This window comes from Mobula hypostoma, chromosome 11 (genome assembly GCF_963921235.1).
Source record: "Mobula hypostoma chromosome 11, sMobHyp1.1, whole genome shotgun sequence".
Taxonomy (NCBI): domain Eukaryota; kingdom Metazoa; phylum Chordata; class Chondrichthyes; order Myliobatiformes; family Myliobatidae; genus Mobula; species Mobula hypostoma.
In genome coordinates, this window is record NC_086107.1 from 86,959,239 (window position 1) to 87,247,596 (window position 288,358).

At 43.4% G+C, this 288,358-nt stretch overlaps 2 protein-coding genes across 8 annotated transcripts; one reads left to right on the forward strand and one right to left on the reverse strand.

Moving 5' to 3' along the window:
• Window positions 1-2,113: 2,113 nt before the first annotated feature.
• LOC134353912 (transcription factor MafK-like) lies at window positions 2,114-90,085 on the reverse strand. 5 transcript variants are annotated; one of them, XM_063062436.1, is made up of 6 exons: window positions 89,966-90,085; window positions 87,670-87,764; window positions 64,762-64,804; window positions 61,049-61,256; window positions 19,540-19,602; window positions 2,114-14,291 (listed from the first exon to the last, which is right to left on the reverse strand). In XM_063062436.1, exons 5-6 carry the CDS (start codon window positions 19,570-19,572, stop codon window positions 13,884-13,886), a joined length of 441 nt encoding a protein of 146 aa, XP_062918506.1. In that variant the 5' UTR covers window positions 19,573-19,602; window positions 61,049-61,256; window positions 64,762-64,804; window positions 87,670-87,764; window positions 89,966-90,085; the 3' UTR covers window positions 2,114-13,883. The 5 variants fall into 5 exon arrangements, with proteins under 5 accessions (XP_062918506.1, XP_062918504.1, XP_062918507.1 ...); XM_063062434.1 differs by lacking the exon at window positions 87,670-87,764 and having other exon boundaries at window positions 89,966-90,070; XM_063062437.1 differs by lacking the exon at window positions 89,966-90,085 and having other exon boundaries at window positions 87,670-87,932.
• pla2g6 (phospholipase A2, group VI (cytosolic, calcium-independent)) lies at window positions 84,040-223,916 on the forward strand. Of its 3 annotated transcripts, none has more exons than XM_063062429.1 (17): window positions 84,040-84,071; window positions 105,191-105,405; window positions 118,948-119,163; window positions 127,172-127,355; window positions 134,605-134,792; window positions 137,159-137,255; window positions 145,037-145,219; window positions 158,062-158,170; window positions 165,562-165,696; window positions 168,000-168,084; window positions 169,268-169,431; window positions 187,063-187,213; window positions 190,291-190,427; window positions 203,481-203,635; window positions 207,196-207,363; window positions 214,526-214,599; window positions 219,606-223,916. In XM_063062429.1, the coding sequence occupies exons 2-17, from the start codon at window positions 105,203-105,205 to the stop codon at window positions 219,748-219,750; spliced, it is 2,394 nt and encodes a 797-aa protein (XP_062918499.1). In that variant the 5' UTR covers window positions 84,040-84,071; window positions 105,191-105,202; the 3' UTR covers window positions 219,751-223,916. The 3 variants fall into 3 exon arrangements, with proteins under 3 accessions (XP_062918499.1, XP_062918500.1, XP_062918501.1); XM_063062430.1 differs by lacking the exon at window positions 84,040-84,071 and adding an exon at window positions 90,281-90,319; XM_063062431.1 differs by lacking the exon at window positions 84,040-84,071 and adding an exon at window positions 91,694-92,488.
• Window positions 223,917-288,358: the final 64,442 nt, after the last annotated feature.

Below are 288,358 nucleotides of genomic sequence, written 5' to 3' on the forward strand. Positions count from 1 at the left end.
TAATGATAATCAGGAACTTAGGTGTACTATCCATATTTTCTTATCATCAATTTTTATTAGATGTCGGTGTTCTTGTGCGGCCGGCTGGTGGCGTAGTAGCATCAGTGGCTGGACTCTGGAGCGAATGGTCCCGAGTTCGAATCCAGCCAGCTCCCTTACACGCTTTCCATCCATGCTGGATTGAGCGTCGAGCTAGCAACTTGATCTCATTTTTTTAAAAAAAACTGGAGAATGCTACAGAAATGCCACATGATGAGCAATCACCAAAAAGATCAGTGCAAAAAGCTTGTCATGACGGCGCCCCGATGACTCCACCAGGAGTTAAGGGCATTCTTCTTCTTCTTCAATGTTCTTGTGATTTGTAACTGTATTTCTGGTGAATCTCTGCATCCACAACTCATGTCTGTGTCACATTCTTGTGCCTATCTAAATATCTCTTGAAAGTCTCTATAGGACATAGGACAGGACAGTACAGCGCAGGAACAGGACTTTGGCCCACAATGTTGTGTCGAACCAATTAAATAGTTTTCAAATGACTAACTGATGTCCTCTGAATACACAATATCCACATCCTCCATTTTTCTCACTTTAAAGATCTGTTCTGTATTCAATAATTGCTAACTCTAATTATTTAGTGTTGCCTCCTGATGATAATGGGGAGCTTGGATCTTCCCCAGCTCTTGGGTGATGAAGTGGAGAGTGAGGAGTTCCAGATAGGAGAGAAAAATCAGCACAAGTTGGTGATGGAGCAGCTCCAGAAAATAGAGAAATGTAAACATGATCATAATGTGAACATCAACAAACCTGTATAAATAGATGATCCAAGAAAGGTAAATTGGAGGATTTATTGTAATAATTCTGCTCCTGGAATTCTGGAGAAAAGACGTATTGCTGTATATTTCCCCATGACAATAACACTGAAGAAGAGGAGGAAGACAAAAAGGAAAATGAATGTCCTCAAAGAACTTACCGCAATGTTTTAAATATTCTTCACAAAGGTGTGCTGGATTAGCTTTACAACATCTGTATGAACTAAGAGCCAATGCCGATCTGTGAATTTGTAGAAGTTTTGTGGACAATCTTTTATAGGCCTGCAGGAATCAAATTTTGTTTGTCTCTGAGCTGATTCTTGATGACTGCATGGGCATTGGAAGACAGTTTTAAAAATAGGGTTGCTAGACACCATCCGTATGATATTTTGGTTCTAAATGTTCTCCAGGACAGATATTGCTTTAAACTAAACATCTGCTGCATCCCACCTGATAAACAGAGTTATGGGAAGATTTTCATGGTTACACCAAATAGTTCATAGATTATGAAGCATATACAGTACCCTGCCCCCTCTCACTCTCAACCACATTAGAGATCCATATCGGAATCTAATTTTCACTCATATGTCATAATTTTTTTTGTAAAAGCAGTAGTGCAATACATGAAATTACTACAATACTGTGCAAAAGTCTTGGGATCGAAAACTTTTGCACAGTACTGTATAGTGTTGACAGCCAGTGCTTTTTCTCCCAGAAGGTAGCAATGGATAAAATGAAAGGAAATTAAGGGGAGTTGAGGAAAATTCAGGGCAGATGACAGAAGTATTATTATTATTTTACACAGAGTGGTAAATGGCTGGAATGCACTGCCAGGAGTGGTGGGAGATTAAATTAGGGACATTTAAGAGACTCTTAGAGAAGCTTATGCATGAAAGAAAAATGATGGGTTATGGACTTTGTAGAGTGAAGGGTTAGATTAATCATGGAGTAAATGGTCGGCCGAACACTGTGAGGCCTATGCTTTATTGTAAATAAATGAATCTGAATCTGAACATCATGGGCCCAATGACTTGCGTTCTATTTTCTAAGAACTCAGTGGATCAAGCAGCATCTGGAGGCAGGGGCTGGGGTCTTGATGGCAGGTTTTGACCCAAAATGTTGATAATTCTTTCCCCCCCCGCCCCCAGGTGCTCCTCAACCTGCTGAGTTCCTCCAGCAGATGGTTTATAGCGTGAGAAAGTTACTGCTCACCATAAACTGTGGGAAGTGTACACTTACCAATTGACAATTTGCCTCAATCTGCCACACAGCACCAAATTAAAATGAAGACACTGTATATGGAAAAATGTCTTTATTGGTACAGTATACAAAATAAATGCATCAAGGTACATTAATTTTACAAAGAAATAAATATGTGGATTTTTTTAGAGACGTGGTCATATAATATAAAAAGTACATCTTTAATATCTACAAACAAGTTTTATAGGACAGAAAAAATGAAATAATTTATGCAATAAATAATAAAATCAGTTCTCAGAGCAGCGCCTTAAGTCACCAGTCAAAAATTTGTTCTAACTACCACTGTATCCATGGGAGTCCTCAAACATACCCATCTGGTCCTTTACAAGCCCTACAATACAACTTACTCCCAACTACCCCTTCCCAGAGGAAGGAAAGCATGAGTGTGTTAGTCAGTGTTATGGTTAAATATAAATTATACCTCTGTTTATAAATACCACGTGTCTTCTAAAGAAAAAAAATATTACTTTGCAATTAGAATGTAGACCCTTCCTCAGGGGAGAGTCATAGTTCTATCCAATCTTCATTGCTTTGCTATTTCCTCTCTCCCCAACTTCAGATAGGCTCTTGGCAGGTATATTAACTTGTAATGATACAGCAGGATACCATTTGGCCCATTATGTCCATGCCAGCTCCCAGTAGAGCAATCCATTGGTACCATTTTCCCACCCTGCGTTCTCTCCTCAACTTACATGCCCATCAACCTCCCTTTCATCCTCGTTACTATTTACCGAGGGTCAGGCAATGAAGCCCCCCAGGATGTGGGATGTTATTGGAGCAACTCGCGGTGATCCCGTGTCATGGAGAGAACGTGTCAAGTCAAGATGGTCCAGATTGAACCCGAGCCCCAGGAGTTGCTATGCAGCTGCTGTGTTGCAGCGCCGCTTCAAAGTTCAAATTAAATTTGGCAGATAAGACATAGGAACAGAATTAGCCCACTTGGCCCATAGGGTCTTCTCTGCCGTTCCAATCAAGAAATTAACAACTTCTGCATTAAATATACCCAATAAATAGGCCTCCACAGCTATCTGTGGTAATAACTTCAACAGATTCACCACCCTCTGGATGAAGAGATTACTCCTCATCACAGTTCTAATGGATGCCCCTCTGTGCTGAGTCTGTGCCCTCTGATCCTAGACCCACCCTCCCCCCTCAACCGCAGGAAACATCCTCTCCATATCCTTTCTAACTAGGTCTTTCAATATTTGATAGGTTTCAATGAGACCCCCAACCTCGCAATTCTTTTAATTTTCAGCTAGTACAGGCCCAGAGCCATCAAACCCTTTCATTCCAGGGGAGTGGGAGAAGGAAGGGAGACTATCGAGGATGGCGACACTTGCCAGTGCAAGAGGAGGATTGAGGAAAGTGCCTGAGGCTTGCTGAGGCCCCCTGAAGCCAAGTCATGGGAGAGAAGGAAAACTGTCGTTCCTCCTTTGGGCCACAAAGGCAAATTCATCTGTGCTTGTGGTCTGGAGATGGTGCAGGAAGTGGGAGGTTAAAAAAAAATATCTCTGTCAGTTAAGTATTCTGGGTAGATAACCGCCCTGGGTTTAACTGCACGATTTCTTGCACAACCACAACTTTACAAGCTAGGAGCTAATATGGAGCTAAACACAAGAGATTCTACGGAAACTGGAAATCTTAAGCAATGCTCACAAAATGTTGGAGGAACTGAGCAAGTCAGGCAGCATCTATGGAGAGTAGTACACAGTCGCTGTTTTGGGCTATGACCTTCCATCAGGAGTTGCTACACTGAGGTAGTGAGGAGGGCTGTGCTAATTGGTTCAAACTGAATGGTCAAAGTGGTAACTGTTATTGAGGCATATAGATAGGATAAATACAAGCACTGTGGTTGGTTGAAACTAGATCTGAGGTTGAAAGGTGAAATGTTTAAGGGGAACACGAGGGGGAACTTCTTCACTTGAGTGCGGAACAAGCTGGAGAGGACTACACAGTTGATGTTTCGGGCTGGGATCTTTCATGAATGGTCTCGGCCCTAAACATTAACTTAATCCCCTCCATAGATAACATCTCCTAACCCAGAGCCCAAAGTCTATAACATTTATCCATGAAGTTCTAATTAAACCTGCATGTTCTAGAGTAAAAGGTGTTGGAAGCAATATTAATTTGAACATTTTATTTTTAAGCAGTTTCAGTCATGCTTCTGATGTCAGGTTGTGGAGGCATGTGTCTGTGTGACGTAATGCGCTGACCACCATGGTAAAAAAATAGACAGACGGATGCTACTGTTAAACCACATATCCTACCCATGTTTTACAGGATGTGGGAAGGCTGTTAAAATAACTCAAGCAACCCACTGGGTGATGTTACTTAGTAACGTGGCAAGTGTGGGTCTTAAGAGCCCTTGAGTGGAGTTATTTTGGCTGGGGGAATTTGCAAGCAATTCCCTCCTCCATCCCTCACAAAGGCAGGGCATGAAGAAACCCAAGAATAGGTGAATCCACAGCCAAGGAGGACTAATGACAAACTTTCTAGAGACACAAGAGACTGCTGAAATCTGAAGCAACACACAAAGGTTCTGGAGGAACCCGACATTCAGGAAGCACCTATGGAGGAAGAAGGACAGTTGATATGTTTCACACTGAGACTGGACTGATCTTCTGAGTTCTTTCAGTGTCGTGACAATTTCTTTGTCACCTGTTGAACTGCTGGTATGTGTGATAGAGTTTATGCCCTTTCTTGTGTGTGTGTGTCTGTGGGCAAGTTGCGTTATTTGTCAGAATGAACTTGTAGCCGAGCATTCTAAATGTAAAGTCCCCCAACCCCCACCTCAAATCTTCCAGTGTTTCACCCTTTCAGATTACAGGCCAAAGAGAGGCAGAGAACTAGATAATCTGGGAAGTGTCTCTTGCTTTATGGATCACCTGATAGTTGTGGCCACACTTCCCCATCCAGGTTTGTCAATCTCATCTCAATCAAACAGATCACTGATTTTGGCCTTGTGGTACCCATGCTGCTTCATCCCATTCTCAAGCAATCACCTCTGTTCTCCAGGAACACTGTGTTTTGTTTTCTAGTTCTCTGCCCTGTGACAATTTTTGACTCTCCTTCAATGAAGTCAGCTCAAAAATTTCAACAGTACCAATATTAAATCCAATAAGTTTGTACATTCTCCCGGTGAACATATGGATTTCCTCTGGGTGCTCCAGTTTTCTCCTACAGTCCAAAGACGTACTGGTTGGTAGGCTAATTGGTCATTGTAAATTGTCTTGTGATTAGGCTAGGATTAAGTCAGGGGATTGCTGGGTGGCATGGCTTGAAGGGCAGGAGGGGCCTATTTTGCATTGTATCTCAATAAATAAATAAATAAAACAAATCTTACACAAAACATTTCTCTATCAACAGGCAGGATACCATCCAGCCTACGTAGAACAATCCACTGATCTGATTTCCCTTAAGTGCCGATCCAAAGGGAATTGGATGGGCAAATGCGCTTTAAAACCAGTCACTTCAGGCAGATGGTGCTGGTCAGGCACAACTGACAGCTCACCTAGGAGAAGGAAAACTCTGATCTCAAACCTCCACTGCCTTGCAGCTATAGGCACTCACGGGGAAGGCTTCTGGAGTAAATCCCGAGGAAAAAAATCTGGATCTGGAGCCCTATGTTGGGTTTAACGCTGACTGGAAACTCTTGCGACATGCCAAACTGTATTTGTCTCTGACACTGCTTTGGGTTCATCAGCTGCGTGAAGAGGGGTAGCCGGCTACATGGGCAACAGCTCGCCTGCCGTATTGCACTGCCAAAGCTCGTCTACTGGCTTGCGTATTATTAGGCAGCTGGGATGCAATATCCATGGTTGACCCTGGCCAGCAGAGGGGCTCACTGCAGCAAATTCCAGGAAATAAACAGGAAACGTTCCTCTTATTAATTCAGCGTTCTCCCTCTCCACCAAGTTTATCGATTTGCCTGTGGTTCCAAACCCTTCCATTATAATAATCAGCACCTAAGTTCTGCGATCAATGCCTTTTTGCACATCCTCCACTCTTTCTATTCCACTTGCATTCACCCTCATCTACATTTCCTGAACTGACCTCTCATACAACAAAGATCAACTCTTGATCTCTCAATCAACATACGTCATGACCCTTGCACTTTCTTGTAACATAACTTGACCCTTGTTTTCTGCATTCTACCCCAAAACACTGGGAGAACTCAGCAAGCCAGGCAGCATCTATGGAGAGGGAAAAAACAGTCAGTGCTTCAGACTGAGACCCTTCATCAGAACTGGAAAGGACTTCCTCCTTCTTCTCCAGTCCTGATGAAAGGTCTTGGTCCAAATGATGGCTTGTTTATTCCTCTCCGTGGATGCTGCCTGGCTGCTGAGTTCCTCTAGCATTTTGTCTGTATTGTTCAATATTTCAACATCTACAGAATCTCATGTTTGTATTCTGCACTCTTATTTACTTATTAAGGAAACAGCATGATAATAGGTACTTCTGGCCCAACAAGCCGGTGCCACCCAATTAAACATACTAACCCTTAGGTGTTTGTGATGTGCAAGGAAACAGGAGCTCCTAGAAAAAACCCACAAGGACATGGGGAGGAGGTAGAAACTCCTTCCACAGAACAGGGAAGGCTTTTTTTTGTTGTTTTCTGTTTACTACCTCTGTAACTATGTACGCCGTGATCTGTCTGGATGGCAGCAAACAAAAAGCTTTTCACTGCATCTCAGTACAGGTGATAACACTAAATGAATTGCAATTGCAAGTCAGTAAGCCCACCTTCATAGCTCCCATGTCTCTGAGCTCTTTTATCTGCAGGCTGAATGTCCCATTCCCCTCCCTTGGAAAGCACTTTGATTCACCAATGCACCTTGGTGCATTGAAGAATCAACATGAACAAATCAGGCATTTGATTTAATTTGCAGTGAGGGTGAGGGAGGATGAAGGTACCACTGATGTGTGAGGACACAGTTGCCAAGTGGATAAGTAGTTAATAATGAAGGGAATTAATACACTCAGTGGCCACTTTATTAGGTACGAGAGTGTACCGAATAAAGTGGCCACTGAGTGTACGCTCATGGTTGTCAGCTGCTGTAGCCCACCAAGGTTTGATGTGCTGTGCATGCAGAATCGCTCTTCTGCACACCACTGGTGTGACACAGGGAGAGAGGGAGTGGGGGAGGAGAGAGGGAGGGGGACAGAGAGAGAAGGGGGAGAGAGAGAGAAAGAGAGAGAGAGACAGACAGACAGGGTGGAGAAGAAGTGACCTGTAAGAAAATGCCCAAGAGGTCACAACGTGTTTCTGGAAAGAGCAAAGGCTGGGGCAATCTTATGGAAATTAACCTCCAGCAACATTGCAATGCTCTCATGATGATGCCCAACAATGAAATGGTATTGACGGCATCCATCTTTCCGGGAGGCTTTTTAATCACTGCAGCCAATAGTCTGAAAGCAATAGTCACTGCTTAATAATGTACTCCATTCTATGTGTTTATGCAGTGTATAAAAGACATTCTTTGTTTATAAGAGTAGCATTTACAAACCCCATCTTTGTCCAGTTCCAAAAATTTAAAGCATACACTGTATCACAATCTTGACCCTAGCTATTTTAAGACGCAACTACTGTGTGTGAGAGGTATCACAGAAGCATTGTATGTAGTCAGAAACATTGATCATTGCTTTCCAGCTCTCGAGAGTTCCTGGATTGTTTGTTGAGTACATAGAATGGTTGAATGGTCTACTCTACCATTCAATCATGGCTGATTTATTATCCCTCTCAACCACGTTCTCCAGCCTCATCCTATAAAGAAAATTACCCAACGTGCCCCATTCCTGAATAACTAATTGATCTCATCTTTATCTGTTACTACTTCCTTCCTAGTTCGCCTCAACTGCATAACTTCCTCACACCCACTCACCCTTTGGTGTACACACAACAATTACAGAATTCCAATATAAAATTTTTCCTGCCTAATTCCACATATTTATACATGACTTCTTTGCCAGGCATAACACTGTGGTGTCTAATCCTGATCCAAGGATAATATTTTGCCCAGTCCATCCTGTTTAGCATTCAAGTACATCCGCTCAAAAAATCACTTCCAAATATCAAATTTTTTTAAAAATCAGATCACAAAGTTGATGTGTCATTGTGTTGTTTTCATGACTTCAGTATTCTGAAGCACTAATCTTACTAGAACTCCTTTGGCCTTTAACCAGGAGTTCAAAGAATCAAACTGATTGGTCTGATGCTCACTTTTTATTTTAAAAGTTTAGAGTGTCTGGAACATAGTGCAACAGAGCAGCTCTTTACTTCCAGAACAGTGTGAGATTTAGTATAAAAATTTGTTGCTAATCTTCTACGCTGAACCGCAGAAGTAAACATAGCATTGCCATTACCTTGGACTCAATGGATCAAGGACAAATTTCACCCCTTTGCCAGACTCTTGGATCAAGCTAAAGAACGTCCCAACCAATCTGAGGCCCTCAAAGGCAAGCGCAGCACCAGCTGCTTTCCGGCAAAATCCGATTTCAGAATTCCCGTCTTCACAGTTTATTTTGATTTTCAAAGTGCTGTGAGATGGGGCAGTTGGATTTGTTGGTTGATTAGCAGAGCAGCAAAATAATCTGCCACCTTTTTCTTTGCCTGAACAGAAGCTAAGACTGAAAGACAGTCCCTCCAATGCCACAGAATTCCCTCGGCACTGCTCTTAAAGCTGTGAATACCAACTGAGGTGTCACTTAGGGAGATGTCATTATTGTGGAACTAACAGTTAAGACCTCAAGATACTGATCTCTTTTAATCTATGTTTAAATTGAACATCAAACGGCTTTCACCTCAGCATGTTTATGCCAGCTTTCACGTGCCCTTAATCCACATCCTTCTGCACCTTGGTGATTCAAGCACTCATCTAGATGCTTGTTAAATGTTGTGAGAGCGTCTGCCTTCACAACTGTCTCAGGCTGTGCGTTATGCATCTTGTGAGATGAGAAGACACAAGAGCAGTATCAGGCCATTCGGCCCATTGAGTCCACCCCACCATTCCTTCATGGCCGATTTATTATACCTCTCAACCCCATTCTCCAGCCTTGGCATTTTAGGCTGAGACTTCATCTATACCCAAGACTATTTCAAGTCAAGAAAGACCAACTTCCCACTTCCCTCCACAGCCTCTACTTAACCCACTGAGTTCCTCCATTTGCTCCAGATTCCAGTGTCTGTAGACTCTTTTGTGTCTCTTCATTGTATCTCCCACAACCATAAAACAGGGTGGAGTTGGAGGATTTCACAAACACATCTCCACTGGTTTCTGGCCAGATTCATGTAAAACGTTTCCAATATTGTTTCTGCTAACTCTGCAATGCAACGTCCCCTATTACACATTCCCCAACACTTAACAACTTTGCGCACACCTTACGTAAGCATAGCACACGTCTTTTCTCAGATCCCTTCTCACCCTATTGCACCTTATGCCCTCTAGTTTTAGGCACTCCTTCCGTCGGGTACAAGTTTCCTGCTATCCTGCTGGTCTCTTGACGTAATACAAGTCTTGTGGTATGACACATGATCTTGCTAATGTTACACTCAAATTTCTCAGTCCCGTAAGCCAAATACCACAGTGGGAAAGGCTAAAATAGCCCCAGTGATGTCCTGCATCTAAATCAACACAAATTCACAGGCAACTGGAAAATTTGCACTGTCTTCTGTTTAAGTTGACCAGTGGTTGGAGTATGCCTGTACAATTAGCTCCAATCTTGATGGTGTTGTTCACACAAGTCCTTTATCACTTATGCCTCATCTGCAAATAACTCCTCTCCTGGCGATGGACCACACTGTGGTCACATCACCCACGTCTGACATGATCGGTTAATGGGTTCATGGACTTTGTTCATTGGGTAATAATAGGGCGTTAGCTCCTCTCTGTGTTCTCTCTGGGAGTGCTAGTGTTTGACCCGGAGGGCTGTTTACTTTTCATGTGTCACTGCATTCTTCACGGTTAGGTGACTCTCTTTGCAACTCTTGTTTACAGAAATGTCAGTCTCATGTGTTTTTAACTGAAAGCACCACAGGAATCATGAAGTCAAGAGCGAAAGCAGGGGATGGAATCCTGTGCTCTCACTCACCACCTAAAAGAACATCGGCGCTCAAAACATTTTACCAACTCTCTACAAAGCTGTGTGGAGCAGGGTGGGGGTGGTGGGAGAAGAAAGCGTTTAGCATGTTCTTTAAGTTACAGACCGCTGCAAATCTTCTGCTGTGCTCTTTATGAGGGGCATTTGATGGCTCTGCACCTGTACTCGCCGGAGTTTAGAAGAACAAGGGGGATTTCTTTGAAATCTGCCAAATATAGAAAGGCCTAGATAGTGTGAGTATGGAGAGACATTTCCTACAATGGGGGAGTCTAGGACCAGAGGGCTCAGTCTCCTAACTATTCCTTTTGAAGAGATAAGGAAAAATTTCTTTAGTTCTTTAGCCAAAGAGTGGAGAATCTATGGAGGTCATTGCCACAGACAGCTGTGGAGCCCAATCCATTGGGTATATTTAAGACAGAGGTTGATAGTTTCTTGATTAGTCGGGGCATCAAAGGTTACGGGGAGAAGGCAGGAGATTGAGGCTGAGAGGAAAAATGGATCAGCCATGATGAAATGGCGGAGCAGACTCATTGGGCCAAATAGCCTAATTCTGCTCCAACGTCTTATGGTCTTAAGTTACAGTAACACTTCACGAAAATTAGAAAGAACAAATATATTAACATCTGCATTGACAACATTGTTACTGAAGTGCTTCCCCGGTGAGCCAAGGTGAATCCCTGCCCTTTCACCCTTCAGATTTCCCTCTATTTCAACTTCCAGATCCAACTGCTCTCCACCACCCCAAGTGAGACCAGCTCAGATGGAAACTTAGACCAGGACCCCTGCTCCAAAGCTCAACAATCAGTGGTCGGACATAACTGGGCTAAAAGACAAAAAACAAGCAGAATGAAGTCGTATTTTAAGTCCAGGGAACTGCCCACTCACATTTGCTTATCTGAGTGGAACTGAACTCAACAAAATCTCTGCAATAAAAACAATCAACTCCAGGCCAGGATAAACTTCTGCATTAACCAATCTCCTCCGCCAACTTTGGCTTTGTTGTTATGTCAGGGGTCACAAAATAGACACTGAGGTTAGACAAGGAGCAGTGTGCGAAACATTTCTTCAAAAACTGGTGAGGGAGGAATTCAGCAAGCCAGGCAGCATCTATGGAAAAGAGTACAGTCCTGCTGAAGGGTCTCAGTCCAAAACGTCGACTGTACTCTTTTCCATTGATGCTGCCTGACCTGAGTTCCTCCAGCATTTTGCGTGTGTTGCTTTGGATTTCCAGCATCTGCAGATTTTCTCTTGTTTGTGAGGGAGGAATTTGTTATCTTTTGGTGTCCTTACTTGGCTGATCTCGGTTCCATATAAATTCACTTAAGTTTGGCACACTACATCCAAATAGAAATACTGGTACTAGTTAGTGGTTTGTCCCAGGACAACTGCTGTAAAGAAGGTGTGCATTAGCATCTGGATGTTTTCCAGATCAGAATTTTGGCTCTTCCGACAGGAGTTAAGAATGTACTCGTGCTCACAACTTCTCGCTCTATACCCCAACCAGCCCTTGAGGTTTCAAGTACTGAACTCACCAAGCCTCAGAATTCAGTTCCCTTCCTACACTACTCCCCGCCTGCTACTCAGTTGAATTTCAGGATCCAGGAGAGAGTGCAACCTCTCCTCTCCATGTGAAACATTCACACACTTAAAACATTGTCCCAGAACACTAAAACCATCAACAAGGACAGCATCCCAATTAATATCATGGCTCCAAATTAACATTACAATGGAGAGATAGTTATACTGCATTCTGTTCTTACTTTTTCTTCCATACTTCATTGATGTCTCTAAAGATCTGTCTGGGTGGCAGGCAAAACAAGGTTTTTTACTGTATCTCAGTATATGTGAGCTTAATAAACCAATTACCAATGTAGCTGCCTCTCATATTCTGTGCCTTCTCGCCACTCAAAAATGTTTCATTTTTTCAGGTGCATTTTTACCTAGTTGCTATTTCTTTTAACTTTATTTGGAGATGCAGCAGGGTGACAGATCCTTCTGGACCAGTGAGCCCCCACCGCCCAATTACGTGCATGTAAGCAATCAGTCTGCTAACTCATACGGCGTTTTGAATGTGAGAGGAAACGAGCACCTGGAAGAAACTTACGCGGCCACTAGGAGAACGTACAAACTCCTTACAGAGAGTTGTGGAGTTGAGCCCACATCACAGGTGCTGTAATAGCGATATGCTGCCCCCAAAGTACTTAGCACTGCAGTGCTAACTACGATCACCCCTCCTCCTCCCTCATGACAACTGGTTCCAGGTTCCCGTCCAACCCTTCCCCTACAGTGGCAGCCTTGGTCCCTGACGCAAGTGAATTTGGAATTATGCCTGAGAAGAAAATCTTTCTCCCAAAATCTCCCTACTTTTCTCTTCGTGAGGAAAATACAAAGCTACCCAGTCACCATTTGTGGCACTGGCTCCAAACAATTTACAAGAGGCCACAAACTCTAAAATTAGCTACTTCTGTGATGTGTCCCAGCTTCCTGGCATCCACGGTGAAGATATAAACACGAGATGTACCCAGCTTTCAATTTTAGTTGTGTTTGACTGGAATCAACCCAAATTGACCTCTTCACTTGTGGCTCAACTCCCTGAAGAACTGATGTTTTCACTTCCTGTCATAAATACTCTTGCGCAATGAGCAACCACAATTATCTATATAGATTTTTCTGTTTTACATATATAACTCCATAAATAGAGTCCCGTTAATTAAGACAAAGAAAGGTATCACATGAGAAAATAGAACAAGACATTCAACGGCAAGATACATCTGTAATAAAACCTTCCCTGTGTTATATCGCCCAGGCACCAGGCAGTATCCATGGTAACCACCCACCTGTCAACAAAATAAATCCTGGCACTGCTGTTGGTAAAAAAAAAAGAGAACTTTAAAACACAATCAATAAGCAGAAGAGACTTCTCAACTTCATTAAATTAGAGCTCAAACTTAGTTTTCCCTTAAATAGCTATTGTGATTAGCATTCGTCGTGCTTAGCAATCCAGATGTTCTGGTATTGAAACAGTGCTTAGTTCTGTGGGATATCTCCTTCTCGGGATACTTTGGTGGAATGTACCGGAAAGGCACAGCAGATTGGGCAGAGACTACAAAGGGGGTGGCCCATACTTCCTTCTGATGGGGAGGGTACCAATATCAACCAATAGATACGGGGGAAAAAGATGGATTCATGGATTCAGGCTACCAATGAGCCAGGATTTCACTGATCCTCTCATCTGCTTTTCAAACACACCATCACCTCCCCCTTTGCAACTGTTGCCCAGTCAGCTGTACAGGTCCAGCCTTTTCCTTTCAATTGCTCTGATTTTCTGGACATTTGATGGTTCGACTTGGGCTGAGGGAGACCAGGAGCCGGATGGATTTATCTGTGGGGTGCAGGCTAAGTAGGGTCTGCCACTTAACAACAGTGATCAGCCCAAGTGCGTGCCACTCCACTCTCTCCAGCGATTGCCCTTGTCCAACCCGCCCCAAAACGCTACCAAACCCCACCCCCACAAGTACTTCCCCACCTCAATTATTCCGCAAGAAGGCTTCCTGGGGTATTGTGCGTCCTGGGGGAAAGAAGAGAAGAGTTTTTTTTGTGCCTTGTAAACCTTGGCTTGGACGTTGTCAAAATTCTTACCTTCAAGCCAAAATAAAGAAAATTCCCCACCCCGAGGACAGTGGCCCTCTTGTTGAATCTGGCCCTGGTGAGGCAGTGCTAGCGGGAGAGGTTGGAGGACTTCACAATGGTGATCACACTGGTCGTGTTGACCTTCGTGGGGGCAATGGTTCCGCACGCCACCGTCCTAGCAAAGTTCTGAAGGGCCTCATATTTGGAGCGCAGCGCATCCAGCTCCGTCTTCATGTCCGCATTCTCCGCTGCCAGCTTCTCTACCTCCTGCTCCAGCTCGGCCTTCTGGCGCTCCAACTCTTCTTTCTGAGTTACCCTCTTCACCCGGCAGCTGGCCGCATAGCCCCGGTTCTTCAGGGTCCGTCGCCGCTGCTTCAGGTTCAGGATTTCGTCCTTGGAGAGGCCGCGCAGGTGGTGGTTCAGCTCCCGCACAGACATCGACACCAGGTCCTGGTCCAACAGCACAGGTGTGTTCTCACCTGACTCCCTCTTGATCTGCAAAGCATGAGAGGCAATAGACAATGGCTAAGTGGTTGAACGTGACCAAGAGCTGGAAGCATTGTTGAGGATCTCTATCACCCATCCTACAATCCCTTGGACCCTCTACATCAGGAAAAGGTACAGGTGCATCAGAGCTCGGACTGATGGACTGGGTAACAGTTTCTCTCCTAATGAATACCCTGCCACCTCGAGATGTCATCACTAGGACAGTGAGCTGTTCAAAGTTCAAAGGTCGGGTACAGATCGAATTGATGCGGGAGGGTCCTGCTCCCAAAGAGCATCGAGGCAATTAAATCCGTTGTTTGGGCATCGATTTAGGGTCTGGGCCAGATTGCAAAGGTCAGGACGTTAAGCCTTGAGGCAAGGGATCGCTGCTGTACGACATTAAGAAATAGGAGCAGAATTAGGCCTTTCAGCCCATCAAGTTTGCCTCGCCATTCCATCATGGCTCATCCTGGATCCCACTTAACCCCAAACACCTGCCTTCTCACCATATCCTTTCATGCCCTAACCGGCCTGGAAACGATCAACTTCCACCTTAAATATACCCATGAATTTGGCCTCCACTGCAGTCTCTGGCAGAGCATTCCACAGATTCACTACTCTCTGGTTAAAAAAATTCCTCCTTACCTCCGTTCTAAAGGGTCACCCATCAATTTTGAGGCTGTGTCTAGTTCTGGATACCCCACCACCCCTCTCCACTTCCTTCCTCTCCGTCCTTTCAACATTCGGTAGATTTCAATGAGATTCTCACACATTCTTCTAAATTCCAATGAGTTCAGGCCCAAAGCTGCCAAACACTCCACCCATATTAACCCCTTCATTACTGGAATCATCCTTGTGAACAACCTCAGGACTCTCTCCAATGACAACACATCCTTTCTGAAATATGAAGTCCAAAACTGTTGACAATACTCCAAGTGCAGCTGATTAGTGTCTTATAAAGGCTCAGCATTATCTCCTTGTTTTTATATTCTACTCCCCTTGAAATAAATGCCAACATTTTATTTCCCTTCTTTACCACAGACTCAGCCTGTATATTAATCTTCTGGAAGTCTTGCACGGGGACTCCCAAGACCCTCCTGCACCTCTGATGTTTGAACCTTCTCTCCATTTAGATTATAGTCCGCAATAAATTTCCTTTCACCAAAATGTATGGTCATACATTTCTCAACACTGTATTCCATCTGCCACCTTTTTGCCCATTCTTCCAATTTGTCTAAGTCCTGCTGCAATTGCACTGCTTCCTCAGCACTACCTACCCCTCCACCTATCTTTGCATCATCTGCAAACTTTGCCACAAAGCCATCAACTCCATTATCCAAATCATTGGCAAACAATGTGAAAAATAGGGGTCCCAATACTGACCCCTGAGAAACACCACTAATCACTGGCAGCCAACCAGAAAAGGCCCCAGAAAAGGCCCCCTTTATTTTCCACTCGCTGCCTCCTGCCTGCCAGCCATTTCTCTCATCCATGTCAGTATCTTTCCCGTAATGCCATAGGATTTTATCTTGCTAAACAGCCTCATGTGTGGCACTTTGTCAAATGCCTTCTGAAAATCCAAATGTCATCTTGAGAGGTTAGACTTGGCTCTGCACTGGACTATGGGACTCTCCTTACGGACTTCAGTTCAGAATACTGTTTGCCCATGGTTATTGTCTGCATGACTTGTTTTTTTTTTTGGGTGTTCCACGGTCTTTTTTATGGGTTCTTTTGAGTTTCTTTGTTTCATGGCTGCCTGTAAGGAGACGAATTTGAGGGTTGCAGAATGTATACATATGCGGCGCGTGGCCAAGTGGTTAAGGCTTTGGGCTCACGATCTGAAGGTCGTGGGTTCGAGTCTCGACCAAGGCAGCGTGTTGTGTCTTTGAGCAAGGCACTTAACCACACACTGCTCCAGTCCATCCAGCTGAATAAGGGTACCGGCAAATGCTGGGGGTTAACCTCGCGATAGACTGGTGTCCTATCCGGGGTGGAGTCTCGTACTCTCAGTCGCTTCACACCACAGAAACTGGCATAAGCACCGGCCTGATGGGCCACAAGGCTCGGGACAGACTTTAACTTTAATAATGTATACACACTTCGATAATAAATGCGCTTTGAACTTTAAACGGTCAATTAACAATAAACTTGAACATCTTGAGAGGTTAGACAGACCTGGATTGTTCTCTCTAGAGTGTCACAGATTGGGAGGAGATCTGATCGAACATGAGGGAAATGGAGTGGGGGGGAAAACTATAGCTTCCTTGACCAACACTGAGGAGGGTGAGAGCCGACTTGGCAGAGCTGTATTTTTATATGTCAAATAAATTTTATTCCTAATAAAAATATCAACAATAATACCATCAGACATAGCCACAGAATTTGGCCATTCGGCACATTGAGTCTGGTCTACCATTTCGTTATGGCTGATTTATTATCCCTCTCAGCCCCATTTTCCTGCCTTCTCCCCATAACCTTTGATGTCCTTACTAACCAAAAGCCTATTAAACTCTGTTTTAAAAGTACCCAATAACTTGGCCTCCACAGCTGCCTGTGGCAATGAATTCCACAGATTCACCACATTCCGGCTAAAGATATTCCCCTTCGGCTCCGTTTTAAATGAAGGTCTTTGTATTCTGAGGCTGTGCCCTCTGGTCCTAGACTCCCTCACTGGAGGAAACATCCTCTCCACATCTAAACCTTTCAATATTTGATAGGTTTAAATGAAATCCACCCCCATTCTTCTAAACTCCAGTAAGTACAGGCCCAGAGCCATCACACACTCATTTGTTAAGCCTTTCCCTCCCACAATCATTCTTGTGAATCTCCTCTGGACCCTCTCCAATGCCAGCATGTTTTCCTTAGTTCTGAGTGGCCTAATTCTGCTCCTAAATCTTACATATTATGGTCTTAAAGGGCCCCAAACTAATCAAAATACTCCAAGTGCACTCTCTGCAATGCCTTAGAAAGCCCCATCGCAATAAGTCTTGTTCTAGCTGTACAAAGGGTAGTTAAAACTACCCAAAGCATTGCCGGCACCAGCCTAGCTGCCATCGAGGACACGTATACAGAAAGGTGGCCAGAAAAAGATCAGCAATATCATTAAGGATCCCACCTACCCTGCTCATGAACTGTTTGCCCCATCAGTGAAGAGGCTACGTACCAGGGCCACCAGACTCAAAAATAGTTACTTTCCCCAAGCCAGACTGGACAACACACCCAGCCATTAACCCACCCCACCACTACTATATCCACGTCAGAAACTCCACCTCCACAGCTCCCTAAACACCCTTCATACCCGAACATGCACTGCCCTTCTACGCTTACACTCCACGCCTCATACCTACCCTGCCCTGTGTGTTCCCACGTGCCCTAGTACTTCCAAGAAGAGTTCCTCTTGCCAAGCCACTTTGTCAGTTTATCACTCTGTTTTGCAGGATTGGTTTTTATATTTATATTGGTGTGTTTTATGCTGTAACAATCATTTTGTTCTCCTTTGCACTCGTGTGCTGAAGAATAACAATAATCTTGAATATTGAAACCGTGCAAATGTCTTTTATTCTTACATTGATAGTCAATAACATTATGTAGTGTTCTATCACATTCCTTAAAACCAATAGGACTGTTGCCACATATGGCCCTTGGGGTTGGTATACTAGTACAATTATTGGGGGCCTTCCTCACATACTTGGCAGAGGTGTATAAGATTATGAGGCATATATAGGGTGGACAGCCAGCGCCTTTTCTCCAGGATAGCAATGGACAATACCAAAAGCAACCTTTTAAGACGAGTGGAGGAAAGTTTAGAGATGTCAGAGGTTTTTTCTTACACTTGCATTGGGCAGCTCAGTCAGTACGGATGAAGTGTGAGGAAGATGACTATGAGATGTGTGACACAGAACAGTAAAACAACATTGTGATGACCTACTCCTTAATCATTCTTACTCTTCTTCCTACATAGCCCATAGCCTTCCATTTTGCCTTCATGCATGTGTCTATCTAAGAGTTTCTCCAATATCTCTAATGTATCTACTTCCAACAACACACCTGGCAGCATGTTCCACAAACCTACCATCCTCTAGGTGAAACTATTGTCTGTGACGTCCCTTCCTTATACATTTCTGCAATCATGTCAAAATTTTGCACCCTTTTATTAGCCATTTCTGCCCTGGGGGAAAAGCCTCTGGCTAGCCACTTGATCTAAATATCATATACACTTCTGTCAAGTCACCTCTCAATCTCCTTTGCTCCAGAGAGAATAGCCCTAGCTCACTCAACCTTTCCTCATATGACAGATTCTCCAATCCAGGGACATCCTGGTAAACTTCTCTGCACCCTCTCTAAAGCTTCTACATTCTATAATGAGGCGACCAGAACTGAACACAAAACTCCATGTATTGCTGACCAGAGTTTTATAGATCTACAACATTACCTCGTGGCTCTTGAACTTAATTTGCCAACTAATAAAGGCCAACATTCCATGTGCCTTCTTAACTACCCTCTCAACTTGCTCGGCAACTCTGAGGGATCTATGGATGTGGGCCCAAGATCCCCATGTTCCGCCTCACTGCAAAGGACCCTTCATTCAAGTTTGACCTTCCAAAGTGAATCGCTTCATGCTTTTCTTGATTGAACTCCATCTGCCACTTCTCAGCCCAGCTGCACATCCTATCAATGTCCTGTTGTAACCTACGACAACCTTCTACTCTAACCACACCACCACCAAATCTTTCAGTCATCTGGAAATTACTATCCTTTTGGACTTGTTTTCTTTGGCCCACAAAGACTAATGGAAGATCTTCCATTCATTTACTCCCCCTAAAGCCTTTGGCATCTTGTCCACCTCCATCAGCTGTCCTCTCCAACTTCTTTTTCCCCAGGGAGAATGATCACAGCTTCTCCCTTCTCACCATTATTCGTGGAATCCTTCCAGGGGCACTCTTCCAAATTCTCTCTAAAGACCACCACAGCTTCCTCAAAAATTGATGAGCACTATTTTACTTAATGAGGCGACCAGAACTGAACACAAAACTCCATGTTTTGCTGACCAGAGTCCTTAGTACTCTGACCGTGGTCCAACTGGAAAAAAAGTTACACTGTTGTACTTTATAACATCTTAAAAAAAGATGTGTTGGAGTATTAAAATGAAATAGTCTGGAAAATCTGTTAACCCACCACCAGAGCTCCAATGTGCCAGATTACAATGAAGAATTACACAGGGGCAAATGACACAGCTGAGTAAAAGTTCCACCATTACCTTCAATGCCTTGCTTTCTCGGTTGGTGCTCATACTGCAATGAACTTGACCGGAACACGCTCCCTGGATCAAAGAAGAAGGCAACAGGTCAGCTACCAGGTCACAACACAGTAGTGTAGCAGTTAGCAGAATGCTTTACAGCACCGACAATCGGGGTTCAACTCTCCCATTATCTGTAAGGAGCGTACACATTCTCCCCGTGACTGCGTGGTCTCCTCCCGGTGCTCCGGGTTCCTCTCACATTACAAAAATGTACGGGTTAGGTTAGTACGTTGTGGGCCTGCAGTGTTGGTGCCTGAAGCATGGAACACTTGCAGGCTGCCCCCAGCATATCCTCAGTCTGTGTTAGTAATTGATGCAGAACCACGCATATCATTGTACGTTTCGAAGTATGTGCAACAGATGAAGCTAATCTTTAACATCTCTCAAGTCTTCCAGGCAACGCTGCTGACATCACTTCTAATGTGACTCCAGCCCCCACCGACGAGGTAATCAATCCCTTTCCCCACCATTCCCACGTGGCTCGTATACAAGCCTTCCTCCAAGTTAAATTGACTTCCAGTGTGCAAGTGAGTGGTTGAATCGGGGAGGGGGTGGGGTAAGTTCTTAGGAACGTGGAGAGTAATGTGGGAATACCATGGGAGCAGAGTCAGGGGTGGTTGATGGTCAACATGGTCCAGGTGTGATCTGCAACTCCTTCAGATCAGTCACAATCCTATTGATTGGCAGAGGGACAGATCACATATGCAGGAGAAAGTCAGCAGTCAGGCAGTACCTATGGAAAGAAATAAACATTCAATGCTTTGGGCTGAGACTCTGCATCAAGACTGGAAAGGAAGGCAAAGAATGCAGAATAAGATTTTGTGTGTGAGGGGGTATGAGTACAAGCTGGCAGGTGATAAGTGAGACCAGGTGTGAAAAGACAGAACACCCTATTTCTTGCGTTAGACTCCCGCCCCCAATTCCAGATTTAATGTGGTTGAAAAGGGCTTTTTCCCCCACAATTAAGACCAAGCTTTCCTTCTTTGCACTGATGGTGTAAAAAAAGAAGAGCTGTGAATGCCTGGGAAGTTTCTGAGAACAAAAAATAAGCAGACATTCGGTCACAAAAAAAAACCATTTCTAAATTCAGCCACTGAAAACATTTTGCCAGGAATTCTGGTCCAACACAGAGTGAGGGAAGTCCCCTATCTTGTCCATCCACTGCACTACCGGGTAAGACCAGCTTACTTTAAAATCTTGGTAACTTCTGGTTTGACCTGGAGTTTGAGGAGATTTGGCATATCACTAAGGACTCGAGCAAATTTCTACAGATGTACCATGGATAGCATTCTAACTGGTTGCATCACCACCTGGTACTGAGGGGCCAATGCACACAAAAAAGCTGCAGAGGATTGTAAACCCAGCCTACTCTGTCACAGGCACGGGCATCAAAGGCAGTTTCAAAGGGTGATGTTTCAAAGACGCAGCATAAGTTTTTAAGGACCCCCACCACCCAGGACATGCCTTCTTCTCATTACTACTATCACGGAGGAGGTACACGATTCTGAAGACAGGTACTCAAAACTTTAGGAACAGCTTCTCTGCCAACAGATTTCTGAATGGACCATGAATGGTCCTCACTATTTGTTCTATATGATATTTGCTTTATATCATATTTTATTTATATACACACACACACACACACACAATACATATTTATAGTGAGGACCTTTGCTGGTTGGGGTCAACTACAGATGTTGCATTCCAGCTATCTACATGAAATACAAGCCAGTGCGCAAGACTGGGCAATATGACATGGAGGGCAAGAAGTTGGCCATTTTTCGGGCTCCCCCTCTCCGCGCAGCTGATGAATCCAAAGAAACAGCAGAGACTGAAACAGTTTGGCACCAGCGACATCGCAGGAATTGCCAGTCAGCACTGAACTCCTTATAGGACTGCCTTCGGGACTCCAGCTCCAGATTTTTCCTCAGAGTTTACTCCCAAAGCCTTTCCCATGAATGGATTTGAGATCAGAGCTTTGCTTCTCCTAACTGAGTTGCCAACCACGGCTGACAAGCCCCACCTGCCCAAAGCAACTGGTTTTAAGGTGTCAAACTTTTGCTCCTTCTTCTGTCAGTAAAACTAGTTCCTCTGGGCTCTGTAGCAAAGCCACACATGAAGGCCAGGAGCTGGACTTGCTTGTCAGAGCTTATTTGAGATGCATGCTATTTGGCAGCATTTAATACGGTAGTGGGAGCTTATTTCCACTACCATACCGCGCGCCCCCCGCCCCCGGCTATAACAACCTTAAAGAACATATTTATGTATTTATTTGTATTAAATATACAATAAATTACAATAAAATATAGATATTTTTCTCATTGTAATTTATAATATATTTTATGTATTCCAATGTACTACTGACACAAAACAATTTTCACAACATATATCATTGAAAATAAAATTGATTCTGGTCAAACAGACTCACAGCATTGCTTTGTAAAACCCAGTATGCCATGGTTGTCTGCTCAGAACCAATTATGAGTTATGACACACAGCGTTAGTTCAAAACCCAGCAGAAAACAAAATGTGCAGATTAATCAAAAACAGAAGTGGTCTTTAATCAGGAGCAGAAGTTCATGTTTGTTCAGCATTCCCCATCTTCATAGATAACAAGCTTAAAATTCTTCTGAGACATAGGTCAACACGAAGTTCAAAGTAAATTTATGATCAAAGTGCATATATATGTCGCCATATACAACCCTGAGATTCATTTTCTTGTGGGCGTTCACAGTAAATACAAAGAAACACAATAGAATTAATGAAAAATGCACGACAGAGGCGGACAACCTAACAATGTGCAAAAGGCGGCAAACTGTAAATGCAGAAAAGAGAATAATAATGGTAATAATAATAAAGTAAATAAGCAATAAGTATCAAAAATGTGTTTATGAACTGTGGACTTATTCCAGACTTACGGTCTTTTTATTGTGTGTGTGTTTTTTTTTTCACCCGTTCCTTTTCTATTTTGTTGTGCAAGGGGAGGGGGTTGATGTTCTTGTTAAGTTCTGTTAGTTTTTTGTGCAGGGGAGGAGTTTTGGGGTCGATGTTCTTGTTCAATATGTGGGGGGGGTTGATGTTCCTGTTCCCTTTTGTGTGTGGGGGGGGGTTGGGGATTGATGATTGGGGTGCCATTCTTTTGTGTGTGGGGGGGGTTGGGGATTGATGATTGGGGTGCCATTCTTTTGTGTGTGGGGGGGGTTGGGGATTGATGATTGGGGTGCCATTCTTTTGTGTGTGGGGGGGTTGGGGATTGATGATTGGGGTGCCATTCTTTTGTGTGTGGGGGGGGTTGGGGATTGATGATTGGGGTGCCATTCTTTTGTGTGTGGGGGGGATTGGGGATTGATGATTGGGGTGCCATTCTTTTGTGTGTGGGGGGGGTTTGATGTTTCTCTCTGAATGACTTTCATGTTCTTTCTTTGTTTCGTGGCTATCTGGAGAAGACAAATCTCAGAGTTGTATAGGGATACATACTTCGATAATAAAGGAACCTTTAAACCTTTGAATACGAGTTGTAGGGTCCTTAAAAGTGAATCCATAGTTTCTCCATAGGTTGTGGAATCAGTTCAGTATTGGGGCGGGTGAAGTTATTCCTTCTGGTTCAAGAGCCTGATGATTGAGCGGTAATATCTATTCCTGAGCTGGGTGGTATTGGACTTGAGGCTCTGATACCTCCTTGTTGATGGCAGCAGTGAGAAGACAGCATGGCCTACATGGTAGCTTAATAGCAAGCTCGTAACTCAAGCCCTACTGCAGCTTCTGAATACAGAGGGTCTACGTCAAAGAGAAATTTTGTTTTCGTTTTAAAACTAAACTCTATTCATAGTAAGAAGTATTTATAAAAGAAAAAACTGGTTTAAAGATTCTACATTTGTAGTCATTATATTGAGATTCAGATTTAGTTCATTATGTGCATTGAAACATAGAGTGAAATGCATTGTTTGTGTTACCAACCAACACACCCAAGAATGTGTTGAGGGTAGCCCGCAAATACCGCCACATATTCTGGTGCCAACGTAACATGCCCACTACGTTCAGCAGAATACAACAATATAACAAAGCAGAACATACTAAGTGTCAAAGCAACAAAAGGAAAACAAAACCCCTTCCTTTCCTCCCTCCCACCAATGCACATATACAATCCTCCAATCCTTCAGCCTCTAGCTGACTTCTGAATGAATACATTCAGTACTGTTATCTTATTTTTATACTGTAGATTGTTGCCACTTACGTGGCCCCTGGTGGCATAACACTTTGTTAGGGCCACTTGTAAGATCGCGGTTCAATTCCTGCCACTGTCAGTAAGGAGATTACATGTTTCCCCTGTGACCATGTAGGTTTCTTGCAGGTGCTCCAGTTTTGTCCTATGTCCCAAAGATATACGAGTTAGGGTTAGTAAGTAGTGGGCATCTAGGTTGGCATTGGAAGTATGGTAACACTTGTGGACTGCCTCCAGCCCAGCCCTGATGCAAGCAATGCATTTCACTGTAGATTTCTATGTTTGCATGACAAACAAAGTTAATCTGATCAAACCTAACACCCTTCCATTGTTCAACAGGTTCTGCCATCTGATTTGGCCCTTCCATGTGTGGGAGCAGGAAGAGCCCAGACTGTGGTTCTTCCCTACATGACTTTTGCGTTGTCTGCAGTAAGCTGTCACAGCACGTCACAGCGCATCCATCATCATCACTGAGCAAATTTGCAAGGAGCATTGCCACAAGAAAGTAGCATTCATCATCAAGGACCCGGCCATCGTGGATAACTTCACTTCCCTCAATGCTACGGACTCACTTTCAAGGTCTCTACAATTCATATTGTCAGTACTTTAAGAATGTGTGCATTTATTATTTGCATGTTTGTCTTCACTTGCACATTGATTGTACACCAGTCTTTGTGTAGAGTTTTTCATTGATCCTGTTGTATTTCTTAGTTTTACTATGAATGCCTGCAAGGAAATGAATGTAAAGGCAGTATATGGTGACCTATACATACACTGATCATATAGTTACAATCGGCAACATTCCTTTACGGATACTTTGCTGTGCTGGAAGACCAACAAGTTTCATGCAGACCAGAGGGTGATGGAACTGCTCCAGCAGGTCTGCCCATCAAAATTCAGTACGCATGTGTTCCTCAAATCACTCTCTCTCCTGAGCTCAACAGATTGATGCAATCACAGAGAGCGCACGCAAGCAGCCATATTTCATTTGGAGTTGGAGGAGATTCGATGTGTCACTGAAGACTCGAGAAAATATCCACAGATGCACCGTGGAGAGCATTCTGACAGGTTGTACCATCATCTGGTATGGAGGCACCATTGCAGGAGATTGGGAAAAGCTGCGGAGGGCTGTCGGCTCAGTCAGCTCCACCATCGAGGACATCTTCAAAAAGGCCACATCCCCTAGGACATGCCCTCTTCTCATCACTACCATCAGAAAGGAGGTGCAGGAGCCTGACCACACACACAAAGTTTAAGAAACAGCTTATTTCCCTCCACCATCAGAATTCTAAACAAGACAATGAGCCTACGAACAGTACCTCAATATTTTTTTTGCTCTCCATATTTAACGTTATAGTATATATTATAAATTATAGTGTATATTATGCATTGCACAGTACTTCTGCTACAAAGCAACAAATTCCAAGACGTATATCAACTGACAATAAAGGAGATTCTGATTATAAGCTTGGAGTTCCTGGACCACAAAGTCAATCCTCCCAAATTAAACATTCTTTTTTTTTGGCTCAAATGTTTCTTAACGGACCAAGAGCTTGAAGTGTTAACAAACTTGGAACTATTGTTGCTTTCAATTGAAGAGAAACAAAAAGAAAAAAGCACATATTTGACATGTTACCCTGTCTGACTGCCAAAGAGTAAGACTGCCAATGATCTAAAGAGGGCCTCTTCTACGTTCCTACTGAGCTTAGCTAACCCATTACAGATCAGACAGCAAAACTGGGCTTGGGTTGGTTTGTAGCCACACCAGCATTAGAAGTACTAAGCCTTATTTGGTAATCCTTAAAACCACACCCCTAAATGAGTTTTTGATCACTTCCTTGAATGTCTCTGTGGTTCAGCTTCAACTTCAGAGAATACGCCTTTCCTTGGGTGTTATGCTTGCTAGTGACATTTTGTAAACGGAAGCCTGATTTCTAGATTATTTCTTTTTGTGGAGGTGGGCACCCAAGGCATCTCTGTACAAAATTACATGAAAATCATAGTCATACAGTGTGTAAATAGACCCTTCAGCATCCTCATCTTATCAATGCTGACCAAGTGGCATCTGTGGAATTGATGTCCAGACTGGACTTAGCACCGTGGCATAGCAGCTAGCATAACGTATTACAGTACCCATGTAAGATCAGGGTTCAATTCCCACCTCTACCTGTAGGAGTTTGTACTTTCTCCCTGTGACCTTGCGAGTTTCCTCAAGCAGTCCAAAGACACATGGGTTAGGGTTAGTACGTTGTGGGCTTGCTACTTAGCAACTGTAATCACGGCGACAAATGCGGGCTGCCCCCAGCGCACCTCAGACTGTGTCAATCACTGACTACAAAGCAACACACTACACTGGATGCTTCGATGTACATGTAAAAGTTAAAGCTAATCTGTGTAATCCATTTTCTTTGACCTCATGGTCACTGAAACGACCCAGAATGGCAGCTGTAGGGGTCTTAAGTAGGGTGATGTGATGGTCATCTGGTAATGTGGTGGAGGATTCCACTAGCCCTCCACATGCAACGTTTCTGTCATTTATTTATTTTCTAGGATTTAGATACTGATGGTATTTACTATGCTTCCCAATCCTCCCTAGAAGAAGGTGGTGGTGAGATACCTTCGTAAACCTCTGCGGTCCTTCTGGTGAAGGTGCTCCTTCAGCGCTGCTTGACAGAGGGGTGTGGAGAGATGAGAGCGTGTTCAAATGTTCCTTTTATTATCAATGTATGAATGCAGAATACAACTCTGAGATTCATCTTCTCCAGATAGCCATAGGATACAGAAAACTATAGAAGCAGTTGAAAGAAAGACATCAATCACCACCCATGAGAAGAAAATGAAACAAAACCTCGCAAACCCCAAAGACCCCAACCCCTCCCTTGCACAAAACCTAAAAGATCAGATTCAGATTCTAAAATCAGCAACAATGGAAGGAGCGGCGATATATTTCCAAAGCAGAATGGCAGACAACCTGGAGGGAAGCCTTACCCTTCTTGGTGGTACAAGTTATGACAGTACAGTAATGAGTATGATCCATAAAGTACTACAGGCCACACAGAGGGTGCGAGCTGGGGCTGTATGAGGGAGAAGGTGGAAGGGTGGCAAGGGAGGGGGAATAAAGTAAGAAGATGGGAGGTGATGGGAGGAAGAGGTAAAGGCTGAAGAAGGAGGAATCTGATAGAAGATAAGAGTAAACCACGGGAGAAAGGGAAGAAGAAGAGACACCAGAGGGAGTTGATGGGCAGATGAGAACAGAGTGATAAGAGGGTAATCAGAACATGGAACGTGGAATGAAGAAAAGAGAAAGGGGAAGGAGGAGAATTTACCGGAAATTAGAGAAGTTGATGTTCATAGCATCGGTTGCAATCTATCTAAATTGAATACAAGGTGCTGCTTCCCTCGTGTGGGTACGGCCTCATTATGGCAGTATAGGATTCTGTGAACAGTCATGTCAGAATGGGAATGGGAAGTAGAAAAGTAAAGGTGGCCATGAGGAGATCCCGATGTTTGTGCCAGGCAGAACAAAAGTGCTTGATGAAGCAGACCCAAACTACGTCAGAATCCTCAGGCACGCCAACGTCTCGCACACAGAGGATCGAAAAGGATCACATTAAAAGGAGGGCAAAGGGCCTGACAGCATTGGGAATGGAACCAACACTTAAGCAACTGAAGACACAGCTGCCAATGGAACATAGAACAGTACAGCACAGGAGCAAGCCCTTCAGCCCACAATGTGGTGCTGAACCAGCTAAAAAGCAAATCAAAAACATCCAAATACTAATCCCTCCGACCTACATAATGTCCATATCTCTCCATCTTCCTCATGTTTATCTATCTAAACATTCCTTAAAAGCCTCTAATGTATTTGCCTCTACCACCATACCAAGCAGTGCATTCCAGGCATCCACCACTCTCTGAGTGAAAAAAACTTACCCCTCACATCCCCCTTGTACCTACCCCCCTCACCTTCAGTGCATGCCCTTTCGTATTAGACATTTCAACTCTAGGAAACAGATACTGTGTATCTGTTCTATCTATACCTCTCATAATCTTATAAACCTCTCTCAGATCTTCCCTCAGCTTCTGCCGCTCCAGAGAAAACAACTCAAGTTTATCCAACTTTTCGTGATAGCACATGCCCTCTAAACCAGGCAGCATCCTGGTAAACCTCTTCTGCACCCTTTCCAAAGCCTCAACTTCCTCCCTATAGAGGGACGACCAGAACTGTACACAATACTCCAGGTGTAGCCTCACCAGAGTTTTATAAAGTTGCAATATAACCTCTTGACTTTTGAACTCAATGTCTTGATTAATAAAAGCAAGCAGTCCTAAGCCTTCTTAACCACCCTATTTACCTGTGTAGCCACTTTCAAAGAGCTATGAACTTGGATCACAATATCTCTCTGCTCAGCAACACTGTTAAGGATCTTACCCTTAACAGTGCACTGTCTCCTTGCATTTGCCCTACCAAGGTGCAACACCTCACATTTATCTGGGTTAAACTCCACCTGCCATTTCTCTGCCCATACCGGCAACTGATCTATATCGCACGACACTCTTTGCCAGTTTTCCTCACTATCCACAAGAGTTGAGTCTGCAAAATTACTCACCCACCCATCTATATTTTCAATCAGTTCATTTATATATTAAAACAGCAGAGGTCCCAGCACAGATTCCTCTAGAATATCACAAATTAAAGACCTCCAACTAGAATAAGTCCTTTTAAGCACTACCCTCTGTCCTCTATGCATAAGACAGCTCTGAATCCAAACAGTCAGTTCGATGTGAATCCCATAATCTTAATCTTTTGGATTAGCCCCTCATGAGGGACATTGTCAAATGCCTTCCTAAAATCCATGTGGACAACATCCACTACCCTACTCTAATCAATCTCTGTTGTCACCTTGTCAAAAAACTCAATCAAGCAGGTAAGACACAGTCTGCCTTGCACAAAGCCATGCTGGCTCTCTCAAAATTAGGCCATGGGTTTCCAAATGCTCAGACATCCTATCCCTAAGAATCTTCTCCAACAATCTCTCTTCAGTTCTGTAGTTCCCAGAATTTTCCCCTGTTCTCTTCTTAAATAGAGGTAGCACATTAGCTACTGGTCAAGGCCCCAGCAATCTCGTCTCTTGCCTCCTTCAATAGCCTGGGGTAAATCTCATCAGGCCCTGGGGACTTAACCATCTTAATACTCATTAGGAGGCCAACACTTCCTCCCCCTTGATCTCTAAACCTCTTAACCTATTTATACACACAGCACTGATCTCCTGCTCCGCCATATCCTTTTCTTTGGTAAATACTGAAGCAAAGTACTCAATAAGTACCTCACTCACATATTCCACATCCAAGCAAATGTTTCCCTCTTTATCCTTGAGTGGTCCCACCCTCTCCCTAGTTATCCTCTTGCTGTTGATGTATGCCTTAGGATTCACCTTAATCCACTCGCCAATGACATTTCATGGCCCCGCCTGGTTTTTGTAATTCACTTCTTTAGCTTTTTTCCTGGCTTCTATACTCATGTTCTTCTTTCAATCCTAACTTTTGAAGGTTTACATACTTTTCCTTCTTGTGCTCGACTAAATCCATCACCTCCCCGGACATACAAGGTTCTCTTATCTTTCTATCCCTGTCCTTCCTTCCAGCAGGAACATACAGTACATTTCCTGTACTCTGTGCAATTGGTCTTTTCACACATCTGTTCTTCAATGTTCCGGTGGCTATTGGGAGGTCAGTGGTATAATCTCAACTGTGTGATTGCACCCTTCCTATATTTCTGAGTTCTAACCAACTGAACTCAGTGCCAGAACCCTCCATTATGTCTCCCCTGAGTGCAGCTGCAATATTCTCCCTGATTAGTAGTGCAAATACCCCTTTTACCTCCTCCACTATGAAAACTTCAAAAACCTGGTACACTAATCACCCATTCCTGCCCCTTTCTCAGCCAAGTTTCAGTAATGGCCATCGTAGTTCCATGTACTGATCCATGCTCTAAGTTCATCACCCTTTACCATAGTACTCGTAGAATTAAAATATACACACTTCAATTGAATCAGGGCAAGTTCAAGAGGCTGCAGCTGAAGACTACGGAGGGCAGTAGTTTTAGAGGTGTTATAGCAAGATGGATAGGTGATGGACATTTGGGTAATTGTCTTTTGACAACAACGCTCCACTTTTATGATTATTTCACAGCAATAGCTACCTTTCAAAGTATTTCACGGTTGAGACTTTCTTTTAAATTGGTGAGCCAAACTTCCCGTAGGTGAGCACGTAGGCTAGCCCATTTTGAAGCACAAGCGATGTGTGGAGTGGCAGGGGTAGTAAGTTTGTAAAGGACACAAAAGTAGGTGCTGTCATAGACGGGGAAGGTGGTTATAGCAGATTTATGATTAACTGGGTAAGTTGGTAGACTTATAGCAAATACAGTTTAAATCAGATATTGCATTTTGGGATGAGAAATCATGATAAGACTTTCACAATGAATAGAGGGAGCTGCAGAGTGTTGTGGAACAGAGAGATCTAGGAGTACAACTATGTGGTTCCCTGAATTGGCAACACAGTTATAAAGAAGCCTTAGCATTTTTGCCTTCTTCAGTCAAGGCACTGAGCTTAGAAGTTGGGATATTATGTTACAGAGGTACAAACTGTTGGTTAGATATTACAGGGTGGTAAAGGCCTTCATCAATCAAGACACTTGAGTGTAGGCTATTGGGATGTTATTCTGTAATTGTATGAGATGGTGGTGAGGCTGCATTTGGATTATTGTGTTCAGTTTTGAGCTTACAGAATTTTGCCACTAGGCCAGAAAGAGTATAGAAAAGGTTCACAGGGATTTCGCCAAGACTTGGGGGACTAGTTAAGGAAAGATGTTAAGCAGGTTAAGACTACATTCATTGGAGCATGGTGGAATAAGGGGCGATCTTATATCATGAGGGGCATAGATACGGTGAATGCACCATGTTTTCCCACCATAGTTGAGGAAATCAGGAGGGCACAGATTTTAAGGCAAGAAGGGAGGAAGTTAATGAAAAACTGAGGGGCAACTTGAAGACTCGTACGGCCAGATTTCGGAACAGCTTCTTTCCAACTGTGATAAGACTGCTGAATGGATCCTGACCTGGATCTGGGCCGTACCCTCCAAGTATCTGGACCTGCCTCTCGGTTTTTTTGCACTACCTTACTTTCCATTTTTTCTATTTTCTACTTATGATTTATAATTTAAATTTTTAATATTTACTATTTTTAATATTTAATATTTGTAATCCAGGGAGCGGGAAGCGCAGAATCAAATATCGCTGTGATGATTGTATGTTCTAGTATCAATTGTTTGGTGACAATAAAGTATAAAGTAAAGTAACTTTTTCACTCAGAGGGTGATCCATATGTGAATTGAACTGCCAGAGGAAATGGTTGAGGCGGTACATTTAGAATGATTCTATGAATCTATTCTAGTCCAAGTTACCATCCACCAATGAGAAAATTGTTCAAGATCAGTTCATTTGGTACCCTAATTCCCAACCAATCAGTTTCTAGATCCATAGTAAAAATCACTAGCCATCAATCATTTGCATCTTCCCCATCTGAATCATTCTGGAATCCTCAAATACTGAATATTGAAATAGGTAACAGGCTACCCTCCCCCCCCCCCACCCCCGCCATCTTATGGCTTCTCGGGTTACAGAAATTTGCCCTTACAATATTCACAAATCATTATCCAAATATAATTGATGAACCCATGGTTGGCTCCACTACGCCAAGATAACTGAAGTGTCGAGCAAGGTTAAAATTGACAAATAGGTGTTCAGTGCCATCTGCCTGTGGCTGACTGGTCTCCCTCTCTTCTCGCTACTCCATCGGGCATGAGGTGCAGGAGTCTTGGGTCCCACACTGCCAGGTTCAGGAGCAGTTGTTGCCCTGCGGCCATCGGGCTCCTGGACTGGCTTCACTCGCCCTAGTACTGAACAGGCTCCACAGCCGTGGGCTCACTTTCAGGTCTCTGCAGTTCATGTTCCAAGTGTTTTGTTTATTGTTTTTTTTTTGCTATTTGTGCAATTTGACCTCTTTTGCAAATTGGATACGGGACCATAAGATACTGGAGCAGAATTAGGCCGTTTGGCCCATTGAGTCTGCTCCACAATTTCAGCATGGCTGATCCGTTTCTCCTCTGAGCCCAATCTCCTGCCATCTCCCCTTATTTCTTCATGCCCTGACCAATCAAGAATGAAGAAATCAGGAGGGTGTAAGTTTAAGGCAAAAAGGGAAAAGTTAATGGAAAACAATGAATGGTCTCGTTGTGTGTGTCAATTCTTTTGTATTTCTTTATTTTGTCAGTGCCTGCAAGCAAGAAGGTGAATCTCAAGGTTCTATATGATAAATGATCTGCTGGGGGAGTCTACTGTATTCTGTGTTCTCGATGCAGCCTTCTCTATATTGGTAAGACCGGTCATAAATTGGGAGACCGCTTCATCAGGCACTTCCACTCCGTTCACCAAAAATGGAACTTCCCGGTGGCCAAAGATTTTAATTCCCATTCCCAATCCCGTTCTGACATGTCGGTCCATCGTCTCCACTTATGCCACGATGAGCCCACTCAAAATGTGGAGGAGCAACACCTTATATTCCATCTGGGTAGCCTCCAATCTCAGGGCATGAGTATCGATTTTTCCTTCTGGTTTAAAAGAAAAATTCCCTCCCCCTCCACTCCTCTTCCATTCCCCACTAAGGCCTCTTACCTCTTCTCACCTGCTTATTATCTCCTCATCCTTCCCTTTCTCCTGTGGTTCACTCTCCTCTCCTATCAGATTCCTCTTCCTCCAGCTCGTTACTTTTCCCATCCGTCTAGCTTCACCTATCACTTTCTAGCTATCCTCCTTTCCCTCCCCCCAGCTTTTTTTAAAATTCTGGAGTCCTTCCCTTTCCTTTCCAGTCCTGATGAAGGGTCTCAGCCTGAAACGTCAACTGTTTGATCATTTCCATAGATGCTGCCTGGCCTGCTGAGTTCCTCCAGTATTTTGTGCGTGTTGCTTTGGATCTCCAGCATTTTCCTACCGGCTATGGTAGGAAACTTTGTCACATGGTGTGAGCAGAATTATCTGCAGCTTAATGTGAAAAAGACTAAGCAGCTGGTGGTAGACCTGAGGACAGCTAAGGTACCGGTGACCCCTGTTTCCATCCAGGGAGTCAGTGTGGACATGGTGGAGGATTACAAATACCTGGGGATATGAATTGACAATAAACTGGACTGGTCTAAGAACACTGAGGCTGTCTACAAGAAGGGTCAGAGCCGTCTCTATTTCCTGAGGAGACTGAGGTCCTTTAACATCTGCCGAACGATGCTGAGGATGCTCTACAAGTCTGTGGTGGCCAGTGCTATCGTGTTTGCTGTTGTGTGCTGGGGCAGCAGGCTGAGGGTAGCAGACACCAACAGAATCAACAAGCTCATTCGTAAGGCCAGTGATGTTGTGGGGATGGAACTGGACTCTCTCACGGTGGTGTCTGAGAAGAGGATGCTGTCTAAGTTGCATGCCACCTTGGACAATGTCTCCCATCCACTACATAATGTACTGGTTGGGCACAGGAGTACATTCAGCCAGAGACTCATTCCACCGAGATGCAACACAGAGCGTCATAGGAAGTCATTCCTGCCTGTGGCCATCAAACTTTACAACTCCTCCCCTGGAGGGTCAGACACCCTGTGCCGATAGGCTGGTCCTGGACTTATTTCATAATTTACATATTACTATTTAACTATTTATTACTATTTTCTATTACTATTTATTATTTCTATGACTATTACTATTTACTAATAGTAATATTACTATTACTATTTCTATTACTATTTATTATTTATGGTGCAACTGTAACGAAAACCAATTTTGCCCGGGATCAATAAAGTATGACTATGACTACGACTATGATCTGCAGCATTTCTTCTGTTTTAGACATGCATCCTTTGATTTGAGCTTTGAAAATTTTGAAATACGGTGTAAAATTCATTCTCACTGAACATGAGAGAAGATAGTAAACATGTTGATTTATTTCTTGATGCTTTTGCTTTGTGTTATGGAAAATATTTTTGTAATTTTTAACTGTAATTCTTGTTATATTTTATTATAAAAATTGTGATGCATAAATTCTAAATTATATAGTATATTATATAAATTACAAATAACAATCACATTTGAAATTGTAACACAGGGTTGCTGATATCTGGTTACAATGTTGTACGTCTTATTTGCACAATCTGTCTCCTTTAGTACACTATTTGTCACTTTGTATGTCTAGTTTTTCTAAGTTCAGTCAGTGGACTGTCAAACAGTTCAAGTATCTTGGCATCATTATCAACCAAAATCAAAGCCTTTGCAAGGACAGCCCAAACCGCAGCAACAGGCTACTAAAACCAATCTGGTGAGACAATAACATCGCTGTCAGATCCAAGTTGAAGCTCCTGCATGCACTTGCGCTCTGCATCTTCTTGTATGCATGCGAATCATGGACTTTGACAGCAGGACAGCAAAAGAAGATCCAGGCAGTAGAAATGAAATGCTTCATAAGGCTCCTCGCATCTCCTATGCAGTCTCAAATGACAAAGTCTGAAGAACCACCACCCAGCACGAGACACTACTAAGATCCATTGTCCACAGTAAAGAGGAGGAAGTTGAGGTGGTATGGCCACATGAGAAGATCAAGTGGACCCTCTTCAGGGAATGGTGCAGGGGAAAAGGAAAAGGGGCAGACAGAGGAAGTAATGGGCAGGCAACTTTGCAGAGTGGGCCAGACAGAGCTTTGACACAACCCAGGCACTCACCCACAACCGTGAGAGATGGAGGCAGCTGGTACAGCGCTTGTCTGTACAACGCCCATACGACCCAGGTGAGTGTGGGATCCACAACCGTATCTGTAAAGTAGGTGTGAGGGGCCAGCTTTGTTTTACACAGAGAATAATGGGTGCCTGGAACGTGCTGCCTGGGATGGTGACAGAGTCAGACACATCAGTGATGTTTACCCTACTAACCCACACAACTTTGGAACGTAGGAGGAAACTGGAGCACCTGGAGGAAGCCCACACAGTCACAAGGAGAACGTTAACTCTCCATACAAACAGTGGCAGAAATCAAACCCAGGTTGCTGGTACCATAATAGCATTATGCTAACCACCACTCCATGCTACCTGGACTATTTCCCATTCATGCCCTTATCCAAACCTCTCCTAAATGTTGAAATCGAACCCGCAGTCACCATTTCCACTATATGCCAGAGAGCTGTGGAGGCCAAATCGGAACATATTGGAAAGCAGCCTTACCGACTGCAGCAAATCAAGAGGTATGGGTGGGGTGGAGGTTGGGAGAAAGAGAAAAAATGATTGGAAAGTGCAGATGAAGTCAAGATCATTTATTGAATGCTGGAACAGGTTTCAGGGGCCAAATGACCCACTGCTGTTTTTACTGCTTCACTGGAGATACAAGAGACTAGATTCTGGAAATCTGGAGCAACACACAAACCTCTAGAGGAACTCAGAAAGACATTGCTCGCCATTGACGCTGCCTAACCTGCTGAATTCCTCTGTCGCTTTGCGTGTTGACTCACTAATGCCCACCCACCCACAATTCCCTGGCTGGTTTTACCTGTCACCTGCCAGCTTGTACTCCTTCCCCTCCATGGGGCCATTTAGTTATGCCCTTGAGTTCTTCATTCCCCCAACTGTGTGAATTCACCCTCTGTTCCTTGTGATTTTATAAGATCACCCCTCATTCTCCTTTGCTCCAATGAAAAAATACCTTCTCAACCTCTCAGTCCTTCAAGCCCTGGCAACATTCCTGTAAATCCCTTTGGCACTTTCCAGCTTAATAGCATCTTTCCTACAGCAAGGTGACCAAAATTAGAATATTCCAAATTATTCTCTTTGAAGCACAAGAGGATAGGAGGATGAGAGGAGACTTGACAGAGGTGTGTAAGATTGTCTTAGAGTGGGCAGCCAGAGACCTTTCCCCATGGTGGCAATGGCCAATATAAGAGGATATCCTTTAAGAGTGAATGGAGGAAAGTAATGGGGGGGGGGGATGTTTGAGGTAGGTTTTGTTTTAAGACACATGTAAGTGCACAGAACACAGTGCCAGGGCTGGTGGTGGAAGCAGATCCATTAGGGACATTTAAGAGACTTAAGATAGGAACATAGACTCTGTGATACATGTTCTGTGTATTACTTGTTCACACTTTTATTGTTTGCATGATTTGTTTTGTACATTCAAAGTCTGTCAGTCCTTGTGTGGGTATTTTTTTGTGGATTTTATGGTGTTTCCTTGTTTTGTGGCTGCTTGCAAGAAGGTGAATCTCGAGGTTGTGTATGGTATAACTATACTTAGAATTTTGAAAAAAAAATGGAGGAAAGGGTTAGATTGATCTTGGGGTAGGTTATAAGGCCAGCACAACATCATGGGCTGCTGGGCCTGTACTGTGCAGCCTTACCAATGTCTTACATAACTACAACGTAACATTCCCAACTTCTCTACTCATACCAGTTATCAACCTTCATCAAGAACTATTCAAGATTATTACTGAATTCTAAAGCAGGAGTTCCCAACCCAGGGTCCACAGACCCCTCGGTTCACAGCAGGCGTCCATGGCATAAAAAAGCTTGGGAACCCATGCTGAAAGTGAACCTGGTACAGTCTGACAGATAAATGAATAAACACATTTCTGAGGCCAAACGCTAGACACCACCCAGTTGGAAGTATGTGTTACACACCCTGCTAATCTGAACTTTGAACTTCCAGGTAAACGCCAAACACCGCACCTACACTTGTGCATGCATTAAGACAATAAAATATATCTGGTTCTGTTTCTGGGAAATGTATTGTGAGATGCAGAAAGAATTTTTAAACACAGTAGAATCTTCTGGAGGCTATTAAAAAAGAGAAGTCAGAATTCTCGCTCAAAGCTCATAACCCCAAAATCATGTCATTAATTGACTGGGAACTGCTTAGCTGAAACCGCCACTTAACCAATGAATGAGTAGAAAATAGCATTTCTGCACAAGGACGTTGCTGTGGAGATGGTGTCATGTAGAAACGGCTGGGTGACTTCAGACTCGCATTGGTATTCAGAGGCACAAAGGTTCTCTCCCCATCAACCATCACCCATCCCCCCCAACCCCTCCCCTTCTCCAACCGCACCATTACTAGATGCTTTAAGAAGCTGGGAGTCTCCATTTATAAACGTCGTTGAGTTAGCAAAGAAGATCAGGCCACCTGAGCATGTCAGCGACAGAAGAAGAAATTCAACTTTGTACTGAAGTTCACATTTGGGTCTATTCATCGAAACAGACAGTGAAATATGTCAGTTGTGTTAATGACCAACAAACCCAAGGATGTGGTGGGATTAGCCCTCAAGGGTCGCCACACATTCCGGTGCCAACATAGCATGCCCGCTGTGCTTGGCAGAACATCACAGAACACAACTAAACAGAACAAGCAGCTAAATAACAACAGCAAAACAATCCCATTTCCTCTCTTCCACACACACACACACACAGTCCTCCAGCTTTCAGCTATCGATTTCAATCAACCTTCGGGCTTTGGCATCGACCCCCAGACTCTAGACTCGGGAGCCGCAGCCCTCGCACCTCATACTTAGGTGGACATCCAATCCCAGGACCCACCAACCTGGGATGGCCTGACATCCGGGAATGTCTTCCATCACCTTCCCATGTTGCTGGCTTTCAGGTGCAGAGCGGAGACCTGGACACGGGGCGTATTTCGTCCCATGTCCACGAGTTAAAATTAAAGCAGGCACAACTTTATAACTGATGGAAAGAAGGAATGTAGAGTGGAGCCTCACTCAGGAGGTGCCAGAGGTGGATCCAGCTGAAGAGGAGGAAGATTGTGAAAAAGAAAGAGCAGCTGGGAGGTGAAAGGTGCAGCTAACAATGGATTGCAGATGATGAAATCTGATCAGAAAGGAATATGGAGCATGAAGAAATGGAGGTAGTTAGAAGAACGAGGAGGATATCACTGACACTTATCAAATATGGTTCCTTAAGGTTGTTATAGCTGGGGATGGTAATGGGGACTCGCTCCCACTACCCTGTTAAGTGCTCCCAATGGCGTGCATCTCAACTAACCTCTGACAACCAAGTCCAGCTCCTGGCCTTCACACGTGGCTTAGTTGCTAAGCCCGGCGGAACCCTTTCCACCAACAGGAAAAGGGGCAAAGGCAGGTTATTAGCGCCCAAATACCAGTCGCTTCAGGCAGATGGGGCTTGTCAGCGCGCACAGCCTCTCTGGTGAAATGATATCGTATTTGTTAAATAGGGTACCATGCACAATTCTGATTTGATGGAGACAGCTGTGAGAAGCACAGAGGAACATCTGGAGAAACGACTGAAATGCCCGGTTCGCTGCCGCTGCTACTGTGCGATCGAAAATCTCCGGAGGGAAAGCCCCAAATCCTCGGCTTTGCCTGCTGCTGGCAACTGGGGCTGGGGTCGAAGCGCTCGGCAGAGATGGTGCATGATGCTTGCTGTCGGAGGCTCGAAGTTTTCGGACGACTCAGAGTTGGAATGTGGTCGGGCATGGCAGGGAGAGTTTTCTTCCTTCTCCCGTCTGCGTGAGGTGTGGGACTTTCGAGAGACTTTGAACTTTTTTTACCGTGCCCATGGCCCGTTCTTCATCAAGTTATGGTATTGCTTGCACTGTTGTAACCATATGTTATAATTATGTGGTTTTTGTCAGTTTTTCAGTCTTGGTCTATCTTGTGTTTCTGTGATATTACACCGGAGGAATATTGTATCATTTCTTAATGCATGCATTACTAAATGACAATAAAAGAGGACTGCGTGTCCTCATAATCTAATCTAATCTCTGGGTGAAGGGAAACTCTGATCTCAAACCTCCGCTGCCTTGTGGCTATACCTGCTCATGGGGAAGGCTTCAGGTGTAAACCCCAAGGAAAAACATGGAGGTGGAGTCCCTAAGACAGTCCCACGTTGAGTTCAATACTGACTGGCAACTCCTGCGACGCTGCTGATGTTAAAATGGTTTCATCAGCTGCGTGCAGGGGGACAACCTGGTGTATGGCTTGCCATATCATACTGCCCAGGCTTACATATCACGTAGACAGCTAGGGAAAGTAAACATCCACGGTTGACCCCGACAACGGAGGGCCTCATTTATTGAATATCGAGAGGCTTAGATAAGAGTGCGTGGAGAAAGGACGTTTCCTATACTGGGGTTGGGAGTTACGACCAGATGACACAGCCTCAGAATACAAGGATGTCCCTTTAGAACAGAGATAAGGAGGAATTTCTTTAGTCAGTGAGTGGTGAATTAGTGGAATTTATTGCCACAGGCAACTGTGGAGGCCAAATCATTGGGTATATTTAAAGCATTTGAATAGCTCGATCTGATAGTATCCTTAACATCAATATCTCATCTCTTGTACCTTTGTCTTTCACAAAACCACATTGTTCTTTATCTATTTTCAGTTTCTATCTTACGTTTATCCAGTTATGTTATATGGATCAGAATGTTGGACAATATCTAGTAACATGAGGAAATGAAATGAAGCAGCAGAGATGTGGTTTTTGAGAAAAATGCAAAGAATATCATGGACGAAATGAGTATCTAACAAGGATGTCATGAACAGAGCAAGCACAAATAGAAAAATAATGTATGAGATCATGAAAAGGCAACGTAACTTCATTGGACATGTGATTAGGAAAGAGGAGTTAGAATGCGCGGCAATTATGGGAAAGATTGAAGGGAAGAAAGCAAAAGGAAGGCAAAGACAAATGATGATGGAGACAGCAGCCAGAGAACTGGAAATGAATACCAATGAATTGATCCACTTGACCCGAAACAGGAGTGTGTGGGCCATGGCAATCAAAGCTCAAACTGGATATGGCAGCTGATGATGATGATGATGATGATGATATTTAAAGCAGAGGCTGATAGGTTCTTGATTAGTAAGGGTGTAAATGGTTATAAGGAAAAGGCAAGAGAGTGGAGTTCGGGGGTTAATAAATCAGCCATGATATGATGGTGCAGCAGGCTCGTTGGGCTGAATTCTACTGTGTCTTATGGTCTTATGATGGGGTAGGCAGATGGGAACAGTGAGGTAAGAGAGCCCAGTGGGAGGAGTGTGTAGGTGAGGGTCAAATGGACTGGGTGGAGGAGGGGAAAGAAACAGGGTTTGATTGTTGCTCCAGCATCTGTAGTTACTCGAACGGTAGTTATGACCCAGAAACAGGAACTGGCCAGGCACTCGAGAGGAAGCAGATTTCTGGACTGATGGGAATTTCTTGCAAAAGACTAAATGGGCCGAATTTACTCCTCCTCAACTGTGATACCTCAAGGATTTAATTTGTACGTAGCAAGCTGCCACAGCACTAACGGGATAACCGCTAAATCCCATGGACTGTTTTCTCACTCCCATCAAAGAACAGGCTACACAGAATCCGCGTCGGGACCACCAGACTCAGAAACAGTTACTTCCCCCAAGCAGTCACCTCCGCCCACTAACACACCCCACCACCACTACATCCACATCACCAAGCATCACTTTATGTACAAGTACATATAATCAGTCTATGTACATAACAGGTACTTTTACATAGTGTTTTATAGGATTACTTTTATATTTACAGTCAGTGGCAACTTTATTAGGTACAGGAATGGAGTGGTCTTTTGCTGCTGTAGCCCATCCAATTCAAAGTTCAACATGTCCGTCCGGAGAAGCTCTTCTGCACACCACCGTTGTAATGCACGGTTACTTGAGTTACTGTCACCTCCCTGTCACCTTGAACCAGTCTGGCCTTTCTCCTCTGACCTCTCTCATTAACAAGGTTTCCTCGCCCACAGAACTACTATTTACCGGATTTTGCTTTGTTTCTTGCACCATTCAGCAGTTTCTGAGATACTCAAACCACCCTGTCTGGCACCAACAATCACTCCACGGTCAAAGTCACTTATATCACATTTCATCCCCATTCTGATGTTTGGTCTAAACAACGACTGAACCTCCTAGCTGTGCCTGCATGCTTTTATGCATTGAGTTGCTGCCGCATGATTGGCTGATTAAATATTTGCATTAACGAGCAGGTATACAAGTGTACCTAATAAAGTCACCACTGAATATATGTTTGGAGTGTATATGTAATCTATGCTCATTAATGATGGTCAGTGTGTACATTGTGGGCCTGTTCACGTGCGGGGTGGAACATGAGAGCTTGGGACAATCTAGTTTGGCACCAGACCACTAAATATTATTGATATGCTATTGTGTAATGTACCAAGATGCAGCAAAAAACTTTGTTCGAATGCCACTCATAAGGATCATTCCATTCGCAAGTACGTTGATGCAGGATAAAGAAAACAGAATGCAGATAGTGTTACAGTGAAAGTACAGCACAGGCAGACAAATAAAGCTCAGGGTCCGCAATGAGGTAGATTGGCAGATCAAGAATTCATCTTATGGCGGAAGAGAAGTCCATTAAAGAGCTGGATGACAGTAGGATGGAAGAATACGGTGGTATGCTGACTTAAGCTTTTGTATGTTCGATAAGACCATAAGACATAGAAGCAGAGTTAAGCAGTCTGTTCCACCATTCGATCATGGCTGATCGATTTATTTTGCCTGTCAGCACCATTCTCCTGCCTTCTCCCCATAATCTTTAATACCCTTGCTAATCAAGAACCTATCAACCTCCATCTAAAATACACCCAATGACTTGGCCTCCACAGCCATGAATTCCACAGTCATCACCCTCTGGCTAAAGAAATTCCTCTGTGTGCCGGCTGGTGTCACAATGACATCGGTGCCGGATCTGGGAGCAGAGGTTCCCGGGCTCGAAATCAGTTGGGTGCGCTCCCGAGTACGCTTTCCATCCATGCTGGGTTGAGTGTTGAGATCGCAACTCGACCTCGTAAAATAAAAGGGAAAAATACTGCGAAAATGTCTGTGTGAGGAATGGCTCGTCACACAGTCTCTCTCTCTCTCCAGCCATGAAAAAGACATCATCACAGACGCACGCACGCACACACAGACGCAGACACACGCAGATGCACACACAGACTCGCACGCACGCAGGCACACGCCAAAAAAAAAAATTCCTCTGCATCTTCCTTTTATTCTGAGGCTGCGCCCTCTGGTCCTAGACTTTCCCATGATGAGAAACATCCTCTCCATGTCCGCTCTCTTGGCCTTTCAATACTGGATAGGTTTCAATGAGATTGTGCTCGATCGGAGAGGGAAGGAGAGATGCGAAGGGTCTGTGAACAAGTTGGTTGTTTTCCTGAGGAAGTTGGAAGTGTATACAGAGTCACACTGATTTACATGATGAGCTGATGGATTTCTAGCAGTGCTGGGCAGAGTAGTTGCACAGTGTTTGCATGCGACAGCGGCCACACCTCGGGCAACAGCTTCGACAAGCCGGCTAAGCCAAGTGAGGGTAGCCGACTGGTCTCAAACCCTCAGTGAGATAGGGAGTTGTCTATCCCAGCATGTGAAGACAGGCTCTGGCGGGTTGAGTGGACCAATGGAAGGTCCAATGGTCAAGAAGGCGGTCTCTGCACGCGTCGTGGAACATGTAGAGCAGGACAAGATACAGAAGATGTCCTGGTCATCCACTGCGCCTAGTCCCATCTCCAGCCGTCTCGACTCTGTCTTGCCACTGGATCCAGATGGGAATTGGGAAGAGAGAGTGAGGCTGACGCTGTGCAACTCTCCCTCACTTACATCCAAATCACACACTAGTCTCGACACCATCATAATGGTGTCGAGGTCCTCATCGACGTCAACGATGAAAGAACACAGTTGCCAATATCAATCTGTGATGATCTGGAGATGATACTTTTGAAGGTGCATCTGTCAAAGTTGACCTTACATGACATAACTGACATGATTTGTATTTGATATTACAGATCAAATGGCCGCTACGGGACTAGCTAATCTTCACCTCCATTGCATGTTCCTGCTAAAAGTGGTCAGCTTGTTTTACACCTCAAAAGTAGGGGTTCCCAACCTGAGGTCCACAGACTCCTTGCCCAATGGTGTTGTGCCATTGCATAAAAAGGTTGGGAAGCCCTGCCTCAAGGGAAAGATATCCAAACCAAAAAAGTTTTCCTCAAATCCAATGGTATTAGTCACGATGGAGTATTTGACCATGCTACACAGAATAATTTTGTCCCCATTTCAAAACCATGCAACCTACCAATTCAACTATACTTCTATCATAAAGTTCTATCACAAGGATGAGTATAGGTCATGATGGCACCAGGTTACGATGTCCGTTACTGTTGTGGCTCACACTTTTATTAGTTTCGGAAGGATGGTTTAGGGACAGTGTAGGAAGTTAGGGGTCAGGTTAGGGTTCAGGGACATTAAGCAAAAGAGTTAGGGGCAGGAGCTGGTGTTCGGAATGAACGTCAGAATGCTACGTGGTCAAAGGTCATCGATCCTGGAGGTCAGGTTGGCAGGTGCTAAGGAGGCCAGTGATCCCCAGGCAAGTGAGTCCTGGGTTGGAGCTACATATGGGCAGGAGTCACAAGGGCCAGTGGCCCTCCCAGCCCCTCCCCTCAGCTCACCAGGGTATGGAGTCCATGTTAGTCCGGAAGGTCAACCCCATGATCGGCAAGTCCTAGGTTGATAGCCAGAGGTCAAAGTCCAGAGGGCAACAGAGGATGAGGTCAAAGTCCGGAAGGCAACACCACAGGTCAAAGTCCAGAGCTCGGCAGATCAGAAGGTAGAAGCCTGAAAGAGACCGGAGGTAGAGGCCTGAAGGTTGAAGGCCTGATGTCTGCGAGTCTGAGGTCAGGGCCATGGAGGCTCCGAGGCAACCTGTCCTAGGATAGGAGGCCTGAGTATGTGAGTGGGAGGGTGGAGAGGGGCTTGTTTTGCTGCTGTTTTTTTGTTGTTGTTGCAGCTGCTCGTGTTGTTCTGCTGAACGCTGTGGGAACGCTGTGTTGGCACCGGTACCTGTGGCAACATTAGCAGCCTGACCCCAGCACATCCTTGGGTGCGTTGGGTCATTTCACTGTGCGATAAATAAACTTGAATTTTGAATCTTGAATCAGCTGTTGGGGGGAGGGAGTTCCAGGAATTAACATCTGATAAATAAATCTGTATCCATTTTCAAGCTGCAAATGTAAATTCCTCGTGTTTTAATCTCCCCTGTTTTTCTCCCACTCTAGAATCCATTGAAAAGGGTTCCTGAAGAAAGAGCGAGGTACCTCCCTGCTAACGGAGAAGCGAGTTACCGTGGTGATGGTGCTGCTTAGACCACACTGGCCTGAAGACTGAACAACATTCCTTTAGACGCAAGATGAAAGAAGCAGCAGCGGAGGCACAGTGTTCTAAAAATAAACTGCACATTCCTAACTGTCATCAGAAGAAAAGCAGAACGAGAAATGGTTATCTGAAATTAATGCAGGCTCACCCCAAACCACATGCCAACGGCCGAGTGATTCAGCAGTTCTGCTCCTTATGCAGTGGGTGGGTTGCGGGAAAGGGTGGGATTCTGTTCCTTAAGCTCCACTTCCACCCCACCCTCCCCCTCACAAGTCCCCAACCACCACCACTTCCCTTCCTTTTATTTTGCTATGATCCAGTACCATGATCAGTAATAACCTGGTAATTTCTCCCCCCTCCCACTCCCCTCATTTCATTTCCCACTCTGGTTCGCTTCTTGCCCCTTCCCTTCTCCTCATCTCCCTCTAGTGCCCCTCTTCCTTCCCCTTCTCCCATGGTCTACTCCACTCTCCTAACAGATTCCTTCTTCATCAGCTGTTTACCTTTTCCACCTATCACCTCCCAGCTTCTTACTTCATCCCACCCAACTGGCTTCACCTGTCGCCTACTATTATTTTAAATCCTGTAACGTTACAGATGCTGAATCATTGAATATACTCAAGGCCCAGGCTGGTTTTCAGGAGCGTTGGACAAGTGAGGATTACGGGCAACAGGCAGAAAATCAGAGCCGAGACCAAGATGAGAACTAGTTCTGAAGTCACGCAAACCAACCTGCCCTCCACCGACCAACTGCACTTCGTGCTGCCTCTGGAAAGGGGAGGACCCCTCCCACCCCAATCATTCTCCCTCCTTCTCCAATGGGGAAAGATAGAGAAGCTTGGGAGCACGTACTACCAGACTCAAGAACGGCTTCTATCCTGCAGTTACCAGACTCATTAATGGACGTTTCATACGATGAAGGTAAAATATTGATTTCCCAGTCTAGCTCATCGTGACCCTTCCACCTCATTTTTCTACCTGCACTGTTACTATACCACTATTTTCCTTTTATACTATCTCAAGGCACTTATGTCAGGAATGTTTGGATAGCATGCAAACAAATCTTTTTATTGTGCCTTGGTAGATGTGACAATAATAAACCAATTACTTTGTGATAGTAAACACACACAAAATGCTGGAAGAACTCAGCAAGTCAGGTTGAATAGACAGTCGACATTTCGGGCTGAGACCCTTCATCGGGTGCAGGCTTCACGGACTGTACCGTTCACTCCTGCGCTTATTTCTGGCAGCATATCACGTGAGACCACACCTGGAGTACTGTGTACAGTTTTGGTCTCCAAATTTGAGGAAGGACATTCTTGCTATTGAGGGAGTGCAGCGTAGGTTCACAAGGTTAATTCCCGGGATGGCGGGACTGTCATATGTCGAAAGATTGGAGCGACTGGGCTTGTATACTCTGGAATTTAGAAGGCTGAGAGGGGATCTTATTGAAACATATAAGATTATTAAGGGATTGGACACACTGCAGGCAGGAAGACTGTTCCCGCTGATGGGTGAGTCCAGAACCAGAGGCCACAGTTTAAGAATTAGGGGTACGCCATTTAGAACGGAGTTGAGGAAAAACTTATTCACCCAGAGAGTGGTGGATATGTGGAATGCTCTGCCCCAGAAGGCTGTGGAGGCCAAGTCTCTGGATGCTTTCAAAAAAAAGATGGATAGAGCTCTTAAAGATAGAGGAATCAAAGGTTATGGGGATAAGGCAGGAAATGGATACTGATTGTGGACGATCAACCATGATCACAGTGAATGGCGGTGCTGGCTCGAAGGACCGAATGGCCTACTCCTGCACCTACTGTCTATTGTCTACAGTGTATCATTTCACAGTGCCTGCGAGCACCATTCAGGGTTTAATTCCCGCCGTAAAGTACAATCTCTCAACACCTCCGAGTGCTCCGGTTTCCTCCCACATTTCAACAACATGTGGGTTTGGGTTAGTAAGTTGTGGACAATCCGAGTTGGCACCAGAGTTGTGGCTACACCCGCAGGCTATCCAGCACAATTCTTGCTGATTTGATATGATGCAAATAATGCATTTCACTGTATGTTTTCATCTTTCAATTTTGTACATATTACAAATAAAACTAATCCATTTTTTTCTGTAAATATATTGTACTACATCCATTTTTTAAATTCCATCCATATACCATTGCACACTCTGATTCCACTGGGTAATAAATTGTTTTGGAAGTGTTACTGCCTCAAATTTTTATTTTGTTTATGATAGACCACTTGAAGCTGAACACATACAATTTCAGACCACATGTGTCACAGAGGAATTTGGAGAAACAAGAAATTAACTTTTATTAAATATGATGCATTTAATTGCATAACAGTGCTGACTCTTTGCAATAGTTCGACTAAGCTAAATATGTTTTGTTGATGATTTTCATTTGTACTCAGTGTCTGAGGCTTCTCACTTAAGTGTCCAACAATAATCAGCCAGCATTGATGGACTCCAGCTGCCTTGATACTGTTTCTCCACGACCGCAATGTCCTGGTGAAACCTTTCACCATACTCATCACTAACGACGCTAAGATTTGCAAGGAAGGAATCTAAATGGGAATGCAGAAAATGAATCTTCAGTGGCATGTTGAACTGCATGGTTTTGTATGCTTGAAGCTTCTTGTCAACCAACTGCACATAGTTCGGTGCTCTATATTTGCCAAGAAAATTTTCAACAATATCCTTGTATGAGTTCCATGTGATTTTCTCCAGTCGCACGAGGAGTTCTTCGAGTTGCCTGTCATTGATGACCTGTTTGATTTATGAACCAACAAAAATGCCTTCCTTAATCTTGGCCTCGGTTTTTCTGACTTGAATTAGGAATTGAAGTTGCAAATATAGGTAATTTCAAAAATCGTGTGAGATAGGGAAACTTCATGCTGAATTTCATGGTCAGCAGCCAAAAATCCATAAGATACACCCAAAAGTATTCCAGAAGCAAATGTTTTATTGTCCAGTGTTATCAGATTGCAATCACAGAGTTATACACCACAGAAGCAGACCTTTCAACCCACCATCTCCATACAAAGCATCAAGTATTCATCCATAGTTCCTGTCTCAGTGATTTTAATGTGACGAGTCCTTGATGAGGATGGCTTGGACCCAAATGATGGAGTATCCAAGCCTAGGATCCAGACACAACTTCAAACTGGATCGGGAATTTCAGCTCGAAACAAACACTAGACGAGATCACGAGTAGGCTTATGAACACCAAACCTCAATTCAGGTGCTCCTTAAATGCTCAATCCTTGGTGTCCAAAACATAATTGCCTATGAGCTGGAGTGTGCTGAATCTTTGAAGGTGCCATGCCAGCTATCCATACTCCAGGGGGTTAAAACATCTAAACTTTGGAAGCTGACTTGGATGGGGGCATGTCATAGCAGGACCCCCGTCCCCTGTGGCCAACTCACGATGGCCCTGGCTGCTCAGAGAGATAACGACTGTAGTCATGGATGAGACCCAGATCCAAGAAGACTCCTTCAGGCACCCAGGACCTCTCCTCCACTCCAAACCCTTCCCAGTCCATGAGATATTGCCAAACACCTTGAACAGTATGCATCCAAAATTCTTCTCACGGTGAAAACCTGTTCCCCATCAGCAAACCTGGGTGGTGGTGGGACTGATGGTGGTAGGGCTAACGGGCTGCTGTTCACAGGCTTTAACTTGGAAATGTGGAAAGTGGGGTTGATCTTGAATGTCCTGGGGAGCTGTAAGGTGTAGGCCACCAAGTTTACTTTCCCATAGAACTCTGAAGGGTCCAATGAACTTGGACTCCGCTCGGAGAGGCAAATCCTGAGTCGACATCTAGAGCTGTTGCCCGGGCTGCAAAACTGGTCCCTGTCTTCTCTTGTGGTTAGCCTTAATTTCAGCCTTCTGTGTAGAAACTAACAAAATCTCTCTTGCCCTAGCTCATCTTTCCTTGCAGTGTTGGACGAGATCCTCGGCTGCAGAAATCCCAGCCTCTGCCTTCTGCTCAGGGAAGAGTGGCAGATAATACCTAAATTAGCGTTTGGAAGGAGGCAACCCGTGCGCCAAATGCTATAAAGCGTCGTAGGCGACCTCTGTCCATATCAAATGTTTGCTCCACTCATTCAGTCTTTGACAGGCCAGGCATCTTAAGGTATATTCCATATCTTGGTTCACCAGCTCCATCTGGCCATTGGACTGCAGGTGAAACTCAGAGGAAAGACTTGCTGTTGCCCCAATCAGCTTGCATAACACCCTCCAGAAACGTGACCCAAATTGTAGACCACAATCTGACACAATGTCTACCAGAAAACTACGGATCCTGAAAACCTGATGCAGGACAATCTTGGCCATCTCCAAGGTGACAAATTTTCAGGCCTTCAAAAAACTATCCATAATTACGATGATAACGGTCTCCCTCTTGGAGGGAGGAAAACCCATGACAAAGTCCATGGAGATGTGAGCCCATGGTCTTTCCAGAAAAGGCAGAGGGTGAAGAAGCCCTTGGGTGTGGGGCTCCCTGTTCTGGGCGCACAACTTGCATGCCTTCATGTACTGATGGACCTCCCTCACCATTCCAGTCCACCAATATCTTCTCTTAATGAACTCGAAGGTCCTGGCAATCCCTGGGTGAGATGTCAATCTTGATTCATGACCCCACTGAAGAACTTGAGGCCAGACGAGACTAGGAATGAACCGCTGACCTGGAGGGCTGTTCTGAGGAACCTGCCCTTGTGTCTGGGCCTTACGAACAAGCATGTTGATCCCCCAACGAATTGGCGCTATCACCTTGGCTTGGGGCAAGATGATGAAAATTCTCATTTGGGTTCATCGAACTGCCTGGACATGGCATCTGGCTTCTGTTTCTTAGAAGCCAGTTGATAGGTCAGGATGGAATTAAAACAGTTGAAGTAAAGGGAGCTCCTGGCCTGCCTGCAATTCAGTCTCTTTGCCTCCTGAATATAAGCCAGGTTCTAGTGGTCCATTTGTACAATAAAACGGTTCTTGGCCCCTGAGCCAGTGATGTTATTCCTCCAGAGACAACTCGACCACGAGCAGTTCTCCATTCCCAACGTTGGGAGTTAGCTGTGCCGGGGATAGTCGCCTGGAAAAGAACACACACGGTTGCAGTTTATTGCCCAAAGGCAATCGCTCCCATGAGGAAGGGAAGGTCCGGGTTAGGTATGACCAAAATGAGCGCTGTCATGAACCCATTTGAGCTCTACGAAAGCAGCCTCTGCGTCAGTAGTCCAAACAAAAGGACCCATGGATCTCTCGGTTAGTGCTGTCAGCGGAGCCACCACTGAGCTGAAGTTTCTGATAAACTTTCGATAAAAGTTGGCAACTCCCAGTAATCAGTGGACTTGCTTCACACTGGATGGTTGTGGCCAATCTCCAACAGCCTGTGTCTTACTAGAGACTATCTTGAGAATGCCATTAGAGATGATGAAGCCCAAAAAAAAAATAGTGGTTACGTGAAATTCGGACTTCTCCAGCCTGACGTAAAGTCCATGATCAAGAGGCCTATTTAGGATATCTCTGACATAAGCAACGTGCTCCTCCATGGACTTTGAGAAAATTAGGATGTCATCCAAGTAGACGAAGACCTGCTTATGGACAGCATCCCAGAGCAGTAGTTGCCCTGAGCAGAAGTCTGTCCCTTGCTAGCTGCTGGTCTCGGAAGAGTCTGGGGGTTGGTACACCAAGCCGAAAACAAACCCTCTTACAATGGTTGGACCAAGCAGTGATTCTCCCCTCCCTCTAGTCCACAGACAGGTTATGCTGAGACAGCTAAGGATACCTGAGGATCAGGGGTATGAGTGGAGAGTCAGTAATGTAGAAACTAATGTCTTCCACATGATCCCCTATTCTCATCTACAATGCCATAGTCTGTTGCTGGATCTTCCCGGACCCTAGCAGGTGGCCGTCCATGACAGTTGCAGGCAAGAAAGCACTCAACTCTCACAGCAGTATGTCAAACCGACAGGCGATCCTCTATCTAGAAAATTACGTACTGCCCCAGAGTCCACAAAAGCCTTCTCCTGCCTCAGGTTCTTACCCCGGGTATCTCTGCCTTCAGCATGAAACCAGAATCCGTGGTGTTGGGTGAAGTGGCTGCTACCATCACAGTCTTCACGATGTTGGACAGTCTTAGCAGTTCCCCAGGTGGCTGCAGCTTTGGACATCTGGCCTGCAGGTGATCTGCTTCCCTGCAGTAAAAGCAGCAATGTTGACTCCAGTGCTGGGACCTTTCATCGGTGGAGAGTCTAGTGCAACCCACCTACATGGGTTCAGCTGGATACTGAGCAGGTGATGGGCTGGTCATACTTTGAGATTGGGGAGTGGAACAATGATGCGTTGAGTCCAGGCTCAGGCTAGCCCTCCTCGACCTCATGATATAATCCCACCTACGCTCTGCCAGATGATTATTGAGACGGATGGGCTGGTTGATAAGAAACTCTAAGTTCTCTGCTGGTTCTTCCAAGGTGAGAGGATCCTTCAGTTTGTCTCGGAGTCTGTGGTGGTTTAGTATGGCAAAGGCCTCCCCGTTCCAATGACTCTCCTGGGCCAAGGTCTGAAATTTGATCGCATAGTCGACCGCTGACCATTTCCCCCCCTCCCCCTGTCGAAACTTCATCAGGTGGTCTGAAGCTAGCTGGCTCCAATGGGTTTGATAAAACACCTCCCTCATGGCAGCTATGAATTCCTCTGAGTCCGAGCAAATCTCAGACCTGCATTCCCAATGCACGGTGGCCCAGGCTAGAGCTCTCCCAGTCAGAAGAGAGTTAATGAAGCCACCTTTATGCACTCCGAAGGGAACTGGAATGGCTGGAGCTCATACATTATCAAGCACTGGATGAGGAAGTCGTAGCAAGAACCCGGGTGTCTACCATACCTCTCCGGGGTTCGAAAATGTACTGGCTCCGGAGCAGGGCCAGTTGGTTCTCTCAAGTGACTCTGGCCTCCTCCTTGCAAAAGTTGACCAATGGCTACCTGGAAGTCATGTGTCTCCAAGCTCTGTCGGGAAATTTCCTCGCTGTGCCTGGTCACGGTGCATGAAAGACTCTGATACCCCGCTGGGTCCCTACTGGCTCAATCATACTGTGACAAGAGTCATTGACAAGAATGGCTTGGACCCAAACGCTTGAGTATCCAAGGCTAGGAATGAGACACGGCTTCAAACTGGATCAAGAATCTGAGCTCAAAACAAACACTAGACGAAATCACAAGTACGCTTACAATGAGTACCAAACCACAGTTCAAGGTGCTCCTTAAACGCTCAGTCCTTGGTCCCCAAATCATGAGTGCGAATTAATGGGACTGTCCTGAATCTTCAAAGGGGCTGCACCAGCTATCCATACTCCGGAAAGTTAGAGCATCAAAACCTCATAAGCTGGCACGGATGGGTGCGTGTTGTAACAATTAATAAGTGGTTCTCAGTCTGACCCAAACCTGCTTGCTACCCTATGTCCTGTATGTTAGTTATTGTGGAGAAGCAACAGCAGTGCACAAGATCCAATATCGATGAATAAAATGGAAATATGGTACTCTGGCTGAAATGGGACTAATGGAAATAGGAAGGAAACTGAGGGCTACGGCATGATCCTGGGAATGAAAGGGTTAATGCATAAGTGTTTGATGGCTTGTACTAGATATTTAGAAAAATGGGGTGGGGGGGGGGAGAATCTCATTGGAATTTTTTCCAACAAGCTGCAATCACTGCAAAAGGTCATTCACTGGTGAGGCTGCATGAGGTTTAAAAGGAGCTCAGGGCTTTTCAGAATATTTAGGGAGGCTGCAAACATCATGATTTTTTTTAGACACTCAGCAGGGGCTAATAAAAAGAAGCAAGGTGCAAGAGGAGCAGCCATTGTTGGAGCGGGCCAGTGTTAGAGAGGTCAGCAGGTTGCCATGAGAACATTTGCAGGCTAGAACTTAAGCTTGAGAAGTCAGAGGTATAACAAGTGTAGGCAGGATGGTGGTTAAGGCAATAGAATGCTCCTCCTGCAAGATGGGTGGATTGCAGGGTACCTGACGATCTCCCTGATGACTATATCTGTAGGAAGTGTGATCAACTGCAGCTCCTGGATGGATGGACTCAGGGACATCCAATGAAGCTTAAAAATGTCATAGATGAGACTTTTACTGAGGTGGTCACACCCAAAGTGCAGGCTTCAGATAGCAGATGGGTGACCACTAGGAGAAGTAAAGGGAATAAGCACTCAGCGCAGGGTCTCCTGTGGCTATTCCCCTTAGCAACAAGTATACCCCTTTGGATACTGCTGTGGGGGGGAGGCAGGGGTGACCTATCAGCCTATCAGAGTACAGCAGCAGCACCAGGCCAATGGCACTGTGTCCAGCTCTGAGACTCACCAGAGAAGAGTAACATCAGGAGAGCAATAGTGATAGGAGACTCGATAGTGAGGGCAATGGACAGGAGATTCTGTGGCCGCAAAAAACACACCAGGGTGGTGTGTTGCCTCCCAGGTGCTAGAGTCCAGGATGTCTCTGAATGGCTACAGAATATTCTCAAGATTTAGGGTGCCACCAATGACATAGATAGTAAAGAGAGAAGAGGTCTTGCACAGTGAATATAGGGAACTGGGCAAGAGGGTGAAGAGCAAGATCTCCAGGGTAGAATTCTCTGGCTTACTCCCAGTCCACGAGCTAGTAGGGCAGGAATAGGATGAATGAGTGGCTGAGGAAGTGGTGCAGGGGATAGGTTTTCAGATTTCTGGATCTTTGGGTTCTCTCCTGGGGAAGCTGTGGCCTGTAGAAAAAGGATGGGTTACGCCTGAACCCAAGGGGGACCAATACCCTTGCGGGCACATTTGTAACAGGTGTTGGGGAGGGTTTAAACTAATCTGGCAGGAGGACGGTGCTGAGGATGGGGCAGTTGATTGTGAGGAAGGACAGATGATGGGGCAAAGTTGCAGTCAGTGTGATGAGTTGAAGAGTAACATGGGGCAAAATTTAAAAGGGTGAGGAATACAGGACTGAAACTTATATTTGAGTGCACACAGTATACAGAATAAAGTGGATGATCTTGTCGCACAGTTAGATATTGGCAGGTATGAGGTCGTGGGTACCACTGAATCGTGGCATAAGGAAGATCATTGTTGGAAGCTTAACATCCAAGGACACCCATTGTATCAAAAGGATAGGCAAGGAAGCAGAGGAGGCTGTGTGGCTCTGTTGATAAAACATGAAATCAAATCATTAGGAAAAGGTGACATAGGATCAGAAGATGTAGAGTCCTTGTGGGTAGAGTTAAAAAACTACAAAGGTTAAAAAACCAGGATGGGAGATGCATACAGGCCTCCAGACAGTCTCCAGGATGTGGGCTACAAATTACAAGGGGAGATAAGAAAGGCATATCAAAAGGGCAATGTTATGATAATCATGGGGAATTTCAATATGCCAGCAGATTGGGAAAATCAGGTTGGTGCCGGATCCCAAGGGAGAGGAACTTGTAGAATATCTATGAAATGACTTTTTAGAGCAGCTTGTGGTTGAAACCACTTGGGAAAAGACAATTATGGATTGGATGTTGCGTAATGAGCAAGATTTGATTAGGGAGCTTAAGGTAAAGGAACCCTCAGGAATCAGTGATCATAAAATGATAGAATTTACCCTGCAGTTTAAGAAGGAGAAGATACTATCAGATGTATCAGTATTTCAGAGGAGTAAAGGGAATTATAGGGGCATGAGAAAGGAGCTGGCCAAAGTTGATTGGAAGGGGACACTATCAGGGACGAGAGAGGTTCTGAGGGTATTCTAAAGGCAAGATGACACAACTGTGGCTGACTGGAGATGTCAAAGACAGCATAAAAGCAAAAGAGAGTGCATATAATAGATCAAAAATTAGAGGGAAATTAGTGGATTGGGAAGCATTTAAAAACCAACAAAACTAAAAAGCCATAAGGAGAGAAAAGGTAAGGTATGAAGGTAAGCTAACTAATAATATCGAAGAGGATACAAAAAGTTTTTTCATATATATGAAGAGTAAAAGAGATATGAGAGTGGATATTGGACTGCTGGAAAAATAGTTTGGGGATAAATGGCAGACAAACTGAATAAGTATTTTGCATCAGTCTTCACTGCATAGACACTAGCAGTATGACAGAAAGTGACTGTAGTTGCTATTTCTAAGGAGAAGCTGAAAGGTCTGAAGGTAGATCAGTCAACTAGACCAGATGGAATACATCCCAGGGTTCTGAGAGTGGTAGCTGACGAGATTGTGGTGAAAGTAGTAATGACCATTTAAGAATCACTAGATTCTAGAGTGGTTTCGGAGGACTGGAAAATTGCAGATGTCACTCCACTCTTTAAGAAGGGAGGGAGGCAGAAGAAAGGAAATTATAGGCTTGTTAACCTGACTTCAGTGATTGGGAAGGTGTTGGGAGTCCGAAATCAGCACGGCTTCCTTAAGGAGAAATCTTGCCTGAGAAATCTGCTGGAATTCTTTGAGAAAATAACAAACAGGATTGACAAAGGGGAGTCAGTGGATGTTATTTACTTGAATTTTCAGAAGGCCTTTGACAAGGTGTCACACATGAGACTGCTTCAGAATGAGAATAAGAATCAGGTTTAATATCACTGCAATATGCCATTAAATTTCCTGTTAAATTTACAAATTAACAGGAGAAGAGCCCATGGTATTATACAAAAGATAATAGCATGGATAGAAGATTGACTGCCTGGCAGGAGGCAAAGGGTGGTTAGCTGCTGGTGACTAGAGGTGTTCCGCAAGAGTCGTTATTGGGACTTCTTTTCACATTATATGTTAATAATTTGGCAAAGTTTGCAGATGATACAAAGATAGCCAGAGGGGCAGGTAGTGTCAAGGAAGCAGGGAGTCTGCAGGGTGACTTAGACAGATTGGGAGAATGGATAAAGAAGTGCGGAAGGAATATAGTGACGGGAAGTGTGTGGTCATGCACTTTGGTAGAAGGAATAAAGGAGTAGACTATTTTCTGAATGGCAAGAAAATTCAAAAATCAGAGGTGCAAAGGGACTTGGGAGTCCTTGTGCAGGATTGCCAGAAGGTCAACCCGTAGATTGAGTCAGTGACAAGGAGAGGACTAGAATATAACAGCAAGGATATAATGGTGAAGCTTTATCAGGACTATTGTATGTGGAGCATTTGAAGGCTCTGGACCTGTACTCACTGGAGTTTACGATGATGAGGAATCTCACTGAAACCCATCAAATATTAAAAAAGGCCTAGAAAGAGTAGATGTTTCCTATAGTGGTGAGTCTAGAACCAGACAGCACAGTCTCATAATAGAAGGACATCCCTTTAGAACAGAGGGTGGTAAATCTGTGGAATTCTTTGCAATATACAGCTCTGGAGGCCAAGTCATTGGGTATATTTAAAGATTTAAAGCGGAGGTTGATAGGTTTTTGATAAGTCATGGCATCAAAGTTCATGTGAAAATGGCAGACTGGGGTGCAGAGGGATAATGAATCAGCCTTGATGGAATGACAAAGCAGACTTCCAGATGGCCTGATTCTTGTCCTATGTCTTATGGTTTTATGGAAACCTACTGAATATTGAATGGCTTAGACAGAGTGGGTGTTGAGAGGATGTTGCCAAATGGGAGAGGTTGGTCTTAGACCAGAGGGCACAGCACCAGAACACAAGGACGTCCAAAGATAAGAAGGAATTTCTCTAGACGACTGCGGAGGCCTAGTCAGAGGGTATATCTAAAACAGAGGTTGATAGCTTCTTGATTTGTAAGGGAGTCAAAGGTTACGAAGAGAAGGTAGGAGAATGGGGTTGAGAGGGGAAATAAATTAGCACAATCGACAGGTGGAGTAGACACAATTCTGCTTCTGTTTCCGAGAGTTTGATGGCATTGGTCAGCATGTTGAGTATAGTCATGTTGCAAATTGTATAAAGCTTTGTTTTGCCTTCATTGTATTGTGTGCAGTTCTGATCATCGCATTACAGAAACGACATAGAGGCTTTGGTAAGGGTACAAAAAGGAGTTCACCAAGATGTGGCCTGGATTAGAGAATAGAAGGAAAGGCATATTGGCTATAAGAAGTGGAGAAAACTATATAAAATTATAAAAGGCAGTTGGGATTAGTTTGGTTTAGCATCATGGATGACTTCGGCACTTTGGGCCAAAGGGCCTGTTACTATGCTGAACTATACTATGTCTGAGGGAAAAGATAAGGCGGGAGAATAGCTGTTGGAGAAAATGAAAATGAAAGGATGGGCAGTAGGCCAGAGGAATGCAAGGATCGGAATGGGAGCTGGCTAAGATAGGCCAGGTTAGGAGAAAGGAACAGTATCAGAGGCCAACGAAAGAAATAATTTGAGCCGAGCACACTGATTTGAATGGTACTTGCACAGGTATACAGGCAAAAAAGGTTAATTGATTTTATAGAGATACAGCATAGTAACAGGCCTTTGCAGCCAACAAGCCTGCGCTGCCAAATTAAACCCACGTGACCAATTATCGCACTAACCCGTATGTCTTTGGCATGCGGGAGGAAAACAGAGTACCACGTGCTTTGCCATCTATTCATGGGGAAAAAGTACAAATTCCTTACAGACAGCAGCAGAGTTGAGCACAGGTCACTGGCACTATAATAGTGTTACACTAACCATTACGTTATGGTGCCGCACAAAGAGGCCTTAAATGCACATGGTCCAAATATGGGCAAATAGGACCAGCATAGATGGGAACCTTGCTTGGCATAGACCAGATGAGCCAAAGAGCCCTTTCAGTGCTCTGTGATAATGAAATACTAAACATTAACACAAGTTAGAATTCCTTGGCCAAGAGCCATAGATGATTCAGTGCATTGAAGTAATAATTGCCATTTTCCTTTCAGGTGACAATCAGAAATGAGAGCACCCACTGAAAACTCTGAGCTCATTGGAGAGGTCAGCCTTGAACCAGTACAAAGTATTAGGGTTGGTCCCAAACCTACAATAAACCAATCTGAAAGCTCGAAGAGAAAAGCCACGATAGGAAGTCTCCAGTGGCTAAGCCGTTGCGATTCAGTTTGAATCGTTTGAGATGGTGTATGCAGATGATTGTTACCGTTATAATATATAGATATAAATTCTTTCATTAACTTTGACAGAAATGAATACTGTTACCACACAGTCAAGGTACTTAAGGCTTACACATTACAATATTAGCTTAGTGCAGGGTTTCCAGGTTGGGGCGAATGTGACTCCTGGGGATGATACAAAATCTATCAGGAGAGCAGGGCTGTGGAGTGCAAGTACAAAGAAGAAATTGTTCAAGGCATTTGTAGGGCACTGGGTATTAGAGGGAGGACTGAAGGAGAAAGACTTGAGGGAGAAAATCTCAGATATATATAACTCTGCTTGCCCCATTATAGGGAGGATGTCAAGGGGGCCCGCAAAAAAGGTTTATCAGGAGGTTGAGATTAAAGGGCATGTGCTCCAACGAGAGGTTGGACAAACTGCGGTTGTTTTCTCTGGAATAGCGTAGGGAGACCTGATGGAGATTAATAAGATTATGACAGGCATAGATAGAGTAGACAGACAGTACCTTTTTCCCAGGGTTGAAATGTCTACTGCCAGAGGCCTTACATTTAAGATAACTCTGTCATGGATGGTCCCAAGCATGGCTGTAAAAGGAAGAGGGTTGGGTATGGGGCTACTAACCCCATCTCACAAAAACCCAGACCTACAGAAACCAACAGAAGCCCCGAGGACCTCACCCCTTGGAGAAGAAGGATCTCTGCCTAGAAGACGTATGAAGTCGTGTGGTGAAAGCCACAGGCCCAATCAGCCTTCGGCCCAGGACAGAGGACTCCGGCAAGCTGCTGTTGACTTAAGAAGAAGGTGACATATTTAAGGTGAGATGGGGTAAGTTCAAGTGAAATCTGAAGGGCAAGTTTATTTTAAATCACAGAGAACGGTGGGTGCCTGGAATGTGCTTCCAAGGATGATACTTCATACTTTATTGTCACCAAACAATTGATACTAGAGGGTACAATCATCACAGCGATATTTGATTCTGCGCTTTCCGCTCCCTGGATTACAAATATTAAATATTAAAAATAGCAAAAATTAGTAAACATTAAAAATTTAAATTATAAATCATAAATAGAAAAATGGAAAGTAAGGTAGTGTAGTGCAAAAAAACCGAGAGGCAGATCCAGATATTTCGAGGGTACGGCCCAGATCCGGGTCAGGATCCGTTCAGCAGTCTCATCACAGTTGGAAAGAAGCTGTTCCCAAATCTGGCCGTACGAGTCTTCAAGCTCCTGAGCCTTCTCCCGGAGGGAAGAGGGATGAAAAGTGTGCTGGCTGGGTGGGTCGTGTCCTTGATTATCCTGGCAGCACTGCTCCGACAGCGTGCGGTGTAAAGTGAGTCCGAGGACAGAAGATTGGTTTGTGTGATGTGCTGCGCCGTAGAGGCAGAGACAGTAGGGAGTTTTAGGAGACATTTATAGGCAGATTAATGTGAGGGAATTGGAAGGATATGGACATAGGCAGAAGGGATTACTTTGGTTGGTTAGTTGATTACTAATTTAATTGGTTCAGCACAACACTGTGGGCTGAAGAGCCTGTTCCTGTACTGTACAGTTCTGTGTCCTGTGTTTTGGAGTGGCAAGAGTTGTCTGGACAGTGGATACCTCATGTAATTCATAGATGACCTACAGAATAGGGGAAACCAGCACAACAATTTCACAAGTGATGGGAAGGTAGAACATACGAGATCCCAGATTCGTTTATTCATTACTCTACACAGAAACACACAGTGACCTGCGTTGTTTGCACTAACAAATGACACGCCCAAAGGTGTGCTGGAGGCAAACTGCAAGTGAAGCCACACATTCCTGGAACCAACGTAGCGAGCCCACAATGCTCGGCAGAACAGCACAGAGCACAAGCAACAAAACAAGCCCCACTCCGACCTCCCACCCAAGCACACATACCCAGCCCGCTAAGCCCAAGACAGGCTGTCTTCTTCAGTCTTCGGTCTGCAGTCTCCAGCAGATCCTGATTCAGACTGAGACATGCAGACCTTGGGCCCGCGACCGGAACGCAGAACATCACAGGCTCTACGGCCCACGAACACTTAACCTACTCTTAGATCAATCCAACCCTTTCCTCAATTCTTCTATTATCCATGCGCCTATCTGAGTCCTTTAAATGTCCCTAATGTATCTGCCTCTACCACCACGCCTGGCAGGGCGTTCCACACATTCATCACTCTCCATGTATTGACTACATGAAAACTGAAGGGTAAGAAGGGAGTGTGAGCTGTCTGTACTCCTGATTGTGGTGTGTAATAACAGAAACTTGTCAACCACTGGCGTAGTATGGATTATAGGAGGCAGAGTTATCATGGCATACAGAACGAATCCTCTGACTGGGATATCAATGAGCCACCCACTAATATTACTGTTGATGACACAAGGTAAAAGTTCACAGTAATTAGAAACTTTTCATATTTCATGGACAGTGGCTATAACCACATTGTTTAGACCACAAGTCATAGGAGCAGAATTCGACCATTTGGCCTATCGGGTCCTCTCCAGCAATCAACCATTGTTGATTTACTTTCCCTCTCAACACCATTCTCCTGCCTTCGCCCCGTAACCTTTGATGCCCTGGCTAATCAAGAACCTATCAACCTCTGCTTTAAATACACCTAATGACTTGGACACCATGGCCGTCTGTGGCGATGAAGTTCACAGATTCACCATCCTCTGGCGAAAGTAATTCCTAATGTTTGTTCTTCTAGTCTTCTCCACCACAGTAGGAAACATCCTTTCCACATCCACTCGATTTAGGCCCTTCAATATTCAATAGGTTTCAATGAGATCCACCCCAACCCCATTCTTCTAAATTCCAATGATGTTAGACCCAGAGCCATCAAACATTATTAACTTCCACCTTATCTGCCTGCAGTGCACTTTCCATTGCGCATCTCTTGTTCTACATGTATTGATGTGATAGAAAAATGATCTGTATGAATGGCATGCAAAACAAAAGTGTATGTGACAATAACAAACCAATTAAAAATTTATGCCTAATAATACAAGAAAACTCTCACCCTTGTCTTCCTCCATCTGAAGCCAAATCCCTTCCAGTTTTATATTACTGACAGCCTTCCGGAATATTTTTCACGTGGTTGTTTCTCACTCAGTGTTATGGGAATATGAGAGTTTTTAAAAATTAAGCCATACCACATGTATTGTAAATATCTGTTTTGTATGGACTGGAGATGTCCTGAGCAATGACAATATAGTTGTATTCTAAAGAGTGGTACAGTTCTTTTGGCACAACAACTTTATGTCAACCCTCAACAGCCCGATCAACTACTTACAGTCCCTGTAGAAGGAGAAACAGAGGCAAAAGTGCTTCAGCGAGTTCTATGGTGACGTACCAAATCTCAAACTGGCCATGTCCTACGAACAGGGAAGAACCTAGTCTGAGGTTACCAAGATCCACTGTGGCCTCTTAATTGTTGCCTTGTATCAACTGTTCCCATTTAAAATAAAACATTTGGTGTAATGAGGCACAATTTTTAAAGCTCCCCTATCACCTTGCCAATGTCCATTAAAGTAGATCTCCAGCTGTTTTAACAGAAGCCATCACATCCGATGCCAACTGATCCAACTCATAAAAAAATATAATGCGGAAAACACCTCACTATTTCCAACCATAAATGACTAGGCACCACGTAACTAAAGCCACTGAAATCGATTCCAGATAACTGCTGAACCACAAGGTTAAAATTTAACAGACCTTTGAGGGAAAGGTGCGTATTTTTGAAGGCAGCTCATGTGCACATTGTCTTAAAACATCTCATACGCTTCTAGCAATTCAAAGAGTGCTTCAGGAACGCGCTCTCGCTCCCCATAATTCTCAATATCTCATTCAACACTTCATATTTTTATCCTCATATTCATGCACCAACTCATTTAAGCCGGAGATTTCCATTTTATTTACGTTACCAACCTGTGGAATGCCGCCAAACTCTCTGGGCTTGGCTGCTTTTTTCGGTAAATATCTGGTTCCTTAAGGTGATTTTCTCCCCTCCTTTTCCTTCCTTATTTCTCCACCCTCGTTGAGTTCAGATGAAAAACGAGCCTCCAAAGAGGGGGAAAACAGCGAATCGTTTCTCACTTTTAATAATCCTTCCCCCGGCAAACAAAAGCTAACAAGTCTGAAAACAGAATAGAGGAAACGGGCTAAGTATTAAAAAGGAAGATTTGGGATTAAAACAATCCCCGTTAAACATTAAATACTTTAGATCCTGAAATGGACCTGAAAAGAACACGCTCTTTCACTCAGCGGTGATTCAGCAGCAAGGCAGCCAACCCAACAACAACATTGAATCTGGGTATTTCTATTTGAAGGGAAAAATATCTGAAGTTGATTACAGGTATTAAATTGTCAAAATAGGTCGAATTGAAAAGATTATGGTTGTTACTCACTGTTTTCCGGAGATACTGAGAAAATTATGTTGTTTTCAGCCTCTTCGCTTGTTGCTTGTATGAAAACAAGTCAGTTCCTGGAATTCCAGGGTCAGATGATACCCACACACGCAGATGCCTTTCATTCACAAAAAAAAAACACACACACGCACGTCACTGACTGGATGGCCATAGATGGTAAAGTAATGACGTCAGTCAATCCGATCAAAAGAATGATGTAACCTTTCGGAGAAGCCATGTTTGTGCGGGGCAAATGGGTGCGCACTCCTCCCACTAGTGTGAGGGGCAAGCGTGCTCGCAATAAAGGAGGGTTGTTGTCTCTCAGCCCCACTTGCAAGCCGGTTCTCAACAAAGAAACAGCTGTTTTTTTTCCACGGAATTCTGCTTTCTAAGCAGTAGAACTGAAACTGAATGCAAAGAGGGTCTAACATAAGAGTTTTAAGAGAACAAAACACACAAAATGCTGCAGGAACTCAGCGAGTCAGGCAGGATCTACCAAGGGAAACAATCGACCTTCCTTCCAGAACTGATAAAGCATCTTGGCTGGAAACGGCGATTGATTATTCTCTTCTATAGATGCTGCCCGACCCGCAGGATTCGTCCAGCATTATGTGTTTGTTGCTCAAGATTTCCACCATCTGCAGAATTTCTTGGGTTTATTATTCGCAAGAGAGCTTTCCAGAAAATCTACCCGGCAGCTACAAGCAAAGGAGATGGAGGCACTTAACAGGTCAGGCAGCATCTATAAAAGGAAATGGACAATCACGTTTTGTGTCAAGACCTTTTATCTGGAGCAGTGAGTTATCTTTTTTGATCTATTCACTGACACATACAATATATGAATTTAATAGCTCCACAGGCTGGAATGAAGGAACTCAGAAATTATTTAAATTTATAATTTATCTAAATATTACAACAATCCCACAACGTGAGGGAGTAAAACTCTGCATTATGACTCTGTCACAATGTACAGGCATGTGAATTTAAAAGTCTAATGGCTTGTAGAAAGAAGCTGTTGGTCCTGGCTTTAATGCTGTGGTACTGTTTGCCAGAAGGAAGCAGCTGAAACAGTTTATGGTTGGGGTGACTTGTGTCCCTGATGATCTTCCAGGCCTTCTTCCTGCACCTGCTGCTGTAAATGTCCTCAGTGGAGGGAAGTTCACATCCACAGATACGCTGGGCTGTCTGTACCACTCTGCAGTGCCCAGCGATCAAGGTTGGTGCAGTTCCTGTACCAACTGGTTATACAGCCAGTCAGAATGCTCTCAATGGTGCCCCTGTAGAAGGTCTTGAAGATTTGGGAGCCAATGCCAAACTTCTTCAGTCGCCTGAGATGGAAGAGACACTTTTGTGCTTTTTTTTTGCCACAAAGCCGGTGTGTACAGCCCAGGTGAGATCATCGGTGATGTGTACACTGAGGAACTTGAAACTGCTCACCCTCTGAACTGCAAACCCATTAATACTGATCAGGGCGAGCCTGTCTCTGTTCCTCCAGTAATCCACAATCAGCTCTTTTGTTTTTAGGACATTGAGGGAGAGGTTGTTATCGTGGCACCACTGTGTCAGGGTGTCAACCTCTCTGTAGACTGTCTCATCACCACGAGAAATAAGGCCAATCAAAGTCCACTTTGGCGGGGAGGGGAATGTGGGTTTAGCTTCGTTCACAGCAGCAGCACAGGAACTTGCCTGAAATGTTCCCCTCCATAGATGCTGCCGAACCTGCTGGATTCCTCCAGAATTTTGCGTGTGCTGCTCTGGACTTCTGCAGAATCTCTTGTGCCTTTGATTATGGATATTGACTTCTTGGGTTGGCTTGTCCTAAAGGTACTAGCTAGAAGCATGATGTCCATCTTGGGACACAGGGCGAACATGATTAAGAAATCTGTTCACTCAGAAAGGCAACATCTATCATTAAAGATCCCCACCATCTTCGGCAGCACATACAAAATGCTGTAATTCTCGCAGCTACCATCAGGCAGGAAGTACAAAAGCTTGAAGTCCCACGCCATCAGGTTCAAGAACAACTCCTTCCCTTCAACCATTTGGTTCTTGAGCTACAGTTCAACAACAGTATGATCACTTTCTCATTTTGCACTAAAATAGATTTTGTTTTGTTCTAATTGTGCTCTTCATTGTGAAACTGGTATGACAAATGCTCTCCAAGATGGCAAGAAACTGCAGAGGGTTACGAAACCAGCCCAGTCCATTACGCAAACCACCCCCCCCCCCCATTGACTCTTTCACCACTGCCTAGTGCCTCGGAAAAGCAGCCAATATAATCAAGGACTCATCCCATCCTAGTCATTCTCTCTTAAGAATAATAATAAAATAACAGTAATAATAATCAAGTGGCATATGTCATTCATCAAAAGATTACTTTAAAGTACAAACTCATAAATGAAATCACACATTACTATAAATACAAACCTGATCTAGTTTTATAGAGTCAGAATACCACAAATTATATTACGACTAATCAGTTATCACAGAGACCACAATCCATAATAACCATCTGGATATAACTATCCAGGATAAACAAGCAAGAGAAACTTATTTAATAGATATAGCCATTCCAAACACATAACTTACAAAAGTCAATAAGCAAAAACACCAGAAATATGCTGAACTAAAGAGGAAACTGAAAGACTTTGGAACAGGAACTGGGTATACATTGTTCCAATAGTAATATCTACAACTGATATCATCCCAAAGTCATTACACAATAGCATTAAACAATTAGGACTACAGAGTAATTTCTATGTAAATCTTCAGAAAGCCACAATACTAAACACCACAAGAATAGTGCAAAAGTTCTAAGCAATTGATAAATGAGAATGCTTGGCTATGTCCGTATCTCAGATTTTACCAGCTTGAGCTGAGAAAAATAAATTGCAATAATAATAATAATAATAAGAAGAAGAAGAAGAAGCAATGAATTCAAACAGTATTTTTGAAAAATACAAACATTAACTTTGGACTGGATAAGTGCAGAACATTAAACATAAAGAAAAATGCAATCGAGCTAATGGAATACAAACAGAGCAGCAGGATACAATGCAAACTGATGGATGAATGTGAAGCATTTAAACATCTGGGATATCAACAAACAAAGAAAATAGATCATAGGTAATAGATCAAGGAAAATCTTTTTTCTGCAAGGCTTGGGAAAATTTGCCAATCAGGGCTCTACAGTAACAATATAACAAAGGCAGTAAACACATTTGCTATACTTACATTAATGTATTCTTTTGGCATAATACCTTGATCCAAAACTGATCTGGAAAATTTACAAAGAAAAATGATAACTGAAATGACAAACTTCAGAAAAGAATCTGTACAATTGAATGTGCTTAGATTAACACTACCTTGGACAGAAGGGGAAACAGGAATAACATTTAAAATCTGCACAACAGTTTTAATAAAACTTCTGAGTAGATTAGAAGTTGACAAGGAAGTGTCGAATGCCTGGCTCAGAGTTGGAGACCTCTTCCCAGAAACAGAAGGGTTACTTGCGGCAATACAGGACTAGGATATTCAAACAAAAATGATCAAAAATTCATAATAAAGACTGACAAATTCAAGATGATAAATATAGAAAATGCCAAGAAAAAAAAGAAACAGTCCAACACATTACAGGATCCTGTAGCAGTTTAACTCAATCTGATTACCTACACAGGCACAATCAAGTGGCAAACGTCATTCACCAAAATCTTGCTTTAAAATACAAACTCTTAAAAGAAATCACATCTTACTATAAATACAAGCTTGATCTAGTTTTAGAGTTAGAATTCCACAAACTATATTATGACCAATCCATTATTACAGGTAGGGCAATCCCTAATAACCGTCCCATCTTCCCTTCTTCCCTTTTACTTTTCCTGTTCAACTTCATCAAGGATCGTGGAGATATTTTTGATTTCCAGTCTTTAACTGGAAGTCATTGAGAGACAGAATTTGACCCAAAGCTGCATGATGTGGAAACAAGACCGGTGACTTTTTCATCATGGTCACTCTGTTCAGCACTGGGTCCCTGACTATCATGCTGGTGTAGCCGGTACAGATGTCTATGGAAGGTGGAGTTCTTGTGCTTCTCTTGCATAACCACTCTGGAGCTCCCATGGACGCTGTTGCGAGTTTCTCGAGTAATATCAGGTAAGCACCTGAGCCTTTCAAAGACATCTGTGTACTCTTCCATGAGTATTGTGTTGTCCTCTTTGGTCTGTGAAGCCAGTACAAAAACTCTTTCCACCAGATTAAGCTTTTCACATGCATTCAGGCCTAATATTAGCAGTACTCTCTTATCTACAATCTGTAGATGCTGCCCCTTGTGCTTGAATGTCACTATACAGCCTCCTTTTACTAGAACATTCTCTGCGGTCTAGTCTGTCACTTTTAATTTCACTGAGTAAATCTTGCTCTTTAATTTGAGAGTCTTGTAATCCCCTCTGTATAAGAGATTCACTTGGGCTTCAGAGTCAAGCTTGAATGGAATTACTGTCTAATTCACAGTCACCGGAACAATCCATTCGAACTTATCAGCACCAGCAGTCTGCAGAGAATCTACAAAGACTTCCTACATTTCCTCTGCAACCCTGTGCACCTTTCTCTTAGTAGCCCCAGCTTTGCGGTACTTTGCAAAATGATTCTTCTTCCCACAGTTACTGCAGGAATGTTCCTACCTCCACATTTGCTACATTTACTGTTTGAGCCTTCCTCCTTGCTATGCTTTTGCTTTGGGAAACACCTTGTGCTCTGCCCCTCTGTTTTCACAGCACACACTGTTGTTTCTCCCCTGTGCAGCTCCTTAGCTTGTGATCATGTGGTCTCTGCTGCCCTACACATATCCACAGGCTTTTCCAGCGTTAAATCTCCTTCATGGAGTAATCTTTCCCTGAGCCCATTCTTTGAAGTTCAGCAAACTATTTTGTCCCTAACTAGTCAGTCTCTCAAATCTCCAAATCAACCAGGCCATGCTTTTTTCTCACTGCTGCCACCAGATTGAACCTCAGGACTCACACCACCAGTTTCAAGAACAGTTACTACCCCTCAACCACTAGGCTCTTGAGCAAAAGGGGGTAACTACACTCATTTAAGGACTCTTTTATCTTGTCAATTCATGCTCATTATTTATTGCTATTTATTTATATCTGCATTTGCAGTTTCTTTACAGTTTACAGCTCCTGATGTTTACAGATCCTGCTTACAGTTACCGTTTTACTGATTTTTTCATCTGCGTGTCCAATATAAAGCTGTTATAGATGTCCAAAGCATCTTCACCAATTACATGCAAAAAGATAAACACTTTCAATGTTTCATTTGCCCCTCCAGCTCTTTTCACCGCTAAATATATATTGAATCGCCGTTTGAAGCGTTTGTAGCTATCAGTTAGATTGCCGGTAAACTGCACAGGCATGGGGGGACTTAGCTTATCCATTACAGAATTGAATCACTCTTGGTGAACAACAGCAGCTTCAGAACACAACGTGCTCTCTGGCCGGTAGCTTCTTTCTGTTGGAACCCAGCCGCCCCTTTCTTAACCACTCACGGTATTCGTTTATTGTCTGTGTTTAGACCTCACGCCGACTTCTGACACTATGTTATGTTTATTCTTAATAAAGACAAACAGTGCAGGTAGAAGTGCTAGCACATTTTTATTTACAGAACACTCCAGTAATGGCTTCAGCTCGACCTGAGAGCGTGCAATCAGCTCCCCAACATAACTTCTGGTTCCGGGCGAACTGCCCGTATTGAACACATAATGACACGATCCTGGTTTTAGTTAAAAGTCTAGCAGTGGTGTTCTGAATGAGTTTAAGTTTGTCAATAGATTGCTTTGGAAGGCCAATAGAAAGTGCAATACAGTAATCTAGTCTATTTGATATCAGTCATGAATTAGTTTTTCAGCATCGTTATGTGACAGAAACAAAGGTACCTGTGCAAAATTTCTTGTGCAGAAATGCTGCTCTGATCACTGTTTTTATGTGGGATTCAAAATTAAAATCTCAATCAAGGATAACCCACAGGCCAGTTAAAGGGGAGCCAAGTTCCCAGGTTTGTCAGGAAGTTTATCTCTTTGGGCTTTGAAACCAACCACAGATATTTCCATTTTATCTTCATATAGTTTTAGGAAATTGTTGCTCCTTACCTGCCCATCACCTCCCTCTGGTGCTCTTCCCCCTTTTCTTTGTTCCATAGTATTCTGTCCTCTCCTATTAGTTTCCCCCTTCTCCAGCCCTGTATCTCTTTCACCAATCAACTTCTTAGCTCTTTACTTCACCCCTCCCACCCCGCTTTCACCTATCACCTTGTGTTTCTTCCTCCCCTCCCACCACCTTCTAACTCTGACTACTCATCGTTGTTTTTCCTTCAGTCCTGATAAAGGGTCTTGGCCCAAAACATTCACTATACTCTTTTCCATGGATGCTGCCTGGCCTTAGCTGTCCCTCCAGCATTTTGTGTGTGTTGTTGCTCATTAATTTGTTTTTTGCATCTACACCAGAATTCAGAGAAAATAGGGTGTTATTATTATCACGCTCAACCGAGATACACAATTGTGTGTTATCTGTATAACTACTGAAATCAGGTTTAAACTCTCTAATTATGTTTTCTATGGGGAGCATTTATAAGGAGAAGAGTAGGGGACCAAAACAGTTTCTCTAAGCAACACCAAAAGGAACACTGTATCTCTTAAAAAATTGGTCTCCGAGAGAGACAATCATTTTTCTCTCTAAGTTACATGAGTAAAACCAATTAAGGGCATTACCAGAGAGGCCAACTTAGGTCTCAAAGTGGTCTAGGAGAATGTTGTGGTCATTGTGTCAAAGGCAGCACTTAGATCTAGAAGAATTAGAACTGAGGCTCTGTTGGTATCAACACTGAGACTGAAGTCACTGACAATTTTAGTAAGGACCATCTCCATGCTATGGTTTGCTCTGAAGCCTGACTGAAACTTTTCTAGAATAATGTTCTCATTCAGAAAGTTGTTGAGTTGGTTGAAAATGACTTTCTGAAGAATCTTGCCCAGAAAGGGATGATACAATATGCGTCTGTAGTTAGATAGTACTTCATTACCAATGTTTGGGTTTTTAAGTAGGGGTTTTCCTAACAGAATTGAAAACAGTAAGAAAATAGTGCTTAAAAGGTGTGGTGTGGACAGGATTGAGACAACAAGTAGTCGATTTACTGGTTGTTACAACCTTATAGAGTTTTGAATTGGAAATACTTGTAAATTTTGACATGGTTGCTAACTTTTTACAGGGCTGGTTATAGTGGCTACCAGTATCTGTAGCTAACCTGCTCTCCCCCCCTGTTAGACAGAAAGTACAAAAGGCTACAAGCATATACTGTTAGATTCAAGGTAGTGTTCAATGGGACATCTCCTGGCTGGAGATTCATGACCAATGGTGGACTGAGACCTCTGCTGTTTGAGATATATACAAGTGACCTGGATGAAAATGTGTTTGGATGGGTTAGTAAGTTTCTGGACAGGGGTAGTAGATTGTCAAGGATACAAATGGATATTGACCAGTTGCAGAAATGGATGGAGGAATGGCGGAAGGGGTTTAATCTGTCCAAATCTGAAGTGTTGCACCTTGGGAGATCAAATATAAAGGGACAGTACACTGTCAGTGGCAAGGCCTTTAACACTACTGATGTACAGATGGACTTTGGGGACCAACATAAAACATAACATGGAACATCGGGGCACAGTACAGGCCCTTTGGCTCACAATGTTGGGCCGACCCTTTGACCTAGTCCAAGCTCGATCTAACCCTTCCCTCCCACATAACCCTCCATTTTTCTACATCCGTGTGTCTAAGCCTATACCCCCCTGAAGGTGGCTGCACAGGTTGATAAAGTAGTGAAGAACGTGTATGACACGTTTGCCTTTATTAGTCAAGGCACTGAGTTTAAGAGTTGGGAAGATATATTGTAGCTTTATCAAACTCCAGTTAGGCCACATCCAGAGAATTGTATTCATTTCTGGTTGCCCCATTACAGAAAGAATGTGGAGGCTTTGGTAAGGGTGTCGAAGAGGTTTATCAGGATGCTGCCTGGATTCAAGGGTGTGTGTGCTATGAGGAGACTTTGGACAAACTTAGGTTGTTTTCTCTGGAGTTGTGGAGGCTGAGGGGAGACCTGATAGAGGTTTGTACAATTATGAGAGGAACAGATAGAGCAGACAGTTGATATTTTTAGTCTAAGGTCAAAATGGCTTAACACTAGAGAGCATGCATTTAAGGTGGAGGGAACAAGTTCAAAAGGAGATGTGTGAGACAAGTTTTATATTATACATTGACAGATGGATACCAGGGATAGTAGTGGAAGCTAATAAGACTGAGGCATTTAAGAGATTTTTAGATAGTCATGTGAATCTGCTGAGAATGGAGGTATATAGACATTGTGTGGGTAGAAGACATTAACTAAATTAGGCAGTCAATTACTATTTTAATTAATTCAGCACAACATTGTGGGCCAAAGGGCCAGTTTGTGCACTGCACTGTTTTATGCTGTTTGTTCTCTCTGCCTGGACGATGCACAAAATGTTTTCACTCTGTTTCGGAATCAGAATCAGGTTTATTAGCCTGACATATGTCATAAAATTTGAAGTTTTGTGGTAGCAGTACAGTGCAATACACAAAAAATTACTAAGTTACAATAAGAAATATATATCAAAAATGTAAGTCGTGCAAAAAGTGAGGTGGTGTTCATGGGGTCATGATTCCTTCGGAAGTCTGATGGGGGAGGGACAGGAGATGCTCCTGAAACATTGAGTGTGTGTCTTCAGGTTCCTGTAACTCTTTCCTGATGGTAGCAATAAGAGAGTGCATGTCCTAGGTGGTGAGGATCCTTATCTTGGTAAACATGACAATAAAATGTTGGCCAGAAAGAATACAGGAATGGAGATGGCCATTATGTGAGACCATCCTTGCAGCCACTATTTTGTGAACTGTTCGCTTAACTGATTCTTGCTCTGTGATAACTTAATCAGAGCAATTAAATGTGGACACAAGGAGTTTCAACTAATGACCTGCTAAAGACAAGTAGCTATTTATTATGAAAAGTATCGGGCTTGCAGGAGAATCGATCTTATTAGGCCCAGCGTCCGAGTCACCTGGTTTGACTGTTTTGAATCAGCCAGAGTTGAAAACACCAAAGGCACGTAGTTGAGGGCATAGAACAATGCAGGTTGTTGCCCTGAACCACAGCCAGTAAGAAGGTTACCCAGGCAGGTAACCTTGAGCCAATGGGATGGAAATGCATAATATGAACTGATGATGAACACCATAAGAGTTATGAGCTTCAAATGCAAAGCAGCCATAACATTCCAGAGACCAGCCATTGTGGATGTGGGACCATGAGGAATACCCGGACAGTGTTGACTCCTTTCCCTTAAAACCTTTTCTCTTTATTGACTGTTCATGAAGGGTCAGAGAATTCTAGTGGGTGTGCACACAAGTAGTTATTTTGTGAACCCATGTGCTTTTTAGTTGAGACAATAAAGGTTGGTAAATGCAGATTCTCTCTGTGCCTCTTTGATCATGTTACTAAGGGTTATCAGATCCTAAACAAAACCAGTTCCTAAACATTTCTTAGATTGGCCTTCAGAAGGGAGTATTTGTGCATGAAGACTCTCTACACTCTACCAAACACAAGACCCAAGTCTCTGTGGGTGGCTGAATTGCCAGTCCTCCAATATGAAGAGCAGAGATCCTGGAGGAGGTCAGAGTCAGACAAATGGTTTGGTGGGGAGGGGGAGGAACATTTGGGCAAATGATCAAGATAAATTTATTATCAAAGTACTTGTATGTCACCATATACGACACTGAGATTAATTTTCCTGCAGTTATTTCACAGTAGAACAAAGAAATACAACAGAATCAATAAAAAAACTACACACTAATACTGATAAATATCAAAGAGACAAAGGCTGGCAAACAATCAGTGTGGAAAACATGAGGGGAGAGTGACAAGGGTGTCAGTTACAGAGAAATGTTAGAGGTATTCTGATTTTTGGAAGTTTGATAACAATGTTGATGCTAATCTAACATGCTCTACAACGATGTACAGAGTAAAGTTCTCACAGAATTTCGCAGAAACCAGCTGACTAATGAATCACACCATCTCACATCACCGATAGCCATGATGTTAATCATTAGTGGTAAGCATGAGCATCACATGCTTTCAATGAGGAAGATGCATATCCATAATGAATAACAACACATCTTAGTGATTTGTCAAGAATTCAATCATACACATTCCATGGATTCCTGGCAGAGAACCGTGAACTTTTAAAACTTAAAATGTTACAAGATTGAAAAAAAGCAAGACAGCTATTATAAGAGTTAGATCATTGTGATATTCTTAGATATTAATAAAGTGCGGGCTGCTTCAAAGGTTCATTTTATTGTCGAAGTATGCATGTACAATACAACTCTGATATTTGTCTATTCCAGATGGCCATTAAATACAGGGAGAACATGGGTGTTGAGGAAAAAAAATCTTCAACCACCCCCACCCAACCAGCATGAAAAAGAAAAGAAACAAAATTGACACATCCAAAATCGACCCCCACCAGCGGCAAAAAACATCCACAATAACAATCAATGACCGCCGACCCCCTCACTCACAGAAAACAACTGTGACAGTAGCATCAAACCCCAATCCCCACTCTACACAAACATTAACAGATCACCCACCCGCCACTCGTTCACAAGAAAGAAAATACTGAAAACTGAAGGAAACCAATATGAAGTGCAGTCCAATAATCACATGAATCTCAGAATATGAGAAATGTCTTTTTGTCTGCATATGAGGAGAGCAGCTGCATGAAATCATTTTGGCCATGTTGTAAGGCATAGGAGGTATATTTTTGTGGTCTTTTGCTGCTGTAGCCCAGCCACTCAATGCGTTGTGTGTTCATTGATGCTCTTTAGCACATCACTGTTGAAACGTGCGGTTATTTGAGTTACTGCTGCCTTCCTGTCTCTTGAACCAGTCTGTCCATTCTCCTCTGCCCTCTCTCATTAACAGGTATTTCTGCCCACAGAACTGTCATTCACTGATTTTGTTTTCTGCAGCATTCTCTGTAAACGCGAGAGAATATTGCACTATCAAAGTCACTTAGATTACATTTCTTCTCCATTCTGATATTTGGTCTGAACAACAACTGAACCTCTTGACCATGTCTGCATGCTTTTATGCATTGAGCTGCTGCCACAAGATCGGTTGAATAGATATTTGCATTGATGAGCTGGTCTACAGGTATACCCAATCAGCCAGCCACTGCGTTGGAGATAAAGAGAAACTATTTTTCTTGGAGTGTTGGATCTATGAAGTTCTCTGCCCAGGGAAACAGTAGATACTACCTCATTAAATATAGTTAGTTTTGTGGGCATGTGGCCAAGTGGTTAAGGCGTTCGCCTAGTGATCTGAAGGTTGCCAGTTTGAGTCTTAGCTGAGGCAGCGTGTTGTGTCCTTGAGCAAGACACTTAACCACACATTGCTCTATGTCTGTGTGAGGAGTGGTGCGCCACAGTCTTTCATTCCGTGCCTTGTAAGGCATGAAAATGCCTGACACTGGCCTCTTAGGCCTGAGTCGACGACCACCCCCCCTTTTTGCATAGCAGGGAAATAAGTGTTTGGGGAAAAGGCAAGGAGGTGGAGTTGAGTCCATGGCCATATCAGCTGTGATTTTAAACATAAGAGGGTCTACAGATGCTGATACTCTTGGAGCAACACGTGCAAAATGCTGGTATAAGCAGTTGGGCTGAGGTCCTTCACTGTACCGGAAAGGAAGGGGGCAGCAACCAGAATAAGGAGGGAGAGGGGAAGAATACAAGTTGGCAGGTCACCAGTGGCCTTGTGATGGGGAAGGTGGTTGGGGAGTGGGGGGTGGTGGTGTTTGAAGTAAGAAGCTGGGAGGTGATAGGTGGAAGAGGTAAAGGGCTGAAGAAGGAATAATAGTTCTAACAGTAATAGTAAGTACTTCATCCCCATCGACCCACCCATCCACTGTATCCCTCACGTATCATCTGCCAGTTTGTACTCCTTCCCCTCCCCTCACCTTTGTTTTCTGAGTCTGTCCCCTTGCTTTCCAGTCCTGATGAAGGGTCTTGGCCCAAAATATTAACTGTTTATTCCCCTCCATACAGGAGTGTGTTGCTCAGCCGTGATCTCGTCAAAGCCAGATAGCTTACTCCTGTTCCTATTTCTTGTGTTCTTATGAAGAAGTTTTTGCAGGGTTTAGCTGAATGATCTGGTTAATGGAAGAAGAAACAGAACTTAGAATGTCGGCGTATCGGGGCGGCATGGTAGCGTAACGATTAGCATAATGCTTTACAGCGCCAGAGGCCCAGGTTCAATTCCCGCCACTGTCCGTAAAGAGTTTCTATATTCTGCCGTGACTTCATGGGCTTCTTCAACTCACTCTGGATCTTCCCACGTTCCAAACAGATACGGGTTAATAGCAAGGACAATGCATTTCTCAATAACTTCTGATAAAAGGCTTGCATTTCTGTGAAGACACAAGAGACTGCCGATGCTGGAATCTGGCTTTGTTGGAGGAGTTCAGTGGATCAGACATCGCACATGGAGGCACACCTGCTGGAGGCTGTAGGTTGTAGGCCTGTCCTGGGGTTAAAGCACTGTGTATGTATGCAGGGGGGAGGGAGGAGCAGGCCTTGTTTTTTGGTGCTGTTGCTTTGTTGCTTGTGTTCTGTCTTGTTCTGCCGAACATGGTGGGCAATACTATGATGGTGCTGGGATGGTGATGCTTGTGAGCAACTGCCAGCACTCAGGTGTTTTGGTTGTTAAAGCAAATGATTTCACTATGTTCCAATGTACGTATGACAAATAGGAGAAGATAGGAGGAGGAGAAGATGGCGGCGTGACGCAGCGCGCGCGGCCGCTCTGAAATGATATCGTATGTGTTAACTAAGGGCTGTGCACAATCCTGATTTGATGGAGACAGATGTGAGAAGCATAGAGAAACATCTGGAGAAACTTCTGAAATGCCCACATCGCTGCCGCTGCTACTGTGCGATTGAGAATCTCCAGAGGGGAAGGCCCCAAATCCTCGGTTTTGCCCGTTGCCTGTTGCCTGTTGCCGGGGCCGGGGTCGAAACGCTCGGCAGAGATGGTGCTCGGTGTCCGAGGCTCGAAGTTTTCGGACGGACTCAAGAGTCGGCTGTAGTCGGGTGCTTCCAAGGCGCTGCATCGGCAAGTTTGCGGCGCTGGAAGCTCATGGCAGGGAGAGTTTTCTTCTTTCTACCGTCTGCGTGAGATGATGGGACTTTCGAGAGACTTTGAGACTTCTTTTTACCGTGCCCATGGTCCGTTCTTTATCAAATTACGGTATTGCTTTGCACTGTTGTAACTATATATGTTATAATTATGTGGTTTTTGTCAGTTTTTCAGGCTTGGTCTGTCTTGTGTTTCTGTGATGTCATACTGGAGGAACATTGTATAATTTCTTAATGTATGCATTACTAAATGGCAATAAAAGAGGACTGTGTGTCCTCATAATCTAAAAAAATAAAATAAACTTGAATCTTGAATTTCCCTGCTCTGTTCTGATGCAAGTTTTTGACCTGAAACGTTGACTAACTCCTTGCCTCCACAAATTCTGCATGACCTGCTAAGTTCTTCAGCAGCTTTTTTTTTGCTTGCGTTTCTACAGTAACTTTCACATCCTGTTCAGAACATCCCAGACTGGGAGAAGCCTGACTGATTGCATCTGTTATGGAAACATCTATGCCCAGGAACAGAGAAGTCTACAAGGTGGTGGATACAACCCAGTCAGTCACAGGCAAAGCCTCCCCCATCATTGAGTGCATTCACAAGAAAGCAACATCAACCAACAAGGATCCCCCATCACCCAGGCCATGAATTTTTCCGTGCTGCTACCATTCCACAGGAGGTACAGGATCCTTGGGTCCTGCACCAATAGGTTCAGGAACAGATGGTCCCGAGTTCGAATCCAGCTGGCTCCCCTGCACGCTTTCCATCCCTGCTGGGTTATGAGCTGGTGATCTCTTTGGAAACTCACCTGGCAGCAGGCAATGGCAAACCACTGCTGTAACTTGCCTCGTATGCGGTTCCCCTCTACGTCAGAGAGGCGTGGAGGGAAATCGCCCGCTAACCGAAGCAACTCCAGATGCAACATACCTTTCCTTTGTTATTCCTCAACCAGAGTGGATAACTTCACTCATCTCAACACTGAAATGACTCCACAACCTGTAGACTCACTTTCAAGGGCTCTATAACTCACGTTCTCAGTACCGTTTATTTTTTTAATTGCAGTACTTCTTGTCTTTTGCACATTGGTAGTCTGTGAGTCTTTGTATAGTTTACATAACTTCTTTATTTTCCTGCAAATGCTTGCAAGAAATGATTCTCAAGGTAGTACAGTATATGGTGACACATATACTCACTTTAAAATAACTTTGACTTTGTTTAAGAGCAGTTGGAACATAGTAAATGCAGCAATCAGTTCATGCAAATAAAGTACTTGCTCTCCCTATACAATATTCATTAGATAACCTACATTTAGTAACATCCACTGAGGGTTTATTAAAGCATTGCCTTAAAATGTTTTGCACTCACCCACAAGGTTTAGATTTAATATCAATCAAAGTTCAAAGTAAAATTTATTATCAGAGTACAAACATGTCATCACATGCAACCCTGAGATTCTTTTTCCATGCTTAGCCAATCTATAGAACAGTAGCTGGAAAAGACAGTTTGCAGAGTGGGTAGTGTCTACAATGATCTTTCCTGCCTGTTTCTTTATCCTGGACAGGTACCGGTCCTGTGTGCTGGCAGCCAATATTGTGAGAATATGGGGCACCAAACCAGACGGTAATGGCCATGAGATCTCTACGATGGCAGTGTAGAATCGCCCCAGTATGCTCTGGGAAAGATGGAATTTTACCAGCAGCTGCAAGAAGTACCTGTTCTTAAGCATTTTTGTTAATGAAAGAGATCTGGTTGTCCCACATGAGGTGTGACAGCTCGGGCATTTCAGAGTTTGGAGTTTGAGTTCAAATCCAGTGGTGCCCATAAGGACTTTCTATATTCTCCCCATAAATCACATGGATTTTCTCTGGGTGCTTTGGTGCCCACAGCCCAAAGATCTACCGGTTAGTAGGTTAAGTGATCATTGTGAATGGTCCCGTGATTAGGCTCATGGTGGATTGCTGGGTGGGGTACCCTGCATCTCTAAATATAAAATAAACTTGGAGCATTCAGCGTGAGAGTGAAGTTGCATCATTAATGAAGGAAAGTAGGACATTTGCACAATTCTTGGTACATACCTGACTCCAATTGTTTTAATGGTCGATATATGTAATGTACTATTGTATTGTACCACCGGCGAAGTGTGAGGTGGTACACTTTGGAAGGACAAACTCCAAGGCAGAGTACAAAGTAAATGGCAGGATACTTGGTAGTGTGGAGGAGCAGAGGGATCTCGGGGTACATGTCCACAGATCCCTGAAAGTTGCCTCACAGGTGGATAGGGTAGTTAAGAAAGCTTATGGGGTGTTAGCTTTCATAAGTCAAGGGCTAGAGTTTAAGAGTCGTGATGTAATGATGCAGCTCTATAAAACTCTGGTTAGGCCACACTTGGAGTACCTGCCCAGTTCTGGTCACCTCACTATAGGAAGGATATGGAAGCATTGGAAAGGGTACAGAGGAGATTTACCAGGATGCTGCCTGGTTTAGAAAGTATGCATTATGATCAGAGATTAAGGGAGCTAGGGCTTTACTCTTTGGAGAGAAGGAGGATGAGAAGAGACATGATAGAGGTGTACAAGATATTAAGAGGAATAGATAGAGTGGATAGCCAGTGCCTCTTCCCCAGGGCACCACTGCTCAATACAAGAGGACATGGCTTTAAGGTAAGGGGTGGGAAGTTCAAGGGGGATATTAGAGGGAGGTTTTTTATTCAGAGAGTGGTTGGTGCGTGGAATGCACTGCCTGAGTCAGTGGTGGAGGCAGATACACTAGTGGTTTAAGAGACTACTAGACTGGTATGTAGAGGAATTTAAGGTGGGGGCTTATATGGGAGGCAGGGTTTGAGGGTCGGCACAACATTGTGGGCCGAAGGGCCTGTACTGTGCTGTACTATTCTATGTTCTATGTTCTATTAAACCTTTCAACTTAAGTATAGCATGGGTAGGTAGAATATGAATTTTTGGCTTTATGACACAGTGTTGGTTGGAGGTTAAACACATGGGAGAAGGGCATTGCTTTTTCTCAAAATGGTGGCATACAACGCTGATGTCTGAGACAAAGTGCACAGATTCGTGGTTTGACATGTCATGCGTCAGTGTAGCATTGCACTGGCGAATTACACTCAGTGGCCACTGTATTAGCAACCTTCTGTATCTAATCAAGTAGACACTGAGTGTATGCTTGTGGTCTCCGCTGCTGTACCCCTCCATTTCAAGGTTCAGTGTTGTGTATTCAGAGATGCTCTTCTGCACAGCTGTTGTAATGCGTGGTTATTTGAATTAATCGTCAGTTTCAACACTGCCGGCCATTTTCCTCTGACTTCTCTCATTAAGGCATTTTCACCCACAGAACTGCCCCTTACTGAATGTCTTGTTTTTCACACCATTCTCTGTAAACTCTAGAGACTGTTGTGTGTGAAAATCCCGAGAGATCAGCAGTTTCTGAGATGCTCAGACCCTCTCACCTGGCACCAACAGTCATTTCACAGTAAAAAATCACTTAGGTCCCATTTCTCCCCCATTCTGATGTTTGGTTTGAACATCAGCCTAACCTCTTGACCATGTCTGCATGCTTATATGCACAGAATTGCTGCCACATGATTGGTTGATTAGATTTGCATTAACGAGCAGGTGTACCTAATAAGGTTCCCACTGGATTCAGACCAGTCCATAGGGCTGAGCCTGGCACATCCTCAGACTGTGTTGATTATTGACCCAAACAATGCAATTCACCGTGTTTCGATGCTTCAATGTACGTGTAACAAATAAAGCTAACCTTCTAAATCATTTTTAAAATTACCTTCTCAAGGGCAATTAGGCAGGGGAAATAAACACTAGTATTATACAAATTAGCCAGAAAAAGCAGCACACCTGAGGACTGGGAGAAATTCAGAGTCCAGCAGAGGCGGACAAAGGGCTTAATCAGGAAAGGGAAAAAAGATTATGACAGAAAGCTGGCAGGGAACATAAAAACTGACTGTAAAAGCTTTTATATATACGTGAAAAGAAAAAGATTGGTTTAGACAAATGTAGGTCCCTTATAGTCAGAAACAGGTGAATTAATCTTGGGGAACAAGGACATGGCAGACCAATTGAATAACTACTTTGGTTCTGTCTTCACTAAGGAGGACATAAATAATCTTCCGGAAATAGTAGGGGACCGAGGGTCTAGTGAGATGGAGGAACTGAGGGAAATACATGTTAGTAGGGAAGTGGTGTTAGGTAAATTGAAGGGATTAAAGGCAGATAAATCCCCAGGGCCAGATGGTCTGCATCCCAGAGTGCTTAAGGAAGTAGCAAAAGAAATAGTGGATGCATTAGTGATAATTTTTCAAAACTCTTTAGATTCTGGATTAGTTCCTGAGGATTGGAGGGTGGCTAATGTAACCCCACTTTTTAAAAAAAAAGGGACAGAAACCAGGGAATTATAGACCGGTTAGCCTGACATTGGTGGTGGGGAAAATGCTAGAGTCAGTTATCAAAGATGTGATAACAGCACATTTGGAAAGCGGTGAAGTCATCGGAAAAAGTCAGCATGGATTTGTGAAAGGAAAATCATGTCTGACGAATCTCATAGAATTTTTTGAGGATGTAACTAGTAGAGTGGATAGGGGAGAACCAGTGGATGTGGTATATTTGGATTTTCAAAAGGCTTTTGACAGGGTTCCACACAGTAGATTAGTGCGCAAACTTAAAGCACACGGTATTGGGGGTATGGTATTGATGTGGATAGAGAATTGGTTGGCAGACAGGAAGCAAAGAGTGGGAATAAACGGGACCTTTTCAGAATGGCAGGCAGTGACTAGTGGGGTACCGCAAGGCTCAGTGCTGGGACCCCAGTTGTTTACAATATATATTAATGACTTAGACGAGGGAATTAAATGCAGCATCTCCAAGTTTGCGGATGACACGAAGCTGGGCGGCAGTGTTAGCTGTGAGGATGATGCTAAGAGGATGCTGGGTGACTTGGATAGGTTAGGTAAGTGGGCAAATTCAAGGCAGATGCAATTTAATGTGGATAAATGTGAGGTTATCCACTTTGGTGGCAAGAACAGGAAAACAGATTATTATCTGAATGGTGGCCGATTAGGAAAAGGGGAGGTGCAACGAGACCTGGGTGTCATTATACACCAGTCATTGAAAGTGGGCATGCAGGTACAGCAGGCGGTGAAAAAGGCGAATGATATGCTGGCATTCATAGCAAGAGGATTCGAGTACAGGAGCAGGGAGGTACTACTGCAGTTGTACAAGGCCTTGGTGAGACCGCACCTGGAGTATTGTGTGCAGTTTTGGTCCCCGAATCTGAGGAAAGACATTCTTTCCATAGAGGGAGTACAAAGAAGGTTCACCAGATTGATTCCTGGGATGGCAGGACTTTCATATGATGAAAGACTGGATCGACTCGGCTTATACTCGCTGGAATTTAGAAGATGGAGGGGCGATCTTATTGAAACATATAAAATTCTAAAGGGATTGGACAGGCTAGATGCAGGAAGATTGTTCCCGATGTTGGGGAAATCCAGAACGAGGGGTCACAGTTTAAGAATAAAGGGGAAGCCTTTTAGGACTGAGATGAGGAAAAACTTCTTCACACAGAGAGTGGTGAACCTGCGGAATTTTCTGCCACAGGAAACAGTTGAGGCCGGTTCATTGGCGATATTTAAGAGGGAGTTAGATATGGCCCTTGTGGCTGAAAGGATTAGTGGGTATGGAGAGAAGGCAGGTACAGGGTTCTGAGTTGGATGATCAGCCATGATCATACTGAATGGCGGTGCAGGTTCGAAGGGCCGAATGGCCTACTCCTGCACCTATTTTCTATGTTCTATTGAAGTGATGTGCCATTGCTAAAGCATGCTTCAGTGAGCTAGGGATTTTTCTCTTTGGTACAACAGAGGATGAGAGGCAACTTGTCAGATGTATAAGATAGATAGAGTGGAGAGCTGGCGCCTTTTTTCCTAGGGCGGCTGTGGCCAACACCGGAATACATCATTTTGAGATGAGCCTAGGAAATGTTGGGGGTGATGTCAGAGGTAGAGGTCATGGGTTAAGGGTGAAAGTTGAAAAGTTTAAGGGGAACATGAGGAGAAACTACTTCACTTAGAGGGCTGGGAGTGAGGAATGAGCTGCCAGGGCAAGTGGTGCACACAAGCTCTATTTTAATGTCTAAGAGAAGTTTGGGTAGGTACATGGATGGCAAGGGTACGGAGAGCTATGGTTAATGGGAGTAGGCAGTTTAAATGGTTCATCATGCCCTGGATGGGCCAAAGGGCCTGTTTTTTTAAAACACAGGTAGTGGTGGGAGCCTGGGATTGGTGGGATAGGCAGATAAATTAGGGGCACTAATGAGATTGTTAGATTGGCACATGGGTATAAGGAAAAGCGACTGTTATGGGCAGGGTTAGAGTGATTGTGAAAGTCGACACTTTATGGGCTGAAGGGCCTGTACTCTGCTATGTTACATGTTCTATGAATTAAAAAGAAACTATTTGAAGTATTCTTGGTGAACGCAGCAGGCCAGGCAGCATCTGTAGGAACAGGTGCAGTCGACGTTTCAGGCCGAGACCCTTCGTCAGGACTAACTGAAGGAAGAGTGAGTAAGGGATTTGAAAGTGGGAGGGGGAGGGGGAGATGCAAAATGATAGGAGAAGACAGGAGGGGGAGGGATAGAGCCGAGAGCTGGACAGGTGATAGGCAAAAGGGGATACGAGAGGATCATGGGACAGGAGGTCCGGGAAGAAAGACGGGGGGGGGTGACCCAGAGGATGGGCAAGAGGTATATTCAGAGGGACAGAGGGAGAAAAAGGAGAGTGAGAGAAAGAATGTGTGCATAAAAAAAGAGTAACAGATGGGGTACGAGGGGGAGGTGGGGCCTAGCGGAAGTTAGAGAAGTCAATGTTCATGCCATCAGGTTGGAGGCTACCCATACGGAATATAAGGTGTTGTTCCTCCAACCTGAGTGTGGCTTCATCTTTACAGTAGAGGAGGTTGTGGATAGACATGTCAGAATGGGAATGGGATGTGGAATTAAAATGTGTGGCCACTGGGAGATCCTGCTTTCTCTGGCGGACAGAGCGTAGATGTTCAGCAAAGCGGTCTCCCAGTCTGCGTCGGGTCTCACCAATATATAAAAGGCCACATCGGGAGCACCGGCCGCAGTATATCACCCCAGTCGACTCACAGGTGAAGTGATGCCTCACCTGGAAGGACTGTTTGGGGCCCTGAATGGTGGTGAGGGAGGAAGTGTAAGGGCATGTGTAGCACTTGTTCCGCTTACACGGATAAGTGCCAGGAGGGAGATCAGTGGGGAGGGATGGGGGGGACGAATGGACAAGGGAGTTGTGTAGGGAGCGATCCCTGCGGAATGCAGAGAGACGGGGGGGAGGTAAAGATGAAGCCACACTCAGGTTGGAGGAACAACACCTTATATTCCGTATGGGTAGCCTCCAACCTGATGGCATGAACATTGACTTCTCTAACTTCCGCTAGGCCCCACCTCCCCCTCGTACCCCATCAGTTACTCTTTTTTATGCACACATTCTTTCTCTCACTCTCCTTTTTCTCCCTCTGTCCCTCTGAATATACCTCTTGCCCATCCTCTGGGTCACCCCCCCCCCGTCTTTCTTCCCGGACCTCCTGTCCCATGATCCTCTCGTATCCCCTTTTGCCTATCACCTGCCCAGCTCTCGGCTCTATCCCTCCCCCTGCTGTCTTCTCCTATCATTTTGCATCTCCCCCTCCCCCTCCAGCTTTCAAATCCCTTACTCACTCTTCCTTCAGTTAGTCCTGACGAAGGGTCTCGGCCTGAAACGTCGACTGCACCTCTTCCTACAGATGCTGCCTGGCCTGCTGCGTTCACCAGCAACTTTGATGTGTGTTGCTTGAATTTCCAGCATCTGCAGAATTCCTGTTATTTGAAGTATTCTGTCTAGTTACTCAACATTGCCAGGTGGAAGGACAGCTTATTTTTGGCTGTAATTCTTACGCACAGGGTCAAAACATTCACATGCCACATCTACCAGATGAGATTCTGGAGCATTTGGAAAGTCCCACCAAACTAAACCAATCAATGTCCACTGTTGCTAGGAACCTCTCAGCCGTACTTAACACATAAAGATTTAATCGTGTGACCTTTTTCTGTTTAGTGATCTTGAGTGAGGCATAAGCTGTATCATTGTTTTTGCGCAAGATGTGTGGCTTAACCAGCATGTTGGGGACTTTAACAGATTAGACTGTTAAGGGAAATACAATCAGTGGCCACTTTATTAGGTACACGTGTGCACCTGCTTACTAATCATGTGGCAAAATTCAATCAATAACAGCATGCAGACATGGTCAAGAGGTTCAGTTGTTCAGATCAAACATCAGAATGGGGAAGAAATGTGATCTAAGTGTCTTTGAACATGGAATGGGGGTGGGGATGGGGGGGTGGTGTTGCCTATCTCAAACTGCTGATCTCCTGGGATTTTCACGCACAACAGTCTCCACAGTTTACAGAGAATGGTGTGAAAAACAAACAAGTATCCAGTTGGTGGCAGTTCTGTAGGCAAAAAATGTCATATTAATGAGAAAGAGGTTTGATGAGAATGGCCAGACTGGTTCAAGCTGGCAGGAAGGCAACGGTAACTCAAATAATCATGCAGTACGATCACGCTGGGGACTTTAACAGATAATCATCAAAAGCCTGTGCGAACTTCTATGTATGTGTGGTAGGAAGTGTACTGACTGGCTGCCTTATGGCCTGGTATGAGAACACCTACGGCTTTCAGTGGAAAATCCTAAAAAAGGTAGTGGATTTGGCCCAGTACACCACGGGTAAAACCCTCCCAATCATTGAGCATGTCCACATGAAACGTTGCTGTGGAACAACTGGATGCTAAATGGAATGCTGTAGTTCTGTTTTGGGCAATAAATAACTTCCATTCCTTGATTGCAAAGGTGAATGTAACAATTGACCTTTGCATTACTAATTAGCTTTCTGTTGAAGCAATAAGTGAATCATTAGAATATTAAAGGAGCGCAAACTGTAATAATTTCAAAGTTCAATGTACATTTATTCTGAAACTATGTACACTCCATACTGTATATAACCTCGAGAGTCGTCATCTTATAGGCAACCACAAAACCAAAAAACATGATAGAAACTCATTATAAAAAATAAAAAGACAAGACTGTCAAGACTGTGTGTGTGTGTGGGGGGGATTAAATTGTGCCAACAATAAAAAAAAGTAAATAAATAACACACAGAACATGAACCACACAGAGTCCCCGAAAATGAGTCCACGTTCCTGGTGCCAGTTCAGCGCGGAGGTGAGTACCGATGATTGCAGGCCACAATTGCACTGAAATGAGCAAACCTCGCGGAGTAGTGAGCTGAACGCCGGTTCCTCCTTCGCCCTCAGCCTTGCTACCTTGTAGTAGTCGACATGGCGCAGTCCATCGTGGTTAAAACCCTCCCCACCATTGGCATGGAACCCTGTCACAGGAAAGCAGCATCCATCATCAAGGACCCCCACTACACAGGTCATGCTCTCTTCTCCGCCATCAGAAAGAAGGCATAGGAGCTTCAGGGCAGGTTCCAGGTTCAGGAACAGTTATTACCCCTCAACCAACAGGCTCTTGAATCTGTGGCAATAACCCCATCACAGAACTTCTCCCACAATCTGAAGACCCATTTTCAAAGACGCTTCATCTCATGTTCTCTATTTATTGCTTATTTATCTGTTTTATTTTGTATTTGCACAGTTTGTTGTCTTTTGCACATTGCGTGTTTGTCCATCCTGTTGGGTGCGGTCTTTCATTGATTCTATCATGGCTCCTGGACTTAATGAGTATGCCTGCAAGAAAATGAATCTCGGTGTGGTATATAGCGACATATACAGCATGTATTTTGGTAATGAATTTACTGACTTTGAACTTGATTTTTTAATCTGGCTCAGCGTTTAAGTTGGCTACACAGTCAATTTTCTGCTCTCAGGCTGGCCACTGCCAAAGTCAATCTTCTTCCCAAGTCCTCTCCAGCAATGGCCACCATGTTGTAGCTACATTCTCGAGAGTCCAGTTTGCTGGTCCCTCAGAGTACCATAAAAATCCATTTCTGTTGTGATTTTTGGATTGTACAAACCTATTCTGTGATTAATCGGATCTTTCCTTCCAACTCGGCCCATAACCCTCCATTTTGCTTATACCCCTGTGCCTATCTGAGACTCTCTTAAACGTTCCTAATGTATCAACCTCTACCACCAGGCATCCACCACTCTCTGTGATAAACCTACCTCTCAAATCCTCCCTAAGCTTTCTTCCAGTTGCCTTCAAATCACGCCCCCTCATTAGCTATTTCCACACTGGGACAAAGTCTATAAGATTAATCTAACCTTTCCCTCCAACGTAGCCCTCCATTTTTCTGTCATTCATTTGCTTATCTAAGAGTCTTTTAAATGTATCTGCCTTTACCACCACCCCTGACATCACGCATCCACCATTCTCTGTGAAGGAAGAAAACCTACCTTTGACAGCTCCCCTAAACTTTCCTCCACTTAACCTTAAATAGATGCCCTCTGGTGCTGACCCTTGCCACCCTGGGAAAAAGGCACCACTCTATCTATACCTGTACACTCTAATAAAGGGCCTCCTAACCGCCGTTGCTCCTAAGAGAAAAGCCCTATCTCACTCAGGCATGACTGTGACACACCTAGTGTCCAATGGTACAATAACTTTACCCGGGAGGCAAATAACCTGATTTTCTACTCTTGATCATTGTGACTCAGCTTATTTTGCAAGTGTATATTGTGCCAACACTGAATGAGGATATCTGGGTGAAAAGTTTGTGGTTTAACAGTTACCCAATATGTGAATATCAACAACCTGGGCATGAGTCCTAACTGGAAACAAGAGATTCTGAGATGATGGAAATCCAGAGCAACGCACACAAAATTCTGGAGAAACTCAGCAGGTCAGGCAGCATCTATGGAGAGGAATAAATGGTCGACATTCTGGGTCGAGACCCTTTATCAAGATCAGAAAAGAAGGAGGGTGAATTTCCAGCACTTCCAACTATAGTTGGATTTTATTTCTGAGGATTCACCATGAAGACGCTAACCAAAACATCAATAGGTCTATTTTTTTTATTTCTATCTGTCTCCATTAATATGTCCGACAGTACTGCTAATGTGCTTCGTCAAGAGTACAGTCCTCCCTACCATTGGAAGCATCTACATTAGGTGCTACACCATTGGAAAGGAGGTACAGGTACCTTAGGTCCCACACCACCAGGTTTAGGAGCAATTGCTAACTTACAATCATCTGGCTCCTGAACCAGCATGGAGAATTTGAGAATCATAGAAAAATACAGCACAGAAGAAGGCTCTTTGGTCTATCTGGACCATGTCAAAACTATTTAAACTAATCATTCCCCTCTACCTGCACCGGGACCATAGCCCTCCATACCCCTACCATCCATATACCTATCCAAACTGCCCTTAAACATTGAAATCAAGCTCGTATGCACCACTTATGCTGGCAGCTCATTCCACACTCTCACGACCCTTTGAGTGGAGACATTTCTCCTCATGTTCTCCTTAAATGTTTCACCTTTCACCCTTAACCCATGAACCTCTGGTTGTAGTCCCACCCAAACTCAATGGAAAAAGCCTGTTCATAACCCCTCATCATTTTGTATATATCTATCAAATATCCTCTCAATCTTCTACAATCCAAGGAATAAAGTCCTAACCTATTCAATCTTTCCTTTATAACTCAGGTCCTCCAGGCCCAGAAACACCCTTGTAAATTTTCACCGTACTCTTTCAACCTTATTTACTGTACATCTTTCCTGTAGATAGGTGACCAAAACTTCACACACGACTCCAAATTAGGCCTCAATGACATCTTATGCAATTTTAACATAACAACCCATCTCCTGTACTCAATATTTATGATAGCCAATGTGCCAAAAGCTTTCTTTACGATCTTATCTATCTGTGATGTCACTTTCAGTACATTATGGACCTGTACTTCCAGATCCCTTTGTTCTACCACACTCCTCAGTACATGACCATTCAGTGTGTAAGACATACCCTGGTTGGTCCTATCAAAACGCAACACCTCACACTTGTCTGCATTAAATTCCATCTGCCATTTTTTCAGCCCATTTTTCCAGCTGATTCAGATCCCTCTGCAAGCCAAGATAGCCTTCCTCGCGGTCTGCAACATCCCCAATCGTGGTGTCATCCACAAACTTGCTGATCCAGTTGACCACATTATCATCTAGATCATTGATATAGATGACAAACAACAGCGCACCCAGTACCAATCCCTGTGGCACTCAACTAGTCACAGGCCTCCAGTCAGAGAGATAACCACATGCTACCTACCACTCTCTGGCTTTTTTCACAAAGCCAGTACCTAATCCAATTTACTACCTCCTCTGGAATGCCGAGCAACTGAACTTTCTTGTCCACCCTCCCATGCAGGACATTGTAAAATACCTTGCTAAAATCTATGTAGACAATATCCATTGACTTATCTCCATCAATTTTCCTGCTAGCTTCCTCGAAAAATACTACAAGATTAGTTAGACATGAACTACCATGCACAAAGCCATGTTGACTATCCTTCATCAGTCCATGTCTATCCAAATACTTGTATATCTAGTCTCCTAGAATACCTTCCAATAACTTTACCACAACTGACATCAGCCTCACTGGCCTATAATTTCCTGCTTTATTTTTTAGAGCCTTTCTTAAACAGAGGAAAAACATTTGCTATCCTCCAATCCTCTGGTACCTCTTCTGTCGCTAAGGGTGATTTAAATATCTCTGCTAGGGCCCCGGCAATTTCTGCACTTGCCTCCCATAGGGTCCAAAGGAACACCATGTCAGGCCCTGGCGATTTATCTACCCTGGTTTACCTCAGTATAGCAAACATATCCTCCTCTGTAATCTGTAGAGGGTCCATGGAGTGGATGATGCATTGCCTCACTTCTACAGACTCTGTGTCTTCCTCCTGAGTAAGCACAGATGCAAAAAATTTACTTACGATCTCCCCCATCTGTTTTGGCTCCACACATGGATTACCTTTCTGGTCTTCCAGAGGACCAATTTTGTTCCTCAAAATCCTTTTGCTCTTAACATATCTGTAGAATTCATTAGGATTCCCCTTCACCTTGGCCGATAGGGCCACCTTTTGGCTTCTTTTAGCCCTCCCGATTTTTTTAAGTGTTCTTTTGCATTTCTTGTACTCCATGAGCACCTCATTTGTTCCTGCTTGCTAATACCTGCCATGCAGCTCCTTTTTTCTCTAAACCAGGGCTCAACATCTCTTAAAAACCAAGGTTCCCTCCACTTGCTATCTTCACCTTTTATTCTGACAGGCACATATAAGCCTTGTATTCTGAAAATTTCACTTTTGATGGCCTTCCACTTACTAAGCACACCTTTGCCGGAAAATAGCCTGTCCCAATCCTCACTTGCTACAATTTTCCGATACCATCAAAATTGGCGTTTCACCAGTTTAGAATCTCAGCCTGTGGACCAGACCTATCTTTTTGTATATTTACTTTGCATCCAGTGATCATAATGTGATTAGTTTCAAACTGCTGCCCTGCTCATGCTTCTGACACATGCCCTGTCTCTTTCCCTCGATGCAGATCCTGTATCTGGGACTGTTTGGGACTTCTATTAAGGAAATTTCCCTGAACTTATTCGACAGACTCTATACCAAGTAGTTCTTTTACAGTATGGGATTCCCAGTCAATATGTGGAAAGTTAAAAACACCAACTATAACAACCTTGTGTTTCTTGCAGCAGCCTGCAATCTCCCATCAAATTGGTTCCTCTAATTCCTGTGGACTGTTCTGGTGGTCTGTAATATAGCCCCATTAACATGGTCATACCTTTCTTATTTCTCAGTTCCACCCATAACTGGATGAGTTTTCCTGTCTATCTTGACTGAGTACTGCCATGACATTTTCCCTGGCTAGTAATGCCACCCCTCTTCCTTTCATCCCTTCCATTCTGTCACATCTAAGACAATGGAACCCCAGAATATTGAGCTTCCAGTCCTGCCCCTCCTGCACCAAGTCTCACTAATGGCCACAATATCATAATTCCACATGTTGATTCATGCCCAGAGTTCATCTGCCTTTCCTAAGATACTTCTTGCATTGAAATATATGACATTAGTCACACCAGGCTCAACCTTTTGTTTCCTGACTTTGTTTGAGGGCTTACTGTCTCCACAACCTCTCCACTAACTACTCTAGCACTCTGGTTCCCATCCCCCTGCAACTCCAGTTTAAACCCCACTATGGAGCATTAACAAATCTTCCTGTTTGGATATTCAAGCAACACACATAAAAGTTGCTGGTGAAGGCAGCAGGCCAGGCAGCATCTCTAGGAGGAGGTACAGTCGACGTTTCGGGCTGAGACCCTTCGTCAGGACTAACTGAAAGAAGAGCTGGTAAGAGATTTGAAAGTGAGAGGGGGAGATCCAAAATGATAGGAGAAGACAGGAGGGGGAGGGATGGAGCCAAGCGCTGGACAGGTGATTGGCAAAAGGGATATGAGATGATCATGGGACAGGAGGCCTAGGGAGAAAGAAAAGGGGGAGGGGGAAAAACCAGAGGATGGGCAAGGGGTATAGTGAGGGGGACAGAGGGAGAAATTCGTCCCTTTCCAGTTCAGGGGCAAATCATCTCTTCTGTATCCTGGAAAACAGCCCAATGATCCAAAATTCTGATGCCCTCCTTCCTACAGCAACTCCTTCGCCAAGTGTTGAACTGTATAATCTTCCTAGTTCTGGCCTCAGTAGCACCTGGCATGGATAGCAATCCTGAGATCACAACCCTGGAGATCCTGCCCTTAACTTAGTACCTAACTCCCCGAAATCCCTTTGCAGAACTTTGTCACTCTACCTACCCATGCCATTGGCACCTACACGGACCACGACCTCTGGCTAATCACCCTCTCACTTAAGAATGCTGAGAACTCGATCCAAGATGTCCCGGACCCTGGCATCCGGGAGACAACATACCATATGCCTTTTTTTTGTGCTTCATACTGCATTTTCTTGGAATTTCATTTTTATTCCATGAGAATTCTATGATAGAGTAAGACAATGACATCTATCGATGAAAATTCGCCTCTAGTACAGCAGGCAATAATAGTTAAGGAAGCTAACAGATTGTGATCAAAATAGCCTCCTACCAGTATCAATACACACAAATGCTGGAGGAACTCAGCAGGCCAGGCAACATCTATGGAAAAGAGTAAACAGTCAACGTTCGGGCCGAGACCTTTCATCAAGACTTGTTTGTAATTCTCCTAATGATCTTTGCGCCACCCTGCCCGTATCAAAGATGGCGCCTCTCATTGCTGTCCTCAGAGACGGAGCAACATGACCACGGGTCGATATCCGCCCGGGGTCGCCGACAGTCACATGAGGCGATCCAACCTCCTTCCATGTAGCCCAACGATTGGTTATCCAGGGGCGTGTTCTGGAGCCGATTGGCTGAGGCGGCTGTCTGTCGGGTTGGCGAGGGAGCTTGGTTTCGTTTTCAGGTAAATGGAGTTTTCATTGATGGGGAGTAAATGAAGCGCAGGAGGTTTACGGGGTGTTGGGTTTGAGCGAGGAGCAGTTTCCATGACAGTGGGGCCAGGCCTGAGGAGTGCAGCATCCTTGGCGGCGGGGGCGGTCAGCATCCCAGCTCAGTGAGGCACCGTGTGATGGTGGCGTCACCTCGCCTTGTACTCGTGTTTCTCAGCTGCAAATGCGGGAGGCCACTCGTCCCCTTGGGTCTGTGCTAGCTCACAGATCCATCCCACGGCCCTCCCCACTAGTTTATTTCCTCGTGGAGTTATGCAGCGCGGAGGCAGGCCCTTCGGCCCAGTATTTGCATGCTGTCTAAGGCATCCACCTGAACTTGGAGGCGCAGATTGTGAACGTTGTGTCTCTGCTGCGTGCCAGGTGATGCCACTACACATATTTGTAGACTTGACAATAAACTTGACTTTGCCTTTGAAGAAACTGCAGATGCTGGCATCTGGAGAGAGACAGTCCGGGAATGGCAGCGTCCTTGAAAAAGGGAAGTTCACGTTTCGGGTGGAGACCTTAATGAGGTTGAGAAGAAGGGTCTGGACCTGAGACGTAGGCTGTCCATTTTTCTCCTTTGATGCTGCTTACTGGGGTTCCAACATCTGTGTGTTGCCATCTGACCTTGTCCCATTTACCTGTGTTTGGTCCACTTTCCTCCAAACCTTTCCTATCCACACAACTCTCCAAATGTATACTAAATGTCATTATACTTAACTCGAACACTTCATCTAGCTGCTTGTTCCACATACCCATTACATTCTGTGTGGGGGAGAAAAAGTTGTCCCTTTTAAATCCTTCCCTTCTCTCCTTAAACCTAGTTCAAGATGAAGTTCAATGTTGTCAGGTATGCATATATTGGCTCTAAATATAATGAAAATGAGCTTTTTAGCAGCAGCACAATACGTTTCAAGATGAGGACAAACATGTTAATGTAAATTATACATAACTTACATATGTGTGGAAAAAACAACAATAAAGATAATTGTGTAATTCCCTCAAACAGTCTTAACAAGAGGGGTCATCATTTCCCTGGCTATAGGTTGACTCATTATAGAGCCTAATGGCCAAGGGTAAGAATGACCTCATATAGCGCTCTTTGGAACAGCACAGTTGTCTTAGTCTATTACTAGAAGTGCTCCTCTGTTCAGCCAAGGTGGCATGCAGAGGGTGAGAAACAGTGTCCAGAATTGCCAGGATTTTCCATAGGGTCCTTTGTTCTACAACAGCCTCTAGTGTGTCCCATTTGACTCCTATAACAGAGCCACACACTTTCTAATCAGTTTGCTGAGCCTGTTGGCATCACCCATGTTGATGCCATTGCATAGCAGATTGTACTGGTGACAACAGACTGGTAGAACTTGTGAAGGAGAGGCCTGCATACTCCAAACGACCTCAGTCTCCTCAGGAAGTAAAGGCAACTCTGGCCCTTCTTGTACACAGCTTCTGGGTTGGTGCGCCACACAAGTCTGTCATCTAGGTGCACCCAGGTCCTCACCACATCTATGTCCTCACAGGGAGCAGTGCAGGCTTAGTCTTCCTAAAGTCCATCACCTTTGCCATTGTCTTAGTGATGTTAAGCTGCAGATGATACAGCTTGCACCATTTGACAAAGTCCTCCACAGGGCCTTGTATTCGTCCTCCCTTTATACACCCAACTATTGCTGAGTCGTCAGAATTTCTGCAGATGACATGACTTAGTGTGGTGTCTAAAGTCTGAAGTATACAGGGTAAACAGGAAGGGAGCCAATACAGTCCTCTGTGGGGCCCCAGTGCTGCTTATAACCAGGTCTGACTCTGACACACAGCTCTGAAGCCTGTGATGATGTGTGATTATTTGAGTTATTATCGCTGTCATGTCAGCTTGAACCAGTCTGGCCCTTGTCCTCTGACCACACCCATTAACAAGGCGTTTTCACCCACAGAACTGCTGCTTACTGGATATGTTTTTTGTTGTTCCTCTTGTTCTTTGTTGTTCTAGAGATTGCTGAGCATGAAAATCCCAGGAGATCAGCAGTTTCTGAGATATTCAAACCAATCCATCTGGTACCAACCATCATTCCAGTCAAGATTACTTAAATCACACTTCTTCCCTGTTCTGGTGTTTGGTCTGAACAACAACTGAACCTCCTGACCATGTCTGTATGCTTTTATCTATTATGTTGCTGCTCCATGTTTGGCTGATTCAATATTTGCATTAACAAGCAGTTGCGCAGGTGTACCTAATACTCCTCAGCACCTCTAATGACCATGGCTGGTTTACTTCCCAATTTTGGTGAGCCAGTCAATCCTGTGGATCATCTGGCAACCTGGAGTTTGCTGATTCCGTGTCAAATGAGGACTGATCATTAGATGACGGTCCAACTCAGTACAGAGACCTTTATAATCTTCAAAATGGCATGACCAAACGTGTGTGACAGCTTCCTGGTGGTCAAAAAGCTAAGAAATCCAACTAAAACCATCACTGAAAATACCTTTTCTGAGGTAAATTGTGTAAAATTGTCAGCGCAAACAGTGAAGGGACGAATGATGGTGAGGTGAGTTTGGGGGATGAATCATTGCAGACAGATGGAGTTCCGATGCCCGTATAGCTGCCTGAGGAGCGAGATTGGGTCATTCTGGGTGCCGAGAGGAGAAGTCAGGGCCTGGGCAGAGGAGATTGGATTTTGATGCACGTACAACTGTCTCAGGTTGGAGCTGATTTGAAGAGCTTGAGAGCAGCTTTGGGCTGGGCGACAAAATCTGGGCCCGGTGCGAGTCGCTGGGCAGCGTGGTCTAGGCCTGGTGCCTGGGTCCTAATGCAAGTAGTGTTTGCAGCAGTGGTGCAAGATACAATAGGCTGTTTAGACAATTTAAACACTGGCAAAGATCGGAGGCGAGAGCCAGTTTCGCTCACCCTCTGCAATCTTCAGTCCTGCTTTCAGGGCTCCGGAGCCTCTGGCTGTTCTGTCGTTGGGTGAATTTAAATGCCGGTCTAGATAGGCTGAAAAGACAGGGTGTCGGTCAGGATGAGAGCCTATTTCACACTTTATCTACAATGGACATCTCCATGGCGTTGAGGCGATGAATACTGTCCTGGCTGCTGTGCTTTGTACCCACTAATATGATGAACTGATAAGCGAGGTTCGGATCTGAGGACTTATTATTGATTCGGAATGCTGTTGTTCGCTTCAATTGTTTGCATGATTTGTATTTTTTTCTTTCTCTCGTGCATCGAATGTTGGTCTTTTATTTTTATTTTTATTCCTTTTTTTCTTTAAATTGGGTTCTTTCTTGCTTTGTGGCTACCTGTGAGCAAGCAAATCTCAAGGTGTATAATTTATACATTAATTGATAATAAATGCACTTGAAATCATGTTTCCTTTCAATTAGATGGTGGCATTTCCTCTACATCAGTGTTGCCTGGAAATGGCAAAGGTTGTTTAAATTTATGCTCTAAGCATGGGTATTGTCAGCTTCATGATGCAGTGTCTGCTAGTAATACGTATCTAAATACTATTATGAAACATAGGCTCCAGTGAATGAATTCCTTATGCTAAGGAAAGTACTTTCACTGCAGAGCTGGTTACACCTGAACAATGTTATCTATCTGTTGATCATCGTTGTGGTTATTTTTGAAATTCACATGCATGAGTTAAACACATTTGGCTGGATGTCAGTTGAGAGCTCAGGGTGAAATAAGATTTACATATGTTTTATTATGTTGTCACCCAATATATTTTTTCATCTCAAGCGTTAAATGCATCAATTTGTTTTCATGAACTGCCTTCTGCATTTTAAAAGAGAGCATTAGCAAGAATAACGAAATATTTGATAGTAAGGATTCTGCAGCTTTCTCCCATGACTGCATGGATTTCCTCCGGGTGCTCCAATTTCCTCCCAAATTCCAAAGACATATGGGTTAGTAAGATAGGCTGGATGTAGAGAGGGTGTTTCCAGTAGTGGGAGAGTCTAGGACCAAGTGCACAGGCTCATAATACAAGGAGGTTCCTTTCGAACAGATGAGGAGGAATTTCTTTAGCCAGAGGATGATGTATCTGTGGAATTCATTGCCATAGATGGCTGCGGAGGCCGTCAGTAAGTACATTTAAAGTGGAAGTTGATAAGTTCTTGATTAGTAAGGGCATTGAGGGTTACAGGGAAAAGGCAGGAGAATGAGGTTGAGAGGCATAATAAATCAGCCATGATTAAATGGCTGAGCAGCCTTGATTGCCTAACTCTGCTGCTATGTCTTATGGTCTTGTGTGTCTTATTCAGGCAGATAACCAACAGAGGCAGGTTTAAATGGAAGGGTAAAAAGGAGGGAATTCTAGACATTAAGGCTGTGCCAGCTCAAAGTACATCTGCCAACGGTAGAGGGACAAAGTTGGGGTCGATTGAGAGGCCAAGAATTGAATGTAGGAGGAGAATAGAGCTGGAGGAAATTAGGGGGAATGATGGGGATGAGGGCAAAGCCATGGACGGATTTGATGGATAGGAACGTGATGCAAACATAAGGCATCTACAAGGGTCTATAGATTTGGCAAGTGTGGAAAAATCAGAAATCGGCTATTCTGTCTAAATAGTGAGAGATTGCTGAGCTTGGAGATGCAGAGGGACTTGAGTGTTCTAATGTGTGACTTGCAAAAGATTTTCATGCAAATACAGTGGGTAGTTAGGAATAGATCGGGAGATAATGTTGTCCAGAAGGTCTAGAATGAGGCAAGGATCTTATGGTTACAGCCGTTTTAGTAGATGTTCATCATAGTACAGATTTGACAGGGTCAGACTCTGCCAGCAGGCAAGGCAAGTAAAGAACTGATAAAGAAACTTGATCAGATGCTTTCCTTTTATTCTGCCAACTTTCAAGATAGTTTAATGTCATTTCAGTACTTAAGTGTAAAGGAGAACAAAAGAATTGTAACTCTGATCCACTGCAGCACAAAAACCACACGGTAAAATCAATTTCAAAGTAAAGTTGCATGCATGTCACCTGATGCAACCCTGAGATTCTTTTTCCTGTGAGCATACTTAGCAAATCTACAGAACAGTAACTGTAAACAGGATCAGTTATCAACAAACTGTGCAAGTAAAGAAATATTTATTTACAGTATAACGAGATAGAGTCCTTAAAGTGAGATCATCGGTTGTGTGAACACCAGAAATCGAATGAGTATAGTTATCCCCTTTTGTTCAAGAGCCTGATGCTTGAGGGGTAGTAACTGTTCTTGAACCTGGTGGTGTGAGTCTTGACCTGTATCTTCTATCTGATGGCAGCAGTGAGAAAAGAGCATGGCCTGAGTGGTGAGGATCTTTGATGATGGATGCTGCTTTTCTGTGGCAACATTTCATGTAGATGTGCTCAATGGTTGGGAGGACTTTACCTGTGATGTACTGGGCCAAATACGCTACCTTTTGTAGGATTTTCCACTCAAATGCAATAGTATTCCCATAACAGACCGTAATGCAGCCAGACACTTTCCACCACATATGTATGGATGTTTCCCAAGGTTTTCGATAACATGCTGAACCTCTGTCGTCTCCTGAGGAAGCAGAGGTGCTGTTGTGCTTTCTTTGCAATTATATTTATATGATTGATCCAGAACAGGTTCTCTGAGATCCCAGGAATTTAAGAGTTATAGACCCTCTCCACCTCTGATCCTCAGATGGGTACTGGTTCATGGACCACTGGTTTCCCTCTCCTGAAGTGTACAATCAGTTCTGTGGTCTTATTGACATTGAGTGAGAGGTTGTTGTTATTACACCACTCAGCCAAATCTCCAATCTCCCTCCTATATGCTGATTCATCACCCTCTTTGATACGGCCCACAACAGTGGTGTCATCAGCAAACTCGTATATGGTGTTGGAGCTGTACTTAGCCATACGGTCATAGGTGTAAAGCAAATAGTGAAGGGGGCTAAGCACACACCCTTGTACTCCTGTGCTGTTGGAGTTTGGAAAAAAAATCTCCACAATGTGAACTGACTGGGGTCTTCAAGTGAGGAAATCCAGGATCCATTTGCCCAGGTCTTGGAGTTCACTGATTAGATTTGAGGGGATAATGGTATTAAATGCTGAGCTGTAGTCAATAAAGAGTATCCTGATGTATGCATCTTAGCAGTCCAGTTGTTCCAGGGTTGTGTGAAGAGCCAATAAGATGGTATTCTTGATTTCCAGACTTGAATGCCTCTAATCTGGCGACAATGATGCAACAATAAAACAAAACACAGTAAATATAAATACATAAGATAGCTTATATACATTGATTGTATATCCATAAAATGGTACTAGGCACAGGTGTGTCTGTATATAAGGTGCCTCTGACAGGAAATGATAAAGTAGTGATAGTTGGGGGTGTGGAGGGGTGGGTTAGTGAGTGGAGGTGTTGATCAGCCTTACCGTTTGGGGAAAGTAACCATTTTTGAGTCTGGTTGTCCTGGTGCAGATGCTACGTAGCCTTCTCCCGAACTGGAGAGGGCAAACAGTCCATGAGAAAACTGGACTGAACCAGTTTAGATAAGAAACATTAAGAGGTACTATCTGAGTTGCAGTTCAATTTTGTGAAGAAACTATGGAAATATTGAACCAAATATGCTGCAAATGACTAAAAGTTTACAGATAAACAAGATGATTATACAAGCATGTAAGCAAGCTGAAGGAAAGCGAAAACTACAAAGTCAAAAGTAAATTTATTATTAAAGTATGTCACTATATAATACCTTGAAATTAAACTTCTTGCAGGCATTTACAGGAAAATAAAGAAATATAATAGAATTGATGGAAAAACAATATATAAACAAAGACTGTCAAACAACCAATGTGCAAAAGAAGACAAACAGTGTATAAATAAAATAATAAAACTGAGACCGAGTTGTAGAGTCTTGGAAAACGAGTCTGTAGGTTGTAAAATCAGTTGAGAGTTGAGGTGTCTGAAGTTATCCACAGAGTTTAGGAGCCTGATGCTTGAAGGTTAATAACTGTTCCTGGTGGTATGGAATCAAGCCTCCTGCCCAATGGTAGTAGCAAGAATAGAGCATGGCCTGGATAATCAGACCATAAGAATTAGGCCAATTGTCCCATCAAGTCTGCTCTGCCATTTCATTATGGCTGATCCAAGTTTCCTGTTAGCCCCAATCTCCCATCTCCTCCCTGTGTCCTTTCATGCCCTGACCAATCAAGAATCTATCAACTTCTGCCTTAAATATACATTAAAGACTTGGCCTCCACAGCTGCCGATGGCAAAGAATTCCACAGATTCGCGACTCTGGCGAAAGAAATTTCTCCTCATCTCTGTTCTAAAAGGACGCCCCTCTATTCTGAGGCTGTGTCCTCTGGTCTGAGATTCTCCCACCATAGGAAGCATCCTCTCCACGTCCACTCTGTCAAGATCTTTCACCATTTGATAGGCTTCAGCGCATCCTTTCTAAGGGGCCCAAAACTGTTCACAATACTCCAGGTGAGGTCTCACCATTGCTTCATAAAGTTTCAACATTACATCCTTGCTTTTATATTCTAGTAGTCTTGAAATGAATGCTAACATCACATTTGCCTTCCTCACCAAAGACTCAACCTGCAAATTAACCTTTAGGGACTCCCGCACAAGGACTCCCAAGTCCCTTTGTACCTCAGTTTTATGGATTTTCTCTCTACCTAGAAAACAGTCAAACCTTTCATTTCTTCTACCAAAGTGCATGACCATACACTTCCCAACACTGTATTCCATCTGCCACATCTTTGCCCATTCTAATCTAAGTCCTTCTCTAGCCTTACTGCTTCCTCAAAACTACTAGCCCCTCCACCTGTCTTCATATCATCTGCAAACTCTGCAACAATGAGTGTTCTTGATGATGGATGACACTTTCTTGTTGGCAGCACAATAGAAACAACAATCTGGACCTTAATCCAACATTAGGAAAAATAAGAGATGTTATGTTTCAGCTGTCGAGTACTGATGGACCTACATCTGGTGTACTGTGTACACTGTTACTATGCTTGCTTAAGAAAGAATGTCTGTGTATTGGAAGCAGTCAGAAGAAAGTAAACTGCGGGTCTTCACCATCTTACAAATTACTAAATTCTCAAAATTACTAAATTCCCAATATCCCATGCAGTATTAATCTTCAGGCTCTGCTTCTCAGGGTCTTGTGCCAATATTATTTTCTGACGTTATGTGCTGTGTGTGACTGTGTTTTGCACCTTGGGCTCGGGCAAACACTGTTTCATTTAGCTGTATGTTTCTGTATGGTTGAATGACAATTGAACTTTAACTTGTACTTAAGTACAATGTATACATATAAAGTTAGCATTTGAGAGGTGATTTGCTGGCTGATAAGGCACTATTGGCATTTTCTGCCATGTGAAAACAAATAGTTTACAGGAAGGGAACTCTGCTCTATCCTGGGAATGACATTTGACTAATACGTCGAATGGGTGGAGTGTCTTCTGATGAAAGATTGAATTGGCTAAACTTACATCTGTTGAAGTTCAGAGGAGTGAGACAGGAATTTGATGAACGTCATTAGGTGCAGAGGGTGGATGTGGAAACAATTTTCCCTCTTGTGGAAGAATCTGGAACTAGTGACTATTTTAAAATGAGACATTCATTTAGACAGATAAGGCAACATGTTTTCTCTTGTGAGTGTGAAGTTTTGGAACTTGCTTCCAGAAATGTCAGTTGAGGTCAAGTCATTAAATATTTTTAAGGCAGAGATAGATGGATTCAAGATGAGCAAGAGAGTGAAAGTTCTTTGAAAGTATAGATGTAAACATAGAGTTGAGCTCGCAGTCTGATCATCCAGTCTTACTAAATAATGGGGCAAGCTTGATGGATTGAGTGGCCTCCTGATCCTAATTTATGTTTGTATGTAGATCATATCACTTGGATCAGTTCATGCACTCCAGTACAGTGTACCATCTTTAGCGAGCAAGATGTCAATAGTTTTAAAATAAAGCCAAAATATAATCTTGTTGATTAATGTTCCTTACTGGAATATAATTACAAAAGCTTCTGAAGAGTCTGGCTTTATATGTTGCCCTTCATCAAGAGCGTTCCTTAAGATGGATTCCTATAATTCACTTTCAGTCATTGTGATTTTATGATTATAATTTATTAAAATTAATTGAAAAAACAAGCAAACTGAAATTGAATTAGTATGCAAAATGCATAGACTTAAAGCAAATCTTTTTAATATTGTGTTTGCATGTGCTTGAATGGCTTCATTGATATTTAAAGATTAGAAGCTTTTAAATCACATCAAGGATTGAAGTGACATATTTCTGCTTTTATCCCCAATTACCTACATGCCAAAACTATTTTTTTATCTTCTCTTAGAACAGTTAACGATAGCTAAACTCCTCAGGCAAACCTGAGACGTTACAATTGTTTGAATCATGACACCGCATCCTTGTATTTCTTTGAGGTATAGCAGAGAATTAGATTTAAAATGTTTGCTTCTAAACTAGATGTTTCAACTTTTCTTCGTAGAATTTGCCACTGAGATTATCTCTAATCTGTAATCATATGTAATCTTGTTATTATAATAGGACTAAAATTATTTTAAATCTTTAGAACTGCTGATGCACGACTTTGCTGCAAATTGGATTTCACTGTATCGGATTGCCATTCACAATTGCTTACTCATGGTTTGGCACGTTGATTGTAATGTTGAAATTTGTAATGAGTGTGTAATAGCAAGAGCAAAATACTGCTGATGGTGGAAATCAGACATCAATGCTGAAAAAGCTGGGTGCACTCACCAGGTCAGGAAGAGAGGCACCGGGAGGGGGGGAGAAGAAATGTTTTTTTGGCACATGAGAATACTGTTCTGTCTTTGTACATTCCATTGACATTAGAGATGAAGAACAGGACATTCAAAAACCATGAATAGGTGTGAGTTCTACAACAGAAATGCTGTCTAACTAGTAACCAATCTGGTGAGTAGATGACTAAATTGCAGTCGGTACAAGTCAAGACATGATGCGTTGTAGTTTACAGAGGAAAATCACATTTAAATGCCTTGTTTTGATATCTCTATATAATTAGAAGGCACTGCTGGAATGTATTGTTTCTGACTCATTTAGCCTCTGGGCATCCAAATGTACAAATATCCATAGCACCGAATGGAGGATATAGGAGAAGGCGATAGTCCTTTAGATTTTTAGTTCAATCAAACCTGTTTTTGATAATATGAAAGAGAAAAACTAGAAACTTGAAACAAAAGGAATACAGAGTAGCTCAGAAGAGGGAAAAGACAATTTTTTAAAACTAGGTATGTTACTGTCCTAAGAAGTAAAAACTTGAAATGTCAATAAGCCTTTTCGCAGAATTGTTTGATGATACGCAGAGGTGGGCAGTGGTAACTCCCAGTGCAACAACAAGTTAAGGTCAGCCATCTAGAAAACCGTAATCTAAGGGAGCTTTTAGATGGGCTGGAAATAGAGGGTATGGATGATGTGCAGACAGAAGGGATTAGTTTAATCTAGATCATGCTCAACACAGACATCGCAGGCCAAAGGGGCAGTTCATGTACTGTATCGTTCTGCGTTCTGTCTCGAGAATGCAGTGGGGAACTATTGTTGTAAAGGCTAAACGTCAAGTGCCCTACTCAAGGTAAATGTGAGAAGGTAGGGATGTTGGATAAAAGTGATCAAATGAAATGTTCAAGTTAAATTTTGAAGGAAAACGTGAGGACAGATCCTGCAAGGGGCAAATGTATGCATAGTATCATTGCTCATTAGTTCCTCGGCAGCAAGAATGTTTCATCTACTTGAAAACCCACCTGAAAGCAAAAAATAGCGCACACTGAAGGCTCCCCATTACAGATTTTTGGACTATCGGAGTCAGATCACACCAAACAGTTGCTCTCCTTACCCGGCTGCGGGGGGGTGGGATGTTAGGCCTTTGGAGCTAATGGACCACATGCTGTCTCTCCTGGCGAAATCACCACCCTTGTGTTGTTTTTAAAGAACTCTTTTTGCAGTAAGTGCTTGATCAAGTTTGTATAACCTTTGCTAATACACCCATGAATGACCATAGGTAGCTAAAATGGCTGATAGTCTATACTCAGCAGAGGCTGAGGTGTATAATTTCTCCTCCTTTCCCTGCCTCAATAAACCTGGTCAGCAGGGCCTCCAACACATGCATGCCCGCAGCTGCGAAACAGACAACGCTGGGTCTATGCTTTTACTATGAGCGCGAGGAAGTGCCAACCACCTTGCAGCTTCGACAGTGCCAGTGCACCAGGATAGCAGAGGTCAGTGAACACTGTGGCAGTTCCAGCTGCCAGAGTTGTCTACTGTTCATTACAGACACCTTTTCAGAGCACTGCTTCTTTTGTGACACAGGTGCTCAAGTGAATGTGCTGTCAGCATCGCCTATTGATGAGAAGGCAAAGAGTGACAAAACCTCGCTGGAGGCTGCCAATGGTAGCAGGATCCTGATGCTTATGGGACACAACGGGGGACACTCTGCTTCAGTGGGCGACATTACACGTAGGACTTCATCCTGGCTAAGATGGCTAGACCTCTTGCTCTGCGCAGATTTTCTATGTGCCCAAGGACTGTTAATTGGTCTAAAGAACTGCTGGATTGTAGATCAAGGATGGGCTGCTATTCTGCAGCCCCACTACGTTCCCCGCAGCAACTCTTGTCAAACGCACGTGAGTTCACTTGACTGCTGGGTAAATTCCTAAACCTCACCAAGCCCACATTCTCAACTACAGTCACAAAACATGGGGTCGAGCACCACATTTCCACAACTGGCCTGCCGGTCCATGCCCGCGCACATAGACTGAACTCAGAAAAGCTGTCGACTGTGAAAGCTGAGTTTGCCAACATGGAAAAGTTTGGCATTGTGTGCAGGTTGAATAGCCCCTGGGCTTTGCCCCTCCATGTGGTCCCTAGCAATGGTGGTTGCCGCCTATTCACCACTCCTGATCGTTACCCGATCCCGCGCATCAAAGACTTTTCAGCACGGTTAGCTGGAAAGTTGACTCAGGGGCTACCATCAGGTGCCTGTGTGCTTGGAGGACATTCCCAAGATAGCTGTGATAACCCCATTTAGCTTTTTCGAGTTTCTGCGCATGCCATTTGGGCTGAAAATGCAGCACAGACTTTCCAACAGCTGATGTGCTCTGTTTGACAAGACTTAGATTTTCTTTTTGTTTTCCTGGATGACATACTTGTTGCCAGTGCATCCAAATCTGAACATGTATCTCATCTCTGCACACTTTTTGAGCATTTAAGGCAACGTGAATTGATTATTAATCCTGCTAAATGCCAGTATGGATTGTCAAGCATCAACTTTCTCGGCCATCGCACCTCTGCAGAATGTGTGAAACCCTTCCCATCAAAAGTCTCTTATTGTGGATTTTCCACTATCCCGCATTACTATAAAACTACAAGAGGTTTTAGATATGGTGAATTTCAATCACTGCTTCATTCTACGAGCTGCTGAACTTGTGCTTCCTCTGTAGAGTGCTCTTAAAGGCAACGGCCCTAGCCATGTGCTTGACTAGTCAGCGGACATGACCGGAGATTTGATGACACCAATGAGCACTTTCCATGTGACCCTACTGGCATACCCACTTCCAAATGCACCTATAGCCATTACTACTGAAGCTTCAGACTATGCTGTGGGTACTGTGCATTAATAGTTGGTCGGAGGCGTGTGGCAGTTGCTTGCCTTCAGCTGGCAGCACAATTCCCTTGAAAGGAAGTACAGCACGTTTGTCTCTGAGCTTCTCTGTCTCTATCTAGCTGTCCACCATTTTTGCTTTCTACCAGAGGGTCGCCATTTCACAATGTTTGTTGACCACAAACCCCTTGTGTACACGTTGGCCAAAGTATCAGACCCTTGTTCTGCGCGGCAACAATGCTACCTGGCCTACATATCAGAGTTCACAACAGGCACACAACACATCAAAGGGAAAAGTAATGGAGTGGCTGAGTCTTCTCATGGCCAACCTTATGGGTTGAGGCCGTACACATATGGGTTGACTATGCCGACATGGCAGCCAACCAAGCCACTGACCCAGAGATCCAGGCTTACTGAACAGCAGTCACAGGCCTGCAGCTGGCTGACATTAAGTTTGGGGAAGCTGGGAAATCTCTCTTGTGCAATGTCTCAACCAGTTGCCCTCACCACATAGTGCCCGCAAACCAGAGGCATACTGTTTTTCACTGCATTTATGGCCTCCTCATCCAGGCTGGAAGGCCTCACAGAAACTGGTTTCACTGAAGTTTGTGTGGCACGGCCTTATAAAGGACGTGGGTAATTAGACTGCAGCTTGTGTTGAATGCCTCAGGGCAAAAAATAGCTATCATGTTCAGGCACTATTCGCACCTTTTGAGATCCCTGAGCGACGATTTGACCCTGTCAATGTTGACCTGGTTGCTCCTCTTCCCACGCTCCCCTCCGCCATGCGGTTTCATGCACCTCCTTATCATGGTGTACCTACCACAGGCAGGTGACCAGAGGTTGTCCTTCTAGCATCAGTGATGGCCACAGACGTGGCTCAGGCGTTCATCAGCTCCTGGGTTGTTCGGTTTGGCACCCCATCTGTCATTACTTTAGACTGTGGTCCCCAACTCACGTAAGTCCTCTGGGCTGCGCTGGCCCAGATCCTCAAAGTTAGGCTGCATCACACCACGGCGTGTCACCAGCAGTACAATGGCCCATGCGAGTGGTTTTACTGCTCCTTAAAGGCTGCTCTGAGGGCTTCCCTGGCTGATGACTTTTGACATGATTATCTCCCGTGGGTCCTGCTGGGCTCAGCAGAGCTCCAGAAGATGACCTGTAGTTATCTGTGGCTGAGTTAGTATGCGGGCAGCCATTATGAGTGCCAGGAGATTTTATTTCTGACACCATGACTGGCTGGTTGGCCTCTCAACAACATTCCGCCCTCCTCAGTAAGCTTGTTTCCTTTGCAACTATTCCTACCTCCCATCATGGCATACAGCACTCTTGAGTTCCTGTTAACTTACATTCCGCTTCATTTGTTTTTGTCCACCATAGTGCACGTCAACATCCCCTTAGACACCCTTACAATGGCCTGTTCCTTGTTTTGGAATGGAGAGAAAAGATTTTTATCATAGGAAGGGTAAAATGAATGTATTTCGGAAGATTGCCTTAAACCAGACTACCAAGATTTGGAGGATTCAACTACCATGCCCCTGACATCACAATGTGACCATGAGCGTGTCAACACACCTCTGGACAAGCCAGGGGCACCTGCTGTTCCTCCACCCATGGAAAATAGGAGCCGAGGTGGGAGGAGCTCCGGACAGACTCTCAATGTTGGTTTTGGTGAACTCGGCGGGGGGGGGGGGGGGGGTGCCTGTGTAGGGTGGAATTGTTAGAAACATAGGCATGATTCCACCAACATTGAGTTGGGGTTCACTTTAAGAGATTGGTCTGACATGATGACGTGAAGTTTTACTGCACTTTGTGTTTTGTGTTGGGTAGACAATAATGGAGTTTTTATGGTTTCCCTTAAACTTAAAACACCTGCGTGTTATTTATAAAAATCTACAATTACAGTACTACTACTGCTGCTGCACTGTAACAGGTCCTTCGGGCCCAATGAGCTTGTGCTACCCACTTACACTCTTATAACCAATTAGCATATTAACCTGTCCATCTTTAGAGTGCGGGAGGAAAGCAGAGCTTATTTGTACAAAGCAATAATGATTGAGCCTCAGGAATGCTTCAAAGATGATACAATGTTAAGATCGTGAAGGATGGTGTAGAAATGACTGATCTGTGTGTGATAATGAAAAATAAAATGGCAACCTCTCTTTTTTACTCTCTTATTCCTCCTACCTTCCACCTCCAAACTCACCCCATGTTCCGTTCTTTCAGGTGCTTGTAGGGATGCAGTTCCTTGGCCACTTGGTAGAGACATGGAACACTGTGACCAATCTCTTCGCCAATCCTTACCGTGTGCGGGAGGTCCCATTGTCTGAGTATGCAGCTTACGACCGAGTTATGGATGATAGCCGAGTGGTACTTTACCATACAATGCAGTCCTGGGATTGCTTGCTCATCAATCCCAGCATACCTCAGACTGCCTTCAGGTGAGAACTTATTGTGGGCAATAGTCAGAAAGATCACTGGACCATTGTGAGACAGCTGTTCAGTAACAAAGTCAAAATAAAGAGATTCATTCAACATAGCATGGTCTTATGCCCTATTTCTCAATGATAAAAAAAACCTGTTGCTGGAAAAAAAACAGCAGGTCTGTTTCTCTGCAGTTAGTGACTCACAATTAAACTGCAAATCTTGAAACCACACTGTCAAGTGCTACGTTGTTTTGACCATTTTGTTAGTGAAACATTAATTGTGGTGAAGAACAGGTTTTTTTTATTCAGGAGTAACTTTGGATCCAAATGGAAAAGACAGACATCCTGTCTCTCACTTCATAATTATTTCTGTTGATTATATAGAACTGAGGCAACACACATAAAAGTTGCTGGTGAACGCAGCAGGCCAGGCAGCATCTCTAGGACGAGGTGCAGTCGACGTTTCAGGCCGAGACCCTTCGTCAGGACTAACTAAAGGAAGAGTGAGTAAGGGATTTGAAAGTTTCTTCCTTCAGTTTCAAATCCCTTACTCTTCCTTCAGTTAGTCCTGACGAAGGGTCTCGGCCTGAAACGTCGACTGCACCTCTTCCTAGAGATGCTGCCTGGCCTGCTGCGTTCACCAGCAACTTTTATGTGTGTTGCTTGAATTTCCAGCATCTGCAGAATTCCTGTTGTTTGCATATAGAACTGAGGTTTTATTTTGTTGACACCATTACTGATATGTATATCTCCTAGTTTAAATTGCCTTGTATCAAACTGATTTCTTCGATCCAAATCTATTCTTTATAATTTTGATTTTTTTAGTGGAGATATTTAGTTTTTCAGAATGTGGTCATACCTTCGGGAAATACAAAGCCAGAGCCAGCTTAAGATTCTCTCGACTAATTTACTAAAGCCTAGTCTTCTTCAGGGTTAAACTATGAGGAAATATTACAAGAAGTAGTTGAATTTCCAGCAATTTAGGATATGGGGTGAATTGACCCATTTTCTGGGAACAGAAAGGATAGTTAAAGAAAAGTTAATTCCAGCAGTTGGGGAGTCCAGGCTTTGTGTCAAAATCTGGAAATTGGAATAATTGCTTTGAAATGTGGTTAGGAAATAGTTTTACACAGATTGTGATAGGAATTTGGAATTCTCTTACTCATATGGCAATTCATGCTAGATCAGATCAGTTCATTTCACCTCAGAGTTTCAGCAACCCAGGTTTGATCCTGAATTGCAATTCTCTCTTTGTGGAGTTTGCATGTTCCTCCTGTGATTGCGTTTCATTCAACGTTCCCAAAGACATGAGAGTTGGTCGGCTAATTGGCTCCAATGCACTATCGCCCTTTACTAGGGAAGTGGCAGGATCTGGGGAGAATCAATAGGAAAAAAGGAAAAATAAAAACGGGATTAGTGTAGGATTGATATCAATGGGACTTCTTCTGTACTGTAGGACTAAGCATTAAAGGTTGGAGGAAAAACTTCTTCATAGATTTAGGCTATGTATTCACAATGATATTGAATGGTATACCATGCTTGAAAGGCTGAATTGCCTTCATCTGTTCCCATCGGGCAGCAGGTACAGGAGCTTTTGGTCCCACACCGCCAGGTTTAGTATCAGTTGATACCCTACAATCATCAGGCTCCCGAACTGTCGTGGATAACTTCACTCACCTCAACTCTGAACTGATTCCACAACCTACAGACTCACTTTCAAGGACTCCACAACTCATGTTCTCAGTATTATTTACTTATTTTTTATTTGCACAGATTGTCTTCTGTTTCTCTGCCATTAATGGCTCATACATTAAACTGCAAATCTAGAAGCCACACTCTCAAGTGCCTCATTGTTTGTCTGCCAGACTTTGTTTATGTATAGTTGTTCATAAGTGCCTGCAAGCAAACAAATCTCAAATTGACATATGCATACCTTGATAATGGGTTTGTATTCCTGTACTTAGCTGGCTGTGGAGAGTTATGCTTTATTATAGACTGTTCTGGCTTGTATTGTCACTGCTTTGCACATTTTCAGCATTGCTCTTAGACCTAGTCCGGTTCCCCTATCAATGATTAGCTCTGATGCTGATACTTGCTTTATGATATCAGACCATAATTCAATCACTTGCTTTTGTCAGCTTTGCCAATCAAAATCAGACTCTAATTCCATACATTTGTGAGTCTTTACAAGATCTAGAGGCAGAAGTCTTTGTCTGTATTATAAATGGCAGTAGAAGTAAATGTGAGGTTAGTAATTAACTGCAAGAGATTCTGCTGATGCTGCAAATCCAGAGTAACAGGCACAAAATTCTGGAGGAACTCAGCAGGTCAGGCAGCGTCAATGAAAAGGAATAAAGAGTTAAGGTTTTGGCCAACACCCTTCATCAGGACTGGAAAGGAAGGTGGGGGGGGGGGAAGGGAAGAAGCCAGAATGAGGAGGTAGGGGAGGGGAAGGAGTACAAGCTAGAAGGTGAGAGGTGAAGGTAGGTGGGTTATCAGAGGGATGAAGGGAGGTGGTAGGCGGAAAAAGTAAAGGGCTGAAGAAGGAATCTGTTAGGAGAGGAGAGTGGAGCATGGGAGAAAGGGAAGGACGAAGGTCACTAGGAGGTGATAGGCAGGTGAGGAGAATAGAAGGGGGATTGGGGACAAATTACCAGAAGTTAAAGAATTAATGTACATGTCATCATTGGTAATTAACTCATGTAACATGACTACTGACACCTCTTCTTCTTCTTCTTCTTCTTTGTCTTCTTCCATCAGCATGTTCCTGTTCCAGTATGATATCAGTGCTATACAATCACATTCCTTCGATTCCTTAAGGTTGTTCCTCCAGGGAAGGAGGGTGGGGGGAGTGGTAGTGGGGATAAGCTCCCACTACCTGTTGAGTGCTTCCAGTGGCATGCATCTCAAATAGCCTCTGATAACCAAGCCTCTGATAACTAAGCCTAGTGGAAATGTTTCTACTGACAGGAGAAGAGGCAAAACCGGGTTAATGGCACTTTAAAACCAATTGCTTTGGGCGGTTGGGGCTCGTCAGCCATGATAGGTGAAAGAAAACTCTGCTCTTAAATCTCCGCTGCCTTGCACTATACCCACTCGTGGGAAGGCTTTGGGAGTAAACCCTGAAGAAAAATCTGGAGCTGAAGTCCCTAAGTTCAAAGTAAAAATTTATTATCAGAGTACATACATGTCATCACATACAACCCAGAGATTCTTTTACTGCAGGCATACGTAGCAAATCTATGGAATAGTAACTGTAAACTGTAAACATCAGGAGCTGTTAACTGGAAACAAACTGTGCAAATGCAGATATAAATAAATAACAATAAATAATGAGCATGAAATAACAATATTACAGAGTCCTTAAATGAGTGTAATTATCCCCTTTTGGTCAAGAGCCAGGTGGCTGAGGGGTAGTAACTGTTCTTGAACTTGGCGGTGTGAGTCCTGAGGCACCTGTACCTTCCACCTGATGGCAGCAGCGAGGAAAGAGCATGGCCTGGGTGGTGAGGGACTCTGACGATGGACACTGCTTTTCTACGGCAACATTTCATGTACAAGTGCTCAATGGTTGGGAGGGTTTTACCCATGATGTACTGGGACAAATCTACTACCTTTTATCAGACTTTCTGCTCAAAGACATTGATATTCCCATACCAGGCCATAATCAGCACCCTTTCCACCACACATCTATCGAAGTTTGCCAAGGTTTTTGATAACATGCCAAACCTCCTCAGCCTCCTGAGGAAGTAGAGGCACTGTCGTGCTTTCTTCACAATATTTATACGATGGGTCTCGGGCAGGTCCTTTGAGATAGTGACACCCAGGAATTTGAAGTTACTGACCCTCTCCACCTCTGATCCTCTGATGATTACTGCCTCGTGGATCTCTGGTTTCCCTCTCCTGAAGTCTACAATCAGTTCCTTGGTCTTATTACATTGAGTGAGAGACAGTCCTACATTGAGTTCAACATTGACTGGCAGCTCCTGCAATGCCACTGGTGCCAAACTCTATCGATCTCTGCCATTCCTTTGGATTCATCAGCTGTATGGAGAGGTGTAGCCTGCTACCTGGGCAACAGCTTGCTCTTCAATTGTACTGCCATAACATGTAGACAGCTGGGATGCAACGTCCAACGCAGGGCCTCAGTAATCAGATTCATTCGCTGTTCCTTTTTCATAGTTTGATCTGTCCGTAGATGTGGACATTTGTGCCACTGGTGCTTCAAGATGATGCCAGTGAACAATGATACAAAAGGTGAAGTCCTGCAGACAGTTCACAAAACAACTTCTACTATTACTTATATATGATTCTACTGTTAAGCTCCATGAGATTGGAACCTGTGATTTACACTTTGATGGTGTGTTTTAGATTAGATTATGAGGACACTTAGTCCTCGTTTATTGTCATTTAGAAATGCATGCATTAAAAAATGATACAACGTTCCTCCAGAATGATATCACAAGAAAACACAGGACAAACCAAGACTAAAACTGACAAAACCACATAATTATAACATATAGTTACAACAGTGCAAAGTAATACCATAATTTGATAAAGAGCAGACCATGGGCACGGTAAAAAAAAGTCTCAAAGTCCTGATAGTCTCATCATCCCACGCAGGCGGCAGAAGGGAGGAACTCTCCCTGCCACGAACCTCCAAGCGCCGCCAACTTGCCGATGCAGTACCATTGGAAGCACTCAACCGCAGTGGACTCTGAGTCCGTCCGAAAACTTCGAGCCTCCGACCAGCCCCTCCGACACAGCCTCTCCGAGCACCACCCTCTGCCGATTGCTTTGACCCTACCCCAGCCGCCGAGCAACAAGCAAAGCCGAAGACTTGGGGCCTTCCCCTCCGGAGATTCTGGACCACAAAGTAGCAGCAGCAGTGAAGCAGGCATTTCAGAAGTTTCACCAGATGTTCCTCCGTGCTCTCACGTCCGTCTCCCTCAAATCAGGATTGTGCACGGCACCCTACTTGACAAATAACAGACATCACCACTGGAGTGGCCGCTGCGAGCTGTGTCGTGCCGCCATCTTCTCCTCCTATGATGGCGTGTTTTGGGGCCAATTCAGCGATCTGGTGCATTGCTGTCTTTGAGAGGGACTCTGTGAGGTTGGGAGCAGAGTGTGTGGCCTGGAAGCCTGGAGACACCATGATCGTTTCCCTCCAGTTGAGGCGTTGAGGCTGCGAGCCCATGATCAACTCCATTGCCTCTTTCCGACTGAGGCGTCAAGCAAGGTTGAAGTTGATGAAGATGAGAGCAGAGGACCGGCGTGTGTTCAGTACCGTTTGTGCCTGCATTTGACTGGTCTTCCTTTGCCTCCAGCTAGCTGCTGTCAGAGGAAAGTGCAGGAGTCTTGGGGTCCACATTGGCGAGGCTCGTGGCTGTTGACTTGTTTTGGGCGACTTTGAGCTTCATGATGCACGTGTTGCTGGATTCTGGTTACTTTTTCTTTGCTGTTTTTGAACAGTTTGATCGAGGCAGTCCATGAGGACTGAGATGCTTCAGTGGAGACTGGCTCTGTGGTCTGCAATCGGCCAGCAGCACTGAATGGAACTGAACTGAAATAAATTGAATTCTCCTGGGTTCCTGGTTTGAGTTTGATATTTTATGTGTTGTTTGCTTGCTTTTTGCCTTTTGTGCAATTTCACCTTTTCCTTACACAATTTTTTTCTGGTCGAGGTGGTGCCAGCATACAACTCTTCCTCAGTGGACATCTTCCAGATAGCAAATGAAAATAGCTGTTTTCCTACATTTATGTCTATTTTTCACCTTAAGTGTATTTCTGGGATTGTTTAGAGCCTGTGATTTACAGCTTGGAGATTGTTTGAGTGATCCAGCGCTTTGCTGGCTCTGAGAAGATTCCAGGAAGCTAGCATATACTGGGTTGGCCTCGATGCGAAGAAACTTTGAGATGGGTCGCGAGCCAATGTTTGACTCTGTTTCGCCATTTAAAGCATTTATTGATCGCCGATTAAAGCTTCGAGGATGCCTGAGACATCGAGCCGAATGCAGAAGGCAAGCGAGTTTCAGCGCCGACTGCCTGCCTTTTAATTGCTGCTGGAGAAGGAGTCTGTGAGTGGCCTATCGGTGTGTGGCTCCCTGTGGTGAACGGGTAGGCCTCTGCGTTCGTGTGGTGTCCCTCTTTTTCGATGATGGTCAGTGATATTGGAGGAGGGTATTGTGGTTTTCCATTTATGGATTGGACTCTTCCGTTTATAGACTGTGAACTTTTACAGACTTGCGGCTTTTATATTCTTTGTCTTTTTATTGCCCGTACCTGTTGGGTTTTTTCGGAGGTCGATGTTCCTGTTCCGTTTTTGCGGGGGGAGGGGTTTTGATGTATCTCTCTGAATGACTTTCATGTTCATTCTTTGTTTCGTGGCTATCTGGAGAAATACAAATTTCAGCGTTGCATATGGATACATGTTTTAATAATAAATTAACTTTGACCTTTGTTTTCTTAAATGGTTTCCATGATGTTTCATGTCTGCCTGTAGGAGGATGAATCTCTGTGTTTTATTCTGCACACATACTTTGAACTTTTGCCTCATTGTTGGTTAACTTCTCAATGCTCCAAAACATCGACATATATACAATCATCAAGGACCCACATCATCCAGCAATGTTCTCTTCTCGCTACTACAGTTGGCGGGAGATACAGGAGCCATAAGTCTCATACCACCAGCTTCAGCATCAGTTATTACCTTACAATCCTCAGGTTCCTGAACCAGCGTAGGTACTCACCACAATACAGAACTGACTCCACAACCTATAGACTCACTTTCAAGGATTCTATAACTTAGTATTATTGATTTATTTTCTTTTATTAATTGCATGCTATGACTTTTCTTCCACATTGGTTGTTTGTTAGTCTTCACTATTATAGTTTTTCATAAATTCTATTGTATTTCTTTATTTTCCTGTAAGTGCCTGCAAGAAAACAAGCTTCAAGGTAGTATATGGTGATATATGCATCCATTGATAAGGTATACAAGCATACAAATTCCTCTGTAACATACATCAAAGTTGATGGTGAACGCAGCAGGCCAAGCAGCATCTATAGGAACACCTCAGGACATATTCAAAACCCGGACTCCAGCAACGACCATGGACACATTCGAAGTGATTGCGCAACCACCAACTGCGACTCCAGCCTTGAACTCCAGGCCGGGTCTTTATGTGCTGCTATTGTGACTCCCGTCTCCCCTATTTATTTAACCTATAGATGCTGCTTGGCCTGCTGCGTTCACCAGCAACTTTGATGTATGTTACTTGAATTTCCAGCATCTGCAGAATTCCTGTTGTTTGCGTTTAAATTCACTACTGCGAAGCCTCTTCCGGTGATGCCTACACCGAAGAAGTTTAGATCCTCTCTTCAATGGGAGTTCAGTGAAACCATCTCTCACTGCTCCCCATCTGTAATTTCTTCGGCTCTTCAACTTTTCGACCACACTTTGACTTAAACTCGCTATCACAGCCATATATCCTTTCTTGGAACGTGCCTCCGTCGCCAACTTACTCCAGTTGGCTTTAGGATTCGTTTCCAAGCCTCTCAATTTGGACCTTCTGAGGATCCCAGGTACTCACATTTTGTTGACTCTGCCTCTTGCCGCTTCTCCCGTCAAGCTCTGAAGGCGACGCTCTCCGCCATGAGGAGGTACTTGGTGTCCCTATCCCAGACCCTTCCACACCTTCGGGACACTTTCTTCGCCGTCTGTAATGGTCCTACCCGTTATTTCATCCTCCCTCGGATTCACGCCTGCAATCGCCGTTTTTTTGACTTTGTCATGTTAGGCAAAGATCGCAAGATCCTACATCTACGGACTCCAGAGCCTGCCGGCCCCGACGCTAGCAGGCATGAACTTCAAATTGCGGCCCCTGCCATTGACCTCGGTGGCTCCAACACCTCAGGACATATTCAAAACCCGGACTCCAGCAACGACCATGGACACCTTCACAGCGATTGCGCAGCCACCAACTGCGACTCCAGCCTTGAACTCCAGGCCGGGTCTTTATGTGCTGCTATTGTGACTCCCGTCTCCCCTATTTATTTCCTACAGATGCTGCCTGGCCTGCTGCGTTCACCAGCAACTTTGATGTATGTTGCTTGAATTTCCAGCATCTGCAGAATTCCTGTTGTTTGCGTTTAAATTCCTCTGTACATTTTTTTTGTCCATGTTACTGCTAGGTCTTATAGTATACTGTACATTTAACCAAGCTACATAAACAAAGCTTTGGCATTGTAGTATTATTGAATATGCAGAACTCTAATTCTTCTAACTTAGCCAGTTCTTCAGGACAAAATATGTGTTTTTTTCAGAAAGATATGCCAAGAACTATGTAGTCATCTTTGCAGAATGGTACGTTAATCTTTATCATCAAGCGGAAACAGGAAGATGAAGCGTCAGTCAGAAGTATAGCTCAAAGTAAATTTATTATTGAAGTACATATTTATCACCATATTCTACTCTGAGATTCATTTTCTTACAGGCATTAAGGTAAAGAAAAAGAAACATGACTGAATCATTGAAAAACTTCACCCAAACAAGGATGGGCAAACAACAAATGTGCAAAAAACAACAAATTGCGTAGTTACAAAAAAAAAAGAAATAAGTCATAAATACTGAGAACATGAGTTGTAGAATCCTTAAAAATGAGTCCATAGGTTGTGGAATCAGTTCAGTGTTGGGGTGAGTGAATGTATCCCTGCTGGTTCAGGAGCCTGATGGTTGTCGGGTGTAACTATTACTAAACCTGACAGTGTGGGAGCTAAAGCTCCTGTATCACCTTTCCTATCAGCAGTGTGAAGATGTCATAGTCTGGATGATGGGGGTCCTTGAGGATGGATGCTGCTTTCTTGTGGCAGCATTCCTTTTAAACACGCGAGTTAGGGTTAGCAGGTTGGGGGGATGCTGTGTTGGCACCGGAAGCATGGTGACTCTTGTGGGCTGCTTCCTGTGCTGGCTGTTGACGCAAAACAACACATTTTACTGAATGTTTTGATGTACGTATGAAAAATAAAGCTAATCTTAATCTTAATCAGTTGTAATTTTTTACTTTTAAGATGTTATAATTTCATCAACATAGAAATGGTTTTTCTTTGGTTATCATATTAAATTCCTTCATTATTTTAAATACTTTGATTAGATCATGTTTCAGTGTACTGAACTTGGGAAAACAAACTAAACTTATGCAACTTTGTCCTGGTATCACACTGGTTAATTTGCCCAGGGCATCGGGCCTTGAGTAGATTTAACCAGTGCTATTTTTAATTGAAGAATAAGTTCATTCTTCATCTTGGTTAAGATAAAAGACCAATATTAATTTCGTCCTATCTGATTATATTTTATTTTTTTGCATGCATACCAATGACAAAGACCTCATTCAGATCTGTGTGCACATCCCACAGGTCAGAGAACAAACTTCTTGCTGTCTCCTTCCTCTCAACCATTAATTGACCCATGTCACAACAGAGCAACAATAGGACTTTTAATTTAGGAAAGAGTTCTTTGCAAGATGTTATCAAACATCAAGTGAAATAGAGGCTAGGCCACAGAAGGAACCATCAGGGCAGGTGAGCAAAACCTTGGTCAAGGTGGTCAAGTTTTTTAAGAGGGAAAAATAGATGGAGAGATTTAGGGAGGGAATTCTGGAGTTGAGAGCAATGGCAGCTGATGGAATGGTAGCCAAAAATAGAACAATTATATTCTGAAATAAGAAGAGACCAGCATCATGTCCTTGATAATGAAGCCTCCCCACCATCAAGGACATCTTTAAAAGGCACCATCCATCATTAAGGACTCTCACCACCCTGGCCATTTCTCGTTTCAACCATCAGGGAGGAGGCCCAGGAGCCTGAAGACCACACACAATGATTTAGAAAGAACTTCTTTGCCTCCACTGTCGGATTTCTGAATTGCCCACAAACCTATGAACACTACCTTGTTAATCCTTTTTGTTTGCACTATGTATTTTGCAATTGAGAGCAAGTTTACATCTTGCTCTATAACGTGGCTGGAAAACAATACTCAATGTTATAGGAACGGCATGTTCCCCTCCACCAACATAGTCCATGAACACTATTTTGATCTCCCTTTGCACTACCTATGAATCTTTATATTTGTAATTGTAACTTTTTGTATGCATTGTACTGTTGCGGCAAAACAACACATTTCACAACACGTGTCAGTGATAATAAACCTGATTCTGAATTTTAGGAACATGATTATTTTGGAGGATTATAAGTAGGGAAGAATTTGCAGAATTGGGAATATGAAGCCTTTGGAAAGAATTAGAAAGGAGGTTAAGAATTTTTGAAAAACATCAAAGTTCAAACAATGTATGTATCACCATGCACCCTACCCTGAGATTAATTTTCTTGTGGGCATTCGCAGTAAATATAAAGAAAATCAATAAAATCAATGAAAAATTACACCCTAGGATGGACAAACAATCAATGTATGAAAGAAGACCATCAGTGCAAATAAAAAAAAACAAATAATAATGAATAAATAATAAATAATGAGGAACAGGAGTTGTAGAGTCCTTGAAAGTGAGTCAATAGGTTTTGGACTCAGCGCAGTTTTGAGGTAAGTGAAGTTATCAATTTGGTTCAGGAGCCTGATGGTTGAAGAGTAATAACTGTTCCTGAACCTGCTGGTGTGGGTCTTAAGGCTCCTGTACCTCCTTCCCAATGGCAACAGTGAGAGGAGAGCGTGGTTGTTATTTAACCAGGGCAACATTGCCAGCAAACACAAGGCAGTGTAATGGTTAGCACAGCGCTTTACAGTACAGGCGTTCCAAGTTCAATTCCCACAGTTGCCTGTGAGGAGTTTGTACGTTCTCCCCTTGACCACATGGGTTTCCTCTGGGTGCTCTGGTTTTCTCCCACAGTCTAAAGACGTTCGGAAGGTTAATTGGCCATTGTAAATTGTCCCCTGATTAGGCCAGGATTAAAAGGGAGGATTGCTGGATGGCGTCCCTTGAAGGGCTGTATCTCAATAAATTTAAACAAAAGATTGGCTCCATTTATGCAGAGCATTTTTCCCCCTAAATAATCCCACTGGACAACTTCACTTGTGGCATGAGGCCCAGTGGCGGTTGGGTTGGCAGCAACAAAATTGTTTGGCTGCATTTTTCACCTTTCCTTTGGTGAATGTGTTCTGTGGTATAAACAAGACCATTTTAAACTGCAGGAGGTGGAAATCTGACTGGATTAAGCTGCTTTCAAACATGTTTTTTTTGCCATTAGAGTGATATAATGAGCCTTCAACTATTTCAGACTATATAATTTATGATTGAAGCAATGACCTATTGCTTGAAAAATTGTTGAGAGTCTTAAGTTCTAAAGAGCGTTTGAAGAATGAAAATCAGTACCTCATGACTCTAATAAAGTGGCCACTGAGTGTACGTTTGTGGTCTTCTGCTGCTGCAGCCCATCCACCTCAAGGTTCGAAGTTTTCTGCATTCAGAAATGCTCTTCTTCACACCACAGTTGTAACATGTGGCTATTTGAGCTACTGTCACCTTCCTATCAGCTTGAACCAGTGTGGCCATTCTCCTCTGACCTCTCATTAACAAGGTATTTTTGCCCACAGTACTTCCACTCAGTGGATTTTTTTGTTTTTCCCACCGTGTGTGAAAATCGCAAGAGACCAGCAGTTTCTGAGATACACAGCAACAATCATTTCATGGTCAAAGTCTCTTGGATCACACTTCTTTCCCGTTCAGATGTTTGATCTGAAGAACTATTGAACCTCTTGACCATGGCTGCATGCTTTTGTGCATTGAGTTGATGCCACATGATAGGCTAATTACATATTTGCGTTAATGAGCTGGTGTATCTAAAAAATGGCCATTGAGTGTATTTAAATTTCTAATACCACTTAGTTCTGTGGAGGGTTGCAAACTCATCCAGCTCCAGTATCAAGGACATTTTCAAAATGCGATAACTCAAAAAAAGGTGGCATCCATCGTTAAGGACCCTTGCCACTCAGGACATGTCCTCTTCTCATTTCTACCGTCAGACTGGAAGTATAGGAGCCTGTAAACACACACTGAATATTTTAGAAACAGCTTCTCCCTCTCTGCCATCAAGTTTTTGAACAGACAATGAACCAACCCATGAACACTACACTTTTTTTTCACTATTTATTTAACTTTTTTAATACAGTATTGTGCAAAAGTCTGAAGCACATATATATAGCTAGGGTGTTTAAGATTTTTGCACAGTACTGTATTTGTCAACTTGGAGCGGAGAGTGAGTTTGTAAATCTGGCAGGAGCAAAGATTGTTGGGAGTGGCGAGGGTAGAGCGCTGCGGGAAGGGAGTGGGACAGGTGGTAGAGAAGGAGTGCCAGAGTAGGGGGTGGTGCAGGCGCAGGTGTAGGTACACCCAGCCCTGAGACTCCAGACAGGTCATTTGATTCCAACAATTGATCATTACAGATTGTTGCTCTGGTGCTTCCCGTTCCCTTCCCCTTTTCCCAACCATGATTCCCCTCTCCGTACCCCCTTCCCACTCTCAGTCTGCAAATAGGGACCCATATCAGAATCATGTTTCTTTGTGTCTTGCATTTGTACTATCACAAAACAACATTCATAGAACATACGTTAGTAGATATTAAACCTGATTCTGATTCTTCTTGGATCTTTGCGCCTTCAGTGTTAGTTTTTTCATGTTCACTTGTCATGTTCATTAAAAACAAAGATCGATAGATTTCTGAATCAAAGGGATGTGGGCATTATGCTGGAAAATGGTGTGTTCACAGTCTGTGTTGCCTGTACCCATGTGGCTGTGCTGCGGACGCACGCAAGGTTTTCATTGTATTTGTACTTCACTGTACAATGATCTCAGCTATTAGTGAAGCCATGATGTTAATGAATAGTGGAGCGGACTGAAAGCGACAGATAACACTGAACTGATTCCACAACATATGGACTCTTTAGGACCCTAGTAATTTCTGTAGCCAAAGGGTTGTGAATCTGTGGAAATTGCCTAAGGATGCTGTGGAGGCCAAGTCGTTGGGTATATTTAAACTGAAGGTTGATGGGTTCTTGTTTAGTAAGGGTATGAAAGGTTACAGGGAGAAGGCAGGACAATGAGGTTGAAAGGGGTTATCAGCCATGATGGAATGGCAGAGCAAACTTGCTGAGTTTAATTCTTCTCCTATGTCTTTGGACTCACTGTTGAGGGCTCTACAACTCATGTTCTTGGTATTCCCTCTCCCTCTCACCCTCCCGCTCTCCCCTCCCCTTTCCCCTTCCCTTCTCCCCTCTCTCTCCCCCATCCACATCGCTCTCCTGATCTCTCACTCTATTTTTTCCTTGTATTTGCACAGTTTGACTTTTGTACAGTGGTTGTTTGGAAGTGTCTGTAGTTTTTCATTGATTCTATGGTTGTGCTTTGTTCTACTTTGAATGCTTGCAAAAAATGAGTGTAATGGTACTATATGGTGACCTATACGTACTTTGAGAAAAAATTTACTTTGAAATTTAAATGGCTTACACTTACTCCTAATTCTTATGTCATACCCTTCTTACCTGTACAGGTTGTTCCAGGTAAGCTCAGAAGTGGAGGCAAGAACTGTCTTTTTACAGTTTGCACAGAAGATGAGGCCGTTCTATGAAGTAGCTCCGGGCTTGCTGAAACTTGACACTGTGCAACAGCTGACTGACTGTCTGCGAAGCCACCCAGACTGGCCCTTGGCCCACATTGCTGTGGAGATGGGCATGAAGGAGAGCTTCCGCCACAATCACATAATGAGGTAAAGGATTTATGTTTTAAAGTTGTAGGGATATAAATTACTGCCTTCTTTTGTTTCCTATAGCCAATGGTGTAAATTTTCAATAGTAAATGATGACTGATGCTGGGCTGGCGCACATGGACAATATCCTTGGGACCAGACTCCAAGTAAATACCCATCCAAGCTCAGCTCTGCCCGAGGTTCTGCATTGGACAACTTGGGGAAATGGTTAACACAAGGGATTCTGCAGATGCTAGAAGTCCACAGCAAATCACACAAAATGCTGGAGGAGCTCAGCAAGTCGGGTTTATTGTCATTTAACTGTATACATCTATATAATATATATAACCATAAAATGTATATAGAAATGAGACAACATTTCTCTGAACCAGGATGTAAAGCACAATAGTGCACATAACACATGATAACTTATGAAGGTAGGGATAAAATCTACAGATGAATCACACATAAGTAACAAATTAAAGTGCATTCATTTAAATATTGGCAGGTACGGAACAGATTAACCAGTGACACTTTGAACATGATGCAGCCGGGAGTTCAAAATTCTAATAGCCTGAGGGAAGAAACTGTTTCTCATCCTGACCGTTCTTGTTTTTATACATCGTTGTTTCCTGCTTGATGGTAGAATGTCAAAGAGGATACCAAGGATCCAGAAAATGCAGCGCTCCTGACAAATGTCCCCAATGGATGGTAGGGAGACCTCTCAGGTGTTCTCACAGTCCTTTGTAGGGACTTCTGGTCCAATGCTTGACTGCTCCCATACTAGATGGAGATGCAACTTCTCAGGACATTTTCAATAGTGCTCCTGTAAAACACAATTAAGATGAGGGGTGAGAGCTTTGCTTGCCTCAGTCTTCTTAGGAAGTGGAGGCGCCTCTGTGCCTTCTTGTTCAGGGAGGTGATATTAAGGGATCAGGTGAGGTAATCTGAGATGTGAACTCCCAGGAACTTGATAAACTTAACTCACTCTATGGAGGAGCCATGTATTCGCAGAATGGGGTGGTTTGTCTGCACCTCCTGTCGTCCACAATAATTTCCTTTGTGTTCTCCACATTCAGGCTTGGGTTTTTCTTCTCACACCAATCCACCAGCCACTCCACTTCCCCTCTATACTCCGTCTTGTCATCATTCTTGATAAGTCGAACCATTTTTGTGTCATCTGCAAACCTGATGACACAGTTTGAGCTGGATCCTGCGACACAGTCATGCATCAGCAGTGGGCTGAGCACACAGCCTGGGGGGGCACTAGTTCTCAGCGTAATGGGACTAGAGACACTCCTGCCCACACGGACTGACTGTGGCCTTACCGTTAAGAAGTCCAGTATCCAATCGCAGAGGGGTGTGTTGAGACCCAGTGTGGACAGTTTCCCCATCGGTTTCTGGGGTATGATGGTGTTGAATGCTGAACTGAAATCTATAAACAGCTGTTTGGCATATGAGGCCCCATTTTCCAGGTGGGACAGGACAGAGTGGAGGGCAGAGGCTATTGGATCATCAATGAATTGATTTGATTTGAGTGTCAGGAGGGAACCAAAGGTGAGTGAGCTGCCCCAGAAAAGACACGACCAGGTCCTTCACCGAGTTGCTACTCCTTCCTGGACACCTTGTACTCTGAAGTCAGGCAGCAGCTATGAAAGGGAATCAAAGCCTCTGGCCAAGGCACTTCATCAGGACTGAAGGTTCTCATCCTGAAGAATTGTCTGGTTATTCCTCTCCATGGATGTTGGGTGACCTGCTGAGATCCTCTAGTATTTTGCATGTTTTTCTTAGGAAAGTGGTTCATGTAGCAAATGGACGGTTGATGTGTTCTGAGATACAGGACCATGGGAGGAGTTTGTCTGGGGTCATTAGTGAATATTATTTTAAAAAAGTAAAATTTGTTTTCAAAGTACGTATATGTTACCATATATTACATCGAGATTCATTTTCTTCAAGGCATTTATAAGAAAAAAAGAATTAAAATAGAAATTATGAAACACTATACATAAAACAAAGACTGACAAACAACCAATGAGCAAAAGAAGACAAATTGTGTAAGTAAAAATAATAGAGAGAACATGAGTTTTAAAGAGTCGTCAAAATGAGTCTGTAGGTCGTAGAATCAGCTTAGAGATGAGGTAAGTGAAGTTATCCATGCTGGTTCAGAAGCCTGATAGTTGAAGGGTAATTACTATTCCTGAACCTAATGGTGTGGGACCTAAGGCTCCTGTATCTCCAGCCCAGTGGCAGTAAGGAAAAGCAAGGTATTTATTTTAGCAGCTTTTAAACTTTACCTGGATCAACAGAAATGCGTATCATCCAAGACAAAGTTTAATCATCAGACTTAAGAGATAAAGATTTGAAATAAGAGTTAGAATCAGTCTTAATATTACTAGCATATGTTGTGAAATTTGTTGTTTTGCGGCAGCAATACATTGCAATACATAATAATAAAAAAAGTATAAATCACAATAAGAAAAAATAACACACACACACACACACACACACACACACACACACACACACACATACACACACACACACATATAATTGTGATTAAATGGGACACATCAGGACTAATACATTTTTGGCCCAGTTGTGCGGCTGCTCCAACTGGTACCATAAAACTGAATATTAGTTCCTAACAGTTACTGATGGAGAAATCTATTAATATACATTTCAGAGTATAGAGTGTCCTGGAAGGGGTAGCACTTCTGGTGAAGGAGCTAGTCATGTACTTTTTGGGGCAACTCACTCACCTTTGGTCCCTATTGGACACTCAGTTCTCACCTGTCGCTGTAAGTAGCTGTTTGAATGCGACCGCAGCCACACCCTGGTACACCACTTCAGCAAGCAGCTAAACCAGGAGAGGATAGCCAGTGGGCCTCATTCTTCAATGAAATAGGGACATGCCTATCCTAGTATATAAAGTCATCCTATGGAGTGGGTGGATAAACAGCGAGATCCAACGACCAAGAAGGTGGTCTGCAATGCTTCACAGATAGCGAAGGGCATGATAAAGCACAGAAGTCATGGTCATCCACTGCAACCAAGGAAGACCCCAGTTTGTGATGACTACTCATACCATTAGATCTGGACTTTCGAGGTCAAGACAGTGGAACTGTCCCATTGCAATGACTTCCACTTTAAAAACCCTCGCATACAGCTTTCACTGTCATCATCAGTTTGACAGACAACGAAGATACTGTAGTGTTCTTTTGATTGACAGTAAATGTACAAAATTAGCGCAGACACCTCGTGCAGCTACTGGACTGCCTTCATACAATGCTTTAGACGATTGCATCTTCCAAATTTTCATTTCCATTGTAACATTCAAAATGATTGTTGATTCTTCAAATTCTTCGTAGTTTCTAACTTGTTGAAATAGTGAAATCGCTTCCTTTTCACTCCTGGCCATTCTGGCATCTCGAAGCCTGAATGCTTGAAACTTCAGTGAGAACAATTCTAAATTGTCTTGCTGCTTATTTCTTGCCAACTATCAGTGACAAAAATCACTGTTTTTTGAACACAAACACAAACAACTAACGCTATTTAAAAACTCTACACTCTAAGCCTGTGTAATGGCCACACAAGCGCACACGACTGACACTTGTTAGAAACTGTTCAGCAGCAGTCTCCTGTCCCAATCAGGCAGCATAGCGTCCCAAATAAACGAAGGATATCCTGACTATTTTCTTGATTAGTTTTTGTTCTTTAAGCGTTGTCCCAAATAAGCAGGAAATTCTGGTAGCATCAGCGGGGAGGGGGCATGGTAGTGTGGCAGTTAGTGTAAGGCTTTACAGCGCCTGCAATTTGAAGGTTGGGGTTCAATCCCTGCTGCTGTCTGAAGGAATTTATATGCTCTTTCTGTGACTGCGTAGATTTCCTCACAGTACTTCTGTTTCCTTGTGCATTCCAAGGGCATATGTGTTCAAGTTAATAAGTTGTGAGCCTGCTACATTACATTAAAAGCATGTTGATACTTGTGGGCTGCCGCCAGCGTAAACGACGCATTTCACAATATGTTTTGATGTACATGTGACAAATCTAACCTTTAATCTTTGAAAGAGAGAAAAAGATTAACAATTCAGGTCAAAGACATTCATCATGAATTCTGACCTGCAGAATGTTAGCCACATTTTCTATTTTTGTTTCATATTTTGAACATCTGCATTTTTTTTGTTCGATTTTCATTTACTGGTCTTACCAGGTTTGGCCAATTTGCGTCCCTCACCAACTGCAGTCTAAAGTTCTGGATATTGAATACACCTTCCAAGGTGTTTTACGGGAGATGTATTCAATCCCTTAAGGAGTTATAAGGGCAATTGGCTGAAAGCATCAAAGAATGTGTTTATGGAAGAAAGAAGAAAGTTTGAAAGAGGAAATTAAAGAGATTAGTGGGTTGACTAAGTAGATAATATGGCAACTGATAGTGGGGTGATTATCTTTAGATTTAACAAGAGGCATGGATTGGGGGGGCAGTCATATTTGAAAGTTTGGAGCTGGTAAAGCTATGGAGTGACTTGGAAACGATGATAATTTAGAAATTAAGAGGTTGCTTAATCAGAAGCCAATACAGCTCATCAAGCCCAGAAATAATAGGTAAATGGGAGGGCAAGGTCTCATGTTTACAGAGAAGAAATGCAGAAGTGCCTTGGAATATAATAACTATTTAAACAGAGGTTCATGCAGGTTTATATAAAATTCATTAACTGTAATTATGTAAAATAAAACCATTTTTAAAAAATTATTGTTCTTATCTACCTGTGGCATTACATGATGTGTATCACCAATAATGTGATCACACCTCAGCATCACCAGGTTAGTTCAAAGTTCAAGGTAAATTCATTGTCAAAGTACGTATATGTTACCATACACTACCCTGAGATTCATTTTCTTGTGGGCATTCACAGTAGATACAAAGAAATAATCAGTGAAAACCTACACACAAAGTTGGACAAAAGAAGATGAACTCTGCAAATACAAAAAAGACATTAATACGCTTTATGATGTGTGGTGGAAAAGGCATAACAGCGCCCCTTTCACCTCAGATGGTTAAAGAAGTTTGGTATGGGCCCCCAAATCTTAAGAACTTTCTACAGGGGCACAATTGAAAGCATCCTGACTGGCTGCATCACTGCCTGGTATGGGACCTGTACTTCCCTCAATTGCAGGACTCTGCAGAGAGTGGTGCATCTATAGATGTGAACTTCCCTCTATTCAGGGCATTTACAAAGACAGGTGTGTAAAAAGGGCCCGAAGGATCATTGGGGACCTGAGTCATCTCAACCACAAACTGTTCCAGCTGCTACCATCTCGGAAATGGTACCACAGCATAAAAACCAGGACCAACAGGCTCCGGGACGGCTTCTTCCACCAGGCCATCAGACTGTCTAACTCATGCTGCCGCAACTGTATTTCTATGTTATATTGACTATCCTGTCATGCATAGTATTTATTATAAATGACTATAAATTACACATTGCAAGTTTTAATTTTACACAGAGAGGCGGTGGGGGGGTGGTACCTGGAATGGGCTGCCAAGGGTAGTGGGGCAGGCAGGTACGATAGAGGCGTTTAAGAGGCTGCTAGACAAGTGTTGAGTGTGCAGGGAACGGAGGGAGATGGGGTTACTTTAATTTCATGGTTGACAGCTCTCCGCTCATCTTTTCTGAAGTAATTTGTATTCAATTCCCGGTGTAATAGATGTACACAGTTCCTCAAAAGTGGAGTCACAGGTCGACAGGGCGGTGAAGATGGTGAGAGGGAGAGTGGGGGTCTGGTTGATAGAGGAACAGAGGGAAGGAATCAAGGTGGAAGAGAAAGGGAGGGGTGAACGAGACAGAGGAGAAGGGAAAGAGGGAGGGGGAGGTGGAGGAAGGAGGGAGGGGGAGGTGGAAGGAGGAGGAGGTGGAAGAAGGAGGACAAGGTGAAAGAAGGAGGAGGAGGTAGAAGAAAGAGGAGTGAGGGAGAGGTTTGAGGAAGGACCATAAGACTATAAGTCATAGGAGCAAAATTAGGCCTTTTAGCCCATCGCGTCTGCTCCACTGTTCAATCATGGCCGATCCTTTTTTCTCTCCTCCTCAACCCCAGTTCCCGGCCTTCTCTCCACAACCTTTGATGCCACGTCTAATCAAGAACCTATCAATCTCTGCCTTAAATACACCCAACAACCTGGCCTCCACAGCTGCATGGGGAAACAAATTCCACAAATTCACCACTCTTTTGCTAAAGTAATTTCTCCGCATCTCTGTTTTAAAAGGGCGCCCCTCTATCCTGTGGCTGTGCCCTCTTGTCCTCGACTCTCCCACCATGGGAAACATCTTCCATATCTACTCTGTCTAGGCCTTTCAACATTCGAAAGGTTTCAATGAGATCCTCCTCCCCCTTGTCCTTCTGAATTACAGGGAGTACAGACCCAGAGCCATTAAACGCTCCTCGTATGACAACCCTTTCATTCCCGGAACCTCCTCTGAACCCTCTCCAATATCAGCACATCTTTTCTAAGGTGAGGGGCCAAAAACTGTTCACAGTACTCAAGGTGAGGCATCACCAGTGCCTTATAAAGCCTCAGCATCACATCCTTGCTCTTGTATTCTAGACTTCTTGAAACGAATGCTAACATGGCATTTGCCTTCCTTACCACCGACTCCACCTGCAAGTTAACCTTCAGGGTGTTCTGCACAAGGACTCTCGGGTCTCTCTGCATCTCAGATTCCTGGATTTTCTCCCCATTTAGAAAATAGTCTGCACATTTAACTTACCCCCCTCACTTTAAGTGCATACCCACTGGTATTGGAAAATTTCCCCCAGGGATGAAGTTACTGGCTGCCCACTGTATCTGTGCCCTCTATAACCTCGATTAGATTTCTCCTCAGCCTCTGCTGCTCCAGAGAAAACAACCCAAGTGTGCCCTCTAATCGAGGCAGCATCCTGTTGAGCCTCTTCTCGACCCTCTCCAAGGCCCCCACGTCCCTCCCTGTAGTGGGGCAACCAGAAATGAACCCAGATGTGGCCTGACCAAAGTTCTATACAGCTGCAAATCGTAACTAACCAACTCTTGAACTCGGTGCCTCGACCAATAAAGGCCAAGCGTGCCGTGCAGCTTCTTTACCATCCTATCAACCTATACGGTTACTTTCAGGGAGCTTTTGGACCACAGGGTCCACCTCTATGTCAACACGATTGAGGACCATAATACCCTATTTATTTATTGAGATACAGCACGTGGCCAAGTGGTTAAGGTGTCGGTCTAGTGATCTGAAGGTCGCTAGTTCGAGCCTCAGCTGAGGCTGCGTGTTGTGTCCTTGAGCAAGGCACTTAACCACACATTGCTGTGCGACGACACCAGTGCCAAGCTGTATGGGTCCTAATGCCGGTCTTCCATACAACCTTGCCCAGGCCTGCACCCAGGAAACCTTCCAAGGCGCAAATCCATGGTCTCATGAGACTAACGGATGCCTATATACACATTGCACATTTAGACAGAGATGTAACGTAAAGATTTTTACTCCACATGTATATGAAGGATGTAAGTAATAAAGTCAATTCAATTCAATTCAACAGGAGTTGAAATTGAGTCCATAGGTTGTGGAATCGGTTCACTGTTGATTTGAGTGAAGTTTTCCATGTAGGTTCTGGAGCCTGATCGTTGAAGGATAATAACTGTTCCTGAACCTGATGGTTTGGGATCTAGCATGATTCACTTGCTTTGATGCAGGATATCTATTGCATATTTTCAGTTAGGATGTCTGAGGAGCAGGTTCATCATGAGAATAAAAAGCAATTTTGTTTTAAGCTTTTAAGTTCCTCGGCAGTAGGCTCTGGGACAGCTCTTCCACTAGGCCATCAGACTGATTATCTCACGCTGATTTGAGTGTATTTCTACGTTACATTGTCTGTTCTATTTATTATAAATTACTTTGATTGCATATTGCACATTAGACGGAGATGTAACATAAAGATTTTTACTCCTCATGTATGTGAAGGATGTAAGAAATAAAGTCAATTCATTCAATTCTCTGCACAGCTGCATCAACGACACAGAAAGTCAAGAGGGCATGACTCCTCTACATCTGGCTTGCAAGAAGGGGGATGTAGACTGCATTCGGGAGCTTGTGGAAGGATGTGGAGCTCGCTTGGACATTGCAGATAAGAACAGGGAGACAGTCTATCACTATGCTGCTAAGCAGTCAAATTGTCAAATCATTGAGGTATGCACGAAATTTTAGAATTATCCTTGTTTAAAATCCTGCATTTACTAAATATTCTGTCTGATAAAAAATATCATAACAGAGGCTATTCCGCCTATTGTGTTTATGCCTGATTTTTTTAAGAGGAGTTATTGCACACTCAGCGGCCACTTTATTAGGTACACCTGTACACATGCTTGTTAATGCAAATATCTGATCAGCCAATCATATGGCAACAACTCAATGTATAAAAGCATGCAGACATGGTTAGCCAGTGCAGTTGTTATTCAGGCCAAACACGTGAATTAAGTGACTTAAACCATGGAATGTTTGTTGGTGTTAGACTGGGTAGTTTGAGTATCTGAGAAACTCCTGATCTCCTGGATTTACAAAGAATGGTGTGAAAATCAAAAGCACCCAGTGAGCGGCAGTCCTGTGGGTGAAAATGCTTTGTTTGTGAGAGGTCAGAGGAGAATGGCCAGATTGGATCAAGCTGACAGGAGGGCGTCAGTATCTCAAATAACCACATGTTACAACAGCGGTGTGTGGAAGAGTAATTCTGAACATACAATATGTCAAACCTTAAAATGGATAGGCTATAGCAAGAGAGCATTACTGGTGTATGTTCTGCTCTTCTTTGCAAACCTGCATTTTTCTTTCTTTTCAAATATATCTTCAGCTCTCTTTTGATAGATAGTGTGAATTAGTGGGCATGTGGCCAAGTGGTTAAGGCATTGGACTAGCTACCTGAAGGTCGTGAGTTCAGGCCCCAGCCGAGGAAACGTGTTGTGTCCCTGAGCAAGGCACTTAATCACATATTGCTCTGTGACGACACCGGTGCCAAGCTGTATGGTTCCTAATGCCCTTCCCTTGGACAACATTGGTGTTGTGGAGAGGGGAGACTTGTTGCATGGGCAACTGCTGGTCTTCCATAAAACTTTGCCTAGGCCTGCGCCCTGGAGAGTGAAGACTTTCTAGGCGCAGATCCATGGTCTCGCAAGACTAACGGATGCCTTTTTTTAAATGAATTTGCTTCCAGAACCTTTAAGTATAAATTTATTTAAAATCACGCGGTTCTCTGGTAATCGCCGATTTATAAGTGGTATTAAAGATAGAATGTAATGGAACTGTTCAGATCATGCAGTGTCTATGGAGAGAAAAGCAATTAACTTCATTGACCTGCAATGTTAACTGAGTGTTTTTCTCCACAGATGGTGGAAAGAAATTTATTCCTCTAAAGAGTGGTGAATGTTAGAAATTGGAGAATGTTAGAAGTCTTGAAGGATCTTGGCCTGAAACAGTGACTGCTTATTCCCTCTACAGATGTGGCTTGACTCGCTGAGTTCCTACGGCAGTTTTTGGGCTCTGGATATCCAGAATCTGCAGAATCTCTTGTGTTTATGTTTAGAATTCTGTATCCATGGGGGCTATGGAGGCCCTGTTGCCTTTTTTTTTGATCAGAGGCCAATAGATTTTTGGATATCAATGAATATTGGATTAGATTAGGTTAATTTTATTTGCCACTTGTACATCAAAACATTGAAACACCGTGAAATGTGTTTTTTGTGTCAATGACCAACACTGTAAAAGAATGTGCTGGAAACTCTGCAAGTGGTTGCTATGCTTCCGGCACTAAAATAGCATGCCCACAAAGTTCTAACTGTAACCTGTATGTCTTTTGGAATGTGGAAGGAAACCGAAGCATTCGTGCACTCATGGGAAGAACATACTAACTCCTTATAAACAGCAGTGGGAATTGAGCCCAGATCTTCCAGTCACAGGTGGTGTAAAGATGAAGACAAAATATTGCAGGTACTGGAAAGCTGAAATAAAATCAGCGAGCATGGAATTGCTCGGTAGGTCAGGCAGCATCTGTGGAGAGAGAAATACGGTTAACATTTCAGGTGATGAGATTTTTGCAGAATTAGAATCGTTTAGAAATAAATATGTTTAACAACAGAAGTTGTTGCAGAGAAGGGGGAGGGAGGATGAATTGTCTTTAGTGTAAAAATTTTTTTTCTCCAGAGAGGCTGCCTGACCTACTGAGTGTTTCGAGCATTTTATTCCAGATTTCCAGAGCTTTTGCTTTTGTTATCATCATCCTCTGAACCAACATGCCTAAAAAAAAGTAGGGTACTTGTATTCAAGCTAAAAATCTGAAAGCCATGGTGGTAGAACTTAAAGATGCTGAACTTGTGTTTTCCTCCTTGAGACCTCTATAATGAAATTATGGGGAAAGTAAAGTCTGCTCTTTGCTGACATCAGAGATGAAGAGCTGTAAAGATTAAACTACATTTTGGCCAAATTTCTAGCAGCATGAGGCAAAATTTAAGAGCCAAAGCATTGGACGGGACAAGTGTTTAGTCTGCTTTGAAACTGACTTCATTATGTCATTTTCCTTATCCAGTAGTTTGTATTACAGAACTTCGAGTGTGATTTCATGTCTAGTGAACTACATTCTTGCCTAATATGAAAACACGAACTTTGTCTGGGGCAGCTTATGCAAAGACTGTTGTATAATTAAGAAACTTCTCTGTATTTGAAGAGAGACACAATGTCTTGAGGTTAGTTGAACTGTTCACTGTGTGGCTGAGAATTTCAAGCTTCAGGGCAATAGATTTTCCATATCCAATGAAAAGTAGATAATATATATCTGGAGGAAAAGTAAATAATTTACAAACCATTGAAACTAAAGGAATTGAAAACTCCCAAGGATACAATATGGTTGCTGTGTGGAAAAAGGCCATTCAGCCCATGAAGTTTCTACTTGATTGACACTAAAGCATTCGAACTGGGACTATTCCCTTGCCATCATCTCACAGCCTTGCAAACTATTTTCTTTAAGAAAATATTGAATGCAATAATTTAATCTGCTTTAATTGTCTTCTGTAATGTGTTTTGCATCCAAATATCTTGCAATTTTTCACTCATGTCTTTTACACAGAGAGTGTTGGGAATGTGGCATACCCTGCCAGGAATGGTGTTAGAGGCAGATACGTTAGGGGCATTTAAGAGACTCTCAGATGGGCACATAATTAATGAAAAATGGAGGGCTATGTCAGAGTGAATGGTTAGATTGATCTTAGAGAAGGTTAGATTGATCTTGGAGAAGGTTAAAACGGTAGCATAGTGGTTAGCACAATGCTTTACAGTACCAGCGACCTGAGTTGAATTCCCGACATTGCCTGTAAGGAGTCTGTATATACTCTCTGTGACTGCATGGGCTTCCTCCAAGTACTCTGGTTTCCTCCCACAGTCCAAAGATATACCGGTTGGTAGGTTAATTGGTCATTGTAAATTGTCCTTTGATTAGGCTAAGATTCAATCAGGGGATTGCTGGACAACATGGCTCGAAGGGCCAGAAGGACCTATTCTGCGCTGTATCTCAATAAATAAATAGATAAGTTTGGCACAACATTGTGGTTCTAATGGCCTGTACTGTGCTGTGTTATGTTCAATGTCCTATGGACCTTTGGTTCTTGTGACCATTACCTTCATTCCACTTCCCCTAGTTTTGACTGCCAGTGGGAACAGCCCTCTCTATCTACTCTTGTTTTTACTCTGCATGGTTTTTAATACCTCTATCAGAATGTTTTTGCAAACTCTCTGCCAGGGAGAACAGCCCCAGATTTTCCTATCTGTCCACATAACCATCTCCTCGCATATCGGGAATCATTTTGGTAGTTCTCCAAAGCCTTCACTTCTTTCCTAAAGTGTGTTGTCTAGAACTAGACACAATCCTTCAGCTGTGGCTACATCAATGTTTTATAATGTTCATCATGACTGTGCACTAGTTTACAACATCTAATGCTGTTCCTTCACTGACCAGTAGCCTTTTTCAGTGCCTATTTCTGCCTAGCTTCTTCTGCTTTCCCACTCTACTGTGAATTCTTAACACTCAAACTATTTGATTGCCTAAGCATTACCTTATGGCTTGGCTCCTCCTGAGAACCAGTTCCTCAGCCTGTTCCTTGGGCTCATCTTTTCTCTTTTGAAAAGGCCGTGTTTTGCTGGTAAATGAAAATGATAAAAAGGTATTATAGATATATGTAACAAATAAAGATTAGCTTTACTTGTTACATATACATCGACACATACAGTGAAATGCATCATTTGTGTCAATGACCAAAACTGTCCAAATATGTGCTGGGGACAACCTGCAAGTTTTCCCATGCTTCTAGTACCAACGTAGCACGATCACAATTTCCTACCCCTTACTGCTCCGTACATCTTTGGAATATGCAAGGCAACACACATGGTCACGAGGGAAAATATACAGACTCCTTACAGACAGCGGCAGGAATTGACCCCCAAGTATTGTCATGCTGTAAAGCGTTATGCCAGCTGCTAGGTGAGCCTCTCTGCTCCTAGTTCTCACTGACATGATGAAACGAAGAGGTAAAGACAAGTAGGAGCAATATCAGAAGACAAGTGAACATTTGTCAACTTGTGATGTGTGATGTTGACACCATTAGAGTAAATAATCTAATGTCCTAATGAAGGGTCTCAGCTCAAAGCGTTGACTATTTATCTCTCTCCATAGATGCCTGTTGACATGCTGAGTTCCTCCAACGTTTTGTGTGTGTTACTCTGGATTTTCAATATCTACAAAATTTCTTGTGTTTATGAAATACTATAACAGCTTTGGCAGGTTGGAGGACATGATAAGTACTTATTCATCCCAATAGCATTGTTGTAGAATTTTGTAACTAAAAGTATTTTTCTTCTCTCATTGTTTCAATATGGTTGCTTTTCATTTGGTGCAACTATACTGAAAAATAACATTAATATCAACTGAGGTATTTTGGTGACAATAGTTCTGTTCTCTATTGAACTGACCTGTTAGCTCAGCCTCTCCATTCTCTTTCTTTTTTTTTGGAATGGTCTAACGGTGAAACTGTACATGGAATGTGCACGTGAAATTCCATACCCAAGATGGAGAGAAAGATAATCTGGACAGAACTTCTTCTGTTTGTTTAGATCATAGAACACTATAGAACATTACAGACCCTTTGGCCCATAATGTTGTGCTCAGCTTAACCTACTCTAAGATCAATCTAACCCTTCCCTCATACATAGCTGTCCATTTTCCTATCATCCATCTGTCTATCTAAGAGTTTCTTAATGTCCCTAATGTATCTGGCTCTACTACCGCACTTGGCAGAGTATTTACCATTACCCTACCCACCGCTCTGTGTTTTTTAAAAAAAACTTACACTTGATATTTCCTCTATACTTTCCTCCAACACCTTAAAATTATGCCCCCCCCCCCCACCTCCGTATTAGCCATTTCGGCCCTGGGAAAAAGTATTTGGCTATTTGTTCGATCTATGCTTTTTATCATCTTGTACACCTAGGTCAAGTCGCCTCTCATCCTCCTTCACTCTAAAGAGAAAAGCCCTAGCTTGCGCATCCTATCCTCATAAAACATGCTCTCTAATCCAGGCAGTATTCTGATAAACCTAAGCTTCCACATCCTTCCTATAATGAGTTCCACCTTCTAAGATTAGCAAGACTAATTAAAGAGAAACACTCAAAAAGTTTAAAGAACTCAGTGTTACAGATAACATCTATGGAGGGATTGGTAGCCAATGCTTTGGGTCGAGAACCTTACCATAAACGTTAACTGTCCATTTCCTTCAATAGGTGCTGAATTCCTCCAGCTCTTGAGTGTTGCTCCAGATTCCAGTATCTGCAATCTCTTGTCCCTCTTTATTTAAATTGGAGTTAGAACATTAGCAGAAAATGAGAATTAGGCTGGGAAATGTCTTCCGGATTGAGAGGGTCATCATCTGTGCAGTGATATTGTTGCATTGGCCGATATCTGATGGAGATTAAGAAGTGCAAGAGGTGATGGTCGAGCATTTAAAATCTGAGAGAGATTAATGGTAGATGTTGTGAGGACAGCATGGAACTAGAGTACAGCTTCCGGATAAGAGGTGTGTATTCCGGATAAAGGGCAGAAGGGTTATGTAACACTTTATAGCACCAACGATTAGAATTCAATTCCTGCCACTGTCTGTAAGGAGTTTGCATATTCTTTCTGTGAGTGTGTGGATTTCCTCAAGGTAGTCTAATTTCCTCCCATTTTCCAAAGATATAAGGGTTAGTAAGTTGTGGGCATTCTTTGTTCGCGCTGGAAGCATGGCAACAGTTGACAATAGCTCCACCTATCACCTCCCGGCTCACTTCATTCTCCCTCCGCCAACCACCCACCTGGCTTCACCTATAACCTTCTAGCTTGTACTCCTTCTCCTCCCCCCTCCTCCTTATTCTGACTTCTTTCCCCTTTCCTTTCCTGATGAAGGGTCTTGGCCCAAAATGCAATCTATCTTTCCATAGGTGATGCCTGACCTGCTGAATTCCTCCAGCATTTTGTGCGTGTTTCTCTGCTAAAGGAGTATCTTGAGTTCAAATAAAAAAGCACATCCACAAAAGTATAGAAAATACATAGATATATCACTTAATACGGTAAACGTATCTCCATGGGACTGACGGGAAACAACAATCGTAAGAAGTGGAGAGAGAGAGAGAGAGTGCAAAGGGGAGCTATGCTCTTTAAAGTCCTTTCTTACCTAAGTTAACTGCACAGTCTATAAACTATCCTTGCATGGATTTATCTTAATACCTGCCTTGCCACAGCTGTGCCTGAGAATATTCATGACTAAAATGGATAGATTTTTAGTTATTAAAGAAATCAGGAAAGGTGAGTTAGTGCTTGAAAGTGGCATGAAGTAAAAAGTCAGCTTTATGATCTTAATGGATGACAACGTTTAAGAGAGGCCAAATAGCCTTTTTCTGATCCTATTTCTGATGTTGGTCAACTGAAACGCGCACACCCATTATCAAAAATGTTCCTGCATTTCGTGCTCTGATACACTGAAATGGGTTTCTGAAATTAATAATATTGACTTGAAATAATTATGGTCATTTTAACAAGGTCCATGTGTTTCTCTTTAAATTGCCAGCATTTCCTAAGTTGAAAGTGATTCTATGGATTTTGCCAAGTCTCTCACTAGTTCACGCTGTTGGATTGTGGACTGTTAGTTCAGTGTACTGATGCCCATTGGAAACATGCTTGAGGCTTTTAGTGCCACCTTTGGTTAAGCCTTCTTTAGCTTGCACGCTATTAGGTATATTTGGACTGGACGTCAGCCCAGGTGTAAAGTGGTTCATTGGCCATGATGTTTCCCATAGTCACCTACTAAATCATTACAAGAAAGCCCTAATTTTTTTTACACTTCTTTTCCTGTCTGTTTTTAATTTACAGTTGTTAAGTAAACAGCGTTCTATTGGAGTGAATCACTTGAGCAACAGCGGCGAAACGCCACTTCATATCGCTTGTCGACTGGGCAAAGCTGATGTAGCCAAGTCCTTACTCCAGTGCCAAGCTAGCTGTAACATTGTTGGATCGCATGGTTATCCAATCCATACATCCATGAAGTTCATTCAGATTGGGTAAGGATTCTATCATGAAGGGTCTGTGTTCGTGTTGTATTGTTCTCTGACTCCATGTGCTGTTCTGTCTCTGACAATATATTCAGAATTCAATTGTTGGTCACGTTTCACCTTGAGGGCCTACATAGTCCAAGATGTGCTGGGGGGGGCAGCTCGCAAGGTGGGGCAGCGTGGTAACATAGTGGTTAGCTTAATGCTGTTCCTGCATCAACTACCTTTGTTCAATTCCCACCGCTTTCTGTGAGTCTTTACATTCTCCCCATGATCCACGTGGGTTTCCAGTTTCCTCCCACATTCCATAGATTTATGGGCTGGCAGGTTAGTTGGGTGTAATTTGCCGGCGTGGGTTCATGGGCTGGAAGGGCCCGTTGCAGTTTTGTTTCTCTATGTAAATTAAGAAGTGTCACCATGCTTCTGGTGCCAACAGAGCATGCCCACGACTTACAAACCCTCACCCGTACGTCCTTGGAATGTGATCAATTGCAGAACGTACAAACTCCGATGGCAATCGAACCCGGGTTGCTGGCACTGTAAAGCGATATGTTAACCATACATTATGATACAGTTGGTTATGTTTCTCTTTGAAGAGCTGTTTGTTACTATTGCTATTGAACCTTGGAGCTCATTGTAAACAAGCTGGACCTTGCTCACCTCCAATGCACATATACACTCAATGGTCACTTTATTAGATATGAGTGTGTATCTAGGAAAGTGGCCACTAAAAGTATGTTCATGGTCTTCGCTGGTGTAGCTTATCCACTTTAAGGCTTGATATGTTATGTGTTTAGAGCTGCTCTTCTGCACACCTCTGTTGTAATGTGTGGTTATTTGAGTTAGTGTTGTCTTCCTGTCAGGTTGAACCAGTCTGGCCTTTCTCCTCTGACCTCTCTCATTAACCAGGCGTTTTCGGCCGCAGAACTGCCACTCACTGGATGTTTTTTTGTTTTTCGCACCATCCTCTGTATACACTAGAGACTGGTGTGTGTGAAAATCCCAGGAGATCAGCAGATTCTGAGACACTTAAACTACCCTGTCTGGCACCAACAATCATTCCATGCTCAAAGTCACTTAGACCACATTACTTTCCTATTCTGATGTTTGGTCTGACAACAACTGAATCTCTTGACCATGTCTGCACGCTTTTATGTATCTTTTTGCTGCCACATGATTGGCTGATTAGATATTTGCATTAACAGGCAGGTGTACTCAATAAAGTCGCCACTGAGTGTATGATTGGACTTTATGTTGAAGTTCTGATGGACAACCAGGCATAATAATCATCATTTGACCATAGTCACTGAAGAGTGTCAATGTAATTACATTGTTGAAGTTGGGGAAACAGCAATTCTGTCTCATTTTCCACAATGTGCAGAATTAAGGTCCTTCGAACTTTCACAAAATTTTCTGTCAACAATTTTTCACCACTTCAGCTGTAATCTAATATGGACAAAAACAACATAAAACATAGAACATTATTGCACAGTACAGGGTGTTTGGTCATATCCATCCAATCCTTCCCTTTACATAACCCTCCATTTTTCTATCATCAATTTGCCTATCTAAGAGTGTCTTAAGTGCCACTAGTGTATCTGCCTCTATAACCACCTCTGGCAGGTGTTCCATGCACCCACCTTTGATGGTTCTCCATCGTGTCCAACAATGACGGGAAACCTGTGTGGGAGAGTTTTTAAAGTAGAAGAGCTGTTGCACTGGGGCAGATCCACATTCTCAACCTCAGAAGTCTGGGTCCACTCATACGAACAAGCGTCACAAACTGCTGTCTTCCTTGGTTACAGAGGATGACCATGATGTCTTCTCTGCCTTGTCATGCCCTTTGATCTCCATGGAATGTTGCAGCACCACCTTCCTGGCTGTTGGATCTCACTGTAGATCTCATCCACCCAGTCCACCAGAGATGACTTTCATATGTCCCTATCTCACAGAGGTATGAGGCCACCGGCTACTCTCACCTGGTTTAGCCCACTTGTCGAAGTGGTGTACTGGGGTGTGGCTGCTATCACAGGCACACAGCTACTTGGAGTCACAGGTGAGAACTGAGATTCCAGGGTGAATCAGAAGTGAATGAATTGCCCTGGATTGGACATGACAAGCCCCTTCACCAGAGGTGCTACCCCTTCCTAGTCACCTTAAAATTGTGCCCCCTTGTATTAGCCATTTCTGCCCCAGGAAAAAGTCTTCAGCTATCCACTCCATCTATGCCTCTTATCTTATGTTTTCCTAGCTTAAAGAGAAATGTCCTAGCTTGCTCAACCTATCTTCATAAGACACGCTCTCTAGTCAAGACAGTTACCCTGTAATTCTCCTGTGCACCCATGTGTAACCTTTCTTCTTTTGTTACTTCCTAGATGTGCTGAGGCTATTCTTGAGAGGGACCCAAACCAGATCCGTAGTGAAGACCCTCATTATGGTGGGACACCTCTTCACTGGGCCAAGAAAGCAGAGGTTGATTTTCCTTTAACCATCTTACTATCACCTCACCTGTTTCATTTCCTGAGGAGTTAATGCCTGAAAAAATGCAGTGGTACTACAATACGTTCTTGCTTCGACTGACCTATCAATTTGCATGGTTTTCATCTTAAATTTTTTCATTTAATTGGGTACTGAAATGTTTTTGTATGCTCCATGCTGTTTTTTCTTCAAAATTTCAAAGTTCATTTATTATCAAAAAGGTATAAATTATACAACATTAAAATTTGTTTGCTTATAGACAGTCACAAAGCAAGGACTTGAAAGAACCCAATTAAAAAAAAAAGACCAACCTCCCCAGTGCGAAGAAAGAGAACAAAAAACACAGAACAAATCATATAAACAATCAAAGTGAGCAACCACAACAGCATTTTGAATCAAACTGAGTCCTTAGGTCCTAATCCCCAGAGTAGGCCCAAAGCCTCGGTATTCAGTTCGTCATATTAGCAGGGCAAATTGCCACATAGTTCGCAGACACAAAGCACAGTAGCTGGGGGCAGTGTCATAGCCATAGCATCACAGAGAGAGAATCCCTCTGGCTACCTGGACTGATATGTAAATTGTCCGAACCTCACACTAGGACCTGGCTCCGCCACTGGTGAATCACTGCAGGCCTAAATTTCACTGTCAAAGGAGCTGTTCCTGACTTCTCCAAATCAGCTCAGCGCCCAGAGCAATCTAACCTTGCCCGACTCTTGACACCCTGTCTATGTGGGCTGGCATTTAGATTGTCCAAACATTGGAATGTACCTCTCATTAGGATACGGGCCTCGCCACGGCTTATCTCTCCAGGCCTTGAACACGCCACCCAGCGATTCACTGTGGACCTGGATCTTGCTGCTGAAGAAGCCGTTCTCGACCTCTCCAATTCAGCTCGGTGCTTAGAGCGTTCCACCCTTGTACCCTGGTTAGTTGCACAGATATCGGAACTCCTCTGTCCCGTCTTCTCTCCAAATCGTTCACTCCAACCAGCGCGGCTCCAACTCCAAGTGCGTCGATTTTGCAGCGCACCAGCTTGTATCAGAGGCCTCATCACTTCTTGTGATAAGATACATACTTATGAATAGTGGAGTGCCGCAGGTATCAGTACTGGGTCCATTGTTGTTTGTCATCGTTAACAACGATCTGGATGATAACGTGGTTAATTGGATCAGCAAATTTGTGGATGACACCAAGACTGGGTTTGTAGTTAGCATCAGCGAAGACCATCATGGCTTGTAGTGGGAACTGGACCACCCGGGAAAATGGGCTGAAAGATGGCAGATGGAATTTAATGCAGACAAGTGCGAGGTGTTGCACTTCAGTAGGACCAACCAGTGTAGGTCTTACACAGTGAACGGTAGAGCACTGAGGAATATGGTAGAACAAAGGTACATAATTCATTGAAAGTGGTGTCACAGTTTGATAGGGTTGTAAAGAAAGCTTCTGGCGCATTGACTTTCATAAATCAAAGTGCAGGAGATGGGATGTTACGTTGAAATTGTATATGACATTGGTGAGGTCTCATTTGGAGAATTGTGTGGAGTTTTGGTCACCTACGTACAGGAAAGATGTAAATATGGTTGAAAGAGTTTAGAAAAAATGTTGCCGAATTTGAAGGACCTGAGTTAATGGAAAGACCATAAGATATAGGAGCAGAATTTGTCCCATTTGGCCTGTTGAGTGTGCTCTGCCATTTCATCACGGCTGATCCATTTCTCCTCTCAGCCTTCTCCCTGTATCCCTTCATGTCCTGACTGATCAAGAATCTATCAACCTCTGTCTTAATATACCCAATAACTTTGCTTCTACAGCTGCCTGTGTTAGAAATTCCACAGATTCACCACTCGCTGGCAAAAGAAATTTCTCCTCATCTCCATTCTAAAAGGATGCCCCTCTATTCTGGGGCTGTATCCTCTGGTCTTAGACTCTCCCACCATAGGAAACATCCCTTCCACATCCACTCTATTGTGGACTTTCAACATTCAATAAGTTTCAATGAGGCCACTCCTTATTTTTATGAATTCCAATGAGTACAGGCCCAGAGCCATCAAACGTTCTTCATGTGACAAGCCTTTCAATCCCAGATTCATTTCCTTGAACCTCCTTTAAATTCTTTCCAATGTCAATTCATCCTTTTATAGATAAGTGGTCCAAAACTACTCACCATATTCTAGTCCTCTTGAAATGAATGATAATGTCGCATTTGCCTTCCTCACCACTGGCTCAACCTGCAAATTAACTTTTAGGGAATCCTGCACAAGAGCCCCCAAGTCCCTCTGCATCTCAGAATTTTGTATTTTCTCTCCATTTAGAAAATAGTCAACCCTTTCATTTCTTCTACCAAAGTGCATGCCCATACACTTCCCGACACTGTATTCTATCTGCCATTTCCTTACCCATTCTCCTAATTTATCTAAATTCTTCTATAGCCTCTTTACTTCTTCAAAACTACCTGTCCCTACACCTAATCTTCATATCAACTGCAAACTTTCCCACAAAGCCATTAATTCCATCATCCAAACATGAGGAAACCTGCAGATGCTGGAATTTCAAGCAACACACATCAAAGTTGCTGGTGAACGCAGCAGGCCAGGCAGCATCTCTAGGAAGCGGTACAGTCGACATTTCGGGCCGAGACCCTTCGTCAGGACCAACGGAAAGAAGAGCTAGTAAGAGATTTGAAAGTGGGAGGGGGAGGGGGAGATCCGGAATTCCATCATCCAAGTCATCGACATATAATGTAAACAGAAGCAGTCCCAACACAGACCCTGTGGAACACCACTAGTCACCAGCAGCCAACCAGGAAGGATTCCCTTTATTCCCACACTTTGCATTCTGGTAATGAGCCTCTGCTTTATGCAAGCTAGTGTCGTTCCTGTAATACCATGGGCTGTTAACTTGTTAAGCAGCCTCATAAGTGGCATCTTGTCAAAGTCCTTCTGAAAATTCAAGTAAACAACATTCACCAATTCTCTTTTGTCTATCCTGCTTCAAAGAATTCTAACAGATATATCAGGCATGAATTTCCCTTAAGGAAACCGTGCTGACTACAGCCTATTTTATCATGTGCCTCCAAGTACCCTGAAACCACTTCCTTAATAATAGACTCCAACTTCTTCCCATTCCACTGAGGTCAGACTAACTGGCCTATAATTTATTTACTTAAAGAGTGAAGTGACATTTACAATTTTCCATTCTTCAGAGCCATGCCAGAATCAATTGATCATTACTACTACCTTCACAGTCTCTTTAGCCACCTCTTTCAGAGCCCTGGGGTGTGCACCATCTCATCCAGGTGACTTATCTACCTTAAGACCTTTTAGTTTCCCAAGAACCTTCTCCCATTTAATGGCAACTTCACACACTTCTGCTCCCTGACACTCTCGAACTTCTGACATACTGCTACAGTGAAGACTGATGCAAAATACTTATTCAGTTCATCCCCATTTACTACCTCTCCAGCATCATTTTCCAGTGGTCCGATATCCAATCTCACCTCATTTTTACACTTTTACATCTGAAGACACTTTAGGTATCCTCTTTAATATTCTGGCTATCTTACCTTCGTATTCCATCTTTTCCTTCCTAATGACTTTTTTAGTTGCCTTCTGTTGGTTTGTAAAAGCTTCCCAACCCTTTAACTTCCCACTATTATCTGTCTCTCTTTAGCTTTCATGTTGGCTTCTCTTGTCAGCCTTGGTTCTTCCACTTTGGGATGTATAGATCTTATGCCTTCTCATAGCTTCCAGAGATTTCAACCATTGTTGCTCTACTCTCATCCCTGCCAGTGTTCTTTTCCAATCAATTTTAGACATCTCCTCTCTCTCTGCTCTGTAATTCCCTTTACTCCACTGCAGTACTGATTTATCTGACTTTAGCTTCTCCTTCTCAAATTGCAGATGGATTCTATCATATTATAATCACTTGTCCCAAAGGGTTTCTTTATCTTAAGCTCTCTAATCAATTCTGATTCTTTGCACAACACCTATACCAGAATAGCTGATCCCCTAGTGGGCTCAACCATGAGCTGCTCTAAAAAGCCATCTCATAAGCTCATTTCTAGAATGCTGGGGAATTCTAGAAGTTCCCCAGCACCAACCTGATTTTCCCAATCTATCTGCATATTGAAATCCCCCATGGCAATTGCAACATTGCCCTTTTAGTATGCATTTTCTATTTCCCATTGTAATTTGCAGACCACATCCTTACTGCTGTTTGGGGTCTGTACATAACTCTGATCAGGGTCTTTTTACCCTTCCCTTGCAATTTCTTAGCTCTACCCACAACAATTCAACACCTTCTGACCCTATGTCACCTCTTTCTAATGATTTGATTTCATAGAGCCACACAACTCCCTCTGCCTACCTGTGTCCTTTTGAAACAATGTCTATCCTTGGACATTAAGCTCCCAGCTATAATCCTCTTTCAGCCACAATTTAATGATGCCCACAATGTCATACATGCCAATCTGTTACTGTGCTACAAGTTCACCTACCTTATTTCGCACATTCAGATATGACACCTTGTATTCACCCTTTCCGATTTTGTCCTCCTTTTACATTGCAACTCATCCTGTTGACTGCAGTCTGTGAGGGTTTAAACTAATTTGGCAGGGGGCTGGAAACCAAAGTGATAGGGCTGAGGATGAGATAGTTGGTTTACAAACAGAGGCAGTGTGTAGTGAGACTGATGATACTGCAAAATTGCAGTCAACAGGATGAGTTTTCAGGCTTCTGTAGCTGGCTCTGATGGTAATAATGTGAAGAAGCATGTTCCAGATAGTGAGGCTGCTTAATGGTAGATGCTGCCTTCTTGAGGCACCACCTTTTGAAGATATCTTGGCAGGCAAGTCCAACAATGCAAGATTAAACAGACTGGCGCTTTGTTATTCTGAAGGTAGAAAAATAGGAGACGGTAAGACACAAGATTATTATCGAGCTTGACATGTAGCGATAATGCTGGTATCCCTACATATGCCCCAGTTGGATTGTCTAGAACAAGAAAAATAAGGGTTCCGCCTATTGCAGTGGAGATGAGAAGAAATTTCTTCACCTGCAGTCATGAGTATTTGTAGGTTTGTACTCAAGATAGTTGGACATGCAGACACAATCTGTTCAAGCGATCTGAAGGAATCGAGGACCGTGGGAAATTGAGGTAAAAGATCATTCCTGATCTTATTGAATGGTGGAGGAGACACAAAGAATTGAATAGCCTATTCTTGGATGGCATTCAACATCAAGGACACCCCCCCCCCCCCCCCCACCACCACTCAGGTCATGCTCTTCTCTTGCTGCTGCCATCAGACAGGAGGTACAGGAGCTTTTGGTCCCAGATCACTAGGTTCAGGAACAGTTATTACCTTTCAACCATCAGGCTCCTGAACCAGTGCTCATAACTTCACTCACCTGAACACTGAACTGATTCCACAACCTACAAACTCACTTTTAAGGACTCTACAATTCTTGTTCTCAGTATTATTTACTTGTTTATTGTTGATATTATTTTGTATTTTGCCATTGGTCTTCTTTGGTACATTGTTTTTTTCAGTCTTCACGTGTGGTTTGTTGGCCAGAAAAAAACTACGGTCTGCAAATCAGTGAATTTGAATGAATCAAGGACTGTGAAAGTAGACAAACCAATTGTCTTTATTCTTGCCATGTGGTCGACGGAATGGAGGCTGTCATTTTGAGAAGTTGCTTTGTATCCTCTATTTTGTGAACTGGTTTTGCTCAGCGGAATCAGTGTTTTGAAGTAGACACAATGATGCTCCAGGTAATACCCTGGATTAGAGACTATTTTCAAATAAGATGTTATTAGTGAGGTATTTTATGGTATGATATAACATTCAGATTTATGAATGATTGGGTCTCTGTCTGCCCTGGATGATTCAAGCTGGTTACTGGTTTGGTAACTGATTTTGTACGAAGAGCCATAAATTACCAGTTGTCACTTGCGGAAGAGGGCAATAGATGTATGCTGGCTTGGTCCAGAGCCCATAAGAAGGTGATACAAGTCAGTTAGGTGACCTTGAGCCAATGAGATTGAAATGCAACATTTCAACTAGTTAAGCAATGTTCCTTCTAAGGTGTGCGCACAAGCACATCTTTTGCTACTAGCACACAAAGGAATTTAAAGGTTGTCACCCTCTACCTTGTTTGCATGTTAAGTATATACACAATTGCATTTCCTTTTCCGGTTTCTGATGCGGATGGTGTTCAGTTTGAAATGATTTGTCTGTAGACTTTATTTCTGGCTTATTTATACTGTTTTTAATTGAAGAAATTATTCAGTGCACACATATTGTCACTGGGCAAAATATTGCACAGCACAAGATTTTTACATGCACTGGTCATTACAAATTAGAGGGAACATTGGTGGTAAGGAAAATGTATAAAATAAGGAAAATGTATAAAAGTGAGGCAGTGACAAATCTCCAAAGACTAACCATCACGGACATGGAGGACCCCACATCGGAGCATAGACTCCTTTCCTAGTTATTACCTTTTCTATTCTTTATGAAGGGTCAGGGAAACTTAGTAGGTGTATACACAGGTATTCGGTTGTGTAAATTCACGTGCTCTTTAGTTGAGACAACAAAGGTACTTGTCAGTAAATACAGATTCTCTCTCTGCCTATTTGATTATTATTACTAAGGGGTAATCCTTGCAACAAGTTTATCAATGATTATATTCTATTTCTTTCTTCTTCTGTGAATGACCACAAGAAAGTGAATCTCAGAGTAGTGCATGGTGATGTATATGTACTTTGATAATAAATTTACTTCGAACTTTGCCTCAGCTCTTGTCTAATGAAATGTGACATTGATTTTGTTCTGGTGAGGGAAAAGAGCAGAGTAGGTATTTTTAAAGTGTTAATTAATTATCCACAGATAAAAGCACATAGCTTTGGATTACTGTTCCTTGAGAATGCAGTTACATAATGAAGAAAATCCATCTTCTCTTGAATTCAGAGGAATTTCATCCAAATTTTTCAACTCTGGATTAGTTTTGGAATCAAAGCCAATTTCACAGAGAGTATGGAGGTCAACCCAGCCTATGCATCAAATGTCCATTTGGGCTTTCGTAAACTATAGCACTTCTGGCTGATTACAATACGAAGCACTTAAGAGCTGATTATCTCATGGAATTCATAATGTCTAAATATTAAGTCAAATATGAAAGCCTGCACAGGGCCAATATATTAGCTTTATCTTGACGCTGTATTCTAGCTTCTTCCCCTAGGCAGTTATCCAATCAACCATTCTAATTCAATCCCCCCTCAACCCCTCTATCTATTAACTTCGTCACTACACAGCACTATAAATACTTTAAATCATTTTATAATGTTGTTTACATTGTAAATACGTGCTGGTATTTATTTATTTATGCAATTTTACTTCATATCTGTCCTTTAACCTCTAAGCTTTTTTCTTAATTTATAATTCTTTTTTTAATGTAATTCTTTATTATTTATAATTGTTGAATGTTTTTTGTTGCTTGATGCACCACAGTTAATTCTTAATATGTGTAAATACATCTGGCGCATCAGATTGATTCATTTCTCTGTGAATGCCTGCAAGGACATGAATCTCATGGTACTATACACACTTTGATATAATTTTTCTTTGAATTATAATCACAGAAGTGTGTCATGCCTGAATGATGCTTTATTGGTTGTGAAGCTCTTTGTATTGTTGCGGGGTTTTGAATGGCACTCCGTACATACAGATTATCTTGTTGTGGAATTATGATGTTGTGTTGATGGAATAATTCCAGATGATCCGGCTGCTGATTAATCATGGATGTAGCGTGAACTACCTGAGTAAAACTGGAGAGACGGCACTGCACATCATGGTGAAGCGTAAGCGTTTTGAGTGTGCTTTGGCACTGTTGGTGCATGGAGCTGATCCAAATGTGAAGGGAGAAAATGGGAATACACCTCTTCATCTTGCCATGAAGGTCAGTGTTTTTTTAAAATCATACCGAAAAATCCATCAGTTTCAGGACTGTGCATGATAAACAACTCTGTTTAGCCATTGTGGCAACTTGTAAAATTCCATCTTTCCCAGAGCATACTGGTACAATTCTACAAGGCCACCACAGAAAGCATCCTCACATTAGCCATTACTGTCTGGTTTAGTGCAGGATCCTCTCACAACGTAAGAACCGTCACGTCAGCAGAAAAGGTCTCATTAACTGCAGTGTATGATTATTACAGGACTTGTATGTCTTCAGGACAAAGGAGCAGGCAGGAGAAACATTGCAGACATTATCCACCCTACAAACTGCCTTTTCCAAATGCTGCCTTCTGGAAAGTGCTATAGGGCTATTAAAACAAAAACTTAATGCTACCTTAAAAGTTTCTTATCCCAGGCTGTCAATTTGATCAGTCATTCTAGTTACCCCCCACCGACCCTCTTCTGTCTATTACCCCCAACACCCCACTGCGCTGTAGACGCTTTAAATCACTGTTTATAAAGCTGTTTACATTGTAAATACATGCTGGTATTTATGTATCTTTTGCACATTTTGTTCCATATCCATACTTTTATTCTTTATAATTGTTGAATGCTGTTGTTCTTTGTTGCATGTCATGCCCTGACCAAATCATGGCTAATTCCTAATACATGTACTATACATATAGTACATTGAAACATACAGTGAAATAAGTCATCTTTGTCAAATGAAATCAATGAGAATTGTGCCTGGCAGCCTAAAAGTGTCGCTGTGCTTCCAGCACCAAAAATAGGATGCCCAAGCTCATTAACCCTCACTGTACATGTTTGGAATGTGGGAGGAAACTACAGCACCCGGAGTAAACCCATGCGGTCATGGGGAGATCGTACAAACTCCTTACAGGCAGCGGTGGGAATCGAACTCCAATTGGTGATCACTGGTGCTGTAAAGCATTTGTGCTAACCACCATGCTACCATGCTCCCTCCATCCCTACCCCTCAATGACTTCTCAGAACGTATCTTTATTGATTGGACATTTTCTGTATTAAGTGTAGTCATAAGAGTCATACAGCACCTAAGCACCTTTAGCTCATGTCCATGCGGGTGATCAAATCCCATCTGTGTTGGCCTCTGTAATACGGAAGATTAACTCACTTGCTGACCGAACATTGTTCTGAAAGTTGTTCCTATCGTGCTGGTTAATGATGGGCCCACTCGAAGTATGTATCCGCCTTCCCGTTAGTTAGCTCCTGTGCCTTGCAGCAATGTTTTCTGGACACAGGTTACGTGCTACGATATCTGCAACTGGTTTCCGGTCTTCAGGTATATAAAGTCTTTCTCTTGACCCTGAGCTACTCTAGGCTGTGAGCTGTGGGCAGAGCTGGGGAAACTGTGGAAGATGTGTTACAGTTAAAAGGGGAAGGGGCTCGTGTTTCGAGTGCACACCATATTCAGTAGTTCTTTATCACTTGTTCAATCTTGTGTAACTTGGACAGATTTAATAAGTGTTGTGATCAGTGCTTAGTGTTGTAGTTTCTATCGTTGGGATGACTTGGATGAGGGCTTGTTCGAGACATGCGAGTAAAGTGTTTCGCTGCTTGCTTGTGAATAAACAGTTGCTGAACATACCCACAATCAGTGTTTGCTATTTCACTTACTTCCATACAATAGCCTCATTTATCGGAAGTTGTTTGTGGTTTTTATTGTTTCTGTGGTTGATCTTCACCATCAGGTTCTCCATGATAACCCAGACTACAGCTGCAGCAGATTGCAGCCTGTCACATATTGTCCACTGACTAAACCTAGTGTTAGATTACAGGAAACTCAGATAGAGGCCAAGTGTGATGTTATGTAGTTTAGCCATTTTCCATATGTCACTATCTAATTCTGTTCTAGTATTCTAAAATGGTTCAATGGATAGATAGAAACAGAGGTAAACTGAGTACATTCTAGTGTTCCACCATCTTGACTTAATATCTGTCAGCTTGTTGAGTGCGATGTGCCCTGAGTGAACAGTAAATTAGATTAACAGGAGTATACACTCAGTGGCCTCTTTATTAGGTACACCCGTACACCTGCTTGTTAATGAAGTATCTAATCAGCCAATCATGTGGCAGCAACTCAGTGCATAAAAGCATGCAGGCATGGTCAAGAGGTTCAGTTGTTCACACTGAACGTCAGAATGGGGAAGAAATGTGATCTAAGTGACTTTGATCGTGGAATGATTGTTAGTGCCAGATAAGGTGTTCTGAGTATATCAGACACTGCTGATCTCCTGGGACTTTCACACACTATAGTCTCTAGAGTTTACAGAGAATGGCACAAAAAACAAAACAACGTCCAGTGAGTGAGTGAGTTTCTCTGTGTGAGAAAGCGCCTTGGTCAAAGGAGAATGGCCAGACTGGTTCAAGCTGACAGGAAGGTGACAGTAACTTAAGTAACCACATGTTACAACAGTGTTGTGCAGAATAGCAATCTCTGGATACACAACACATTTAATCACACATTTAATCATGAAGTGAATGTACTACAGCAACATAAAACCAGGAGCATGCACTGAATGACCACTTTTTTAGGTACAGAAGGGTTGAGCAGTATTAGTTGCGAGATGGGTTTCTCCAATAGTTCACCACCTTAAGAAAATATGTAATCTGGAGGGCAGAGCTAGCCTTCAGCAGCTTTGTGGGAAAGAAATCTCACTTCCTGCCACAGGATAATAATTTTTGCTGATGTGAGGAGACAGAATATCATTTTGTTTCCATAGAGAAAGGAGCCCATGGTAATGGGCGTTCTGCGGTTTCAGAGGAAAGAAACGTGAGCAGTTTTCTTCCCATTTCCAACCAGTTATTGATTGGTCAGGGCATGAAGGAATATGGGGAGAAGGTGAGGGATTGGAGATGAGAGGAAAATGGGATTAGCCATGATGAAATGACAGAACAGACTTGATAGGCCAAATGGCCTAATTCTGCTCCTGTATCTTATGGTCTTATGATCAATTAAGTTAGTCATGCTGTTTCCTTTCTCTCTAAATTCATCTTTGTGTTGTGGCTATTTCTGACAAGGTTAGCGTCATTGTCCATGCTTAACTGCCACAGGGAAAGAGGGTGATCAAATCCCCAATTCTGAATTAAAATTAAACTGGAAAGGACAACTCCTTACTATGGGTTGAAGCTGTATGCTAGTAAATGAAAGCTTAAGCAAATAGCTTTTGAGCGTCTTTGTAATACTAAACATAAGACTACAAGATGTAGGAGCAGAATTATGCCATTCGGCCCATCAAGTCTGCTCTGCTATTCCATCATGGCTGACTTATTTTCCCTCTACCCATTCTCCTGTCTTCAACCTGTAACCTTTGACACCATTAATCAAGAGTCTATCAACCTCCACTTTAAATATATCCAATGACTTGGCCTCCACAGCTATCTGTGGCAATAAATTCCACAGGTTTACCAGCTCACTGGCTAAATTAATTCCTCCTCATTCTTATTGTAAAGCATGTCTGTCTATTTTGAGGCAGTGCCTTCTGGTCCGAGGCTTTCTCACTATTGGAAAAATCCTCTCCACATCCACTCAATCTAAGCCTATCAGTTTTCTGAAGTCTCAATTTCAACACTTCTTTCCAATTCCAACTTCATGCCTTCCGAACACTCTGCTCTCCACTCCCTCTGCACTAATCCTAACCTCACCATCAATGCTGTAGCTAAAGGGGGTGCTGTAGTAGTGTGGCAGACTGACCTTTGCTGAGGCCCATCAACAACTCTCAGACAGCTCTACTTACTTACTCCTTGCACAGGATTCCACTAGGGAGCACCAGTCTTTGTTTCCCACACCATCACTGACCTTATTATATTTGGGACTCTCCCATCCACTGCTGCCAACCTCATAGTTCTCGCACCCCGCACCTCCTGTTTCTACCTCCTTCCCAAGATCCACAAACCCGCTTGTTTCAGCTTGTTCCTGCCTCACTGAATTCATATCTGCATACCTCAACTCTTATTTTATTACCCCTTGTTCAGTCCCTTCCTACCTACATCTGTGACACTTCACATGCTCTGGATCTTTACAATGATTTCAAGTTCCCTGGCCCCCATCATCTTATTTTCACTATGGATGTCCAGTCCCTATACATCTCTATCCACCACCAGGAAGGCCTCAAAGCTTTCCGTTTCTTTCTGGACACCAGACCCAACCAGTTCCCCTCCACCACCATTCTCCTCCGTTTAGCGGAGTTTGTCCTCACTCTCAATAATTTCTCCTTTGGCTCCTCTCACTTCCTTCAAACAAAAGGTGTAGCCATGGGCACTTGCATGAGTCCCAGCTATGCCTGCCTTTTTGTCGGCTACGTGGAACAGTCTATGTTCCAAGTCTGCACTGATGTTCGTCCCCCACTTTTCATACGCTACGTCGTCAATTGCATTGGGACTGCTTACTGCATCCACTCTGAGCTCGTCAACTTCATCAACTTTGCCTCCAACTTCCACCCTGCTCTCAAATTTACCTGATCCATTTCCGACACCTCCCTCCCCTTTCCTGATCTCACTGTCTCTATGGAGACAGCTTATCTACAGATGTCTATTATAAACTCATGGACTCTCTATCTGGAATATACCTGTTCCCACTCTGTCACTTGCAAAAATGCCATCCCTGTCCCTCAATTCCTCCGTCTCTGCCGCATCTGCCCTCAGGATGAGGCTTTTCATTCCATTATGAAGGAGATGTCCTCTTTTTTCAAAGAAAGGGGCTTCCCTTGCTCCACCACAACTCTGCCCTCAACCGCATCTCTTCCATTTCATGCACGTCTGCTCTCGCCCCATCCTCCCATCACCCTACCAGAGATAGTGTACCTCTTGTCCTCACCTATCACCCCATCAGCCTCTGCATCCAGCACATAATTCTCTGGAACTTCCGTTGTCTCCAACGGGATCCCACCAGCAAACACATCTTTCCCTCCCCACTACATTCTGCTTTCTGCAGGGATCACTCCCCACGCAATTCCCTTGTCCATTCGTCCTTCCCCACTGATCTCCCTCTTGGCACTCATCCTTGCAAGCGGAACAAGTGCTACACCTGCCTCTACACCACCTCCCCTACTACCATTTAGGGCCCGCAAACTTCACCTGTGAGTCTGTTGGGGTCATACACTGTGTCTGGTGCTCCCGGTGTGCCCTCCTATATATTGGTGAGACCCAATCTAGATTGGGAGACTGCTATGCCAAGCACCTACACTCCATCTGCCAGAAGTGGGTTGTCCTAGTGGCTATTGTAGCGTGGATGAAATCACCGGAGAGACAGAGTCACTGGTAGATACAAAGCAGCTTCTTTATTCGACACAAGGTACAGCAGGCATCATACGGACTGAGACGCTTTCCGCAGAAAGGTCTGCTAGCTCAATGTGGGCTCGATATTTATATGCTAAACACAAAGGCAATCGCTACTTAAAAAGTTATAGACAATGCTTCCTATTGAAGCTACATACAAAATGTCACACCATCCTTTCCTTCCGATGCCAACATGTCTGGGTTGGTATCCACAGCCTTTAGGAATGTAAGTTAAGTCAATGATACATTTATTTGGCATTTCCCGTGCTAACATAGAAGACAATTAATATTTATAATGTATAGATAATACTGTCTTTGAAACTACAGCATCAGGTCAAACTACGGCGCCAGAAGCATCCGGTATTCACACCTTTTTAGAAAGCGCATTGTTGTGAACTCAATCCACAGTACTTTGTCAAATAGAAGTCTGGTGGCCAAAGTAATTTAAGTGTAAACAAATCATCTACCCAAAAAAATTCACTCTAACAGTGGCCACCCATTTTAATTCCATTTCCCATTCCCATTCCAATATGTCAATCCGTGGCCTCCTCTACTGACACAATGAAGACATATTCAGGTTGGAGGAATAACACCTTATATTCTTTCTGGGTAGGCTCCAACCTGATGGGATGAAGATCAATTTCTCAAACTTCTGATAATGCTCCCCCACTCCCACCCCCACCATTCTCTCACTTTAGCTCCTTGCCTGCCGATCACCTCCCTCTGGTGTTCCTTTCCCCTTTTCTTTCTTCTATGGCCCTTATCCAGCCCTGTGTCTCTTTCACCAATCAACTTCCCAGCTCTTTACTTCATCCCTCCTCCCCCCAGTTTCACATATCACCTTGTGTTTTTCCCTCCCCTTCCCCCACCTTTTAAATCTACTCCTCACCTTTTCTTCTCCAGTCCTGCTGAAGGGTCTAGGCCCGAAACACTGACTGTACTTTTTTCCATAGATTCTGCTTGGCCTGCTGAGTTCCTCTAGCATTTTGTGTGTGTTGCATTGATTTCCAGCATCTGCAAATTTTCTCTTGTTTGAATTTTCTCCCACCTCCATTCCTGTAAACTCCAGTGCATGCAAGCCCAGAGCCATCAAATGTTCTTCATATGTTAACCCTTTCATTCTCATGAACCTTCTTGAACTCTCTTCAATGCCTGCCCATCTTTTCTTAGATATGTTGAGAGTCAGTCATGTTTCTGTGAGTTTAAAGTCTTATACAAGCTAGATAAGGTAAGGACAATACATTTCTTGCCCTAAAGTCAGATTTTCAAGGAATCTGCAAATTTCATAGTCATCAGGACTGATGGAAGTTTTATTTTAATTTCTAATTTACTTCAGTTAGTTGAGTACAACATTCTTAACTTCTGAAGTGGGATTTGAACTTGTGTTTCCTTTTCACTAAATTCAGACCTTTAGATTACCCCCCTGTACAGTTCCACCTATCATATTGCTAGAGAGACATTTGCTTCAGTGTTTGTTTTTCATGTACCAGGCTGACTGATAGTTGATATGAAGTCAAAGTCGAGTTTAATGTCATTTGCACATGTAGTACAGGTGCAATGAAAAACTAACTTGCAACAGCATCCTAGGCACATTTAGAGCCTTTACTACTTTGATTGCAGGAGATTGAAAGGGTGTTCTCATAGAATAGGTAATCACTGGGGGCAGTTGATTCCCCAAGCTTTTTTTTCAGGTTTTAAGGTTGGAGGCAAAAGGTTTAATTGGAACCTGAGGGGCAACTGTATTACACAACAAGTTGTAGATATATAGAACCAGCTGCCAAAAGAAGTGGTTGAGGCAGGAGGTACATTTAAGAAGTGTGTTGACAAATAAACAGTATGGATAACAAGAGTTTTGAGGGATTATGGGGTTACTGCTGGGAAATGGGATTGGCTTAAATGTACGTCTTGGTCTGCGCGGACACAAGGGCCAAGAGGGTCTTTTTCTATGACGTACAATTCTATGACAAACTGAAAGGTGGAAGGGGACTAGCTATTTATTAACTGGTGGTGAAGGACTTCAGGCTTCTGTGCCTCCAGCCCAGTGGTAGCTGCGAGAAGATGGCATGGATGATCACTGTAGAGAGGCGACACTATGTTGGCAGCTAATGGCAACATACATAACTAGTAGTCCTTCCTTTTGTTCTTGTCCACTATCATTCGCCCACCACCTCACACATTTAATCTTTCTACTCTTGTTAGATCAGTAATTCCTTTTCCCAACCCAGTTCTGCATCCCAGAGCATTGTGTTGACATAATAATGAGCTGGCTGTGGTTTTGATTGTACTCTGTAACTTGGCAAAGACCAGTGATAAAACCTGTGAGGATTCCAGTCTTAGAGACTGAGCACCAGTCTGGATGGTACGTGTACCTACAAGATAAGATTTTATTTCTGAGTGTTTTGGGAATGTGTTCCATGCATTTGAGCACTTTATAAAGGCCGGCAATATCATACAGGATCCCATCCATCCTGCTCATGGACTCTTTGTCCTACTTCTATCAGGAAAGAGGCTAAGTAGCATCCAAGCCAGCTTAGCACATGTAGCAATTAACTTAACTGACTTCGGCCACCAACCTTCAGATTCGAATATACATTGAAGATTATATTTAAAATGCAGACCAGACAGACTAGAAAACAGGCACTGATTGTCTACATATGCATGAATCCAGTCAACATCCCATTGCATGGATATGATCGTGATTAACATGTATTTTGGGTGCGATGGTGGAAAGATTCAGGCATTTTAAACTATTACGTGGGTAGTTCAAGAGGGCATTGTAAATATGGATTTGTTTGAATTGTCCTGAATTTTCTTTGCTCTTTAGCATATAAAATATGTGTAGTGTTGGACACAGGCAGATCTTTTTCAAACCGAAAGGTTCTCCATATGCCTGTTGTATCTTGTTCTGTCGAATAATGAGGCTGCTTCATATCTACCAGTACTTCTCTCCAGTGACTTCATTCACACAACAGCATTTGGTCTCAGTACTGGGAGGCCTTCATGCAACCCATTGTGTGGCCAGCAATCTTAGCAGTCTAAGTGGATGAATATAACGCTCACACTTGGATCTATTCGGGTTGGTGGTACACGGGAACGCAAGGTATGACGATTACAGAGAGTTGAACTGGTAGATATAAAAGTAGTGTGCACGTGTGCATATGTGTTTATTTAAGAGACGAAACTTTGTGTGTTAATTAGGTGAGACAGAGCCACCAGTTATGAAAGGTAGTTATTGAAGGTTCAGGACACCAGTGGGGGCATGTATACTCATTCTAGGAGCTGCATTTTAATATACACAGTTTGTGAGTGTAATGCAAAGGAAAACAGCAGATATCATGAGTTCAGGCACACAAAAATGGCAGATTGCCAAATACACACTCTGTGCTTTTAAGTATGTGCTGTTTAACTGGCATCCATCATTTATATTTTGCATAGTGTGGGAATTAGTGTGCAGATATTTCAGGGAGAGAGGTTTTATCCAGATATATTTGTCAGGATGGCACCCTGATGATCCGAGTAAGCCCTTGACTCTGATTATGACCATTCATAAGCCCTTTACCGCCGGGGAGAAACAGAGCATTTTGTCAGAGTTGTCTTCATTTAGAGTCTTATGTGGTAATTCGGAATTTTGGCACAAGCTCAAGGAAATGTTTGAAATTCACCAGATGCACCCTAAATATATACATGTAGGTAAAAGCGAAGTGCCCAAGGAATACGTGGAATATGGCCCAGGGGTGCGGGATGGTACATGGGCAACTAACAGGAATGCCAGCAATGAAGAAAGATATCACTTTTTTTAAAGGGGGAGTGAGAGTAACTGGGGAACAATAATGGCAGTGATTCAAACAGCTGATGAGATGGCCATGGATTATGCAGAATGTGAAATATCAAGTGATGGAGGAGTTTTCAGGGTTGGATAATCCAAGGAGGAACCTGAAAATGATGAGTGAATGCTTGAGCTCAGCCCACCAGAAAGTTTTAAATTTAGGGATAGCAGTGGGGTCGACCTACTCTGCATAGCTTCGTGGGCCAGTGAGATAGTGCAAGACAAATCATAAAGTGGTTATACTGAACGTAGCTGCTGTGACAGCACAGACAGTTTGCTTTCAACGTTACCTCTTACGGTGTGTGTGCCTGTGCGCACACACATATCTTTTGCCACTAGTGCGCAAAGGAATTTAAATTGCACACAAAAGTTGTCATCCTCTACCTCGGTGGCATGTTAAGTATATTTCACAATTGTACACAATCACTTGTGGCATCTGATAGGGTACCCCATGCAAGGCTTATTGAGAAAGTAAGGAGGCATGGGATCCAAGGGGACATTGCTTTGTGGATCCAGAACTGGCTTGCCCACAGAAGGCAAAGAGTGGTTGTAGACGGGTCATATTCTGCATGGAGGCCGGTGACCAGTGGTGTGCCTCAGAGGTCTGTTCTGGGACCCCTGTTCTTTGTGATTTTTATAAATGACCTGGATGAGGAAGTGGAGGGATGGGTTAGTAAATTTGCTGATGACACAAACGTTGGGGGTGTTGTGGATAGTGTGGAGGGCTGTCAGAGGTTACAGCGGGACATTGATAGGATACAAAACTGGGCTGAGAAGCGGCAGATGGAGTTCAACCCAGATAAGTGTGATGTGGTTCATTTTGGTAGGTCAAATATGATGGCAGAATATAGCATTAATGGCAAGACTCTTGGCAATGTGTAGGATCAGAGGGATCTTGGGGTCCAAGTCCATAGGAACACTCAAAGCTGCTATGCAGGTTGATTCTGTGGTTAAGTCATAGTCATAGTATACTTTATTGATCCCGGGGGAAATTGGTTTTCGTTACAGTTGCACCATAAATAATAAATAGTAACAAAACCATAAATAGTTAAATAGTAATTTGTAAATTATGCCAGGAAATAAGTCCAGGACCAGCCTATTGGCTCAGGGTGTCTGACCCTCCAAGGGAGGAGTTGTAAAGTGTGATAGCCACAGGCAGGAATGACTTCCTATGATGCTCTGTGTTGCATCTCGGTGGAATGAGTCTCTGGCTGAATGTACTCCTGTGCCGACCCAGTACATTATGTGGTGGATGGGAGACATTGTCCAAGATGGCATGCAACTTAGACAGCATCCTCTTTTCAGACCCCACCGTCAGAGAGTCCAGTTCCATCCCCACAACATCACTGGCCTTACGAATGAGTTTGTTGATTCTGTTGATGTCTGCTACCCTCAGCCTGCTGCACCAGCACACAACAGCAAACATGATCGCACTGGCCACCACAGACTCGTAGAACATCCTCAGCATCGTCCGGCAGATGTTAAAGGACCTCAGTCTCCTCAGGAAATAGAGACGGCTCTGACCCTTCTTGTAGACAGCCTCAGTGTTCTTTGACCAGACCAGTCCAAGAAGGCATACAGTGCATTGGCCTTCATCAATCGTGGGATTGAGTTTAAAAGCCAAGAGGTAATGTTGCAGCTATATAGGACCCTGGTCAGACCCAACTTGGATACTGTGCTCAGTTCTGGTCGCCTCACTACAGGAAGGTCGTGGAAACCATAGAAAGGATGCAGAGGAGATTTACAAGGATGTTGCCTGGATTGGGGAGCATGCCTTATGAGAATAGGTTGAGTGAACTCGGCCTTTTCTCCTTGGAGCCACGGAAGATGAGAGGTGACCTGATAGAGGTGTACAAGATAATGAGAGGCATTGATCGTATGGATAGTCAGAGGCTTTTTCCCAGGGCTGAAATGGCTAGCACGAGAGGGCATAGTTTTAAGGTGCTTGGAAGTAGGTACAGAGGAGATGTCAGGGGTAAGTCTTTTACACGGAGAGTGGTGAGTGCATGGAATGGGCTGCTGGCGGTGGTGGTGGAGGCAAAGACGATAGGGTCTTTTAAGAGACTCCTGGATGGATACATGGAGCTTAGAAAAATAGAGGGCTATGGGTAAGCCTAGGTAGTTCTAAGGTAAGGACATGTTCGGCACAGCTTTGTGGGCTGAAGGGCCTGAATTGTGCTGTAGGTTTTCTATGTTTCTAATCACGTTTCGTTTTCCAGTTTCTGATGTGGACAGCATTGACAACGTGGAGTTTGCAATGATTTGCCTGCAGATTTTAGAACTAGCTTATTTATACTGGTTTTTATTGAAGAAATTATTCAGTGCACAAGTGTTTTTGTCACTGGGCAAAAAATTGCATAGCACAAGGTCTTTTAACTAGGTTTATCTTTACTCGACCACAATCTCCCTGTGTCTAGCCCACACTGCTGGGAACTGCTGACAAAGTAACCCATAGACACCATCCTGGCTCCAGTCCTTGATGAACAGGGCAGCTGTGGCTATGCTGGCTAGGTTGTGTATTCTATTGGTTGTACGTGTTCACTGCCGCTGAGTTGTCCTTATTACTTCTCTCTCTCCCAAATCTATAACAACCCCTGCTTTCCTTAGGATGTCTATTCCTAAGATAGTGCCCTTATTATTTGGACAGACCCAGAAATACACTCAAAGCTGCATTCTACCAGTTTTGAGTATTCGCCTCACCTCTTCCTGCTTTCAGTTTTCCCTGCTACACTTGTAATATAAATAGCCTGTCCAGTCATTGGCAAGGGTGGGTGAGCTATCAATACCGATGCCTCTGTGTCCACTAACATTTTGCATTGCTGGTCCCCAGCCAATGCTGTTGTGTACATCACATAGCAAATTAGAGGGAACATTGTTTGCTTTGTGCCAACGACCAGGGCACCTAACAAAGGACTGCCGGACTAGGTATAGAACAGTAAAGGAGTTGATATGCTACAGCTGTGGCCTATTGGGACATGATTGGAGGCAGTGTCCAAAAAGGGGGGAAAAAACAGGCAAAAGTCACAGCAGACGCCCAATCTCTCACCCCAGCAGCACCCATTCTGTCCGATCAGATCATAGAGCTGGTGAAGATGGCTTCTAGGTCAGAAAAATAACTGGCGACAGCCACCACTGCCAGCGCTGGTGACCTGCAGATGTATACAACAGCATTGTTTGGGAGCTGGCAATGCAATATGATTCCCATATGTTACCTGCTTCATATTTACCAGTACTTTTCTCCAGTGACCTCATTCGTGCAACAACACCTTTACCCACTAGCCCATCCCACCGCACACCCCCTTCTCCACTACTTTATCATTTCCTGTCAGAAGCACCTTATGTATAGACACTCCTGTGCCTAGCATCACTTTATGAACATACAATCAATCTGTGTTTATAAACTATCTTGTGTATTTATATTTATTGTCTTTTTTAATTATTGTGTTTGTTATCATTTTGTGATTTTTTTTGCTGCACTGAATTCAGAGTAACAAGTACTTTGTTCTCCTTTGCACTTGTGTACTGGAAATGACTTTAAACAACCTTGAGTCTTGAATTTCATTCTGAAGTATCTTTATTCAGAGACATTGATTAAAACTTAACCAAAATTCCTTTCTAAAGCATTTGAATTGGTCTGTATATAAAGGTTAAACTTTGAGGCATCCTTTTAAAATTAATAAAATAGCTTTCTGTTGTTACAGCTTGACAGCTTGGATCTCATCAAAGCTTTAATTGTGTTTGGCGCTGATGTGAAATTGCCCAATGATTTCGGGGAGACACCTGGATTAATTGCTGCTCGGCACAGTAAAGGTGAGAAAATTAAGTTTTAGGTGGGGGGGGCAGGAAAAATGGTATAATTGAATGCAAGGGCATGTGTCCATTGATGTAAACACACATGTTCATCAATGTAAAGGCACGTGTTCATTCACTGTCATGGCATACATTCATTGACTGTAATTATGCACTTTGATTAAACAATAATTCAGGGGTTTAGATATTTTGCTGAAGCCCTGTTCTTCTACAAACTGAAAGATCTGCTAGTAAGCTTGGACATACTTTCAATCACAATGAACCATAACACACAGGGTGATAAAGAAGGCATATGGCATGCAAGAATTAAAGGGACATGGGTTTAGGGTGAGAGTAGAAAGATATAATGGGAGTCTGAGGGTGTTCAGTATATGAAATGAGCTGCCGGAGGAAGAGGTTGAGGCAAGTGCATAAACAACATTTAGCAGGTAGTTAGATTAGGACATGTACAGGAAAGATTTAGAGGGATAGGGACCGGTTGCTGCTAGCAGAAGATGCAGGAGTCTTGGGTATCACGCTGCAAGGTTCGATCGCTTCGGTGGCTCATGGTGGTGGACTAACTTTCGACTGCAGTTTCATGTTTAACATACTGAGTGCTGAACATCTTCTGGCCAAGATGGTGCCTGCGGTGGTGGAAGCTTTTGGATAGACCATGAAACCATATATTTCACTTCTTTTATGTCTTTTATGTTTGTTTTATGCCTTGAATGTGACTGTGGAACTGTTGAAGCCTGTGATTTGCGGTTTGGAGGTCGCACTCTGCAGTCTCCGAGGATTCTGGGAGACAGAGGCAGCATTCGGGAACCTCGTCTGCATGATGGGATGTGAGCTGATGTTCGACACCATTTCGCCAATTAAAGCTTCCTTTCTTCGCTGATTAAGGCAACGAGGGACATTGAAACATTGAGGTGAATGTGGAAGGTGAACACAGGCTGCCTGCTGCCGGAGAGGGGAGACTGCCTTTCGATCACTGGTGCGTTCACTCTGCTGCTGAAAAGGAGAGACTGCCTTTTGATCACTGGCAGGATTGCTCTGCTGCTAGAGAGGGGAGACTGCCTTGTGATCGCTGGTAGGATCACTATGCTGCCAGGGAGGGGAGACTGCCTTTTGACCACTGGCAGGATCGCTCTGCTGCTGGAGAGGGGAGACTGCCTTGTGATCGCTGGCGGGATTGCTGTGCTGCCGGAGAAAGGAGACAGCCTTTTGATTACTGGCGGGATCGCTCTGCTGCTGGAGAGGGGAGACTGCCTTTTGACCACTGGCAGGATCGCTCTGCTGCTGGAGAGGGGAGACTGCCTTTTGACCACTGGCAGGATCGCTCTGCTGCTGGAGAGGGGAGACTGCCTTTTGACCACTGGCAGGATCGCTCTGCTGCTGGAGAGGGGAGACTGCCTTTTGACCACTGGCAGGATCGCTCTGCTGCTGGAGAGGGGAGACTGCCTTTTGATCGCTGGCGGGATCGCTCTGCTGCCGGAGAAAGGAGACAGCCTTTTGATCGCTGGCAGGATCGCTCTGCTGCTGGAGAGGGGAGACTGCCTTTTGATTACTGGCGGGATCGCTCTGCTGCTGGAGAGGGGAGACTGCCTTTTGACCACTGGCAGGATCGCTCTGCTGCTGGAGAGGGGAGACTGCCTTTTGATCGCTGGCGGGATTGCTGTGCTGCCGGAGAAAGGAGACAGCCTTTTGATTACTGGCGGGATCGCTCTGCTGCTGGAGAGGGGAGACTGCCTTTTGATTGCTAGTTTTTTGACACTCTTCTGTTTTTTGCTCAACCTTTATCGGTCTTTTTCTATGCAGAGGAGGAGGATGTGGGGGTTGATTATCATGCTGCTGTTCTTTCTTGGTTTTATAACTGTCTGGAGAAGACTTTCAGAGTTGTATACTTTGATAATAAATGCTTTGAATCTTTGAACTATTTGTACAACTTGATCGAGTACTACAGCCATTGACACAGCGCTGAACTGACTGACAGTGGCTGTGGCAGCGGCTATCGTCTCCTGCACTGGTTTTATCAGCCGTAGTGGCTTGTGGTTGTGGACTCACTTTTGGGGGCACTACAGTTTGGTGTTCACTGTTTTGTGTGTTATCTGTTCGCTTTTTGCTGTTTGTGCGATTTGTTTTTCTCCCCCCACAAATCTGATGGTCTTGTTGTGTGGGGGTTTTCTTGAAACGGGTTCCATGGGGTTTCTTTGTTTTGTGGCTGCCTGCAAAAAGACGAATCTCAAGGTTGTATACTGTATACGCACTTTGATAATAAATGTACCAAATGGGAGTCTTAGTTGATGTGGACCAGTTGGGCTGAAGAGACTGGTTTTATGCTGTATGACTCTATATCAAGTGAATGTGCATGGGCTGTTTGCATGACTCTTGATCTTTTTCTGGCATGTAATGCTGACTTAAAACAATGCTGTAAATGTTTCACAGGCAGGGTATGTGAAACCTGTCAAGAGGAGAATGTTGCTTGTGTCTTGGTTGTGAATTTTTGAATCTTGTGTCTCATGGAGTGATGTATGACCTTGACTGAATGCATTACATTCAGTATAACATGTACTCATTTCCACACCCGAACACCTACATTAATGCAAATATTTAAATCAGACGATCATATGGCAGCAACTCAATGTGTAAAAGCATGCAGACATGATCAAGAAGTTCAGTTGTTCAGACAAAAATTCAAAACGGGGAATAAATGTAATCTAAGTGACTTTGACCATGGAATGATTGTTGCTGCCGGATGAGGTGGTTTGAGTATCTCAGAAACAGCTGATCTCCTGGGATTTTCATGCACAACAGTATGTAGAGTTAACAGAGAATGGAGTGAAAACAAAAAAAAATTGAGTGAATGGCAATTCAGTGAGAAAAAATGCCTTGTTATTGAGAAAGGTCAGAGGAGAATGGCCAGACTGTTTCAAGCTGACAAAAATGCAAGAGTAACTCAAATAATTACACATTACAACAGTGGTGTGTAGAAGAGCATATCTGAATGCACAACACTTCGAACCTTAAAGTGGATGGGCTACAGCATGAACATGGGAAGATCATGAACATACACTCAGTGGCCACATTATTTGGTTCATCAGGTATCTAATAAAGTAGCCACTCAGTACATTATGCAAAATTTTAAGAGACGTTGGAATTAACTCGTTTATGTTGTTCATACTCTTAACTTTTAAGATACAGTTCTATATTATATAGTATTGAATGCACTGAAGGAGATTAGCTTGCATTACAGAACTTTTGGGCTTAGAATTTCGTAGAATGTTTAACTCTGGTTCACAGCATGTCAGCAATATCCTTGAACCTGATCTGCATCATTGCTATGAAATGAATCTTGCAACCGTAAATGTAAAATGAAAGGCATTGTACGCTGTAGATCTATTTCCTCTAAAGCCTTGACTTTTTATATGAGAGTTTATCTGTGGCATCCCTACTGTTTACTCCTAATCACTTTACAGGGTAATATTTAGCACAGTTCACATTGTTCAGATTAAAGATTAACAGAGTATAGAACATTACAGCACAGTACAGGCCCCTTGAACCATGATGTGCCCATTTTTTGACCTACTCTAAGGACAATCTAACCCTTTCCTACAACATACCCCAACATCTTTCTGTCAACCATGTGCCTATCTAAGTTTCTTAAATGCCCCTTATTTACCCTCTGCCACCTCCCCAGCAGGTCATTCCACACACCCACCATTCTCTGTATAAAGAATTTACCTCTGACATACACCCTATACTTCCCTTCAATCACCTTTAACTTATGCCCCCTTGTATCGGCCGTGGGTAAAAGTCTCTGGCTGTCCACTCAATCTATGCTTCTTATCATCTTGTATATGTCTTTCAAGTCTCCTCTCATCCTTAACATCAAAATTTCATGCAAATTATTACATAGATGCAGAATGATGAAACTTTAAACTAGAATAAACAGCTCCTTACCATAGAATGAAACTGTATACTATTAAATTACAGCCTGAACATATAGCTTTTGAATGTCTTTGTAACATTAGACCGTAAGACATCGTATCAGAATTAGGCCATTTGGCCTATGGAGTCTGCTGCACCATCCAAACGTGGCTGATTTATTTTCCCTCTCTACCCCATTATCCTGCCTTCTCCCCATAATCCTTGATGTCCTTACTAATCAAGAACCTATCACCCTCCACTTTAAATATACCCAATGACTTTGACTCCACAGCTGTCGGTGGCATTGAATTCTACCGATTCTCTGCTCAATGACTAGAGAGGCTGTGCCCTCTAGTCATAGACTCCCCCACTATAGGAAGCATCCTCTCCACATCCACTCTATCTAGGCCTTTCAATACTTAATACGTTTCAATGAGATCCCCCCCCCATTCTTCTAAACTGTAATATAAACATATTATGTAACTTTAGCTTACTTTTATTGCTTTGAAAAACGAATCAGTTTACAGAGATTCAAGCCCTTATAAGAAATTTGTTTGTTCTTTTGTTATCTTGGACTTCTATGCTGAATTGCAACAGTCAAGATACAGTACCTTTTAGAACAATGTAAGGCTGGTTTATGTAAATCAGAAGCATAAACAAGAAAGTATTCTTAGAGATACAGCACAGTAACAGGACCTTCTAGCCCAATAAGCTTGTGCCTCCCAATTACATTCATGACCAATTAACTTACCCATCTGTATACCTTTTGAATGTGTGAGGAAACCAGGGCATCTCAAGGAAACCCTCTCAGTCAGAGAGAGGATGTACTGACTACTTCCAGACAGTGGCTGAAATTGAACCTGGGTCACCGGCGCCGTAAAGCGTTACGCTAACCGCAACACTACCATACTGGAAACACTCAGCATGTCAGAAACAGTTGTGGCTGGAGACACAGAGTTAGATTAGATTAGATTATGAGGACACTCAGTCCTCGTTTATTGTCATTTAGAAATGCATGCATTAAAAAATGATACAACGTTCCTCCAGAATGATATCACAAGAAAACACAGGACAAACCAAGACTAAAACTGACAAAACCACATAATTATAACATATAGTTACAACAGTGCAAAGCAATACCATAATTTGATAAAGAGCAGACCATGGACACGGTAAAAAAAGTCTCAAAGTCCCGATAGACTCATCATCTCATGCAAGCGGCAGAAGGGAGGAACTCTCCCTGCCATGAACCTCCAAGCGCCACCAACTTGCCGATGCAGCACCATTGGAAGCACCTGACCACAGTGGACTGTGAGTCCGTCCGAAAACTTTGAGCCTCCAACCAGCCCCTCCGACACAGCCTCTCCAAGCACCATCCTCTGCCGAGCACTTCGAACCCGTCCCGGCCGCTGAGCAACAAGCAAAGCCGAGGACTTGGGGCCTTCTCCGGAGATTCTGGACCACACAGTAGCTGCAGCAGTGAAGCAGGCATTTCAGAAGTTTCACCAGATGTTCCTCCGTGCTCTCACGTCCGACTCCATCAAATCAGGATTGTGCAAGGTACCCTACTTGACAAGTAACAGACATCACCACTGGAGTGGCCGCTGCGAGTGGCGTCAGGTCGCCATCTTCTCCTCCCGCAAGGATGTAATGTTGAGACTTCATAAAGCACTGGTGAGGCCTCACTTGGAGTATTGTGAGCAGTTCTGGGCCCCTTTTCTTAGAAAGGCTGTGCTGAAACTGGAGAGGATTCAAAGGAAGTTCACAACAATGATTCCGGGATTGAATGGCTTGTCATGTGAAGAGTGTCTGATGGCTCTGGGCCTGTATTCACAGGAATTCCGAGGAATGATGAGTGGCCTCATTGAAACCTATTGAATGGTGAAATTCCTTGATAGAGTGGATGTGGAGAGGATGTTTCCAGTGGCGGGAAAGCCTAAGACCAGAGGATACAGTCTCTGAACAGAGATGAGTTATACAGCTCTCGTTACATGCACATGCAGGTCAACAGTGATTATGCAGAAAGTTTGAATTTAATAACTCATCTCCTTCTATGTTAGGCCATGAACTTATCAATCACCCCTGCTGTGGGCACTTTCTGGAGGTCCAAGATCCATATGCTCTACGACCGCTGGACTAAGTGTGTAAATGTAGGAGGGGACTATGTTGAAAAATAAATGTGCTAGGCTTTCTAAAATTGACTCCTTCTACCTTAGGCCACGAACTTATCAATCACCCTTTGTATATTTACCAATTTTTCAACTTTATCTAACAGTTAACTTGAGAAGAAGAGAGAGATACAAGGGCCTATTACAGTTAAGCCAGTCTAAATGTGCACATAAATGTTGGAGCTCTTTTCTGTAGTAGCTGGGTGTATCATTTTACTCATGTGGAATCCCCATCACCAACCACAGATAAATCTTCCCTTATTGGAATCCCTCCTGTCACAAAGCACTCCTTGCATTAGGGTGTCCCCTTCAGATGGGACCCTCCAGGCATCTTCGTTGGTGATCTTCTCTTTACACCTCCCATCAGAATGCCCCAAACCAGAGTGCAGAAATATCTTCCACCCCACTGGACAGAAAGTTACAGTATGTATGCAGGCAGTCCTGATTGGCTGACACAACATTTCTAAGTTAGGCAACATGGCTCCTTATCTTTAGCCGAAGCCGAAACACTCTTAGTAGCAGAACACACTGCTTTACAGAAAACTGTTAAAGTAAAAATACTTCATAGCATAGCAGTAGAAATCTTACCCAGGACATTAGATGTACATATCTACAACCAACCATATGGGAGATGGGGTGTGATGGGTGGGGATGAATTTGGCAGCTGCTGTGAGACTGCAGATATATTCAGCTGGGTGAAAACACACTTTGTGGCTGCATTTTTAACTTGTGAACTGTCTAGTTTACTAACAGCTCATAGAAATGGATGCCTGTCATAACTTGGGGAGGAATAGCTTGTGGGGGGATCTTTATTTGGTTCATCACTTTACAGTGAATGCTTTTTTTGGATAGGGAAAAAAATTAATTTGGGAGATGGTAGAAAAAGAAGTTTTATAAATGTCATCATTCCCTGGTTTAACAATGCATTCTGAAAAAAATTGTGATTTTTACATGCCAGAGTGCAAAATAACCAAAATAATATGACACACCACTGGGCATTAAAAAAAAGAAACAATGTTTGATGAATGAATTTCACGCCCGTGAAATTATTCCCGCTCTCCCTATTCTTCCAACAATTGACAAAAGAATTTGAGGGAAGGAGGAACAAGATGAAAGTCTGATTTTTGGATAAGCAGATAAAAATTCTCATCTCCAAATTGATTTTAACCTTTACTGTTTTTTAGATATAGTGCTTAAAGGTGTGTTGATAACAAATAATCTTTAACCGTTCAACCTGCACGTGGTAAATTTGGTTCTGAGTTAAGATGATGCCATGTCTGTTCATTGCCTGGTACTAACTGTTTGATGCCCTCAAAGGCAATAACCGGAAGGTGATGCTGAGCCTACTGTATAGTATAGGGGTTGAATGCTGTTATCCGCCTTCTGACTCCCCCACATCGCCATCTAGACACCCTGCAAGACCAGCCCCTGTGAGAGGAAACACTGGATTAGGTAACCTTAGCTACTGGCTTCCTTCTGCTGCACCCTTGCTCTTCCAACCTGGACCTGTCCATGCTTTGTGGTGATGGAGTCAGGGGAGGGATTGAGGGAGATGTAAAATTTTGCTGTTTCTGAAATGTGTTCCTAGCAAAATTCACATGAGCAAATTTCTAGTTCCTGTTTCTTCATACTTTCTCTTCTCAATGTCTGTTTTTTAAAATTTCTTTTTGAGTCACTTTGAAGATTTTTAAATAATAAGATTGGGTTGCATATGGATGTTAGAAGCAGTCCAATGGTTGCTGTTAAAGGGCTACAAGGAGGCACAGTTCCCCTATTTGTTCAAAAGTGTTTCACAAGATGAACAGAGTTGCTAACTTTAGTTTGCCAGCCCATTAATACAAGTAGAACAGCACCACCTCTGCAAAGTCATCACTTTGAAACCATCTGTTTCTCTGAGTAGCGGATGTAAGTATGGTTTCCACATATTTGTCTGACTATTTGTCAGCTATTATTGATATATCCTGATTCGTCATTTTGTCCAAATGTGCTTGTGGGGGGACGCAGCTATGCACATACTAAATGCCTCCATGGTTACACCCAGTTAATTATTGCCATGAAGTGTCAAATGTTAGGAGGCTGTTTGCTTCAGCAATCCCTCTCTGAACACCAATTGCTGGATTACGGACGTAGGATGACCATAAGACATAAGAGCAGAATTAGGCTATTTGACCCATCAAGTTTGCTGTGCCCATCCATCATGGTTTTTTTATTATCCTTCTGAGCTCCATTATTTTGCCACCTTCGCATAACCTTTGACACCCTTGCTAATCAAAAAAAACTATCCACCTCCCCTTTAGATATACCCAATGAATTAGCCTCCACAACAGTCTGTGGCAATGAATTCCGCAGATACTAAAGAAATTCCTCCCCACCTCTGTTCTAAAGGGATATCTATCCATTCTGAGGCTGTGATCTCCGGCCCTAGACTCCCTCCCACTTGACACCCTTACTAATCAGGATCCTATCAACATCCACTTAAAATATTCCGAATTTTCAAACTGTAAAATCAGTTTATTGATTGACATTTCTTCTAGCACTCTGAATGTTCACAGCCAGTGAATAGACTGTAGCTGCAATACATACCACTTATAAACTTCACTGCAGAAACTTGTCAAAGGCTTTTTGACAGTATCTCTTGCATGAAGCATCTGTAAGGCAGCAGATGCAGAAGAAAATCACCACCTACATTTTCCATCCAAGTCACACACCATTCTGACTTGGAAGTACATCACTGACCGTTTGTCACTGGATCTAATCCCTCACGAGCAAATACTTTCACTGACTTCAACAATTCAAAAAGAGGCTCACTGCCATCCTCTTAAGGGTGGACATAAATTATGGCTTTGCTGTGGTAAATAATCAGATGAAAGGACATCCAGTGCAGGCTGGAAGTCAAAGCCAAAACCTCCCTGAATTCTTGTTTCCACATCAGCCATGACTTAGACCAGCTCTAATGAATATTGATTATAGGTGGCCCCAAATCTAGGCAGTTTTTTGGTATTATCTGTTGGACACCATATGCTAATTGCCAAATAAACCTATTTTTAAAGTAATTGTTGGTTCATGGTTGTGCAAACTGAGTTTCCATTAAGTTCCCATCCCTGGTTCAGAAGGTGAGCTGCCGGAAGTAGTTTTCACATAACTGAGTGGCTTGATAAGTATCAACCACATTTATGGGGCTACAGCTGCATAAGTATGTAAACTGCAATAACTTTCCTTCCCTAAGAGATATTGGTTACTAGAGTCACTACAGAAAGGAAGGATGCAAACACAAGAAAATCAGCAGATGCTGGAAATTCAAGCAGGGAGAGCATATACGCCTGACTACAACAGTGCCCCCCCTTATCAGTGGGTTTTATAGTATAGGATTGGTGCGGAGGGAGTGGAGAGCAGAGCATTCTGAAGGAGTGAGGTTGGAAAGGTTGGAGTGAGGTTGAGAAAGGAAGGAAGTCATTCTGGCTGTCAAGTGCTGATTCTACAAACAGCCTATCAATTCATTTTTGCAGTTCTTTTTTTCTGACTTCCTCATGCTCTGCTTTTGGTTTTCTGATTTTGTTTAGATTGAATTCAAATTCTGAGCACACTGCATTGAGATTGGAACTCAGTCTTTTAATCTCTCAATTACTAACCGCAATGGTACTTTTCCTCCTAATCAAATAACATAGCTCTAAAACTTGGAAGTGGATATAGGAGTTTTCCCAGTGAAAGTAGGATGAAGAAGCTTAATGTAACCAAAGTGCATTCTCTGCTTTCAGGATTTGATGATATTGTAGGGATTGCCACTGTACTTGGATCCTTATCGAAAGGAATGGATATTCCAGATGGACATAGGCATCTGCGGTAAGCAAGTGCATTAGAGAATCTGTAAACTGAAATCAAACTCTACAGTTGAGTGGGATGGAAAAGGGTGCTCAGTCAAATGGTAAAATTCCTTCTTCCTCAGACATACTGGTGCAACTTTACACTGCCATATAGAGAGCATCCTCACATCAGCCATTACTGTCTGGTTTTGTGCAGCATCCCTCACAACATGTGAAACCTACAGCGAAGTCAGGTCAGCAGAAAAGTCATTGGCTGTAGTCGACTGTCACTGCAGGACTTTTTTTTAAATACTTTATTTTCAAAATTTTCAAAAAAAAAACAATGAGATCAACAAGAACGTACCAGCTCAGACATGTATAAAAATGAAATAAGCAAAAAAAAAGTGACATAACATTAGAGGGATGCCTATTGTACAAAGTGCTCAAAAATACTAAACATTAAATCTCAAATGAGGGCCGTGAGAAATCAGCGGGGGGGAAATTGCTCATCTGCCCCCAGTCTCATCCAGGTAGGCAAGAAATGGATCTCAGATAGCCGAAAATTTTTTAATTGTATTGGTTCTCAAGAACCTAAGTTTCTCCATCAGTATGACTGAGATCATATCAGCCATCCATCTCCGAAAGGAAGGGGGAGAAGGTGATTTCCACTCCCTCAAGATAAGTCTTTTGGCAACAATCATCCCCAGCATCAGAGACTGTTGTATGGCTGCAGGGAAACGAATAGTAGATTGTGAGCAGCCAAATATAGCAAGACCAGCTTCCAAAGGGAAGGATCTTTTATAGGCCTTTGAGTACCAGTCACCGCAGGACTTTTATGTGACAAGAACAAAGAAGCGGGCAGGAAAAATTGTTGCAAACACTTCCCACCTAGCAGAAGCTCCCTTCTGGAAAGTATTATAGGGTTGTTAAAACAGAAGCTGCGTGCCATCTGGTCAACCATTCTAGTTAGCCCCAACCCCCTCTATCTATTGTCTCAGTCACAGTAAACACTTTAAAGCCACTCTTTATAATGCTGGTGTTTATGCATCTATGCAGACTTTATTCCGTTTCTGTACTTTAACCTCTAAGTTTAGTTCTTATGTTTTTTTTATATAATTGTTGAATGTTGTTTTTGTTGCATGTCGTGCCAACACACCACGCCAGATTCCTAATACATGTAAGTGTAGGTGGTGAATAAGGTGATTGTTGGTCTTTATTTTCAGATATGATCGGTTGCTCTGCCTGGATGGGGGAGGGATCCGAGGTCTCGTCCTAATTCAGCTGCTAATCGCCATTGAGCAAACAGCGGGCCGACCCATTCGAGAGCTCTTTGATTGGATATCAGGCACCAGCACTGGAGGAATTCTGGCTCTTGCCATTGTTCATGGTAAGTGGCCTGGAAAGTGAGCATATGTGAACCAAGATCTGAACCCTTGCTGGAGTTGGCAGAGGCATTAAATATGTTGGGGACTGCAGCAACCTGGCTCATCCTGATCTCTGGTGGTGTCTGTGTGGAGTTTGCACATACTTCCTTAACTATGTGGGTTTTACCTAACATCCACCCTTCTCGTTGCTGCCCAACTGTCTGTAAGGATAGTTAAAACAAAAATTGATATGCCTGGATCTCCATTTTGGGTACCTAAAGTCTTTTGTGGTTGACCACAAAAAAATAGCCCGACTAAAATTTAAAACATTTTGAATTTTCTTAAAAGGGAGACCACATTACAGGCTATCTCTAGCTAATAATTGGGTTCCATTTTTACAGATATTTATGTGTCCATAAGACATAGGGGCAGAACCATTCAGCCACCATTCCATCATGGCTTATTTATTATCCCTCTCAACCCTATTCTCCTCCCTTCTAACCACAACTCTTGATGCCCTTACTAATCAAAAACCTATCAACCTTGCTTTGAATACAGTGGATTAGTTAGTTTCAACAAATCGGGACCAGTACATTTTGGCCAAATGAAGCGCCTTCCCCAATTAGTTGGTTTCATGGAAATAGTTAAAAAGGTATAAAAAAAAAGAGGAACTACCATTTAACTAAGTAACAAATTATGTAGTTAAATGAAATACGGAACAAATTAGAACACGAACAATGCTGCTATAGTGCTATAAACCTGTGTATTACCTAATAGTGATAAATGGAGGAATTCATCCAGTATAAGGTACAGTGTTTGAGTGGTCCGAGGAGGGAGGCACCTCTGGTGAAAGGGCTTGTCATGTCCATTCTGCAGGAGTTCACTCACCTTTGATCGCATCATCACTCAACTCTCACCTGTGGCTCTAAGTAGCTGTTTGCACGCGACAGCGGCCACACCCCAGTACACCACTTCAACAGGCAGGAAAAACTAGGTGAGGATAGCCAGCAGGCCTCATAAATAGGGACATGCTTGTCCCAGCATGTGAAGTCAGTCCAGCGGACTGGGCGGATGAGCAGTGAGATCCAACGGCCTTGAAGGTGGTTCTGCAACATTTTGCAGAGAGTCAAGGGCATGATAAAGCATGATGGTCATCCACTGCAACCAAGGAGGACCCTAGCTTGTGATAAGTACTTGTACCACTGGACACGGACTTCCGAGATCGAGAGAATAGATCTGACCCAGTGCAAGAGCTTTTCCACTTTAAAAACTGACCCACACAGGTTTCACTGTCATCGCCAGTTATGACGGACTCTCAAAATACTACCGCATTCTTTTGATTGACTGTAAATTAGCACAGACACTTCATGCAGATAATGGACTGCCTTCACACTATGCCTTTAATGCTTGCATCTTCCAAATCTTTTATTTTCATTGTAACATTCAAGATTGTAGTTGGTACCTTCAAATTCTTGTTGAAGTGGTGGAAACATTTCCTTTTCACACTTGGTGGTTTCTGGCATCTCTAAGCTTGAATGTTTGAAACCACAGTGAGCAAAACGGTCCTGAATTGTTTTACTGTCCTGACGAAGGGTCTCGGCCCGAAACGTATACTGTACCTCTTCCTAGAGATGCTGCCTGGCCTGCTGCGTTCACCAGCAACTTTGATGTGTGTTGCTTGAATTTCCAGCATCTGCAGAATTCCCCGTGTTCGCATTGTTTTACTGTTTATTTCTTACCAACTATGAGTGACAAAAATCACTGGTTTCTGGACACAAGCACACACGACTGATGTTATTTAAAAACTGTTTGCTCTAAGCTTCATGAAGTATCTAATGGCCACACGACATAGATACTTCATTGATTCCAAAGGGAATTACAGTGTCACAGTAGCATTACAAGTGCACAGATATACAATATTAGAAGAGAAGTAAGAAAGAATAAAAAAAGTTACCTTAAAAATAAAATGTACAAGATTTATAAGTCAAAGATCACAAAATTTTCAAGTTCACGCTGATAAGATGATAGCGCAAGAATTACTGTAATATTATACACCGTCCAGATAAGAAGTGATGGTAGTGTTGCACGTGTGACATGTATATGACAGACACAAATTATAAACTGCTTGGCAACAACCTCCTGTCCCAATTAAGTGACATAGTGTCCCAAATAAAGGAAGGGAATCCTAGCTATTTTCTTGATTAGTTTTCGTTCTTTAAGAGTTGTCCCAAATAGGCAACTGTCCCAATTAACCAATGGCCCAATTAACCGGAATCCACTCTATACCTAATGACTTGGCCTCCACAGCCGTCTGTGGCAGTGAATTCCACAGATTCACCGGATGAGAAATTCCTTCTCATCTTCGTTCTAAATGGACATCCTTCTATCCTGAGGCCCTACCCTCTGAATACAAGTTGATTTTGTTTTAAAGGGTGCCACTGTAGCAAGTGATAAGTGTAACATTTTTACAGTGCCAGCAAACTGGGTCCAATTTCATCGCTGTCTGTAAGCAGTTTGTATTTTCAACCCGTGACATTGTTTCCTTGGGGTTCTCCAGTTTCATTCCACATTCCAGACATATGAGTCAGTAGGTTAATTAGTCACATGCGTGTAATTGGGCATGTTGAACCAGCAGGGCCCATTACTCTGCTATATTTCTAAATAAAAATATTTCTCCGAGGATTGGCACCTTGCTGCGGTGGAGGGACTTGTGACTTTGTGTAATCCTGAGAGCTATTTTGTCTGGAGATTAGTTTCTGGTAGGGTCACCATGGCAGTAAGGTCAAGAGGAGGTTCCAAAGAACGATCCAACCAAGACCTCAACAGTGGAGCTAGCGGTAGATGATGATAGATCACAATGGCAGTGAAGGTGGAGGAAATCTGCAACAGTGTAAAGTCCGCAGTTGTTTTGCAGTCCATGTCACTGGACCCTGATCTTGACCTGTCAAGGACTGTATGGTGGCTACCCATGTTAAACAAACTCATATACAGACGTTCTTCATTAAGGGAATAACCCCTTAGAAGACCATCATACTTGACTTGAGTGATTGCATACAAAAATAAAACTAAAATTCACCTTGGATGTTTTTCTGGCACTCATTGGGTGCAGATCATGAACATCTGAAATTACATCTCACTGAAGCCACTTTGGAAATGGGTGGAATGAGATCGAAATCTTGCCCTCATTACTTCTGCTTTGGGTTTCACATTCATTAGAGAAGAACCTTTCTTCATCTTGACATCTTTTGTTAAAGCAGCAGTTGCTTCTGTTATATTGATGATAAATATTTCCCTTTGAGGCTGAACAAGCAAAATTAATTCAGCTACTTACAACTTTATTAACTTATCAGTTTCAGATGTTAGTTATTTGTGTGTAAGAAAGTATGGGAATTCTGGAAAGTATATAACTTTAGATGGTTTTTCAAAGTTGTATTATATACTAGTAGTAACTAGGTTACCAACACCCGACTTATGGGCTGCCTTATGTATGAATATGCTTCCATAAAAAGATTAAATTCAAAAGTTAGACATCTGTACATATATTTGTTGCTACAAGCAGCAGAACTAGTTTCCTCTTTCTCCACTTTCAGTTATTGTTCTTTTTTAATCAATCCTGTGTGCTTTTGATGTTATTCATTTCAATACTGTGGAGATATGGTTACGGTTACGTATCGTATGACAAGGGCATCTCTTTGGAACGGAGATAAAGAGGAATTTCTTTAGCCAGAGGGTGGTGAATCTGAAATTCATTGCCACGGAGGGCTGTGGAGGTCAAGACATTGGGTATATTTAAAGTAGAGAGTAATGGGTTCTTGATTAGTAGGAGTGTTAAAGGGTGAAGGAAGGAGACTAGGTTTAAGGAGGATAGTGAATCAGACATGATAAAATCGTGAAGCAGACTTGATGGACCAAGTAGCCTAATTCTGCTCCTCTATCTTATGGTCTTATAGATTTTTGTGTATTTTCTAACTTCTGGACAAAATTGACTTATGAGCATATGCAAAATTGGCACCCGTTTGTTAGCCGGGGACAGTCTGTATTACAGTCTCCCTTTTAAGCTGTTCTAAACCGAATGGCGACTTCCAGGGTTGAATATAGCGTGAGTCGGTGCGTGTGAGTGTGGCTCCTGATTTTTATTGAAAATCTACCTGTTTATCTTTGCCGTATGCTTGAGATAACTGAATATTTACCATTGTGAACAACGCGGGACATAGCTGGACAGTGAAATGGCAAGTAGAATGTATCTTCGAAGTAAAACTGGGGAAAAAGATAGCGAAGCCTCGAGCAAGAAGGCGGATGTTACAGTAATGGTGCCGTTGCACGCTGCTGGGTCTGGTCCCGGCCCTGCGCTACCCGATGACTTGGAGAGGCTTTGTTTAGTACTTATTACTGACATGACGCAAGCGGTGAATTCTGTCCTAGAAAGAGAACTTGAAGATGCTTTATCACCAGTGAATGCTATCATGGAACAAATTATGTCTTCTTACGAGTCACACGACGAACGCATTCGTGAGGTTGAAGACGGCCTGAAAGACTACAGTGACCAATTGGTGAGCGCCGAAGCTGCCATTCCAGCGTTTCAGAGCGAAAATGCATTTCTGAAGGGAAAGCTAGGTGACCTCGAAAATCGGTTGTGGAGGTCCAATTTGAGAGTAGTCGGCATTCCTGAAAATTTGGAAGGTTCGGACCCTGTTAAATTTATGACTGAGTTTTTTGACGAAGTGCTGGGGACAAATTTTTTCCCAAGTCCTCTCATACTTTCGCGTGCTCACCGAGTCGGACGTAAACCATCCGGTGTCTCTGAAGCCAAGCAAACGAGACCAAGAACGTTCCTGGTTCTCTTTCACTTCTTTCAAGATAGGCAACGCATCATCAATAGACGGAAGCAGGATCTGCATTTCCGCGGACACCGCGTTTTTTTAATGAAGATTTTAGTGCAGAGCTGGGTAAAAAACGAGCAGCTTTCAAGGAGGTGAAATCCCTGCTTTACGGGAAAGGGTCAGGTTCGGCCTCTTGTATCCTGCCCAGCCCTGGGTCATGCATGAAGGTAAAAAGCATTATTTCCATACACCAGAGGTGGCCAAAGAGTTTTACCATTCGCGCTGGGGAGAAGAAGAACGAGAAGAGCAATGACTTTTTTTTTAGGTTATTCATGCAGCATTGAAGGAGCCTCCTGCCGAGGCAAACTGTTAATGTTCACAATCCACTTCTTTGTTCATTTTTTCCTGTTTAATTTGTGGAACGTGATCGGGTCGAACTGCTATGCTGCTGAAACTGATTAACAAGAACTTTCAACCAGCAAAATGTAAATATTTGTGATTTGTATCTCGGGCATTTAAGTTGCCTAGTGTTTTTTTTTGTTTTTAATGCTTAGCTTGACCTGTATCATCTTTAACCTATATGTTATATTAAAGGTAGTATAAGTGATAGGATAAATTTTAAGGAGGGGAGCCACCCTAGTTTAGATTGAAAGTTGGGCTGTATGGGGAACGCCTTGGAAGTTTTTTGTTGGGTACTGCCTGCGATCATCCTCAATTGGGGAGGTAGATCTAGGTTTCAGGGGTTAATTGGGTTTTTTTGTTGTTTGTGTAAAGGGGTAGGGGGAATGTTTTGGGGGATTACTATGGCAGTTTATTCTTTTGTGTGTTACGGATTGATCAGACTTTCTTTTCATTGTGCGTTATTGTGTGCAACTTATACCCTTGCACTGTTTTGGATTGTAGGCCCTGTGTGTCTTTTGATATGGTTAACATGAGTGCAGCTGATGGAGGCCACCCTGTGAGGTTTATTTCTTGGAATGTAAAGGGGCTCAATGGTCTGGTTAAAAGAGCTAAAGTTTTCTCTCATCTGAAACAATTAAAAGCAGATATACTATTTCTACAAGTGACACATTTACGAGTGGAGGACCATAATAGACTTCGTAAAGCATAGATTAGTCAGGTTTTTCATTCCAGATTTAATAGTAGGTCCAGGGGGGTGGCAATATTAATTACCAAAAGAATGCAGTTCACACCATCTGATGTAATCAGTGACCCTAATGGTCGCTTTATTATAGTCTCTGGCTCTCTCTTTCAGATACCTGTTATTTTGGTAAATGTTTATGCCCCTAATTGGGACAATGTCCAATTTGCAAATAAGGTTTTGACATTAATACCTAACCTGAATACACATAAGCTAATCTTTTCCGGAGATTTGAACTGTGCTATTGACCTACTGCTTGATAGGTCTTGCCCTAGGGGAATATTTTCTGGTATAGCAGAGGCCTTCTCGATGTTTATGCAACAAAATGGTTATATGGATCCTTGGAGATTTTTGAATCCATCATTTAGGCAATTCTCTTTCTTTTCTCATGTTCACCACTCCTATTCCAGGCTAGACTATTTCTTTTTAGATAACTCCTTGATACCAATGATTAGACAAATTGAATACACTGCTATAGTTATATCTGATCACATGCCCGTGAAACTGGACCTATGTTTTCCTTTAAACATTAGAGAACAGCCTCTGTGGAGACTTAACCCCCTTTTGCTTTCTAATGAGAAATTTTGTAGTTATATATCAGCTAACATTGACACATTCTTTGAGACTAACAAAACTGAGTCGGTATCGTACTCTTTACTTTGGGAAACTTTAAAAGCTTACTTGAGGGGTCAAATAATATCTTATACTTCCCATGCCAATAAAGAGCGTAGGAAGGAAATGCAAGTGTTATTGCAATCTATTTTGGACCTGGATAGAAAATACTGTGAGGCACCCACTGCGGAATTATATAAAAGCTGGGTTGATTTGCAAGCGAAGTTTAATCTTCTATCTACAAACCTATCAGAACAATTAATTCTTAAGACACGTGGCCTCTATTATGAATATGGTGACAAGGCGAGTCGGCTTATGGATCATCAGTTGAAACGTCAAGCTGCATCACGACTTATTCCTCAGATAAGAGACACGCACCAAAACTTGACAAGCAATCCAAAAGAGATTAATAACATCTTTGCAACTTTTTATTCCTCTCTGTATGCCTCAGAGTTCCCTCAGATAAAACAAATATGGAACGTTTTTCTTTCTTTCTTTTTCAATCTTATTATTTTCATAGAATGAGGACATAACAAAGCAAAAATACAAGTAGGAGATACATTGTTACATTTAAAATGAGTAATTGTAAAACCAAATAGTAAAAATTGACGAAGCTCCCAATCGTGTAGAATAATAATGAATAATACAAAGCAAAAAAAAAAGAAGAAAAATCATGAAAAAGAAAAAAAAACAAACCCCATCCCAAAAAAAAACTAAACTAAACAGAATTAGTCAACTAAACTAAAAGACTTGGGCAATACTAACAACTTGAAAATGGGAAAGAAGAAAACCTTAGTGTCGATGACTCCATTCCTCTCAACCAACAGTACAGAGAAATAAAACAAGTTTGGAAATGGTCTGGAACATTTTTTAGATAATTTGGAAATACCAACTCTTGAACCAGAGGAGGTGGAGAACCTAAATTGGGCTCTTGGGCAGGAAGAGATTAATAATACCATTATGGCTATGCAGAGTGGCAAGTCCCCAGGTCCTGATGGTTATCCAATAGAATTTTATAAGAAATTTAAGGATAAGCTCATACTGGTCCTTCTAGAAGTGTTTCAGGAATCTTTGGAGAATGGCTCCTTACCCCCGTCTCTTTCACAGGCAGCTATTTCACTACTTCTTAAAAAGGACAAGGACCCGACTCAATGTGGATCATATCGCCCCATCTCACTTTTGAATGTAGATGTGAAAATTTTGACTAAAGTGCTTGCGTGCTGTTTAGAATGTCCCCTTCCCAAGATAATTTCAGACGGTCAAACAGGTTTTATTAAAAATTGCCATTCTTTTTTTTAATATCCATCGACTGGCTGATGTGGTTTATTCACCCAGTGATTCTCCAAGGCTGGAGATAGTTATCTCCTTGGACGCGGAGAAGGCGTGTGATAGAGTGGAGTGGGTATACTTGTTTAGTGTTTTGGAGAATGCATATGGCTCCATTCTGCACAAGCTGGTGCAGCTCACACTGACCAAATATCACGTCCTCAACAGAATCAGAGACCTTATCGCTGATTATTACAGCAACTTCAGGATGAGGGTCTCTTCAGGAGCAATTACATCAACCTGGCAGAAGGTGGAGATCGGCATCATCACAGGGTGCACCATCTCAGTGACACTGTTCTCCCTAGCCATGAACATGCTCACTAAGTCTGCTGAACCAGAGTGCAGAGGGCCCAGAATGAATTCTGCTCAACGGCAACCACCTATCAGGGCACTCATGGATGACCTCACAGTCACCACAGAATCAGTCCCAGGCTGCCGGAGGATTCTGCAAGGGCTCGAAAAGCTGGTGGAGTGGGCCCGGATGCGTTTCAAACCTGCCAAATCAAGATCGATGGTGCTGAGGAGAGGGAAGGTGGAGAACAAGTTCTGGTTCAGCATCGCGGGCACAGCCATCCCAACCATCACAGAAAAGCCAGTCAAGAGCTTAGGCAAAGTTTTTGACAGCTCTTTAAGGGACACAACATCCATTCAGGCAACCTGCACTGAGTTGGATGGCTGGCTGAAATCTGTGGACAAGTCTGGCCTACCTGGGAAGTTTAAAGCCTGGGTGTATCAGCAAGGCATTCTTCTCAGAATCCTGTGGCCCCTCCTCGTCTATGCAGTTCTGATCTCTACAGTCGAAACCGTATAGAGAGGAGGGTTAGCAACCACCTCAGGAGATGGCTGGGGCTGCCAAAGAGCCTGAGCAGCATCGCACTCTATGGACACCACAACAAACTGCAACTGCCCTTCAAATCCTTGGAGGAAGAATTCAAGGTAACAAGACCCGAAGGTGGCTGAAGCAGGGATCCAAGTAAGTACTGGCAGGAAGTGGAGGGCAGAGGCGAGGCTGCATCACAGGAGGCCGGTGGGAGTGGTCACATGAGGCCGCACTGGGCTAGGATCCTTTCCAGCTCCCCAAATGGACACCAGAGGGAAGGAAAGGCGTCGTCTAGTTCAGGAGGAGGTGAGAGCAGTAGTGGAGGAGATGAGAGCCTGCAAGGCGGTGGGAATGAAGCATCAGGGAGCTTGGACAAGATGGGAGAATGCGGTTGAGAGGAAAGTGACCTGAGCTGATCTTTGGAAAGCCAAACCACACCACATCCAATTTCTCATCCAGGCAGTGTACGATGTGCTTCCAAGCCCATCAAACCTGCACACATGGGGGAAGGCAGAGTCATCTGCGTGCCCACTGTGCTCCAAGCGAGGAACCCTGGAGCACATCCTCAGCGGCTGCGCAAGGGCCCTTGGTGAGAGACAGTACAGGTGGAGGCATGATCAGGTCCTGAAGACCATTGCTGAAGCCGTCAGCGCAGGAATTGGGCGAAGCGGTCCCGACCCTCCAAGCAGACCATTGCCTTTGTTAGAGCTGGGGAGCAGCCAATACCTGCCAAAAGGACATCTGCAGGCATTCTGACCTCTGCAAGGGACTGACAGCTGTTGGTGGACCTCGAAGGGCAGCTGAAGTTCCTCAACCATATCGCAGCCACCACCCTGCGACCAGACATTGTCCTAGTGTCTGAGTCTACTAAGCAAGTGGTGCTGCTGGAGCTGACAGTCCCATGGGAAGATAGCTTGGAAGAGGCCTTTGAAAGGAAGCTCTCCAAGTGCGCAGGACTGGTCAGCAACTGTCAGCAGGCTGGATGGAGAGCGAGGTGTCTCCCAGTGGAGGTTGGTTGTAGGGGATTCGTAGCCCATTTTTTAGTTGGAACCTTCAGCATTTTGGGCATCGAGGGAGAGAGGAAGAGGAGAGCCATCCGCAGTACCACCGATGCGGCCTCAAGATGGCTGTGGCTCGAAAGAGGGGAGCCATGGAGTCATAGGTAGCTAGCCATCTAGACACAAGCTGGGGTCTGATCAGCCCCGGCTGGGTCACCTGGAGGAGGTTGTATGATGTTGAAAGACCCGAAACACATGATGATTCCAGGAACATCACTGAAGATGTGTCCAGAAGCATCAATAGATATATGCACACAGCAGGAGAAATTTGGATTTGGCAGAATATTTGTAGCCTGGGTTAAGCTATTATACCACTCACCTTTAGCATGTATACAGACAAATTATTTTCGATCTGACTATTTCCCATTAACACGTGGCACTCGCCAAGGCTGCCCATTGTCCCCTCTTCTTTTTGCAATTGCAATTGAGCCTCTTTCTATTGCACTTAAGTCAACTACATTATTTCAAGGTGTTAGAAAGGGGACATGGAACACCGTGTATCCCTATATGCTGATGACCTCTTACTTTATGTTAGCGACCCTGTAGGTAGTAGTCCTGCTATTGTGTCATTATTAGGTCAATTTGGAGCCTTCTCTGGCTATAAACTGAACTTTCAAAAAAGCAAATGCTTTCCCATTAATAACTTGGCCCTACAGATCCGACGGGAATCTTTGCCTTTTCTTTTATCTCAAGATGGTTTTGTATACCTAGGAATGCATATTACTCGCTCTTTTACATCTCTGTTTGAAGCTAACTACAGGCGTCAGGTTAGCCAAATGAAGGCTGATTTCGAGAGATGGCGCAGTTTACCCCTTACTATAGCTGGGAGAATTCAATCAGTGAAAATGACTATACTTCCTAGATTTCTTTATTTGTTTCAGTGTTTGCCAGTTTTCTTATCTGAGTTATTTTTTAAATCAGTCGACCAAGCTATAACCTCCTTTATTTGGGAAAATAAGGTTCCAAGGGTTAATAAGCACATTCTCTAAAGAGGTCGTGATGTAGGTGGAATGGGTCTTCCCAGCTTTATTCATTATTACTGGGCATCGAACATTCAAAAAGTATTATTTTGGCTCCACCGGCCAGATATAATCTGGTGCCTGTTTGAGTCACGGTCTTGCCACTCCTCGTCTCTCCCAGCTTTGGTGTATTCTTCCTTACCACTGAAATCCTGTCAATTCACATCTAACCTGGTCGTGCCCTCCACCCTCAAAATTTTTAATCAATTTCGCTGCCACTATAAGTTCATATCAGCTTCAATTTTGGGCCCCATTCATAAAAACCATTTATTTCCTCCCTCCACATTCGATTCAGCTTTCAGACAATGGGGTTTGAACGGTCTTATGCGCATTAAGGATTTGTATACAGGTTTCCCCCGCCATGCGAAGGTAGAACGTTCCTGTGAAACGGTTCGTAAGCCGAAATGTCGTAAAGCGAAGAAGCAGTTACCAGTTATTTATATGGGAAAATTTTGTGAGCGTTCACAGACCCAAAAATAACCTATCAAATCATGCCAAACAACACATAAAACCTAAAATAACAGTAACACATAATAAAAGCAGGAATGATATGATAAATACACAGCCTATATAAAGTAGAAATACTTTTCCACAATCATTACTGAACTGTTCTCCGTAGCGAAAATCTCACACAAGCGCCGTCAGCAGAAAATCTCACGCAAGCACTGTTGGCAAAAACCTGGCGCAAGCGCTCTCCAGTAACCTTTAAGCTATGAAGCTGCCAAATCATACCAAATAACACGTAAAAATACACAGCCGATATAAAGTAGAAATAATGTATGTACAGTGTAGTATCACTGACGGGGATTGGGACAGCACCGAGCCCACTGATGATGGTGTGTTAGACTGAGTCGTCGCAGGTTGGCTGGTGCAGTGGCCCCCACCCTCCGGGCCGCCGACAGATACTGAACCGCGAAGCATGCAGGGGTCCAGCGGTAGCCGGGAGGCATCCAGCACATCATTAAGAAAAAAGCCGGAATAAGCATGCTAATTAATTAGGTGCTGCCCGGCACGTAATTGTCAGCCCAGATCAGTGCCGATTGCATCGCCTTTGATCTGGGCCGCCATTTAAGTGTGGGGCGGCACCTACTTAATCAGCATGTTTATTTTGGCTTTTTTCTTAAAGATATGCTGTGTGCCTCCCAGCTACTGCTGCATTCTCCACGAATCGGTACGGTATCTGTCTGCGGCCTGGGTGTTGGGGCGGTGGGACACTGGGGTGTCATCTCATCGTCTATTTCCATTAGAGCAGGCAGCTCATCTTCTCCTATGACTGCCCGCCTCGATGTCGAACGTCGAGGTTCGTCGTCTGCTGTGGCTGATGTGGAAGGCTTGCTTGACTGCTGAGCCTCACGCATTTTTCTATCATACAGTTCTTTTTAAGGACTCAAACCATGCTGCAAATATCTCCTAAACCTACGTACCCTTTCAAAATTAAAGTTGTACTTATCATTGCAGCGAAAATCTCACGCAGTTGCTTCACGTTCATTTGGCTACTGCATTCGGTTTTGATTGTTATCCTTTCCTCTTCCAATTGCATCAGCTCTTCATCTATCAGTTCTTGGTCATGGGATGCCAAAACCTTTTCAACATAATGTTCGTCAGCTTCCACAAGCCAAACTCACTTTGTCCTTACTTCATTCACCATGATCAAAACACTTAATTATGTCTAGTTTTACGCTAAGTGTAACACCCTTACGAGCTCTTTTAGGCTTTTCCGACACCATAGAACTCATCTTGCGAACGGCTGCTCAGGGCGCGCGCTGCCTTTTTTTGCACGCTGATTTTTTATTGCGCGCTGCTTTTTTTTGTAATAGTGAAAACACCTTCTGAAAGCGAAAACAGGGTACTAATGTAGGTCATTCGTAACAGTGAGGTTTCGTAAAGCGAATGTTTGAAAAGCGGGGGACACCTGTACTGGTAACATATTTGATAGTTTTGATAACCTGCGCGGTAAGTATGGCCTTCCGCATAATAATTTTTTAAAATACCTGCAGATACGCCACTTTGTCAAGGAAAAATTTCTCTCTTTTCCTGATCTACCACCTGCTATGTTATGGGAAAAACTCACTCTTAGCTTTAACAATAAAGGGCTGATCTCTGAACTATACTCTCAGCTGATGTCTTTGGGAGTTCAAGATCTAAACAAAATTAAGAGTAGGTGGGAGGATGACCTCGGTATGGATCTGGCTGAGGAATATTGGGCAAAAGTATTGAATAGGGTTCATTTCTCATCATCATGTGCTAGACTGGGGCTCGTACAATTTAAAGTTTTACACAGGGTACATTTAAGTAAAGCCAGACTTGCAGACATATACCCTGGGACAGATGCTGGCTGTGACAGGTGTTCCTTCTCTCTGGCTGGTTTAGTACATGCATTTTGGTCATGCCCTCGGCTTGATGACTATTGAGCACTGGTTTTTAAAATTATCAGCGAGGTTTTGGGGGTGACACTGAGACCTTGCCAGCTTATAGCTGTATTTGGTGTGGCAGATGATGATTTGTGTTTAAATGCAAGTCAGTCGGATATCATTGCATTTACATCGCTATTGGCCCGTAGGAGAATTTTGCTGGTTTGGAAATCTGCCACTCCCCCAACTGCTGCTGCTTGGTTAGAAGATGTAATGTTTTTTCTGAAATTAGAAAAGATTAAATACACTTTGAGGGGGTCTGTGAAAAAGTTCTATTTGAAATGGGGACCTTTCTTATCATATTTTGGGAGTCTTAAGGAATTGCCTACTAGTTGAGGGCATTAGATTGTACTTGGGAGTTGCCTCCCATTTAACACGCTTATAATTTACCTCACAGGGTGGTTGATGAATTGTAAATATGAGTGTATTTTGGATCATCTGACATGTTGCAGATGTGTGTGAGCCGTCGTCTTAAAGTAGTGTGGGGGTATGGTTGTGAAATGTCCGTACTTGTATTTGTGAATTGTTGTGTTGTAAATATATTAGCTGCCATGATATGTTCGGGGAGGGCGGGTGGGGGGAGGTTTGTTTGGGGGTACGATAGAAAAGCAAAATGGAGGAAAATGTAATCCATTATATATTCTGTATTGTGTCATTCCTTCAATAAAATAAAAATATAAATAAAAATAAACTGTTCTAAATCAGTTACATTTGAATCTCAGTTCCATCATTATCAACAGAAGGGAGGCCATCTAGTGCTCATTGAAGAGAAGAATCTTTGAATTAATCTCATGCTCACAAAGGTGTATTTTCAAATCCGTTAAGCTTCATTTGTTATTTTTTAAATAAAAAACCTTATTAATGGAAGTAGAGTCAACAGTTGCTGGGTAGATTGAAACAAACCCTGCTTTTTGTTCGTAAAGAAAATTACCCATCTCTGAACAACTAATTGATCTCATCTTTATCTGCTACTTCAGGTAATAAGTCCCAGTGCATCTCAGAACTTTGAATTCTCTCCCCATTTAAATAATAGTCTGCCCATTTATTTCTTCTGCCAAAGTGCATGACCACACACTTTCCAACATTGATAACTTGTTAGCCTTTATGGCTGCTCACAAATTCTAGTGTACATATTTTTTTTATTTTCATGTTCATGTCTGCAAGAAAATGAATCTCAATGTAGTAGATGGTGACGTATACATATTTTGATAATAAATTTACTTTGACTTTGACTTCAAGCCAAAAGCTGCTATTTTGTGTAGACTTTCATATCCTGCTCTTGTTGTAAAGTTTCACTTTGATGTGTGGTGACTAGTGAGATGTGGGCAGGTTTTAATTACAGTAAGTTCTGTGTTACCATTGGTTTCCCATCGCCCTTTGCAGTCATTAACTGCTGTGCACTAGCTCACTTTTATTCATTGACTCTGGGTACTCCCTTGTACTTCACTCTGGACGCATGTGCAATGATTGCTTCTAGCATCATTAACTTTCTCAAGTGCTGATCATTCTCCGATCTTTGCATCAATGAACATGCTACAAAAGCTGCTGCTAGTTGACCAGTTGCTCGTAACTAAGGTTGACGTACTTCCACTCTAGTCTTGTGGCTTCTGAGGCAGGAACTTGAACTCAGACAGGGAAGATACTGGCTGATGAGTAGTATGTGAATTGGTCTGACTTCTCCTTTGTCTGCTCCCAGTGCATGGCCTTGAGTATCTCAATACTATCCTGAATGTTCCTTCTCCCCACTGTGCATTCGTGGACTAGAAATTCCCGGGAGCCAGTGGGGACTGAAAGAGGCCCTTCGGCCAAACTCATCCAGGTTGACAAAGTTTCTTAACTCAGCTCACTCCATTTGCCTGTGTTAGCCAAAATCCTTCTAAGCCTTTCCTATTCATATACCTCTACAAATGTGCTTTAATGTTGTAATTCTACGTGCCTCTAGCACTTCAATAGCTTCTTGATTAGTAGTGCTGTGAAAGGTTATAGGGAGAAACAGGAGAATAGGGTTGAGAGGGACAATAAATCAGCCTTGATGGAATGGGAGAGCAGACGATGGGCCGATTGGTCTTGTGCCTTGTGGTCTTCCTCTTGCAACTTCTTTCGTGTATTCACTGCCCTCTGTCTGAAGATGTTGCCTCTCATGTCCCCGTTAAATCTTTCCCCTTTCACTTTAAACCTGAATTACAGTCTCTTTTGCTTTGTAAAATAAATGTGACTGTACACCTTATCTATGCCCCTCATGATTTTATCTATAAGATCACCTTAGCCTCCTATGCTCCAGGAGAAGAAAGTTCCAGCCTCTCCTTATAAGTCAGATCCTCCAATCCTGGTAATAATGAGGATATTGCAATCCCATCATAGGGGCCTTGAGCACATCCCGAGTAACACACCAAAATGCTGGAAGAACTCTTCAGGTAAGGCAGCATCAATAGAAAGAACATCCTTGCATCTTTCCACCAGGTAATTTATTCTCATAACAGTGCTTAGAATAAAGTAACACACATAAAAGTTGCTGGTGAACGCAGCAGGCCAGGCAGCATCTCTAGGAAGAGGTGCAGTCGACGTTTCAGGCCAAGAGCCTTCGTCAGAACTAACTGAAGGAAGAGTGAGTAAGGGATTTGAAAGTTGGAGGGGGAGGGGGAGATCCAAAATGATAGGAGAAGACAGGAGGGGGAGGGATGGAGCCAAGAGCTGGACAGGTGATAGGCAAAAGGGATACGAGAGGATCCATCCCTCCCCCTCCTGTCTTCTCCTATCATTTTGGATCTCCCCCTCCCCCTCCAACTTTCAAATCCCTTACTCACTCTTCCTTCAGTTAGTCCTGATGAAGGGTCTCGGCCTGAAACGTCGACTGCACCTCTTCCTAGAGATGCTGCCTGGCCTGCTGCGTTCACCAGCAACTTTTATGTGTGTTGCTTGAATTTCCAGCATCTGCAGAATTCCTTTTGTTTGCTTAGAATAAAATGTCTATTTTGGGTGTCTAATGAACTGTTGTCATTTCCACACTGAACTAATTCCATAATCTTTTGACTCACTCTCAAGGACTCTACAATTCATATTCTCAGTATTATTTATTTTCTTTTTTTTTTGTATTTGCACAATTGACCTTCTTTTGCACATTGGTTGTTTGTCAGTCTTTGTAGTTTTTCATTGATTCGATTGTATTTCCTTGTTCTACCATGAACGCCTGCAAAAATGAATCTCCGGGTAGCATATACATACTTTGATAATAAATTTACTCTGTCTTTAACTTCAGTCGGTCAATATCTATGATTATGCCAGTGCCTAAGAAGAATAGTGTGAGCTGCCTTACTGACTATCATCCAGTAGCACTCTGATCTACTGTGATAAAATGCTTTGAGAGATTGGTCACGGCTAGGATCACCTCTTGCCTCTGCAAGGACCTGGACCCACTGCAATTTGCTAACGATCAACACTGCTACACCTTATGGGTGCTCAAATGTATCTATAAATTTGCTGATGATACAACCTTTGTTGGTAGAATCTCAGAAGGAGATGAGTGGGTGTACAGGAGCAAGGTATACCAGCTAGTTGAGTAGTGCTGAGCAATAATCTTGCACTCAATATTAGTAAGATGAAAAAGCTGATTGTGGACATCAGGAAGGGTAAGGTGAGGGAACACAAACCAATCCTCATAGAGAGATCGGAAGTGGAGAGTGAGCAATCTCAGGTTCCTGGCTGTCAAGACTTCTGAGGATCTAACCAGGTCCCAACATATCGATGCAGCTATAAAGAAGGCAAGACAGTGACTATATTTCATTAGGAGTTTGAAAAGATTTGGTTTGTCACCTAAAACACTCAAACTTCCATTGATGTATCGTGGAGAGCAGACTGACAGGCTGCATCACTGTTAGGTATTGGGGGGGGGGGGGCTACTGCACAGGACCGAAAGAAGCTTACATAAAGTTGTCAAATTAGTCAGCTCCATCTTGGGTACTGGCCTCCATAGTACCCAAGACATCTTCAAGGAGCGGTGCCTCAGAAAGGCAGTGTCCATTATTAAGATCCCCAATCACCCAGGACATGCCCTCTTATTGTTACCATCAAGAAGGAGGTGCAGAAGCCTGAAGGCACACACTCAGTGATTCAGGAACAGCTTCTTTCCGTCTGCCATCCAATTCTGAAATGGACGTTGAATTACCTCACTTTTTTATATTATTTTTAATCTATTAAATTAATATACATTTTACTGTAATTGATTTACTTATTTATTTTTTCTTTCTATATTATCATGCATTGCATTACACTGCTGCTGCTAAGTTAGCAAATTTTACAATACATGCCGGTGAGAATAATCCTGATTCTGATTCTGAAAATAATTGTGCTAATATTGTCATACTGACTTTAAGATTGGTTGCGGTTGTCATTATGAAGCAGATTTTCCTGTGGCCCCCATAGTGGGATATTCCTTTATGCCCTCTTGTAGGAAAATCCATGCAATACCTGCGCTGCCTTTACTTCCGAATGAAAGATGAGGTTTTTAAAGGATCCAGGCCATTCTCATCAGTTCCACTCGAGGAGTTTTTAAAGAAGGAATTTGGGGAAAATACCAAAATGACAGATGTTATAAAACCCAAGTGAGTAAACTGTTACATCTGTTGGGTTATTAATTAAACCTTGTTGTCATTTTGTTTGTCTATCTATTATTTAAAAATCGTACTATTTAATGTAAGCAACAGGAACAAGTGTCACCTGAAATTGTCCCACCATTTAAAAAGATGACAGCTGATCATCAATATCAGCTCCTCTGTCCCATCTGCTCTCCATACAGATGCAGATTCATTTATTTATCACGTGTACATAAATACACACAGTGAATTGCATCATCTGCGTTAACAACCAATCCAATCTAAGGATGTGCTGGGGGCAGCCCACAAGTGTCGCCACACATTCTGACACCCAGAACAAACACAAGCAACAATAACAATAACAATAACAATAGCAACACAACAACAGCAAACTGTCCCCTTTCCTCCCCCCCACACGCCCTGATACTCTGATCTTCTGATCCTCTGATATGCTTCATTCAAAAAACTATTGATCTCGACTATGAAAACATTCAATGACCAAGCATCCACTGCCTTTGGACATAGAGAATCCCTACGATTCACACCCTTTAAGAGAAGACATTTCACCTCATCTCGTTGCTAGATAGTTGGACTGCTACCCTGAGTGTCCCAGAGTAGTCTTTCTAGATAATAGATTACAAAGGATTTCAGATATGCATTAGCTAAGTAGCTCAGTCAGCCCAACCAGTCCATTGGTACTCCACTCCTGCCGCCTCATCCTGACTTCCCTCAGTCAAGCCTATTTCCTTCAGATCTACTTCTCCAATCTCCCCTACATGCACCAACATTACTCATCTCAACCACTCCCTGTGGGTTTGAGTCCAATCACTGTTAGGGGAAAGTAGCTTTTTCTGAATTTCCTCTTGGATCTCTTGGTGATTCTTACATTGTCTGCCTCTCATTATAGTGTCACTGTCATACAGTGGAAGTAGCCCTTCAACCCACCAGTGGCACACCAATCTTGAGCCACTCAACTACATTAATCCTACCTTATTCCCATTTGTTATTCTCCCAATGTTCTCAACTCTCCCCAGGTTCTACCACTCACACACGGGGGAGTTATGTAGCTAATTAATCTACTGCAACATATAAAATGCTAGAGGAACTCTGCAGGTCAGGCACATCTATGGAGGGGAATAAATAGCCGATATTTTGGACAGAGACCCTTCAACAAGACTAAGAAGAAAGAGGGCAGAAGCCGGAATAAGAAACTGAGGGGTATGGGGACGAGTGCAAGCTGGCAAATGATAGGTGAGACCAGGTAAGGTGGAAGGTGGGTGGGCAGGGGAGGGGGGATGAATTAAGAAGCTGGGAGTGGATCGATGGAAGAGGTAAAGGACTGAAGAAGAAGGAATCTGATGAGCAGCGAGTAGATCATGGGAGGAAGGGAAGGAGGAGGAGCACCAAGGCGAGGTGAGGAGAAGAAAAGGAATGAGAAGGTAACCACAATGGGGAGTGGGAAAATATCTGAAGTTACAGAAATCGAAGTGAACGTCATCAGGTTGGTGGCTATCCAGACAAAATATGAGGTGATACTCCTCTTACTTGAGTTTGGCATCATCATGGCAGTAGGGGAGGACATGTCAGAATGAGAATGGGAAGTCAAATTGAAACGGCTAGCATTCTACCGATCTTTAGGACATGGAATGAAACAGGGGCACCCTAAGGAAAGCCATGTGGGCTCTACACAGCATAGAACCGATCGTAATTGATTCAGTATTCACAATCAATACCTTTCCTAATTTCAAAGCCACTTTCAGCTCAAGAGAAGAGAAAAAGAACCTTTTACCAAAACCTTGTCAACAGTCATGTAGATTTAATTGTGACTGTTTTACATTATTTCAACTGCAGGAAAAAATAGGCCCATTTTACTTGAGCTTTCCTTTTAAACACTCCCCTCAGCACAGGAATAAATCCAGTGAATTTAACAAGATAAAAGCTCTGCATCCACTTTGTACATGTGGTCTCACCTTTAGTTTGCTTTTGTATTAATATGTTGGGGTTTCACTGTGTCCTGGGTGCCATCTGGGTGAAGTTTGCTATGACTGCTTGGGTTTCGGCCACTGTAAATTGCCTATTGTGTGTAGGTGTATGGTAGAATATGGGGATATACAGTACCTAGGCAGAATTGGGGGTGGCATGGTAGCATAGCATGTTAGCATAATGCTGTTACAGCACTAAGAAAATACAAGATTCAAGATTGTTTAATGTCACTTCCAGTACACAAATGTAAAGGAGAAGGAAATAATTGTTACTCTGGATTCGATGCAGCACAAAAAAATACAATAAGACAAAGAACACAATTTTAATAAAAGAGCACAATAAATATAAATACAGAAGAGAGCTTACGTACATAGATTGATTATCTGTCCATTAAGTGACACTTGGCACAGAAATGTGTGTGCATATGGTATCTGAGAGGAAATGTTAAAGTAGTGGTGGTTGGAGTTTTGGAGGGGTGGGTTACTGGGTGCTGATCAGCCATAACTACTTGGAGAAAGTAACTACTTTTGAGTTTAGTGGTCCTGGTGTGGATGCTACGTAGCCTCCTCCCTGAAAGGAGTGGGATAAACCTTCTATGAGCAGGGTGGATCGCTAACCAGGATTTAATTACCGTTGTTATCTGTAAGGAGTTTGTATGTTCTGCCTGTGACCATGTGGGTTTCCTTCAGGTGCTCCATTTTCCTCCCACAGTCCAAAGACATGGGTTAGTTGATCAGATCGGCATTAAGGGGTGGTGTGGGCCAAAAAGGCCTGTGACCATGCTATATTCTTAAATAAAAAATAAATAAAAGGTGAATAACAGTGTCTGTTAAAATAATGTTAGATTGGAGGTCTGATATCTGATGCAGACTTGTGCTGGAGGGCCTGCCTTTATTCTGTGATTTATTTATGATTCTATATCATTATTAGAGAGATCTTGCTGAGTGACAATTACCTGCAACATTTCTTATAACCCTGACTATAAGCAACAACAATGCTTTGGGCTGGCCTAAGACAACGATTTTCCTATATTAAACCGTGTATTGGGGGATTTTTTGCTTATTTGTTTTCTCCACATACTCCTTTGCCTCACCTGCTGATAGAGTCATGGTGACTGGAACCCTGTCAGACCGACACCCTGCCGAACTCCATCTGTTTCGTAACTATGACCCACCTGAGCTGCAGCGTGACCCACCGTACCAGCGGACTGCGGAGTTCCAGACTCTCACACAGCCTAAAGGTAAGGAGAAATGTTTCAGTGCCTGGATGTTAAGGTGTGCATTTATTTTGGTGATGCTATGAAGATCAAAGCTTTTGAGTGTGTGTGTGTGTGTGTGTGTGTGTGTGTGTGTGTATGTATGTGTATATATATATTCCAGTTAATTGCAACACATCGGAATTAAATGCACCCAGTGACCTGACCTCCATAGCCGCCTGCGCCAACAAATTCCACAGATTTATTACATTCTGAGTAAAGAAATTCCTCCTCATCTCTGTTTTAAATGGACATCCCTCTATTTTGAGGCTGTGCCCTCTGATCCCAGACTCCCCCACCAAAGGAAACATCCCCTTCACATCCACTCTAGGCCTTTCAACACTAGATAAGTTTCAATGAGATTTCCCTCCCCCCACCCTTCTAAATTCCAGTAAGTACAAGGCCAAAGTCTTCAGTCACTGCTCATATAGATAACCCTTTCATTTCCAGGATCATTCTCATGAATCTCCTCTGAAGGATGTCAGCACAACCTTTCTTAAATAAGGGGCCCAAAACTGCTCACAATACTCTGAGTGAGGCCTCACCAGTACCTCATGAAGCCTCAGCATTATCCTGGCTTTTATATATGTACTCTTGAAATGAGTGCTAACATTGCATTGGCCTTCCTCACTACTGATTCAACCTGCAAATTAACCTTTAGGGAATCCAGCACGATATCTCCCAAATGACTTCGCACCGTGGATTTTTACATTTTCTTCCCCTTTAGAGAATAGTGTATATTTTTATTCCTTCTGTCTAAGTGCATAACCATAGACTTTCTGGTACTGTAGGCCATCTGCCACCTTTTTGTCTGTTCTCCTAATCTGTCTAAGCCTTTCTACAACCTCTCTGCTTCCTCAACACTACCTGCCCCTCCAGCTATCTTTGTATCATCCACAAACAAGGCCACAATGCCGTCAATTACTTCATCCAAAATGTTGATATACAACGTAAAAAGAAGCAGTTCCAACACAGACCCCTGTGGAACACTACTAGTTACTGGCCTCCATTCGGAAAAGGCTCCCTTTATTCCCACTTTTTGCCTCTTGCCAATCAGCCTATGCTTAATCATGCTAGTATTTTTCCTGTAATGCCCTGGGCTTTTACCTTTTTTAGCAGCCTCATGTGCAATACCTTGTCAGAGGCCTTCTGAAACTCCAAGTACCCAAAATTCAGCGATTCTCTTTTGTCTATCCTATTTGTTATTTTTTCAAAGAACTGTAACAAATTTGTCAGGCAAGATTTTCCCGTAAGGAAGCCATGCTGACTAAGGCCTATTTTGTCATGTGCCTCCAAGTGCCCAAAACCACATCCTTAACAATCGCCTCCAATGTCTTCCCAACCACTGAGGTCAGGCTAACTGGCCTATAATTTCCTTTCTTCTGCCTCCCTCCCTTCTTGAAGAATGGAGTGACATTTACAATTTTCCATTCCACTGGAACCATGCCAGAATCTATTGATTTTTGAGAGATCATTACTAATGCCTCCACAATCTCTTCAGCTAACTCTTTTAGAACTCTTTGGTGTAGTCCATCAGACCCAGGCGACTTAACTACCTTCAGACCTTTCAGTTTCCCAAACACTATCTGCCTAGTAATAGCAACTCCACTCACTTCTGCCTTTTGACACTCTCAAAATTCCAGCATACTACTAGCGTCTTCTACAGTGAAGACTGATGCAAAATACTATTCAGTTCATCTTATATTTCCTTGTCCCCCATTACTATCTCTCCAGCATCATTTTCCAGAGGTCTACTATCTACTCTCGTCTCTCTTTTACTCTTTATATATCTGAAATAACTTTTATTTCTCCTCTTCCCCCCTACAGTGCACCCTACTCCATTTAGTTATCTCTCTGTCATGTAACAGTTGCTGTTGGCCCTGTATCGGACTTCAAGCAGACTTGATGGGCCGAATGGCCTAATTATGCTCTTATCTTTTATGGTCTCGTGTGTCCCCATGTGAAGACCAACCAGCATAAAATCCAACAACTTGTTTTACTGTGCCACATAAGCACAGAAAACCATGTCATGCCTCTATAGAGATATGACGAGGAGCAGTACAAGTTTTATGGATTATTCACCTATCAACAGTGGAAAGGCCTGGCAGGACTCCCAGGTGTTCAATTGTTCCTTTGGCTTCAACAATTCAAATTGCAATTAGTCCTACAGGATGATTTCTATATATATAGTGTCTGTGCGTGTGTTTGTTTTAAATACACAATCCCTTCCAGATGTAAGACTGTCTAAGTATGTGTGTTGCAATGGGGATGGAATTTCCTTAGGCTTTGGCTTAGGAATGTACAACATGCTGGAAATTTTGTCGGTAATGATATCCAAGACTGGTTGCTTCCTTTTTCACATTTGACTGCATGGATTGGTAGTTTCTCTGAGCCTTGCTTGTGTGAGATTGGTTTCTTCCCGAGTGTCAGCCTCCTCGGGTAGCTGGATATTGCAGCATGTGCCGTTAAATTTATTATTTTTATGACCAGATCCACAGCAAACCAGGAAGGTTTCATGTTTGCTTTCTGGTGTGAGTATTCTGTCCTGGCTGAACTACATCTTTGTCAGTACAGACTAGGCACCAAATACTGGACTTTGTTCCATCTGAAATTCTGCATTTAGTTTCGAGCACAGTATTGACGGAGAAATTTATTAGCCTTGAGCTAAGTGTAGCAGAGAAGCAAGAGATTGATACTTGGTTTAAAGGGTTAGATTTTGAGGGCAGGTACTATTTTATTTATTTTTTGCTGGGTGTATTTGGAGGTGGTTGTTGAGTTCCCAGGACTGTAACAAGTTATTGCATGAAAGAGAATATTAGACTGAGTCTTTTGATAAAACATTTGCAGGTTCGGATTCAGGCTCCGAGGATTAAAGTAGTTAGGTCATTGTGCTTTTATCTGGAGGCCTGGATCTTTTGATCCCACTGTATGCAGCAATTTAAATTCAATCAATTAAATAAATTTGGAATTAATAAAAAAGATTTAAAAAATAAAGTTTAGCCATATTTGTTAAACGTACATCAAAATATTGAAATATACTGCGAAATGTGTCTTTTGTGTCATTAACCAATGTAATCTGAAGATGTGCTGAGAGAAACCCGCAGTGTCATTGTGCTTGTGGTGTCCTTACCGATTTGTTATTCAGTCGGAGAAAACACTCAGAGGCCACGTTTTTGCTCGATCAATTCTTTATTTAATTTGATCCGAGGAGAGGTAACCACCATACGCTTCTGCAGCGTCTGGCAACCAGCTCTGCCTAGCACGAGTACAAGGTTACCTTTATATCCAGAAAAAAAGATTTCAGTTAGCACCTGTTTCCCCTGTCCATGCTTACGACGGTTTTGTGGTTAGCAATTTCATCATGGTCACAATAGCTTCACGTGCAGAGGTACAGGTCAGTAAGCACCTCTATTCTAAGAAATGAGCATGCAGTTGCAACATCCTAACCATGCCCGGTTCTGTTGCCTAGTTCGCGCCCCACTATATTTTCCAGGTCACATACACCATTTAACCCTTCCTATCCTGTACTCTAACCCCCTTTTCACCTACACATTACCTCCTATTATCATGTCAACGATAACCACCAGTATCATGGAAATCCTCAGGTATCGGTTCAAGCAGCTCACCGGCTTCTACAGGGTTCTTCACTACCATCATTTGTTTTGCCGGCGTTAAGTCCCCTAGGGAGGCCATCATTTGGTTCAGAACACACTTTACTACGGCAATACAGACAAAGATTCCTATGATAGCCGTTAGTGCATAGATGGCACCATTAATCAACCAGTCCTTCCATGCTCCTAATCCCCAGTTTCCCCATCCTCCCCAGTCTGTTCCTTCCTTAATTGATCCTAATTGTTCATCTATTTGGTTCACATAGTGTGTTATGTTTGTAGTGACATCGTCCAGGCCCATTATGCATTGATTGGTCTTTTACGATAGCACTTACCCCACCTTCCCTCGCAAGGAGATAATCAAAGGCAGAACGGTTCTGCACGGAGAAGAGGCGTAGTTGGCTAAGATTGTCTGTTATGAGCTTTAATGCCCCCTGGGTAGCATTTCCAAGACTTGTGAGGCCACAAACTAAGTAGTTCCTATTGTGGGCTGCCATGACTGCTCCAGAAGCCCCTAGGGACAAAAAGCCGGCCGCCCCATACCCAGCCACTTGTCCCGGGGTGAGGGTAGTCAGTTTCCGGTAGTCCGCGCAGAACTCTTGGGAAACCTCTCTCTTAAGTCTTGCAGATGGCGGTGCCAGGGGCCCCCAGGCCCCTGGGCAGGGAACCACAGTGGGGAAGAAGGTGCCATAGGCCACTGAGGAAGGATAGGGGTATTCCAGGAAATTGGTGGCCGTGCCATTGTAGAAGAAGAAATACCCCTGAGAAGTGTACAAGGTTTCAGTACATCCCTTGGCTGTCATCAGATACCCATGGTCCTTCCAGGCACTTGGGCTTTTACCGGGAGGACAGGAGGCCCATTTGGTACCCTCGATGTAGTCCGGGCAGGGGAACAGGTGGTTGTAGACTCGGAGGTGTATGCAGTTTCCTTCTCCGCATAGAAGGTGTTCTCCCTGGGACGGGGACACACAATTCGACTTACTACAGGTACAGGTGACGCTCTGCCCTTCGTTTGAGGGGCGACACTGCCTTCTTTCGTGAGGGGTGTGCAGGCAAAAATGTCGGAGCATCCCCACCCTGTCCCGTTGTAACAGTTCTCATATCCTGGGCCTCCCCACAGGGGTTCGGCGTTGCCCTCCCACCAGAGGTCTCCCTTTAACCATTCCGTACTGTAACGGTGGTCACTACTTGTCCATGTAATGTTAACCGGAGGAAGTAGACAGTCCGCCACAGGGGCCTTGCTGGGGTCATAGGTGAGTTTCACCCTTCTTTCCTTAGGCGGGGTACTGTCGTGGGGGGCGCACTGGAAAGGTTGGTAGGTGCAGTCTCAGTGTGGGAAGATAGTGAATAGGGAGGAGACACTCGTGGGGGGAGGATAACAGACGAAAGTGGTTCCAAATAATCGTCTATGTACCTTTTGAAAGTAATTTTCACTGATATATCCCAAGGGGAGGGGGGCTTCCAATCGGTGAAACCCCAATTCCTTTTTTTTCTCAAGGTGCTCCTCTTTGAGCCCACTAAGGATGTTGAGGTCTCTTTTAGGGCTCCCCGGGAACACCTTCCTTTATAGGACTTGTTTTCTAGTTGGTTCTCCATTCGGTTCCTTCTGCATTCAAAATCAAACCTGCAGTTTCGGTACCGACAAGGGAGGACCCAAGAGTTCCTTCCGTCCAGGACCAGCCCAGTGGTCCGATTGCTTGAGCTTTCCGGTACAGTAGTTGATCTTGGTAATGTTCCGTTCCCCTAATTCATCATCCCCGTCACCCTCACACATCAGAACATCCTGACTGCAGAGATGATATACCCTATTTTCCCGCTCTGTATCGGAGGTATGTACTCATCCCCGATCCTACCCATAGTTCTTACTATCCCTAAAAGGATGCAAACAATCAAAGTTATCCTACCTTCCATCCCCCCGGGCATGGTTTTAGGGCTGTGGCACTCCAAAAAGACAAAGTTCAATCATACACAGGGGACAATCGTAGTACAATTATCAGTACTCTTTTAGTCCTTCATAGTTCCTGGTGATTCTGGGTCCCAGCGTTTGCAGTCGCTCAGATGGATCCAGCGCTCTTGTCCTTCCACCTTGACTGCTGAAGGTGTCTGCAGGAGGACCTGGTGCGGTCCCTTCCACCGAGGTCCCAACTTTGGTCTTTCCCAGTCTCGGATCAGCACCCAGTCGCCAGGTTCGGGGTTAGGCCAGTCGCTGTCGTTTGCTCCCTCCTTATAGGCTTCCACAACCTGAGTATGGAGGAACTTCAAAGAGAGAGTTAATTGCCTACAATAGTCCTGTAATTCTTGTCCCATTACTTGTAAGTCCACTACAGGAGGGGGAGGTCTGCCACTGTCCCAGGGAGTCCTACCAGGTCGTCCATAAACTATCTCTGCTGCGGTTAGTCCTGTCCCAATCTGGGGAGTGATCCGCATATGATATAATGCCAGCGGAAGCACTTTCAACCAGTTCTGTCCGGTCTCTAGGGTTAGTTTAGTCAATTTATCCTTTAGTATCCCATTAGCCCTTTCCACCAGTCCTGCCACTACAGGGTGGTGGGAGCAATGGAACTGCTGGTCTATCTTCAGTAATTCACAGAGTTCCTTATTGATCTTCCAGTGAAGTGCGGCCCATTGTCTGAAGACAAGCGGCAGGGGATTCCAAATCGTGGTATGATGTCTTTCACTAGTATCTTAACCACCGTACTTGCTTTGTTATTGGTGGTCAGAAAAGCCTCTATCCACCTGCTGAACACATCTACTATCACCAAGCAATATTTGAAACAGTGTACTCGAGGCAGCTCAATAAAGTCCATTTGTAACACTTCAAAAGGCCCTCCCGGAAGTGGAGTCTGACCTATTTCGCATTTGATAGATTTTCCAGGGTTTACCTGCTGGCAGGTTAGGCATTGCCTGGCTCTATCCTTTGCTGTCTTCTGCATGTTAGGGCTCCACCAGGTTCTTAGCAATATTGCACACATTCCCTCCTTGCCCAGATGTGTATCAGTGTGCAGTTTATCGACAAGAAGGGGTAACCATGCATCTGGGGCACATATTTGTCCCGCCGGTGTCTGCCAGAGACGCGTTACAGAGTCTTGAACGCAATTGTGGTCGCGCCACAGGTCAATTTCAGCCTCGGGGCGTCCCCCTGGGGCTGCAAAATGGTGGATATGTCAGGACCATTAGGGGGCCTGCGTGGTAGCAATGCACGCTGTTCTGTGCTCACTTCCCAGGGGCCAAGTAGGGACCCCTCTTTCGCTGCTGCATCGGCGCGGGAGTTACCCTAGGTCTCCGAGGCGGCGTCTGTTAAATGGGCAGCGCATTTGTTAATTGCCAATTTGGAGGGCAACAGTATGGCTTTAAGTAAGTTGGAGATATAATCAGAATTGGCAGTAGGTTTGCCCATTGAGGTCTGGAATCCGCGCTGCGCTGAGAGGGACCTGAAGTCATGGGCGACGCCAAAGGCATAGCGGGAGTCCGTATATATATTTGCGCTGACTCCGGAGGCTAAAATGCAAGCCCTGGTAAGGGCAAACAATTCCGCCTTCTGGGCCGAAATGGGAGGTTTAAGGGCCGCTGCTTCTAAGGTCTGGGAGGGGGATGTCACAGCATAGCCAGCCACCTGGTCGCCTGCAGGGGAGATTGAAGAGGATCCGTCCACGAAAAGAGTAAGGTCAGGGTTGGGTAGTGCATGGTCAGAAAGGTCAGGTCGGGGGGAGGTAAGAAAGTAGTTAAGTTCTATGCAAGAGTGAGGGGGGTTGGTTAGGAGTGTCGGTGGCTCCTCTAAAAAGGACGCTGGACTGATAGCAGAGCAATATTCAGAAGTAAGGAGAGGGTTCTGAAGGAGGGCAATCTGGTATCGATTAAGGCAGGCCTGGGTAAGATGTCAGGTACTGTGTGTAGTGAGCAGCGCTGTAATCATGTGGGAGGTATAAACTGTTACTGGCTGCTGAAGGGTGATATTAGCAGCTGCCGTGACCATGCTGTAGATGGCGGGTAATGCTTTAGTACACGGGGCAAAGCCCTGGGCCACTGGGTCCAAGGCTACGGAATAGTAGGCAACCGGATGGCGTTGGTCTCCGTGTGTTTGTGTCAAAACCGCTGTTGCACAGTCTTAAGTGGGAATTGTCAGGTCAACGGAGGCCAGTCATTCCCGGAATCATGATCAAAGTTAGAGTTGGAGTCTGGATCATCAGGTCCCTGGGGGTCCAGGGTGGACCATTGCCCAACAGCCCTTCAGTTGGCAAGCCACCGCGTTGCGCTTTGGCCGGGGCTTTGGGACTGGAATCTGGGAGTGCTGTGTGGTCCGCGAGCAAGTTCGGGTAGCAACATAGTCCGAAAATTGTGGGGTACCTGATCTGTCATTAGTAATAGTCCCGGGAAGTATGGAGGATGCCGGGACGGGGGCCGTCAAGGGGGTTGATGTTGGGGTAGGAGAATAGTGGGGTGGTTTCGAGACCTGACCTGAAGGATCTGGTAAACCGGGTGGGGGAGGGAGTGGGATTTCTGCAGGGGCGGAAGGAACTATTACACTCTCGTTGTCGGTTTCTTCGCCGGTGTCAAATAAAATCTGCAGTCCGGACATATCCAAAGGTGCACCTTTCCCAGTTGATTTAATTTGTTGTTTATCAGATAATTCACATAAGGCCTTTAAAACCACATATGGTCAGACCTGGCCCTGATCATCAGTAACAGGGATGGTTCGGGTTTTTTTTTGGGCATTTTCTTCCCAGGATGTCTGTCTGGAATGCTCGTTTAATCTGTCCACACATCAAAGTTGCTGGTGAACGCAGCAGGCCAAGCAGCATCTGTAGGAAGAGGTGCAGTCGATGTTTCAGGCCGAGACCCTTCGTCAGGACTAACTGAAGGAAGAGTGAGTAAGGGATTTGAAAGTTGGAGGGGGAGGGGGAGATCCAAAATGGTAGGAGAAGACAGGAGGGGGAGGGATAGAGCCAAGAGCTGGACAGGTGATAGGCAAAAGGGGATACGAGAGGATCATGGGACAGGAGGTCCGGGAAGAAAGACAAGCGGGGGGGGACCCAGAGGATGGGCAAGGGGTATATTCAGAGGGACAGAGGGAGAAAAAGTAGAGTGAGAGAAAGAATGTGTGCATAAAAATGAGTAACAGATGGGGTACGAGGGGGATGTGAGGCCTTAGCGGAAGTTAGAGAAGTCGATGTTCATGCCATCAGGTTGGAGGCTACCCAGACGGAATATAAGGTGTTGTTCCTCCAACCTGAGTGTGGCTTCATCTTTACAGTAGAGGAGGCCGTGGATAGACATATCAGAATGGGAATGGGATGTGGAATTAAAATGTGTGGCCACTGGGAGATCCTGCTTTCTCTGGCGGACAGAGCGTAGATGTTCAGCAAAGTGGTCTCCCAGTCTGCGTCGGGTCTCGCCAATATATAAAAGGCCACATCGGGAGCACCGGACGCAGTATTTCACCCCAGTCGACTCAAAGGTGAAGTGTTGCCTCACCTGGAAGGACTGTTTGGGGCCCTGAATGGTGGTAAGGGAGGAAGTGTAAGGGCATGTGTAGCACTTGTTCCGCTTACAGGGATAAGTGCCAGGAGGGAGATCAGTGGGGAGGGATGGGGGGGACGAATGGACAAGCGAATTGTGTAGGGAGCGATCCCTGCGGAATGCAGAGAGAGGCGGGGAGGGAAAGATGTGCTTAGTGGTGGGATCCCGTTGGAGGTGGCGGAAGTTACGGAGAATAATATGTTGGACCCGGAGGCTGGTGGGGTGGTTACGGAGAATAATATGTTGGACTCGGAGGCTGATGGGGTGATACGGAGAATAATATGTTGGACCCGGAGGCTGGTGGAGTGGTTACGGAGAATAATATGTTGGACCCGGAGTACGGAGAATAATATGTTGGACCCGGAGTACGGAGAATAATATGTTGGACCCAGAGGATTTAATCTGTCCACTACTTTTACCCACTTTGTAATCAAATCTTTCCAATATTGAGAGCAATTTTGCTTCCAAACTTCAGTCACTGCTTTTTTGCATTTCTCTAGGTCCCAAGTTCACCCCAATGGCCAATTCCGCCCCCCCCAATCTTTTATTTAAGGGCACACTAAGACGTCTTAGATTCTTTTCTAGCTCCGGATTCTCCTTACACATCTTTCCGAGTGGGGTGGTAATGTCCCCCTTATCCAAAGTCTGACCCATGTTTATCACTTTACTCCCGCAGCCACTTCAAGGTCCTGACCTTTGCGTGGGGGATTTCCCCTCTTGACAACCGGTCTAAGGCTGGATGCAGTTTGAGTGAAATATCACCCGCCCCTCCCTGATTCTTTTACTGCAGTACTCGTGTGCGAGGCGACCCTAACTCAGTCACACGTAGAAAAGCGAGATTTCCACTAGTTCACAAGTGTACCCAAAACGTTTTTACAGCATCCGGATAGACTGCAGGGGAGAGCCACTTCCCCTGTGTTTGGCCAAACGTCTGCTCTGCTCTGTGCTGATTAATTTAATCTACACGCCCTGTCTCCTCCTACACCAATTAGAATGGTTACCAGCTTCAAAATGTAATAGGTTACTGCCACTAACCTGCGGACCAATTTGCTGTAACACACTTAAAGAAAAAAAAATGTAATAGATCACTACCAATGATCCGCTGTCCAATTTATTAGCACCGGCAGGCTTTAATACTCACAATACTTCATCGGGGATTCTAACCCCTCATTGAGGTCCCGGACCTCCAAAACAAATCCTCCGCGCAGCCCCTGGCCTCGGAGTCCCCGACTCCCTGTTTTTCAGACACTATTTCTCTGCGCGTCGGCCCCTGGCCTCGGAGTCCCTGACTCCCTGTTTTTCAGACACTTTCTCATACAGATTCTCTTATCAGAAATCAATCAACGTTAAAACCACTTACCCTCGTGGCCTCTACCGACTGTGGTCTGTGGAGTCCGCTGAGCAGCTCAGCAGGAACCCTAAGGGGAACAAGCAATCAAAGGAGACCGTGAGAGGACCAGGGGAAGGTCACCCCGTGGGCCCATCCGTCTCAGCGGCGTCCAGTGGATCGCTAGTTCACTAACACCAGGGTCGCTGGAGGCTCCCGTTGGGACTCCTGGCTGGCTTGCCAAATTGTCCTTACCGATTCATTATTCAGTTGGAGAAAACACTCAGAGGCCACGTTTTTGCTCGATCAATTCTTTATTTAATTTGATCCGAGGAGAGGTAACCACCATACGCTTCTGCAGCATCTGGCAATCAGCTCTGCCTAGCACGAGTACAAGGTTACATTTATATCCAGAAAAAAAGGTTTCAGTTAGCACCTGTTTCCCCTGTCCATGCTTATGATGGTTTTGTAGTTAGCAATTTCATCATGGTCACAATAGCTTCACGTGCAGAGGTACAGGTCAGAAAGCGCCTCTATTCTAAGAAATGAGCATGCAGTTGCAACATCCTAACCGTGCCCGGTTCTGTTGTCTAGTTCCCGCCCCTGCTATATTTTCCAAGTCACGTACACCATTTAACCCTTCCTATCCCGTACTCTAACCCCCTTTTAACTTGCACAGTGGTGCCAACTTAGCAAGCGCACAATTTACTAACCCTAACTCATATGTGTTTGGAATATGGGAGGAAACCAGAGCACGCGGAGAAAACCCACGCAATCACAGGGAAAATGTACAAACTCCTCAAAGACAGTGGTAAGTATTGAACCCTGACTGCTGGTACTATAAAGCATTACACTAGTTGCTATGCTACTGTGCTGCCCTATTAGAGTACACTCTGAAAGCCATCTTGTTCAGTATATTTCAGAGAAGGAAATCTGTCCATCATTACCTGGTCTGGTATAAACATGACTCCAAACCCATCTGTCGTTTGGGGATGAACAATATAACTCCATGATCCAATGCTTGCTTTTTCGAAAATCCTGATGGTTTGACATTTCAAACATAAAAGAAAACAGAACAGTACAGCACAGGAACTGGCCTTTTGGCCCACAATGTTGTGCTGAACCAATTAAATTAGTAATCAAGTGGCCAGCTAAACTAATAATTTCTGCCTACACAGTGCCCATGTCCTTCCATTTCCCTCATATTCATGTGCCTATCTAAAAGTCTCATTGTATCATTGTACAATTACAATGCAAATGATTGCTTATCAGTTTCCAAAGCATCTCCCTTAAGTGTCCTTCTGCAGTGAAATTGGCATCCTATAGTCTAGAGACAATGGTATCTGATTACTGCAAGGTGATTAAATGTAATTTTTTTCCCCAAGACTGAATGTCATGTGAATATCATTACATATATAGGAGCTCATTTGTATGTATGGGGTGTCCATAAGTCAGGTCTTTGTAACCCAGGGAGGGCCTATTTGGCATGAACCAGAACTGGGGCTGGGAACACTGGGAATCAGGAATCTTGCTGGCCAGAGCTGTGTTGTAGAATACTTGAATATTTCTAGCTCCCTTTAAGCTCAACAGGTTAACTGGAATATTAATTAATTTACTGCATAGCATGTCAAAAAATTGAAATACAAGTGCATTTGGAAACATCCAATAGTCTGGAAAATCAATTTAATGTTGTTGATTATTGGAGTTTTACTGTTCCAGCCAAGGCAGACATCTCAAGAAGGCATCCTTCATTAAAGACCTTCAGGATCTTCACCATCCAGGACATGCCCCCTTCTTATTATTACCATCAGAGAGCAGCTACAGCAGCCTGATAACCCACACTCAGTGTTTTGGAAATAGCTTCTTCCCCTCTGCCATCAGATTTCTGAGCCCTTAAACACTACCACTCTATTCCTCTTTTGCATTATTTATTTTAGTTTTTATTGTAAGTTATAGTATTTTTACGTCTTGCACTGTACTGCTACCACAAAATAGGTTGCACAATATATGTCAGCAATAATAAACCTGATTATGATTCACATCCTTTGGGGGGAGAAAGAGACACACACGTCCTTCAGGATATGAAAGCTTCAGAGAGCATGCAGAGGATATTAACCAGGCCTTGAGGGCATACCTTCTGAAGATAGGTTAAGTGAGCTAGGACTTTTCTCTTTGGAGTGAATGATGAGAGTTGGCTTGATAGTGGTGTACAACATGATAAGAGGCATAGATCAAGTGACTTGATCTATCAAGTGAAAGCCAGTGACTTTTTCCCAGGGTGGAAATAGCAAATACAAGGAAGATATAATTTTAAGGTGATTGGAGGAAAGTATAGAGCAGGGGCTGTCAACCTTTTTTTTGATGCCATGGACCAATACCGTTAACTGAGAGTCTGTCCACCATAGGTTGGGAATACCTGGTATAGGGGAATGTCTCTGTTCTTTACACAGAGAGTAGTGGGTGCATGGAACACAGTGAGTAATCAACCCTGTTAGTTGAAAGGTTACAAATTTTAGCAAAAGTAACTTATAATCAAGAATATTAAGTTACATACTTCTTTACTGTTGCTTTTCTTCAAACCAGACCAGCTGGTGTGGCGAGCAGCTCGAAGCAGTGGAGCAGCCCCGACCTACTTCCGACCAATGGGCCGCTTCCTAGATGGGGGGCTGCTCTCAAATAATCCAACACTGGACGCCTTGACTGAAATTCATGAATACAATCAGAATCTGAAAAGAAAGGTATGTTTCACAAAATGTTGGAGGAACTCAGAAATTCAGGCAGAAAGTATGGAAGGTAATAAACAGTCGATGATTCAGGCTGATATTCCTGAAGAAGCGTCTTGGCCCAAAACATTGACTGTTTATTCCCCTCCAGAAATGTTGCCTGACCTGCTGGGTTTTTCCAGTATTTTGTATGTATTGCTCCAGATGTGTATTTTGATGCACTTGGTATTTAAATACCTACTGCCAACATGAAAATTGACTGAACTAATTCCAGGAGGCTGATTTCAGACATTTACTGTTGATTCAAGGCCCTGACCAAAAGATTTGGTTGGTGCTGGAAATACTCAGTAGGTCAGCTCCTGTCTGTGGGAAGAGAAACAGGGTTAATGTTTCTGATTAAAGTTGAAGGTTTTTTTTCTGTTTTTATTGTGATAGAGGCTAAGGGGGGTGCTTAGAGAAATTTATAAAATCATGAGGGCGTCATCAAGGTTGATAGTTCCAGGGTAAAGAAGTCAGAAATAGAGGACATAGCTTTAAGTTGAGAGAGGAAGGGTTTCAAGGGCAAAAACACGAAGAGATTCTGGAAATTTTGAGTAACGCACACACAGAATGTTGAGGGAAATCAGCAAGTCTGGAGGGGAATGAACAGTTGATGTTTTGGGCCAAGACCTTTCAAGACTTCAAGGGAATCTGATGGGCAACTTTTTCCATACAGAGAGCGGTATTTATATGGGGCTAGTTGCCAGTGCAAGTGGTAGAGGTGGGTACAATGATGGCATCTAAAAGACAATTGGTCAGGTATGGAAGGGTGGATAGGAAAGGTTTAGAGGGATATGGGCCAAATGCAGAAATATGGAACGAGCTCAGTAAGGAAACTTGATCATCAGGGACAAGTTGGTCTGAAGAGCCTGTTTTCCATAATATATGGCTAAATGACTCTGTAACTCTTTCCCCGCTAACTGTCTGCCCAGAGGGAGGAAGGAATATGTGGTATAGTACAAAGAAGCTTGAGGACATGCATTTGGAGCAGACAGAGGAGAAAGTAGACCAATTCACAAACTACTCATTAGCCACTACCTTCCCCATTTGACTTTGAGATCCCAGCTCAGAATCCACAAGACTAGAGTGGAAATACTTATCTTTAGAAGAGGAATAATGTACCATGGAGCCTTGGTTTAGAGCAGGGGTTCCAAACCTGGGGCCCATGGGCCCCTTGCTTAATGGTGTTGGTCCATGGCATAAAAAAGGATGGGGACCTCTGGTTTAGAGAGATATGGGCCAAACACAGGTGAAATCAAGTTTATGTTCAAGTCAATTATCATTCAACCATACACATGTATACAGCTAAAGGAGACAGTGTTCGTCCGGGGCCAAGATGCAAACGCAGTACCTACAGTCACACACAGCTCATATAGTTACAATAGCACATACAGTCCCAGAAATCATATTAGCACAAGTCCCTGTGTGGCATGGCTGAAGAGTGATTGTGCATGAGATGTAGTTGTGAAACCACGTTTCAGCAAGAACAGGCACGGAACAATTCCTCATCTCATCCTGGGTCAGCCACAGATGAAACCAAAAGGGAATAGCTGAGGTAGGCAACTTGGTTGGCGTGGACTATTTCTGTGCTGTATAATTCTGTGACTCTGTTTACAGTTTTCTTTTGAGTTTTATTTGGAAGTTGCAATGTTAGGCAGAAAAGTAATCCCAACCAAGGGGAATCCTGTCCTTGGTTTACCCTTTTATTGCACAAGGCAGAAATATGATAACATTTTAATAACCCTTTGAACAAGAATTGCATATAGATATTAGGATAATATATCTAAGAGGATAATCACAGTGGCTTAAGACAGCTAGATTGCTGTGCTGCTATTAATACATTGAATGTGACTTATTTTGCCTATAGCAAAGTCATAAAGTCAGTAATAATTTGCTGAGTTCAAGTATGAAGTGTACTGTATTTTAAAAATACAAGAGATTCTATAGAATATGAAAATGTGCTGGCATTGGAGAGGGTCTAGAGGAGGTTTATGGGAATATTCTTGGGAATGTAGGAGATAAACATACTGTGTGAGGAGTGCTTGATGGCTCTGGACCTGCCCTTACTGGAGTTTAGAACAATGAGGAGGAATCTCATTGAAACCTGTCAAATATTGAAAGGCTTAGATAGAGTGGATGTGGAGAGGATGTTTCCTATAGTGGATGAGTCTAGGACCAGAGGGCACAGCCTTAGAATAGAAGGATGTCCTTTTAGAACAGAGATGAGGAGGATTTCTTTAATCAAAGGGTGGTGAACCTTTGGAATTCATTGCCTGAGATAGTTGTGGAGGCCAAGTCATTGGGTACATTTAAACCAAAGGTTGATAGGTTCTTGATTAGTAAGGCAGGCAAAGGTTATGGGGTGAAGGAGGAGAATGAATCAGACATGATGGAATGTGCAAGCAAGTCAATGGGCCAAATGGCCTGATTCTGCTCCTATGTTTTGTGGTTTTAAATTTCCGGAGGAACTCAGCAAGTCAACCAGCATCTATGGAGGGGAATGAACAATTGACATTATGGGCTGAGACCTCTTTCCTTTATGCCCCTCCATAGATGCTGCCTGACTTGAAGCACCAATGTAGATTGGCGGATGGTGTAAATTTTTTGGTAATATGCCCGAAATAGTGAGGAGAATAACACAGGGGTATTAACAGGGAATTTTATGAATAACCTACAGGAAGTGAACATACATCAAATTCGGTTAAGAACAAGATGGAAATGAAATTGCACACAATTGTGTTGACTTTGACAGATGGTTCATCAGTATTTACTCTGCACTGTAGGTACTGGGAAAAGGAATTTTTGAGATCATTAGAGAACTTCATTCTCTGTAGATCTACACTCAGTAGCCACTTTATTAAGTATACCTGTACACCTGCTCGTTCATGTGAATATCAAATCAGCTAATCATGTGGCAGAAGCTCAGTGCATAAAAGCATGCAGACATGGTCAAGAGGTTCAGTTGTTCAGACCAAACATCAGAGTGGGGAAGAAAGGTGATCCAAGTGACTTTGACTGTGGAATGATTGTTGGTGCCAGCCGGGGTGGTTTGAGTTTCTCAGAAACTGCTGATCTCCTGGGATTTTCACACCCAGCAGTCTCTAGAGTTTATGAAGAATGATATGGAAAAACAAAAAAAAAAAAAAAATTCAGTGAGCAGTAGTTCCATGGGTGAAAACCTCTTGTTAATGAGAAAGGGCAGAGGAGAATGGCCAGACTAGTTCAAGCTAACAGAAAGGCAAGAGTAACTCAAATAAGTCATTGAATGCACAATGCATTGAACCTTGAACTGGGTGGGTTACATCAACAGAAGACCATGAACATGCACTCAGTGGCCATCTTATTAGGTACAGGGGGTACCTGATAAGATGGCCACTGGGTGTACAGTATATGTGACAGTCTAAGGAAAGTTTAGCCCCATCAAGTAGCAGGAATTTTATTCAATAACTGATAGCTGCTGTATCAGTTAGAAAACTGTTTATGAAGCCTCTTTTAAGAGTCAAAGTCTCTTTATTTAAACTGTGTTCAATTTTCAGGGTAGGGAGAATCAGGTGAAGAGACTTGGTATCGTGGTTTCACTTGGGACAGGAAAACCACCGCAGGTACCAGTGTCCTCAGTTGATGTCTTCCGTCCTTCCAATCCCTGGGAACTGGCTAAAACGGTCTTTGGTGCCCGGGAGCTGGGCAAGATGGTGGTTGACTGTGTAAGTATAAAATATGCTTATATTTACAATCCTTGTTTGAATTTACTGTATTTAAGAACTCACAGCAGCTCTCGTTTATAAGGCTGTTTCAAAAATTCAACCATAAGGCCATAAGAATAAAGCCATTTGGCCCATTGAATCTGCTCCATCAGTCCATCATGGTTGATTTATTATCCCTCTCAACTTCATTCTCCTACCTTCTTCCCATAACCTTGACACCTTTACTATTCAGGAATCTATCAACCTCCACCTTAAATATACCCAATGATGTGGTCTCCACAGACAACTGTGGCAATGATTTCCATCCATTCACCACCTTCTGGATAAAGAAATTCCTTTTCATCTCTATTCTGAAGGAACGTCTTTGTATTCTGAGGTTGTCCTCACTGGTCCTAGACTCCCCACTATGGGAAACATCCTCACAATATCCATTCTATCTAGGCCTTTAAATATTCAATAGGTCTCAAGGAGATCACCCCTCGTTCTTCTAAATTACTGTACAGCCAATTCTGATGTCTACAAAATTCCTCATCAGTGATGTATTTAACCCTGGTGCTCCAGTTTCCCCTCAAATCTGAAAGCATTGCGTGGTTTGGAAGGTTTAGTTGCCACTGCAAATTGCCCCTTGTATATGGGTAGGAAGTAGAATCTCGGGGAAGTTGATGAGAATGTGAAGAGAATAAAATGGATTATCGTAGGATGTGTGTGGATAGGTACTTAAACATCAGCATAGACATGGGGGAGGAAGATGAACATGTCTCTGTGACTCATCTTCCTTCAACACTATGAATATATACTCACAAACAACAGAAAATGTGCAGATGCTGGAAATCCGAGCAACACATACAAAATGTTGGAGGAACTCGGCAAAAAAGTACAGTTGAAGTTTCGGGCCAAAACTCAAATATGCATTCAGTGGCTATTTTATTAGATACACCTATACACCTGCTCTTCAATTCAAATGTCTAGTTTGACAATTATTTGGCAGAAGCTCAATGCATAAATGCGTGCAAATCTGGTCAAGAGTTTCAGTTGTTGTTCAGACCAAATATCAGAATGGGGAAGAAATGTGATGTAAGTGACTTCAACCATAGAATGATTGCTAGAGGGACAGGGTGGTTCCTAGTGATCTCCTGGGATTTTCACACAAAAGAGACTCTGAAGTTTCCAGAGAATGGTGCAAAAAACAAAAAAAAAGCACAGTGAGCAGTGGTTCTGTTGGCAAAAATGCCTTTTATTGAGAGAGGTCAGAGGAGAATGGCTAGATTGGTGTGCAGAAGAGAAACTGTACGTTACAGCAGCAGAAGACCATGAACATACACCCAGTGGCCACTTTATTAGGTACAGAATATATTTAATAAAGTGGCCACTGAGTGTAAAAACCTAAGACTCTGGATCAGTAGGAGGCCATTCAGCCCTTTAATGTCTGCTGTCCAACAATATTGTGGCAGATCTTCTAATCGAAATCATTTTCCTGCCCTTACCCCATATCCCTTGACGTAATGATGGGGAGACACATTCAAGGTCTACTGGTACATTCACCAGTGTCCATAAAAGAAGAAACTCAGTCTTTGCACTTTTCTAGTTCACTGCATTTCCCTTGAAACTGTCTGAGTCCAGATTGCAGGGTCAACCCGAAACATGGACTGACAATCTCCGTCCACGGATGCTGCCTCACCCACTGAGTTCCTGCAGCACTTTGTTTTCTGCTTCAGATTGCAGCGTTTGCAGTCCGCTATTCTTGATGAGTAAGGGAGTCAGCAATAAGTCCAGACCCTGCAATCTGGACTTAGACAGAACTGGGTTGAGAGGGGTAATAAATCAGACATGAAGGAAAAAGAGGACAAAAAGTACCAATAATAAATTTTTTAAAAGTAAGTAAATAATACTGAGAACAGGAGTTGCAGAGTCCTTGAATGTGAGTCAATAAGCAGTGGAGTCAGCTCAGTGGTGAGGAGAATGAAGTGAGAAGAACAAATGCATCCTTTGCACTGGTGCATGGCAGAAGACAGCCCCTTAGGCCCACAATGTTGTGCTGAACTAATTAAGCTAGTAATTAAATGCTGAAGTAAACGAATTCCTTCTGCCTCCACAATGTCCACATCCCTCCATTCTCTGCATATTCATGTGCCTATCCAAGAAGCGCTTAAACACTTCTATATTTTCTCTGTCTCTAGCAACCCCCAACCCCGGCAGCACATTCCAAGCACTCACCACTAAAAAGAAAGCTTGCCCCCAACATGTCTCCTTTGAACTTAATAGGCTGTCGACTCTATCAATGCCAGTCATAATTTTATAAACCTCTATCAGATATCCCCTCAGCCTCTGCTACATCAGAGCCTGTTCAACAGTCCCTAATCCTGGCAACATACTGGTAAACTGCTGCTGCACCCTCTCCAAAGCCTCCACATCCTTCCTCTAATGAGGCAACCAGAACCGAATACTCCACTCACACCTCGTATGAATTTTAACCCATTGCCATAATTCTGTGATTCGCTTTTAATATTGCTTTCCAATCCCTACTAAGAACATAGTCAGGATTGATGTTCCTGGTGGCCAACATTTTAATTGTACTTCCAATTCCGATATGCTGGTCCATGGTTTTCTCTACAGTCGCAATGAGGCTACTCTCAGGTTTCAGGAGTAAACACCTCATATTCCATCGGGGTAGCCTCCAACCTGATGACATTAACATTAATTACTCTAACCCAGTAATTTCTCCTCCTCCCCTTCTTTTTCCATTCTGGCTCCCCTCTTGCCCTTTCTCTTCTCCTCATCACTTCCCTTTGATTCCTCTCCTCCTTCCATTTCTCTTATGGCCCTCTCTCCTCCTCTCAGATTCAGACCCTTACCTCTTCCACCTATCACTTTCCTGTTTCTCACCATTTCCTCTTCCCACCCACCTATCTTTCCCCCACCCCCCACCAACCAGGTCTCACCAGCCAGCATGTATTCCTCCATGTCTGCACCTTCTTATTCTGGCATCTCTCCACCTGAATCGTCGACCGTTTACTCCTCTCAGCCTGACCTGCTGAGTACCTCCAGGTGTGTCTGTGTGTGTGTGTGTATATATACACGTGCATGTGTTCGTGTGTGCGTTTGTGTAAGATTTCCAGCATCTGCAGAATATCTTGTATTGGCACATTCTGCCTCTTCTAAGCCTTCCCAATATCCACAATGCAGAAAACTGAAAACCAAGTTTGGCAGCAGCTGATTTCTTGCTTACTTTGCTGCTACCTTTTTTGCATCTTTATTCTGCTTTTCTCACAATGGGTTTAATAAGGTTTTATATCTGCTGTTATCATTAATGTATGCCTCATCAGCAATTAAATAGTTTCAAACTAAATTGACTCACTTTATGTATCTTACTGTATCTCATTATCTCACTTTATGTAAGATAGTGTATGTTACTATATACTACCTTGAGATTAATTTTCTTGTAGACATTCACTGTAGAACAAAAAATGCAATAGAATTAATGAAAAACTACACACTTACAGGGAGGGAGGGAACGTTGACTCAGACCTTCAGAGGCCTGCGTCTGGCATTTTCATGCCTTACAAGGCGCAGATTAGAAGTCTGTGTGAGGTGCCAGTCCTCGCGCAGACACTAGAGCAATGTGTGGTTAAGTGCCTTGCTCAAGGACACAAACACGCTGCCACAGCTGAGGCTCGAACTAGCGATTTTCAGCTCACTAGACGAACGCCTTAACCACTTGGCCACGTACCCAACACTAACAAAGAGTGACAAACAACCACTGTGCAGAAGAAGGTAAACTGTGCAAATACTGTAATAATAAGAAGAATTAAGAATAAGAAGAACAATTAGAATTTATAGATACACTAAAACAAAAGCTTGGTGCATACAAAGCCAAACTAAATAGATACATGAAATGCACACAATGAAGAAAACAGAATTTTCAGCTCAAGAGCAACGAAAAAGATTTATATAGGATATTGAAACTAAATTCAACACACCAAAGTGTCACCAATCCTAGCACAGAATTATCAACAAACACAGTGATAATGAACTTTTGGTCTAATATCTGGTTAAACAAGGAAATGCAGAATGAAGAAGCAAGCTGAATTAAGAGGAAAAAGAATGCACTCATACAATGTAGGCATACAAGCACATGAAGTTGCAATGGATATGCTAAAAGTGGTTATAAAAGATACCCACAAGTGTAAAAGTACTGGCAGTCTTTGCTGGCGGTTTGATGTTTATCTTTAGCAGCTTTATGTATGACGCACGGCTCTCGGGTTGAACACCGAATGGGATTTTTCTTTTTTCCCACTTTTCTTGCTTAGTAGGGTTTTTTTTTATCACAAAATTTTTTCAATCTTTATATAATTTTTTTTTCTTGAGACATTGTAAGTGTTGTTTACTTTGATGTACTCGTGTTTATTTTGAGAAAAAAATAATAAAAAAATTTGGAAAGAAAAGAAAGTAAGTACTGGCAGTGATAATATTCATAATTATTGACATAAAAATTTACTTACCTTTATCCATACCTATAAATACACGACAACAATTTTCTTAAAAGTCCTGAAAAAATGCCTGAATTTTTGACAGAAGGTAAAGCACATCTCTAAAAGAGAACTCAAAAATGACCAATCAAAATATTGTCCTGTTACTTGTTTACAAACTATATATAAAATTGTAACATCATGCACCTCGCAATTTATCACCACTCATTTAGATAACTACAATATAATGAAAACAGAACAGGATGTTGAAAGGATACAAAAAGGATTTAAAGAACACCTGATTATAGATTCTATAATTCTAAATCCAGCAGAAAAGCAGGTATCTTTTATGTTGTAATATTGACTACCAAAAAGTATTTGAATCTGTCCCACACTCATGGTAATAGAAGCTCTTAATATATAAAGTACACCCAATACTTGTGAAATTCTTACAACATCTGATGGAGAGTTGGCGTACTATAATCGCATTATCTATTACAACCAATAAAGAACAACCACTGTTATCAAATTATATCAGTGCATTTTCTGGGGCGACTCTTTAAGCCCACTATGGTTTCATCTACCTTTAAACCAGCTCTCAAATTTACAGAACTGGTTGAAAATAGGGTATCAAATAAGAGACATCCAAACAAATTATACCTTCGCACATTTTCTATACATGGACAATTTGAAATTATACACTCCTGCATCAGTCAAGCTAAAGCAATTAATTCAATCAGTAGAACTATTTTCTGAAGATACAAACATGAACTTTGGACAAGTGCAGAATATTAGACATTAGGATGAAAAGAGCTAGTAGAATATAATACAGAATAGCAGGATACAATACAACTGGTAGACAAATATAAAACAATTAAGTTTCTGGGATACTTCATTTCCTGCGGAGCATCAAGAAAGCTCACCTCTGTCCCAAGATACTGACAGACTTTTACCGCTGTACCATTGAGAGCATACTTACCAACTGCATCTCAATACAATATAATCAGTGAAAAGCTACACACAAACTCAGACAGATAAGCAACCAATGTGCAAAAGAAGACAAAATATGCAAATACAAAAAAAAACCAAATAATAAATAAATAGGTAAACATATATATAAATAATACTGAGAACTTGGTAGTAGAATCCTTGAAAGTGAATCCACGGGTTGAGTTTAGTGCTCAGTTCACTGTTGAGGTGAGTGAAGTTATCCATGCTAAGTTAGCCTGATGGTTGAAGGGTAATAACTGTTCCTTTCCTGGACATTAGTGTTTCCATACCAGGCCATGATATAATCAGGATACTCTCCACTGTGCACTTATAGAAGTTTGTCGGTTTTAGCTGATATGTCAAATCTGTGCTAACTTCTAAGAAAGTAGAGACACTACAGTGCCTTCTTTGTAATGGTCCCATATCCAAAATTGTAACGCCAAGGAACTTAAAGTTACTGACCAGTTGATGAGTCAAATTACTGGTCATCAGTAAAGTTACTGATGTTCCAGTTGGAAATTCATTGGAACTGATGCCTCTAGGGGAGTAGATGGTTCAGTGAGAAAGAAATTGTATTTTCGTACCTTTCTGTGTGCTCACCACTCTATAAGGCCCTATACCTAACCCCACAACCTTTAGACCTCTGAACTCTTTGCCTCTTTGAGTTTAAGTCCTCCAGCAATGGCCACATTTTTTGGTTACCAAACTCCAAGCTCTGGATTTCTTCCCAAAGCCATATCTCTCCAGCTCTCTCTTACCTGTTATGATACTTTTAAGAATCAGAAGTAGAATCAGGTTTATTATCACTGACATATATCATGAAATTGGGAAGTTTGGTTGATCACTGAACTTGTCAAAATGTTTACAGACGTTTCGGCTCCAAACGAGAAGCCATCATCAGTGTGCAGTTGAGGATATTGTCTCCTCGGAATGATGGCTTATATACTCCTCTAGGGATATCGATTAGATGCTGTAATCTGGTTGGCTGGTTCGAAACACTATGAACAGTTTAGCAGTAGAACGTTCTGATTGGCTATCTTTGAGGGAAGTGTTTTCTTCCATTTGCACCCCAGAGGAGTATATAAGCTGGCATTCTGAGGAGACAACACCCTCAACTGCGCACTGATGATGGCTTCTCGATTAGAGCAGGAATATTTGCCAAGCTTGGTGTTCAACCAGACTTCCAAATAGCCAACACAAACTACCAATATTCTGCAATATTTCAATCATGAAATCTGTTTTGCGGTAGCAAGACAGCGCAATACATAAAATATTCCATAAATTACACTGAGCAATATATCTTGAAAAATTAAATAAGTAGTGCAAAAATAGTGACGTAGTGTTCATGGGTTCATTGTCCGTTCAGAAATCTGATGGTGAGGGGAAGAAGCTGGTCCTAAAACATTGAGTGTGTATCTTCAGGCTCCTGTACTTCCTCTCTGATGGTGGTAAGGAGAAGAGGGTAAGCCTTGATTGGTGGGAATCCTTAGAGATGGATACCACCTTTTTGAGGCATCGCCTTTGAAAATCTGCCTTCTTTTGGAATGGTTCTGTGGCCCATGCACCTTTTGTCGGTTTGCCACTGGGAGTTCCTGTGAGAGTTTTTCTTGTATTAAACATAATGTTACAATAGTTTTGTTGATGAGAAAAGAGATTGATACATACCGAAACACCAATTAATGGAACCTTTGTCTTTTGGTCTTTAGTGCACTGATTCTGATGGCCGAGCAGTGGATCGAGCCAAAGCTTGGTGTGAAATGGTGGACATTCCATACTTCAGGTAGGCATTGCATTTAATTCATATAGCAAGACTCCAGTATTTGCTGAATGTGAAGTTGGTTGCATTAGCACTGGGATACCTTGGCAGAAATTAATTTGTCCTGGGATTAGTGATACAAGTAACTGGGTGAACTTAATCCAGAACATCTCCAAAGTATTTGTATTACTTTTCACACATCTTGTGAAGGCAAACAGTTGAGTTATTCACCATTCCTTGGCTAATAATTGCTAATACAGGTTGAGTACCCCTTACCCGAAATTTCAAAATCCAAAAACCTCTGAAATCCAAAATTTTTTTTGAGCACTGGCATGACATCTCAAATGAAAAGTTCCACAAGGCACTGAGAAGGCTCACAGCTGATGCTCTGCGCGTCACAGACAGTGACCTCATATATGTACTGAACAGAACTTGATGAAAAATAGAAAAACGTTGCATAAAGCAAAAAATGAAGATCTCGATCGGGTATCGAAAGAATGAATTTGTCAGCGTTGAAGTGAACATATGCCACTATCGACCTATGGCTCTGACATCAATTGCTATGAAGTGCTTCGAGAGATTGGTTATGGCACATATCAACCACAACCTACTGGTCAACCTCGACGCTTTGCAATTCGCCTACCGGAGCAACAGGTCAACAGCAGATGCCATCTCTCTGGCCCTACATCCCTCCTGAGAACACCTGGAGAATAAAGACGCATACGTAATGCTCCTTTTCATTGACTACAGCTCTGCCTTTAATACCATCATTCCAAATAAACTGATTCCGAAGCTCCGGAACCTGGGCCTTAGAACTCAGATCTGCAGCTGGATCTTCAACTTCCTCACAGACAGGACCCAGGCTGTAAAAATAGGGGACAAGCTCTCCTCTACAATCACTCTGAGCACCGGTGCCCCACAAGGCTGTGTACTCAGCCCCCTGCTGTACTCACTGTACACCCATGATTGTGTAGCCAAGTTTCCATCAAACTCAATATATTTGATGACACAACAATTGTAGGCCGTATCTCGGGTAATGATGAGTTTGAGTACAGAGAAGAAATTAAGAACCTGGTGGCATGGCGTGAAGACAGTAACCTATCCCTCAACGTCAGCAAGACGAAGGAATTGGTTGTTGACTTCAGAAGGAGTAGCGGACTGCATGACCCAATTTACATCGGTGGTGCGCAAGTGGAAGAGATCAAAAGCTTTAAGTTCCTTGGGGTCAATATCACAAATGACCTGACTTGGTCCAACCAAGCAGAATTCACTGCCAAGAAGGCCCACCAACGCCTTTACTTCCTGAGAAGACTAAAGAAATTTGGCCTGTCCCCTAAAACCCTCACTAATTTTTATACAAACGTAGATGCACCGTAGAAAGCATTCTTCTAGGGTGCATCACAACCTGGTACGGAAGTTGTCCTGTCCAAGACCGAAAGAAGCTGCAGAAGATCGTGAACGCGGCGCAGCACATCACACAAACCAATCTTCCGTCCGTGGGCTCACTTTACACCACATGCTGTCGGAGCAGTGCTGCCAGGATAATCAAGGACATGACTCACCCAGCCAACACACTTTTCGTCCCTCTTCCCTCCGGGAGAAGGCTCAGGAGCTTGAAGACTCATATGGCCAGATTTGGGAACAGCTTCTTTCCAACTGTGATAAGACTGCTGAACGGATCCTGACCCGGATCTGGGCCGTACCCTCCAAATATCCGGACCTGCCTCTTGGTTTTTTTGCACTACCTTACTTTCCATTTTTCTATTTTCTATTTATGATTTATAATTTAAATCTTTAATATTTACTAATTTTAACTATTTTTAATATTTAATATTTGTAATCCAGGGAGTGGGAAGCGCAGAATCAAATATCGCTGTGATGATTGTACGTTCTAGTATCAATTGTTTGGCGACAATGAAGTATAAAGTATGGTGTGCTGATCATGAAACAAGTAAAGATCTATCACGACAAACTGAAAATTGAAGTTAATTGTGAATAGTCAGAAAGCTGATTGAAATTTAAGACAAGGCATGCCATAAAACTTTTAAAGGTTGTGAAAATTTTCAAGTCAAAGTGTTTGATAAAAATCTGACTCCGGAACACGTTTACAATGCTGATTGTTTTTATACCTTACATAAAAGCTATAAAAAAGTAATATGCAAATACTGTATACTGTAACCTTTTAATCAAAATATGGCATCATAGGTGAGCCTGAATGTCTGCTGTTGTTTGTTGTTCATCATTTCCCAGTGCTGCTGGGCTGCTTTTGTTACCCTGCACACATTGTATTTTCATTATATTAATAGTATGTAATAATTTTTACTGTTAAGTACATACTGTATGTGCAATGAACAAGTGTAAGACAAAAACTGCTTACTGGTAGCATATAAATTTAGAGTGAGAAATCCCAAGCTATCCCATTATGTAATGCAAAATCTAAAAAATCTGATTCTAATTAAGAGGCAAGAATTGTGTCTCCTGAGGCAAGGGTGGACAATAGATCTTAAACTCTGTTCTGTAAGACTTTACAAGCATAGTAACAGAGTGATAACTTAGTTTGGTGTGTCTCGCCTTTGTGTGCTTCTGCTGCACCTGTCACCAAATGTGGGGAGATGCCTTTGAAGTGTCATCACTATTGTGCAAGAAAATAAAGAACTAGTTTCAATATAAAAGGCATTTTAGTAATAAGGGATAAATATTATGCAGAGTACAGAGAAAAAAACTGTAACTTCATGGCACTGTCATAGAATATGTTGTATCTACTTGAAAGAGTTGACAGGTAGATAGAATCAGAATTAGGTTTATTATCATGTGTCATGAAATTTGTTAACTTAGCAGCAGCAGTACAAAGCGATACATGATAATGTAGAAAGAAAAAAGTAAATCAATTACAGTAAGTATATATATGTATGTTAAATAGTACCAAACAGAAATAATATAAATATAAAAGTGAGATAGTGTTCATGGGTTCAATGTCCATTTTGGAATTGGATGGCAGAGGGGAAGAAGCTGTTTCTGAATCTCTGAGTGTGTTCCTTCAGGCTCCTGTACCTCCTCCCTGATTGTAAAAATGAGAAGAGGGCATGTTGTGGGTGATGGGGGTCTTCTGTAATGGATGTCACCTTTCTGAGGCATCACTCCTTGAAGATGTCTTGGATACTGTGGAGGCTAGTATCCAAGATGGGGCTGACTAATTTTACAATGTTCTGTAGCTTCTTTCAGTTCTGTGAAGTAGCCCCTCCATACCAGACAGTGATGCAGCCTGTCAGAATGCTCACTATGGTACATCTATAGAAGATTTTGAGTGGTTTAGGTGACAAAACAAATCTCTTCAGACTCCTAATGAAATAATGTCTTGCCTTCTTTATAGCTGTATCAGTACGTTGGTACCAGGTTAGATCCTCAGAGATTTTGACACTAAGGAACTTGAAGTAGCTCACTCTCTCCATTTCTGATCCCTCTATGTTTGTATTCTCTCATTTACCATTCCTGAAGTCCAAAATCAGCTCTTGGGTCTTACTGACATTGAATGCAAAGTTGTTCCCATGACACCACTCAGCTGTACGCCCTCTCATCTCCATCTGAGATTCTACCACCAGTGGTTGTATCATCTGCAAATTTATAGATTGCATTGGAGCTGTACCCAGCCACACAGTAATGGGTATAGAGAAAGTAGAGCAGTGGGCTAATCACACACCCCTGAGGTGCATCAGTGTTGATCATCAGCAAGAAGGAGATATTATCACCAATCTGCACAGATTGTGGTCTTCAGGTTAGGAAGTTGATCTTATTGCAGAAGGAAGCACAGAAATCCAGGTTCTGTAGCTTATCGATCAGGACTGTGGGAATTATGGTGTTAAACGCTAAGCTATAGTCAACGAATAGCATCCTGAAGTAGGTGTTTGTATTGTCCAGGTGATCTAAAGCTGTTTGAAGAGCCATTCAGATTGCATCTGCCATTGACATATTGTGGTGATAGGCAAATTGCAGTGGGTCCAGGTCCTTGCTGAGGCAGGAGTGAGAGAGAAAGAGACAGACAGACAGGCAAGCAGTGAGAAAGAGAGAGATCGTAAGTTGTCAGCAGGTTCTGGAGTCGGAGTTCTGTGTGGGCAGGATGCATGAGGTCTGATGACGCCTCCTGGGTTTGCAAATTGGTGAGATCAGAGTTCAAGGCTTAGTTTTGGGGTTCCGTCATTTGACAAGTCCAGAGTTTGAGTCCTTGTGTTCAGTTATTGGCCAGTCCTTTGAGTCAATGCCAAGGATTGAGGTCTGAGAATCAAATTGGAAGTCTGGAAATTGAGGCCCATTGGCTGGAGCCCAGGTTCTGCGAATCTCTACGAGTCCAGTGGGATAGTTATAGATGCAAAATCTATGTGTCTGGGTCCAAATCCAAATCCAAATCTGCTGAAGGCCAGAAAATGTTCTATTTGGGGTTAGAGGACTGTGTGTGTGCATGGATGGGGGAAAGGAACAGGGCTTGCTTCGCTGTTATTTTATTGCTTGTTGTATTCTGTGTTGTTCCGCTGAGCATTGTGGGTGTGCTATTTTGGCACCAGAATGTGTGGTGACACTTGCAGGCTGCCCCAGCACACCCATGGGTGTTTTAGTTGTTTATGCAAATAATGTGTCTCACTGCATCACACACGAAATGATGGAGGACTGTATCTTTTGATGTACATGTGATAAATAAACTTGAATCTTAGATTTTGTGTGGAGCTGTCTCAGTATGGCACTGAAGCATCAGTTTAGATTCTTGTGCTCTACACTTAGGATGAGGGAATTTGATTTAAAGTTTTCTAATTAAGAGACAAGAAATGTGTCTGCTGAGGCTATGAGGATTAACAGATCTTAAGCTCTGTTCTGTAAAATTTTATAGGAATACTGATAGTGGTAACTTGGTTTGCTGGCATAAGGTCATCGTGCGCCTCTTGCACAGGTCACCGGTTGTGTGGCGAGATGCTGAGCCTGACTGTGTAAGGAAGTCATGTGAATGTTGGCCAAATCTGATTTGCTTCATTTTATCTTTCCAGGTTGAACTCTCAGTTGAAGACAGATGTGATGCTGGATGAAATTGATAATACTATTTTAGTTAATATGCTTTGGGATACGCAAATCTACATCCATCAAGAGGGGGACAGAATCCAAGAACTTGCCCATCTTCTGTTAAGTGCTTGATTAGTGTGGAAGGAAGACTGATCAACCACTGGAAGATATTTGAGCCGAATGAATTTTTGCCACACATTTAATGTTTAATTTAATTATTTTTTACTTGTGATGACTAGAACTAAATAATGGTACATTACAAAGTTTTAACCCAGCAAAAATTCACAATGCCTAATACTTTTGTGTCTTGTGTAAATAAAATCAAGGAGAAACAAAGAGATCCCAGTCATGAGTGTATTCAGCTACGAATCTCATAACCATGCTTTTCTCTTTAGTGATGCACTAGACTAGCTGAGTGTTGAGTGTTTCCAATTAATGAGGGGTTCGCTGTTGAGTAGAGGAAACCAGGATCCAGTTTGACAGGCAGATGGTCCACGCAAACTTACCAGAATGTGTCTGGGGTACAAAATTAAATTATTTTGCATCATACTTAGAGGGATATTTGATCTTGGAGGTGGTGCATAATAATTTAATACTGTGAATGTATAGGTTAAGTAACAAGAATAACCTCAAAACCTGGCTTACAGAATTGATTAAAGAAAGTTGATATAAAAATTATGTATGTTATTTCAAGGCATTTGGTTGGAGGTACAAAGTTCATTTCGTTGGGGTAGGGAATCTTTAATTTTGAAGCTGTGTTTTGCATCTTTAGGTGCGGGGTGAATACTTTTGCTAGGCGTGAAGAGCAAAACCAGTGGCTGTCAATATTATATGCCTGGAAATGATGTAGGAAAATTAGAGGAAAGCCTTTGATTGACTGACAACATTTTTCTGTGGTTGAGAATTTCACGTCATTGCTGTCTGGGAGAAGAAATTTCTCCTCATCTTGGTCTTAAATGGCTTATACAATGTCCTTGGACTTGTGATTCTCCTTACCAAATCAGCTGGAAACTCTTTGGATTTTTGATGGAAGGAAGGTCTGAGAGTCAACTGCATTTGACCAGATTGTGTATCGTGTCCGTTGATAGTATGTGGATAATGGGTTAATGTAATTTTTTCTATTACAAACTTTAAAATATTTTAAACATAACTAATTGTAGTCATGGAGAATTATGCATTTTGTTATGCCTAATTATATTCCTTTCAGTTTTGTCTTAATATTCTTGCCGAGCCTGTTAGTTCTTCAGCTGGGAAAGAGAGTTAATATAATTAAAAACCAAAGTGTCCCTAATACATGCTCATTAAGGGAAATACCATTTAAAATATTTATACCCTTCTGTCTTTGAAGTTTGGCATTGCTTCAGATGTCTGATTACGTGATGTTAACGTTTGCAAGTTGCTTAAAAAAACACAATTGCCCTTATCAGACTGGGTGGACAAGATCAATTTGTAGACCAATCCAGGTATAATTAGTTAATTGTTCAATGGGTTAATGGGAAAACAAACAATACTTTGCTCAGTCTGAACCTACATTCAAACAAAATAAATGTGGAAGGCAGATGCAGGTGTGAGAATAATGTTGTGTTCTTAATTACAAGGAGAACATGGAGCTGGTCGTGTGCTTTAGTGTTCTCCACCTCTTCGAATATAGTTAAAACCTCAATATGATGAACAGTTAGCTCATCTCTATAATGCAGGCAGTAATATTCCATACACACTTTATAGAACACAAATAAGCTCTGGTGTTTTGTAGTTTCATAGAGTTATACAGATTAAGACAGACCTTTCAGACATACTTTCCTGATGGTTATATATATTATAATCATGATTAAGCATTATTAGTTCTAAAGCAAATTGGAGTTTGTTGACATAGTGGCACAGATCTTTATTCTAAAGGCCTTGAAAGAAAAGATGGTATGTTGCCTTAAAAACATGTAAACTTGATACACTGCATAGACATGTTTTAAATTTATGTTTATTCAAATTGATGAACTGACAGCCTTATATGATTTTCATGTATTTAATTGCGATGCACTTTGTTTTGTAAATGCTGCTGTACTGTGTTGCGTGAAACGAGCCAACAAACTGTACTGTCATATTTCCTTTAAATGATGCAGAGAAGGTGGTTCAAACTGGATTGCAGAAACTCTCTGTTCTGTTATCTATGTTTATGAAACTAACTATTTGCACTAATAGTATATGATGTAATTAGAATAAAGAATAAATGAATATAACCAAACAAGATAAACATTATATGAATAAGTGAGCCTTAACTTAGGAGTAAAGGAGTACAGTGATTCCAGTGATGTACTTTGTGTCATAATCATATTCTTGTTATAATAAAAATGAGGCAATAAAACTCTGTAGAGCAAACTCATCCTTTGCCCTTTCTCTACAGTTATCCTCTCCCCAGTGTCTCTACTGAGAGCTTGAACTAACTGTTTCCTTGCCATTCCCAGTGGTGAGGTCAGATCATTTTCAGAAATTCCTTTTGATCAAAATGTCAAACCTACAGTACTGAGCAAAAGTCTTGGGCACACATGTATAGTTAGGGTACCTAAGACTTTTTGCACAGTACTGTTATAATTTTATGTATTGCACGGTACTGCTGCAAAAACAAATAAATTTCATGGCATATGTGAGTGATGATGAACCTGATTCTGATATGGGCCTCTAATGTGGTCTGAGTGTGGAAGGGGGACAGGGAGAGGGAAATTGTGGTTGGGAAAAGAGGAAGATAGAGGGGAGGGAGTGGGAAGCACCAGAGAGACATTCTGTAATGATCAATAAACCAATTGTTTGGAATTAAATGACGTTGCCTGGTGTCTCAGGGCAGGGCGAGTCTGCACCAGCACCACACCGCACCCCCTTGGCACTCCCCTGCCTTGCCACCTGTCCCACACCTCTCTTGTGGCACTCCACCCTCACCATTCTCAACCTCCTGTGCTCCCACCAGATTTACAAGCTCGCTCTCGTCTCCACACTGACAAATACAGTACTGTGCAAAAGGTCTTGGGCACCCTGGCTTCATAAATGTGCCTGAGACCTTTGCCTAGTACTGTACATACTCCTGGCTTTTGACCACCAGTAACAAGAGCACTTCCAATTTTTTCACCAACAAACAGAATGCTGAAGGAACTCATCAGGGCAGGCAGCATCTGTGGGGGGAAGTGGATATGTAATGTTTTGGGTCAAGACCATTCATTTGGATTCCATCTATCATCCACCATTCCATTACCTCCAGCCTCTCGTCATTTTTCACATCTCAGCCAGTCCTGACCTGTCCGCTTCTATTGAATCCCGCCCCAACCCTCTACTAAGAGAACATTAGACTAACTGTGTAACTGAATTCTTTCATCCATTCCAGTAAATCTTTTCTCTGTCCTCTCATCTAAAATATGAATCAGAATCAAGTTTATTACTACTGAGATATGTTGTGAAACTTGTTATGAGGCAGTAGTACATTGCAATACATAAAGATGCTATAAATTACAGTAAGAAATAAATTTTATAGTAGCACAAAAAGAGAGTAAAATAGTGCAGCGGTGTTCATGGGTTCATTGTCTGTTCAGAAATCTGATGGGGGAGTTCAAGAAGCTGTTTCTGAAATGTTGAGATTGTGTCTTCAGGCTCCTGTACCTCCTCTCTGATAGTAGCAATGAGAAGAACATGATTTCTGAAGTGTCACGGGATCATTACTGAAAAAAAAAATTGATGCAAGTTTTAGGAGAGCATTATGAATCTAGATATAAGGTTAAGAACTTGGTTTAGGGAGCATAGCAGTTAGAGCAACCACCTTACAGCGCTAGTGATCATCAAGCAGAGTTTGATTCCCACCACTGTCTAAGGACATTCTCCCCATGACTGTGGATTTTCTTCGAGTGCTCCAGTTTCCTCCCTCATTCCAAAGATGTACAGGTTAGGGTTTGTGAGTTGTGGGCATGCTCTGTTGGAACCAGAAGCAGAGTGACTAGCCTGTCCAACACAATTCGCGATGATTTGATGCGATGCAGAATTGAGTATTCCATTCACACCTTTGTAATCCAGCTGAGAGTCACCAGTTTAATGCTTTATCAAAAAGTTCAAAGTAAATTTATTATCCAAGTATGTATGGTATATACAACCTTGAAATTCATTTCCTTGCAGGCACCCGTAGGAAAACAGAAATACAATAGAATCCAACTCCAACAAGTTCCTTCACTGTTCAGTAATATTGTTATGGATTGTTTTCTTTATGATTTACTGTATTAATTCCTAATATAAAATGTTACACTTTATTTTAAATGGAATAAAACCATTTCAATTACATATTGCAAGTTCCAGTGCTGTTAATTACCTATTTTTATTTTGATTAAGTGGAAAATGGATCCCATTGTTTATAATTACATAGGACACAGGATAGGTGGCAATGTCTGCTGGTAGATTTTACTATAATTTAATAGTAACAGGTATAAAATGCTGGAGGAACTCAGCAAGTCAGGCAGCATCTATGGAGAGGAATAAACAGTTGAAGTTTCAGGCCGAGACCGTCAACTGGACTGGAAAGTAAGGAGGGAAGAAGCCAGAAGTAAGAAGTTGGAGGAGGGGAAGGAATACAAACTGTAAGGTGATAGGTGAAGCTAGATGGGTGGGGGAGGACGGTGGGTGAAAAAGGTGAAGGGCTGACGAAGGACTCTGATAGGAGAAGAGAGTGGACAATGGGAGAAAGGGTTGGAAGAGGGGCTTCCAACATCTGCAGAATCTCTTCTATTTATATGGGTTGTCTTTACGGAAGGAAGTCTGTCCTCATTACTTGTTCTGGCCGTAACATAACTGCAATTGCACAGCAGTATTGTTGACTCCTAATTGGCCTCACTTAAAGTATAAATTGACATAGGCAATAAACTTTTGCTTGTAATCGAAATTACTTACACCCAGAAGATAATTAATAAGGATTAAAAATTTCCAAACCATCCACCAGAACCATCTTGTTGTTTTCTCCGACAAATTCCACTCCATTGCAAGTTGATAATGAGATGAAGAACAATCAAAGAATAAAAGGTCTCAGGCTGAAACGTCGACTATTTACTCTTTTCCATTGATGCTGCCTGGCCTGCTGAGTTCCTCCAGCATTTTCTGCATATTGCTTGGATTTCCAGCATCTGCAGAATCTTTTTGTGTTATGTAAATGGCAACAATGAATATCAATTGAGACAGGTTGTATAAAAACAACCAAACATTTATTAAACATGGATAAACGATAAAAACAAAAAATAAACGAAAACTTTAATCGGAAGTTAACCGTTATACAGCCGTTCAACAACTCGTCACTGGTTCTTAAAGCGTTAAATGCGAAAACAGTTCTTAAAGCGATAAAGTCAGATATAGTTCTTAAAATGGTAAATTCAAAAGCCCAACAGATGTATACGTTCAATTGGTAGAGACTTCTTCATAGAAGGATTTCTTCATAGACGCGACTTTCCTGCTGGTTCTGTGCACAGGATTCATGATGCAGCAAATAAACAGTTTAAAACAATTGACCTTAAATTCTTTTAGAGAGAGAGCAAACCTTTGTATGAACTCTTTGCTCTTTTGGCAAGAGTTATCTCGATGCAGGTCACTACTCCTTCAATGAAGACTCAATAAGGTCGATCCTTTGTTAAACTGCCGAATGATGCCGACTCCTCTCACCTTCGAGTCCTGTACTTCAATAAAGTCTTCACTCTCCCTTCTACTGCTGCTGGAATAAGGTACATCAGCACATCTAGCAAAAATTTCCAGTCCAATAATATTGTACCTTGCAACAGAACGCAACACTCGGTTTTAAAAATGAAACTGCGTCACAAAAACAAATACGCAACAGAAATGGAGACACAGCACGTTCTACAAATCTACAAACTAAAAACTAACTGCGTCATCTGAGGTCTACCCTTATATACCCGTGGTGCACGTGTCATCACATCAGCGGGAAAATTACATCAGGTGACCTCCAAAAGACCAGTACATCATTCTCACAAAAACAAACACAGATCTCCTTGAGGCATGTAACTACAGTCATAGAGTCATAGAAAAGTCTGGCACAGAAGCAGGCCCTTCTACCATCTAGTCCATGCTGAAATATTTAAACTGCCTTCTTCCATCGACCTGCACCAGGACCATAGCCCTCCATACCCCTACCATCCATGTACTGTACCTTTCCAAACTTCTCTTAAACATTAAATTCGAACTTGCACGCACCACTTGTGCTGGCAGCTCATTTCACACTCCCACGACCTTCTGAGTGAAGAGGTTTCCCCTCATGTTCCCCTTAGACTTTTCATCTTTCACCTTTAACCCACAACTTCCAGTTGTAGTTTCACCTATGTCATGGTCCAGTCTGTCAAGTCCGGATTCCGGTTCATGGTCCAGTCCATCGTTCTTTATTCCAGGTTTTCTGGTTTTCCCTTTTCCTGTTGGGTGCTCTAATTGAGGTAGCCGATTCACCTTTTGGGCTGGCTACTTGAATACTTCCTTGGTTCAGCTTCAGTTGCTGGATTGTTCCTGTCCAAACCCCCTGTCAGAATTCTGTCTCTGCCCCTGCCTTCTGAAGCCTTACCCTGCAACCTGTGTCTGAAGCCTTGAAATGCCTCACCTCGCCTGCACCGCTGTCAAGTTCAACCACCGGAGCAAGATAAGGAAGTGTCTATCGTTGTTTTGAACTGTCACTGCTTCCACGCCTTCACGAGGTAGGTCCGGCTGTTTGCTGCTACCTAGTGTTGGGATCCGTCTCTGTGTCCATGCCTTCGCTAGGTAGGTCCAGCTGTTTGTGCCTACCTTGAGTTGGGAACCGTCTCTTTGTGCCGTCGCCACCACTGGGGTAGGTCTGGCTGTTTGCCACTACCTTGAGTGGAGATCTGTCTTTCAGTGTTCTGTGTATGAGTCCCGGCCCTACGTCCTGTTTCCAAGGAGGGGTCCCGGCTCTGTGTTCCATGTTCCTGTCTATCAAGATTACCTAGGCTCTGCGTTCCTGTCTCTTCCTCGACCAAATCAAGGCTTCCTGTTCTTGCCCAGCCCGGTGCTGGAGTTCCCTCGTCCTGTGCTGGAGTCCCTCATCCTGTCCAAACCACATTCAAGAACTTCGTCCTGTCCAAGCCACGTCCAAGAATCTTGTCCTGTCCAAATCAAGGCTTCGTGTTCTCATCCTGCCCATGTGCCTCGTCCTGTGCTGGAGTTCCCTCGTCTTACCCAGGAGACTCTTGTTCTGTCCTGTAGCCTCGCCTAGTCCTGTCTTCCAAGACCACGTCATGTTTTGGCCTTGATCCGGAGTCCGAGCCCGAGTCAAGGCTCTGGTTCTGGGTCCTTGTCCAGTCTCTGGCTCGGAGTCCAAACCCAAGCCTCGTCATGTGCTAGCCATGAAGAACCCAAGCCATGTCCAGTCCTGTAGCCAAGTCATGTCCTCGTCTGATTCCGGCGTCCGAGCCCGAGTCAAGACCCAGGTTCTGGGTCCTTGTCCAGTCTCTGGCTCGGAGTCCAAAACCAGGCTCCTAATTCCTAGTTCCTTGTCCTGATCTCGCTTGCCTAGTCAATGTCCTACCCAAGTCTGTGTTCTTGTCCCAGCTCTCTAGTCAAGTCCTATTCCTAGTTCTTCAGTGTCTTCAGAAGGAGTAGCGGACTGCACGACCCCATTTACATCAGTGGTGTGCAAGTGGAACAGGTCAAAAGCTTTAAGTTCCTCGGGGTCAATATCACAAATGACCTGACTTGGTCCAACCAAGCAGAGTCCACTGCCAAGAAGGCCCACCAATGCCTTTACTTCCCGAAAATCTAAAGAAATTTGGCCTGTCCCCTAAAACCCTCACTAATTTTTATAGATGCACCGTAGAAAGAGGGTGCATCACAACCTGGTAAGGAAGTTGTCCTGTCCAAGACCGAAAGAAGCTGCAGAAGATCATGAACACAGCCCAGCACATCACACAAACCAATCTCCTGTCCTTGGACTCACTTTATACCGCACGCTGTCGGAGCAGTGCTGCCAGGATAATCAAGGACACGACCCACCCAGCCAACACACTTTTTGTCCCTCTTCCCTCTGGGAGAAGGCTCAGGAGCTTGAAGACTCACACGGCCAGATTTGGGAACAGCGTCTTTCCAACTGTGATAAGACTGCTGAACGGATCCTGACCCGGATCTGGACCGTACCGTCCAAATATCCGGACCTGCCTATCGGTTTTTTTGCACTACCTTACTTTCCCTTTTCTATTTCCTATTTATGATTTATAATTTAAATTTTTAATATTTACTATCGATTTGTACTCCAGGGAGCGCGAAGCGCAGAATCAAATATTGCTGTGACGATTATATGTTCTAGTATCAATTGTTTGGCGACAATAAAGTATAAAGTATAAGACTGTGTCTTGCATTTGTGTCCGCTCCCAGCTCCCCACCTTTATGGCAACCTTGCATTTACCCTATCTATACCCCACGTAATTTTGCATACCTCTATCAAATCTCTCAGTCTTCTACATTCCAACAAATAAAGTTCTCCAGACCCGGCAACATTGTTGCAAATTTTCTCTATACTCGTTCAACCTTATTTACATCTTTCCTGTAAGTAGTAACCAAAACTTCACACAATACTCCAAAATAGGCCTCACCAATGATTTACACACCTTCAACATGACATCCCATCTCCTGTACTCAATACCCTGATATATGAAGGCCAATGTGCCAAAAGCCTTGTTTATGACCTTATCTACCTGTGATGCCACATTCAAAGAATTATGGACTTGTATTCCTAGATCACTTTGTTCTACCGCACTCTTTAGTGCCCTGCTGTTCATTGTGTCAGGCCTACTCTGGTTGGTCCTACCGAACTGCAATACCTTGCATTTGTCCGCATTAAATTCCATCTGCCATTTTTCAGCTTGTCCAGATCTCTCTGAAAGCCATTACAGCCTACTTTGCTGTCCACTACAACTCGAACCATGGTGTCATCTGCAAATTTGCTGATCCAGTTTATCACATTATCATCCATATTGTTGACATAGATGACAAACAACAATGGACCCAGCACCGATCCCTGCGGCACTCCATTAGTGACAGGCCTCCATTCAGAGAGGCAACCATCGACTACTACTGTTTGTGTTCTCTCACAAAACCAATGTCTAATCTAATTTGCCACCTCATCTTGAATGCAGAGCAAGCGATCCTTCTTAACCAACTTTCCATGCGGGACCTTCTCAACTGCCTTGCTAAAGTACATGTAGACAACATCCACTGCCTTGTCTTCATCAACTTTCCTGGTAACTTCCTTGAAAAACTCTATACTATTGGTTAGACATGACCTACCATGCATGAAGCCATGCTGATTATCCTTAGTCAGTCCATGTCTATTCTATTCAAATACTTATATATCTGGTCCCTTCTGATACCTTTCCCACAACTGATGTCAGTCTCACCAGCCAATAATATCCTGGTTTATTATTGGAGCCTTTCCTAAACAGTAAAAATATCATTGGCTATCCTTTAATCCTCTCATGTCTCACCTGTCACTAAAGAAGGACCGCGTCACTTTTTCACTCCACCATGTTGGCATAAATTTTTATTTCAACGAGCTGGCACCACTGTTTTCCTCAGACGTAAGATACCGCTGATGGTGGCCATGTGGAGCGATACACATGGAATACTGTAGGAACTCAGCAGGTCAGGCAGCATCTATGGAGGGAAATGAATAGCTGATGTCCTGAAAGTTGACTGCTTGTTTCCCTCCATAGATGCTGCCTGACATACTGAATTCCTCCAGCATTTTATGTGCCTTGCTGAAGATTTCAAGAAAAATGTGTGATTTAGAAGAATAGTAGAATGAGGTCCTTTGAGGCTGATCCACACTCAGCTTTGTAACTTGATCATCCATTTCAACACCATGTTCTGACTATCTACCTGTACCCTTGGATGCCCTTCATGTCTAGAAATCGCCCACTTAAAAATATTCAAAGTCTTTGGACTCCACTGCCTTAGAGTCATGGAGCATTGCAGCACAGAAACAGGCCTTTTGATCCATCTAGTCCATGACAAAATATTAATCTGCCTACTCCTACTGCCTGCACCTTCACCATCATTCGTTATGTGCCGTGTTGTATGACTTGGCGATCATGGTCGTTCCATGACCATGATTGTTCTTGGCAAATTTTTCTACAGAACTGGTTTGCCATTGCCTTCTGATGGCCAGCCCCAGCCATTATCAATACTCATCAGAGATTGGTTAGTGTCAATGGTCACATAACCAGGACTTATGATATGCACCAAATGTTCATATGACCATCCAACATCTGCTCCCATGGATTCACATGACCCTGATCAGGGAGCTAAGCAAGTGCTACACCTTTGCCAATGGTGACTTGCGGGCTAGTAGAGGAAAGAATCGCCATACACCTCCTTTGGTATGTCCATCTGCCATCTGGACCATCGTCCTCATAAATGTTGAACTCAAACTTGCGTCCACCGTTTCAACTAGCAGCTCATTCAACACTCTCACCACCACCTGAACGAAGAAGTCCCCCCTCGTGTTCCCCTTAAACCCTTAACCTTAGACCTCATGCCTTGTGTGGTGGAGAACTCCACTGCTTTACCTGAGGAAACTTCTCCTTAGCTCAATCCTAAAGAGTTGTACAGCACAGGAACAGGCCCTTCAGCCCAACCAGTCCATGCTGACCAAAATTCTCATCTTAGCTAGTCTCCATTTGACCCACATCCCTCTCAACCTTTCCTGTCTATGGACCTATCTAATCACTTTTTAAACATTGTTATAGTTCCCAAGGAGGTATTGTGTGTAGCTAGGCACTTGACAAGGTCCTATAAAAAGAAGTTAACTTTTAGTGGCAACACACACAAAATACTTCAGACACCCAGCAGGCCAGGCAGCATTGAGGAAAGAGTACTGTCCACGTTTCGCGCCGAAATTCTTTGGCAGGACTGGAGAAAAAAAGGCTGAGGAGTAGATTTAAGAGGTGGGAGGAGGGGAGAGAGAAACACAAAATAATAGATGAAACCTGAAGAGGGAGGCGAGGGGGTGAAGTAAAGAGCTGGAAAGTAAATTGCTAAAAGGGACAGAAGGCCATGGAAGAACGGGGGGGGGGGGAGGAGCACCAGAGGGAGGTGATGGGCGGGCAAGGAGATAAGGTGAGCGAAGGAAATGGGGACGGGAAATGGTGGAGGTGGGGGAGTGGGGGGCTTTACCGTAAGTTAGAGTAAGTCATCGGTGCGAGGTGGGGAGTCCTTGCCAAAGAAATAGGCTCGGAGACGGAAACGGCGGAAGAAGAGCTCAGCGTCGTGGCGGGCGCGGAACTCACTGAGGGGTAGGCGCAGGGGAACAAAAGTGAGACCCTTACTGAGGACAGAACGTTCTGTCTTGGAGAGGGGAAGGTCGGTGTGGGGGGTAGTGAAGACCCGGCACGGATGACAGCTGGGATCGGAGTGGGAGGGGGCTGGAAGTGTCAGAGGAGAAGGGGGGTTTGGGGTGTTCAGGGATGGTGGAGAGAGAGGAAGATGGTGACCCAAGACCCAGCAGTGGGACCTGAGAGAGACAGGATTGCGGAGTGGTGGTGGAAGGACAAGCGGAGACGGGGGTTCTGGCGGCAGCGGTTGAAGACCCGGCCTGGAGACAGAGTTGTGAGTTGTAAGTTGCACAGTCAGCACTTTGGAGATGTCCGAGGTCGTTGGAATTCGCACTGATTGCGGTGGAGTCCGGGTTTGAGTCTGCTCTGGGTTGTTAGAACCACTGAGGTCGGCAGTAGGGGTCGGTCTGGAGACGTCCGGGCCTACCGGTGTTGGTGTCTCTAGACGGGCGATCTTCGCTCCTTGCATGACGTGAGAAAGTCAAAGAATCGGTGATTGAAAGAGTGGATCTTGCGGAGGATAAAGTAGCGTACAGGCCCATTACAGGCGGCGGAGAGAGAATTCCAGAATTGTGGAACTGACTTACCACCTTGTGTTTCTCCCACCTCCACCTTTTTAATCTACACCTCAGTGTTTTTCTCCAGTCCTGCCGAAAGGCTTCGAGCCGAAACGTCGACTGTACTCTTTTTACTAGATGCTGTCTGGCCTGCTGAGTTCCTCTAGCATTTTGTGTGCGTTGCTCGTGAAACACTCTGATTTTCTCGGCTGTCTAAGTCTAGAGAAGACAACATCAGGCCCTGCCAAACGCTTCCACCCCAGATAGCACCTATGGAGAGGAATATATTACCAACATTTTGAGCTGAGAATCTTCATCAGGACCTGAAATGTTGGCTGTTCGTTCTCCTCCATAGATTCTGCCTGATTTCTCAGTTCCAGTTCTCAGGAATAAGGTGAAATCTTGGACCCATGTCATGGAGCAGCAGAACACTGGGTGAAGAGACCAACAACAAGAAGCTGAGTGTGAAATGCTTTACAGATCTTGGGATTTGTTTGTGAATTCCACATTACAGGTATTTAAAACAGGAAACATTGCCAGTTAATTAATAGTTGACTGGCTAATTATCTAATTAAGAGCAGCCAATAAAAAGAAAACATGTTGAAAGTTGTGAAGCATAGTAAGAATCAGAATCAGGTTTATTATTACCGGCAAGTGACATGAAATTTATTAACTTAGCAGCAGCAGTTCAATGCAATACATAATCTAGCAGAGAGAGAAAAAAATAGTAAATAAAATAAAACATAATAATAAATAAACAAGTAAATTAATTACGTATATTGAATAGATTTTTTAAAATGTACAAAAACAGAAATATTGTATATTAAAAAAAAGTGAGATAGTGTCCAAAGCTTCAAAGTCCATTTAGGAATCGGATGGCAGAGAGGAAGAATCTGTTCCCTGAATCGCTGAGTGTGTACCTTCAGGCTTCTGTACCTGCTACTTTATGATAACAGTGAGAAAAGGGCATGCCCTGGATGCTGGAGGTCCTTAATAACGGACACTGCCTTTCTGAGGTGGATGGTAACAATCATAACAATCCAGCAGGTTATAGGCAATAGCATTAACCTCATATTTCTGTAAAAATATGGAAAAATGATTAATAAGAGATTGACATATTACATTAAAACGGGGTATTTTTAAATATCAGAGGGTTTAGGAGATGAAGAGGTTTATGTCTGGAACATGAGATGAGGACAACTCAACTGAACAGAGAAATCGTCGTAGCCGTCTTTTTTGATGTAGAGAGAGTGTATGATATGATGTGGAAGGAAGGTTTAATTATCAAATATACAAATTGGGAATTAGAATGCTAAGTTGGATAAAAGATAAAAGATAATTTAATTCGTAGATCTATTATGGTAAGGAAAATCTATGTCAAGTAAACAAATTGTGGAGAATGGAATCCCGCTGGAAAGTACTGACAATCTGTTTTTATTTGCTATGATAACTGATCCATTTTCTAATAGAAGTAGCAGTAGCGGATGATTTTTATTTGCAGATCATAGAACCATGTGGAAAAAATGTAGGAATGTATAATTTATAATATGGAAACTTCAAGATGCCCGAGTTAAGGTGGAAGATTGGGCTTTACAAAGTAAATTGAGATTTTCAGCACAGAAATGCCTACTGCTTTTCACAAGGAGGAGGAGAGAACAACACTTACAACTAAAACTTTATGGTACAGAATTAGGAAGTATGGATACCTTTAAATTTTTAGGAATTTGGTATGATAAAAGACGGACATGGTCAACATATAGTAAGGAAATAATAACTAAAAGCAAAAGTGTGCTAAATGTTATGAGGTTTTTAATGGGAAAGAAATAGGGAGCTGATAGCAATATATGATAGAATTAATAAAATCAATACAGGACTATGGAAGCATAGTATGTGGATCAGTACCACACAGTCATAGAATCATAGAGAAAGACAGCACATAAAAAGGTTCTTCAGTTCATCTAATCCATGCTGAAGCCACTTAAACTGCCTACTTCCATCGACCTGCACTGGGACCATAGCCTTCCATAACCCTATCATCCATGTACCTATCCAAACTTCTCTTAAGCATTAAGATCAAGCTTGCATGCGCTATTTGTGCTGGCGGCTCATCCCACATTCTTATGTCCCACTGAGTGAAGAAGGTTGCCCTCAGGTTCCCCTTAAACCTTTCATCTTTCACTCTTGACCCATAACTTCTAGTTGTAATCACATACAACCTCAGTGGAAAAAGCCTGTTTGCAATTACCCTATCTATATTCCTTATAATTTTGTATACCTCTATCAAATCTGCTTTGAATCTTCTACGTTCTAAGGAATACAGTTCTAAGCTATTCAGTCTTTCCTTATAACTCAGGTCCTCCAGACCTGGCATCATCTCTATAAATTTTCTCTGTATTCTTTCAACCTTGTTTACATCTTTCTTGTAGGTTGGGGACCAAACCTGACACAATACTCCAAATTAGGCCTCATCAATGTCTTGTACAACTTCAACAAAACATCCCACCTCCTGTACTTATTTATGAAGGTCAATGTGCTGAAGCACTGGTGAGGTCTCACGGAGTATTGTGAGCAGTTTTGGGCCCCTTAGAAAGGATGTGCTGAAACTGTTCAAAGGAGGTTCATCAAAATCATTCTAAGATTAAATGGCTTGTCTTATGAAGAGTGTTTGAGGTACTTGCTGGAACTCAGAAGACTGAGGGATGATCTCATTGAAACTGTTCAAATGGTGAAGGCCTTGATAGAGTGGGTGTGGAGAGGACAAAAGTCTAAGACCAGAGGACACAGCCTCAGAATAGAGGGTCGTCCTCTCAGAATGGAGATGACGAGGAATTTCTTGAGCCAGAGAGTGGTGAATCTGTGGAATTCTTTGCCACAGGAAGCTGTGGAGGCCGAGTCTTTATGTATATTAAAAGCAGAGGTTGATAGATTATTAATTGGTCAGGGAATGAAGGAATATGGAGAGAAGGCAGGTGGGAGATTGGTGCTGGAATGAAAATTGGATCAGGCATCATGAAACTGCAGGGCATACTCAATGGGCCAAATGGCCTAATTCTGCTCCTATATCTTATGGTCTTAAAAGCTTTCTTTATGACCCTATCTATCTGTGATGACACTTCAACGAATTGTGTACCTGTATTCCCAGATCCCTTTGTTCTACCACACTCCTCAGTGCTCTGCCATTCACTTTGAAAGACCTGTCCTGGTTGGTCCTACTGAAGTGCAAAACCTTACATTTGTGTGCATGAAACTCCATCTGCCATTTTTCAACTCATTTTTCCAGGTAATGCAGATCCCTCTGCAAGCCATGATAGCCTTCCTCACTGTCCACTACTCCCCCAATCTTGGCATCATCCGCAAATGTGCTGATTCATTTAAAGACATTATCATCCAGATCATTGATATGGATGACAAACAATAAAGGACCCAGCTCTGATCCCTGTGGCACGTCACTAGTCACAGGCTTCCAGTCAGTCACGCAACCACTCTTTCCCACAAAGCCGATGTCTAATCCAATTTACTACTTCATCTTGAGTGCTGAGCAACTGAACCTTCTTGACCAACCTCCCATTCAAGACCTTCTTAAATTCCTTGCTAAAGTCCATGTAGACAACATCCACTGCCTTGCCCTCATCCACTTCCCTGTTAAATTCCTCAAAAAACTCTATAAGATTGGTTGGACATGACCTACCACATATGAAGCCATGCTGACTATCCTTAATTGGTCCATGTCTATCCAAATACTTATATATCCAGTTCCTTAGAATACCTTCCAATAACTCCAATAACGAATGTCTCTGCTCTCTAATCTGTGCAGGGTCCATGAAATTGAATCTGTTTTGCCTCAGTTCTATAGACTGTGCGTCCATATCCAGAGTCAATACAGATGCAAAAAAATAATTTAAGGTCTCCCCCATCTCTTCTGGCTCAACACATAGATTACCATTCTGATCTTCCAGAGGACCAATTTAGTCCCTTGCATTCCTTTTGTTCTTAACATATCAATAAAATCCCTTAGGATTCTCCTTCACCTTGTCTGCTAGAGCAACTTCATGCCCTCTCATGGTTTCTTTTTAAGTGTTCTCTTGCATTTCTTATACTCCATAAGCACTGCATTTATTCCTACCTGCCTATACCAGCTATGCACCTCCTTTCTTTAATATTTCTTGAAAACCAAGGTTCCCTACATGTTATCTTTGCCTTTTATTCTGACAGGCACGCATGAGTTTTGTACTCTCAAACTTTCAATTTTGAAGACCTCCCACTTCTCTCACTTACCAAGTACACCTTTGCCAGAAAACAGCCTGTCCCAGTCCACACTTACCAGATCATTTCTGATACCATGAAAGTTGGCCTTTCTCCAATTTAGAATCTCAACCCATGGACCAGACCTATTTTTTGCATATTTACTTTGAAACTAATGGAATGCTTACTCGATGTAAAGTGTTCCCCTACACAAAATTCTGTCACCTGCCCTGGCTCATTCCCTAATAGATCCAGTATCGCACATTCTGTGAACTGATGAAGGAAACTTTCCTGAACATATTTGACAAACTCTATCCCATCTGGTCCTTTTACAGTATGGAATTCCCAGTCAGTACTGTATGCGAAAAGTTAAATTCACCTACTATAACAACCTTATGTTTCTCTCAACAGTCAATTCTCTCAATTTGTTCCTCTAAATCCCTAGCACTGTTGCGTAGTTTTCTATTGAAACCCCATTAACATGGTCATACCTTTCTTATTTCTCAGTTCCACTCATAATGCAATAGATGAGTTCTCTAGTCTGTCGTTATGGAGCACTGCTGTGGTATTTTTCCTGACTAGTAATGCCACTCCTCCTCCTTTAATTCCTCCCACTCTGGCACATCTAAAACAATGAATCCCTGGAATATTGAGCTGCTAGTCCTGACTCTCCTGCTACAGTATCATAATTCCAGGTGTTGAACATGCCCTGAGCTTACCTGCCTTTTCTGCGATATTTCTTGCATTGAAATATATACAGCTCAGGACACTAGTCGCACCATGCTCAACCTTTTGATTCCTGACTTTGGCCGAGGTCTTGCCAGCATCCATGTCCATAATGTCTCCAGTAACTGTTCTGGCACTCTGGTTCCCATTCCAATGCAATTCTAGTTTAAACCTGACCGTGCAGCATTAGCAAACCTTCCCGCTGGGATGTTAGTCTCTCTCCAGTTCAGGTGCAAACCATCCCATCTGTACAGGTCCCACCTTCCCTGAAAGTGATAGCAGTAGTAGGATAGGTCCGAGTCAGCATGGATTTACGAAGGGGAAATCATGCTTGACTAATCTGGAATTTTTTGAGGATGTGACTATGAAAATGGACATGGGAAAGTCAGTGGATGTAGTGTACCTGGACTTTCAGAAAGCCTTTGATAAGGTCCCACATAGAAAGTTAGTGGGCAAATTAGAGCACATGGTATTGGGGGTAGGGTACTGACATGGATAGAAAATTGGTTGGCAGATAGGAAACAAAGAGTAGGGATTAACGGGTCCTTTTCAGAATGGCAGGCAGTGACTAGCGGGGTACCGCAAAGGTTGGTGCTGGGATCGCAGCTATTTACAATATACATTAATGATTTAGATGAAGGGATTAAAAGTAACATTAGCAAATTTGCAGATGACACAAAGTTGGGTGACTGTGAAATGCGAAGAGGATGTTATGAGAATGCAGGGTGACTTGGACAGGCTGGGTGAGTGAGCAGATGCATGGCAGATGCAGTTTAATGTGGATAAAGGTGAAGTTATCCACTTTGGTGGCAAGAACAGGAAAGCAGATTACTATCTGAATGGTGTCAAGTTAGGAAAAGGGGAAGTACAACGAGATCTGGGTGTCCTTGTTCATCAGTCACTGAAAATAACCATACAGGTACAGCAGGCAGTGAAGAAAGCTAATGGCATGTTGGCCTTCATAACAAGGGGAGTTGAGTACAGTGTGACGACAAACCAAGTTATCAGAAGATTGATGCTGATGAGAGAGATAAGTGAGACAATGGAGAAACATTCAAAATGCTAATAAGAGAGAAGAGAGAGATTTATGAGAAAGAAACACATTTCAGAATATTGACAGACCGGTTGCTTTGTACCTGAACTGTTTGAAGTTTGATGGACAGGCGATACCCCAGCAGGGGGATAAAAAGAACAGGTTCGCCAAGGCACGACGCACACCACGAGATCACGAGATAACGAGACCCTGGAAGAGCGGTGTTCCCCCACAAGTTGGTGAGAGTTGGAGGTCTGGTTTGAGGGAACCGACCATAGACTCACAGGGTGAGAAAATATGATTGGTGGGAACCTGGTGTGTGTGTCCACCCTTGCCTGGGTGCCGGGTTCACCATGGAAGAACGGTCATATCCGGAACGGAGGGGTCACAGTTGGTGACCACAGAAGACATAAAAGGGTTCGCCCGAAAGCCAACTGCGAAGAAGATCAAAGGTCTGTTTGAATCAAAATTTGCATTCTCTCCCTCTCCAACAGCGCAACAGCGATTACTGCGAACTGTACTAAGCTGAACTGAACTCTGCGTCACTTAAGACTGATCATTTACCCCTAGACTGCGATAGAGCTTGGTTGATTCCTGTTACCCTAGTTCTGTGTACATGTGTGTATTAACATTGCTAACCTGTTGCATCTACATCCTTACGATTAGAGTACAGTGTTACTTATTTCTTTAATAAAACTTTATTAGTTTCTGTTAAACCAGACCCCAACTAAGTGGTCCATTTCTGCTGGTTTGGCAACCCAGTTACGGGGTACGTAACATAAGTGGGGGCTCGTCCACGATTTTGAACGCCAAATTTGGGACTGGGTAAATTGATTGGGTTAAAATTCCTGAAAGAAAGAAAGGGCGAACAGCAGAAATGGAGATTGAGGAATTTCTAAAGGCACCAACCTTGGAGGCATTAGAGGATGCCAGGAAATCAGAATTGGTAACTGTGGCCAAATGGTTGAATCTTTTTAAGGGGAAGTCAACAATGAGGAGAGGGGAGATACACAGAGCTATCAAAGAGCATTATGTATCTAAAAGTGTGTTTCCCCAAGGGGAGCTGGAGATGGTACCTATGGGCAAACCTGGTGGAGAGATGGTGCAGCTGCAGATAGAAAAATTGAGACTCGAGCACGAGTTCTGGGTAAGGCAGCTAGAACAAGAAGAGAGGCAGTTAGAACAACAAGAGAGGGAGAAACAGAGGGAAAGGGAATTTGAGCTGGAGAAGTTAAGGATGACGCTAGCGCAGGGGCCCATGCCGAACCAAGGTGGAGGGTTCAGGGCGAACCAGGAGGTTAGGCTGGTTCCCCCATTTGAGGAGGCTGATGTTGATCGGCACTTTCTACATTTTGAAAAAGTCGCTGCAAGACAACTTACTGGTAGTTCAGATCAGAAGAAGTATGACTAATATCATTTATAACACTTTTTATGAGGCAAATTGTGGTATGCTATCACTGCAAGCAATGAAGAGGAATATCATTTATAGCATTTTTTATGAGGTAAATTGTACTATCACTGCAAGCAATGAAGAGGAATATCATTTATAGCATTTTTATGAGGTAAATTGTGGTACTATCACCGCAAGCAATGAAGAGGCAAGTGGAAGCAAAGGAACAAGCCGTGCAAAGTCAGGGCACAATGTGTATCAGGAGATTTCGGAGATGGAGTTGGAGTGAGTGATTCGAAATGAGGTTGAGAATGGCTTCGGGCTGGGCATCGAGGTCCAGGGCCTGGCGGGGCATGACCTGTTTGGACGACTTAAGCACTGGCCCAGAGAAACTGGATAGACAGTGTGCTGGGACTGGATGCAAAGTTGGGGCTGATTTCGTTCCCTCTCCAGCAATATTCACTCCTCTCTCCGCAGTGCTGAGGTCTCTCTGTCTTACTGACAGCAGTGGGGTCCTCGCCAACCAAGACAACAATGAGCTCAACAGTTGAGTGGAGAAGTAGCCTAATGAATTCAATGCAGACAAGTGAGGTAATGCACTTTCGAAGTCAAGTTCTGATGGGACGTATAGAGTGAATGGCAGGGACCTAAGGAACAATGATGTACAGAGAGAGCTTTTGCGTGGATGTCTATCGATCCCTGAAAGTGGATAGGGTTGTGCAGAAACCATTTGGTATGCTTACCTTCATAGGTAAAAGCATTAAACAAGAATTGGGATGTCATGTTACAAGCTCCACAAAATATTGTCTGGACCACACTTGAAGTAATGTCAGTAGTTCTGATCACCACCTTACAGGAAGGATGTGGGGTATTTCTGCACTCTCTTCACTAGTGTAAAACCAAAGAATTCTATGTCTGGTCGTGAATAAATTTAAATTGAAAATTAGAGCTCTTATAGTGGCAAGTTCGGAGGACTTGAAACTTTTAGTACCAAAGGACCGAAAAGTTCGCTAGAAGAAAGAAAACTAATTGAGAGAAAACATGCCTGTAATAACAAAACAAACAGTATTTTTCTCTGTATATATAGCTAGGAAGAATATAGTTACAGGATCGCTGAAGAAATGTTGCTGGTGAGTTAGTACCAGAAAACAAAAGAATGGGAATTAAGATATGTTAAATGCTTGCAGCAGATTTCACAAAGGCCGCTGTAAATATCACAAAGATGGCAGATGTGCAAACACAAACAAAAGACCAGATAACATAGGAGCTGAATTAGGTCATTTGGCCCATCGAATTTGCTCTGTCATTCCAACGTGGTTAATTTATTCTTCTCATCCCCATTCTACTGCCATCTCCACATAACTTTTGACGTCCTAACAAATTAAGAACCTATCATCCTCACTTTAAATATACCCAATGACTTGACTTCCACAACCATCTGTTTTGAGACTCTGCATCCTGGACTCCCCCATTATAGAAAACATCCTCTCCACCTCCATTCCATCCAGGCCTTTCAATATGTTATAGGTTTCATTCTTCTAAGCTTCAGCACGTAAAGGCCCAGAGCCATCAAACGATTATCATACATTAATCCTTTCATTCCTGAGATCATTGTCATGAACCTGCTCTGGACCCACTCTGATGCCTGCACATCTTTTCTTAGATAAGGCATCCGGAACTGCTCACAATACCCCAAGTGCAGTCTGACCAAACGCTGTGGGTAAGTTTGTATCAGTTTAAGTTTCGAAGCGTAAAAGGATGTTGGTAGGTATGTCTGAACTAAGCTCACTGAAACTGGGTATTGATATGTATTCTTTTCTGTGGGGAGATCATGTCTCTCAAAGCTGATTGGATTTTTTGAGAAAGTAAACTGATAAAAGTGATAAAGGCAGAGACGTAGATGAACTCTATGTGGATACTGGTGAAGTTTGTGACATGATCTCACATTCAGAACCAGAAACAGAATCAGGTTTAATACCACTGCGATATGTCGTGAAATTTGTTGTTTTGTGGCAGCAGTACATTAAATACATAATAATAAAACTATAAATTACTATTATAAGTATAATATATAATCTGATTTAAGATAGTGCTTGCAAACGTGTTCAACAGCTCATTGGTGGTTTCAAAGTCAAGAAATTTGACTAAAAACATTATAAATAAATTAAATTTAATAAGTAGAGCAGTGCAAAAAAAGAGAGAAAAAACTAAGATAATGTTCATGGGTTCATTATTCATTCAGAAAGCTGATGGCCAGGGGGAAGAAGCTTGAAATGTTGGGTGTGTGTCTTCAGGCTCGTGAACCTCCTCCCTGGTGGTAGCAATGGGAAGAGAACACGTTCTGAATGACGGGGTTCTTTAGTGATGGATGCCGCTCTGAATGCAACATTGTAGGTTGCTGTAGAGGTTTAAGGCACCAGGGGTATGAGGTGTGTTGGTAACCTGGATCCAAATTTGCCTTGTTGAGAGGAGTCATAGACGGTACTGCTTTACTGTCTGATAATCTGTAACAACCAATCTCCCGCAGGGATTGAGCTGGGACCCTTAATCTCTATAAATGACTTGGATGAGATGATACACTGTCCACTTAGTAAACTTACAAAAGACACAAATATTGGTGGTGGCTATGTGGTAATGTACAAAGATTTAATCACATTCGGGCTGAAAGATTTATTTTGGTTAACACACACAAAATGCTGGAGGAACTCAGCACGCTAGGCAGCATCTATTGAAAAAAGTACAGTTGAAATTTCAGGCTGAAACCTTTTGAAAGCACTGTCTCTCGCTTGTGATTTTGGTTGTTGGTCTCTATACACCAATCCTCAGCTTTCAGCTGGAATTTAAGTTTGACCTCGGGCAAATGGAGCAGTTGTGCTACCAAGCGGCAATGGTGCGAATTGGAAGAGATGATGATGTTTTTCAACGCAAGGCCAAAAGACCGTAAGACATAGGAGCAGAATTAGGCCATTCAGCCCGTCAAGTCTGCTCCTGCATTCCATCATGACCGATCCTGGATCTGACTCAACCCCATACACCAGCCTTCTCTCCATAGCATATGATGCTCTGACTGATCAGGAAACTTATCAATTTTTGCTTTAAATATACCCACAGTGTTGGCCTCCACAGCTGTTTGTGGCAGGGTATTCCACAGATTCATTACTCTGGCTGAAAAATTCCTCCTTATCTCTGTTCTAAAGGAAAGCCCCTCAATTTTGAGGCTGTGTTCTCTGTGTTCACCCTCATCATGTACTCTCTGAGTTGAATTGCATTACCACCTTACTTCTGGCACTGAGGTAGACTCTGGATGAGAATTTCCATTTCACATACCTGAGAACTGCAAGTGCTAAACAAGTATACAGTTATTACATTTAAAAAAAAATTAGATAGTGGTGGTGCAGACAGAATTACAGAGAGCAGGCATTTTGCTGAATATTTATTTAGTTGTCTCTGCTTATTTCTCTTTTGAAAGAAAGATCCAAAAATAAAGGTGCATGGGGACAGTTACAGGGCTACCCTGTTAGAATAGCCTGGGAGGAAGATGGGTCTGGTCAATCACTTCTTGCCAGGGCTGAAGGGGCTATTAACATCAATGGGAGAGCGTGGCTTGCCTTTACCAGCTATAATTTGATGGAGGTGGTTAGCCAGTAGCACACTCAAGGGAGTCCGTTTCTGCACATTTCTGAAATAAAAGCAGTTAATATGAACAACAAACCAATGACATTCTGTGCATCATGCAGTGCTGGCCCCTGTGAATATACTTTCTGAATAGTGAAAGCAGCCTTATACTCTGGAACTCCCTCCCTGTAACTCTCTACCTCGTTCATTAATAATTACCACAAACATCTACTACGTCGACTCAGGCCTAAAGGCAAAATAATATTCATCTGATATCTCCTTGCAGCTGATTCGAACTTAATAAATTATCTTTGGGCCAGTTTACATAACGATTCCCAGTATAATTCCACTCCGCAGCTTGGTCCCCAAGTCCCTATAGTTATTTCCCTTTCAACTTATGAAAGCTTCCGTGGAATTTTCTCCCAGAAGAAAACACATCCCAAATCACAGCTGTTTAATCTGGGGTCACAACACATACCAGTACCCCAGAATCAATGTTAGGAATCCTTTAATACCTGCGTTTCACAGCTTCATCACTGTCTGAGAAGGTGCGAAGTTGTGGGGCACTCTGATCCTGTTGGACCACTCCATCCATCTTGGAGTCTTCTAGCTCGCGCAGGGACGAGAAAGGCTCAGAGCCTGACAATGCCTGCTGACTGGGTTTAGAGAAATGAGAACGATGAGAGGTGATGTCAGATTCATCTGTCACACATTCACCCTGCAGTACAGAACATCTCACTAGGAAGTGCGGAGAAATCATAGCCTCATATCACTCTAACCTGGAGAGAGACCATCTGAGTTAAACTCACTCTTTGTCAGAGTGTGATCCATTAGCTTGATTTTCTTCTGGTCCTGAATTATTTTGAATGAGTTTTCATCCCAGTCTGAGTTCAACCTGAAGCCTTGTTGCTGTTTAGATTAACCATGGCTGATTCCTCACAAGTATTTATGTTGGTAGGTCTTTCCCTCATGCTCCTGATGCCCCCTTTTGAAGATGTGATGACTTTAAATTGCTGCTGATTGGAAATGGAGGTTATGAAATGTACAGTGACAGCCTACCTGTTGATTTCATCTCTGATCTGTGCTTCACCAAGATTTCCAATGTTAAAGCAGACGAGAGCAACAACAGCAAATATCATCATCTTGATCTTCTGATCTGGAAATGCAAAGAGTGCAGAATTAGTCACATTGTTGTCGCTCCATGTTGTGCTGAGGATAGGAATCAAACGGTGGTGTGAGTGGGGTTGCCAACAGCGCAGGGAACATTGCTGCACCTCTGCATGCTCAACTCCTTGGTCTTTTAGAGATGCTCTGCAAGCCTCTGGTTAGACTCACCCCGTAACCCACCAAGGCAAGGACAAATAGAGCAGAAATGCTCAACTCCACCATGCAGTTTTCCTTCCAAGAGAAAAGCTGTCCCAGCCTGGTGTTTCACAGCTTGGCTGTGCTGAGGTACATTTGATTTCCTCATTTTCACTGAACATTTGTCCAGCTGAAAGGCTGGCGAAGTGCGATCTCCACAGAACAGGAAAAGAAAGCTCAAGTGAGCATCATTTCTGAATCATCCACCATTATTGCAGTGAGCTCTCACGGGAGCCGAGGGTTCATTGAGGCATCTCAGACACCGACATAAACACCACAAACACATTTTAACCATTCAAGTAAAAGGGAAACACTAAGTACCTACCTGCTCAGTGTGACCCAGTGATTTGGACTTCAGAGAGTCAGAGTTACGTTCCGCCCAGTAACCAGCTTCACTACTGGACTCCACTGGGTCTGCTGATGTGTGTTGGTGCTTAAGACCTTTATGTCTTTGAAAAGGGGCATGGACTGTCTCCATGCCCCACTAACTCAACTTCTTGCCAAGAATTTGTCTGTATCTGTTATAAGATGCAGTATTCACAACAAGCAGAATATCTCACCCACCAAATGCACTGTGCTGCATCTCCTCTGCAGCAATACCAGAGTAAAACAGAGGTGAGGGAGGGAGGTGCTGGAGGCAAGGACAATGAAAAGAATAACAAACTTATAGAAACTAGTATGAAAACACCAAAGTTCTCTTCTTGCTGCTGCCAACAGGAAGGAGGTACAGGAGCTTCAGGTCCCACACTAACAGGTTCACAAGAAGTTATTTCCCCTCAACCATCAGGGCTCATGAACCAGGGAGGACAACTTCATTCAATTTTGCTCATCCCAGCACTGAAGTGAGTTGACATCCTCTGGTCCATTTTCAAGAACCTACAACAGATGGTCTGAATATTCATTGCTTATGGCATGAATATGGATATGCAAAGTCTAGCTCTCTCTTTTTTTTAACTGTGTTGGACATGTTCTGGGACCATGAGAGTTTGTTTGATGTGCTGAGGGGAGTTTGAAACTGCTCACAGTTTCCACTAATGTAAACGGGGGTATGAGTGGAGTGAGTTCTCCTGAAGTTGACAACCATCTCCTTTGATAACAAAACAATGAGAAAATGTGCAGATGCTGGAAATTCAAGCAACACACACAAAATGCTGGTAGAACACAGCAGGCCAGGCAGCATTTATAGGAAGAGGTACAGTCGACGTTTCAGGCCGAGACCCTTCGTCAGGACTGGCGAAGGGTCTCGGCCCGAAACGCCTGCTGTGTTCTACCAGCGTTTTGTGCCTGCTCCTTTGATAAAAAAATTAACTTTAAACATTGAACTTTGAAGGGAAAGAATGAAGCAGTTGGACAAATGTAGGGTGTGAAAGAACAATATCGCAAAACGAATGAGAAGCAAGAGGTCAGGAAGAGATTAATTAAAGCATCAATTGGTCAAAAGCCAGAGTGTGAAGTGGGTCCCTGCTTGGTGAAGTAGGCTGTGGACAGATCAGATCCTTGGCAACTCACAGCTTAGGAAATGTTCTCACAGACAGGGAGGCACCAATGGGAATATGGCGTTATTCCCGCAAAGAGACGAATTATTGGCAAATGTCATCAGAACAAGTTGTCATCTCTGGTAAGAACTTTCTTCACCAATTATGAATTTCAGAGTAAAATTTTATTTTATACTTTGGTTAAAATTGTATTTTCCTTTTAATTGGAGATTGAGCTGGTATTGAGAATAAATCAGCAGGGTTTATTTTGGACTGGAGTTGCAGATGGATTTCAACCCAGATAAGTGTGAGGTGTTTCACCTCTGAGGGTAAATGCAAGGAGACAGCTCACTGTTCGTGCAAGGTCCTGTCCCGTGTTGCTGAGCAGAGAGATCTTGGGATCCAAGTTCATTTCTCCTTAAATGAACTCCTTAAATGAATCTGAACCGTGTCTACGCCCACCTGGACAAGCCAGCGCGCACTGTGAGGGTCTTGTTTTTTAACTTCTCCAGTGCATTCAACACCATCCACACTGCTGTGATCCGCCTGGCTGGTCCTGGACTTATTTCCTGGCATAATTTACATATTACTATTTAACTATTTATGGTTTTATTACTATTTAATTATTTATGGTGCAACTGTAATGAAAACCAATTTCCCCTGGGATCAATAAAGTATGAATATGACTATGACTATGACTAAATTGGCTACACAGGTTGATAAGCTGTTTAAGAATGCTTGCTTTTATTAGACAAGGCATTGAGTTCAAAAGTCAAGAGGTTATGTTGCAAATTTATAAAACTAGTAAGCCACATCTGGAGTATTGCACAGCATTCTGGTTGCCCCACTATAGGAAGGAAGTTGAGGTTTTGGAGAGGGTGCAGAAGAGGTTTACCAAGATGCTGTCAAGCTTAGAGGGCATGTGCTATCTTAAGACCCATGACCATGTGGCTAGGCATAGCTCAAATACCATCTATAAATTTGCTGACGATGCAACCCTTGTTGTTAGAATCTCAGATGGAGACAAGAGGGCGTACTGGAGTGAGATGTCAACTAGTGGAGTGGTGTTGAAGCAACAACCTTGCACTTAACGTCAGTAAGACAAAAGAGCTGATTGTGGACTTCAGGAAGGGTAAGAAGAAAGAATATATACCAATCTTCATAGACGGATCAGAAGTGGAGAGAGTGAGCAGTTTCAAGTTCCTGTATGTCAAGATCTCTAAGGACCTAATTTACTCCCAACATATCTATGCAGTTATAAAGAAGGCAAGATAGTGGCTATACTTCATTAGGAGTTTGAAGAGAATTAGGGATTTGGTATGTCAACAAAAACACTCAAAATCTTCTATAGATGTACCATGGAGAGTATTCTGACAGGCTGTATCACTGTCTGGTGTGAGTTGGGGGGGGGCGGGGTGTTACTGCACAGGACTAAAAGAAGCTGCAGAGGGCTGTAAATTTAGTCAGCTCCATCTTGGGTACTAGCCTGCAAAGTACCCAGGACATCTTCAAGGAGATGTGTCTCAGAAAAGCAGCATCCATTATTAGGGACCTCCAGCACCCAAGGCATGCCCTTTTCTCACTGTAGGAGGTACTGAAGCCCGAAGGCACACACTCAGCAATTCAGGAACAGCTTCTTCCTCTCTGCCATCCATTTTCTAAATGGATATTGAACCCGTGAACACTACCTCATATTTTAAATATATATTATTTCTGTTTTTGCACAGTTTTAATCTATTCAATATATGTATACTGTACAGTAATTGATTTATTTCTTCTTCTTCTATATTATGTATTGCATTGAACTGGGGCTGCTTAGTTAACAAATCTCATGACGCATGTCGTTGATGATAAACCTGATTCTGATTCTGATTCTGAAATCCGGGTTGTTTTCTCTGGAATGCTGGAGGCCGAGGGGAGATCTGATGGAGGTTTACAAGATTGTGACATGCATAGATAGAGTGGACAGAGAGTATCTGTTTCCTGGGGTTGAAATGTTCAATACATTGCATTGTATTGAAGGTGAGAAGCGGAAGTTTGAAGGGGAGTGTGAGGAATAAGTTTTTTACTCTGAGAGTGGAGGATGCCTGGATTGCACTGCCCGGTATGGTTGTAGAGGCAAATATATCAGAGGCTTTTAAGAGATATTTGGATAGGCACATGGATGTAAGAAAATGGAGTGAAATGGACATGGTATAGGTAGGAGGGATTAGTGTTTGGCAGTAATTGTTTTGCTTTTTAACTTAATTGGCAGCCGGCTGGTGGCACAATGGCATCAGCACCGGACTCCGGAGTGAAGACTCCCGAGTTCGAATCCAAGTCAGGCCACCATCTGAACACGTTTTCCATCCGCGCCGGGTTGAGCATCGAGCTAGCTACTCCGCCTCGTAAAAAAAAAAGGGTTGAGTCATATCGTGGCCTAGTTAACCCTGAAAGAGACCAATCCTGCCACCACACACCAGACAAGAATGGCTGACTGTCTGGTGCGACATGCTAAAAACAAAAGTCTAAAAAACTTAATTGGCACAACGTTGTGGGCCAAATGGCCTATTACTGTGCTGTTCCGCTCTTTCTATGTCCTATGAATCACAATGCTGTCAAAGTTCAATGTAACTTTATTGTCAAAGAACCTATAGTACATGTCACCATATACAATCCTGAGGTTCATCTTCTTGTGGGCATTCACGATAGATGCAAACTAAACATGCAACAGTAATAATAAATAAATGAGCGATAAATACTGAAGGCATTTTGAAAGTGATTGTGGGAACAGTTCAGTATTAAGATGAGTGAAGTTATCCCTCTGGTTCAAGAGCCTGATAGTTGAGGGTTAATAACCTCTGTAGCTGCTGTATCTTTTACCTGATGAATGCACAGTCTGGGTGGTGGGGGTCTTTGTGTTGGGCACGTGGCCAAGTGGTTAAGGTGCTCGTCTAGTTATTTCAAGGTCGCTGGTTCGAGCCTCAGCTGTGGCAGCATGTTTGTGTCCTTGAGCAAGGCGCTTAACCACACATTGCTCTAGTGTCTGTGTGAGGAGTGGCGCCCCACACAGACTTCCAATCTGCGCCTTGTAAGGCATGAAAATGCCCGACGTAGGCCTCTCATGGTCTGAGTCGACGTTCCCTCCCTCTGAAGATAGATGCTACTTTCCTGCAACAGTGCTCTGTGTAGATGTGCTCTGTTGTGAGGGCTTTACTCGTGATGGGCTGGGCTGTATCCACTGCTTTTTGAAGGCTTTTCCATGCAAGAGCATTGGTGTTTCCATCCCAGGCTATAATGGTCAACCTGTCACCACCACACATATTTAGAAACTTGTCAATCTTTTAGATGACATGCTACATATTTTCAAATGTGTGAGAAAGTAAAGATGCTTGTTGAGCCTTTTTTGTAATGGCACTTGTGTGCTGGACCCAGGACTGATACTCTGAAATGATATCACCAGGGAATAAATGTTGCTTTGCCCCCCTCCCCAATGAGGATTGGCTCATGGACTTCTGGATTCCTCCTCCTGAAGTCAATAATCAGCTCCTTGGTCTTGCGGACATCAAATGAGAGGTTGTTGTTGTGGCCCCATTCAGCCGGATTTTCAATATCTCTCCATCACCGCTTTTGATTCAACCAATGGCAGTGTCATTATCAAACTGAAAAATGGGATTGGAGCTGTGCTTTGTCACGCAAGTATAAAGTGGGTAGAGAGGGGGCTGAGCACACAGCCTTGTAGTGTACCTGTGTAGAACTTCTCTACCATTCTTGCTGTCTCTGGTCCTTTTTCCTCCCTCTCACTCTCTCTCTTTAGCTCCTTTCACCTCAGCAGCCTGTCTATTTGTAGATAAGATCTTCACTTGGAGGCATTTTTCCACAATGACAGCACTTCAAGATTTATGGACGATACTCGCATCTGATGGTACCTGCTGAACCGTGTCTACGCCCACCTGTACAAGCCAGCGAGCACAGTGAGGGTCGTGGTTTTTGACTTCTCCAGTGCGTTCAACACCATCCGCCCTGCTCTGCTGGGGGAGAAGCTGACAGCGATGCAGGTGGATGCTTTCCTGGTGTCATGGAATCTTGATTACCTGACTGGCAGACCACAGTACGTGTGCTTGCAACACTGTGTGTCTGACAGAGTGATCAGCAGCACTGGGGCTCCACAGGGGACTGTCTTGCCTCCCTTTCTCTTCACCATTTACACCTCGGACTTCAACCTCTTCACAGAGTCTTGTCATCTTCAGAAGTTTTCTGATGACTCTGCCATAGTTGGATGCATCAGCAAGGGAGATGAGGCTGAGTACAGGGCTATGGTAGGAAACTTTGTCACATGGTGTGAGCAGAATTATCTGCAGCTTAATGTGAAAAAGACTAAGGAGCTGGTGGTAGATCTGAGGAGAGTTAAGGTACCGGTGACCCCTGTTTGCATCCAGGGGTTCAGTGTGGACATGGTGGAGGATTACAAATACCTGGGGATACGAATTGACAATAAACTGGACTGGTCAAAGAACACTGAGGCTGTGTACAAGAAGGGTCAGAGCCGTCTCTATTTCCTGAGGAGACTGAGGTCCTTTAACATCTGTCGAATGATGGTGAGGATGTTCTACGAGTCTGTGGTGGCCAGTGCTATCATGTTTGCTGTTGTGTGCTGGGGCAGCAGGCTGAGGGTAGCAGACACCAACAGAATCAACAAACTCATTCGTAAGGCCAGCGATGTTGTGGGGATGGAACTGGACTCTCTGACGGTGGTGTCTGAAAAGAGGATGCTGTTGAAGTTGCATGCCATCTTAGACAATGTCTCCCAACCACTACATAACGTACTGGTTGGGCACAGGAGTACATTCAGCCAGAGACTCATTCCACCAAGATGCAATACAGAGCGTCATAGGAAGTCATTCCTGCCTGTGGCCACCAAACTTTACAACTCCTCCCTCAGAGGGTCAGACACCCTGAGCCAATAGGCTGGTCCTGGACTTATTTGGTCCTGGATTTATTTCCTGCATAAATAATTTACATATTACTTTTGAACTATTTATGGTTTTATTACTATTTATTATTTATGGTGCAACTGTAGCGAAAAGCAATTTCCCCCGGGATCAATAAAGTATGACTATGACTATGACTATTCGAATGGAATGACGTTCCGGTCATCTAGGCATGGTCAAAATGAAAATGTTGCCTTGAACCTTTGGTGGCCTGGGATAGATCAGCAGAATAAGCAGCACACTCTGAAACCAACAGAAAGGTGCTCAGAGCTGTCAGAACCACTTCCTGAAGTCCCAGAGTCAAATCCCACTGTAGGGTAATGGGTGGAAATGTGTGTAATTCACAACCCCGAACATTGAGGTGGGGTTCACTTTAAGAGTCTGGTCTGACGTGACGATATATTTACATGAAGTCTGTTACCACACTTTATGTTCTACATCTGTAGGATAATAAATGAGTTTTCATGGTTTTCTTTAAACTTAAAATGTCTCGCGCTGTTTTATTGGCAAAAACCTGCACTGGAGACTCCAATACTCCAGGACAATTCCAGAGTTATTCAACATGTCGGCCGACGCGGTCACTTCGAAACTGCCGGAGATTTGGGAGCAAAGTGCTGTTGCTTGGTTTGTACAAGCCAAGGCCCAATCACGCTGTAAGAAATCTCCGTGAACAACACCAGATATTACTACATAATAGTAGGAAAGATACGTCGCATCCAGAGTTTCTGCGGTGAGTGGACGACTTCCGTCCATGCCTCTCTGATGTAGTGGGGAGCCACATACGAGGCAAGTTACAGCAGTGGTTTGCCATTGCCTTCTGCCGGGTGAGTTTCCAAAGAGATCACAAACTCGTAACGGATGGAATGCCTGCGGGGGAGCCGGCTGGATTCGAACTCAGGACCTTTCGTTCTGAAGCCCGGCACTGATGTCACTATGCCACCAGCCGGGTCGCTTAGTAATTTCACAGCATTGAGAGTGATGAGTTTGCTTGAACACCCAAATGTACACGATATCGATCACTGAAAAGACTACACTCTGCCAAGCAGAGATGTTTAATTCCTTCTCCTTTTCCTGTCTCATAAGCCTGGTTACCCATGGCTGCGAAACAGACCCGTGGGTCTGCGCTTTTACCATGCTCGCTTTGGTACGAACGCTGGGAAGTGCTAACCACATTGCTGCTTAGACAATGCCTCCACATCGGGATATCAGAGGTGAACACTGTGGGTTACAGCTGCCAGGGTTGTCTACCGTTCATTACGGATGCCCTTTCAGGGTGAAACTTCTTATGTGACACGGGTGCTCAGTGAGTGTGCTCCCAGCATCGCCTATTGATGAGAAGGCAAAGAGTAATGAAACCTCGCTACAGGCCGCCAACCACAACAGGAGCCTGATGTTCAGGACATGATGGGTGACACTCTGCTTCAGTGGATGATGCTACACATTGGACTTCATCCTGGCTAAAGTGGCAACACCTCTGCTCAACACAGATTACCTGTGTGCCGAAGGACTGCTCGTTGATTTTCAGAACTGTCAAACTGTGGATGTCAAGGGCTTTGGTTCATTATCCTAACCACAAAATACTCTGCAGATGCTGGGGTCAAAGCAACACTCACAACATGCTGGAGGAACTCAGCCAGTCGGGCAGCATCCGTGGAAACGATCAGTCAACGTTTCAGGTCGGAACCCTTCATCAGGACTGTAGAGGGAAGGAGCAGAGGCCCTATAAAGAAGGTGGGGGGAGGGTGGGAAGGAGAAGGCTGGTAGGTTCCGGGTGAAAAACCAGTAAGGGGAAAGATAAAGGGGTGGGGGAGGGGAAGCAGGGAGGTGATAGGCAGGAAAGGAGAAGAAGGAATAGGGGAAAACACAATGGGTGGTAGAAGGAGGCGGAACCATGAGGGAGGTGATAGGCAGCTGGGGGAGGGGGCAGAGTGAAATAGAGGGAGGTGGAGGGAATTACTGGAAGTTGAATTCCATGTTCATACCAAGGGGCTGGAGACCACCCAGATGGTATATGAGGTATCACTCCTCCAACCTGAGTTTAGCCTCATCATGGCAGTAGAGGATGCCATGTATGGACATATCTGAATGGTTCATTATCCTGCTCCCCCCAGTAAGTTCCCCAAGACAACTATGTCAAGCATACGGGTTCACTCGACTGCTGGATGAACTCCCAAACCTCACCAAGCCCAAATTTCAACTCTTAGTCTCAAAACATGGGGTTGAGCAACACATTTCCATAACTGGCCCGCAAGCGTAAATTGGACGCAGAAAAGCTGGCGACTGTGAAAGCTGAGCTTGCTAACATTGAAACCATATGGGCCCTAAGTCCAATAGTATTTGCCGGCCACGTGACAATTACCGATGCTTTAACAGGTTGCCACCTTGATATTAGCCGGTGCCATATACGCTGAACATCAGGCTCCTGTTGTGGTTGGCGGCCTCCAGCGAGGTTTTGTTGCTCTTTGCCTTCTCATCAATAGGTGATGCTGGGAGCACACCCACTTGAGCACTCACTTTAAACATTGAACTTTGAAGGGAAAGAAAAGCAGTTGGACAAACGTAGGGTGTGAAAGAACAATATCGCAAAATGAATGAGAAGCAAGAAGTCAGGAAGAGATTAATTAAAGCATCAATTGGTCAAAAGCCAGAGTGTGAAGTGGGTCCCTGCTTGGTGAAGTAGGCTGTGGACAGATCAGACCCTTGGCAACTCACAGCTTAGGAAATGTTCTCACAGACAGGGAGGCACCAATGGGAATATGGCGTTATTCCCGCAAAGAGACGAATTATTGGCAAATGTCATCAGGACAGGTTGTCATCTCTGGTAAGAACTTTCTTCACCAATTATGAATTTCAGAGTAAAATTTTAATTTATATTTGGGTTAAAATTCCATTTTCCTTTTAATTAGAGATTGAGCTGGTATTGAGAATAAATCAGCAGAGTTTATTGTGGACTGGAGTTGCAGATAGATTTCAACCCAGATAAGTGTGAGGTGTTGCACCTCTGGAGGGCAAATGCAAGGAGACAGCTCACTATTCGTGCAAGGTCCTGTCCCGTGTTGCTGAGCAGAGAGATCTTGGGATCCAAGTTCATTGTTCCTTAAATTGGCTGCACAGGTTGATAAGGCGTTTAAGAAGGCTTATGGAATGCTTGCTTTTATTAGTCAAGGCATTGAGTTCAAAAGTCAAGAGGTTATGTTGCAAATTTATAAAACTGGTAAGTCACATCTGGAGTATTACACAGCACTCTGGTTGCCCCACTATAGGAAGGATGTTGAGGTTTTGGAGAGGGTGCAGAAGAGGTTTACCAAGATGCTGTCAAGTTTAGAGGACATGTGCTATCACGAGACCCATGACCATGTGGCTAGGCATAGCTCAAATACCATCTATAAATTTGCTGACGATGCAACCCTTGTTGGTAGAATCTCAGATGGAGACAAGAGGACGTACTGGAGTGAGATGTCAACTGGTGGAGTGGTGTCACAGGAACAACCTTGCACTCAACGTCAGTAAGACAAAAGAGCTGATTGTGGACTTCAAGAAAGGTAAGATGAAGGAACATATACCAATCTTCATAGAGCGATCAGAAGTGGAGAGAGTGAGCAGTTTCAAGTTCCTGTATGTCAAGATCTCTGAGGACCTAACTTGCTCCCAACATATCGATGCAGTTATAAAGAAGGCAAGACAGCGGTATACTTCATTAGGAGTTTGAAGAGATTTAGAAATTTGGTATGTCAACATAAACACTCAAAATCTTCTGTAGATGTACCATGGAGAGCATTCCGACAAGCTGCATCACTGTCTGGTATGGGGGGGGGGTGTTACTGCACAGGGCTGAAAGAAGCTGCAGAGGGCTGTAAATTTACTCAGCTGCATCTTGGGTACTGGCCTGCAAAGTACCCAGGACATCTTCAAGGAGTGGTGTCTCAGAAAGGCAGCGTCCATTATTAAGGACCTCCAGCACCCAGGGCATGCCCTTTTCTCATTGTTACCTCAAGTAGGAGGTACAGAACCCTGAAGGTCCACAGTGATTCAAGAACAACTTCTTCCCCTCTGCCATCCATGTCCTAAATGGACATTGAACCCGTGAACACCACCTCATTTTTAAAATATATATTTTTTCTGTTTTTGCACAGTTTTAATCTATTCAATATATGTATACTGTACTGTAATTGATTTATTTATTTATTTCTTCTTCTTCTTCTATATTATATATTGCATTGAACTGGGGCTGCTTAGTTAACAAATTTCATAACGCATGTCAGTGATGATAAACCTGATTCTGATTCTGATTCTGAAACCCGGGTTGTTTTCTCTGGAATGCTGGAGGCCGAGGGGAGATCTGATGGAGGTTTACAAGATTATGACATGCATAGATAGAGTGGACAGAGAGTATCTGTTTCCTGGGGTTGAAATGTTCAATACATTGCAGTGTATTGAAGGTGAGAAGCGGAAGTTTGAAGGGGAGTGTGAGGAATAGGTTTTTTACTCTGAGAGTGGAGGATGCCTGGATTGCACTGCCCAGTATGGTTGTAGAGGCAAATATATTAGAGGCTTTTAAGAGATATTTGGATAGGCACATGGATGTAAGGAAAATGGAGGGAAATGGACATGGTATAGGTAGGAGGGATTAGTGTTTGGCGGTAATTGTTTTGCTTTTCAACTTAATTGGCGGCCGGCTGGTGGCGCAATGGCATTAGCGCCTTACTCTGGAACGAAGACTCCGAATTTCGAATCCAAGTCAGGCCACCACCCGAGCACGTTTTCCATCCGTGCCGGGTTGAGCGTCGAGCTAGCCACTCAGCCTCGTAAAAAAATGTCGAGTTAGGAACGTTCATATCGTGACCCGGTTAAGGTGAAAATGGAAAGAATGATGCAGAACAGTTACCTTGCTTGGTTATTTATTTATTCACCATTAGGTTATTCGAGACCCGCAACAGGTACTAGCAGTTTTCCATTACATTTCCATCCAGTCTTCCCACTCCCTCTCGCCTTGCTCTCACTCATTATACAAGGTGAGAACGTTGCCAGTGGAAGGCTGCCCATCATTTCATAGTAGCAAAAGGAGAACTTTTCAGATTCCCTTGTTGTGATTGGACTGTGCTTTAAATTCCAAAAGTCTCAGATGTTCAGTGTCCAATATTAGTTTTCCTAGATTCACGTTGATCCACGTACACGTCAATCACCAGCACCCTGCTGAATGGTACAGGTCTTAGTGACCCAGGCTCAAGCCCTTAAACTCTCTCCCTGGATCTCTCCATCCTCTTCGCTAATTATTGCCATAAAGCCAAAGGACTTGCTTCTGATATCTCTGATTATACATCACGTTAAATTGAGAAGTTGGGTTGTCGAAGGAGGAACAGCAATGACTCTTCTCCAGAGCTCTGGGACCGTGCCCATGGCCAACGAGGATGCAAAAAACCTCTATCAAGCCCCCAGCAATCTATTCTTTTGAATCTATTACCTGGAATAGACTCCAGGCATTTACCCACCTTAATATTCTTCTGGAGCCCCAAGACCCCACCCTTGATGAAAACAACATGACCCTGATCTCACTGTCCTCCTCCTCCTCTTCCTCCTTGCAGCATAATAATGCCCAATAATTGTATAATACCTCATCCACCTAGCTCTGGGCTTCTATTCCCCACTTTGGTAGAAGAAATAAAAGTGCAGACTATTTTCTAAATGGGGAGCCAAGTCAGAAATCAGAAGTGTGAAGAGACATTGGAGTCCTTGTACAGAATTCCCTAAAGGTTAACTTGCAGACTGAGATAGTGGTAAGGAAGGCAAATGTAATGTTAGCATTCATTTTGCGAGGACTAGAATATAAAAGCAAAGATGAAATGCTTTATAAGGCATTGGTTAGTCAAAACTTGTAGTATTGTGAGCAGTTTTGGGCCTCTTATCGAAGGAAGGATGTGCTGGAATTGGAGAGGATCTAGAGAAGGTTCACGAGAATGATCCCAAGAATGAAACGGTTAATGTATGAGGACTGTTTAATGACCCTGGGCCTGTACTCACTGGAGTTTAGATGAACAAGTGGTGGATCTCAATAAAACCTGTTGAATATTGAAAGACCTAGATTGATTGGATGTGGAAAAAATGTTTCCTGTAGTGGGGATTCTGGGACCAGAGGGCACAGCCTCAGAACAGACGGACTTCCACTTGGAACAGAGATGAAGAGGAAATTTTTTAGCCAGAAGGTGGTGACTCTGTGGAATTCATTGCCACAGGCATCTGTGCAGGCCAGGTCATTGGGGATATTTAAAGTGGAAATTGATATGTTCCTGATTAATAAAGGTGTCAAAAGTTGCGGGGAGAAGGCAGGAAAAAGGACTTGCGAGGGACTTTAAATCAGCCATGCTGGAATGGTAAATCAGCCTCAATGGCTGAATTGTTCTCCTGTGTTTCATGGTCTTGTCATAGGGAGGTGGCTGGGAATGGACCCAAGTGCAAGACACAGACACTGAAGTACTAGGGACAGGACTAGGATACAGGATGAGGTCTAGGGAACCCGGAACAGGACTGGACCAGAGAGCTAGGACCCCGGGCCTGGACTCTGAGCCAGAGACTGGACAAGGACCCGGTACCTGGGTCTTGCCTCTGGCTCGGACTCCAGAACTAGGCAAGGACGAGACTTGGCTGGCAGGCAGGACGAGGCTGGAATCTTCAGGCTTGAGGCGAGGCTTGAGACTAGAGACTTGCGGTGAGGCTTGAGACCAGAGGCTTGAGGCTTGGGGTCTTGAAGCTTGGCTTGAGGGGAGGCTTGAGGCTTGGGGTCTTGAAGCTCCTCCTGGGCAGGGCGTGGTTCACCTGGACATTCTCCACTAGGTCATAAGCTCCCTGTGATATGGGGATCAGGTTCTTGCCCAGTACCCCAGTAACAAGATAAGAGAGAGTTAATGTAATCTAGTTTCATGAACGGCCGGTCAGAGTCAAAAAATTTTAAAATATAAGGATATTCTGGTCCTGTAAGCCCATTCCAGCCTGTTGTTTTTTCAACTGATGCAGGAACTTAAGGAGGTCAGGAGTTGACAGTTACTGCTCACTGGATTTAGAGAAATGAGAGGACAGAGCTTCAAATGGCTCCCAGTGTCAGATGTGAACTTACTCATCAGCAATCACTCCAAATCTCATCTCCCCATTAAGTATTCAAGATTGTTTATTGCTGTTCTTCAGCATGCAAGTGTAGAAGAGAACAAAATAATTCTTAGCAACACACAAAAAGCTGGAGAAACTCAGTAGGCCAGGCAGGTTCTATGGAAAAGAGTAAAGCAATCAATGTTTCCGGCCGAGATGCTTAATGGATTCTCAAAAGGTTTTTGAAAAGGTCCCACACAAGAGATTAGTGTGCAAACTTAAAGCACACGGTATTGGGGGTATGGTATTGATGTGGATAGAGAATTGGTTGGCAGACAGGAAGGAAAGAGTGGGAATAAACGGGATGTTTTCAGAATGACAGGCAGTGACGAGTGGGGTACTGCAAGGCTCAGTGCTGGGACCCCAGTTGTTTTCAATATATATTAATGATTTAGATGAGGGAATTAAATGCAGCATCTCCAAGTTTGCAGTTGACACGAAGCTGGGCAGCAGTGTTAGCTGTGAGGAGGATGCTAAGAGGATGCAGGGTGACTTGGATAGGTTAGGCGAGTGGGAAAATTCATGGCAGATGCAATTTAATGTGGATAAATGTGAGGTTATCCACTTTGGTGGCAAGAACAGGAAAACAGATTATTATCTGAATGGTGGCCGATTAGGAAAACGCGAGGTGCAACGAGACCTGGGTGTCATTGTACACCCGTCATTGAAAGTGGGCATGCAGGTACAGCAGGCGGTGAATAAGGCGAATGGTATGCTGGCATTCATAGCAAGAGGATTCGAGTACAGGAGCAGGGAGGTACTACTGCAGTTGTACAAGGCCTTGGTGAGACCACACCTAGAGTATTGTGTGCAGTTTTGGTCCCCTAATCTGAGGAAAGACATTCTTGCCAAAGAGGGAGTACAAAGAAGGTTCACCAGATTGATTCCTGGGATGGCAGGACTTCATATGATGAAAGACTGGATCGGCTAGGCTTATACTCTCTGGAATTTAGAAGATTGAGGGGGGATCTTATTGAAATGTATAAAATTCTAAAGGGATTGGACAGGCTAGATGTAGGAAGATTGTTCCCGATGTTGGGGAAGTCCACAATGAGGGGTCACAGTCTGAGGATAACGGGGAAGCCTTTTAGGACCGAGATGAGGAAAAACTTCTTCACACAGAGAGTGGTGAATCTGTGGAGTTCTCTGCCACAGGAAACAGTTGAGGCCAGTTCATTGGCTATATTTAAGAGGGAGTTAGATATGGCCCTTGTGGCTAAAGGGATCAGGTATGGAGAGAAGACAGGTATAGGGTTCTGAGTTGGATGATCAGCCATGATCATACTGAATGGCGGTGCAGGCTTGAAGGGCTGAATGGCCTACTCCTGCACCTATTTTCTATGGTTCTATGTTTCTAATCAATGATTACTGTTATGATCATTGTTACCCAATTTAACACTTTGCCCCAAGATCTGCGTTTAATCTTATCCATAACTTCATGAAATTAACTTGTGATTACTGTTCCAAAAACATTTTTGGATTGAAATTCCATCTCTGCCTCACTTCCATTTCCAAGTACAAGGTCTATTATGCCCCCTTCCCTGTTTGGTCTGTATACAGCCTGTGTCAAGAAGCCCTTCTGAATGCACCCAACAATTTCTGCACCATTTAAGTCTCTGCAACTAAGGGAGTCTTAGTCAAGATTGGGGATATTTAAGTGTCACGTACCCCGTGCTGGTTAAAGATCCAGCAGAAATGGAAAACACTTTGGAGTCCAGTATTGCTATTAATTAATGGTATTTATTAGCAACTACACAATACAGTAATATATATGCAGATATATCAAACAGGTTAGCAATGATTATAAATATATATATATATATAAGTGTGAAAATATATGAAAATCAAGCTTCTTCAAGTCTAGGGGTAAATAGGTAGTCTTACGCTGATGAGTAAAGTTCAGTTCAGTTCGTGGTATTGAATTGAGTAGTGATGGAGAGAGAGGGAGGGAGAGATTTGAGTCTTCAGGTGAGCTGATACCTTCGATCTTCCCGTCATCCTCCGAAATCCTTTAGAAGTCACCGACTGTGACCACAACAAAGGGGACTGCTTCTCTGTATTGGAATTATCAACCCAGCTGAGGGTTGGAGACATGAATAACTCCCCACCGGTCACACTCTTTTCGCACTGTGAGAGCCACTGATCGATCCGCCTGATCGATGCTCCATAACCCAGCTTTTCTGTGGGCACAACAGAGCTCATTCAGTGTCCAAAACCATGTGTCTGTAGGTCTAACAGCTGACCTTCTATTTATCTCACCGTGCTGAACACCAGCTGTCCATCAAGCAGCTTCTCCCTTCTCTCGCTATAAGAACTTGGAAGCTGCTAGTGTCCTTGCAAAAGTGTAAACATGCTTCCGAAAAACCATAACACCATCTCAAAGCTCTCTCTTAGTAACAAGGTGTCTGGTGTTGAACAACATCTCTCTCTCTCTTTTCAAAAGTACAGTTCATAGGGGTAATTCAGGACCCCGTCACAGCCCCTTCCTTTTAGAAAAAAATTTTGGCACAGGCAAAATTTTAGTTTAAATGTAAATTACAAAGTTTAAAACAATACATGTATAATCATCAGATAACAGAGCAAAAACATGTACAATTTCTAACTTAACATCTGGATAAACAATTAGCTATAATATTGTCAGTACCTTTCACATGTTTGATTTTCAGATCATATTCTTGCATTATCAGACTCCAATTTAATAACATTCTATTCTTCTCTTTCATCTTAGTTAGAAGCACCAACAGATTGTGATCTGTGTAAACCACAAGCGGTCTCTGGGCAGGACAAACGTAGATTTCAAAATGTTGTAAAGCCGGAATAAGTGATAGCAACTCCTTTTCAACAGTGGAATAATTTTTCTGATGCACGTTAAATTTCTTTGAGAAATAAGCTACTGGGTATTCAATGTCATCCACACCCTTCTGTAACAATACTGCCCCAGCAGCTTCATCGCTAGCATCTGTTGCTATAGAGAATGGTTTTGAAAAATCAGGTGCTTTGAGAACAGGATGATAACACAGGATGGTTTTCAAATGTTCAAATGCCTCCTGGCAGATGTCACTCCATACAAATCTTTCACTCTTCCCTTGGAGTTTCGTTAAGGGAACAGCGATATCTGTAAAGTTCTTACAAAACCTACGATAATACCCAATCATTTCCCAAAACCTTCCCAAAGCTTTTTTGCTTGTCCGAACAGGAACCTCAGCTATAGCTTTGAACCTTGGCCTGTACAGGAGCCAACTGGCCCTGGCCTACGACATAGCCCAGATATGTAACTGTGGCATGACCAAACTCACTTTTAGCGAGCTTTACCGTAGGATTGGCCTTGGAAAGTCTGTCAAATAGTTTTTCTACAGCCGCAATATGCTATTCCCACATGTCATTCCCTACAACCAGATCATCAGTATAAGCCCCTCTGTTTTCTAACCCTCTAATCACAGAATTGGTCATTCTTTGAAATGTCCCTGGAGCATTTTTCATCCCGAAGGGTAAAACATTGTACTCACACAGTCCCGATGGTGTCACAAATGCTGATATTTCTCTAGCCCTCTCTGTTAAAGGAACACCCCAGTATCCTTTTAACAGGTCAGTCTTTGTAAGGTACTTAGCCTTCCCCACTGTATCAATACAGTCATCCATTCTTTTTCCTTGTTCCTTCTTGTTTCCAATTTCTTGTTCAACCATTTTACTTTTTTCTAAATTCATTCTGTAAGGATGCTCTTTGATGGGCTGGGCTGAGTTTACAATGACGTCATGCCCTTCAGCTGTACACCGTCTTGGAATGGCAGGGAATAAATCTTTATGCTTACTAATTAATTCCTTCAATTGTTTCTGTGGTGCAGGATTCAACTGATGGACCTTGTCAGTAATATTTTTCAAAACAATGGAATTTTTGCATCTTGTTGATACTAGTTTCACTGGGTTAAAATGATTTTTCACCTCATTCCCAGCCTTCACGACTCCATTTGTTTTCATAACAGTCCTCCCAGGCGCCATCCTATCAAAGAAGTGTTTTATTTTAATTTGAACATCTGCAAACTCTCCTTTGCAAGGTCACAAGCGTTGTCAAGTTGCTCCCAGAATTTTAAAACATAATTAAGCACACTGACACGTATTTCCAAATCAGACCACAGTTCTTTGAGTAGGGTCAAGGGTCCTTTTAGCCTTTGACCAAACACAGGTTCAAATAGACTACACTTCAATGATGTTTGAATTGAACCTCCAACAGCAAATAAGAGTAGGGGATTCCCCCTCATCCCAGTTTTTCCCATTTTCACACAATATGTTTTAATCATGATCTTAAGAGTGGAGTTGAACCATTCCAAGGCTCCCCTGAACTCTGTGTGATATGCAGATGATGCAATGTGCTTAGCTCCCAGTTCTCCAACTATCCCCTGGAATGCTCTCGAAGTAAAGTTACTACCCTGGTCAAATTGAATTTCTTTGGGCAGAGCTACCAGTGTGAAAAACTTACTGAATGCTTTTACCACAGTCTTGGCCTGGTTGTTTCTGAGAGGCACCACTTCAGGGAACCTAGACACAGCACACATAATTGTTAACACATACTGATGACCAGCTGCAGTCTTTAGAAATGGGCTAACACAATCCACTAAGACCATAGGAAAAGGTTCACCAAAAGCAGGTATCAGCTTAAATGGTGCTACTTGAATAACCTGATTAAGTTTCCCCTCAACCTGGCAGGTATGGCAAGTCCTACAAAAATTCACACCATCCTTTCTTAAATTAGGCCAGTAGAATTCCTTCATAATCCTGTTCACTGTCTTTCTCACTCCAAAATGTCCACCTAAAAGCATCTTGTGGGCCAGAAATAAAATTTCAGCCCTGTAAACCTTTGGAACCACTACCTGATGTTCAGTGGCCCAGTCCTCACTTGCAGGCACAGTGGCTGGTCTCCACTTCCTCAACAGCACCCCATCTTTAAGGTAATATCCCATTGACGCATTCTGAACCTCCTGTTCTGTGAGAGCTGTCTCCTTTAAAGCCACCATTTCAGAATCTTTAGTCTGTTCCCCTATAAATTCCTCCCTCCATAAGGACAAACCTTTCTCATACACCCTACTCTCCAAATCCTGTTGTAACATGGAAGGTAGAGAAGTCTGTGACACGTCATCATACTTTAAACCCCTGGTTTTGCTATCATGGGCCTCAGCAGACTTTCTAAACATGCCTCGGGTCACTACACAAGCAGGGTAAACATCAGTCTGTGTGAATTCTTAGCAGCAGCTTTGCTCATTAACTGAACTGCTGAATACACATCGTCACCTTGGAGAGGTGTCAACCTCCCCCCATTGTTTACAAAACTTAGCACTATCACCAGACTTAGAACTACTATGTATATATTGTGAAAGAGGCCAAACAATCCATTTATCTTATTTCTAAGACCTTTATTCTGACTTATTTCCATAGCAACCTCTTTAAATGGTCCCTCAAACCATAACAATCCTCCTTCTCCACAACATCATCGTGAATAACATCATAACCTTGAAGGTGTTTACCTCCAAATGTCAAAACAAAATTCAGCAGAGTGGCACATACTTCCTCGGCAGGCCTTTGTCTTGCAAGCAAGGTCAAAGTTTGCACAACCAATCCAACCTTCACAAATACTTTATTCAAAAGGCCAGAAACAACATTTTTCTCAATATCTGCAGTAACATTTACCTCATCAATTTTCATCTCATCACTAATTTTTAGAACACTGTCTAATACAAGTGACTGAGAATCCTCAATTTCCATTGGTACCAAGGTTAACCCCTTATTCACTGAACCAAAACCATCTAACACAAAAGAACTGCATTGCTTTCCAATCAAGTCAGACACATCAGACCTTAACTGAGCTTCAACACAAGATTTAGTACCCTGTGAATCCACAGGTACTTCACCAACCTGAACACAGGCAATCAGGACAGCTGCCTCTTCTAGGCTATCATCACTTGTCCCGGTTTCAAACTCAAGGTTACCCTGATCTTCCCAGCTAATTTCTGGGAAACTCTCATCTGGAGTAATCTCAACAATGTGGGTTAAAACAACTTTGTCTGCTTTCTTAGCAGATCCCCGCAGGGTGTCGGCATCCTCTTCATCTAGGTATGCCCTTACATCATCAGGAACACAACTTTTAAGTTCTTCAATCAAAACCAACTCTTACGAGCTGTAATAATCAGCAGGGTCTAACACTAAACCTCTCAGCTGCCACATGTCCCTCTCGAACTGTCTCTGTTTTTCTGCCTCTGTAGCCTCATGGATCCTCTGCTTTTCCGCTTCATCTACCTTGAGCTGTTTTAATTTCAATTCATACTCCATCTTTAATGGTGCCAACTGACGCTGAACCTCAGCCTCAGTAAGTACCTTATCTTCAGCTAATAGTTCTAATGCCTGCTCATCAATCTTACCCTGAGCTATATAATGCTGGGCTATTACTCTCTGCATCTGAACTTTCCTCTTTTTAATGGTCACCTTTAGTCTTAACTCTTGAGCAATTGCCAACAGCACATCCCTTTTAGCATCATCCAACTCTTCAGGGGTTGGTTCCAACAGAAATCTCTCAACACTAACGTCCATTTCTGCTGTTTTTCCACACAAGCAAATCCAAAGGGATTGTCCCCCAATCAATTCAAACAAGCCCCCAACCAATTTGTTCAGATCCCGGACGAGCCCCCAATTTTGTCACATTCCCCATGACAGGTTAAAGAACCAGCAGAAATGGAAAACACTTTAGAGTCCGGTATTGCTATTAACTAATGGTATTTATTAGTAACTACGCAATACAGTAACATAAATGCAGATATCTCAAACAGGTCAGCAATGATTTTATATATATATATATATATATATATATATATAGAAAATAGGTGCAGGAGTAGGCCATTTGGCCCTTTGAGCCTGCACCGCCATTCAGTACGATCATGGCTGATCATCCAACTCAGAACCCTGTACCTGCCTTCTCTCCATACCCCCTGATTCCTTTAGCCACAAGGCCCATATCTAACTCTCTCTTAAATATAGCCAATGAACTGGCCTCAAATGTTTCCTGTGGCAGAGAATTCCACAGATTCACCACTCTCTGTGTGAAGAAGTTTTTCTTCATCTCGGTCCGAAAAAGCTTGCACTTTATCCTCACTGTAGCCCCTCATTCTGGACTTCCCCAACATCGGGAACAATCTTCCTACATCTAGTCTGTCCAATCCGTTTAGAATTTTATACGTTTCAGTAAGATCCACCCTCACTCTTCTAAATTCCAGCGAGGATAAGCCTAGCCGATCCAGTCTTTCATCATATGAAAGACCTGCCATCCCAGGGATCAATCTGGTGAACCTTCTTTGTACTCCCTCTTTGGCAAGAATGACTTTCCTCAGATTAGGGGACCAAAACTGCACACAATACTCTAGGTATGGTCTCACCAAGGCCTTGTACAACTGCAGTAGTACCTTCCTGCTCCTGTACTCGAATCCTCTTGCTATGAATGCCAGCATATCACTCACCCTTTTTACCGCCTGCTGTACCTGCATGCCCACTTTCAATGACTTGTGTACAATGATACCCAGGTCTAGTTGCACTTCCCCTTTTCCTAATCGGCCACCATTCAGATAATAATCTGTTTTCCTGTTCTTGCCACCAAAGTGGATAACCTCACATTTATCCACATTAAATTGCATCTGCCATGAATTTCCCCACTCACCTAACCTATCCAAGTCACCCTGCATCCTCTTAGCATCCTCCTCACAGCTAACACTGCTGCCCAGCTTCGTGTCAACTGCAAACTTGGAGATGCTGCATTTAATTCCCTCATCTAAATCATTAATATATATTGAAAACAACTGGGGTCCCAGCACTGAGCCTTGCAGTACCCCACTCGTCACTGCCTGCCATTCTGAAAACATCCCGTTTATTCCCACTCTTTCCTTCCTGTCTGCCAACCAATTCTCTATCCACATCAATAACATACGCCCAATACCGTGTGCTTTAAGTTTGCACATTAATTTCCTGTGTCGGACTTTGTCAAAAGCCTTTTGAGAATCCATTAAGCATCTCGGCCGGAAACATTGATTGCTTTACTCTTTTCCATAGAACCTGCCTGGCCTACTGAGTTTCTCCAGCTTTTTGTGTGTTGCTAAGAATTATTTTGTTCTCTTCTACACTTGCATGCTGAAGAACAGCAATAAACAATCTTGAATACTTAATAGGGAGATGAGATTTGGAGTGATTGCTGATGAGTAAGTTCACATCTGACACTGGGAGCCATTTGAAGCTCTGTCCTCTCATTTCTCTAAACCCAGTGAGCAGTAACTGTCAACTCTTGACCTCCTTAAGTTTCTGCATCAGTTGAAAAAACAATAGGCTGGAATGGGCTTACAGGAGGAGAGAATCCCTATATTTAAAAATTTTTTGACTCTGACCGGCCGTTCATGAAACTAGATTACATTAACTCCCTTTTATCTTGTTACTGGGTTACTGAGCAAGAACCTGATCCCCATATCGCAGGGAGCTTATGACCTAGTGGAGAATGTTGTTGGTGCATTCAGTGGTGTTACCAATGCTCTGATGGGAACAAGTTGTTCTGTACTATTTCCACAGTGGGGTCTCCTTTCCTTCAGGTGGTGGATGCTCAGAGAAGAAGGAGAAAGAGAGAGTTTTGAGGAAGTGAGAGAGGGAAAAGGAGAAAGCAGAAGGAGTAATGCAATGAGGGAGAGAGGGAAGAAGACATTATTAGAATTTAGCACTGGCAATTTCCTGTCAGTAAGAAAGACAAGGATGGCAAGTTTCAGGAACCTTGGCCATTGGGAGATGCTGTAACGTTAATTACGTAGGGAAATGAAGACGATGTAAGACATCAGAATGTGAAAATGAGCATTTGAGAAAAGAAGCAGGGGACTGTAGACCTGTCATGGTCCGGTCCATGAAGTACACATTCCGCTTCAAGGTCCAGTTCATCGATCCTTGCTCCAGGTTTTCCTGTCTACCCTGTTTCTGTTCCTGTTGAGCACTAATTGAGGTAGCTGATGCTCGTTGGGGCTGGCTGCATAAATACCTCCAGAGACCAGGGCGTGGCTGCTGGATTGTTCTTATCTTCACTCCTTGTATCCCTTCCCCTGCCTTCTGTTTCCTCGCCTGAAGCCCTGCCTTGTCTTGCCGGTAACTCTCACCTCGCCTGAAGTTCTTGTCTCGCCTTGCATTGCCTGAAGCCTTGCCTTGTCTTGCCGGTAACTCTCGCCTCGCCTGAAGTTCTTGTCTCACCTTGCATTGCCTGAAGCCTTGCCTTGTCTTGCTGGTAACTCTTGCCTGGTCTCGCCTGAAGTCTTGTCGTGGAGCTATCCTGAAACTAGCTCCCTTTCTGTCCCTTGCCTCCATCGGGTAAGTCAGGCCAGGTTGCTGTTACCCTGCAGTAGGTCCTGTCCCTTCCTGTCCCTTGCCTCCGTCGGGTAAGTCAGGCCAGATTGTCATTACCCTGCGGTGGGTTCTGTCCCTTCCGGTCCCTTGCCTCCGTCGGGTGGAGATCCGCACCCTGCCCAGGTGACCCACGCCCTGCCCAGTTGAACCACGCCCTGCCCAGGATTACCGCGCCCTGCCCAGGAGGAGCTTCAAGACGCCAAGCCTCAAGTCTCTAGTCTCAAGCCTCGCCTCAAGCCTGAAGACTCCAGCCTCGTCCTGCCTGGGAATTCTGTACGAGGACTCCAATGTCTCTTCACACTTCTGATTTCTGACTTGGCTCCCCATTTAGAAAATAGGCTGCACTTTTATTTCTTCTACCAAAGTGCATGATCATATATTCTCCTACACTGTATTCCATCTGCTGCTTCATTGCCCATCCTCCTAATCTGTACAAGTTCTAGAACAGACTTCCTACTTCCACCACATTACCTGCCCCTCCACCTATCTTTTTCTCATGTGCAAATGCGGCCACAAAGCTATCAATTCCATCAACCAAATAATAGACAGGTAACGTGAAAAGAAGCAGTCCCAACTCTGACGCTTATGGAACACCTGTAGTCACTGGCAGCCGACTAGAAAATCCCCTTTATTCCCGCTCTTCGCCTCATGTGAGTCAGCCAAGCTTCTATCCATGCCTGCATCTTTCCTGTAATACCACGGGCTCGTATCAGGGAATGTGGAGGGCTAAAATAGGCCCTGAAATGTCCTTGGTGAGTCAAATTAAAATGAATCCCAAAGTATTTTATATACAAAAACAAACAAAAGGGTTTCTTGGGCAAGGTTAGGACTACCTGAGGATAAAGCAGGGAATAGAAGCCCAGGGCTAGGTGGATGAGGTATTATACAATTATTGGGCATTATTATGCTGCAAGGAGGAAGAGGAGGAGGAGGACAGTGAGATCAGGGTCATGTTGTTTTCATCAAGGGTGGGGTCTTGGGGCTCCAGAAGAATATTAAGGTGGATAAATGCCTGGAGTCTATCCCAGGTAATAGATTCAAAAGAATGGATTGCTGGTGGCTTGATAGAGCTTTTTGCATCCTCGTTGGCCATGGGCAAGGTCCCAGAGCTGGGGAGAAGAGTTATTGCTGTTCTTCCTTCGACAACCCAACTTCTCAATTTGACGTGATGTATAATCAGAGATATCAGAAACAAATCCTTTGGCTTTATGGCAATAATTAGCGAAGAGGATGGAGAGATACAGGGAGAGAGTTTAAGGGCTTGAGCCTGGGCCACTAAGAACTGTACCATACAGCAGGGTGCTGGTGATTGAAGTGTACTTGGAGCAACGTGAGTCTAGGAAAACTAATGTTATGGAATCACAACAAGGGAATCTGAAAAGTCCTCCTTTTCCTACTAAGAAATGATGGGCAGCCTTCCACTGGCAACATTCTCACCTTGTATAATGAGTGAGAGCAAGGTGAGAGGGAGTGGGAAGACTGGATGGAAATGTAATGGAAAACTGCTAGTACCTGTTGCAGGTCTCTAATAACCTAATGGCGAATAAATAAATAACCAAGCAAGGTAACTGTTCTGCATTATTCTTTCCACTTTCACATTAACCGGGTCGCGATATGAACGTTCCTAACTCGACCTTTTTTCACGAGGCTGAGTGGCTAGCTCGACGCTCAACCTGGCACGGATAGAAAATGTGCTCGGGTGGTGGCCTGACTTGGATTCGAACTCGGGAGTCTTCGCTCCGGAGTCCGGCGCTGCCATTGCGCCACCAGCCGGCCGCCAATTAAATTAAAAAGCAAAACAATTACCGCCAAACACTAATCCCTCCTATCTATACCATGTCCATTTCCCTCCATTTTCCTTACATCCATGTGCCACGCGACAGTGAGAGTAGGAATGCGATGAGGTGGAGGACAAATGCGTGGCTGAGGGATTGGAGCAGGGGGCAGGGATTCAAGTTTTTGGATCTTTGGGACCTCTTTTGGCGCAGGCGTGAGCTGTACAAAAAGGACGGGTTACACTTGAATCCTAGGGGGACCAATATCCTGGCAGGGAGATTAGTGAGGGCTACTGAGGTGACTTTAAACTAGAATGGTTGGGGGGTGGGATTCAAATTAAAGAGGCTAGGCGAGAGGAGGTTAGTTCACAACAGGGGGATGGGAACGAGTGTAGAGAGACAGAGGGGTGTAAAGTGAGGGTAGAAGCAAAAAGTACGAAGGAGAAAAGTAAAAGTGGCAGGCCGACAAATCCAGGGCAAGCATTAAAAAGGGCCACTTTTCAACATAATTGTATAAGGGCTAAGAGAGTTGTAAAAGAGCGCCTGAAGGCTTTGTGTGTCAATGCAAGGAGCATTCGTAATAAGGTGGATGAATTGAAAGTGCAGATTGTTATTAATGATTATGATATAGTTGGGATCACAGAGACATGGCTCCAGGGTGACCAAGGATGGGAGCTCAACATTCAGGGATATTCAATATTTAGGAGGGATAGACATGAAAGAAAAGGAGGTGGGGTGGTGTTGCTGGTTAAAGAGGAGGTTAACGCAATAGAAAGGAAGGACATAAGCCGGGAAGATGTGAAATCGATATGGGTAGAGCTGCGTAACACTAAGGGGAAGAAGACGCTGGTGGGAGTTGTGTACAGGCCACCTAACAGTAGTAGTGAGGTCGGAGATGGTATTAAACAGGAAATTAGAAATGTGTGCAATAAAGGAACAGCAGTTATAATGGGTGACTTCAATCTACATGTAGATTGGGTGAACCAAATTGGTAAAGGTGCTGAGGAAGAGGATTTCTTGGAATGTATGCGGGATGGTTTTTTGAACCAACATGTCGAGGAACCAACTAGAGAGCAGACTATTCTGGACTGGGTTTTGAGCAATGAGGAAGGGTTAATTAGCAATCTTGTTGTGAGAGGCCCCTTGGGTAAGAGTGACCATAATATGGTGGATTTCTTCATTAAGATGGAGAGTGACATAGTTAATTCAGAAACAAAGGTTCTGAACTTAAAGAGGGGCAACTTTGAAGGTATGAGACGTGAATTAGCTAAGATAGACTGGCAAATGACACTTAAAGGATTGACGGTGGATATGCAATGGCAAGCATTTAAAGGTTGCATGGATGAACTACAACAATTGTTCATCCCAGTTTGGCAAAAGAATAAATCAAGGAAGGTAGTGCACCCGTGGCTGACAAGAGAAATTAGGGATAGTATCAATTCCAAAGAAGAAGCATACAAATTAACCAGAAAAAGTGACTCACCTGAGGACTGGGAGAAATTCAGAGTTCAGCAGAGGAGGACAAAGGGCTTAATTAGGAAGGGGAAAAAAGATTATGAGAGAAAACTGGCAGGGAACATAAAAACTGACTGTAAAAGCTTTTACAGATATGTAAAAAGGAAAAGACTGGTAATGACAAATGTAGGTCCCCTACAGACAGAAACAGGTGAATTGATTATGGGGAGCAAGGACATGGCAGACCAATTGAATAATTATTTTGGTTCTGTCTTCACTAAGGAGGACATAAATAATCTTCCAGAAATAGTAGGGGACAGAGGGTCCAGTGAAATGGAGGAACTGAGCGAAATACATGTTAGTAGGGAAGTGGTGTTAGGTAAATTGAAGGGATTGAAGGCAGATAAATCCCTAGGGCCAGATGGTCTGCATCCCAGAGTGCTTAAGGAAGTAGCCCAAGAAATAATGGATGCATTAGTGATAATTTTTCAAAAGTCGTTAGATTCTGGACTAGTTCCTGAGGATTGGAGGGTGGCTAATGTAACCCCACTTTTTAAAAAAGGAGGGAGAGAGAAACCGGGGAATTATAGACCGGTTAGCCTAACGTCGGTGGTGGGGAACCTGCTGGAGTCAGTTATCAAAGATGGGATAACAGCACATTTGGAAAGTGGTGAAATCATCAGACAAAGTCAGCATGGATTTGTGAAAGGAAAATCATGTCTGACGAATCTCATAGAACTTTTTGAGGATGTAACTAGTAGAGTGGATAGGGGAGAACCAGTGGATGTGGTGTATTTGGATTTTCAAAAGGCTTTTGACAAGTCCCACACAGGAGATTAGTGTGCAAACTTAAAGCACACGGTATTGGGGGTAAGGTATTGATGTGGATAGAGAATTGGTTAGGAGACAGGAAGCAGAGAGTGGGAATAAACGGGACCTTTTCAGAATGGCAGGCTGTGACTAGTGGGGTACTGCAAGGCTCAGTGCTGGGACCCCAGTTGTTTACAATATATATTAATGACTTGGATGAGGGAATTAAATGCAACATCTCCAAGTTTGCGGATGACACGAAGCTGGGCAACAGTGTTAGCTGTGAGGAGGATGCTAAGAGGATGTAGAGTGACTTGGATAGGTTGAGTGAGTGGGCAAATTCATAACAGATGCAATTTAATGTGGATAAATGTGAACTTATCCACTTTGGTGGCAAAAATAGGAAAACAGATTATTATCTGAATGGTGGCTGATTAGGAAAAGGGGAGGTGCAACGAGACCTGGGTGTCATTATACACCAGTCATTAAAAGTGGGCATGCAGGTACAGCAGGCGGTGAAAAAGGCGAATGGTATGCTGGCATTTATAGCAAGAGGATTCGAGTACAGGAGCAGGGAGGTACTACTGCAGTTGTACAAGGCCTTGGTGAGACCACACCTGGAGTATTGTGTGCAGTTTTGGTCCCCTAATCTGAGGAAAGACATCCTTGCCATAGAGGGAGTACAAAGAAGGTTCACCAGATTGATTCCTGGGATGGCAGGACTTTCATATGAAGAAAGACTGGATGAACTGGGCTTGTACTCGTTGGAATGTAGGAGATTGAGGGGGGATCTGATTAAAGCGTATAAAATTCTAAAGGGATTGGGCAGGCTAGATGCAGGAAGATTGTTCCCGATGTTGGGGAAGTCCAGAACGAGGGGTCACAGTTTGAGGATAAAGGGGAAGCCTTTTAGAACCGAGATTAGGAAAAACTTCTTCACACAGAGAGTGGTGAATCTGTGGAATTCTCTGCACAGGAAACAGTTGAGGCCAGTTCATTGGCTATATTTAAGAGGGAGTTAGATATGGCCCTTGTGGCTACGGGGATCAGGGGGTATGGAGGGAAGGCAGGGGGAGGGTTCTGAGTTGGATGTTTAGCCATGATCATAATAAATGGTGGTGCAGGCTCGAAGGGCCGAATGGCCTACTCCTGCACCTATTTTCTATGTTTCTATGTTTCTATCCAAATATCTCTTAAAAGCTTCTAATATATTTGCCTCTACAACCATACCAGGCAGTGCAATCCAGGCATCCTCCACTCTCAGAGTAAAAAACTTATTCCTCACACTCCCCTTCAAACTTCCGCTTCTCACCTTCAATACAATGCAATGTATTGGACATTTCAACCCCAGGAAACAGATACTCTCTGTCAGCTCTATCTATGCATGTCACAATCTTGTAAACCTCCATCAGATCTCCCCTCAGCCTCCAGAATTCCAGAGAAAACAACCCAGGATTCAGAATCAGAATCAGAATCAGGTTTATCATCACTGACATGCGTCATGAAATTTGTTAACTAAGCAGCAGGAGTTGAATGCAGTACATAATATAGAAGAAGAAGAAGAAATAATTAAATCAATCAATTACAGTACAGTATACATATATTGAATAGATTAAAACTGTGCAAAAACAGAAATAATATATATTTTAAAAATGAGGTAGTGTTCACGGGTTCAATATCCATTTAGGACATGGATGGCAGAGGGGAAGGAGCTGTTCCCGAATCACTGAGTGTGTGCCTTCGGGCTTCTGTACCTCCTACTTGAGGTAACAGTGAGAAAAGGGCATGCCCTGGGTGCTGAAGGTCCTTAATAATGGACGCTGCCTTTCTGAGACACCACTCCTTGAAGATGTCCTGGGTACTTTGCAGGCCAGTACCCAAGATGCAGCTGACTAAATTTACAGCCCTCTGCAGCTTTTTTCAGCCCTGTGCAGTAACACACCACCCCCCCCCCCCATACCAGACAGTGATGCAGCTTGTCGGAATGCTCTCCATGGTACATCGACAGAAGATTTTGAGTGTTTATGTTGACATACCAAATTTCTAAATCTCTTCAAACTCCTAATGAAGTATACCGCTGTCTTGCCTTCTTTATAACTGCATCGATATGTTGGGAGCAAGTTAGGTCCTCAGAGATCTTGACATACAGGAACTTGAAACTGCTCACTCTCTCCACTTCTGATCCCTCTATGAAGATTGGTATATGTTCCTTCTTCTTACCCTTCTTGAACTCCACAATCAGCTCTTTTGTCTTACTGATGTTGAGTGCAAGGTTGTTCCTGTGACACCACTCCACCAGTTGACATCTCACTCCAGTACGCCCTTTTGTCTCCATCTGAGATTCTACCAACAAGGGTTGCATCGTCAGCAAATGTATAGATGGTATTTGAGCTATGCCTAGCCACATGGTCATGGGTCTTGTGACAGCACATGTCCTCTAAACTTGACAGCATCTTGGTAAACCTCTTCTGCACCCTCTCCAAAACCTCAACGTCCTTCCTATAGTGGGGCAACCAGAATGCTGTGTAATACTCCAGATGTGACTTACCAGTTTTATAAATTTGCAACATAACCTCTTGACTTTTGAACTCAATGCCTTGACTAATAAAAGCAAGCATTCCATAAGCCTTCTTAAACGCCTTATCGACCTGTGCAGCCAATTTAAGGAACAATGAACTTGGATCCCAAGATCTCTCTGCTCAGCAACACGGGACAGGACCTTGCACGAACAGTGAGCTGTCTCCTTGCATTTGCCCTCCAGAGGTGCAACACCTCACACTTATCTGGGTTGAAATCTATCTGCAACTCCAGTCCACAATAAACTCTGCTGATTTATTCTCAATACCAGCTCAATCTCCAATTAAAAGGAAAATAGAATTTAAACCCAAATATAAATTAAAATTTTACTCTGAAATTCATAATTGGTGAAGAAAGTTCTTACCAGAGATGACAACTTGTTCTGATGACATTTGCCAATAATTTGTCTCTTAGTGGGAATAACGCCATATTCCCATTGGTGCCTCCCTGTCTGTGAGAACATTTCCTAAGCTGTGAGTTGCCAAGGGTCTGATCTGTCCACAGCCTACTTCACCAAGCAGGGACCCACTTCACACTCTGGCTTTTGACCAATTGATGCTTTAATTAATCTCTTCCTGACCTCTTGCTTCTCATTTGTTTTGCAATATTGTTCTTTCACACCCTACATTTGTCCAACTGCTTCATTCTTTCCCTTCAAAGTTCAATGTTTAAAGTGAGTGCTCAAGTGGGTGTGCTCCCAGCATCACCTATTGATGAGAAGGCAAAGAGCAACAAAACCTCGCTGGAGGCCGCCAACCACAACAGGAGCCTGATGTTCAGCGTATATGGCACTGGCTAATGATCAAGGTGGCAACCTGTTAAAGCATCGGTAATTGTCACGTGGCCGGCAAATACTATTGGACTTAGGGCCCATGTGGTTTCAATGTTAGCAAGCTCAGCTTTCACAGTCGCCAGCTTTTCTGCGTCCAATTTACGCTTGTGGGCCAGTTATGGAAATGTCTTGCTCAACCCCATGTTTTGAGACCATAGTTGAAATTTGGGCTTGGTGAGTTTTGGGAATTCATCCAGCAGTCGAGTGAACCCGTATGCTTGACATAGTTGTCGTGGGGAACTTACTGGGGGAGCAGGATAATGAACCATTCAGATATGTCCATACATGGCATCCTCTACTGCCATGATGAGGCTAATCTCAGGTTGGAGAAGCGACACCTCGTATACCATCTGGGTGGTGTCCAGCCCCTTGGTATGAACATGGAATTCTCCAACTTCCGGTAATTCCCTCCCCTTCCCTCTATTTCACTCTGCCCCCTCCTGCAGCTGCCTATCACCTCCCTCATGGTTCCGCCTCCTTCTACCACCCATTGTGTTTTCCCCTATTCCTTCTTCTCCTTTCCTGCCTATCACCTCCCTGCTTCCCCTCCCCCACCCCTTTATCTTTCCCCTTACTGGTTTTTCACCCGGAACCTACCAGCCTTCTCCTTCCCACCCTCCCCCCACCTTCTTAATAGGGCCTCTGCTCCTTCCCTCTTCAGTCCTGATGAAGGGTTCCGACCTGAAACGTTGACTGATCGTTTCCACGGATGCTGCCCGACTGGCTGAGTTCCTCCAGCATGTTGTGAGTGTTGCTTTGATCCCAGCATCTGCAGAGTATTTTGTGTTTAGGATAATGAACCAAAGCCCTTGACATCCACAGTTTGACAGTTCCGAAAATCAACGAGCAGTCCTTCGGCACACAGGTAATCTGTGTTGAGCAGAGGTGTTGCCACTTTAGCCAGGATGAAGTCCAATGTGTAGCATCATCCACTGAAGCAGAGTGTCACCCATCATGTCCTGAACATCAGGCTCCTGTTGTGGTTGGCGGCCTGTAGCGAGGTTTCATTACTCTTTGCCTTCTCATCAATAGGCGATGCTGGGAGCACACTCACTGAGCACCCGTGTCACATAAGAAGTTTCACCCTGAAAGGGCGTCCGTAATGTATGGTAGACAACCCTGGCAGCTGTAACCCACAGTGTTCACCTCTGATATCCCGATGTGGAGGCATTGTCTAAGCAGCAAGGTGGTTAGCACTTCCCAGCGTTCGTACCAAAGCGAGCATGGTAAAAGTGCAGACCCACGGGTCTGATTCGCAGCCATGGGTAACCAGGCTTATGAGACAGGAAAAGGTGAAGGAATTAAATATATCTGCTTGGTTGAGTGTAGTCTTTTCAGTGATCGATATCGTGTTCATTTGGGTGTTCAAGTAAACTTATCACTCTCAATCACTAGTGGCTTAGTGCCATCAGTGCCAGGCTTCAGGACGAAATGTCCTGAGTTCGAATCCAGCCAGCTCCCCCGCACGCATTCCATCCGTTACGAGTTGGTGATCTCTCACCCGGCAGAAAGCAATGGCAAACCACTACTGTAACTTGCCTCGTATGCAGTTCCCCACTACATCGGAGAGGCATGGACGGAAATCGTCCACTCACCGCAGAAACACTGGATGCGACGTATCTTTCCTATTATTATGTAGTAATATCTGGTGTTGTTCACGGAGATTTCTTACAGCGTGATTGGGCCTTGGCTTGTACAAACCAAGCAACAGAACTTTGCTCCCAAATCTTCGGCAGTTTCGAAGTGACTGCGTCGGCCGACATGTTGAATAACTCTGGAATTGTCCTGGAGTATTGGAGTCTCCAGTGCAGGTTTTTGCAAATAAAACAGCGTGAGACATTTTAAGTTTAAAGGAAACCATGAAAACTCATTTATTATCCTCCAAATGTAGAACATAAAGTGTGGTACAGACTTCATGTAAATACATCGTCACACCAGACCAGACTCTTAAAGTGAACCCCACCTCAATGTTGGGGGTTGTGAATTACACACATTTCCACCCATTACCCTACAGTGGGATTTGACTCTGGGACTTCAGGAAGTGGTTCTGACACCTCTGAGCACCTTTCTGTTGGTTTCAGAGTATGCTGCTTATTCTGCTGATCTATCCCAGGCCACCAAAGGTTCAAGGCAACATTTTCATTTTGACCATGCCTAGATGACTGGAATGTCATTCCATTCGAATAGTCATAGTCATAGTCATACTTTATTGATCCCGGGGGAAATTGGTTTTCGTTACAGTTGCACCATAAATAATAAATAGTAATAAAACCATAAATAGTTCAATAGTAATATGTAAATTATTGATGCAGGAAATAAGTCCAGGACCAGCCTATTGGCTCAGGGTGTCTGACCCTCCAAGGGAGGAGTTGTAAAGTTTGGTGGCCACAGGCAGGAATGACTTCCTATGACGCTCTGTGTTGCATCTTGGTGGAATGAGTCTCTGGCTGAGTGTACTCCTGTGCCCAACCAGTACATTATGTAGTGGATGGGAGATATTGACCAAGATGGCATGCAACTTCAACTGCATCCTCTTTTCAGACCCCACCGTCAGAGAGTCCAGTTCCATCCCCACAACATCACTGGCCTTAGGAATGAGTTTATTGACTCTGTTAATGTTTGCTACCCTCAGCCTGCTGCCCCAGCACACAACAGCAAACATGATAGCACTGGCCACCACAGACTCGTAGAACATCCTCAGCATTGTTCGACAGATGTTAAAGGACCTCACTCTCCTCAGGAAATAGAGATGGCTCTGACCCTTCTTGTACACAGCCTCAGTGTTCTTTTACCAGTCCAGTTTATTGTCAATTCGTATCCCCAGGTATTTGTAATCCTCCACCATGTCCACACTACCCCCTGGATGGAAACAGGGGTCACCGGTACCTTAACTCTCCTCAGGTCTACCACCAGCTCCGTAGTCTTTTTCACATTAAGCTGCAGATAATTCTGCTCACACCATGTGACAAAGTTTCCTACAGTAGCCCTCATCTCCCTTGCTGATGCATCCAACTATGGCAGAGTCATCAGAAAACTTCTGAAGATGACAAGACTCTGTGCAGTAGTTGAAGTCCGAGGTGTAAATGGTGAAGAGAAAGGGAGGCAAGACAGTCCCCTGTGGAGCCCCAGTGCTGCTGATCACTCTGTCAGACACACAGTGTTGCAAGCACACGTACTGTGGTCTGCCAGTCAAGTAATCAAGAATCCATGACACCAGGAAAGCAACCACCTGCATCGCTGTCAGCTTCTCCCCCAGCAGAGCAGGGCAGATGGCATTGAACGCACTGGAGAAGTCAAAAACCACAACCCTCACTGTGCTCGCTGGCTTGTCCAGGTGGGCGTAGACACGGTTCAGCAGGTACCATCAGATGCGAGTATCGTCCATAAATCTTGAAGTGCTGTCATTGTAGAAAAATGCCTTCAAGTGAAGATCTTATCTACAAATAGACAGGCTGCTGAGGTGAAAGGAGCTAAAGAGAGAGAGTGAGAGGGAGGAAAAAGGACCAGAGACAGCAAGAATGGTAGAGAAGTTCTACACAGGTACACTTCAAGGCTGTGTGCTCAGCCCCCTCTCTACCCACTTTATACTTGCGTGACAAAGCACAGCTCCAATCCCATTTTTCAGTTTGATAATGACACTGCCATTGGTTGAATCAAAAGCGGTGATGGAGAGATATTGAAAATCCGGCTGAATGGGGCCACAACAACAACCTCTCATTTGATGTCCGCAAGACCAAGGAGCTGATTATTGACTTCAGGAGGAGGAATCCAGAAGTCCATGAGCCAATCCTCATTGGGGAGGGGGGCAAAGCAACATTTATTCCCTGGTGATATCATTTCAGAGTATCAGTCCTGGGTCCAGCACACAAGTGTCATTACAAAAAAGGCTCAACAAGCATCTTTACTTTCTCAGACATTTGAAAATATGTAGCATGTCATCTAAAAGATTGACAAGTTTCTAAATATGTGTGGTGGTGACAGGTTGACCATTATAGCCTGGGATGGAAACACCAATGCTCTTGCATGGAAAAGCCTTCAAAAAGCAGTGGATACAGCCCAGCCCATCACGAGTAAAGCCCTCACAACAGAGCACATCTACACAGAGCACTGTTGCAGGAAAGTAGCATCTATCTTCAGAGGGAGGGAACGTCGACTCAGACCATGAGAGGCCTACGTCGGGCATTTTCATGCCTTACAAGGCGCAGATTGGAAGTCTGTGTGGGGCGCCACTCCTCACACAGACACTAGAGCAATGTGTGGTTAAGCGCCTTGCTCAAGGACACAAACATGCTGCCACAGCTGAGGCTCGAACCAGCGACCTTGAAATAACTAGACGAGCACCTTAACCACTTGGCCACGTGCCCAACACAAAGACCCCCACCACCCAGACGGTGCATTCATCAGGTAAAAGGTACAGCAGCTACAGAGGTTATTAACCCTCAACTATCAGGCTCTTGAACCAGAGGGATAACTTCACTCATCTTAATACTGAACTGTTCCCACAATCACTTTCAAAATGCCTTCAGTATTTATCGCTCATTTATTTATTATTACTGTTGCATGTTTTGTTTGCATCTATTTTGAATGCCCACAGGAAGATGAATCTTAGGATTGTATATGGTGACATGTACTATAGGTACTTTGACAATAAAGTTACATTGAACTTTGACAGCATTGTGATTCATAGGACATAGAAAGAGCGGAACAGCACAGTAATAGGCCATTTGGCCCACAACGTTGTGCCAAATAAGTTTTTCAGACTTTTGTTTTTAGCATGTCGCACCAGACAGTCAGCCATTCTTGTCTGGTGTGTGGTGGCAGGATTGGTCTCCTTCAGGATTAGCTCAGTCACGATATGACTCAGCCCTCTTTTTTTTACGAAGCCGAGTAGCTAGCTCGATGCTCAACCCATCGCGGATGGAAAACGTGCTCGGGTGGTGGCCTGACTTGGATTCGAACTCGGGAGCCTTGACTCCGGAGTCCGGTGCTGATGCCATTGTGCCACCAGCCGGCCGCCAATTAAGTTAAAAAGCAAAACAATTACCGCCAAACACTAATCCCTCCTACCTATACCATGTCCATTTCCCTCCATTTTCCTTACATCCATGTGCCTATCCAAATATCTCTTAAAAGCTTCTTATATATTTGCCTCTACAACCATACCGGGCAGTGCAATCCAGGCATCCTCCACTCTCAGAGTAAAAAACTTATTCCTCACACTCCCCTTCAAACTTCCGCTTCTCACTTTCAATACAATGCAATGTATTGGACACTTCAACCCCAGGAAACAGATACTCTCTGTCCACTCTATCTATGCATGTCACAATCTTGTAAACCTCCATCAGATCTCCCCTCGGCCTCCAGCATTCCAGAGAAAACAACCCAGGATTCAGAATCAGAATCAGAATCAGGTTTATCATCACTGACATGCGTCATGAAATTTGTTAACTTAGCAGCAGCAGTTGAATGCAATACATAATATAGAAGAATAAATAAATAAATCAATTACAGTACAGTACACACATATTGAATAGATTAAAACTGTGCAAAAACAGAAATAATATATATTTAAAATATGAGGTAGTTTTCACGGGTGCAATGTTCATTTAGAAAATAATATCTGCCCTCCCCCCTCCCCTTAACCCTCCCCCTGCGATATATACTCCTACCTAAAGAGAAAAGAAAAAAAGAAAAAGAAGAAGAGAACCGCCTGAATATTGGAAGGTTTGCAATTAATCTCTTCCTGACCTCTTGCTTCTCATTCGTTTTGCGATATTGTTCTTTCACACCCAACATTTGTCCAACTGCTTCATTCTTTCCCTTCAAAGTTCAATGTTTAAAGTAATTTTTTTTATCAAAGGAGCAGGCACAAAACGCTGGTAGAACACTGCAGGCATTTCAGGCCAAGACCCTTCGCCAGTCCTGACGAAGGGTCTCGGCCTGAAATGTCGACTGTACCTCTTCCTATAGATGCTGCCTGGCCTGCTGTGTTCTTCCAGCATTTTGTGTGTGTTGCTTGAATTTCCAGCATCTGCACATTTTCTCATTGTTTTGTTATCAAAGGAGATGGTTGTCAACTTCAGGAGAACTCGGTCCACTCACACCCCCGTTTACATTAGTGGAAACTGTGAGCAGTTTCAAACTCCTCTGAGCGCATCAAACAAACTCTCATGGTCCCAGAACATGCCCAACGCAGTTAAAAAAAGAGAGAGCTGGAGTTTGCATATCCATATTCATGCCATAAGCAATGAATATTCAGACCATCTGTTGTAGGTTCTTGAAAGTGGACCAGAGGATGTCGACTCACTTCAGTGCTGGGATGAGCAAAATTGAATAAAGTTGTCCTCCCTGGTTCATGAGCCCTGATGGTTGAGGGGAAATAGCTTTTTGTGAACTTGTTAGCGTGGGACCTGAAGCTCCTGTACCTCCTTCCTATTGGCAGCAGCAAGAAGAGAACATTGGTGTTTTCAGCTTGCTCCTGCCAACCACAAACCTGCCTGTCCCAGCCGACCTATTGTCTCAGCTTGCTCCTGCCCCACCGAACTCATTTCTGCATACCTCGACACGGTTTTATCACCCCTTGTTCAATCCCTTCCGACCTATGTTCGTGACACTTCTCACGCTCTTAAACTTTTCAATGATTTTAAGTTCCCTGGCCCCCACCGCTTTATTTTCACCATGGATGTCCAGTCCTTATATACTTCCATCCCCCATCAGGAAGGTCTCAAAGCTTTACGCTTCTTTTTGGATTCCAGACCTAATCAGTTCCCCTCTATCACCACTCTGCTCCGTCTAGCGGAATTAGTCCTTACTCTTAATAATTTCTCCTTTTGCTCCTCCCATTTCCTCCAAACTAAAGGTGTAGCTATGGGCACCCGTATGGGTCCTAGCTATGCCTGCCTTTTTGTTGGGTTTGTGGAACAATCTATGTTCCGTGCCTATTCTGGTATCTGTCCCCCACTTTTCCTTCGCTACATCGACGCTGCTTCCTGCACGCATGCAGAACTCGTTGACTTTATGAACTTTGCCTCCAACTTTCACCCTGCCCTCAAGTTTACCTGGTCCATTTCCGACACCTCCCTCCCCTTTCTAGATCTTTCTGTCTCTGTCTCTGGAGACAGCTTATCCACTGATGTCTACTATAAGCCTAATGACTTTCACAGCTATCTGGACTATTCCTCTTCTCACCCTGTCTCTTGCAAAAACGCCATCCCCTTCTCGCAATTCCTCCGTCTCCGCCGCATCTGCTCTCAGGATGAGGCTTTTCATTCTAGGACGAGGGAGATGTCTTCCTTTTTTAAAGAAAGGGGCTTCCCTTCCTCCACTATCAACTCTGCTCTTAAACGCATCTCCCCCATTTCACCTACATCTGCTCTCACTCCATCCTCCCGCCACCCCACTAGGAATAGGGTTCCCCTGGTCCTCACCTACCACCCCACCAGCCTCCGGGTCCAACATATTATTCTCCGTAACTTCCACCACCTCCAACGGGATCCCACCACTAAGCACATCTTTCCCTCCCCCCCTCTCAGGGATCACTCCCTACACAACTCCCTTGTCCATTCGTCCCCCCCATCCCTCCCCACTGATCTCCCTCCTGGCACTTATCCGTGTAAGCGGAACAAGTGCTACACATGCCCTTACACTTCCTCCCTTACCACCATTCAGGGCCCCAAACAGTCCTTCAAGGTGAGGCAACACTTCACCTGTGAGTCGACTGGGGTGATATACTGCATCCGGTGCTCCCGATGTGGCCTTTTATATATTGGCGAGACCCGACGCAGACTGGGAGACCGCTTTGCTGAACATCTACGCTCTGTCTGCCAGAGAAAGCAGGAGCTCCCAGTGGCCACATATTTTAATTCCACATCCCATTCCCATTCTGATATGTCTATCCACGGCCTCCTCTACTGTAAAGATGAAGCCACACTCAGGTTGGAGGAACAACACCTTATATTCCGTCTGGGTAGCCTCCAACCTGATGGCATGATCATCGACTTCTCTAACTTCCGCTAAGGCCCCACCTCCCCCTCGTACCCCATCTGTTACTTATTTTTATGCACACATTCTTTCTCTCACTCTCCTTTTTCTCCCTCTGTCCCTCTGAATATACCTCTTGCCCATCCTCTGGATCCCCCCACTCCTTGTCTTTCTTCCCGGACCTCCTGTCCCATGATCCTCTCGTATCCCCTTTTGCCTATCACCTGTCCAGCTCTTGGCTCTATCCTTCCCCCTCCTGTCTTCTCCTATTATTTTGGATCTCCCCCTCCCCCTCCAACTTTCAAATCCCTTACTCACTCTTCCTTCAATTAGTCCTGACGAAGGGTCTCGGCCTGAAACGTCGACTGTACCTCTTCCTAGAGATGCTGCTTGGCCTGCTGCGTTCACCAGCAACTTTGATGTGTGTTGCTTGAATTTCCAGCATCTGCAGAATTCCTGTTGTTTTATTGGTGTTTTCATACTAGTTTCTATAAGTTTGTTATTCTTTCCATTGTCCTTGCCTCCAGCACCTCCCTCCCTCACCTCTGTTTTACTCTGGTATTGCTGCAGAGGAGATGCAGCACAGTGCATTTGGTGGGTGAGATATTCTGCTTGTTGTGAATACTGCATCTTATAACAGATACAGACAAATTCTTGGCAAGAAGTTGAGTTAGTGGGGCATGGAGACAGTCCATGCCCCTTTTCAAAGACATAAAGGTCTTAAGCACCAACACACATCAGCAGACCCAGTGGAGTCCAGTAGTGAAGCTGGTTACTGGGCGGAACGTAACTCTGACTCTCTGAAGTCCAAATCACTGGGTCACACTGAGCAGGTAGGTACTTAGTGTTTCCCTTTTACTTGAATGGTTAAAATGTGTTTGTGGTGTTTATGTCGGTGTCTGAGATGCCTCAATGAACCCTCAGCTCCCGTGAGAGCTCACTGCAATAATGGTGGATGATTCAGAAATGATGCTCACTTGAGCTTTCTTTTCCTGTTCTGTGGAGATCGCACTTCGCCAGCCTTTCAGCTGGACAAATGTTCAGTGAAAATGAGGAAATCAAATGTACCTCAGCACAGCCAAGCTGTGAAACACCAGGCTGGGACAGCTTTTCTCTTGGAAGGAAAACTGCATGGTGGAGTTGAGCATTTCTGCTCTATTTGTCCTTGCCTTGGTGGGTTACGGGGTGAGTCTAACCAGAGGCTTGCAGAGCATCTCTAAAAGACCAAGGAGTTGAGCATGCAGAGGTGCAGCAATGTTCCCTGCGCTGTTGGCAACCCCACTCACACCACCGTTTGATTCCTATCCTCAGCACAACATGGAGCGACAACAATGTGACTAATTCTGCACTCTTTGCATTTCCAGATCAGAAGATCAAGATGATGATATTTGCTGTTGTTGCTCTCGTCTGCTTTAACATTGGAAATCTTGGCGAAGCACGGATCAGAGATGAAATCAACAGGTAGGCTGTCACTGTACATTTCATAACCTCCATTTCCCATCAGCAGCAATTTAAAGTCATCACATCTTCAAAAGGGGGCATCAGGAGCATGAGGGAAAGACCTACCAACATAAATACTTGTGAGGAATCAGCCATGATTAATCTAAACAGCAACAAAGCTTCAGGTTGAACTCAGAATAGGATGAAAACTCATTCAAAATAATTCAGGACCAGAAGAAAATCAAGCTAATGGATCACACTCTGACAAAGAGTGAGTTTAACTCAGATGGTCTCTCTCCAGGTTAGAGTGATATGAGGCTATGATTTCTCGGCACTTCCTAGTGAGATGTTCTGTACTGCAGGGTGAATGTGTGACAGATGAATCTGACATCACCTCTCATCGTTCTCATTTCTCTAAACCCAGTCAGCAGGCATTGTCGGGCTCTGAGCCTTTCTCGTCCCTGCGCGAGCTAGAAGACTCCAAGATGGATGGAGTGGTCCAACAGGATCAGAGTGCCCCACAACTTCGCACCTTCTCAGACAGTGATGAAGCTGTGAAACGCAGGTATTAAAGGATTCCCAACATTGATTCTGGGGTACCTGTATGTGTTGTGACCCCAGATTAAACAGCTGTGATTTGGGATGTGTTTTCTTCTGGGAGAAAATTCCACAGAAACTTTCATAAGTGGAAAGGGAAATAACTATAGGAGCTTGGGGACCAAGCTGCGGAGTGGGGTTGTACTGGGAATTGTTCTGTAAACTGGCCCAAAGATAATTTATTAAGTTCGAATCAGCCGCAAGGAGATATCAGATGAATATTATTTTGCCTTTAGGCCTGAGTCGACGTAGTAGATGTTTGTGGTAATTATTAATGAACGAGGTAGAGAGTTACAGGGAGGGAGTTCCAGAGCATAAGGCTGCTTTCACTATTCAGAAAGTATATTCACAGGGGCCAGCACAGCATGATGCACAGAATGTCATTGGTTTATTGTTCATATTAACTGCTTTTATTTCAGAAATGTGCAGAGACGGACTCCCTTGAGTGTGCTACTGGCTAACCACCTCCATCAAATTACAGCTGGTAAAGGCAAGCCACGCTCTCCCATTGATGTTAATAGCCCCTTCAGCCCTGGCAAGAAGTGATTGACCAGACCCATCTTCCTCTCAGGCTATTCTAACAGGGTAGCCCAGTAACTGTCCCCATGCACCTTTATTTTTGGATCTTTCTTTCAAAAGAGAAATAAACAGAGACAACTAAATAAATATTCAGCAAAATGCCTGCTCTCTGTAATTCTGTCTGCACCACCACCATCTAATTTTTTTTTAAATGTAATAACTGTATACTTGTTTAGCACTTGCAGTTCTCAGGTATGTGAAATGGAAATTCTCATCCAGAGTCTACCTCCGTGCCAGAAGTAAGGTGGTAATGCAATTCAACTCAGAGAGTACATGATGAGGGTGAACACAGAGAACACAGCCTCAAAATTGAGGGGCTTTCCTTCAGAACAGAGATAAGGAGGAACTTTTCAGCCAGAGTAATGAATCTGTGGAATACCCTGCCACAGACAGCTGTGGAGGCCAACACTGTGGGTATATTTAAAGCAAAAATTGATAAGTTTCCTGATCAGTCAGAGCATCATATGCTATGGAGAGAAGGCTGGTGTATGGGGTTGAGTCGGATCCAGGATCGGTCATGATGGAATGCAGGAGCAGACTTGACGGGCTGAATGGCCTAATTCTGCTCCTATGTCTTATGGTCTTTTGGCCTATGAAGGTAAGCATACCAAATGGTTTCTGCACAACCCTATCCACTTTCAGGGATCTACAGGCGTCCACGCAAAAAGTCTCTGTACATCATTGCTCCTCAGGTCCCTGCCATTCACTCTATACGTCCTATCAGAACTTGACTTCGAAAGTGCATTACCTCACTTGTTTGCATTGAATTCATTAGGCTACTTCTCCACTCAACTGTTGAGCTCATTTTTGTCTTGGTTGGCGAGGACCCCACTACTGTCAGTAAGACAGAGAGACCTCAGCACTGCGGAGAGAGGAGTGAATATTGCTGGAGAGGGAACGAAATCGGCCCCACCTTTGCATCCAGTCCCAGCACGCTGTCTATCCAGTTTCTTGATGCCTAGCCCGAAGCCATTCTCAACCTCATTTCGAATCACTCACTCCAACTCCATCTCCGAAATCTCCTGATACACATTGTGCCCTGACTTTGCACGGCTTGTCCCTTTGCTTCCACTTGCCTCTTCATTGCTTGCAGTGATAGTACCACAATTTACCTCATAAAAATGCTATAAATGATATTCCTCGACATTGTTTGTGGTGATAGTACAATTTACCTCATAAAAAATGCTATAAGTGATATTCCTCTTCATTGCTTGCGGTGATAGTACAAATAACCTCATAAAAAATGCTATAAATGATATTCCTCTTCATTACTTGCGGTGATAGCATACCACAATTTGCCTCATAAAAAGTGTTATAAATGATATTAGTCATACTTCTTCTGTTCTGAACTACCAGTAAGTTGTTGCACAACCTCAGTAGCGCCATCTTAAACCGGAAGTCTTCCATAAGCCATCTTATCAACCTGTGTTGCCACTTTCAAGGAGCTATAAACTTAGATCCAAAGATCTTTCTGCTCAGAAACACTGTTAAGAATCTTGCCCTTAACAGTGTACTGTCTCCTTGCATTTGCCCTACCAAGGTACAACACCTCACATTTATCTGGGTTAAACTCCATCTGCCATTTCTCTGCCCATATCTGCAACTGATCTATAACTGCCAGTCTTCTGCACTACCTACAACTCCACGATTCTTGATCTCATCTGCAAAGTTACGAACCCACCCAGCTACATTTTCATCCAGGTCATTTATGTACATCACAAACAGCAGAGGTCCAAGCACAAATCCCTGCAGAACACTATTAATCACAGACCTCCAGCTCGAATAAATCCCTTCAACTACTACCCAATAAGTCCCTTAACCATGAGTTGTAGAATTCTTGAAAATGAGTCCACAGGTTGCGGAACAGTTCTGTGTTGAGGTGAGAGAAGGTATCCACACTGGCTTAGATGCCTGATGGTTGATGGGTAATACTGTTCCTGAACCTCCTGGCATGGGACATAAGGCTCTTTCCTGATGGCAACAGCAAGTAGAGAGTAATTCTCAAAGACAAGCATGCAAGAATTTTCACTCAACTGTGGAATAATTTTATACCCTGAAATAATAGGTGAGGCATATCCCTAGAACAAAGGACAATTTTTTAAATTTCAAAATATACTTTAATCAAAAATAAAATTACATACAATAAACCATTCAATAATTTTCCATCCTTTACATACGTTTCCATTATGGTCTGTACATATCCATACTTATAGCTACCCAAATGGCACTCCAGTTGTTCACCTTACCACATCATGGTTGAGGGGTATATTCCCCACCACCCGATCCCTCCCACTCCTGTGGGTGAAGAAACCTATACCGTGATCCTTCTCCACCGGGCCCTTGCGGTGGTTGCACCAAGTTTCAGTGCGTCCCTCAGCACGTACTCGTGCAGCCGAGAATGTGCCAGTCGGCAGCATTCACCTACAGACATCTCCATGTGCTGGTAGATCATCAAGTTTTGGGCTGACCAAAGAGCATCTTTCACCAAGTTGATGCTCTGCCAGCAGCACCGGATGTTGGTCTCCGTGTGCGTCCCTGGGAACAGCCCGTAGATCAGAGAGTCCTCTGTTACGCAGCTGCTGGGGATGAAACGTGACACTAGTCCGTCCATCCTCCTCCACACCCTCTCTGCGAACTGACAGTGTGCAAAGAGGTGGGTCAGAGACTCCTCCTTACTGCAGTCCTCCCGTGGGCAGTGGGGTGCGGAGACGACATTCCGGGCATACAGGAGGGATCTGACTGGGAGGCCCCCTCTCACCGCCAGCCAGGCGAGGTCCTGGTGCCTGTTGGTGAGATCTGGCGATGAGGCATTTTGCCAGATGAAATGGATGATCGGCTCATGGAACCACCCCACTGTGTCTATCACGTCCTTCTCCTGCAGTGCCTGCAGGACATTACATGCCAACCACTGCCTGATGGCCCTGTGGTCAAAGGCGTTCTCCTGGAAGAATTTTTTCCGGTTGAGATTTATAAGCAATTTTCATTGTAAGAGAACAACACGATGCTCCTATCAGGGCATAGCTGTCTGTGAACACTTCTTATTTGTGAGTTGCCACGGATCCAATGTGTGCACATCCTTGGGTTTACTGTGAGAGTATAGAGTCACGACAATATTACATGGAAATATTCTATTTCATCCAACCAGTCCATGCTGAACATAGTGTTCACCTAGCTAAACCTACCAAGCTCTGCCTTAAATACACCCAATGACCTGGTCACCACAACTGCCTGTGGTAATAAGTTCCACAAATTCAGCACCCTCTGGCTAAAGAAACTTCTCAGCTCCTCTGTTTTAAATGGACACCCCTCTAACCTGAGTTTGTGCCCTCTTGTTCTAGACTCTCCCACCTTGGGCAAAATTCTTTCCACATCTAATCTGTCTCGGCCTTTCAGCACTCAAAAGGTTTCAATGAGATCCTCCCCCACCCCCTCATC

Excerpts from the sequence above, each read along its gene's own strand:
- LOC134353912 (XM_063062432.1), bottom strand. Across the intron at positions 14,292-19,539 it reads GAGAAAGCAAGGCATTGAAG|ATCAAGAGGGAGTCAGGTGA; the intron begins GTAATGGTGGAA and ends CATGCTTTGCAG.
- pla2g6 (XM_063062429.1), top strand. The coding sequence starts at position 105,203 with ATGCAGTTCCTTGGCCACTTGGTAGAGACATGGAACACTGTGACCAAT. Across the intron at positions 127,356-134,604 it reads CAAATTGTCAAATCATTGAG|TTGTTAAGTAAACAGCGTTC; the intron begins GTATGCACGAAA and ends TTTAATTTACAG. Across the intron at positions 168,085-169,267 it reads GATGGACATAGGCATCTGCG|ATATGATCGGTTGCTCTGCC; the intron begins GTAAGCAAGTGC and ends CTTTATTTTCAG.